The sequence below is a fragment of the Equus asinus genome, chromosome 16 (genome assembly GCF_041296235.1).
Source record: "Equus asinus isolate D_3611 breed Donkey chromosome 16, EquAss-T2T_v2, whole genome shotgun sequence".
Classification (NCBI taxonomy): Eukaryota; Metazoa; Chordata; class Mammalia; order Perissodactyla; family Equidae; genus Equus; species Equus asinus.
In genome coordinates this window covers 41,696,908-41,931,934 of record NC_091805.1, presented here as the reverse complement: position 1 = coordinate 41,931,934, position 235,027 = coordinate 41,696,908, and the positions used below count along the sequence as shown (strand labels likewise).

The 235,027-nt window shown below is 47.3% G+C and overlaps 9 protein-coding genes and 1 long non-coding RNA gene across 44 annotated transcripts; 5 read left to right on the top strand and 5 right to left on the bottom strand.

The window, feature by feature from the left end:
* Positions 1 to 15,427: 15,427 nt before the first annotated feature.
* On the bottom strand, positions 15,428 to 21,742 carry LOC106827424 (sterile alpha motif domain-containing protein 1-like). 8 transcript variants are annotated; one of them, XR_006514981.2, is made up of 4 exons: positions 21,318 to 21,742; positions 18,478 to 18,621; positions 17,056 to 17,154; positions 15,428 to 16,145 (listed from the first exon to the last, which is right to left on the bottom strand). XR_006514981.2 is itself a non-coding variant. In XM_044749603.2 (3 exons), the coding sequence occupies exons 1-2, from the start codon at positions 21,740 to 21,742 to the stop codon at positions 17,091 to 17,093; spliced, it is 489 nt and encodes a 162-aa protein (XP_044605538.1). In that variant the 3' UTR covers positions 15,428 to 16,148; positions 17,042 to 17,090. The 8 variants fall into 8 exon arrangements, 4 of the variants coding, with proteins under 4 accessions (XP_044605538.1, XP_044605535.1, XP_044605536.1 ...); XR_006514978.2 differs by lacking the exon at positions 18,478 to 18,621 and having other exon boundaries at positions 17,042 to 17,241; XR_006514975.2 differs by lacking the exon at positions 18,478 to 18,621 and having other exon boundaries at positions 15,428 to 16,148; positions 17,056 to 17,241.
* Positions 21,447 to 27,073, top strand: AMIGO1 (adhesion molecule with Ig like domain 1). Of its 2 annotated transcripts, none has more exons than XM_070486987.1 (2): positions 21,447 to 21,769; positions 22,237 to 27,073. In XM_070486987.1, exon 2 carries the CDS (start codon positions 22,302 to 22,304, stop codon positions 23,781 to 23,783), a length of 1,482 nt encoding a protein of 493 aa, XP_070343088.1. In that variant the 5' UTR covers positions 21,447 to 21,769; positions 22,237 to 22,301; the 3' UTR covers positions 23,784 to 27,073. The 2 variants fall into 2 exon arrangements, with proteins under 2 accessions (XP_070343088.1, XP_070343089.1); XM_070486988.1 differs by having other exon boundaries at positions 21,631 to 21,769; positions 22,209 to 27,073.
* Positions 27,074 to 33,939: 6,866 nt separating this feature from the next.
* ATXN7L2 (ataxin 7 like 2) lies at positions 33,940 to 46,531 on the bottom strand. 16 transcript variants are annotated; one of them, XR_011494887.1, is made up of 13 exons: positions 46,301 to 46,529; positions 44,335 to 44,400; positions 43,846 to 43,950; positions 43,232 to 43,442; positions 42,648 to 42,934; positions 41,932 to 42,014; positions 41,321 to 41,574; positions 40,296 to 40,494; positions 40,031 to 40,152; positions 38,769 to 39,561; positions 38,587 to 38,662; positions 38,074 to 38,211; positions 37,633 to 37,774 (listed from the first exon to the last, which is right to left on the bottom strand). XR_011494887.1 is itself a non-coding variant. In XM_070486979.1 (12 exons), exons 1-12 carry the CDS (start codon positions 46,425 to 46,427, stop codon positions 34,854 to 34,856), a joined length of 2,397 nt encoding a protein of 798 aa, XP_070343080.1. In that variant the 5' UTR covers positions 46,428 to 46,529; the 3' UTR covers positions 33,940 to 34,853. The 16 variants fall into 16 exon arrangements, 12 of the variants coding, with proteins under 12 accessions (XP_070343080.1, XP_070343079.1, XP_070343083.1 ...); XM_070486979.1 differs by lacking the exons at positions 37,633 to 37,774; positions 38,074 to 38,211; positions 38,587 to 38,662 and adding exons at positions 33,940 to 34,965; positions 35,532 to 35,569; XR_011494886.1 differs by lacking the exons at positions 37,633 to 37,774; positions 38,074 to 38,211; positions 38,587 to 38,662 and adding exons at positions 34,840 to 34,965; positions 35,424 to 35,569 and having other exon boundaries at positions 46,301 to 46,530.
* A 1,682-nt stretch (positions 46,532 to 48,213) lies between these two features.
* SYPL2 (synaptophysin like 2) lies at positions 48,214 to 62,224 on the bottom strand. Its single transcript, XM_014835253.3, has 6 exons — positions 61,868 to 62,224; positions 61,630 to 61,704; positions 54,846 to 54,970; positions 53,558 to 53,759; positions 52,394 to 52,585; positions 48,214 to 51,036 (listed from the first exon to the last, which is right to left on the bottom strand). The coding sequence occupies exons 1-6, from the start codon at positions 61,919 to 61,921 to the stop codon at positions 50,878 to 50,880; spliced, it is 807 nt and encodes a 268-aa protein (XP_014690739.1). The 5' UTR covers positions 61,922 to 62,224; the 3' UTR covers positions 48,214 to 50,877.
* A 24,161-nt stretch (positions 62,225 to 86,385) lies between these two features.
* On the bottom strand, positions 86,386 to 90,357 carry LOC123277640 (uncharacterized). Its single transcript, XR_006514730.1, has 2 exons — positions 90,220 to 90,357; positions 86,386 to 86,582 (listed from the first exon to the last, which is right to left on the bottom strand). It is a non-coding gene; the product is annotated as an uncharacterized lncRNA (long non-coding RNA).
* Positions 90,358 to 90,444: 87 nt separating this feature from the next.
* PSMA5 (proteasome 20S subunit alpha 5) lies at positions 90,445 to 114,031 on the top strand. 2 transcript variants are annotated; one of them, XM_014835220.3, is made up of 9 exons: positions 90,445 to 90,957; positions 95,019 to 95,085; positions 101,357 to 101,483; positions 103,978 to 104,045; positions 105,003 to 105,110; positions 105,235 to 105,293; positions 105,823 to 105,925; positions 107,266 to 107,352; positions 113,791 to 114,031. In XM_014835220.3, exons 1-9 carry the CDS (start codon positions 90,929 to 90,931, stop codon positions 113,866 to 113,868), a joined length of 726 nt encoding a protein of 241 aa, XP_014690706.1. In that variant the 5' UTR covers positions 90,445 to 90,928; the 3' UTR covers positions 113,869 to 114,031. The 2 variants fall into 2 exon arrangements, with proteins under 2 accessions (XP_014690706.1, XP_014690707.1); XM_014835221.3 differs by lacking the exon at positions 95,019 to 95,085 and having other exon boundaries at positions 90,715 to 90,957.
* A 3,553-nt stretch (positions 114,032 to 117,584) lies between these two features.
* On the top strand, positions 117,585 to 179,429 carry SORT1 (sortilin 1). 3 transcript variants are annotated; one of them, XM_044749397.2, is made up of 20 exons: positions 117,585 to 118,097; positions 137,809 to 137,868; positions 139,301 to 139,365; positions 148,152 to 148,254; positions 148,782 to 148,946; positions 151,915 to 151,988; positions 154,557 to 154,606; positions 155,793 to 155,920; positions 158,668 to 158,812; positions 159,670 to 159,825; positions 161,434 to 161,540; positions 164,208 to 164,310; positions 164,928 to 165,096; positions 165,655 to 165,845; positions 167,734 to 167,923; positions 171,397 to 171,513; positions 172,063 to 172,171; positions 174,059 to 174,165; positions 174,451 to 174,574; positions 174,791 to 179,429. In XM_044749397.2, exons 1-20 carry the CDS (start codon positions 117,660 to 117,662, stop codon positions 174,803 to 174,805), a joined length of 2,616 nt encoding a protein of 871 aa, XP_044605332.1. In that variant the 5' UTR covers positions 117,585 to 117,659; the 3' UTR covers positions 174,806 to 179,429. The 3 variants fall into 3 exon arrangements, with proteins under 3 accessions (XP_044605332.1, XP_044605331.1, XP_070343073.1); XM_044749396.2 differs by having other exon boundaries at positions 117,586 to 118,097; positions 155,790 to 155,920; XM_070486972.1 differs by lacking the exon at positions 117,585 to 118,097 and adding an exon at positions 118,259 to 118,348 and having other exon boundaries at positions 155,790 to 155,920.
* A 2,025-nt stretch (positions 179,430 to 181,454) lies between these two features.
* MYBPHL (myosin binding protein H like) lies at positions 181,455 to 195,218 on the top strand. Of its 4 annotated transcripts, none has more exons than XM_070486976.1 (10): positions 181,455 to 181,630; positions 181,927 to 182,112; positions 190,153 to 190,241; positions 190,801 to 190,996; positions 191,228 to 191,367; positions 191,475 to 191,670; positions 191,772 to 191,908; positions 192,923 to 193,109; positions 193,942 to 193,986; positions 195,131 to 195,218. In XM_070486976.1, exons 2-9 carry the CDS (start codon positions 181,968 to 181,970, stop codon positions 193,950 to 193,952), a joined length of 1,101 nt encoding a protein of 366 aa, XP_070343077.1. In that variant the 5' UTR covers positions 181,455 to 181,630; positions 181,927 to 181,967; the 3' UTR covers positions 193,953 to 193,986; positions 195,131 to 195,218. The 4 variants fall into 4 exon arrangements, with proteins under 4 accessions (XP_070343077.1, XP_070343075.1, XP_070343076.1 ...); XM_070486974.1 differs by having other exon boundaries at positions 181,463 to 181,630; positions 191,511 to 191,670; XM_070486975.1 differs by having other exon boundaries at positions 181,467 to 181,572; positions 191,511 to 191,670.
* A 3,475-nt stretch (positions 195,219 to 198,693) lies between these two features.
* PSRC1 (proline and serine rich coiled-coil 1) lies at positions 198,694 to 202,525 on the top strand. Of its 5 annotated transcripts, none has more exons than XM_014835199.3 (8): positions 198,694 to 198,959; positions 199,350 to 199,402; positions 199,497 to 199,554; positions 200,013 to 200,454; positions 200,810 to 200,924; positions 201,013 to 201,261; positions 201,609 to 201,702; positions 201,913 to 202,525. In XM_014835199.3, exons 2-8 carry the CDS (start codon positions 199,384 to 199,386, stop codon positions 201,914 to 201,916), a joined length of 981 nt encoding a protein of 326 aa, XP_014690685.1. In that variant the 5' UTR covers positions 198,694 to 198,959; positions 199,350 to 199,383; the 3' UTR covers positions 201,917 to 202,525. The 5 variants fall into 5 exon arrangements, with proteins under 5 accessions (XP_014690685.1, XP_044605336.1, XP_014690684.1 ...); XM_014835198.3 differs by having other exon boundaries at positions 198,822 to 198,959; positions 201,623 to 201,702; XM_044749401.2 differs by lacking the exon at positions 200,810 to 200,924 and having other exon boundaries at positions 198,710 to 198,959.
* A 2,260-nt stretch (positions 202,526 to 204,785) lies between these two features.
* Positions 204,786 to 231,227, bottom strand: CELSR2 (cadherin EGF LAG seven-pass G-type receptor 2). Of its 2 annotated transcripts, none has more exons than XM_014835193.3 (34): positions 227,776 to 231,227; positions 222,662 to 223,309; positions 218,940 to 219,162; positions 218,416 to 218,531; positions 218,151 to 218,239; positions 217,616 to 217,773; positions 217,037 to 217,200; positions 216,752 to 216,877; positions 216,211 to 216,377; positions 215,631 to 215,918; positions 215,370 to 215,544; positions 214,993 to 215,134; positions 214,696 to 214,816; positions 214,091 to 214,274; positions 213,824 to 213,925; positions 212,996 to 213,090; positions 212,540 to 212,749; positions 211,856 to 212,039; positions 211,614 to 211,742; positions 211,348 to 211,528; positions 211,005 to 211,172; positions 210,779 to 210,905; positions 210,484 to 210,684; positions 209,994 to 210,168; positions 209,551 to 209,663; positions 209,316 to 209,395; positions 209,100 to 209,226; positions 208,868 to 208,990; positions 208,133 to 208,260; positions 207,809 to 207,897; positions 207,507 to 207,698; positions 207,198 to 207,368; positions 206,823 to 207,057; positions 204,786 to 206,504 (listed from the first exon to the last, which is right to left on the bottom strand). In XM_014835193.3, the coding sequence occupies exons 1-34, from the start codon at positions 231,086 to 231,088 to the stop codon at positions 206,477 to 206,479; spliced, it is 8,772 nt and encodes a 2,923-aa protein (XP_014690679.2). In that variant the 5' UTR covers positions 231,089 to 231,227; the 3' UTR covers positions 204,786 to 206,476. The 2 variants fall into 2 exon arrangements, with proteins under 2 accessions (XP_014690679.2, XP_070343071.1); XM_070486970.1 differs by having other exon boundaries at positions 204,786 to 206,361.
* Between the last annotated feature and the right edge of the window lie 3,800 nt (positions 231,228 to 235,027).

Here is a 235,027-nt window from a genome sequence, read left to right as displayed (position 1 = left end):
AGTGCCCTGCCCCACCACCGTGCACCTGCAAAGCACCATTAACCATTTGCCCTTTGGCCTGAGGGGCAGTCTGTACCAACTGTCCTTTTCCAGACTCAGGAGGGGAGATCGAGCAGTGGGCACAGCACTGAGCACTTTCACATGAGTAGTTTCACAACCATCTTCTGAGTTAGTTTCAATAACTCCACTTACAGATGCAGAAACTGAGGCCCAGAGAGGTTAAATGACCTTCTCAGAGCCACACAGTTGAGCAGCTGGGATTCAAATTCCAGATCTTTATTTACTAAGTCAGGGGATGGGGCAAGGAAGAGGACAGAGAAGCACGGCAAAAGAAAGGGGGTCCCAAAAACCCTTCCCTGGGGCCTGCTAACTGGGCACTTTACTTGCTCTGAATTGGGGGTGTTGTCTCCCCCTGCCACCCACCTCCACATCCTCCAAGCCAGGCCACAGCTTACCCAAGTCACACGCCTCCTTCTTCATGGCTTTGGACTCTGTCACCTGCTCTGGTCCAGCACCTGGGTGGGCTTATTCCTGGTGCTCAGGCCTGAGGGGGCTCATGTACCAGTCCCCATTGACCATCACCCCTCTGCTTCAGAACCTCGACGTGAAGTCAGAATAGCAGAGCTGAACAGGTCATGGGAAGTCAGGTACTATTTTACAGATGAATAAGTTCAGAGAGGGGAAGTAACTTGCCCAAGACTACACAGCTAGAGGGAGAAGGAGACGTGACCAGAATCCATGCCTCCAGATTCCTACCCCTTTTTTTGCCTGCCACTAAGGATGCAGATAGTTGGGGTCCATCACGTCTGGCACTGGGGCCAACCTGTAATTTTCCCCGCACCTGGTGCCGTTCCTCAACCCACAGCATCTCCAAGGCTCTCCCGCTGACTGTTCTCTTCCGCAAAGTGCTCCTCCCCCCAGGAGAGGTCCTGAGGAGGCCCAGATTCCTCACTCCCCTCCCTGTAGAGGTCCTTGCCTCCCACTTCTGAAAACACTCCTTTAGTGTCCTGAAGCCTCGGAGCACCCCATTCCCATCTCCTTTGGCTCCCAGCGGCCCAAACTGCAGGCTCCACTTCACTCAATTCAAGACATGTTTACTGAGCACCCACTATATAGGCAAAGCTCTGTCTAGGGGGTGAGAGAGAGGGACACAAAGATGAAACAAATACAAAGCTTGCACTCTCGGTGCTTACAATCTAGGATAGAGATGAAGCAGGTTGTAAGCTTCAAAGGAGAGTCAAAGTTCTATGGAGATTCAAATAAAAAGTAGAACCCGCTCCCTTAGGAAATCTTGGAAGGCTTCATGAAGGAAGTGTCATGGGTCTTAAAGGAGGGGTAGGATTTTAACTGGGAGTAATTGAAGGAGGAGAGTATTCCAGGCAGAAGGAGCAGGCCTGGCAAAAACATGGAGACAGGCAAGCTCACGGAATATCAGGGCACTGCAAGGAGAGAGGTACGTTGGCTGGACGGTGGAAGGGCTGGTAAGCCAGACTGAAAAGGCAGCACAGTAAAATGTTTGAGCAGGGAAAGGTAGGGCCACAGACGTGTCCATTTCCTGTCTTTTCATGAGTCAGTCGATAAGTATTTACTGAACCCACAGGTGCCAGAGAGAGGGGTTGAACTCAAGGCTGGGAATGTCCCTTGTTGTTCAGGTCTAGAGGGAGGAGAAAAAACACATAGGTCATCCAGGAGATAGTACCTGTGAACATACGACAGAGTGAGCTCAGGAAAGGGGAGGTCAGAGATGAAGTGAGGAGAGATCACATGACACTCATGCTTCCCAGGTGGGCTCTCAGAGCATCGGCCCAGGTCCCCGTGAGTGACCTGCATGTCCATTCTGTGGGAAGGAGGCAAAGGATGGAGTGGTAATTTGAGTGCCTGGAAATTCTCCCCTATAGATCCACGGTGTCCTAAGAAGCCGCCCAGCCTGATCTGCAGGGACACAGCACCTGGACCTCATAGCTGCTCACTCCAGCACGGGCGCCCAGCTCGCTGCCGGGTCCCGGGGTCCTGGGCTCTGGCCTAAGCGCAAAGAGCTGGGCTGGATTTCCCAGCTGAGGGTCCACAGAGCTCTCCCAGCAGTGCCTGGTCTCTGACTCTTGGGGGCGCCCCTGCTCTACATCCTTGGGCAATCCTCCCTAAGCAACCAGTCCTCAGCCCCGCCAGCCCCACTGAGCACTGGGGCAGCCTGACACTTCCTTCTCCAGGCTGGGCACCACTGGACACCGCTGGGCACAGGGATACAGGCCCTGTGGCCTCTTTCCCAGACATTCTCCTTTCCTCCAAAGTCCTCTCCCTGCATTCCTGACCCATCTAAAAACAAGAGCTTCCCCCTCATTCAACTCTCATGCCCCTATGTCCAAGGAAGGGCCAGACTCCCTCCCCGCCCCCCCCACCGGCTCCTTAGGGATGGAGAGAGGGCTTGTGAGAGTCCCCTCAGAGCCCTCAGAGGGCGCGATGGTCAGCCCTCGCCCACATACCTGAGGAGCCTACTGGAGAATGCTGTGTGAAAACTCTGTCTCTCGGATGGGCTAGCTTGGAAGGGTAGCCACGGATGGTCTAAATCAGCCCTGCCCTGGGTCAGGGGTCCCTGGATGATGAGGAACCCCCTGGGTGGGAAAGAGGAAGACTGCTTCATTTCAGGGCCCCTAGGCGGCCCTGACAGCCAGCAGCCACAAGGGGACAGTGTGGGCCACAGAGCTGAGAAGAGTCTCCTGCAGTCTCCGGACGGTTCTTCCTTCCAAACCCCAGGGGCTTTGTCCCACCCCCTCCTCCCCCCTCCCCCACCCCCCCCCGGGGGGACTTGCTGTCCTTGGGCTACGACTTTTCCATCCTTTTGACCTCCTACAATCTTGGCTGGGAGGGCCAGGCAAGAGGGCCAAGGCTCCCAAGAGAAAATCCCTCCCACTCCTAGGAGGTGATTAGGAAGAGATGGGCCAGCTGGCATCCTGGAAACACAAAACGCGGAGTCCGGAGCTGCATCCGCATGACAGAGCAGTGCACTTGGTGCTCTCTCTCAGCTTCTCCAAGCCCCAGCTTCAAATGAGGGGTTGGGCTAGGCTTGTAGACGCTCTCGAAGGTCCTCTACAGCTCTCGATTTTGAGTCTGAGTCAGCAGCTGCTGTCCTTGAGTGGCTTCTCCTGCAGGCCCTGACAGCTTGAGAGATTCAGGGTGGTAGGCAGGGGGTGGGTGCAGGAAATAGCAGTGGGCTCTCTGCTGTCCACAAACCAGGTCATTCCTCTGGGAATCACAGTCAGGAAGAAATTCAGTCCTAGGATTGGGAAGGGGCCCAGGAAGTGATGACCAGGGTCAGCTGGGCCCCAGAAAGGCTCCTCTAAGGGGCTCCATCTGATTGGTTTGTGTGCGACTGCGTGAATGGTAGCAGGGCTGGAGGCTGGCTGAAGAATGTCCCCTCCCATGCCCAGGCTGCCCCAAAGGCCTCAGGGCCAGATCAGGCTGCCGTGAAGTGGAGGCTAAGAAAAACCTAGACCCCCTCCCCTCAACCTTTTCACTCCAGCCTCCCCAACAGTCGCCTTCTCTTCTTCTCCCCGCATTACTCTGACTCCTGCTTCCAGCTCCCACACTCTCCCCCCAGGAAGCAGAGCCCACAGCCTCGATTCTAGGGGACGGTCCCTGCCTGGCCTTTTTATCTCTGGACTTGCTGCCCACCCCCATGCCTCTAGACCAGCTCTGTTCCCTGTGCCTCTTTGACCCAGGGCATTCTCTCCTGGCTCCTGTAATTTCACACCAGGCATGTGGACACACTCTGGCCCGCACCTCAGCTTCCCTGATGGGGCATCTGATCCAGCACCTGGGGCCTGACCCCACCCAGCTTAGGGCGTGTCCTGCTTCTTGTATCCCATTTCCTTTCTTTGATGGCCCCATTTCTCATTTTTTTGTCTCTTATTTGGTTCCCGTCCTTTGATCTCTCTCATCTGCTCTCCTATCCTGTTCTCAGAACTCTCCAAGTCTCAAGCCTCTTTGCCATGGGCCTCTGCTCCCCTGCCTGGTTCTTTGCCTCAGTGTACACCTTTCTCTTTCCATCTCTCTCTCCACCCTCACTTCCTCCTCTGCAGTGAGCACATTGAGAATCTGATCCATCCCTCCCTGGACTGAGGGTATAAATAGCAGAGGGAGGCTGGGCTAGGAGCCAAACTTGCTACCAGCCTCTCCCTTGCAGCCCTGGGCTTGGGCATCTGGGAAAGTGGTGGGGAGGGTCCTGGGCAGGGTCTCAGGAGCAGGGAGCTGAAGGGTTGGGATTGAAGGTCACCGTACAGAGTGACAGACACAGGCAGAGCAAGCTGGGGGTGCGGAGCTTCCCATGCAGGCCACATTCTCCCCACTAGCCCATCCGCCCCCACCTAAGATGGTAATGGGCTCCCTACTTCTGCTGCTAGAGGAGCTCTGGGTCAGAAGACTCCCCAGGGCCACTCGATGGCCCTGCCCCCTCCTCGGGGCGCAGATGCATGGGCCCAGGTGGCTGCCAGCAGACAGCAGCTGGGGACTGGAGTGGAAGTGGTGCCCTCAGGAAACAGGCTGCACTCTTACCCCAGCCAGCTCCCCGGCCTAATTAGAGACCAGAACGGGCATTGATCGTCCCTGAGCTCATTATGTCACAGCTGGGGAACAGCTGGCCAGTTTTTTCCAGGCCATTAGCTGCGCCATGAGGTGGAGAGAGGGAGGGGGCGCGGGAGCAGGATCAATACCCCGTCTGTCTGTGGGGGAAGTGGCCTCGCATCTGCCTCCTTTGGCACCCTAGGCTGGGCTTCTCTCTGGGGGTGCACGCGGGCTGAGCTCCTTGGAGTTCACATACAGAAGCTCAGCTCTTTTCAGCCTGGAGCCTGGAGGGGTGGACTCTGACTCAGGACTTCTGGGCTGCCCCTGACCAGGCCCGCAGGGACCCTCTGAGTCTTCTCTCTCGGGATTAGAAGGCAGGAAAGAGGTTCAGGTTACCCGTGTTGGTCTCAGAGCAGACCTTGAAAGTTCAGCTCCTCCCCACGCCCACAGCAAGATGACACCTAAGGCAGCTGTTTCTGCTGGCCCCAGGCCCACCTCTCTGTGCCCCTGGGCTCAGCCAGGTCTGGTTTCCCTTGGAGTGGGGAGATGGTAGGGGATGCTCTGACCCCTGGGGAATGACGGGTGGTGGAAGGAGGGAGGGAAGAGACGATCTCACTCTCTTTCTCCCTCTCCCTGGTCCAGGAAGCAGGTCAGCTGGGCAGGAGGAAAACTGTCCACACAGCCTGACCCCAGGAGGCCCACTGTCAGAGGGGAGTTCAGCCTTATTTCATGAACTGACTTTCTACTATGGAGTTATAACAGATCAAGGCTGGAGGAGACCCTCAAAATATCCAGAGCCACGCTCTCATTTTACAGCAGGAGAAAGCAAGCTCTATATGCCTTAAGCTCTAACCTGCCCAGCTGACTGTTGTCAAGGGCTTCCTTTAGTTCTCTCTGTTCCTCTCCTGTTTGCTACTATAGCCCCGAGGTCTCCCGGGCACATGTCCTCAGGTCGCTGGTGAAAGCTTCACTCACCGGTAGAATTGTGGGGACTGCTGGGCACCCCTTCCTCCTGCCTCCACTCCCATCACCCCTCAGCACCACCATGGGAAACAGCACCAATTGCTGGAAGTGCTGTTGGGTCCAGCTGCGGGGTTCCTGGGCCATTTCCCTACCCTGCTGATAGAGGCCAGGCTCTGCACAGTGCCTTCTACTCCCCAAAAGCCCCACTGTAGCCTCCGTTTCCAGACTCAGCAGTGAATAGAGCACAGGAGTCAGAAGGCCTAAATTCCAGACCCGAGTTCCTCCCACGCCCAGCTCCAGGTCTGAAGAGCTGGAAGACTGATACAACTAGAGGGACACAGAGGGCAGAAGGGCCCTTACCATTGATGCCCCACGTTACAGGTGAGGAACCTGTCCCAGTGAGGAGAACTGATTTGCTCAAGGATACCTAGCTGGTTAGGGGCACACCGAGACCAGGTTTGCCAGGTGGTCAGTGTTGGTTTCATTCCCTTACAGGGCCGTGGCTCTAAGTTCCAAAGGCCACTGATTAAGCTCTAGTGGATCACCCTTGACCCATCAGAAAGTCCCAACAGGCCCGACAAACCGATCCCCAACAAACCCAGAGTGCACTTCTTTCTCAGGGCTCTCAAAACACAGAGGGGACCAGGGGCTGATCAGAATGCACACTGCTCACACCACTGCTGCCAGAAGTAGCCCTTTCTGCCAAGAGCCTCGTCAGGTCCGGAGCAGCTGCTACCCAAGGGATTGCGCAGAGACCGGCTGTGCTCTGTTATGTCTGACGCTGATTTGTCTGTCTGGGTCCAAGAGGTTCTTAGGGCGGGGGGAGCCTAATGATAACCTGGCATTGCTGGGACTTCCTCCGGCGTGATTCACAGCAATGGAGTGAATTAGAAGAAATCAAGTATTGCTCCTTCTGCTGGTGTTGTGAGGAAAGAAATGTCTACGTGGACTCGAAGATGACACAGCAACTGGCCTAGGAATCAGAGAGAGCATGTAAATGAGTTGCTGGGGCCAGCTTCCTGAGGCCACTGGCAGGATAGCTTCATATTCATTTTCTTCTCTCTTGGCTCCAGAACAGGGAGGGACAGCCTTAAGTGGCAGGGGCTAAGATGCTGAACCCCTGTGGTTCTAGCCAGAACGTGTGAGGGAAGGGGGTGGCCAGACATCCTGGAGAGGGGACCCTAGCATGGGGTGCTTCCTGGTGGGGATCACTGTGGCAGAAGAGCTCTAAGAAGCCAAGAGCACAGGAAATAGTGCCCCCGAGGCAGGAAAAGGAGTGAAGGAGGTGCCAACAACAGAACATCTGTGGAGAGGAGGGCCATAGTTAAAGTCCTGCTGGATGTCCCAGCAGTGCCATTTATTAGCTCTGTGGACTGCGGCACATCCTGGCCTCTCAGACTGTTAGACTTTCCTGATCTGTGAAAAGATGCAGAGAGCAAGATTTGCCTCACAGGTTGCTGTCACTCTAAAGGTCACAGGAGGGAATGTCAGCGAGAGGCTTTGGAAAGTGTACAAACAAGGACGATGATTTTTATTACCCCACAATGCTGTCTATCAGTTCATCTGTAGCGTGTGGCATTAGGACCCTGATTTCTAAGTTGTCAGAGAATGATTTTGTATCATAACATTGTAGATACAAGTATTTTTGTCAGGAGTGACAGAAGCAAAGGGGCTTTCCTTCTAGAAGGGAGTACCCAGGCCCCACTAGCAGATGTTTATGAATCTATAACAGCATTCGGCAGTCCCCACAGGGTCTCTCTGCTCACAGAGAAGGTGCCTAAAATCAAGGCTTCCAGGATGTAAGTGCATGCACACACAGGGACACAGACACACACACCTGGCACTCGCCAATGGCTTTGCTGTCAATTGTCCCCCTTCCTAGGTGCTGGGCCTCTTCACTTCTCAGTCCATCAAGGGAGTAATCTCTCTGAGAATAACAATGTTGCGATGGTAACTGGATGAAGAACTGAAAGAGATGTCAAGACTGAAGGAGCTGCATTCATTAGTTGTAGTTTTCTGGGAGAAAGAAGATACTACTAATGATTTATATTTGGTATCATGTTTTATGACCTACAAAGGACTGTCACATATATTATTATTTAAGCCACACGGCACTCTTAGGAGACACAAACTATTATCTGAGGCTCAGAGAGGTGAAGTGTCTTTTTCCAGATCATCCAACTGATAGGTGACAAGATCAGGACCCAGTCAAGGTCATTTATTCCGAATCCTGTCTGCTTTCTATGACACTTTACTGCTTCTCACCTCTTGTTAACTTCCAGCTCTCACCAAGCCGCGCTCCTACCTGAGTCCAAAAGCACAGATGTGCTGTATGCTATACAGTCTATGATCTTTTTTAACTTTTTATTTTGAAATAATTTCAAATTTACAGAGAAGTTGCAACTAGGGTATGAAGAACTTTGTACGCCTTTCACCAAGTTCCTCAATTTGTTTTATGTTTCAATTTTACCACATTGCACAAATTTCCTCCCATACCCCCCACCCGCATCCTGTATGTTCATATGTATGTAATTTCTGATCCATTTGAAGATGATGCCCCATTAACTCTGAACACCTGAGGATGTACTTCCTAAAAGCAAAGACATTCTCCTACATAACCACAGTATAACATCACAATCAGGAAACTAACATTGATACAAACTACCATCTAATCCAAAAACCCCATTCAAATTTCACTGATTGTCCTAACGACATTGTTTATAGGCCCAGGATCCAGTCCAGGATTGTGTGCTGCATTTAGTTGTTTTGTCTTTTTAGTCTCCTTCAATCTGCAACAGTCCCTCAGTCTTTCCTTATCTTTCATAGTTTTGAAGAACACAGTCCAGTTACTTTGTAGGATATCCCTTGTGATAGATTTGGCTGATGTTCCTTACAAGTGGATTCAGGTTATGCATCTTTGTCAGGAATGCTAGAGAAGTGGGACCGTGTTCTCAGTTCATCCCCACGAGAGGCACATGGGGTCGATTGCCCTCTTTCAGGGATGTTAACTTTTATCACTCAGTTAAGAAGATGCAGCCAAGTTTCTGCACTGTAAAATCAGTTAGTAAGTATTGTATACTCATCAATGAGTAAGTATTTGTGGGGAGACCCTTTGTTTCTCATCAAACTTTCACCCACAAGTTTTAGCACCTGTCGATGATTCTTGCCTAAATCATTTATTACTATGATAGGCGCCAAATGGAAATTTTCTAATTTCATCATTTTTTCTGTATTTATCAATTGGCATTCTAATGTAAGGTAGTGCCTTCCCTTCTCCCCATTTATTTATTATATCTGTAGTAACTGATCCATTCCTATTTTATTCAATGAGTTACAATCTAAAACTAAAATTATTTATTTTTATGCCTAAATTGTCCCAGACTTGGCCTGTGGGTGACCCTTCCAGCTATATGATGTATCCTTTTGACACTTTCCCATCATTCTTTGAGCACTCCCTTACTTTATAGCACAAGATGCTCTAGGCTCATCTAGTAATTCCTAGGCTGAGGAGTCCTGGTTCTTTTTAGTGGAAATTGGTAGTATTTAGAAGCCAAGATCTGGATGTTTGGTGTGCTGACTGCTATTGGGGCATCATTTTTTCTAGGACCTGTCAGTAGAAAGAGCTAGAAATATATGTACACACATACACACAGACAGACACATCTACATCTATTTATCTATATTAAAAACATGAATTCAAACTAGTTACCCTAATTCTGATCTAATACCACAGGGTTTATTCCCTTTCCATAAATTTAACTCCTTTCATTAACCATGAGAAATATGGCTCCCATTTTCCTCAATACATTATCTATTTTCTCAGTTCTTCTGCTTGCAATCACTCTTCTAACCATACAGGCCACCTTCTCTGCTCCACACTGACCAAACACACTGGTGGGCTGGCCAAATTCTAGCCTAAACTCCTGTGCTGTGCTGGCTGAATCCTCCATCAAGATCAAAAGGAAAGGGGAGAGGGAGGTCACATTCTATAGTTTTTTAAAGGATTGAATTTATTGAAGTTTGCCTTCATCGCACATTGAAATCAATTCCACAGTCATTCAGATACTTGTCACATAACCCAAAGATGTGTGTTTCAATAACAGAGCACTTTTAATGTTTCTAATAAAGTAATAGAGCCAGTATTTATGAAATTATTTCTACATTAATCTGAAAAACAGATTGTAATATGTGTGCATATATTCATTCATTCTGTTTTTGTTTTTTTGGTTTTTTATGAGGAAGATTAGCCCTGAGCTAAGATTCGCTGCCAATCCTCTTTTTGCTGAGGAAGACTGGCCGTGAGCCAACATCCATGCCCACCTTCCTCAACTTTCTATGTGGGACACCTACCACAGCATGGCTTGCCAAGCAATGCCATGTTCGCACCCGGGATCTGAACCGGCGAACCCCGGGCCACCGAAGTGGAACGTGCACACTTAACCACTGCGCCACCGGGCCAGCCCCTCATTCTGCATTTTTAAAGCTTTCTCATAAACTCTTTTCCTACTTTATATTCATGCTAACTTTGGGGAGATGACAAAGTAGAAATCCTTTGCCCTACTGATAAATTCAGAAACAGAATTTCAAAGAAGGTATGTCAGAGACCTGTTGTTTACCAAACCATTTTCCCTTTACCTCCAGGGTGCACAGCTTGACTACATTTCCCAGCCTCCCCTGCAGTCAGGTGTGGTCATATGACTGAGTTCTGGCCACTGGAATGTGGGCAGAATTGATGAACACCTATTACAGACCTGGCCCATAAAACCTGCCACACAATTCTGCATGCTCCCTGTCTCTTCCTCTATCTGCTGACTGAATACAGAGGACCCAGTAAAGGATTTCAAAGCCTGTAGCAGTTACAGAGCCCCAAGATGGACAGTGCTGGGTCCTGAATCACCCCGTGGAAGGCCATCAACCAAACATCTGCATTAAACTATTATGTGAGTGAGATGTCAGCTACTATTGTGATGAGCCACTGAGACTTGGGGGTTATCAGTCACATCAGTTAGCGCATCCTAACTAATACAGAAAGTAAATGAATTGCCCAAGTTTACCCTTTAGAAGTCATGGAGCATAATGTTAAATGTGACCTTCTGATCCCTTCCTGAGGGCTCTTCCCATCAGATCAGACCAAGCAGCATGCTTTTAGTACCTCGGGACACTGTACCCCTATCTTTCAGAATCTTTCACCATGCTAAAAGTGACATTTTCCTCCTTTGCCCAAGTATAACACTAGCCCTCCCCCCTCACTTTTCTCCCTTCCCTTTTCCAAAGGGGACCATGACCCAGGTTTTCTCTTTCATGGGTTCATCTTCATCAGGTGAAAACACCTGACCTCTGGCAGAGGGAGACTTACCCACCCTGTAGAGGTGAAAGGAGACAGCCCTTAAATTTCCCACAAGTGGACTCTGTGATTTCTGTGGAGGTGGTGACAGGACCTGTAGTCTGGGGATGTGCCAAAATGCCTGGGGGGCAAGTTGATTTCTTCCACTGAACACACTTGGCCAGCAGCAGTGACTGGCACCTCCACGTCCTGCCTTTTTGTAGGCTGATAACTACTGGTTCAGCAAGTTAGCACAGTCCAAGCTGCTAGAAATTTGAGTCTTCCCAAAGAGGATGTTCCTCACCTTGCTCCCTCCAAGCAAGACAAGTTTTCAAGACTAGGAGAGTCAGAGAAGTCAGGTAAGGTGGGAGGGGAACAATGCAAGTATCTGAGGAAAAGGAAAACTCAGCCTGGAGATGTGGACACGAGGGGCATCGGGAATTTTCCTAACATCACAGTCTAAATTTCAGAGTTAAGGTCGCAAAGTCCGATTTCCAGAGTTAGGCAAAGCCCCAACGTTTGCCTAACCTTCATTTCATAGGGAAATGTCTAACCCTCATTTCACAGAGAGGGAATCGAGGACCACAGTGATTAAGAAGCATGTCCAAGGCCACAGACGTAGCCAGGGGTAGGACCAGAACCCAGACCTCTCAAGTCCCAGACCAGTGCTCTCTGCGCTTTTCTACTCTGCTTGCAGGTCTGATGGGAACCACTCAGCTCAGTTGGAGTAGCAGATGTAATTAGGATACTAAGTACTGGAGAGTGTGTTCCCTGAGGACCCAACTCTCCATGACCTTGGCCAACCCCCAAGCCTCCCTGAAAGCCTTTCCCTGCTTCTGCAAGGAGCCAGCTCCCATCACCCACTAAGATCTGACACAAACGGCCTGTCCGGGATGAGTCTGTCAATTCCAAGGTGAAGCAGGCGTGGGAACATCTCCACTTAGAACTCCAGGGCATCTGGGAAGGGAAAGTGTCTCCAGACTGGAAAGGCATGGAAATTTCCTTGAACCCAGAAGCATGCTTGGAATAGTATCAACTGCCGCATCGCCACTCCAGCCCGGCCTTGTTAGGGAGGCAAGCCGCAATCAGGAGATAATTAGCTTGCTGTTATTTATTCCCCGTGCTAATCAGCAGCCCACTGCTTGCACAGTCGAGAGGGCTCCCGCCCCCAGAGCTGTGGGGGTTCTCGGGGACCTTTAGTTACCAGCCAGGAAACAAGTAGCAGAAGACAAAGGGCTGGGGAGAGGAAGAGAGGCAGGAGACCCGACTACAGGACCAGGTGCTGCAGGCTTCTGCCCAACGCACCAATCCCTGGGGAGAGGTGGCTTGGGTATCGCCAGGAGCCCCGGGCAGCGCTGCATTCCTCTTCGTTTTGTTCTTGGGGTTGAGCTCTGGTCGATAAAGGGCGGCTGGCATTCAGCTCCCTGTTCTGCCTCACTGCAGTCAAATTGCCTTTTTCCAAGCCGACTTTCAAAAAAAAGATGACATTTATCAAAGCCTGCTGAGTGGTGACCTTGGTGGGAGGGAGAGAGGGCGGGTGTACTGTCTGTGGAAGCAGGCAAAGAAAATGAGGGAAACCTGGAGGGATGGAAATGCTTTTAAACCTCAAAGTTGTTGCAATAATCATGGAGAGATGGCTCTGGGTTTCAGGACATGCTCAGCTGCACACTTTCCTGCCCACTTCCTCATCCTCACCACCAGTCTCACTGGTAGTCCCTGCCTTCCAGCCCAAAGAGCAGACTGAAGATACTCCATTCAAGTAACGGTCTCCGGGAAAGGTTCAGACCTGTGGCTTGATAACTTTGTGAAATGTAGATCCTTAGGATAAGTAGCAGTTCCAGAATTTCTATATAGGACAGGCTAAAAGGCTGCCATTTGGTTGGAAGATGGAGAGTGAGGGGAGCCAGAAGACTTGTCCTGAAGCTGTGTTTGCAGAGCAAGTACTTGGGTTTTTTTTTTTTTAACATATATTGGACGTCTGTTTGGAGTGGTGTGGATAAAGCCCTCCTGAGCCATTTCTTGGCCCCACCACTGCACAGGATACCAGAGTTGGAAGAGAACTTATGAGTCATGTGGTCAACCTCTGGCCCTACACAGGATTCCTCCACACATTTGCTCCCTTCTCTTCTCTGGCCTCCTAAGCCCTTTACACATGGACTCTTATATCACCTGTCACCATGCCTCAGTTTCCTCCACCAAACCATGGCACTTGAGAACAAGGACAGTTTCTTACGTGTCTACCTTTGTATTTCACTTTTCTACTCCTACACACTCACAGAATTTCTTGCTATATGTGAATGGAGATGTGTATGATAGAATGAATAAACAAACAAATGAAGAGACATCTGTGCAAAGTAGTCATCCAGTCCCCCTGCTTGAATGCTTCCTGTAATCAGGAGTTCATTACCTCAAGATGGAAAGGTCCATTATTGGACAGTTGAAATGTCAGAAGATGTTTCTGTAGGTGGAATGGAAATCTGCTTCTCTGACAATTCTATCCAGTAGAACAGGTCTTCCCTTTAGAGGCTCAGAAGAACAGAAGTCCTCAATCCAGGATTCCATGGATAAGCCTTAAGAGATCCCTGCCCCCAAGAAGTGTGTGTAAAATTGTATGTGTGTCTGCCCATGTGCCTAGGAAGACGGAATCCATTGGTTTCACAAAGCAGTCTGTATTACCAAGTTTTAGAGCCACACTTCATTTGTTTACTCCCTCTTCCTCCTGAAAATGCATACTAGACAAACCAAGATGCCTCAAAATGTTTACTTTTTTAGATCTTTCTCTCCTTATTTTTCCAAAGAAAGCAGATCCCCAAGTTGTTATGTATCTTGAACAAAACTAACTCTGCTACTCTAACCATAGATGATTGGATGGGATTAATTCACATGCTGAAGTTAGCTACATATAGGTGGGGCACACAGGAGGCCAGAGGATAGGGTTTGATAGGAGTTCTGCTCAAAAGGGTGCTCCATATTGCATGGTAGCAATTTGACTCATTCAAAGCCTCTTATTGGGGAAGTAAACATCCGACTGTACCCACAGTGGATAACTTTTAGTGGTGGGTAACTTTCAGGTTGAAGCCTCTTTCTGCCATTTCAAACCACTGTTTCAATTCTCCAAGTCTTGGAAGCACTGGGACCACAGTGACTACAGCTAATAAGGCAACTTCCCAGCTACATTAAACCTCTGTGGGATCCTGCAATAAACCTCTCTTCCTCAAACCTATTAGGTATGACTCTTCTTTGCAGTTCCAAAGATTCTGACTAATACACAACGCTTCAGCTTTCAGAAGTTGTTATTATGACTTCCTCCCAAAGTAAAAGGTCCTCATTGCGAAGTCATCCCTCATACATGAGCTACCAAAGTACTCACATACCTTTTCAGTCTTCACAAAAATCCTACAGTGGTGCTTCTCAAATTTGGCGGAACAAAGAATCACTTGGCTTCACCTTAAATACAGACTCCCAAGCCCCCATCTCCAGAGGTTCTAAGCAAGTCTGGGGCGGGCCTTGAAATCCTCTTTCCAAACAAGTTCCTTGGAGATTCTGATGTAGGCATTCTGAGGCCCACACAAGGAGAACTCCAGCCTAAAGGATAGAGTTTCACGACTGCCCTGATTAACAAAATGCTTCCCAGGCTCCTCCCATGAAGATTCTGATTCAGTGGAGCAGGGACTTTGGAATGTGCACTTTAATAGGGCAGGTATCCTAACCTCCATTTTATATGGGAGAAAATTGAGGCCCAGAGTAACTCACCCACTGTCATACAGCTAGTTGATGACAGGGGTGAGACTAGGATCCAGCTCTCTTGACTCTCAGTCCAAGGCTCTTTCTACTGGGCCACAAAGGCCATACCACCTACATAGAGTCCTGCACATAACAGGCAATTGGTAGATGTTTGTTAAATTGAATAGAATCCCATGCTTACTTTCTAGGTCCTAAAGGGAAGAAACTATTTCTAAAGCATATTTACATCCCACTCCACCCAGCCTCACCCCAAGGCATATAACATGGTGGTCTGCCCCAGGGGTTCAACAGATGTTTGTGAGAGAATGCACTGTGATATGATTAGTGGACTGTGTACAACTCCATCAACTACCTCTGGCTGTGCTCCAGACTGTAAAGGAGCTATCCAGAACTGAACTTGATACTCCAGCTATGGTCTGACCCAAACCGAGTACAGCAGGAGCTCCTTTGCCCATGGTTTTAAAGGAACTGCCTGTTCTGAGGAGCTGGACCTTGCCCTTCCTATTGGTCTGGTGTGTGCCCTCATGGAACAAATAGGAACTGACTGACCCTGGGCCCTCCTTGCTCTTTCAGCCTCTACTGTGGCTTCCTCATCCAAGCCTCCCATTCGTCAACACTTAGAACTCTTCTACGCCCACAACCTGGGCCTGGAACCCCTGGAGAGCGTAGGCCAAAGATCACAGCTCCCGCAGTTCTGTGGGCCTCACTGTTCCTGGAAATGTTATGGTGCATTGAAAAGAACCCTGAAGAGCCCACTCCTAACTCCCCGCACTGATAGAGTGCCTATTGCATGTTAGAGACTCAGTTAGGTACATAAACTCAATAAATCAGCACAATACTCACATGAGGTGGGTATCTTTATTATGCCCATTTTACTAGTTAAGTAACTGGCTACAGTCACACAGTGAGTGGCAGAGCCGAGATTTGATCCCAAAAAGCCTGACTCCAAAACCTACAGTATTAAGTACAAAACTACACTCCCTCTCCAAGTTACCTCAGCTCTCCCATGAACCAGCTTGTGAACTTGACTGCTAAAGTATCTTCCAGCACTGGTGGCCTAAACTCCTCTCATTATAGGTAAGGGCCACACCAGCCAACATTACGATTAGCCTGGGAATCGGCTCAGAACAGTGTAAGTGGTTGAAAGGTAGAAACTTCAAACATAAATGAATAGGTAAAGACTCAAAAAGTATGATTAGGGGAAAAAGATCTATTAACACAAAGAGTTAGTCAAATGGCCTTAGATCCTTAACTATAAGCTTGACATTCAGTTTAACTATAATCCCCCCCCCAAATCATAGAAGCTCTGACTTCCTAAACTGGAATATTAACTTTCCAAATACAATACAAACAAGCCAAGGATTCACATGATGTGAAAATTAGTTGAAGGGCTGGCCTGGTGGCGTAGCGGTTAAGTGTGCACATTCTGCTGTGGCCTGGGGTTCATCGGTTTGGATTCCAGACACGGACCTACGCACCGCTTCTCAGGCCATGCTGTGGCAGGCGTCCCACATATAAAGTAGAGGAAGATGGTCACAGATGTCAGCTCAGGGCTAATCTTCTTAGAAAAAAAAAAGAAGAAGAAAATTAGCTGAGAAGTCTTACATTAGCTAGAATTTAATTTTAGACATAAAGCTTTTAGAAATCAAGAAAGAGGGTTGCGTGTACAGGAAAGAAAATATTTTCAGACTTACAACAAAACTTTTATTCCTCAGTTTACTTTATTTATTTATTTATTTATTTATTTATTTATTTATTTATTTATTTTCTGAGGAAGATCAGCCCTGAGCCAACATCTGCTGCCAATCCTCCTCTCTTTGCTGAGGAAGACTGGCCCCGAGCTAACATCTGTGCCCATCTTCCTCTACTTTACATGTGGGATGCCTACCACAGCATGGCTTGCCAAGCGGTGCCACGTCCACACCTGGGATCAGAGCCAGCAAACCCGGGCCACCAAAGCGGAACGTACACACTTAACCGCTGCGCTACTGGGGCAGCCCCGACAAAACTTCTTAATGAAAAAAATACCAAACTTCTTTTGGAGGGCCTCTTGGTCATCCAGGCTCACAGGGCAGGAGCTCCAGGATAGTCTTATTTGTAACAATGCCTGGGAACCAAAGTCTTCCATCTCTGGGATGTCTACTCAGCAGCAGGCTGACTGAGGTGGTGAACCCCACTGCTAAAGACCGAAATAATATTTTGAACTGTGAATTGATTTGTCAGCCATATTTAAAAGACACATCTATCTGATGATTCACTGCAGGACTGTTTTGAGATGTCCATTTGTGGGTGTCAAAAGCCAAGAAAGTATTCATGATTTAGTCACCAGGAATAACCACCTCCAGGGAAGCAGAACAACCCTGACCAAGAGCGTGAGCTGTAGACTGAACAAGGTATCTTCAGATTTACTTGACAAACCCAAGAGCCCAGGACACTGAAAGGTGGCTAGCGTACCCCTCCATCCTCACCAGTGATTCCTCTTCTGCCCTAGTTAGTTTCTCCATCATTGTGGTTTCTGCAGATCAAGTGGAGCTACCAGGACGTGTGCAGGGTTGAGGTGCAAAATGCTAAGGAGTAGCAAAATGGACGTCAGAGGTCAGCTGTCCAATAAGAAGAAATACTTTTCTCTTGCACAGTAATAATGGGTGAGCACGCTAAGAGGCAAGTTAAAAAGTTAAAAGGGTCAGTGAAATGAGTGACAGCTTATGGAGGTGGGGGCAGGGGGTTGGCAACAGGAATCCTCCAGACTGAGCAACCTTCAGGGACAAACCAAAAATGGAAACATAGGTGAACTGCTGGACATATAAAGGACTCAACTCAATGGTAAGGGCTGAAATTGAAGCCCTTTAAGCAATACTTAACAAAGGACTCATCTTTTTTGCTACCCCTCCCAGAAATAGCCTTATTTTAGAGCCCCCTCTTTTTTGGAGCTACACCAAGAACTACAAAAACTGTGCTCATATTAGTCACACCACTGGGGTTCTCCACAAAATGCAAGAATATTTAAAATTTTTAAAAATCTTTTTAAATTTAAATTTTTATTTAAAATTTGTAAATATTTTTAAATTGTAAAAGATAGTTAGGCCAGAGAGGGAGCGCTTGGAAGTAGGAGTGAATATTCCAAATAGGCAGTACCCTAGAACATGCAAACAAGGCAGATAGTTATGTAATCTGTGCATATGTTGACATCAAGATCTGGGGGGGTCTCCTAACTCTCATGAAGAAAACTAGGATTTTTAATTTATTTTATTTTTGAGGAAGATTAGCCCTGAGCTAACATCTGTGCCCATCTTCCTCTACTTTATATGTGGGACACCTGCCACAGCTGGCTTGATAAGCAGTGCAGACATCTGCACCTGGGATCCAAACTGGTAAACCCTGGGCCACCGAAGCAGAACATGTGACCTTAACCACTGCACCACTGGGCCGGCCCCAAAAACTACAATTTTTTTTTAAGATAATACTTACAAATGATAAGCACTTTCACAACTGTTAGCTCATTAGATCCCCAAAGTAATCCAATGAAGTAAGCCCACGTGGTATCATCATTTCCATTTTACAGATAATGGAGTACGATTTAGTAGAACAAAGTGAAATAACAAAAGTCACGCAGCTGTGACTGTCCAAGACCAAACCCTATGTTCCATCCTTACTCCTACACCAGGCATTGAGATGAACATATAATAAATGTTAATGTAATGCAATTATTAATGAGTGAATTAATTCAACAAACATATTTCTACGCCTATTAGGAACCAAAACCAGGGCAAATCCCTGTTCTCAAGCTTACAGTCTGATAAGGAAGTAGATACGTAAACAGACAAAATAGTAGATGAAAAGTTATATAAGGACGTATATATCAGGTGAAATGGAATCACAAAAAGGAGCACCTAAAGTGTGCGTAGACTAGACCACATTGTCCCGAAGAAGGGTGGCCGGTCACACAGGCTTTAAAAAGGAGGCAAAAGGTAAGCTTCTTAATAGGATGTCTTCCATCAGTCTTCTCCAGCTCTGATTCCTATGGACAGTACTAGCTATTAAGAAAGAAAACAATACTTCTAGTATTGAGAAAAGCAATTTATCCAGTCTCATAACCTCGTAGACAGATCCAACCTCTTTTGCTCAAATGCTGAGCTGACCAAACAACCTTCCGAATTGTATTCAGGAACACTAGTTGATCCATGCCAGCAAAAATAACCTGTTGCTATTTATCCCGCCAAGGTCCTCTTTTTGTTGTGAATTAATAGTTCTGGTCTGGAAAGCAGCTGTGGGAGAGACATCATAAGTCAATTCTCTACACCAGTGCCATCCAATGGAACTTTCTGTAATTATGTTCAATAGGGTTCACAATAGGCTATTTGAAATGTGGCTAGGGAAACTAAGGAAGTGATTTATAATGCTATTTAATTTTAATTAATTTAAATAGCCATATGTAGCTATTGGGTACCAATTTGGACAGCAAAGCTTTAGACCCTTGCTACTCAAAGTATGGCCCATGGATCAGTAGTGTCTGCATCACCTTACTGCCTTGTGAGAAATGCACAATCTCAGGCCCCACCCTAGACCTACTGATTCAGAATCTGCAGGTTAACAAGATCCCTGGGTGATCTGTATGCACATTAAAATTTGAAAATGGCATGGTTACTTCTGGATGACCTGGAAAAAAAGGGATTAACTGAAGACCATATCTGTGGTGACTGCTCCAAACTGCAGACCCCCATACTTGAGACTGGAGTCCAGCATAAGGGATCTTCTTCTTTCTTTGTATCTGTCTCTCCTCCATTCCTTAAATGTGGCAGAAAGGGGAAAGGGAGAGAAAGCAAAGTCTGGAACACCAGGTCTAAGGAAGGTTAGTAAGGGATATGGGGATTGGGGTGGGGGGGCGGTTGGAAGAGTATGTGTTTATCAGGGATACTTGTACAAAATAAAATGATGGAATTTCCTTATAATTATTGACTATAGATGATGGGTATATGGGAGTTCATTGTACTATCTTCTCTACTTTTGTGTATGTTTGAAATTTTTCAAAATTAAAAAACAGATGTGATTTCAGAGACAATGTGTGTGATAGCCAGCCTCCAAGATGGCCCCCAATGATCCTTTCCTCCTGGTATTCATGCCTTTGTGTAGTCTCCTTCCATACTGAATCAGGCCTGTCCGTGTGACCAAAGTGGAGGTGATGGGTGTGACCTTGGAGAGCTAGGTCATTGTGACTCTGCCTTGCTTTCTCTTGGATCTCTTGCTCTGAGGGAAGTCAGCTACCATGCTATGAGGACACTCAGGCAGTCTTGTGGAGAGGCATTTATGGAGAGAAGCCAAGGCCTCCCGCCAACAGCCAGCCACAGGAGTGAGCTACGTAAGTGAGCCTCTGTGGAAATTGATTCTCTGGCCCCAGTCAAGCCTTCCAATGACTGTAGCTCCATCTGACATATGATTGCAACTGCATGAAAGACCTCCAAGCCAGAACTGCCTGCCAAGCCACTCTCAAATCTCTGACCGACAGAAACTGTAAAAGCCAATAAATGTACATTGTTGAACGAAGCCACTCAGTTTGGGGGTTATCTGTTATGCAGCAATAGAGAACTGAGGCAATGTCATTTAAGGATTTCCCACTCCCTGAATACTCTCCCCACCTTATCACTGATGCCTGAAATGAACAGGAAAGAAAGACCTTTTCACACTACACATAAGGTTAACATGCTAATATCCCTTGAAGAGATAATACACTTAAATTCATGGTAAAACATATGTGACAGATATAAATTCTTTCTTTTTAAAACTCTTAGCAAGCTAATGTATTGAGACATTAATTTCAGTCTTGCTCTTGCTGTTGTAAGAGACTAGAAGGAATAAAAAGGTAATTTCTCCCTCTGGGTCTGCCATCCCAAGAATAGCTGAAGTCTTGAATTATAAGGTCTAGGCTCTTCTTTCATCCCCCTCTCCCCATGCCCAACCCCCAACACCTCATACTGTTAACAGCTTCTTGGTGTTTCAAGGGTCACCCTAAAGAAGACACCCTCCCTTCATCTTGAGGATTAGGTAATAGAGAAACTATGCTGGAACTGCTCCAGAAGGGGAGGGGAAAAAGTACTGGTGCAGGAAGAGGGCAAGTGGCCAGGCCTAAGGCATGAATGAAACCTTCCACCGGGTTAGGGAGGGTTTTGGCTTTTCCAGGAATGGAAACCTGTCCCTGGCTGGTACGCAGTCCCTGCGTTCGTGTCAGGGGCGGAGTGGGGACCGGGGCATGGGATGCCCGAGGAAGAGGGCTCCCGCGGCCTGGGCATGCACTAACCCCCCTCCTACCCCCACTCCTGCCCCTCTGGCTTGCAGGCTGTGGAACTGTACTCTTCAGTGGTACCCCAAGGGTCATGGAATAGTAGCATCAAGACTGAAAAAAAGGCTCTTCCCCAAATCGTTCCCCAAATTTTTGGGACTTCACAACCATAGACAGAGGGGAGGGGGAACCCCAGAACGTGACCAATGAACTTCTCGCCAACACTGACGGGCGGGAGCGGAGCCAGATTTCTTTAATTTGTAAAATTACAAGACGTGCGACTCTTCTTGCCCGAGTGAGTTGCAACGAATTCACTTTAGGTAGACCTATCTTTCCTGAGAGCGGTTGTGGGTGGGGACGGAACTATTAAGCAGATGGAAGAGGTGGAGGCAGTAACAGAGGAACTGAGGGGCCAGAGCAACCCCCCCGCCCTCGCCCCCAGGCAGCTTTCCTCACCAGGTCCGGGTCCCCAACACGTTGAGAGAATGACCCCGCGCGCGGCCGCCCGTCCGGCTCCGACACAAACACACGCACGTGCGCCCCGCCCCCGCCGCGCACGCGCCCTGAGGCTCCGGCGGCGGGGACGGGCGCGCGCGCGGTGCTCGCTGCCCCCACGCCGCTCCCTCCGCTCGGATCGCGGCGCCTGCTGCTCCCCGCATCGCTCCACGCCGGACCCGCGGACCCGGAGGCAGCGGCCGAGGTCGGTGGGCTCCGGCGGGCGCAGCGGTCGAGGCGGCAGCGCGGGGAAGGCGAGCGGAGCCCGGCAAGTCCCCGGGAGGCGATGTCGCCGAGCGCGGGCCCCTGCGTAAGGCGGGCGCCGCGACAGGCCGGCCAGTGAGGCGCCGCCGGGGAGGCCGCGACGGAGCTCCCGGACCCGCCATGGGCTGAGACACGTCCTCGCCAAGCAGGTGCAGTGACTAGAGGTCCCGGGGGGAGCACGCCCAGACAGGCCCCGGGGACCCTCATCCCGTCAGGACGCGCCCTACCTAGCCAGTGCCCTGTTGACCTTCCCTCTGCTCCTCCTCAAAGGCCCTGCTGACCCCGCCTCCAAACCCCGCCCATGCAACCCCTGTGATCCCAACAGTCCCTGACATCTGGGCATACCCCATCCCACACTCCTGTGACCCCAGCCCACTAGGCCCTTGTGTCCATCTCCTCTTTGTGCCCCAGTATTTTGAGCCCACCGCCTGCATAGTGCCTGGGAACTACCCAGCATCTCTACCTTTCTTTTCTAGCGCAATGGGGGCTGGGGGTGGGATGGGGGGTGAGAGGAAAGAGGGAGAGTGTGTCCTTCCCCTCAGAGGCCCTGGTAACCACAAACCCATCCTCTCTCCCTTATGCCTGTAGTGAAAGTGACCCTTCTTTACCCCACCAGAACATGCCTGGGTGACTCCCTCCCAGATCTTCCTTGTGGCCTTCCTCGCTCTCCCCAGTGACACTATGCAACCCCCCGGTGACCTGCGAGGCCTCTGGCTCCTGCTGCTGTCCTTTTTCCTGCTCCTCTTTGAGGTGGCCAGAGCTGGCCGTCCCTTGGTTAGCTGTCCTGCTGCCTGCCTGTGCGCCAGCAACATCCTCAGCTGCTCCAAGCAGCAGCTGCCCAACGTGCCCCACTCCTTGCCCAGCTATACCGCACTACTGGACCTCAGCCACAACAACCTGAGCCGCCTGCGGGCCGAGTGGACCCCCACGCGCCTGACCCACCTGCACTCCCTGCTGCTGAGCCACAACCACCTGAACTTCATCTCCTCTGAGGCCTTTTCCCCGGTACCCAACCTGCGCTACCTGGACCTCTCCTCCAACCAGCTGCGGACACTGGACGAGTTCCTGTTCAGTGAACTGCAAGCACTGGAGGTGCTGCTGCTCTACAATAACCACATTATGGCAGTGGACCGCTCCGCCTTCGATGACATGGCCCAGCTGCAGAAACTCTACTTGAGCCAGAACCAGATCTCCCGCTTCCCTCTGGAACTGGTCAAGGAAGGAGCCAAGCTACCCAAACTCACGCTCCTGGACCTCTCCTCCAACAAGCTAAAGAACTTACCACTGCCCGACCTGCAGAAGCTGCCCGCGTGGATCAAGAATGGGCTGTACCTACATAACAACCCCCTGCACTGCGACTGTGAGCTTTACCAGCTCTTTTCACACTGGCAGTACCGGCAGCTGAGCTCTGTGATGGACTTTCAGGAGGATCTGTACTGCATGAGCTCCAAGAAACTGCACAATGTCTTCAACCTGAGTTTCCTCAACTGCAGTGAGTACAAGGAACGTGCCTGGGAGGCCCACCTGGGTGACCCCTTGACCATCAAGTGTGACACCAAGCAGCAGGGGATGACCAAGGTATGGGTGACACCGAACAATGAACGGGTGCTAGGTGAGGTGGCCAACAGCACAGTGACAGTGTCCAAGGATGGCAGTCTTCATTTCGAGCATGTGCAGGTTGAGGACGGGGGGGTGTATACCTGCTACGCTATGGGGGAGGCTTTCAACGAGACACTGTCTGTGGAGTTGAAAGTGTACAATTTCACCTCGCATGGACACCATGACACCCTCAACACAGCCTATACCACCCTAGTGGGCTGTATCCTTAGTGTGGTCCTGGTCCTCATATACCTGTACCTCACTCCTTGCCGCTGCTGGTGTCGGGGTGTTGAGAAGCCTTCTAGCCATCAAGGAGACAGCCTGAGCTCTTCCATGCTTAGTACCACACCCAACCACGATCCTATGGCTGGAGGGGACAAGGATGATGGTTTTGATCGGCGGGTAGCCTTCCTGGAACCTGCTGGACCCGGGCAGGGTCAAAACGGCAAGCTCAAGCCAGGCAACACCCTGCCGGTGCCTGAGGCAACAGGCAAGGGCCAGCGGAGGATGTCAGATCCGGAATCGGTCAGCTCGGTCTTCTCTGATACGCCCATTGTGGTGTGAGCAGGATGGGTTGGTGGGGAGATTCTGCCCCAGGAGAGGTAATGCACCCCTGAAGGATATGAGGGGATGGAAGAGAGGGCTGGCTGCCCAAGGGAGTAGATTCCCCCTGACCTCAAAGGGAATTGGTCATGGGTACAATAGCAGGCAAGATCCCAACCAGGGTGTGGCTGCCACGATTTTCAAATATGGATGTATTAATCCTCAGGCAAATGCTACACCCCTACCCAAAGCCCTGGCAGTTCTCAATGTGGTGGAGGAAGAGGAGTATGTCAGCTGGTTGGGAATGAGGAAGGGGCGGTGAAAGAGCAGATTCCCTAAACTTTTTCAAGGTCATCCCTAGCTCCTTAAGAGAAAATCATCTGGGAAAAAAAAAATCATTTTTTTCTCTCTCTGCTCACCCACACCTGGGGTGTTGTGTGTGTTGGGGGGGGGAGCTTCCACGGGAGCCACATTGGGGAAAAGCTGTAGTAACTTCTTTGGCCAGGAAATCACACTTCATAGCTGGGAAAATTGGAAATCTTTGGAAAAAGGAGTCAGGAAAAGGCTGAGATCTCAATCAGTAAAACTGCCCAAAGCTGTTGTGAGACTTCCCACGAATGCCTTCCTCCTTCCCAATGAGCCCTGGGTGGATGGATCTTCGCAGGAGCCTGGCCTGTTGCCTGTCACATAGGCAACAACGTGAGATATGGTATCTGGGCCTTGTCCTGGGACCAGTGGCACAGAGGGGTGCAGCATGAACTGAGGGGTCCGTGTCACAGCATAGGTGCCAGCACAAAACTTGTGGATGGGGGATAAAGTCCAGATTGGCTAATTCCCTGGTTGGTGAAACCCTTGGTCAGCATTTGATTCCCAGCACCTGTGTGTCAGACCAGGGTGGTGGCTGCTGAAGCAGAGTTTTTATGGATGCCTGCCACAGATATGGGGTGTGGGGCCACTTCAGACTATAGGAGGAGGAGGATGAATCAGCCTCTATTATGTAGCGTCCAGCTGGACCTACCTGATCCTTCGTGTATTCCATCTCTTTATTCAGACTCCTTATCAAGCTCAGGTGGGATTCTGAGTTTTCCCTAATAGGCTGCTCTGCAAAGGGAGGAGTCCTGGAAAGTCTGGCCCCAGCGGGGTTAGACTGGGGTTGGGGATGGAGGAGACCGGGTGTGTATCCCCTCTATGTCGACAAAGCTGCCTTGCTCCTCTCTTAGAGATCTCACCCCTGCTGCAAAGCCAAGGCATGAGATTTCATCATCTGCAGGGTGGAATTGGGTGGTCTTTGCCCCAGAATCGCAGTTTGGAGTGCGGCTTAGAGTTCTGCCCTCTCCACAGGGTTCCAGGCAGTCTTGTAACAGAGACAATCAGTGGCACTAAACTTTCAGAAGGAAAGTTCTGCCACCCTTAGCCCCCTCAGCCAGAGACCTGTGCAGTCGTGGTTGTCAGGCCAGAGGAACTTAAGAAGAATGGCCCAACATTCCAGTCCATCCAAGGTTGCAGAATACTTTGGGTATGGAGATGACTGCTCCCTTTAACTTCTCCCTTTGACTCTGCTGCAGGCTCTGGGAGGTGGTTGCTCTGAGCTTTGGCAAGGGGACGAGTATGGCAAAATGTTCTCTGATGTGGGTCTTTTTCAGTCTCCCCCCTCTCTCCCACCAAGTTCCTGTCCTTTGGAAGTTCTCCAGATCTTCTAGTTTTCTGACCTGCTCTCTAGGTTCCAAGAGGTGTTATTTACCTGTGGATAAGGGCTGCTTGCTAGGATGGCCTGATTCCCACTGCCTATTAAGATTGGGGAAGGGAACTGGAACTCAACATCTTCCCCTTGTCTGTTCCTGGGATCTCAAGACTGCTGTCCATCCTTTATTAGTATCCTTGTTGTGTCAAGAGAGGTGCAGCATTTCCCTTAAGTACTTGCATGCTCATAGGTATGCATGCTCATAGGTATGCATGCTTATAGGTATGCATGCACACCAGCACCTTGACTTCCATCAGGACAGTGATTCTTAAGTCCCCACTAATGTCCACTTTCAGAATGGTCACCACCTATGTGCACAACTTCATGCGCACAATTTTCTTGCCCTGTAGGAGAGACTGTGACCATGCCAGGCTCCCCAGATACAAACTCTTGTTAATTTCTGAACTTCCTTGAAGCTTCACCCACATCTCCATGGCACTGAAGAACTCCTCTGCAAAGGCTGGAGTTAGGAGAACCACAGGTTGAGGACATTTGGAGGGGTGATGAGGAGCTAGCTGGTCCTTCAGACTCCTCAGAAACCTTCCCTGGATTAAAGACAATAGATATGAGAAATAAATGTAGAACTAGGCCAGTGATGGACCCAGAAGGAAACTGACAAAGGACCAAGCAGCTGTTAGTTGCTCTTCCTATGTTAACTGCCCTGCTAAGACAGGGGTAGGATGGAAAAGTTGTCTGTTAAATTCCAGAGACTTGTGACAGTTTTGTTACTGGGGCTATAGGAACCAGGACTCCCTCCTCAGACTTATCAGGGAACCTGGGAAAAATCTCATCTCCATGCTGCAGTTTCTCCTCTAGGCACCTTTAGGGCTCTGAAAATCTTTAAAGTGAATGGCAAATGCCCCAGCAGGCCTTCTGGGGCATTCTAGCTGAGTTCCTGAGGACTAGAAGGGCCGATTTCTTCATAAGTCCTACCCAATTTAGGGAATAAGAAAAGGCCCTGAGGCTCTAAGTCTCCTTCTTATATCCACTAATTTGCCCCTAGTTTGAGAGACTGGTGGATGTGCCTGGCTGCCCCACCAAGAGATTGAACTGATTAGCCTCTTCCAGTGGTTTCAGTCGGTGGTACCCAAAGGCAGCTTCTACTTGAGGGATTAAGTACTAGCATATGTAAGCTCACCAGAAGCCTCTGTAGGAAACTGCCAGGTCTGGTTATAAGAAAAGGCTGAGCAATCACCCCTTCCCTTCCCATACCCATAAACCAGACATGTCTCCCAGGAAGCAGGTGTCCCTGGAGACAGAGTATGATAGGGCTCTGCAATCTGTCTGTGTGATTATTTGTGACCTTTTCTCTTTGCCTGTATTTATGGGGCTCCTAGGAAGGGGCCAGGAGAGGGTACACCCAGGTGGGGAGAGCAAAGCCAATCCATGCCAGTTTTCTGTGTGTTCTCACCCCTGTCCTTCCCTGTAGCCCTGCTGGCGAAGCAAGCAGGCTTCCCGCGTCCAGGACCCTATTCCTCCCACGTTGTATACCCAGGCTGGCAAACCTTGGAGCCCCCGGGCTCTGAAAACTAGACAATGATCATTAAACCTGGCTTGAGTCTCTGTTCCAGCATAGTCTGTGACTGGTTTATTTATCTTTTCAGCCTGTGGGTGGGGTTCACTGTACCTCAGAAGGGTGTGGCTTATCTAGGAAGAGAATATTTCAATACTGTTCTAAGGGCTCAGGTAGAACCCACATCCAAGTGTTAAGATAGACCAGGGGTCAGCAGACTTTCTCTGTGAAGAGCCAGATAGTAAATATGTTAGGCTTTGCAGGCTGTACAATCTGTTACAACTACTCAGCTGTGTCGTTGTAGCAGGATGACAGCCACGGATGTACGTAAATGAATGATTGTGGCTCTGTTTCAATCAAACATTATGGACATTGAAATTTGAATTTCATATAATTTTAATGTCTTTTGAGTTTTTTCAACCCTTTAAAAATGTAGAAACTCTTATTAGCTCACAGACCACACAAAACCAGGCAGTGGGCTGGTTTTGGCCAGTGGACCATAGTTTGCCAACCCAATAGACAGATTCTCAAAAGAAATGTCACTGATGGTTGAACAGGAGAGAGCTGAAAAATTCCACGACTTGGCGCTAGCGCCTCCCGATAATGAAGGCTTTCTGGGTCTCTGGGGAGGAGGGTTGCCTCTCGGCAGAGTTCTCGTAAACATCTGGATCAAGCCAATAATGTACTATGGAAAAATGCTTGGACTGAATTAAAAGAAACAATGGAGAGCTGCTCATTTTCACAACATTTTTATTACCAGTATATTTTCATGTTGTAAATGGTAACCACCTTGGTCGGGCTAAAAATACATTCATGTAATGGGCAGGTTAATATTCATTGACAGTGTAATGTGTCCTAGGCATTGCATAGGACACAGAAATGCAATCCCCACTTTCTTGGTACAGACACAGCCAACCAGAAACTGGACTGGATTCTATGAAGCTCTGAACATGCAATTTCTTTGGCTGCTCTCTTGGTACTTTTGGAAGGCGACTATCATGGTAGATTCCAAAAGGGGAGAGGAAATGGTATAAGGAAAATTAACTAAAAATTAAAATTAAATTAAAAGAATCAGAATTTGAATAATTACCTGGTTTCTTACACTGATAAAATCTTGACCAAAGGGCAGCCCTCCTCTGCCTGGAAAGTTGTCTTTTTCTCTTCATGAGGAACAGCCAAAGTGGTGAGGGATGGAGACACCTCACAGCTAGCCACATCAGACAAATCAACCTTGGCAGTCAATGAAATGACAGATGTTGATGTCAGAGCACCCTCATAGTCTACACTTATATAGCATTTTTTCATCTTTTCAAAGCAGTTTTTGCTATGGCTGAATTTGGCCAAGAGGATGAAGCTGGTAACAAGGACAGGTCTCCCCTCTATTTTGGCCTGTGCCAAGCCCTGTCTTTGAGCCTGAACAGTTTTGATACTTCTCTCTCCATCATCCCGGGGAAGTCCATGGCTGCATCTCTTCAACCTGTCCCCTTTCCCCCCCAACCACAAGAAGTTCCCTAGATTCTGGACAAGATGTGCAATTTTGTCTGCCATGTCTCACAGCACTTTCCCTAGCTCCTCTTAGGTGGCACTTCAGGGGATGGAGGAGGCTAATCTGACAGTTGCCTTTTAGAACAGAAGATGATCCGTGGATCGGCCAGCCTAGTCTCTCTTCCACCTGATCTCTCCACTCCTTCCCTTTCTGCAGTTGTAATTCTTGTCCCACTTATCTTGTCTCCCAGGAAACCACTGGTGAAGCTTCACTTTCCCCACCCACACTGCAGAAAAGGCTCAGGCCTGTGCAGTAGGATGGCTGGCTTTTCTGGTCAGGCTACAGTGAGCCTGTGCCGGATGCTTCCTCTTCTGGGGCTTGAGAGAGGAAGGCTACAGCAGCTGCCATGTCAAGCCCCTTCCTCAGGCTTATACACTGTCAAGTGGAAAATATCAAGTGGTAAAGATACTTAGACCTGCCCCGAGGCCTTCCAGTCTATGTGAGCCTGGTTGCTGTCCCAGAATCACAGGGGACATGGAACCATGACCTGAGAGAACCAGCCTTCAGTGAGCCAGGACATGGCGCCCTGCAGTGGACTTGCAGGTGCCCTACAGTACCAGCATACATGCACTGAGAGTCATTAACCCCAACCTTAGGGAGGGGCGGATGCACATGTGTGCGTGTGTGCACAAACATGCATGCAGATTGGGGAGCACTGCGGCTGGATAGGACTTTGTGCTGCCTCTCCCGCACCTCCCACTGCTCCCTCACTTGGCTTAGTTTGCTTTTGGTGTGGGTCTAAGCAGAAAGGCCTAGCCCAGTCCTGGGCACCCTTAGAAAGCACCGTTAGATAACTGGGAATCTACTTTAAAGAGAGGGGTGCTGGGGACCCCTCAGGTATACTCAGTGAGACTAAGAGTTGAATCCTTTGGTACCACAGAACAGCCTGAAGTGGCTACTTAATCTGCTTTCAGTAGAGATCTAAAAAGTCATCTGGGGAGTTCTGACAATAGCAGTTAGATTAAAAACTGGGACTCTTATCCCCTGCACGTTGGTGACTAGCCAAGCCCTCTCGGCAGTGGGAAGGGGGAAGGCTGTCTTACTGGAGGTGATTTGTGTCTGCTGTAAGTTTAGCCCAGTGCTGGAGACTATCTACTTCAGACCCCCCTCCAGGGCAGTTTTGGGACACTGTCCTCCTGCCTTTCAGCTGTCTTCTCTGTGCCTGTGCTGGTGAGAATTGCTAAGGCTGTGCCCACAGTGCCTGACTGGTGTTTCATTCCTGGATCCCAGGACAGAAAAAAACCAATTAGATAAAAAAATGAACACGGAAGGCTCTGCGCTGCTGTTCCTGCTTTTCTGTCCACTCCAGGCAACTGCTGGCTGTTCTCAGACAAATGGAATGGAAAGTATCCTTCCCCTAATTTAAAAATTGAAACAGAACTGCTTTCATGCTGTGTGTGTGTATGTGTATGTGTGAGTGTGTTTTAATTCCAATAAAGTGCTTTGAGGAGGAGGAGACTGTGATCCTACTTGAAGAGCCTGAAAGAAGGAAAGAGAAACAAACCTGTGAACAAGACAGGGCCATGTCTCACAGCTCTGCACCTCCATGCCTGGCATGAGAGCCTGAAGCAGGCCTTGCTCAGCCTGTGGCTACAGGGGAAACCAGAGGGTCGGAGTGGCAGTGTTGTGTCCATTACCGTTGCTCCGTCCTTTCCTGGCTTGTCTGCTCTACTTTTCCCTCAGAAGAGCAGAATTGGGTAGGAGAGATTTAGAAAGACTTGTGACCAGCAGCTCCAGACCAAGACCAGCTCCAGGAACTTCAGGCTGGACCTAGGGGATGACTGCACTGACTCCCAGATTTGCAGGCAGCCCCAGGACTTGAAAACACCAGGTAGGCAGCACTTTAGGGCAAGCTTTGCTAGAGTCATAGCCTTGATGGCATTCCTGGCAGGAATGGATAAGAGGTGACCTTGCATTTAAAAGGAGGAAAGGTGTCTGTGTTCTCTTACGATGGCCAGCAGTACAACCTCTCTGATGCTTGGGTCCCCTAAGCGTTATCATCCATAACTGTTTATTGCCTCCCTAAAAGAAGCATAAAGCCCAGAGCCAGGCTGAATGAAAGAGAGATAAGGACAAGAACATAATACCACCTGTTTACATTTGTTTAATGTTTTGAACTTTGCAATACCTGTTAACATGCGTTCTCCCATCTAACCCTCACATCATCCCTGTGAGGGAGGTCCAGCAGTAAGGGGTTTGCTTTTGGCCACACCAGTGTTAGGGCCAAATAAACCCAGCCTGCAGGTTTCCTAGTTTCAGGTCCATGCACTTTTCACTTCATGTTACACAGGCTCTTTATGCCAGCCAGACACAGGGGCAGTGGGAGCACTACACCAGAGGTCTCCCTGCTCCCTAAGCCTGCAGGGAGCCACCAGAAATGCTGAGGTCAGATGTCAGGACCAAGGGTGTCCTCTGGAGGCCACATAGGTAAACAGAAGGAAGGGCAGGAACACCAGAGGTTCAGGGTCAGCAGCCACCACGGCCACTACCAGTGTCAGCAGAGCACATACTGCGTTCCCTACATCTTGACCTTTGTCAGTTGAAAAGACCTTTTTGTTTACTCAGAGGACTCGCAGGGCCCACTCCCAGAGAAAAGAAGCCTGAAGGCTGGGAGGTAAGACTCCCGACCCCTCCTTCCCTCCCATAGGCCTCCCCATTCTCTTACACTGGCAGCCCAAGAAGAAGGGGAAGGTGAGGGCTGGCTGACTCAGCCTGCCAGTGCTTAGAGATCTGGAGCTGAAAGGCCCCAGCACTGTTCAGCTAATGATTATTATTTACTCTGAACAGGCCTTGGCACAGCAGCCAGCTGGCTCAGGGAGGGTGCTTGGATCTCCCACAGTGAGGCTTTAAAAACAAGACCCATAGCAGCCATGCACGAAGGTGGAAGGGTGGGACAATGAGAAAGAAGGGACAGGCCAGTGTCAGGGAGAGGGGAGGAGCAGTCTGCTCTGTGACAGGGTGAGGAGAGAGGAGGCAGAGGCTGGGAAGAGAGACAGCAGCCTACCTTTGATGCAGCTGAAAAGCCAAGAAGGTGAGGCTGGAAGACTCCCACAGAGTTCCTGCCATTCAACACCACCCCCAGCCATGGTGGGACTCAAGGGACAGGGTGGTCATGGGAAAGATAGGGATTGGGGGGTCATCTGAACCCAGAAGGGTACTCTTATTATAATTTGGATACAAAAACCATCCATATTTCTAATGTCCTCAAGGTTGAGTTTGAATATAATCACATTTGGAATCAGGATTTAGTAAATCTGCTATGCAAATTTATGCAAATGACATGCAATTTTTTTATTTGAGCACACTGGCTTTTTTTAAAAAAGGCAAAACAGGCTGACTACTATCAGCTTTCCCTAAGCAGGGGACAAGGGCAAAGGGCAGCCATTTGCTTCTCCCCCAAGGCCTGTGCCTCACTGACAAGGAGCCCAGCTAATATCCCAGATGGGGAGATACAGAGAGTGGGGGGAACAGAGCGCGGAGGGAGGCAGGAGGCTTACGCAGGTGGCAGCCACGGAGATCCCAGCTGGAGGAAGCGTGCCCTGGCACTGAGGCCTAATGGTTGTCCAGCTGCTGCCCCAGGATGTGAGGGCAGGTGGTGTGGAGGGAGAAATGCAAAGAGGGGAGGGAAGGGAAGCCCCCCCCCACCATCTGGCCAGCCGCGAAGAAGGGCTCCTCCTGGTGACGTACTCCCTAAACTACACACAGACTATCCAAGCAAGAGACCACCTGTGCCCTGCTCTCTGCCCCGTGCCCCTGCCCTCCAGGCCTACCGGTCAGAGGTGACAGCTGGGGCCCCTTCCTCCAGCAGAATATAAATGACTTCCCCCTTCCTCCCAGGGCTGGGAATAGACATCAGCTGGCACAGCCCACGCAAACTGCCGGCTGTCAGCCCGCCTGCCCGCCGCCCACCCGCCCCCGCACCAACTGGGAGGAGGCAACACCTCAGGCAGCCTGGGGCTTTATGGCGTTGTCTGCTTGGCTCTCGGAGCAAGCCGGTGAACCTTACCCAGCCCTCCCCCCATGCTGCAGACAGGGAGAGACTCCCAGCACTGGCTGTGATGGAGGAAGAGATGGAATGCCTGATCAAAGTGACCCTAGATGAGCATCTCCTCCATGCAGCCCCAGGAACCATCTCTTCCAGGTCCAGACCACAGTGGGTAGTTTGAGAGGGGACAGAGGGCAATGAACGAGACAGGAACAATCACCCTCTGCACAGTAGTGGCCCCCTTTAGATGCTCAGGGTCTGGAGAGCTACTGGGAGATGCCATCTGACCCAGGAGGAACCTGGTGAGATCCACTCAGAGGACACGTCTGCTCTTGCAAACTCCATCCTTGTATGCTGAATCATACCAACCTCCTTGCTTCTGAGCCACCCAGAGACAAGGTCTTGAACCTTCGAAAGACCTGGCATAACCCAAATACTGCCATCGAGGAACACCTCCCCCTGCTCCTGGGACAAGGAGCTCCAGCCTCTACATTCCAGGCCTCTCAGAGTTTCCACTGAGCTATCTCTACCCAACTCAACACCAGCTTTCCTGACTCAGCCGTCTTCAGTCCTTGCCATGGTCTACGGAGGTTCCACCTCCTCCACTGAGCCAGACCACAGTTAACCAGTCTGGCACCCAGCCTTCACGGCTGAGGGCAGTCTGGGGAACTACTTCCAGTTTGGAAAAAGGTGAGGTCTCTGCAGGGAAGTGGGCACAGCCCTCATTTGCCAGCTGGCATCAAACTCAGCCCCCTCCAGGGCCAAAGAGCTGGCAAGAGATGATAACTGAGGAAAGCTTAGTTGACAAGGGAAGAAGGAGAACCAGGGAGACTTGGTCTTCCCGAGATCAGAAGAGCCCTGCCCCACTTCCTTGGTTCTTATTTTGTTCAAAAAGCTTTGGAATAGCTCCATGAAGCTATGTGCTGAGGTGAGAACCTGAGCCCTAAGAAGGGAAAAATGTGAGATGCTCAGGACTACTTTGCCACTGAGAATGGATGTCAAGGGAAGGAGCATCACCATGTTCCACAGCCCTCAAGCCCAGATCCTGAGGTGGGCTGAAGGAAGTTCTTAGCTGGGCAAAGAAGCCCAGCCAAGAGCCATAGGCTTGGTTAAGCCAATGCCCTTCTCCAAAAGCTTTAAAGTGACTTCAGTGCCTTTACTATCTTGGAGTTCAGGAAACCCTCACCTGGGCCCCTTCTCTCCACAGGGCCTGACCCTTTGTGCCCTGGTCCAGGGGCCAAATTGGCACAGATTCCTGAAAGGCCACGAGGGTAGACCTGTCTCTCCAGAGGGGCAAGGGGATAATGAATGCAAGAATTACATCCTGAGTCTGCTGAGTGGTCCAGCCCATGGTCCAGGGCTGGAAGGGTGTGACATCAACCCAAGAGACACTGAATATTAGAGATTGTTTAGAAACACTCGTTACACAGATGAGAAAAGTGAGGTCCTGAGACATGTGACTTGCCTAAGGTTGCACAATACAGCCTATGAGGACCATAACCCATAAACAAGACCCGTGGGCTCTCTCCACTACAGCACCCTGCTTTCTCAAAAGTGACCCAAAGAGCCATGGCTTCCATCCATAAGTTACAGGAACCCAACTCTTTATCAGGCATGCAAGCAGGAAATGACCACCACCACCATCACCACCACCACCCAACACTTCTGTCTCCCATCAGGAGCGGAGGCTTCAGGACCAAGCTCCCCATCACCTTTCACTTGGACCCAGTGCACTTCCCCATTTCAGCCCACTGAGTCATCCATCAGCAATAGCAGTTTGGGTTTCTGCAGCCCCTGGCCCAGCTAAGAAGTACAAAAACCCTACCACTTCTGAAGTGGATCCCTTGAAGATCACCAAAGGAACCACTGAAGTCCAAGGCAAGTGTCCCATCAAGATTCAGAGTTCGGAGGAACTCACATTTCCATTTTCTTCCTTGGCAAGTAGGAGCTGGAGATCTGGTGCATGATCACCAGGGCTGGATAGAGGGGCAGCGCCAGGCACAGGTACCAGGCTGCACCTTTGATCTGGGCCTGGAACCACACTGAGTACAGGCCCAGGAGCACCGTTGCCGTAGCCATCAGGTAGACCACGAGTCCACATGTCAGATGGTAGAGCTTGAGGCGAGCCACCCTTGAGACCCTGGCTGCCTGGGGACAGAGGAGGCAGAGCCCACACAGGGCCTGGCCACCAGTGGCCAGCAGCGTCAGAGCCCCTACCCAGCTGTGCCAGGACACCAGGTGGGGCAGCTCACTGCGGGTCCTGCTGCAGATGATGAAGCCCAGGCCCAGGGATGCACAGAGGATGGCTAGGGTCTGCCCTGCCCAGTGGAGTCGGATCCGGGCCTTTCGGGAGCAGAAGAAGAACGGGGAGTGCTCCGATGAGAAGAGTAGGATGGCCTCAGCCATGCAAAGGCAGAACTGTGAACATAGGAGAGGGCCAGTGAGCCTCAGGCCCAGCTTGGAGGCCTAAGAAAAAGGAGGTGCTCTCATACATCCAAACAAGGAAGACAAAGGGTGGGGGCTAAAGAACTCCCACCAGTACCTCCTGTCTCACAGGTCAGCATTTCCGGGCACAATTGAGAATTAACACTTGAGTAGAAGTCTCATCATTCAGGCTGACATCCACACCCCGCCCTCCTCCACAGACCATGGCTCCCATTTCTTGATCAATGGGAACAGCAAACGTTAAACTTCTTCCTGAACTTTGAGGGGAGCAACTCGATAACACCCTTTCCACTTCCTCCTTTCAGGCCCTACTAGTGGAGAAAGAAATATCTTCCATGCCCTCCCACCTGCTTCAACTACCTGACACTACCTACAGCCCAGCCCTCCAGGTCTCCCAGTCTCATAGATTGCAGGGAAAGATGGGGCCCTACCTGTCCCCCACCTCTCTAAGCCTTAGAAAGGCCGAGCCTTCTGAAGGCTGGATGCTTCACTAGGGGCATATCCAAACAAATCAGCTGCAGAAAGAAGCCCAAACTCACCGCCAAGGCCATGAATACGGGGTGCCAGGAGAAAAGACCTAAGAATCAAAGAGAACAGACTGACGGTGGGCACCATTGTTTCTGCCCCTGTGCTGGCGGGAGCCCAAAGAATCTGGCTAGGGGGAAAGGTCACTGTACTATCCCCAACGCTAATTAGGAATCAGGAAGCTTTGGGTGAGCAACCTAGAGGGCAAACATACACCAGTTTGGCCTGGGTTCCCCAGTGGGCACCTCGCAGCTGTCAGCCCAGTTCTAGAATGCACCTTGGCCTCCCTCCCTTACTTGTAGCGTCCATCATGCTCATGATGAACTGGTGAGTTCAGTTCAGTCTTCTGCCTCGCCTCCCAAGCACCCAAAGAACCGCCCCTCTAGGATCCCCCCGGGGCCCCGCCCCACCACGCCCTTACTACCTCTCCACAGTCCGCCCCTCGACTGGCGGGGTCCACATCCACGTTTCCTAGCGCTCCCAAGCGCTGCCCCTCTGGCACCTCGGCTCCACCCCCTTCCCTGGCCCCGCCCCTCCTTGCCCACTCACTGGTTCCTGGCCGGGACAGCAGAATCAGAAAGATGGTGAAGGCCCAAGCTACCAGGTGCGCCAAGATCCCACTGCCTCTCCGCAGCCAGCGGGTCAGTCTCGGCTCCCTCGCTGGAGCGGGAGCCAGACCTACCACGAGGGGCTGCATAGCCGTGCCGGGCCGGAGCGCACACACTCTCAGCGGCCAGAGCGCGTCTTCCGGGTTTGCGATCGCGGAGGCGGCCGCCGCCGCGGGAGAGGCTCCTCCCCCGGGACGCCTCCGGCAGAGCGGCAGATTCGCCCACAGCGCCCTCTGGGGGCTGGGGGGAAACCGCGACAGCCTTGGAAAGCCCCGAGGGCAGAAGGGGACCGCACACCTCCAGTCCCAGCTTCATTTGTATCTTTATGTCTACAATGGCTTGTCTCAAGTAGCCTGTGGAAATTACACTTATGGCAACTGACTTCAGCCAAACCCGAAATCACAAATTTGGTACATTGAACCAAGAGTGTGAAACCAGTGTTTTGAGCAGTTTTCCAGAAATACTGAATTTCCCCGGCTACCCACTCTCTTCTGCCATCCCTTCTTCTGTCTTATTAAAGGAATAAGAATCCCCTCCACCTAAAAGCAAGGAGACTGAAAGGACAGGCCAAAAAATAGTGCCCTGCGCTTGGTGAATTCAGGTTTAAGGACCAAAGGAGGGAGATGCAAGTCTCATCCCATATCTGCACAGTAGTTGTCCCCAGTGAGATAAATGGAAGAAGTAGGGCACTCCCAGCCCTTGCTGCCTCCAAACCATCTGCTCAGCCCTGGGCAGCCAGGCGATCCTGACGGACCAGGGCCTCCCACATTCCTGCTGTCTCCCACACTAAGGGAAGTTCTGTAAGCAATCATACCTTTTCCCTTCCTGCCTCCAAAAAATGTGTGGTTCAGCTCAAGGAGGCCTGCGTGGGAGAGGCTGTACCCCTCCCTTAAGGGCAAAGAGGCTGTCCTACAGAATCAGGGACATCCTGAGAGCAGTTACCAACTCAATTCAAGCTCCTCCAGTGGTTGAGAAAATAAGGCAGGTAGTAAGAGGCGGGAAGGGCAAGAACAGCTGAAGAAACTGAGGCAGTAATTCGGATGGGATGGGGGCCTAGGATTGCTGGAAGACCAGAAAAGGGCCACAGGCTGACTCCCACAGACCCTCAGGGCAAAGATCCAAGGGTAGAGCCAGACATGTGGCTCCCCTCCCCTATCAAGTTTCCCTTCCCAGTGGTACTGGAGTCGTCTCCCAGGTCAAGATTCTGGGGAGCCTTGCTCACTCAGAACCACATGCCTCACCGTCCCATCTGGAAAGAAGACTGCCCCAATGATACAAACCCCAGCCATTTCCACACTGTTGAAAAGGACAAAAATTGATGAACATAAGAGACTTTTGCAGGCAAGCGATGGGAGCTGGAATCTGGCTACCTATCATCTCAGCCTCCCAGGGTGCGGTTGGGGACAGTAAGGATACTCATTTTGTTACATTTTTTTGCTTCCTTTTCTATGTTTCTGTTTTTGTACTTTCTTAGGAACAGCAACAGAAGAGGGAGACAGTCTTGAGGTATTTTAAAGAGTTTTTTTTCTTAAAAAAAATAATATAAAGTTATAAAAAGCGGCAGCAGCCTGGGGCCCGGATCTGGAGGGGAGGAGGTGCTGGCGGCTCCATCGCAGTGGGCAGGCACTTTCTCGTTAATGGGCTTTTGACTGCAGGAAGACAAGAGGCAAGAGACAGGGTCAGGCTCAGGGCCTAGCAGTCCTCCTACCCAGTGAACTGTGTGGACCATAAGGCTAAGGCTTGATTTCCTCCTGCTGGCCTGGTGAGTAAAGCTGGGCAAAGGGGAAGATGAAGGCCAGCCCAGCAGGGGCAGGCTGGAGACCACTCATGCACACATGTGCGCACAAACACACACTCTCATGCCCTGGGCAACTGTTCATATGGGTGCCAGAGGTGTTGGTATGTATCTGGCCCATGCCTAAACCAGGAAAGCAACCCTCCTTCCCACCTCCGATAAGTCCCTCCTGGCTGGGATCATGCGGACAGTTCATAGCACGCTACGCCAGGGCTCCCATCAGAAGAGGCAAATAAACCTGGCTGCTGGTTTTACCAGAAACCCTGAAGAACTCGCTTGGCACCTGAAAACCTGGAAGTGGGTACATGTGCAAGGTGGGCATACATGCATATGTGGACCCTGAGTTGTGCCCCTGCCTTTCCATATCCTGATACCCAGAGGCAAAACCAATGAACAAGACCAGCCCACCCACCCTGCTGCTCAGCACGTTAGGCCACAGCTCAGGGACCCAAGCTCAACCCCACTACCCAAACCTTTCTTAGCAGAGCTCAGGGAGTCCAACGTCCTTTCCTTCAGGGGATAGAGGTAGCTCCAGTTCCTGGAGTGAGGGCCACTTTGATTAAAGCAAAGCGAGAGTGGGGGAGGGGGAGGCAGAGTCGGCATCTCTGTAGCTCAGCGGAGAGGGCTGGGGATAGGGGAAGGCCATCAAGCAAAAGCTGGAGTCACCTTGCGAAGAGCTGATCCACCTCGCCCTAAAGAAGACGGCCCAGGAACTCTCTCAGCTTCCCCTTTCTTCCCTTCCCTGCACAAACATTTACTTAGCACCTTCTCTGTGTCCCACTGTATACTCCACCCTCGTCCATCCTGACCCTTCCCTGCCCATGCTCTTCAGGGAGCTGGGCTGGTACCTTCAGTGTAGAACACTTCTCCTCAAAGGCCAGGGCCGGACCCGGCTTCTTGCGGCGCACAGAGCAGGCCGCATCAGCAGGGGTGCCAGCCTGGCAGTGCTTGGCCTTCACTGGCCGGCAGTAAGTGGCCAGATTTTTCCGCTTCTTGGCTACCTCCTCCTCAGAGAGGCAGTTGGTTGGCAGGGCCTTGGCTGGGTGTCCAGCCGCTCCCCGGTTGTCCAGCTGAGAAGCCTTGACTGGTGTGGGGGGCGGATGAGGGGAACCCCGACAGTCCAGGGGCCCTGCCCGCTTCACTCTTGGCCCCACCGTCCCATTAAGCCCCATGCCCAGGGCTGTTTTAGTCTTGGTTGAGAGGCCCCGGCAGCCAGGTTTGCCTTTTCCAGTGGGCTCCATGATGCAGGTCCGTTTGAAAGTGGTGGGGCCAGGGGATAACTTTCGCTTTCGAGAAGGGGCCTCCACCTCAGCCCCGTCCTTGCCTTTGGATGACTTGCTGGCCTTCGAAGGAGGGAGCTTGCTGAAGGATGGGGATGGTGTGTTGGCAGGCAGTGGTGAGGTGATGGCCTGGCTCCCGCCCATGCATTCTGCCTGGCTGCAGGCGGCTGCCACACTGGGGGAGCCTGCAGGGTAGCTGGGGACAAGGCTGTCCTTGGTGGGGGGTGTGGAGGCTGGGCAGGCAGGTCTGGGGGTTGGGCCTGGAAGGCGGGGGCAGCTGCCCGTAGAGGATGGGCTCAGGGGAGCAGACAGAGATGAGCTGACAAGGTGAGATGGAGGCTCAGCCGCTGGTGGAATCTTTCTGCAGCAAAAAGAGAGCCTCACTGTGATGCGCAGCAAACAAGAGGGCCTCCCCACCAACATACACCAGTCTCTCTGCCCCACCTAGAAATGGTCCACAGAGCCCCTGCATTGCTGCCATCTGCTGGGAGACGCTGGAACTTAGGATCAGGAAGAAGGCACAGGAATAGGCAGGAATGAACTAGTATATAGACCCATTAAGAACCTCATTCTAAATCTCAGTTTGCATATCCCCTATCCCTAGTTAGCCAAAAGGTACTGGAAGTGATGGATAAGAGTCGAGATTCATTCAAGCCCTGCCTTAGCCCAGCTCCAGGCTGCCAGGTTTCCCCACCTCCTCTTCATTCTAGCTGGAGTCTTCCTGGCAAACAGTCAAGCCAAATCTATAGGTGTATGTGGAGAATTAGAGCTTCTGAAGCCCATGTATGCCTGGGGGACAGGGAGGGACGTTCTGGGCCCAAGAGACTCACTTCCACATGTGTGAGCTGAGGTGCCGTTCCAGCATGGAGCTCAGTGCGGAGCAGAACCGGTCCAGCCGGCGGCTAAACACGTAGCATCCTGGACTCACCAGCCGGCTCCCAAAGGTGCAGAACTGAAGGCAGAAGGAAGGTACAAGGTTAGCGGGCCCTGAAAAGCAGGGAGGGCACCTGCACACAGGATCTGACCTCCTCCCCACATTGTGGGCCAGGAGAGCTGGGCCACCCCCCACCCCAGGTCCCTGCCCCAGGTCCTTACCGCCTGTGGCCGCGGGGGCCGGGTTGCATAATGGCAGTCAGGGGGGAGGTGGAGGTCGTCAGATGTCCCCTCCTCCTCACTCTCCTCGCTGGAGGCTTGGGCCCCACCCCGGGGCAGGGGGAAGGGGAACAGGCCTGGGTCCCCATCACCACCACAGGGGCCATCATCATCCAACTCACTCTCAGAGGAGGCCCGGGACCTGGAAGGGCCAAAGGGGATGTGAGGGTGATGTGATGGGAGTGGGTCAGGGTGGGGTGTCCCTGAACCCGCCAAGCTCAAAAAGCCAGGGCAAACACCCTGCTGGGCAATCAGACAAAGAGGAAGGAGGACAGGAAGGGAGGGAACAACAGAGCTCAGAGTAAGAGCCAGAAAGATCAGGGGCCACAGATCCCAAGGGGTTCTCTCCCCAGCCCCTTCACTTCCCAGGCCCTGCCTCCTCAGAAGGAAAATCTGCTCCAGATTCGCCTCCTCCAGAAAATCTTCTGAGTTTAACTGCACCCAGCTCTGGTCAGCCCAGTCAATTCTCTCAACCCCCTTCTTGCATCACATATTCCTGTGAGCCTGTCTGTGAGCTGAGCCTGTGTTTCGTGTCTGCCCCTCGTGTTACAGGCAGAGATGCGTGTGTGTCTCCTTCAGCAAGGCAGGCTCTCCCCGGGGTCCAGCGCAGCCTCTGCACACGAAGGGGCCAGTGAATGAATACACAGTAGGACTGCCTCACCCAGGACCCTGACCCTTTCGGCTCCCCAGTTAAGAGTTTTAGCCTGTTGGAAGCAGCCTGGGAAAACGTTTTTATCCTGGGTGTTGGAACTGGTGCACTACAGACAGCCGGGGAACTGTGGTATGCTTGGTCAGGAACAGGGAATCACCTACTTCCCCACCACTGTTAGGGGCCCCAGGTATCCCCCCACACTCAGGGCGGAGTAAGCAGCACCTTTCAGGACACTTTCTGGGCCTGTCTCCAGGGGACCCTGACGGCCAAGGGCCCAGTGTCCCCAGGTGAGACAGGGGCTGGATCCTGGACGTACCTGGGCAGTGCACAGTATGGGTAGGTCTGCTTGGCACGAGCAGAGAAGGTGCTGCTGGGCACAGCCGCTGCTGCCACAACCGGGACTGAGGAGGGGGGCTCCTGGGAGGGGCGCTCCAGAGCTGGCTCCTTACGCCCTGGGCTTTTCTCCTTGGGAGACTCCCCTTTGCGGGAGTTGGCCTTCAGCTCTGCCACTAGCACATCAAAGTCCTTGGCCCGGCCCTGGACCTCCCGGCGCTGGTGCACCGAGTGGATCTAGAATACAGCAGGGTGGAGGGGTGGGGAGGGGGGGTGTGAGCTGAGCAGGGGTGAGGGGCAGCAGTGTGCTCTGGCCTGGGCAAGCGGAGAGAGAGGGGGTGTGAGTGTGTTTGTGTGTCTTTGTTTCACTCCCCCACAGGACCAAAAACCCTCCTCTGGGGTGGGGGCATCTGGAAGCCACCCCCTGCCTGCTGCCCCCACCTTGGGCCCACAGTGGGCAGCCTCCTCTCCCCTTGGTCTGGGCTTAACCCCCATCCCTGGACCCAGATCTTGGATAGCAACTCAATTCCTCTCCTTGCCCAGGGCCCGTGTCTGTGCTGTCCTCCCTCACTGTGCAGTGGGAGTGGGGGTTACCTTGCACGTCAGCAGGCGGGTACAGATCTTTTTGGTCTCTGGATTTATTACCCCACACTGCCTGTTGAGGTCACACTCCTTTCCTGTGGGGAAAGTGGTTCCCATGAACCTCTAGGCCATGTCTAGGAGGTCCACAGGAGGGTCTGGCTTCTTCCTGCCTAAAGCCTGAGAAGAGAGGGGCCTAAGACGGAAGAGCCTCTGGCCCTCAAGTCTGGGGCTGCAGGCTTCCAGAGAAAGTCCTCTGGGCATCAGCACTTCTCTGCTGGGCGCAAGAACCATCCCCATCCTCATTCCCAGCCCAGGAACTCATCATGGGGATTCCACGCCCAAATCAGGCAACACATATCAAGAAACAAAAGCAGCCACAGATATCTGGGATGCCAAAAAAAGCAGCTGTGGGAGGTGTGTGGTGCCCTGGATCTAGGTGAGAAAAGAGATAAAAGTCAGCAGCCCACAATGAAGAAGAATAACTTCACCTGCTTGGGCATAGGCTCCCTCAGCCTTGATCAGGAGACCTGGGCTGGAGAGATGCTTTCCAGGGAGCAAGCAGGTCAAGTGTGTGTCCATGTCAAGGGGTGACCAGGGGCTCCTGTGCCCTGGCAACCTGTGATAGCCAGGCCCACTCCCTCCTGACCCCTCTCCATCAGGCCCAAGGACAAAGCAATCTGAAGGAGCCCCCACTCTACCTCCTGACCCCCGAGACCACGACTACTCACGAGCCATCTTCCGGTGAGTTTTGGGGGGCAGCCTGACCCCACTAGCTTCCTTTTCAGTGGGGCTGCCTTCAGTCCGGTGACTGGGGCCCTCACTGGGGTTCATCTCAATGCTCTCTCTGCCAGGAGGTTCTTTAGAAGGGGGTGCCATGGGGTTTTTTCCTGGGGAATCCTTGGTGAGGCCACCTGGCTGGCTGAGGAAAGCAGAGGGCGGGGCCACCCTGATTCCGTGTCCATCGGGCTTCGGGAGACTGGACATCTTCTCCAGATTCACCACAGGCACGAAAAGGCTATACATGGAGAGAGGGTGTGGGCTGGGTGGTAAGGAGGCTGGCCTTGGGCCCTGGACTCTAGCCCAGAGCCATCTCCTTCCCAGCCCTGGAATTTGGGTGGGCTCCAGCAGGGGTGCAGAACATGGGAAAAGGGGACCCCATATTCCCTGGAGCACATGAAAGGGAGTGGCAGATAGAGCTGGCTGCCTCGTGTTGTGAGAAGGGCCCATCGCCCCACAGCTGCCTCCATTTGTGTCAACCCCGTCTTGGGCTAGGGTCAGGGCCGGTCTTAGGGAGTCTCCAGCCTCTCCTTACCAGAGGTTGTCCTTCTGGGTCTTCTCAGGAGGCTGGTGGCCACGGCTCCGGGACCCCTGGCCCTTCTCCCTGGAGGAGGTTTTGGTGGAACCTGGGGCCCTACAAGCTGGGCCCTGCCCATTCACTACATGGCATTTCTGAGAGCTGGCAGGGGCTGGAGGTGGGGGTGGGGCCCGGGCGTAAAGCTTGCTGAGGGGCCCATGTCTTCTTTCTGTCACCAGGAGGTGGAGAGAGTAATCGAGGTGAGTGGTATCAACTGCCTCCTTCCTCAACCTCCTAACTCTGCTCACAGACTCACAATAGAGAATCTGGAGTTCCCATAGCTTAGATTTTAAATTTGCCTCCTTCCCATCTAAATTTGACCCTTCAATACTCAAAATTCTACGACCCAGCTTCCTGAACCTCTTGGCTCTTCCTTTAACTCCATCAGATGCTAGAAGTTTGCTCAAACAATAACCCTTACCCGTCACAATCCTCTGAAGCTGCCCCCCAGGACCTTCTATCCCCAAGGCCTCCCTCCATTACCTACACGACCTCCCAACTGACCCTGTCCTCAGAGTTCCATGTTCCACCTTCCCTTGCCCCCTCTATCTCCTCCCTAGGGCTCCCCTCACCGCAGTGCTTCTGGAAAGCTTGAGGCTTCACCACTTGGCTGCAGTGGTTACACACAACCAAATAGAAGTCGTCATGGGCAGGGCAGTGCCCGAAGATGGACATGTCTGCAATGACAGAAGCCCTTATCACCGGGGCTGGGGACCCCAGGTTTCCTTGTTAAGATCAGAGAGCACTCCCACCCCACCACTAAGAAGACACTTCCCCTCCCAGCTGACATGACAGGCCTTATGCTGGATGCCCCCAGCCTCCAGAGTTCAATCCAACCAGTCCCTAAGAATGTAGGCTTTCAGGTAAGTGGGCGCCAATCATCCAGGATTAGACTCTCCCACAACAGGTCAGAGGAGCCAGGGGAATGGGCAGACTTGGACCCATCAAAGTGAGATCCCCAGACCTGCCGCTTTAAGTGGCCACCTCCTGGGATGTAGTGGAAGAGGGGAAGGTGTTCCTGTCTGCCCTGGGCCCCAGCCCTAATAGGTGCTGACTCCCACCTTCTTTAATGAGGGTCATGGCATCCAACTTCTTGGTGCTTTTGTTACTCTCTTCCAACTCAGCCCCTGGAGGAGAAATACAGCTCAGAAGGACCACTCCCTTCCCAGAAGCCCCACCTCCTCCCTGACCAGGGCCCGCAGCCAGGCAATAGGAAGCCCACACTCATGACAAGCTTCTGGTGCTCAGGACCACTTGGAGAACCCTTCAGTGGGTCATTCTCAAGTGCCCATTCTTCCTTCACCTGCTACCTCTGGAATGAGCTGGCCCCATCAGGAGGGATCCAGCCACATTTCTTACAGACCCTTCACTCTAAGGTACAGTTCAGGGTTCCACTGCCAACTAGTTGTGGGTAAATATCATCTCTTTTCTGGGCCTGCTTCCCCATTTAAATAGGAAATAGTCCCTAACATATTTTACTACAGATCCCTGCATCCCTTCTTGAAATTTCTTCAATGGGTCCTTTCTGCTACTCTCTGGCATCCCAAACAGATACTCTCCCAGGTCCCCATCCCCATGAACTCAATTTTCTTCTACCTGGGTTACTATGGCATCATCAAAGTTACACCCAGCTTCTCAGGTCCTGCATTGATAGGATGGCCACAGAGCAGAGAAACTGCTGTCTTGGGGCCCTTTGGCATCTTTAAAGTCCCCATGGGCAGCTATGCAAGCCCCTCCCCTCTTTAGGGGAGCTTTGGGCAAGGACTGCCCCTGTACCTCAGTTTCTGGGTTGATGACAAAAACACGTTAGCTGTGCAAAGCAGCTCTTTCCCCATCCCCCTATCTTACTCCTCTCCCCTCCCTCCTCTACGCCCCCTCCCTGTCCCTTGGAAAAAAAAATCAATTCTGAGTCACCAAACCCGTCTGATTCCATTTCCGGTTCTCAATGCACCCAGACCCTGACAATGGCCCCATCCTTGCCCACCCAGCATGGGGTAGTCCCAGGGTGGCCTGGGCTCCCACTCAGGTCTGCTTCTGACACCTACTAACAGATTTGCCCCTTTCTAGGATGAGAAGATTGTTGACAATCTTATATAATTTCCAGATAAGAGGGGTGGTGGGTTAGGCATGCAAGAGACAAGGGGCAGCTCCTACTCTTAAGTCTATTAAAATGCAGTGATGGACAGAACTGAGCTGGGAGTCGGATGTCTCAGAGGAGAACAAGTGTCATCAGAGACCGCTCCATGCGGTCTCCTCCTCCACCTCTTCTCACTTGCAAACTTCTTCAGGGGCTGATGCCTGCTGTCACCCCGAAGGCCACGAGGCCAGGTGCCCCCTGGGGCCCAGACAAAGATCAGGAGAAGGGGCTGTCAGCCTGCTCACCAAAGGCACTACTCCGGGGCCCAGAGAAGGTGGGGGTCAGGGGAGAGAGCCAAGAGGCAGGGCAAGAGGCCCGGGAAAGGACGGAGGGTTGGAGGCATGGATGGATGGACGGAAGGAGGGAGGAAGGGAGGATGGATAACTGTGGACCGACGAACTAACGCGGAGGGGGTGGGGGTCCAGTAGCACTGCAGCTGGTGGGCAAATGCCAAAAAGGAGCAGGAGGTGTGGGGCAGAAGGCCAAGGAACAAGGGGGGTTAGGAGGGGGGCACAGAAGTGGGGTGCGTGGGAAACACGTGGAGACGACTGTTGCGGATGGGGAAAGCTCGAGGCAGGTGCAGGAGGAGCGGAAGCTGGAGGACAGCAGGCAAGGAGAAAGATAAAGGCAAGCAGATGTGGGGGCAGGTATTGGGCATCGGCAGAGGCAGAGGTGGGCAGGGTGGGCTGCGGGATGTGAGCCGGCGCTAGGACCCGGAGGCTTGAAGGTAGCGGAGCAGGCGGGCACTAGGACCCGGCGGGTCCTTTGTTTGGGGGGCCGGGGAGCCGGACGGCGGCTCCCGTCGGCTGCTCCCCTCTGCTGGCGGGGGCCCGGAGTGGGGGAGGGGAGACAGTGATGGGGTCCCCGGACTCTAGGGAACCTTCACTCACCGTCGGTCACGAGCAGGTCGGCCCGCTCCACCCACGAGCTCCAGCTCTGTCCCGCGAAGTCATCGAGACTCGGCACCCGCCGCTCCAGAGCGGCCATTGCTGCCGCCGCGCGTTCACGCACCGCCATCACCGCCGCGGACGCGCGCCCGCCCGGGCGCCGCCGCCGCGCGGCCCCCTCCCCCCAGCCCCGCCGCGGGCACGCCTCCCCTCTCCCTCCCACCTTTCCAGCTCACTCTTTGCGCAAGCGCAGCACAGGTCTCCTGCCCCTCACCCTCCCTCTCGCATAGCCTTCTGGGAAATGTAGGCTTCGAGGGGGTGCTGTTGCCTACCTAGCTTGCCGAGAGAGCTCCTCCGAAATGCACAATTGCGGGGGAAAAAGAGACCAAAACCCCAGGACCTCCTCTCCTAACCCTTGTGCACAAATTCTTTGTGCTACCAGCCCACTCTCCCAAGCTCACTGCACACACACCCCAGCCCCAAACCTCTCTCTACCCAAGACGCCCCTCTAAGCCGTGCCTCCGCCAGCTGGCTGGCGCCCCTTCCTGGGCTGGCGGCCACGAAGCGACGTCGCTCCTCAGTAGATCGAATAGGGTAGGTGCAGGGAGGTGGGCGCTGTGAATCAGAAGGGCAAGGGGAGGGAGTCTGTAGGATGTGCTGAAGGACACAAGGGTTGGAGTGGGGGAGGGTCCTCGGCTCCAGTGTCGTGCCTCCTCTGTGGGAAACCCATGCTGCCCTGATGCAGGGTTGAAGTGGCGTTGTCTGGGTTTGGGAGGACCTAGCTGAGCTGACCAAGATCACCTGTCAGGATGACAGAAGGCTATCTCCGAGCCAGAGCCAGCCTCGGAACTGGGGTGGCCCCGAGGCTGCTGGTGTTTGCAGCATCTCTGCTAATCGTCTCTCTCCTCCTGAGAACTGCGATCGATACCCTGTACCGCTCCTTTCCAAACCCTGGCTGGACCCTGGCTCCATCCATCACTTTCGCTTCTTTTTCTAATGAATATTTTCTCTGAGGGAAGGGCTGCTACCAGAGCCTCAGCACAGGGAGATTTCTCATCAGATCTATCGTTTTCCTTGCTAAGGCCTGGAAAATACCTTAATCATCCACCTCTTTCTTCTTCTCAGCTGATAACATTTCTTCCCACCCTCACACAATCATGAAACAAAGGCCTGCCGCACCCCCCACCCTGTCCCCCGACCCATCACATCAGAAAAAAGATACTAATTCTCTTTTCCTTCCTCAACCCGTCATACCTCGTCCCATATTCATTCCTTCAGCTAAGGAGAAACAAAACTGGAGACAAATAAGTCAAGGTCTGTGATTTCAAGATTTCAGACTTTCTTCTAATTTTCATCCAGGGAAGGTTTAAGTACCTAAAGGATAATCTCCAAGGGCAGATATTCTTAACCTGAGAACCACAGATGATCTCTAGGGTATCAAGGAACCTGGTGAAATGGAATGTAATATTGTGCGCAAGTGTATTTTTCTAGGGAATGTAAATGTAGCGTGTGACTGTCTATCAGAATGGGGATAGAGATGCGAGTTTGTTCAGCAAGAACCTTTATAGTTAAGAGGGCAAAGCATATGGCCCTCAACTCCTGACAGGAAGCTTGTCTGGGTCACAGATGGTAGGAAAGCAAATGGAAACAGCATTGTGGAAGCCACTGTCTCACCTTTTGAGTTTGCTCTAAATTTGTTAATGACTCTCAGTTACTTTAGATTAATTGGTGCCACCAAAAGAGGAGATGTCACGAGACTGGGGGCTGCCAGGAACAGCTCCTCGGCCTGCAGACTTTATTGCTTGGGGTGCAGAATGGAGAGGAGTGGAATGACGTTTTGGTGGAAATGCTGACATTTGTCCAAGAACTTAATGGGGAGAAAGAGGGAAAAAGAAATCCCCAGAAGGGCTCCAGTCTTGGCTCCTTCATGGCAAATGCTTGAAGCACTGTTTATTCAAATGTGTAATAACAAGCACCAGAAAACAACATGCAACATTCTCCCCCCACCCCTGATCTGCAATCCTGGAAGTAGGAGACCTCTGACCATGATGGTGGAGGGAACTCATGTTCAGGAAAGGTCCTAGATGGGCACCCTGGCTGGGTCAGAGTTTACTAGAGCAAAGGGCAGATGCCCTGCCTGTTGGCCTCCTGCAGCAGCTGGAGAAACCAGACACCTTCTCCTACCTCAGGCTGCACTAGGCAAAGCAGTGATACCAGCCCCAGCTGGAGGGGACATGAGTCCTATGAGGACAGCCCTGCCCTCGGCACTTAGCCCAGCCCAGCCCTCTAGAGGTAACGAGGTGAAGTAGCTTTTCCTCTTAGGGTGGCCATGGAGAGAGAGGCCATAGCCTAAATCAAGGCTCTTCTGGCGGAGAACAAGCCAGCCTCCTGAGGAAGAGAAAGAGCCTTCTCTGTTCTAGGGAGAGTTCTGGGCTAGGAGTCCTTGGCAGGAGTGCAGACCCACCCCCCTTTCCCTAGCCGAAGGGCCAGTTGCTAACTTCAGCCCCCAAGTGAGAACACTTTATCCATCACATTTCAGATAAATTATAAATACATACACAGAATCCAAACAAAGTTCCAGTAGAAGCTGCTCACAGACCCTCACAGGGGCCAGCGTGAAGAAAAATGAAGGTCACCCCTTTGTTCTCTGTGTTTCTGGAGCTGTAGGCAAAACTGTCCCCCCCTTATCCTTGAGTAACCACGGGGACAGCTCAGGACAGAGAGAGGTTCAGACTTAGAAACACTCTCATCCCCATATCCTCTCTTCCCTCCTCAAATCCCTTCCCCAACATCTAAAAAACAAAACAAAACAAAAAAACTAATTATTTCACTGAAAGACTCTGGAGCACTTGAGGATGTAAATCTCACACTCCCCATGTCAAGTAGGGAAACTCTGACCCAAAGAAGAAATGATTGGCCAGAAGTCAAAGGTCTTGACTCCCAGGTACTCCAGTAATGCACATGTTACTGTGGCTGGTGTTTAGGGAGGTGAGGAGGTTGGAGGGGCTGATTCAGTCCTGAGGAGAGATTGGTACAGGGCACATTCACCTTTGGGATGGTAAGTGGGCTAATTGGCACTGGATTGGAAAATGGCTGGATTCTTCCTTCTTCATCCTTCCTGGGCAGCCCTATGGTCAGGGCAGACTGAAGTGTTTCTAGCTGGGCGGCAGACAGATGGCCCTTACCCAGTCAGCACTGACCCTTAGGCCCTGGGGTCCAGAAAGGGACTGAAGGAGGTATCAGGAAGAGGAGACACACCAAAGACAAATATGGTACTGGGTCCCGAAGTGAAGAAGCACCAATAGCATCGGCCTGCCCTGGACTTGGGTGGGGGTGGGTGGGGAGGATAGAGCCTGGGAGAAATGAGGAAGCAGGGGAGGAATGGAGGACAAAGGGAGAGGGCATGTCCTTTCATAAAGGTGAGAAGAAGAAGTATGAAAGAGGGGCCAGAGAAGGAACAGGGAGGGGGAAAAAACTGAGCAGAGAGTGAGGAGGAAATGGGCCCATCCATCCATGTCCTGGGGCTCTGGGGCAACTTAGCCTCATGATGGTCCTTTGGGCCCTTCCAAAGCCCGTATCTGGCCCCACAGGAATGAAAGGAAAGCCTTGACAAACTTCGAAAAGGATCTTGAATGCCTCAGACCCTAGAGGCTGGGGAAGGGAGAGGGACGGAGAGGTTGGAGGTAGGGAGGGCTGAAATGGATATGTTCCTAGACCCCTCATCTTGTGTCCCGAGTGTGACGCCAAGCCCAAGAAGGAGGACAGGGAGGAAGGTAAGGAATTCCCAGGGCAAGTGTGAGTTTAGCGTGTTGGTGGAAAGTGCCCCAGCCTGAAGGGGTGGGAGGACTGAGGAAATAGAAAAAACTGACTCCCCAAAAAGTTTCCTGGCTTTAGTTTCTTGAAGTTGCAACTCAGTTGCTATTTGTCGGCTCCCCACTGAGTCTAGGCCTCATCAGGACCCTCTGAAGGGCTGTTTTCCAGGCTAGTGGGCCTCCCAGGTTCACACATTTTAGATTCTGTGGCCAAGCAGAGGCCAGAGGAGAGAGCAGGAAGCAAACTGAGCTTGGGCTGACTGGAGATCATTGCAGACATGGGGCCTAGATCACAGCCATTGAAGAGGGGTCACTAAACCACTGGTGGGCCCTCCATGCAAGGGACCAGGGAGAAGGCTGCCAGCCAATTTCCCCCCAACCCTTGCATTTTTATTGAAGCTGGACAGGGTGATAGAAGTGGCTGCTAGGAACCAGTCTCAGGACTCTGGTCTCCTGCCTCCAACCCTTGCCTGCAGCAGAGGCTGTGAGGACATGAGTAAGACCCCAAGTAAGATGCCTGTCCAGGCAGTGGACAAGAAGCACTAAGCTCCTTCCATCTGGGGCTTCAGTAGGAGGAGGGATAGGAAGCCACTGGGAGGGCTGCCCAGGTTTCCAACAGCTGATGCCTGCCCATCCGTCGACGTCTCAAAGCTCAAAGCCCAGAATGATGGGGGAGGGGAGCTGGAGAAGGAAGAAGAGGGAGGTCCTGGAAGCCGGAGGTGGTTGAAGAGGTGCTGTCCTGTTCGGGAGTAGCCAGGTGGGGGCTGCTTACTGCTTCTCCACGGCTCCCTGCTCAGCTGCGCTCTCCTGGCTGGGACCCTGGCCCTGGTCCTGGTCCTGTTCCTGGCCCTGCCCATGCCATGGGGTCTCCTTGAACACAAACCAACAGTTCCCGGCCCACAGGAAGAAGTTGATAAAGCCGAAGAGCTGTAAAGACATCAGGGGGGTTTGTGAGAATAGTAAGTGGGGCATCATGGGAACAGGGAGGGGGAGTACCTATGGGGAGTGGGTACAGAATGCTAGAAAGACTAAAAGAGAACTGGACATAGAGGTAGGGTTCAAGGCCATCACCGCCTAAGGGGTTCTCTGGTGAAAGTGTCTAATTCTGTCCACAGCATGCACCAAAGTTGTGACTTGGTCGCTAGGAGAATCTGGCCCCTGGAGTGGAGCATCGTGCAAAGCATGACAAGGAGCAAGGGTCCTAGCCGGGCTTCCCACGGGGAGCACGCCTGCTCAGAGAGCCTTCTGCTGGGTGGGTGTGTCCAGAGCTGTCCAAGGTGCTCCTTCCCTAGGCCCCGGGACCAGCCGGGGCTATATTCAAATATTCATTCAAAATATTGAAAAACCTATCAGCAGGAAGTATTTATGGGGAAGTGTACTGATGTCTGCAATTAACTTTGAAATGCATTAAAAATAAGATGGATTGATAGATGAAGAGAGGTGGAAAGATATGTGATAAAGCAAGTCGAGTAAAATGTTAATGGTACAGTCCAGGTGATGAGTACGTGGGTGTCCACTGTAAAATTCTTTCAACTTTGCTGTATGTGTAAAAATTTTTACAATAAAATGTTGAAGGGTAAAACCTATCAGCAGGGTTCCGGCAAGGTCTAGAAAGCTCCCTGGTATGGCAGCCATTAAACCTTTCAGTTGCTGGGCCCTGGGGAGGTTCAGGCCATTTTCAGGGCTGAGGTGGCTGGGATGACAGCGGCATTTGAAAAACTCAAGGCCTCAGCTATTTACTAACTGGTATGGAAATATTTCAGTGTTCTAACAACTGGGATGGCCAAACAGGTGCTTACCAGCTGGACCCACCACTGCCCAAAGCCCTCTTCCAGTCTGGAGGCCTGAGAGACAATGAGCCCCTTCTCTCTCACTCTGGGTCTGCTCCCAGTTTTGAGCCCAGCCACAGCCCTATGCTCCCCCTTCATGTGCTTGTATGTGTTCACACACACATATTGTAAAGAGGCAGGAAGAGTGGGAGGCAGTCACAGAGAGCATGGCTGGAGGTGGGAAGAAGGGAGGGGAAATGGAAGGCAGAGTACAGAAGGTGGAAGGAACAGAAGGCTCAGTGGCTCTCAGGTTCCCCTCATCCCAAAATGTCTTCTCAAGGTCAGCCAGGGGCCAGCAGCCAGCATTAGGTGCAGGGAGCCACTGGCTCTCGATGCAGGGGATACCAGCTGTGGGGACACTTCTCTGTTCCTCTCAGAACCTACTGCTGGGACAAGCCTGGGCAGCTGGGATAGTGCTGCCCCCCTCAGACCCCTTCAGTGGCCACAGGTCTCACCACGGAGATATTGGCCAGTCCCATGGAGGGTGTGGCCCCGGCACTGCACACTGCTTCCTCTCCATGGCACACAGACATGGCTGCGGTCAGGCTGGATGGCCGTGTGGCCCCCTTGATGTCGGTCAGGCCCTTGCCCCAGGCAGCTGCAGCTACCAGCCAGAAGAAGGTGAAGGAGACAGTCACACAGAAGTCCTGAGAGGAGCAGAGGGAGAGGAAATACACTCAGAGATGCCCCCGTGATTCCTCACTTCTTTTCCTCTTGCCATAATGCAGTGGAATCCTGGAGTCCCGGGACAGCTGCCTCTTCCCATCCTACCCAACACCTAGAGCCTCAGCGAGCCCAGATCATCCTGAGGAATCTCTTCACTGACACCAAAGGAATCCTGCCACCCAGGGCTACAGCTGTCCATGCTCTAGAACTGAGGTCAGGTAACAAGGTACCAAGGCATCCGCTAGTTGGTGTCACCCCAAAACCCAAGTGGCCTGAATTCCCCACTCTCCCCTCCCAGCCTTTCCTTTGGTCACCATTGCTCAGCTACACCTGGTAGCAGAGTAAGGGCAAACTGCAGGAGACAAATGGGGTCCCCTAAGACACCCCTTCTACCTTGCATGCCTGGGACATGGAGAAAGTAAAGGGGGAATAATATTGATAATAGCTAACACTTACTGAGGATAACTATAAGCCAGATAGTTTACATGCATTTTCACTTTATGCCCCCAAAAGACTATGAGATAGGTATTATTTTATTCCCATTTTAAAGTTGAGGAAACTGAGGTTTAGCGAGAGTAACATGTCCAAGAGCACACAGCTAGTAAAGGACAGTGCTGGGATTTGAACCCAGGCCAATAGACTCCAGTGCCTGCTTCTTGATGCTGTTGTGCCTCTTGTGAGCAGAGCAAGTGATGGGAGGTTGGTAGAGGCAGAGTCCTGAGACTTGAGCCTTCCACTGACCCGAGGAACTGTGGGAGCCACAGCACCCAACGGGACCACCAGCAAAGAACCAGCAGGCAGATTTAGGAGGGTCCACATATAGGTGTCAGGGACCCAGGAAAGCCACCAGGTTTGTCCTCCCCCCCTCCCCCGCCCCCAGCAATGACCTTACCCCCAGAAGGTACATCTCCTCAGTTTCTCCACCCCATCCCTTCTGGCCAGTGCCCACTCACCACCAATGGGAAGCGCCTGTTCTCCGTGTAGAGTTTGTGGAAGCGCAGGTAGATGACTAGTGCAGCCATGGTGTAGAAGAAGGAAAAGATGCCTAGGGTCACAAAGAACTCAGCAGGGGCAGAGAAGTCCCCCATGAGGTGCATGGTCTTGGAGGTGGACTCCTCATCACAGAGGGGCATCTCATACTGGACCCGGTTCAACCTGCAGGCGGCAGGGGAGGCCATCCTGAGCTCAGGGCAGTCCTCCCCTGCGGAGGCAGAGAGCTCTCCCTGCCCTGGGAGAAGTCCTGTGCTAATTCTCACCCTAGGACTGTTACAGAGCCAAGAAAAGGGGCAGGGAGGAAGGAATGTTTCTGGCTGGAACCTTGCAGTCAAGACAGGAACTTCCCTAGAATTCCGCTCAAGCCCCACCTCTCATTCAGCCACCACCCCACACTCATCTACCCTGTCCAGATATGGCAACTATGTATTTCCAAGTATCCCCAGGGCCCTTTAGGTCACAGCCACAATATACGTAGTCCATCTATTTCTGAGAGCCAAACTACCAAGGAGATCAGCTTCATTCTGCCCCGGGAAAGCACAGGCCCACAGTGGCCAAGTTAAGGTTGGAAGCACCCATTTTCAGGCCTTATTTAGGCTGCCCAATGAGACTCTATTGGACAAAAGAAAGAGAGAAAAACAAACACTCTATTATATACAAGAGACAATTAATCTAACCTGGCTGCTACTACTAGAAATTTCTGAAAAGGTGAGCCCTGGTCCCATTCTCCTCTAAACATTTGGGGCCCCCCTAAGCTCCCAAATACCCAGCAAAGAGTACTAGTCTCTTCTACCTCCTGGTCAAGGTGCACCTCCTTGTATTCTGGTGGTACCAGGTGAGCGCCCCACATCAGCTCTGTGGGATCTAAGTACTAACAAGCTTCCTTACCTGCAAGGCAGGGAGGAGGCTGCTGAGGGTCAGAGAGACCTGCCCAACTTGCCCAGACTCTTATAAGCCTCCATCCCAAACTGCATGGGTTCTTTCTGTAGGAGGTGTTGTTACCTGCTTTGGGTTATCTGTGGACTGCAACATTATTATAACAGTGATCTATCGGAGTTTCCCTTATATTTTTCTCTTGTCAGTGTGTCTGAAATGCCTAAAGGGCAGGAAGGACCTAAGTCTTGTAATTCTATTTGAATCTGGAGTGGCACACAACAGTCTTTAGGTTTCTGGAGGAGGAAGAGACCAAGCAGGTCCTGCCAACCCAGTGAGAGGGGCTATGTGGGGTCGGAATCAATTCCTGCTCACCTGAAGGGATAGCCGAACGCAACAATGATGGAGCTCACATCCTTGGCTTCGTTGTTGCAGCGAACCGTTGCTCCTGTCTCCCCACTGTAGGAGCCGCAGGACCCGAAGGCGAAAATAGCAAAGAGCTGAGGGAGAGTGAAGCCCCTTTGAGAGTCAGAAGGCCTCAACTGGCCAAGGTCTATCCCTTCAGAATCACCCTCTGACACTCAGCAAGTGCAGATATGGTGGGGGTTGGGGGGACGGGTTCTCTTTAATCAAGTCCCTCCTGGGCAGTCACCCATGGCTTCCACTGGTTTTCCAGCCTCAGGGTGCTGTGCTCACTGCACAGAGTGCTGGACCAAATAGCCAAATGAATACAGTTGACTTTAAGTGGTGTCTGGGAGGGAGATGAAGAGAGCGGAAATGGGCAGTTTCCAGGTCTCCCCACTGGATGTGACACTGGGGACCATAGGTAGCCTCCTTCAGATGATGACTGACACAGAGTAATTTAGGCTTTTAGAAACTTCTAGCTCAAAGCTGGACTTGAATTTCCTCCCCAAGAAAGAGGCACCCTAGAAATACATTCCCCTGTGCCAACCTAGATCAGGCATGCATGGAATGCTTTCCCTTTCCCTCCTGAAGCTGTCATTGAATCTTGTCATTACCATGTTGCTAACTTCCAGTGGCTTCCTGCCTCAATGGAAGCATAGCTGGAGGAGACAACTTCTGCCAAGTCTTCAGAGGGGCCAAGGGGGCAGGGGGCCATGCTGCTGTCCCATGGCACTGCCAGCCTAACTCCTCTTGCCCCAAAGGCACCTTTCCTTTCAGCAACAGTGCTGGCTGGGTTGATGCTGACAGTCCTGGCTCAGGCCCAGAGAAAAGTACTCTCCACTTGCCTTATCAGCCTCAGCTCTTTCCCCAGTGGAGTTTCCCTCTGTAATCTGTTGATGCTGCCATTTCTCGGTGTTAAGAACCAGAGGCGTTTCAGATCACTTGAATTGTTTTCCTCTCCACCTTTCATCACATTTTACTAAAACTCCTGTCTTGAGTGAAATGAAATTCCCTCATCCTATGATTTTCACATTTCTTTCTGGAGAAACACACTTTGGTTAGAAAAGGAGATGAGAAATTGGAATCTCTTATCCTTCCACATCATCTGTTCAGGCCCCATTTCCTGTGCACTTACCATTGGCTTGTACATGATGTAATCATTCTTATTAAGCAGTGGGCTTATTCTGTTAATTGTTGATTTTCTGTATGTTTCTCAGTGACTCAGTGTCTTGGACGTTAAGCACCCGGAAGACAGCTAATCTACGTCTCAGTCCTGCATCCAGAGTTTAGAATAGAGTTGTGTGCACATTATTTTGCTAATGCTTGATAGTGTTATGGAATAAAAAGAGACCTGGATTAGGAGTCTGGAAATCCAGGTTCTAGTCCTGGCCTGTCACTAATCGGCTGGGTGACCTCTAATAAGTCACTCCACTCTGTGAGTCTCAGTGTCCTCATCTGTAAAATGAGAGGTTTGCAGTAGGTAACCTGGAGGCCTTTTCCAGCTCTGTAATCCTCTCACTCTCCGAGGGTAACACTATCAGTGTGCCCTTGGCTGGGCTTGCCGGCAGCTGTGCTCTGCCCCTGGGTGGTGTCCGGTGCCACTGCCCCGCCTTGCATTGCCTGGCCTGGCAGACCATCTTCCTCCTGGAGCCATTGACCCCTCTCTAAAGGTCATAATGGGTACCTCTCTGTTTCCAGGAGGTTTAGTCCATACAAATGAGAATTGTTTCCATTTTAAAAAACATCCAGGAAAGGAGATGGTATAACCTCTCTCCAAAGCCTGAATAACTTCCTCCTCTGACAAATCACGGAGGCTGCAGTAGAGCCCTGCCTGTCTCTCTTGACAGAGCTGGTGAGAAGTCACCCAAAACCTCTGCATCACTACCCTTTACAAGCTCCAGGTTGCCTCACTAACATAACAGTGGAACTTCTCTAGCTTCTCCTCACAGGAATTCTCTAATCTTTTGTCAACTCTGTGGTTCTCTGACCCCTCTTAGAAGTTTCTTTATTTCTCTTAGCTTCTGGTGTCCAGAACGGGACACAATTAGGGTGTCACATTCTAGGAAGGGCAGCACAGTTGGATATATTTTTACCTGTTGGCAGTCAGTCAGTGAATGGCTCTGTATAGGTTCCCTAAGAAAGGCGGTATTCCTAACTTGGGCAATGACCCTGCTCTATGGAGCCTTCTCTTCATCAGCACTCTCTTCACAGGTACTCCTGAGCATCTACAGAAAGATGACATTTATTGAGCATCTAGTGTGTACTAGTTTTACTACTAGTACACTGTTCTAGGCACTATTACTTAGCAGTGAGCAAAAGAGAAAAAAATCTCTGTGCTCATGAAGCTCATACTCTAGAGCTACACTATCCACAACACTAGCCAAGTGTGGCTATTTAAATTTACATTAATTAAAATGAAATAAAATTTAACATTCAGTTGCTCAGTCACACTAGCCACATTTCAAGTGCTTAAGAGCCACATGTGACTAGCAGGTACCACACTGGACAACACAGATTAGAGAACTTTTCCATCATTGCCGAATGTTTTCCTATGTCAAGATGACAACCTTGAGGTTCTGAAAATCCTGAATCCTGCTTTATGATTCCTTTATGGGCAAAATATACCCATAACAACTTTAGTATTAACTGTATTGTCTTCTAGTTTGATTCTTTGAAAGTCAGGGATCTCTGAACACCTTATCGAACCCTTTATTAACCAGACTATATTATTACATCCAAACATCACACAGTCAGATGGTGCCAGATAACAGGCAATCTGCTATATTAGTGGATGAAAGAAGAAATCTAAGGAGACTCTCACAGGTTCACAGAGCAGCTGAGCAAAAAGGATCTCGGAGATTATCAAGCGCAACAGTCTCATTTCATAAAGGTGGAAACTGAAGTCCCAAAAGATTAAGTGACTTTTCCAAGGTCACAATTAACCAATGTGAGAGCCAGGCTTAGAATTTACATCTGCTGATTTCCTGTCCAGTGCTCTTTCTATTTCATTCATTCGTTAATCAACAAACAGTTATTAAGCATCTACTTTGTGTCAGGTGCTAGAGACAAGAAAATGAGGAAGACCTGGTTCCTGTTCACAAGAGTTTACATCCAGAAGGGAGAGTGTCATGCTAAAAAAAACACACAGAAAATGAAAGACAAACCCTGCATCCCACAGTTATTCAGGCTATAAAAAAGAGATCTCTTCTATGTGCAGAGAAGATGGTAAGGAGGGAGGGAGTAACTCTGCACTGGGATGCAGGAGCAGAGAAAGACACTCTCCCAGCTCCTTCCACCTTTCTGCACCAGATTTGCTTTCTTCCCTAACTGTGTCAGGTGACTGAGCCACAGGCAAGAGTGGGATAGAATTGAAACCACCTCTGTCACCAAGCACAAAGCTCTGAGTTGAGCAAACTGGTCATAAAGGACAGGAGCCAAGGAGAGATGGAATCCCTGAGACAAGGGGGATCTCTGGAGTTCTGGTGCCAACCAGCTTCCTCCTCTTGGACCTGCATTGCTGGGGACAGCGATAGTCATACACTGCCCTCCACCTCCTTCTGCCTCTGCATCTCTTTTGGAGTTTAAGGATGAAGCTCCACTTTGGTGCTGACCTGCTTGTTGGTGATAATCCTGTGTCAGTCCTGAGAACACTAACATCCTCAGTTAGTGCAGGGCACAAGAAAGACAAGTTCTTCCCCCAAATCCCACTTCCACAATCATCTCATCGTTTTTATGAACTCCGATGGTGTACTTTCACATTCCCCACACTTATTGAAACAGCTTATTTTCATTACAGAGACCCCAGAGCCAAAATAAATGATTTTGGCACCTTAAAGGTGAATTATGGATCAGGGACACACCCAGTTAATGATAATATGACTTATTACAGGAACAGTGACTGAGTGATTCAGGAAATTCTTTTGTACATTATCCTCAAAGTGAAGATTTGGCGATGATATTTGAATAATCTCACCAAAGGTCAAGTCTGGCTGACAGTCTGCAGAAGGAGGAAAGTTAGGGGAAAGGGAAGTTTCAGGAATAGGAGAGAAAGGAACCAGCTTTACTGAATACTTCCTGGCCTGCCAGGCTCAGCATGGCCATCCTGAACGCTGGGATGCTTTACAGATATTACCCCTGTAATCCTCCCAGTGAGCCCAGGAGACAGATCTTACCCTCATTTACAGATAAGAAACTGAGGCCTATGAAGATTTCATCACTTACCCTACGTTCCACGGCTAAAAGGCAGAGGAGACTGCATTTAAACCAAAGCCCATCCAACCTCAAAGTCTACCTTTTTCTTTTTTAAAAAAACTAGTTCTCCAATTATTGGTCTATGCCCATGTTATTTCTCTAGCTTAGTGTAGACTGAGCAAGACTCTAGACTTGGAATCAAGGTGAGATTAGTTAATTTTTAAATTTTAAAAAGACACTCTAAACCAAGTTCCTGACTAATAAAAGAATAGCATTACTTTCTTCTCACCAGGATTCCAGTAAAACCTTTGCTTTTTAGTAACAATGACAACAAAAGTTTTCAATTATCATCACAAGAACTGCAAGATTTTTGTTTTCTTTTTTTCCCTTTTCCAGTCAAGAGCATTTGCTCCCTCCAAGCAGAAAATGAGTGAAAATCCAAAATGACATTTTCACGGTCATTTCTGGTTCTGGTTCCTGTGTAGTTTCATGTTAGCTCATCTGCAGAGATTCAGGGCAAGCGAAAGACACTCTGAGTTCAGACCACCAGGATGGCAGTAAAAACAAAATGTATCTCCTTATGATGCTACCCTTTGAATGAAGGCTGAGTTCGGAGTCTAGCCCTGGGCCCCTGGATTTAGCATTATGAGAGAAAGGCAGAACCCCCTCTCTAAGAAGTAGAGGATCATAAAAGTCAAACGGGACTTAACTCTTAGGGATGAGTGCTGCCCCTGGGAGGTGCCTGGCTTATTTCCTCGGGCATTGCTTTGTGCAGCCTTTGTAGAAATGGCGTTGCGGGGGGGGGGGGGGGGGGGGGGGGGGGGGCAGTAAGAAAAGGATAGAAGGGTTGAGGAAGGATGCTTTTCGGAATCCCCCCATGCAGGATGATTCCATGGTCTAATAACCTTATTGTTTCCCTCATCCCTTGACAGTCTTCCTCAAATTTCGCTTAGATCCATTTGTCTAGTTTAATGATAAAACTGTACTCTTACATTTCAGGTTCTGCTCCTCTGGATAGCTCCTAATGGTCCCTAGTTCTGGATGGCAGTCACATGGAGCCTTAATATCATTCTTATATGGCCCCTCCAGTACTCAAGTGGTGGGTCAGAACAGGGAAGTGGGGGGAGGTGACAGAGCTCAGTCAACAGTCAGTCCAATGGCTCTTGAAACAGTAGAGAGAATGGAAAGTCCCCGCAAGGTCCCAGAGTTTGTACTTGGGAGCTCCCCAGGCTGGCCTGTAGCCCTAGTCAGGATCTCAGATATCCAGAGATAACTCCAAATGCACTATTGCCCCTGAATTTCAGATCTGATGATTCTCATCCAAATGATGATTTAGGAATTGGCAACACAGTACTAACTCCTGTCTCCAGTGAGCTACAAGCCCTTTAGAACTCAATCCTCAGTATTAATGGTAACTTATTCCCTAGCTGAATTCTGTGCTGAAAGTACACTGATTGTTATTCACACACCATTTGGTGTGTGGATTGTCTAACTTAAATCTCTTCGGTGATAGTGCACTAAATGCTCCCAACCAGTCTTTCTGATTTGAAAGAGTGACTGAGCCTGTCCAGGTTCCTAATTTATGCCCAGGAGGCCTTGGGCACTGGGAAGGAGAGAGAGCATACCAATGTCTCAAAGTCCCAGTGAGGCAAGGAGATGGTGTTTCCCTAGACCATTACAGGGGAAACTGAGGCCCTGGGCAAGTGATTTCTTCAAGGTCACAAGGTAAGTATAATGAAGGGCAATATTCTAGCATGCTAACCCATTTAGAGCAGAAGGGGACCCTACGGATGATCTGATCAACATTTGACTAATGTTGGAAACTGAGGTCCAAAGAAATGACTTGCCCAAGGTCACACAGTTGAAAAAGGCAGGTTCAGCTCTGGAACCCAGGGCCCCAGTTTCCCAGCTCAATGTTCTGTCTTACTCTACAAACCACATTTTGGCAAACTGTGATTTTTATTGTCTTAATTTTTTCCTTTTACTTAATCTTAGAGCCATGAACTCCATTCATTCATTCAGCTACTCTCTCACTCAGTTACAGGAACCCAGATTACTCTAGTGACCTCAACAGGGCAACCGCCAACCAGGACCCTGTCCCCTGAGCGCACCTCCAGGATCAGCCAGGTCCTGGTGGGTTTGGAAGCAGAATAGTTTCCATCGCCTGCCTCCTTCCCTTCTCTGCCCTCCGCGGCTTTCCTTGTCCCCCTTGTCCTCCTCCCCCTCCCGCCGCCCAGGAGTGGTATGTGCAGGATCAGAGTTCTGGAAAGGTTATACCCGGGTCCTGTCGCCCGGGTGAAATGTGAGCGCCCTGGGCAAAGGCTCCTTGCACATAGAAGGACCGAATCCGGGACTCCGCATGCCTCGCTCCTCACCCTCCTGCCACCAAGCGCTGGAGAAGGAGCCCCAGCCCGTCCCTCCCCCGCCCACCTGTCGCCGCCCCCCACCATTCCGCCGCGGACCGGCCGCAGCACCTCCCTGCCCCCCACTCCGGCCACATTGCTTCGGGTCAGCGTCACAGCCCAGGTTCCCGAAATAGCCCGCGGCTGGGGCAGCAACTCACCCACTGGAGAACTTTGATGAAGCCCAGAGGCTCCTCTAGCCGCCGCCAGCGCAGCCCGACGAGCAGGCGGTCCACCTGCGGAGACAGGGCCAGCAGGGGGTCAGGGCAGTGGGGGACCTTGGGCAAGGCTGGTCCCCTCCTCTCACTCACACCCGAGAGTGGGGGCGGACGAAGGGTCGAGCCCGACGGCAGGTGGAGAAGGGGCGGTGAGAGAGCCCCAGGGGCGCGCAGGGAGTACCTGCTGGCGCGGCGACTTGTCCGCCGTGCGACTCGAGCTCTCTGTCGAGGACATGCTGGCGCAGCGGGGCCGGGACGCGGCGCGGGGGCTGGACTCCCTCGCCCGGAGGCTGTGGGGACCGCGGTGGGGCGGGGGGCTGCTGACCCGCGGCGGGGGAAGCGAGCGGTGCGGGAGCGCGAGCGGCCGGCGGCGGCCCGGGATCCAGGCTGGCGGGGTGGGTCGCGGGGGCGCCGCTGCTCGCGTTCGCCGAGGCCGCCGCTCTGCCGCGCCGGCTGCAGAAAGCCCCCGAGTCCAATTCAAACTTCTGTCAAACTCGCGAGCGAACTTGGCAGCCGAGTCACGTGGCGTGCGCTCCCGAACCCTCCTCCCGCCCCCTTCGCTCCCGGGTCTCTGCCCTCAGGACGCCTTAAAGGGACCTGTGGCCTCTGCGGGCAGTTCGGCCTCGAGGGGGCTCAGGTTCTTTGCCAGAAGCCTCCAGGGCCAGTCCCAAGCGAGACGCCACAGCCGCTCCAACCCACCGCCACAGTCGGGAACTAGCCTGGCGCGCTGGGACGCCCCGGTTCCCAGCTTATCCTTCCCTGTTCACCGGGGTTTGGAGCCGCTCTGCGCAGTTTTTCTTTTCTTCTACACCGTAATACCCCTAACCTAAAGCATTTTCATAAGGCATCATGAGTGCTGAAAGAAGGTTCTAAACCTTGATGGTTAACAAACTGCTTGCTTCGCAAATGTTGGAGAGCCAGTACAGACGGACAGGGCCGGCCAGTGGCGTAGCGGTTAAGTTCGCGCTCTTCGCTTGTCGGGCCTGGGGTTCGCGGGGTGGGGCGCCAACATATACACCGCTCGTCAAGCCATGCTGTGGCGGCATCCCACAAACAAAATAGAGGAAGATTGGCACAGACGTTAGCTCAGGGACGATCTTCCTCACTCACGCACAAAAAAAAGGGGGGTGGAGCAATAGAATATAAATTGCTCATGTTTTATTCTGTCTAGTTAAGTGTTGCTTTAATCTTTTAAGAACAGAAGGCGTTCGTACGTTGACTTAAAATTACTAATGTTTTAAAAGTGCAAACTCAACCTCCTTTAAAGTAGCCATCACCTTTAAAGGAGAGAGAAATCAAAACCTTTGAGGAATACGAGGCTCAGAGGATGTAATGTGTACGGAAGGGTTGACATTTTTGCCTTGTGGTTGACCTTAAATTGGTCCCTAATTTTCAAAAACTATTCGCAGGAGGCTTGAGAGAGCAGTCATGAATATTACACATCCAGTTTACCGGGTTGTAAATGTAAGTAGTAAAAGGTTAAGTGATTTGTGCAAGGTCACTGAGTGAGCCAGTGGGCGGCAGCCAGGAATAGAGAACTGGCCTGTGCTTCCTAAGAATTGGCTTGTAAATACTATCCACAAAAATATGTATCATCACAAAATCGTTCTTGGAGGTCCCTTCTGGTACTTCGGATTGACTGCTTTTTGAATACACATTTAGCTTTTATTAATGCAATTCATTCCCCCAGTGAGCAAGAGTCTTCCCAAGGTTGGGGTAGGAGGGAGCCCCTGGGATCAGGTCGCCTGGACTCAAAGGGAACTTCTCCAGTGGATTTCCATGCAAATCTAGGCTAAATAAGGAACAACTTAAGTCCCCAGTCCAGTTCTTAATAAATTGTTCTGCATTCTTAAGTTCCTTTTCTATGGAATAGGGATAATGATTTATGTCCTACTTACAGCATAATGTCTTCATGAGGATTAAGAGGTGCAATGTGTGTAAATGCCCACACTACACAAACATGAAATAATACTTATTACCAATGTCTACAATATGCATATAGAATATAACACAGAAAAGGATCAGAATACAGCAAAAATCCACACACCCACCAAGTAACCTTGTTAAATTTTAAACCTTTCCTTGTTTGTTTCAAATCCGTTCTTTAAAAACAAAATAGAAATTCCATATAAAATTGAAGCTGTGTGTGTACCCTCACATCATTCCCTCCCTCTCTCCTTCCTCCCCAGAAGTAACCATGATACTATCCTGAATTTGTTTTATATCAGCCTCATGCATATTTTAATACTTTTACTGTGTATAACTGTATCTAGAAACAATACATAGAAATTCGCCATAGTACAGTCTTTCAAATTGTTTTAAACTTTAAATATTATGCTTTAGGTAACCTTCTTTAAGTTGCTTTTTCACTTAATGTTGTGTTTATAAGAGTTATCTAGCCTGATGTAGGTACCTTTAGTTTGTTCCTTTTGGCTGTATAGAATCCAACAACATATATACCACACTGTATTTACTTATTCTTACATCGATGGACATTTAGGTTATATTCAAAATTTACTTGTACCCTGCTGCTTTGAATGTGTGCATACCTCCTGGTGCACATGTGCATAGCTTGCTACACTGCACAAAATTTCCAACTTCCTTTGTTTTTTTAAACACAAACCCTGGTAAGAAATAAATTTTTATGTCATGACCCATTATATAAGCTGAAACAAAAGACTCTCATATTTTCTATTCCATTTCATTAAAAAAAAATTCTGATCATCCAGAGGCAGATGCAAGTTTTGTGGGCCTAAAGTTTATACAATTTGGGGGCTCCTTTTAGAAAAAGAATACAAAATTATGAATACAAATTTGGTAACCAGGCCTAAGAAGCTATGCAAGTGATGGAGCCTGAAGCTTAATCTTCATTAGTTTCAGGGTCAATACCCCTCTGAGAAGATGCATTAGATTGGTTTAATGATTCGTTAATAATGGGTATCTACCAGCAGTTTGATCAACATCGCTCTTTACCTTAAAGCGAGTCAGCTAGGTCATAAGATGTGAACATTTCAAATTTGAGTTTTGATAAATGTATACGCCCGTGTAACCATCACCCAATCAAAGATCTCAAACATTTCCATCACTCCAAAGAGCTCCCTCCTGCCCTTTTGCAGTCATTTCCTAGGCAATCACTGATCTGATTTCTGTCATTATAAATTAGTCTTGCTTTTTCTAGAATTTCAAATAAATGGAATTATATAGTATGAACTGTACTTTTGTGTCTGGCTTCTTTCACTCAGCATAACGTTTTTGAGATTCATCCAATTGTTGCACTTATCAGTAGTTTGCCCCTTTTTGTTGCATAATATTCCATCATATTATGAAATAAGATCCATCACAGTTGGTTTATTCACTTGCCAATGTACATTTGGCTTGTTTCCATTTGTACAGGTATTTGAGTGAACGTAAGTTTTTATTTCTAGGGAAAATACCCAGAAGTGGGATTTCTAGGTTATATCTAATTGTGTGTTTAAATTTGTGTGACACTACCAAACTCTTTTCCAGAGTGGCTATAGCATTTTGCTTTCCCACCAACAATGTATTCTAGTTGCTTTCATCTTCTCCAGAAGTTGGTATTGTTGTGTAATGTATATTACATAATATACATTCTAAAAGGTGTGTAGTGGTATCTCACTGTGGTTTTAATTTGCATTTCCCCAGTGGCTAATGATGTTGAATATCTTTTTTTTTTTTTGAGGAAGATTAGCCCTGAGCTAACATCCGTGCCCATCTTCCTCTACTTTATATGTGGGACGCCTACCACAGCATGGCTTGCCAAGCGGTGCCCTGTCTGCACCCAGGATCCGGACAGCAAACCCCGGGCCGCCAAAGCAGAAAGTGAGCACTTAACTGCTGCACCACCGGGCCGGCCCCAATGTAGAACATATTTTAATGTGCTTATTTGCCATCCATGTATCTTCTTTGGTGCAGTGTCTGTTCAAGTTTTTTGCCCATTTTTTAACTGGGTCGTTTGTTTCTTACAATTGAGTTTTGAGAAATCTTTGTATATTCTAAACACAACTCCGTTGTTGGATATGTGATTTGCAAATATTTTCTCCCAGTCTGTAGTTTGCCTTTTCATTCTCTTAACAGCGTCTTTTGCAGAGCAAGTTTTACATTTTGGTGAAGTCTAATTTATCTTTTTTTTTTTTAATGTATTATGCTTTTAGCATTGTGTCTAAAAACTCTTTGCCCAACCCTAGGTCACAAATGTTTTCTTAAAAATGTTTTGTAGTTTTATGCTTTACATTTAGATATTTTTGAGTTACTTTTTGTAGAAGGTGTGATATTTAGGTCAGGATTCTTTCTTTCTTTCTTTTTGTTGTGGCATGTAGATGTCCAATTGCTCTAACATCATTTGTGTGTATGTGTGTTTGTGTGTGTGTGTGAGGAAGATTGGCCCTGAGCTAACATCTGTGCCACTCTTCCTCTATTTTGTGTGTAGGACACTGCCACAGTGTGGCTTGACTAGTGGTGCTAGGTCTGTGCCCAGATTCGAACCTGTGAACCCTGGCTGCCAGGAGCGCATGAACTTAACCGCTATGCCACCAGGCTGGCCCCTTAACATCATTTTTTTAAAAAGACTATTCTTTCTCCATTTAATTGCTTTTGCACTCTTGTGAAAAAATCAATTGGCCATATTTGTGTGAGTCTATTTCTGGGCCTTCTATCTAATCCATGTGTCTGTGCCTTTGCCAGTACCACACCGTGTTGGATACTGTAGTTTAGTAGTAAATCTTAAAATAGGACAGTGTGATTTCTTCAACTTTGGTCTTCTTCAAAATTGATTTGGCGATTCTGGTTCCTTTGCCTTTCAAGATAAATTTTAGGATCTATATCTTCAAAAAAATTCTACTGGGATTTTTATTGGAATTGCATTAAATCTATAGATAAATTTAGGCAAAAGTTACGTCATTGCTGTGTTGCATTTTCTAATCCATGAACACGGTATGCATCTCCATTTATTCAGGTCTCCTTTGATTTCTTTCATCAGCATTTGCAGTTTTAAGCATACAAATCATGTTTATGTTTTGGTAGGTTTATACCTGAGTATTTAATTTTTTGGGAGCCATTATAAATGGCATTATTTTAAATTTAAGCTTCCATTTAATAATTGCTAGAACCTACAAATATGATGGATTTTTTTCTGTTGACCTTGTATCCTACGAACTTTCTAAACTCACAATTTAGTTCTATGAGTTTTTGTAAATTCCTTGGGATTTTCTACATAGACAATTATGTTGTCTGCAAATAAGGACAGTTTTATTTCTTCCTTTATAACCCATATGCTTTTTATTTATCTTCCTCGCCTCATTGCACTGGCTAGGACATCCAGTACAGTGTTGACTGTGGAGTGCTGAGAGTGGACATCAGTGCCTCGTTCCTGATCTTAGGGGAAGATGTTCAGTCTTTCACCATTTAGTATGATGTTAGCTCTAGGTTTTTTATAGGTTCCCTTTATCAGATTGAGGAAGTTCCTCTCTATTCCCAGTTTGCTGAGAGTTTTTATCATGGATGGATGTTAAATTTTGTCAAATACTTTTTCCGTATCAATTGATAATGATCATGGTTTTTTTCTTCTTTGGATTATTAGTGCAGCAGATTACATTGATTGATAACAGTTTTTAGAATTTTTAAAGGTAATATCTCTCTATATAAACCAGACTTTATGTTTAAAGCAGTTTTTGGTTCATAGCAAAATTGGGCTGAAAATGCAGAGAATTCCCACCTCCCTGCCCTCTCCCCACACACAGCCTCTCCCATCACCAACATCCTGAACCAGTGTGGTAAATTTGTTACAATCAACAAGCGCACATTGACACATCATTATCAACCAGTCTATAGTTTACATTATGGTTCACTCTTTGTAGTATATATTCTGTGGGTTTTGATAAATGTGTAATGACATGTATCCTCTCTTTTTTTTTTCTTAAAGATTGGCACCTGAGCTAACTGTTGCCAATCTTGTTTTTGTTTTTTTTTTATTCTTCTCCACAAAGCCCCCCAGTACATAGTTGTATATTCTAGTTGTGAGTGCTTCTAGTTGTGCTATGTGGGACGCTGCCTCAGCGTGGCTTGGTGAGCGGTGCCATGTCCATGCCCAGGATGTGAACCGGCAAAACCCCGGGCTGCCAAAGCAGAGCACACAAACTTAACCACTCGGCCATGGGGCCGGCCCTGATATGTATCCACTCTTATAGGATCATACAGAATAATTTCACTGCCCTAAAAACCTCCTGTGTTTTACCTATTCATCCCTCCTTCCCCCATACCCTCTGGTAACCACTGATCTTATTGCCTCCATAGTTTTGCCTTATCCAGAGTATCATATAGTTGGAACCATTCAGTATGCAGCCTTTCAGATGGCTTCTTTCACTTAAGAATATACATTTAAGATTCTTCCATGTCTTTTCATGACTGGATAGCTCATTTCTTTTTAGTGCTGAGTAATATTTCGTTGTTTGAATGTAACAATTTATGTATGCATTACATATTGATGAAGGGCATCTTGGTTGCTTCCAAGTTTGGCAATTATGAATAAAGCTGCTATAAACATCCATATACAAGTTTTTGCATGGATGTAAGTTTTCAACTCATTTGGGTAAATACCAAGGAGTGTGATTGCTGGATTTATGGTAAAGTGTGTTTAGTTTTTTTATTTTTATTGAGGTTATGATAGTTTACAACATTGTGAAATTTCAGTTGTACATTATTATTTGTCAGTCATCTTATAGGTGTGCCCCTTCACCCTTTGTGCCCACCTCCCATTCCTCTTCCCTCAGTAACCACTAATCTATTCTCTTTGTCCATGTTTGTTTATCTTCCACATATGAGTGGAATCATACAGAGTTTGTCTTTCTCTATCTGGCTTATTTCGCTTAGCATAATACCCTCGAGGTCCATCCATGTTGTTGTGAATGGGACTATTTTGTCATTTTTTATGGCTGAGTAGTATTCCATTGTATATATATATACCATATATTCTTTATCCCGTCATCAGTCAATGGGCGCTTAGGTTGCTTCCACGTCTTGGCTATTGTGAAAATGCTGCAATGAAGATAGGGGTGCATAAGTCTCTTTGAGTTGCTGATTTCAAGTTCTTTGGATAGAAAAACAGTAGTGAGATGGCTGGGTCATATGGTATTTCTATTTTTAATTTTTTGAGAAATCTCCATACTGTTTTCCATAGTGACGGCACCAGTTTGCATTCCCACTAGCAGTGTATGAGGGTTCCTATTTCTCCACAACCTCCCTAACATTTGCTATTTTTTGTCTCAGTTATTATAGCCATTCTAACGAGTGTAAGGTGATATCTTAGAGTAGTTGTGATTTGCATTTCCCTGATGATCAATGATGATGAGCCTCTTCTCATCATGTGCCTATTTGCCATCCATATATCTTCTTTGGAGAAATGAGTCTTCATATCCCCTGCCCATTTTTTGATCAGGCTGTTTGATTTTTTGTTGTTGAGTCATGTGAGTTCTTTATGTCTTATGGAGATTAACCCTTTGTCGGATATACGATTTGCAAATATTTTCTCCTGTTTGGTGGGTTGTCTTTTCATTTCAGTCCTATTTTCCCTTGCCTTGTAGAAGCTCTTCAGTCTGATGAAGTCCCACTTGTTTATTCTTTCTGTTGCCTCCCTTTTCCGAGGAGACATGGTGTCTGAAAAGATCCTTTTAAGACCAATGTCAAAGAGCATACTGCCTATATTTTCTTCTAGAAGTCTTATGGTTTCAGGTCTTACCTTCAAGTCTGATCCATTTTGAGTTTATTTTTGTGAATGGCTAAGAAAATGGTCTACTTTCATTCTTTGGCATGTGGCTGTCCAGTTTTTCCAACACCATTTGTTGAAGAGACTATCTGTTCTTCATTGTATGTTCTCTGCTCCTTTGTTGAAGATTAGCTGTCCGTAGATGTGTGGTTTTATTTCTAGGCTTTCAATTCTGTTCCATTGATCTGCGTGCCTGATTTTGTACCAGTACCATGCTGTTTTGATTACTATAGCTTTGTAGTACATTTTGAAGTCAGGGATTGTGATACCTCCAGCTGTGTTCTTTTTTCTCAGGATTGCCTTAGCAATTCAGGGTCTTTTGTTGCCCCATATGAATTTTAGGATTCTTTTTTCTATTTCCGTGAAGAATGTCATTGGGATTCTGATTGGAATTGCACTGAATCTGTAGATTGTTTTGGGTAGTATGGACATTTTAACTACGTTTATTCTTCCAATCCATATGCATGGAATATCTTTCCATCTCTTTATGTTGTCATCAATTTCTTTCAGGAAAGTCTTGTAGTTTTCATTGTATAGGTCTTTCACTTCTTAAGTTAAATTTATTCTAAGAGATTTTATTCTTTTTGTTGTGATTGTGAATGGGATTGTGTTCTCGAGTTTTCTTTCTGTTAGTTCCTTATTAAAGTATATAAATGCAATTGATTTATGTAAGTTGATTTTGTACCCTGCAACTTTGCTGTTATTGTTGATTATTTCTAGTAGCTTTCTGATGGAATTTTTAGGGTTTTCTATATATAAAATGATGTCATCTGCAAACAGCGACAGTTTCACTTCTTCCTTGCCTATTTGGATTCCTTTTATTTCTTTTTCCTGCCTAATTGCTCTGGCCAACACCTCTAGTACTATGTTGAATAGGAGTGGTGAGAGTAGGTACCCTTGTCTTGTTCCTGTTCTCAGAGGGATGGCTTTCAGTTTTTCTGCATGGAGTATGATATTGGCTGTGGGTTTGTCATATGTGGACTTTATTATGTTGAGGTACTTTCATTCTATACCCATTTTATTGAGCATTTTTATCATAAATGGATGTTGGATCTTGTTGAATGCTTTCTGTATATCTGTTGAGATGATCACGTGGTTTTTGTTCCTCATTTTGTTAATGTGGTGTATCACATTGATTGACTTGCGGATGTTGAACCATCCCTGTGTCCCTGGTATAAATCCCACTTGATCATGGTGTGTGATCTTTTTAATGTATTGCTATATTCAGTTTGCCAATATTTTGTTGAGGATTTTTGCACCTATGTTCATCAGCGATATTGGCCTGCAATTTTCCTTCTTTTTCTTATCCTTGTCTGGCTGTGGTATCAGGGTGATGTTGGCCTCATAGAATGTGTTAGGAACTGTTCCATCTTCCCCAATTTTCTGGAATAGTTTGAGAAGGATAGGTATTAAATCTTCTCTGAATGTTTGGTAGAATTCTCCAGAAAAGCCGTCTCATCCTGGACTTTTATTTTGGGTGAGGTTTTTGATTACTGTTTCAATCTCTTTACTTGCGATTGGTCTATTCAAATTCTCTATTTCTTCTTGATTCAGTTTTGGGAGGTTTTAAGAGTCTGAGAATTTATCCATTTCTACTAGGTTGTCCAATTTGTTGGCGTATAGTTTTTCATAGTATTCTCTTATAAGCTTTTGTATTTCTGTGGTATCCATTGTAATTTCTCCTCTTTCATTTCTAATTTTATTTATTTGTCTTCTCTCTTTTTTTCTTAGTGAGCCTGGCTAAAGATTTGTCAATTTTGTTTATTTTCTTGAAGAACTACCTCTTTGTTTCATTGATCCTTTCTACTGCCTTTTTTGTTTCAATTTTATTTATTTCTGCTCTACTTTTTATTATTTCCCTCCTTTTACTGACTTTGGGCTTTGTTTGTTCTTCTTTTTCTAATTCTGTTAGGTGTAGTTTGAGATTGCTTATTTGAGGTTTTTTTTTTGTTTGTTGAGGTGAACCTGTATTGCAATGAATTTCCCTCTTAGGACTGCTTTTGCTGCATCCCAAACAAGTTGGTATCGTGTGTTTTCATTTTCATTTGTCTCCAGATAGTATTTGATTTCTTCTTTGATTTCTCCAATGATCCATCGATTGTTCAGTAACATGTTGTTTAATTTCCACCTCTTTGCCCCTTTCCCAGCTTTTTTCTTATAATTGATTTCTAGTTTCATAGCATTATTGTCAGAAAAGATGCTTGATATTATTTCAATCCTCTTAAATTTACTGAGGTTTGCTTTGTTTCCCAACATATGGTCTATCCTTGAGAATGTTGCATGCACACCTGAGAAGAATACATGACCTGCTGTTTTTGGATGGAGTGTTCTGTATATATCTATTAAGACCATCTGGTCTAGATTTTCATTTAATTCTACAATTTCCTTGTTGACTTTCTGTCTGAATGATTTATCCATTGGTGTAAGTGGGGTGTTGAGGTCCCCTACTATTATTGTATTGTTGTTGATATCTCTTTTTAGTTTTATTAATCGTTACTTTATGTACTTTGGTGTCCCTGTGTTGGGTGCATATATATTTATAAGTGTTATGTCTTCTTGGTGGAGTGCCCCGTTTATCATTATATACTGCCCCTCTTTGTCTCTCTTTACCTGTTTTGTCTTGAAGTCTACTTTGTCTGATATAAGTATGGCGACACCTGCTTTCTTTTGTTCACTATTAGCTTGGAGTATCACCTTCCACCCTTCACTCTGAGTCTATGTTTGTCTTTGGGACTGAGGTGTGTCTCCTGGTGGCAGTATATCATTGGGTCTTGGTTTTTAATCCATCCTGCCACTCTGTGTCTTTTGACTGGAGAACTCCATCCATTTACATTTAGAGTGATTGTTGAAGTGTGAGGGTCTACTGCTGCCATTTTATCACTTGTTTTCCAGTTCTCCTGCATTTCTTTTGTTTCTTGTCCTGTGTATTTCAGACTACCCATTCAGTTAGGTAGTTTTCTATGCTGGTTTTCTTAGTTTTCTCCTTATTTGTAATTTGTGTTTCTGTTCTAATTGTTTAGTGGTTACCATGTGGTTTGTATAAAACATCTCATAGATGAGATGGTCCATTTTCTCATAGCCTCTTATTTCTTTAAACTAAGTCAGTTCCATCCCTTTCCTCTTTTCCTTCTAAGTTGTTATCATCACATCCTTTTTCTTCTTGTGTTGTTAGTTTGTGGTTAAAATGACAAGATTATATTTATTCTTGGTGTTTTCCTTCTCTTTATCTTTAATGTTATAATTAAACATTTGCTAACCTGTTCTGATAGAGAGCTACAATTTTCTGATTTTGTCTATCTACTTATCTCCCTGCTCAGGGTTTTGTAAACCCTTTCCTTTTTTTTCCTCCAGGTATGAGGGCCTTCCTGAGGATTTCTCATAGAGGGCATCTTGTGACAATGAACTCCCTCAACTTTTGTTTGAGAAAATTTTTATTTCTCCATCATATTTGAAGGATATTTTTGCTGGATAGAGTATTCTTGGCTGAAAGTTTTTGTCTTTCAGAATTTTGAATATATCATTCCACTCTCTCCTAGCTTATAAGCCATCTGCTAAGAAATCTGTTGACAACCTGATAGGAGTTCTTTTGTAGGTTATTTTCTTCTGCCTTGCTGCCCTTAATATATATATATTTTTTTTGTTATTGACTTTTGCCAGCTTTACTACTATATGCCTTGGAGTTGGTCTTTTTACATTGATACAGTTTGGAGATCTATTGGCTTCTGTCACATGGATTTCCAGCTCCCTCTTCAGATTTTGGAAATTCTCAGCTATTATTTCTTTGAACAAGCTTTCTATTCCATTATCCTTCTCTTCTCTCTCTGGGATACCTATAATCCTTTTGTTGCATTTCCTAATTGAGTCAAATATTTCTTGGAGAGTTTCTTCATTTCTTTTTAGTCTTAGTTCTCTTTCCTCCTCTCTCTGAAGCATTTCTGTACTCCTATCCTCCAGACTGCTAATTCTGTCCTTGGTATTATCAGCCCTACGGTTCAAGGAGTCCAGATTTTTCTTTATCTCCTCCATTGTGTTTTTCATCTCTAACATTTCTGATTGGTTCTTCTTCATAGTTTCAAGCTCTTTTGCGACATAGCTCCTCAGCTCATTGAGTTATCTATCTGTATTCTCTTTTAACTAGTTGGGTTTTTTAATGATAGCTATTTTGAATTTTTTGTCATTTAGGTTATAGATTTCCGTGTCTTCAGGATTGTTTTCTGGGTACTTGTCATTTTCTTCTGTTCTGGAGATTTAACATATTTTTTCATACTGCTTGATGCTGTGGATTTGTGCCTCCACATAGAGATAGAGTTTGGTTATTCCTTCCACTTTCTGCCATTGGGGGGAGGGGTCAGGAGCTGTATAATCTGCTCCCACTAGGATCCCCATCAGCTGTTCCTGGCCTAGCCTGGGCCACTCCTTGGGATTGCAGTGGCCCTGTGGGGTCTCCCATGCACTGTGGGAACAATCACATGGGGGCTCTGGGTTGCTGCCATCTGCTCCCACAGACGCACATAGACATGCTCCCCCCTTAGGGACTGCAGCAGTGTTATGGGCTTTCAAGGCAGCTGGGAGCTTGTTCACCCAAACTTGCAGCTCCACTGCTGTCCGGTCCTATGTTGTACCAGCTATTGTGCTTGTTGGTTGGGGCCTCCCCACTGAGTCTGAGCCTGTGTCACTCCCTGGGACTGTGGTGGGATTGTAGATTCTTCTCACTGGTCAAGAGCATGATCACACAGGGACTCAGAGTTGCTGTCGCCTGCTTCCACAGTCCTGTCAGTTGTACTGCCCCTTTGGGCCTGCTGGGCTACTGTGGTAGCTGGGAGCACTTTCACTCAGGCTGAAGATATGCTGCCATCTGTTCCTAGGTCACACCAGCCTTTGAGCCTGGTGGGCAGGGCCTCCCCACTGGGGTGGAGCCTGAGTCACTCCCTGGGGCTATGGTGGGACTATGGATTTTCCCACTGGACCTAGTCGTGATCACAGTAGGGCTCAGGGTTGTCCCCTCCTGCTCCTGTGGTCCTGCTGGACCTCACTTGCCCCTTTAGAGCCACAACAGAGGTATGGGAGTTTAAGGTAGCCAGCAGTTTGTTCACCCAGACTCGCAGCTGCACTGCGTCTGCTCCTAGGTCACATCAGCCTCTGTTTTTGGTGACCCAGGCCTCTCCACTAGGGCTGAGCAGAGTCTCTCCCTCGGGCCACTGTGGGACCATAGATTTTCCCACTGGACAAAGGAGCAATAATGATGGGGCTCTGGATTGTCACCTCTCACTCCCATGGTCCTGCTGGATCTCACTTGCCCCCTCGACGCTGCAGCAGAGCTACGGGCATTTAAGGCAGCCAGCAGTTTTCTCACGCAGCCATACTGTCTGTGTCTGTTCCTAGGTTGAACCAGCCTTTGTGCTTAGTAGGCAGGGCCTCCCCACCTGGTCTGAGCCCGAGTCACTCCCTGGGGCTGCAGTGAGACTGTGGATTTTCCCATTGGTCCAAAGGGCAATCACAGGGGGCTCAGGGTTGCAGTCACCTGTTTCCACAGTCACACCAAGGTGCACGCCCACCCTCAGGGCTGCAGTGGTGCTATGAGCACTTCAGCTGGGAAAGAGTTGCTCACAGGTACTGGGCTGTCTGGGGCCAGAAAGTTCTCACCTATCTCCGCCTCCTCCTGTGGGGTAGTCCATCCACCTTCCAATGTATAGGAGCACAAGTCTCTCAGGAAGTCTGAGGTGTTGTGTTAATATCCTCCACTGATCAATGAGTGTCCATTTAGTTGTAGTTCGAAGAGGGAGAGACAAAGAAAACTGCTCACGCTGCTGTGTTGCTGATGTCACTCCAAGAGCATGTTTAGTTTTATAAGAAACTGCCAAACTGTCTTCCAAAGTGGTTGTACCATTTTGCATTCCCACCAGCAATGAATGAGAACTCCTGTTGCTCCACATCCTAGCTAACATTTGGTATTGGCAGTGTTTTAGATTTTAGCTATTCTAGTAGGTAGGTAGTGGTATCTCATTGTTGTTTGAATTCGCAATTCCTTAATGACATACAATGTTGAACGTCTTTTCATATGCTTATTTGCCATATGTATATCTTCTTTGATGAGTGTCTGTTCAAATCGTTTCCCCATTTTTCAATTGGGTTGTTCATTTTCTTATTTTTAAATGTTCTTGGTGCATTTTGGATAATAGTTCCTTATCGGATTTATGTTTCACAAATATTTTCTCCTAGTCTTTGTTTTGTCCTATTCTCTTGACAGTGCTTTTTACATAGCAGAATTTTAAATTTTAGTGAAGTCCAACCTATCAATTTTTTCTTTCATAGGTTGTGCCTTTGGTGTGGTATCTAAAAAGTCATTGCCAAACCCAAGGTCATCAAGATTTTCTCTCATGTTATCTTCTGAGAGTGTTATAGTTTTGCATTTTACATTTTGGTCTATAATTTATTTTGAGTTAATTTTTATGAAGGGTGTAAGATATGTGTCTAAATTCGTTTTTTTGCCATGTGGATGTCCAGTTGTTCCAGAACCATTTGTTGAATAGCTCGTCTTTTCTCCATTGAGTTGTCTTTGCTCCTTTGTCAAAGATCAACTGACTATATTTTTGTGGGTCTATTGATTGATTTTTGAATATTGAACCAGCTTGAATTTTTGGTCATGATGTGTTATTCTTTATATATATTCTGTAATTTATATGTATATGTTTTTCTGAATTTAATTTTCTAATATCTGTTGAGGATTTTTGCATCTCTGTTCACAAGGGCTATTGGTCTGTAGTTTTCTTTTTTGGACTGTCTTTGTTTGGTTTTGTTATCAAGGAAATGATAGCCTCCTAAAATGATTTGGAAAATGTTCCCTTCTCTCACATTTTCTAGAGAGCTACTGCTTTTTAAAAAGCTGAAGCCATATTGTAGCCAAACCAACTGTACCTTCAAGATAACATCACCCTCTCAGCATTTTTTAATCCATGAAATTATTCCATAGCAGATATTTCATCTTTTGAAAATTCTGCCTGTTAGGAGTAGAGGCACCCTACAAAAGAAGATTGACCACTTGCCAAATTTCTGTACTAATAGTTTGTTTGTTTGTTTGCTTGTTTTACAAATCTTGGGAGACACTAAATACATCTTGGACTTTTGGTAAAATGATTTCTACTATCTGGAATCCTAATTCTGTTAGATTTGGATTTATAAACAATTTTTAAAGGCCTAATACATCAAAAAACCCCACTTAATCTTGATACATCCTTCAGAATAAAATATTTTAAGGGAAAATATATATATGAGAGTAAAAATCAATGGCTGTTATTGTAATGAAAAATAAAAATCATGACAATTATTGTGTGAAACAATGATATAATGTTTTTATTTTTATTTTTCTGGAACTAGGGATACAGAGCATTCTTACATAAGCAGAGGCATGGAAATGTGAACTACTCAGGGATATTGGTGATCAGTGAAAACTTCTATTTGCCTTGAAAATTGGATGTATGTAGGGGAGTTATAGAAAATAAAACTGGAATGGCAGTTGTGGGTAAAGCCCTGAGTGATAAGCCTTTAGACTTCATTGACTAGTCACTGTTAGATTTTTGAGCAGAAGAAGTATACAGAATAGTGGTTAATGACCCAAGTCTGAAATCAGACAGATCTGAGTTCCAAACCAAGTTCTGCTATTTAGTAGCTGTGTTCCCTTTTCAAGAGATTTAATTTCCCTAAGCTTCTATTTTCTTATCTGCAGAATGGGGTTAATGATAGTATTGACTACAAAGGGCTGTTGTGAAGGTTAAATAAGATAATGTATGTAGAGCCTGGCACCTGGCACATAGCAAATAGTCAATAAATATTAGTGACTACCTGATTAGAGCTGTGCTTCAGGAATATTAACCTGGCAGCAGTGTGTATAGTGATGTAAGCACATGGCCTTCCTTCTTAAAACAGAACCAGAGCCTTCCAAGGGTTGTGCCAAGAATATTTCACAAAGCAGAATCTGTAGGTGGAGTGGCATGTCTCTGAAATTGAATTAACAAGATTTAGAGGCTACTTTGACTGAAGGTCAGGGAAGAGGCAGTCATGATTGCATTCCTGTTTCCTATATGCCAGTGTTCTGGTATACTGTGCTATTTTTAAGCACAAAAATTCAGGTATTTTTGTTGGTGTAATATCATTATTTCAGACATTGGTCGGCAGCTTCATTTACTCTTCACATCTCTCTTCTCAAACCCTCCTTCCTTCTCCTCCCCAAACCCCTTCCTTATCACTATCACCATAAGCCCTCCCATTTTCTCTTTATCACCCAGTTCCAGCAACTCCCTACCTCTTCCAAACTCCTTCATCTTCCACTACATTCTCTCAGCAAAAATCTTGAGCAAGGACTAGGTAAGAGGAGCCTGTGAAGTAGGAAATCTCCTCATAGGGGATGGAGAAGAGTCAGACCCAGTTAGGGCCGTCTCTCTTGGGCTCATAGAAGAGACATCATTTTCAATCAGAGGCAGTAGTCCTGAAAACTCCATGGAGAGCTAAACCGGGCAGGAAAGTCTTGAAGCTCTTCCAGACCAGCTACCTCAGAGCTGATGCATGTGCTAGTGTGTATATGTAGGGTAGGGTGGAGGAGCAGTGAAGCTACAGAAAGCAGCCAAGCCAGTACTGGCCAGAATTTTGCCAGACATTTGTAATGTGTTTATAATTTTTGTTTGTTTTTAAATTTGTTAAATAATATTTAGTTACATTAATTTTTTTAAAACTTCATAGATTCTGAACATGTAAGAAAATAAAATCCAGTATTTTGCCTTTGGAGGAAATGAAAAGAGAACCATTGACAATATAATTTTGCTCTAGTATTGTAACTACTCACTAAGAGAGGAATCAAACATGGTTTTAAGTATGAAAAACCATTGAGACCAGTTATAAAAATAGGGAATGTCATCAGGACTGTGAAACATTGTCCTGTACTGTAAGACATTGTAATGTAAGATATGATGTCATGATTAGGGTCCCAAACGGTTTCTCATCTTTCTTTCTTTCTTCTTTAATTAGAAAGAGAGAGAGAGAGATTGATTTTGTAGTTTTCCTTTGGTGTCAGCACCAAGTACCAAAACACTGGATTTTATTTCATTAAGTGTTCAGAATTTATGACATTAAAAAAAAATCAGTGAGGGGCTGGCCCCGTGGCCGAGTGGTTAAGTTCGCGCGCTCCGCTGCAGGCGGCCCAGTGTTTCGTTGGTTCGAATCCTGGGCGCGGACATGGCACTGCTCATCAGACCATGCTGAGGCAGCGTCCCACATGCCACAACTAGAAGGACCCACAACGAAGAATATACAACTATGTACCGGGGGGCTTTGGGGAGAAAAAGGAAAAAATAAAAAAAATCTAAAAAAAAAAAAAAAGAAAAAAAAAATCAGTGAAACTGCTGCTAATTCACATGCCTCCAAGCAAAAATCCTCTTCTATTGTTGCTTCTAATTTGCTTGACCAGAAAAACAGATGAATTAATGAAGATTCTTTTAGTGCAGAAACCCAACTCAAACAGGCTTGAGAAAAAAAAGGTGATTTATTGCCTTCTGTAACTGAAAAATCCAAGAGTTTTAGTCATGACTGGTTCCAGGGGCCCAAATGATAACATCTGACCTGCTTCTCTCTCTACCCCTGTCTCTCCATCTCTCTGCTCTGCTTTTCTCTATATTGGTTTCATTTTCCAGCTGGATTCTCCCCCAGGATAGCCCACATCAGTTTGGCCTTACATCTAAACAACCTAGCAACCCTCTACAAGTTGCAGGCAAAGTTCTGGGTAGAGCTCTCAATGGCCCAGATTGGGCCACATTCCCATTTCAGAATCAATCACTGCAGCCAAGGGACTGGCCAAATCTTGGTCATGGACCCATTCTTGGACCTTGTGGGTAGTATCAGTCTTACTAAAACCACAAAACTGAAAGCTAGAGAGAACTACTTTCCCCAAAGGAAAATCAGGATGCTTTTACCTAAAGAAGAAAAAATATTTGTGAACAAGCAAAAACAGTAGAGGTTCACTACATCAGATAACCAATCCTGTTAGAAGTGCATCCAGAATCATGCAAATTGGCTCTAAGTGAGGATCTAAGAATGTTTCCCATAAAATCAGTCCAGCAACTTTGGTATATAAACTTTGTGACATCTGTTTTGGTATTTCCAAGTGGTTTTTAAGAGCTGAAGGCATAGAGACATCCTTTTGCAGAATCATCTTCCTCTGTCAGCTCTTTAAGTGTGGTCATTTCTTAAGGTTTTATTCTCTGAATAATTAAGTTGTCACGTAAACAATCTCTGGAGAAGATGAGTTGTACCATAACCAGACAAGCTGTATTACTGTCTTTTGGAATTGCACCAGCAAATCATTAGGCTGCAAAGAGAATCTCACAGGATACTTAAGCCACCTGGAGTACAGATAGAACCACTCTTAAGTGTAGAATTTAAGAACTAAAGGAATCTGGGACTGCTTTCCAGAATGCAGCTAATTTTCAAAATGAAGAGTCAATTCAATAAATATCAACTGAACACTGTTCCATTACTGATTGCTTCCACAGTATTCATTTTCCCATTTTTCTGACAACAGTACCCAGATTTTGCTTAAGGCAAGTCATGCACCACCAAATGGTTTGGGTAAGATAAATCCTACCTCTGGTTTGAGAGGTAGGCTCTGATTGACTTATGGCAATACTCCTGGTTATGGTAATTCATTCAAGGATGAGCATATGACCCAATTCAGGCCAATTATATTCAATTCTTGGACGTCTATTTGAGTGAATAAGAATATCTTTCTTTTCTCTCTCTCTCTCTCTCTCTCTTTCCCTCCTTCTCCCTCAATTGGATATATATCCACAAACACATAGCCTCAGGAACAACTGGCAGTACTGGCAGCTATCCTGCACCAGGAAGGGAGAGTTTGCTGAGAATGAAGTCAGTCTCAAGAAAAACTGAAAGAGAAAAACCAGGTCCTGGTGACATTATTTGAGATGTTGGATCAAGCTGTGCCTAAAGCCAGGTACTTGTGGACTCTTTGGTAACGTGCACCAATAAATTCTCCTTACTTTTTTGTGTGTGTATGAGGGAGATTGTCCCTGAGCTAACATCTGTGTCAATCTTCCTCCATTTCATGTGGGATGCCACCACAGTGTGGCTTGACGAGCAGTGCTAGGTCCACGCCTGGGTTCCAAACCCGTGAACCCTGGGCCTTGGAAGTCGAGTGTGGGAACTTAACCACTACGCAACCAGGCTGGCCCCTCCTTTTACTTTTGAAAGTCAGTTTGAGTAGGAGTCTCTGTTACCTGTTATTCTGACACCAATCCTAACTGCAACACAATTCTGATGCTAACAAGCTAGAGTTAGTGTCAGACTCCACAGGTTTAAGGGCACAGTCCTTAGCAAGACTGACCTTACTTAAGATGCCAGCCACACTTTGGGGGGGCCTCCACACTTCTGACCAACTGGTGAAACTTCAGGGGTTCCCACAACCCCCTCAGGTACAATAATGCACAAGAGTGACTCACAGAACTCAGGAAAGTGCTACACTTGCAATCACAGTTTTATTTAAAGGACACAAAAAAGGGCCAGACAAATGAAGGGTGAGGTTTGGGAAGGTCTTGAACACAGAGCTTCTGTGCCTTCTCCCTGTGGAGCAGGACATGCCCCTTCCCATCACACCTCTGCTCCCCAAACAGGAACTCCTCCAGAGATTTTGAGATTTCCTCATGCAGGCATGATTGATTGGATCACTGGCCATGTGAATGAACTCAGTCTCCAGCTATGGTAGACGTGTTTCCTCGACCTCCTCCTCTTTGTCCCCTCCGCCTCTGCAGTAGTTCAATCCCTCATCACCTCTCACTTGAACTCTTAGTTCCCACTTCTATTCCATGCCAGGTTACCACAGCTTTGGCCTCACTCTGCCAGCTTCTGTGCCCTGATTGTGCTGATGGATTGAATAAGGGTAGTCGAAAAAGAGAGGAGTCAACAATGATGCCAACATTTCTGGCCTGAGCAAAAGGGTGCTTCATAAAGCCATTTACTGAGATGGACAAGACTGAAGGGAATTAGGTTTTATAGCAGGGACTCAAGAGTTTGATTTTAGACATGTTTAGTTTGGAATATTGTTAGATATCCAAGGAGAGAAGCTAGTGGAGATACGAGTCTGGAGTTCAGGGAAGAGGTTGAGCTGTAGATTTACATTTTTGGAATCATTATCATACAGATGACATTTAAGACGAAAGAAATGAGGGGGCCAGGCCAGTGGTGCAGCGGTTAAGTTCGTATGTTCTGCTTCAGCGGCCTGGGGTTTGCCGGTTTGGATCCCAGGTGTGGACCTATCCACTGCTTGGCAAGCCATGCTGTGGCAGGCATCCCACGTATGAAGTAGAGGAAGATGGGCACGAATGATAGCTCAGGGCTGGTCTTCCTCAGCAAAAAGAGGAAGATTGGCAGCAGATGTTAGCTCAGGGTTAATTGTCCTCAAAAAAAAAAAAAAAAAGATGAGAGAATTGGTTAAGATTTTCTAAGATGAGTGCAAGCAAAAACTGAGTAGAAGTCCAAGGATGGAACACTAGAATATTCCAATACCTAAAGGTTGAAAAGAGAAAGAAGATACAACAAAACAACTGAGAAGGGGTGGCCAATGAAGTGAGGAGGAAATCAGCAGAGGGTAGAAGCCAAGTAAAAGTCTTTCAAGAAAGAGGAAATGATCAACTGGTCAAATGCTGCTGTTAGGTCAAGTAAGTTGAGAATTGGATTTGGCAACCTGAAGGTCATTGGTGACCCGGATAAAAGAAGTCTCAGAACAGTAATGGGGGTAAAAGCCTTATAACAGGTCTTATGTGTTATAAAGTTAAGATGCAGTACAAAGAAAGAAAGAGAGAAGTTTCGTTATATAAAGGTGAATAGAGAAGCAGTGTAATAGCTGGAGAGACATACGCCATTAAGGGAGGGTTTTTTTCAAGAAGGCAGGGAAGATTGATGATGCAGGAAAGAGAGGGGAATAGGTGTGGAGGCAAAGTCCTTGAGTCAGTGAGCACTCTAGACATGTGACTATTTAGGCCTGGAGCTGAAGAGAAAGATGGAGGCTGGAGACACAGATTTTGAAGTGATTAACTTATATATGAAAGGGACAAATGTGGGAGTGGGTGAAATTGTTTGGGGAGAGTGAAAAACAGAAGCCAAGGACAGAACCCTGAGGTATCAAAAAATTTAAGAGAATAAGGGGAGAAGACGCAGTAAGGAAGACTAACAAGGAATGTCCTCTATTTTCCAGTTATTCTTATGCCCATAGTACATGGCACACTGTTTCATCTCTCATGACTGGAAATCCTTCCCTTCCCTAGATTCATACCCCTCTCTCATAGAACTTTATACAAATCTTTATTAGCACTTATTTCACTACATTTACACTATATGTCTGCTTCTCCCACCAACCTGAAAGGTCCCTCTGCCAAAAACTTTATTCATCTTTTTATCTACAACTCTTAACATAATGCATAAGAAGTGCTAAATGAATGATGCATGGAGGAGGGGGAAGTTAATCCACAAATAGAGTATGTAATATACAAGCATTAGAAAGTGTAAACATGCCTTTTGTGCCTTTCTAAAAGAAATATACATGTTGGAAAGAACTTACCAGTGAAGCCATCTGGAGCTTTCTTTGTGGAAAGGTTTTAAATTATGAATTCAACTCCTGTAAAATATAAAATATAGATTTTTCTATTTATTATTGTTTCAGTATTGGTAAGTTTTGTTTTTTAATAAAATTTTTCATTTCATCTGAGTTGTCAAATTTATTGGTATAAAATTATTTATACTATCCTCATATTTTTAATGTCTATAGGACTTGTAGTGATGTCCCCTTTTTTATTGCTGATATTGGTAATGTGTTTTCTTATACTCTTCCTTGATTACTCTTGCTAGGAGCTGATTAATTTTTTTAGACTTTTTGAAGATTAATAAGTTTTGGGTTTGTCAGTTTTCTTTCTTGTATATCTACTTTCTATTTCATTGATTTCTGGTTTTACCCTTATTCCTTTGTCTTACTTTCTTTGCATAAGCTTGCTGTGCCCTTCTCTAAATTTCCCTCTGAGCTCTGAATCCTATGGGCAGTTCTCTAGCCAAAGTGGCCCATTAGAGGAGTTCCACGTCTCAAAGGAATGAGCCTGCATTATTGCCCCACTATGCTCAGTCATTAGTGAGGAATAGGTTGTAAGAAGTGTCACCTCAGTTGTGAACACATTGGTGGATCCAGGTCAGTAGCTGGGGCCATCAATTAACTATGCTCTGCCTAGCAGGAGATCTAGTGGCCCATTTTCAGAACCACCACAGTCTACTCCTTTGCCCCACAGATCTACTTCTTCATGCAAGGTTGGGGAGAAGCTCTTCCCTGGTTCCCATGGGCCTCTCTTCCTGCAGGGAAACTTAGAAAAGGAAGGTTAGTAGGATGAACTACAGCAGTTGGCCTGGAAGCTACAATTGATACTCATTCTCTCCCTTTTCCACTCTTCACTCTAAATTCCCCTCACCCTTGGTTATCACCTTAGCAGGTCTTGGTGGCTTATGTGGTGGTGTGAGCCAAACCTTTATTCCTGAAGGGTCTGAGTTCCTGGTAACCATACCTTTTCAGGCCAGAGTTGATGCACGTATTCACAGTTAAAATGGTGCAAGGAAGTATCAAGAGATGCCCAAGTGGACCACATGGATTCTCTAAAAAGCAGTGCTACCTTCTCCTACCGATCAGGGTCAATTATCCTTGTCATGATGGTGACTCCTCTTTTTGTCTGCTGGTCTCTGAAAAATGAGTCCAAAGTGCCCCAGCAACAGTCATAGCTTGTAGTTCAATGGGACTCTTGCTGTGTCCCTTAACAGGAGTGCAACCCCTTTTGGAACCAGTACCTCCAGCCCTATAGATCCCAGATTTGTGTGTGTCAGCAGCACAAAATCCTCTAGTGGGTCATTGGTAGTGAAGGTAAGTGGGACTATTCCTGAATCCATTCCTTGGCTAGTGGACCCATGTATTTTTCCTATTGGGGTCATAAACTCCTCTGATTTAATGTGTATAACACATCCTGAATGATAGAACCAAATTTTTTCAGATTGTTGCCTTTCAGTGACACTTCACTTGTGCCTTTAGAAAGTTATTCTAGCTCTCTATGAGGCCAGCTTTTTCTGGATGGTGTGGTATGACCAGTACATCCCATGGTCATGGGTCCACTACACTCCCACAGTTCTTTTACCATGAAGCAGTTACCCCAGCCAAATGCTCTATTATGCAGGATTCTTTGCCTGTGGATCAGGCATTCCATAAGCCCCAACATGGTAATGCTGGCTAAAGATCTGTGGGTGGAAAGGAAAAACCCATATGCAGAATAGCTATCTATTACTCTGAGAAGGAACCACTGGCCCCTCCAAGATGGAAGGGACCCAATGTAGTCAACTTGTCACCAAGTACCAGTTGGTCTCTTTGAGTAATAGTGCCATTTGGGGGACTCAGCATTGGTCTCTGTCGCTGACAGTTTGGACATTTAGGCATCAGTAGCTAGACCAGCCTTGGAAAGTTGTAGTCCACGCTCTTTGGGCCCATACATAGCCTTCACCTCTGCCACTGTGGCCACTCCATTTACGTGCCTGTGTTAGTTTCTTAGGGATGTCATAACAAATTCAGCAATTTAAACAACAGAAATTTATTGTCTCACAGTTCTGCAGGCTAGAAGTCTGAGATCAAGATCAAGATTGGTTCCTTCGGAGGGCTGTAAGGAAAATCTATTCCATGCACCTCCCCTAGCTTCTGGTGGTTTACTGGTAATCTTTGGCATTCCTTGGCTTCTGCTGCATTACCATATTTTTATCTTCACATGGCATTCTCTCTATGTATCTCTGTATTCACATGGCTGTCTGCTTAAAAGGACACCAGTCATTTTGAATTAGGGCACCCTACTCCAGTATGATGTCATCTTAACTAATTATACCTGCAACAACCCTATTTCCAAATAAGGTTACATTTTGAAGTATTGGGGTTAAGACTTCAACATATGAAATTTGGGGGGATAAAAGACAACCCACAACGGTGCCCATCATGCTGGTTCCAAGGTGGCTAATTATTAGCTGGTAATGACAACTGAATGAGTCATTTTGTCTAGTTGATTGTTTAGTGCCTCTTCCCTGGTGGATGCAAGATGTGATACAAAAATCTTCACATCATGCCCACTCCTGTACATCCATCTACATGACTCTACCCCAGAACTCCTTGTCTTTGATCTTCCAGTCCTTTTCCTTCCAGGCTCCCTACCAAAGGGCCAGGCCATTGATATCTACCCAAGAATCTATACATATTCTTACTTCAGTCTGCTTCTCCTTATACACAAAGCAGATGACCAGGGACAATGATTGCAACTCTACTCATTGAGATTTTCCCTCTCTGCCATTTTTCAAAGTCTCTCAAGAATGTGACTATAATGCAGCCACCATCTAATTCTGGCTTGCACTCACATACTAAGCTAACTCATCCATAAACCAAGCTCAGGCTTTAGCCCTCCTCATTCAGTGGTCATGGTGTTGGTGCAGCTGTGGTGGGTGACATGGGGCTCTGGAATACCTGGTCCTGGCACTTACAAGTGCCACAGCTGTGCTTGAGCTCCATCCCAGATGTACCATTTTCATTTTATAATAGATGCTGCTGGGTCCATCTGAACCAACAGAACCTAGTCCATAACAGGTAGTTCTGGACATGTGAATACTTGATGTCCTATGGTTAAGTGTTCTGTCTCCTCCAAGGCCCAGGATCACACTAGTAGCCAGGTCTTAAAATGTGTATTTCTCTGCTGCAGATGGCATGGCTTTGCTCCAGGGTCCCAGGGACTGCACTGTGATTTTCCCACTGGGGCTTACCATAAACTCCATCTTAGTCAGCTCAGGCTGCCATAACAAAATGCCAGACTGGATGGCTTAAACAACAGAAATTTATTTCTCACAGTTCTGAAGGCTAGAGATCTAAGATTAAGGTGTCGCCAGGTTTGGGTTCTTCTGAGGCCTCTCTTCTCGGCTTGCAGATGGCCACCTTCTTGCTGTGTCCTCACATGGCCTTTCCTCTGTGTGGGCACGCCCCTGGTGTCTCTTTATGTGTCCACATTTCCTCTTCCTATGGGGACACCAGTCAGATTGGATTGGGGTTCACCCTTCATTTTAAATAAGTTAAAAAAGCTTCATTTTAACTTAATCGCCTCTTTAAAGGACCTATCTCCAAATACATCCTGAGGTATTGAGGGTTTAAGGCCTCAACATATGAATTTTGGGGAGGGTGCAATGCAGCCCATAATAAGAAGAGATTTATTAGGGGAAATGTCTGTGAAAGACAAAAGGGAAGGAAGTAGGACACTTTGGGAGAGTCTGCAAACTGATACAGGTCTGACATAAGGAGAGGGAAAAGAAAGGATTGTGTAGGTAGCATCTCAGACTGCAGCAGGTCTAAGAAAGTTTCAGCAAGTCTGATGGGAGTCCTCAAGCCAACGCTGTCCATTAGAGGAGCCCCAAATATAGCCACAAGGAAGCTGCATTCGTTCTTCTGCCATGCTCAGTCATTGCCAGAACTGGCAAATCATTATTCCTTGAGGGGTCTGCAGGAATCAAAGCTAGTTAAACCTCCCAGTATCCTTGCTAAAAATCATTACTTATTCTTACAAAATGATTAAAGTAAAAAAAATCACATACAAGGTGAAGCAGCCAAATCTAAAGTGTCTTTTTAAGTAAATAACAAATTATAGCTGCTAGAGATAAATGTGAACAGATGGATTTGGGTGACACAGTATTTAGGAAGAGCAAAGGGACCTAGATTAGATTGATTTGAAATCACGAAATTCTCCACATATTTTCTGCCATTCGCCCAGGAATGTCTGACACAAAGTGACCATATATGACATTTGCTAACAAATCTCAGTATTTTCAACATTGGGCTGTTAACTTTACCAAACTATTTCATTTAATTCCAGTGAAATGGCAAGGCTTCTAATCTATAGATGGAAAAGTATCATGCTTTATTGTAATATAGTTTAGACATCTGTGTTTCATCTCCAAAATAATTATGGCAGCTTTCAATTATGGGATCGCTTTCCTTTCTTTGCAAAAACGTGCAAAAAAAGTACCAAAATATCTATGAGCTCTCAGCCCTCGGGTGAATGCAAAGCTTTCACTAATGTGCAAATGATGCGCATTTCTCCAGGAAGAAACACTCCTTTTCATCTGTATTTCACCTAAAAAAGTTGTGACCAACAAACTTCTATTTTACCAAAAACACACACACACACACAAAAGCCCACAAAGGAAATAAAAGAAAAAGAAATATTAGTTTTAAATTAAATTTTAAGAGTGGCAATTTGAAATGCTGAATTTTCTACTTACTCTAATTCTCCAAGTGACACATATACTGGCCCTCAAAGAACTCACATTTCGATTACTTTCCTTTTCTCTCTTTTTCTTTTTTGTGAGGAAGATTAGCCCTGAGCTAACATCTGCCGCCAATCCTCCCCTTTTTGCTGAGGAAGACTGGCCCTGAGCTAACATCCATGCCCATCTTCCTCTACTTTCTGTGTGGGATGCCTGCCACAGCATGGCTTGCCAAGTGGTGCCATGTCTGCACCTGGGATCCCAACCAGCGAACTCCGGGCCACCGAAGCGGAACAAGCGCACTTAACCACTGCACCACCAGGCCGGCCCCATTGATTACTTTCCTTTTAAAAAAATTTATTTTTATTGTGGTAAAGTACATGTAACATAAAATTTACCATTTTAACCTTTTTAAGTGTACAGTTCAGTGGCATTAAATATATTCACACTATTGTGCAACTATCATTACAGTCCATCTCCAGAACTTTCTCATCATCCCATACTGAAATCCTGTACCCATTGAACAACAATTCCCCAACACCCTGTTTGCCTGTCCTAGGTAACCACTGTTCTACTTTCTGTCTCTATGAATTTGACTATTCTAGGCACTTCACATAAAGACAATCATATAATATGTGTCCTTTTGTATCTGGCTTATTTCCTTAGCATAATGTCTTCAAGCTTGTAGCATGTGTCAGAATTTCATTCCTTTCTAAGGCTGAATAATATCTATCGTATGTATATACCACATTCTGTTTAGCCTCAATTACTTTACTTTTAAATAGCTAATCTCTCATTTTATTCTTTCAAAGAGATACCACAAGGCTTTCAAGATTACTTTTCTCAGGGAGTGTCTATAGCATCACAGTAGCTGCCCAGATGCCAGTTCCCTGCTTTTGCTGCCACCATCCAAAGTTCGATGTGATCTCTTTTATGGTTATAGTCTTGGGAACAATTCCTAACCCTTTTCTTCTGTATCTCTCTTTAGACATTATCAGGAGAGTTATACACACTTTCAAGTATCTTTTTTTTAAGTAGTAATTTCTAGTTTACGTAGTCAGAAATATTTACAAGTTAGACTATTACGGGTATATAAAAAAATTCAGTTTTGGGATCAGTTCTCACTGGTTTCTTTGTTTGGGTAGTGTCTCCAGTCCACTCTGACTATTCTGCCACAAGTTACTTTGCTCCAGGACTCACGTGCCTAGCTCTTTAAGATGTTTATATACGCTTCTCAGTTTCTGAATCTAAGTCATTCTCTTACGTTTTACTACATTCTTTCCTTTCTGTCAGCTATGGCTCCTTTATTATTTTTCTCAGAGGGACATCTAGTTCAACTTCTATTGAAACTTATTTATTGAACTGAATTGATTATGGGCAAGAAACTATACTGGGTGCTGGATTTTTATGTCATAACGATCCACTTTCTTGGGAGAAAACAAGCTTTCCTTTCTCACCTACAATCAGCTACCTGTGGCTCCCCTTTATTTACGATACACAGGGTACAAACAAACACATTTACCCAGAGGAGATTCCACATACAAGTAATTTTGAGACATCCACTACCATATCTGCTATTAGTAGAGGCTGCAGAGCGCTCTGCATCCCCAGGTTTTTAGGAAACATTATTAAGCTCAAATACCTATATAGGTATATAGGCAACACCTACGTAGGTTTAAGGATCGTTACTATACATTAATTTCAAAAGAACTTTGAAAGAGCAAGCATAGTGAATTTAACTAACATTTCTTATAGAAAGGCCACATGAGGTGACCAGAAACCTAAAGGACATCCTTCTTTTCTCAGAAATCTAACAGATCCCTGAGAAGTGCTACTTGGAACTTTCCTCACTTTTATTGGTGTCAGACATCTGATTGGCTAAAGACCACAAAACGAAACTCCTATTGAATTCATGAAGGCAGGAAATAAATGATGGGAAAAACAGATATCGATGCCCCAAAAGCATATTTCTATCTTTCCGCCACCACTGAAATGTCTTGGTCATTTACAAATCTAATCTAGGGACAAATATGAATTCTACTGGAGCGATACAGGACTAGAAAGGTTAGGATTTGACTGTGGTTTAACTGGAAATGGAACCCTGGCATGTCCCTTTCACTGATATACTGCTCATTAAATGACTTCTTAGCTGGCTATCTTTCTTGAACAAATAACTCATTTATAGTCTATGAAGTCGTGAAGTTGCTCTCCTACCCTTAGGGAAGAGAAGCAAGAAGCATAAAAAAGGCGGCGCCGTTAGCTAACTCTCCAAGAGTAACAGAAAAAGCAGTGAACCATGTGAAACCCAGATCCAGAGCTCTGGGTCACCAGGTCTGAAACCTGTGTTGGAGGCGGGGGGTGGGGAGCAGGAAGGAAGGAAATGCCGGTAAAATTACCTTGACCAGGCGGATACTTGAGGACTTTCCTACAGACTAGAACCCACCAACTTCCCTCAACCAACAAGCCACGGGAGGGGTGCGCTGAAGCGAATGAACTCGCCCACGGCGCCCGCTCAGACCCAGGGCAGCGCGCCCCGTCTCCATCGGAGTCGAGTCCTGGAGGGCTCTGCGCGGCACCTCGAAGGAGACGTCACCGGAGCCGGAAGAGCGGGAAATCGCCAATAAGCTAGGCGGATGGAGAGCGTGGAGAAAAGAGCCAACGTGCTCTGGAGTGGATTACGGGACGCGGCGAGGGACCTGTCAAATCCGAGTTCAGACAGCTCACCTCTCGGTACAAGTTCTCTCAGTTGCCAGTCTTGCTGCGGGTTTACACCTTCCCCAAAAGGAGAACTCTGCCCACCCGGCTTCAGTTGGGAGCGCTCCTAGCAACCACCCACCGTTTAAAGCGGAAGGACGAGCCCTGTCCCGCCCTCCCTGGACCAACCGAGACCTGGCGGGGAAGCGCGTTAGCCCAATCATCTCGGCCGGAACGCGACCAACCAATAGGAGGCAGGCACAGGAGGGCGGGCTGAAGGGGTCACGGGCGCAGGCGCAGTTGGGAACAGGGCTCCGGTTCTGTGGCGGTGTGGGTGAGTTGGGTGCTGCTACGCTCGTGTTGGCCCTGAGAAGCCCCGCGGAGCCGCTGCCGCCTTCTCCTGCTCTCGCCATGTTCCTCACCCGGTCTGAGTACGACAGGTCCGTGCGGCGGGGGGACATGGGTTCGGGGTTGTGGGTGGGCAGGCCCGGGGCCGGGCCTCGGCCTGGGTTCTGCCGTGTCACGGGGCGCCCCGGGAACCTGAGTGTGGCCCGGCCTGGGGATGCCCTGCCTTCCCCAGCCGCCAGCTGTGATTCCCCAAGCTAGACTTGCGCCCAGCGGCCGCGCTTGTGCTACCGCTGAGTCACTGCTGGGTCCTCGCTCGGTGCGGAAGCGAAAACCTCCGCTTTGTGCTTGGGAACTAAGGCTGAGGAGCCGGGACTCTGACCTTTAACCCGGGGAAGGCGAGGGGTCACCCGCTTCCCCGTTCATCTTTTCGTGCTGAATAGGACTACCTTTTAAAAAAACGTAGACGTGTGCCTGGAAGAAAAAGCAACTAGAGATTATTTAATGGGTTTGGTAGTTTCAGCTCCCCTTTCCTTCTAGGCGAATAACCTCGTTTTTCATTTCTTAGTGGTGGGAATAGAGCAGGCTTTCCTTTGACTGAGCTGTGGTAGGGCGTGCTGGGATGAATGGTTTCTGCAGCAGCGCGAAGGCAGTCTCAGCCATGCCCAGATATAATGTCTGGAATCTGATGTTATAGGAACTGGAATTTAGAGTGGTTTTCAAGAGTTTTCTCAATACGCTGATTCCACTACACCTAGGCTTCTCTGACTTTTTGAAGAGTTTAAGTTAATTTGGGTGTCTTTTGAAGGCCAAATCTGTTTGCGAAATCAAGGTTGTGAGATCGTTTGAAAAAAAAATGGAAATGTTAAGTAATATTAAATTGCACCTATTCATGCTGTAGACAATTTTACTTTCAGTTTCCGTTTTGATCAATTAAGTTTTCACATAGCTTTTAGGTTTTTTAAAGCCAGGAAAGGCAGATATTTTCTTTGTACTAAGTGGTTTGAGAAGCTGCATTTCTTGTCAGGTATACGTTGATTCTGTCAAAAGTTTTGTCACCTGGAACTACCACTTTTTTTAGCCTTTTACTGACTCATAAAAGATGTACGTGAAGTTTTAAAACTGACATCTTTTCCTACTGTTCTATAAAATGACTTTGTTAATCAATATTTAGCTTCCAGAGCACTGAAGAAAATGATCTTTGGGTGATATAATTTTGAGTTAGGGTGTGTATGATGGAAATTGTATCCTTATCAGAAAGCCTTTATTAAGATTTTGTGACCATTTATTTCACATCTTTCTTGACTGCTTTCTGTTATTTTTCTGTCTTCCCAAGAACGCCTAAAATATAGGCCTTTTTTATTCACTTAACTGATGTACTTGAATGCTTGCTGTGTACAAGACACTGCTAGTTGCTGGTCATACAGCATTGAATAAAATCAAGATCCTTGCTTTCATATGAGAGACTGTCTTTTATTTTATTTTTTTTTTTCTTTTTAAAGATTGGCACCTGGGCTAACAACTGTTGTCAATCTTTTTTTTTTTTTTTCCTGCTTTATCTCCCCAACCCCCGCCCCATACACAGTTGTATATCTTAGTTGCAGGTCCTTCTAGTTGTGGGATGTGGGACGCCGCCTCAACGTAGCCTGACAAGCGGTGTCATGTCCGCGCCCAGGATCCCAACCCTGGGCCACCGCAGCGGAGCGCGCGAACTTAACCACTCGGCCACGGAGCTGGCCCCTGAGAGACTGTCTTTTAAAGAACTGTTTACAAAAGTAGCTATAGTATGAGTCAGAAATGTATTCGTGTCATTAAAGAAATTCAAATCAATACAATGGGAGTTTTGATGAGAGATTGCGTTCAATATTAAGGGATCATGGAAAACTTCACAAAGGAGCTGATGCTTAAACTGAGTCTTGAGAAAGGTTTTAATAAATATGGACAGTGAGTGTCAATAGTTTTGAGGCAGAAAATATAAGATGAACAAACGAGGGGCAGTGGGAAAGCACAGTGCATATTTGGGAAAATTCCAGTCTGGCACATATGATACATGTATGGGAATAACCGGAGATACGGGCTAAGACATGATAGCACTAGGTATTAGATGGTTTTTAATATGAGATTAAGGAGTTTGGGTCTTATTCTGTAGGCAACTGTGCGCCATTAATTTTTGTTTTAAGAAGTTACATAATCCTAATTGTGTTTTATAGAGATTAAGTGACTGGATTAGAGGAAAGAGCAAGTCAATGCCTGTTAGAAGGCTATTACAATAGTTAGGTGAAAGGTAATGAGGGCATTGAGAATGGAAGGAAGAGAGTGTTGAGTTACTGTGGAGGAGGAATTGCTATGAATTGATATGACTTGGCATATGGTTAATATGGGAGAAGATGGGGAGGAATGAATTGGATCATTCAGAGCTTTCTAGCTTAGGGAACTGGAAGATTAGAGATGTCTTAATATAAAAAATGACTTTGGAATGGCAGGAGATGGAGCTGATTTTTCAAGGGTGGCTGGATTTAAAGAGGTATTTCAGATTGGAAAATGTTGAGTGATCGGTGCTAATGGGATATCCAAGAGGGAATGCTCAGGAGGCTTTTATTAATCAGGGACTTGGTCTAATTGGTAATAGAAATTTGGAAGTAGCTGGTGCTTGGCATAAATGAAATAACCCAAGGAAACAGTAGAGTTTGAGAAGAGGGCCAAGAGCAGAGCACATATTAGGGAGGATGTAGTGATACCTCACTAGGGTGAAGTTCCTTAATTAGGGTGAAAATAATATATTTACAAAGGTCTTTCATACTCTATGCAATTCAGTATTAATTGTCTTGTCATAGAGGCAGAATAGGATTTGTTTGTTTGTTTGTTTGTTTTATTTGAGGGAATTAAAGCTAGTAAGTGGCAGAACTAGGACTTTATCCCAGGTCTTCTATGCTCAGACTTTTCTGTCAGTGATTTTTAAAAACTTCTTTCGAATCCTAAACTTCCTTTTATATGACCTCAGGGATTTTACCTCAGATGGGAGCCTGGGATGGCGGGATTCTCCTTTGACCCTTGACTTAACCAGAACAATTCCCAGAGGCAGTATAGTGGAATAGTGGAAAGCTTAGTCTTGGTAGTCAGATTGCCTAAATTCTTATTCCAGTTCTGCCTCTAACATGCTGAGTGACTTTGGGCAAATTTCTTAACCTCTTTGTGCTTCAACTTCCTCATCTGTAAAATACTATCTACCTTAGAATACTACTTCATAGAATTGTTTTGAGGATTAAGTGAGTTAACTCATTTAAAGGTTTATAACAGTGCCAGACATATAGTAGATATGCAGTAAATGTCAACTTGTTTTACTATCTGTTTTATATTTGAGAGATACATAGAAAATTTCTTTTGAAAAAATTTTTTGATAAATTTGAAAACTGTACTGTATATCATGTTACGTGTTGTAAAATTCAGACTCTGTAAACCAAGGATTGTAACTATTTTCATTCATTTGTTCAAGTATATTTAAAGTGTCCATTGTGTGCTGAAAGCTTTGATAGCTAAGTCCATGATTGATGCCTCTTCTCCATAGGAATTTCCATCAGATTGGAGCAAGGAGAGGTAGGGAAGTGTTTTAGAGAGAAAAGTAGTCTGGCATGTAATTGGTTTAATTATATATTGAGTGAATGAAGCAGGTTAGGCTTTAGGGATTGCACAGATCTCAGTCTATTAAGATAACAATACTAATTCATACAAATAGAGAAATGTACTTGTGATTGACTTTTAGTAAAAAGTAAGATATTAACATCAAATGTGCATAATGAGAAGAGGATAAAGATAAATGTACATTTTCTTGGGAATTGCCTGATAGTTTGGGGGCATGAATTTACCAAAAGAATTCCACATTGATTTGGGATTGAGGCAGAAAGTCACCTGTGCTCATTTGGTCAGTTTGAAGACTTTCTGAGAGTAAGGCAGAAGTGTTCTATACATAGGTTCCATTCCCTTGAAAAGCTGTTAATGTATAAAAAAAATAGCAACAGATTGTTGTGGGTAAAGGAGAATAATGACAACACGCAAATCTTGTAGCCATCTGAGCTAGATGTCAAGGAACTTGAGTTTAGTGTCTCTACATTTATTTTTTCTGATAAATATACCACCTTTTTTTTTTTCTAAATTATAGGGGTGTGAATACTTTTTCTCCTGAAGGAAGATTATTTCAAGTGGAATATGCCATTGAGGCTATCAAGGTATAGTATCAAGAGGCATAGTTTTTCAAATTTCATAGCAACTTAATGCTTTGCTTGCAGAACATTTGGAGTAAATGTGTTTTAGCTATTCCTTTAGAAAATGTTCTTTATCTACCTTCAACCAATCACTGTTAACCATGTTAATAACAACTTCAATCCCATTCCTAACATCTATTTTAAAACTTTTTGAACAGATAGCTGAGTCATAATTATGCAAGTAGCTTCTTTTCAGTGGGGTTGAGGGGACATGTTTGTGTTTATAATCTTCTTGGCTATGAAGAGAGGGGTATAGAAGTTCAGAGTTAGCACCTGGGAAATATTTTGAACAAATCATTTAACTAATCACCTGTATTCTTGTTGGTAAAGTTGTGAATTTGTACTAGACACTTTCAGGATTGAATAAGAGACGTGTCCTGTAGTCTAGTAACAAAATCGAATAGTTCAAACCAGTACTGAAAAGTTAGTAGTTAGAAAGTAAGTTATCTAAACTTAGAGTTAGTTATCATGTGGGATCTATGTTTGTTGGATTATGGATAATGTAAATTCTGGTTTAGGTTGTCTAGGATAAGGTCCAGGCATCAGGATTTTTAAGGACTCTCCCAGTGAGTCTAATGTCTAGCAGGGGTTGAGAATCACGTGTCTAGTCTGGCCCGTCACTCTGTGCTTCAGTCACTTCTATGTCCTCAAACAGCCTCTATTTGTATAGTTCTAGTGACAGAATTTTCTCATCAGATACCTCATTCTGTTTGAAAACAGTTCGTAATGGTTTAGAAATTTATCCTTATATTGAATCAAAAGTCTGGTTTCCTAAAGTTTCCTTCAGTTGGCCCTGGTTTTGCCCTTGAGCCACACAGGATATTTAAACCTCTTCCATAAGACAATTCCTCACATAATTGAAGAAAGCTTTTGTGTTTCCCTGTAAGTTACCTCTTCTAGAAAGAGTGTATTGGGGAAAGTAGTTGTATGAGAATCTGGAAAAGGGCAAAAGAGATTCTGAATAGTTGAAGACATAGAAGTAAAGGTGGAAGCTTTGTGATAGATAGGGGGAGAGAAGATGATGGGTCAGCTACAAGTGCCTATTTCTATTTCTGATCAGCTTTGCCCTATATTGAAACCATATCTTATTAAGAAGCACAGGACTACCACAATTCCAAGCTGTGGCACTTATTTTGAGCCTTAGCTTAGACAACAGTTCTCAGATGTGCAAACCAAGAGTAATCCTCAGTTTTTTGGGTTCTCCTTTAAAGCCCCTTACCAGTAGTAATTTCCAGATTGCTTGGAAATAATGAGATGGTATCTGACCTCTGTAGCCGTAGGTTGGGCTGGGATATAGTGATGTGGTTCTTAATGGGTGTGACTTAATCTCTCTGAAAATTCAGGCTCTTTGGCATTTAAACAACCTGGTTGTTGTGTTGGTAACTTATGAGTAGCCAGTGAGAAAGCAATTTGATAACTATAAGGATTTAGCAGTATGAAATGAGCTGGAGAAATGACTTAAAATGGCTGACAAGTAGAAATTATCACTTGGAGGTACTGTGCAGATTGCATGGGTGAGTTATAGACAGCAGAGGTGGGGGGAAAATGCCTTTAGAGTAGGTTTCTTGGGAGAAGGAGTGAAAATCTGTGACAGTGTCAAAATTATTGTATTATACTGAGCATCCGGACATTGGCTGCTCTGCTAGTGATCTATATTGAAGAGATACTACATGGAGTCACTTCAGATGTTCCCTCTCTTTCCTTCTCCCTCTCCCTAGTCCCACCAAGGAGCAGGGGAGTGGAGTTTAGGCAGAATTGTTATATTGAAATATCTGGGGGTAAATGCAAGTGTACAAAAGAAAATTATCCTGATTTTGATAAATTTTTCAAAAGCCGGTCTCAAAAATATTGACCCTTTTTTGGAGTGGAAGCTTAGGAAGTTTTTTAAGTTGGAGGCCAAATTGAATGGGCTGAGAATTTATTTTCATGTTATGAGAGAATTTCCTCCACAAAGTAATTATAGTATCTAGGAACTATTGACATTTTGGACCGGATAACTCTTTGTTGTGGGGGACTGTCCTGTGCATTGTAAAATGTTTAGCAGCCTCTCTAGCCTCTCCCCATTTCATGCCAGTAGCACTCACTCTTCCAGTTGTGACAACCAAAAATGTCTCCAGACTTTGCCAAATGTCCCCTATGGGGTAAAATGGCTCCCAGGTGAGAACAGTACTGCTAGATAAATTTTGAAAAGTAGGTATGTATTCCTGTTCTGTTCAGTTGGAGATTCAGGATCAGCACGCTATACATAACACAATTAGAGAACAACTAAGTGCCAAATTAAATTCTCTAGCTATAGTTTCTGTGTTTTATTTTATTTTTAAGGCATACTTGCATGTGTTTTTAGAGTCATAAGGTAAAATAGTTTTATAGACCTTGTAACGAAAACAGCAATCCCTGAGGCCTGCCCCCTTTGTCTTTAGCAACACAAACATAATGTTTTTGTTTAGGTCTTATCCACAGATTTCTCATTTTGGAGGATGAAGATTTCTGCCCCCAATGACAGACACACACAACACACACGCAATATTGCCTACTGGGGTGGGGGTAGGGCCACTCTCTCAATTTATCTCATATATTTCATAATTTTGTTAGATCGTTAGTCAACATTTATGTTAGTATAACTGTGTAAATGCCATTCACAACTGAGCCATATTCTGTTATTATTTTCCTGGGAGTTAATAACCCTCTTTTTAAAAAAAATTTTCGAGGCTGACCCCATGGCCGAGTGGTTAAGTTCACACACTCCACTTCGGCAGCCCAGGGTTTCACTGGTTCGGATCCTGGGCACAGACATGGCACCACTCATCAGGCCATGCTGAGGCGGCGTCCCACATGCTACAACTAGAAGGACCCACGAGTGAAAAATATGCAACTATGTACTGGGGGGATTTGGGGAGAAAAAACAGGAAAAAAAAAAAGAAGATTGGCAACGGTTGTTAGCTCAGGTGCCAATCTTTAAAAAAAAAAAAAAACTGCTTAATTTAGTATGTACATGTCAATAATGCATCCCCAGAGTCTCTCCAGGTTATGTATATCATCTCAAAACATCCAGGCACATTAAATATCCTATTAAAGATTCTTTAAGAAGTTTTTGAGCCCTCTGTCCTGCTCCAGTCTGGACTAGTTGTCCTCTGGGGCCTACTGCACAGTTGTACACTTAAGATCTTCTGTCAATATTATCCTAGGGATTCCCTTTAACTCCCTCTTGTGTTAGATCCCATGTCATTTTCTTTTTTGATGTATTCCTTCAGTTTGGTAGAACTCATTCTCCAGTAGTTTCATAAGAAAGTATTTTTTATTTCCAAGCTATTCTGTTTTTTTCCTTTCTCGTACCGGTATCCTGTTCTTGTTGTATGGATGAAATATCTTCTTTTTCTTCAAGGATTTAAAAAATTTTTTTCTTTAGATTTTTTCTTTCTGAAACTAGATTCTTTAGAACTATGTTTTTCAAACTGCAATTCTTGTCCTATTAGTGGGCATTGAAATCAATTTTAGTGGATTATGGGAACATTTCTTTCTTTTTTGCAGGGGGAGAGGGGGAGATTCACCCTGAGCTAACAACTGTTGCCAGTCTTCCTTTTTCTCACACGCGCGTCTGCTCGCTCTTGCGCGTGCTCTCTCTCTCTCTCTCTCTTTCTCTCTTTCTCTCTTTCTCTCTTTCCCTCTTTCCCTCCCTAAAGCCCCAGTTGTATATTCTAGTTGTAGGTCCTCCTAGTTCTTCTGTGTGAGCCACTGCCACAGCATGACTACTGACAGATGAGTGGTGTGGTTCCACACCCAGGAACTGAACCCAGGCTGCTGAAGCAGAGTGTGCCAAACTTTAACTACTAAGCCATCAGGGCTGGCTTGGGAGCATTTCTTTTTTAAGTGGAGTAGAACAGTAGATAATCAGAATGCCTTGCCCATAGTATTGATGCAGGTTTGCTTTTTTTTCAATGAAACTTTATTTCTGTTATTTTTATTTATTTGTATGTTTTGATTATGATATAAAATCTATTCCTTTATTTTTCTTTGTGTTTTGTTTTTTTTTTTTTTTTTTTTTGGTGAGGAAGATTGGCCCCCTAGCTAACATCTATTTCCAATCTTCCTCTTTTTGCTTAAGGAAGATTGTTGTTGAGCTAACATCTGTGCCAATCTTCCTCTATTTTGTATGTGGGATACTGCCACACCCTGGCTTGATGAGCAGTGTGTAGGTCTACACCCAGGATCTGAACCTGTGGACCCCAGGCTGCCGAAGTGAAGCACACAAACTTAATGAGTATACCACCGGGTCAGCCCAAAATATGTATCTTAATGTAGATTTTGTTTAAAAAGTTTGACACCACTGCTCTAGAGACAGCTGCCTCTTCTCATTTCATGCCTGGAGGGTGTTTCTGGCTGCTGGCTTCTGAGAACTGAGTGAGGAAAGAAGGCTGGGATTCTTAACATAAAGTTTGTCAATTTTTAGTTAATCTTCCTGTTTTCACTTTAGTACTCCTGCCTTTGACTGTGCTTGGTGTCCACAATCCAAAGATTCTGTTTTACCTTCACCGAGTCTTCTGCAGGAGTGTGGGTGGGGGCTGTTAGTGAGCTTTACAGCCTAGGGGAGGGGATCTGGAAATCTGTTTCTAAAGGAGACATTGAACTAATCTTGCAGTTTTTAGCCTCTTCTGTTGCTATTTCCTGAGGTCTTTGTTGCGACCATTTCCTTTTTGGCATCCTATGATATAAATCAGGTTGTTTCTTGACTTTCTTTACTACTGGTTTAAGATTTGGATTTCTCAGGTCTGCCAAGTAAATTATCATAAACCCGTCTTCTTTCTTCGAAATGTTATTGGTGTGTCTTTGCCCATTCTTTTTGTCCTAGTGTATGTATGTCCCCTTGCCCCTTAAACCCCTTAATCTCACATTACTAGGCTTGGGAAAGAAGTCGGGCTAATGTATACGTTTAGTCTACGCCTTTACTTAGAAGTATGAGTACTCATTTTTTACATAAAATTCTTTGACAGTTCATCTCCTGTAGTTATTCATGTATCCATTGATTAAGAAAATATACAATGAAAAACTAGTATATACATTTAGTAACACTTAATAAAGTCAAAAATTGAAAAATAATACATATGTGTCTGAGACATGATCATTCAGCCTGCAGACGTATTAAGCGTGTTACACATGACGATTCATGGAATTCTTTGGAATCTTTTGTAATAAGGGGCTCCAAGAGTCTGATGCTCCCGCTGGCAGTCATTGTTTTGTAGAACTAGCTAGCTAACTATAATGGTAGTTCAGAGGAGGGAACACATATAGTAATGAAAGGCTTTATGAATAATGGGTGGGATTTGGATAAGCAGCGAGAAGAATGTATTCCAGGGGAGACAGCATGAGCAGAGGTGCAAGGGTAGGGAATAAGATGGCCTGAGAAAATGGGTTAGGCTATACCTGAGGGATTTTGATCAGTCAGGCCATAACGTGAAAGACACATTGGAAGAGAGAGATTAAAGATGGGGAGACTAAGTAGGAGGCTATTGAAGTAATCTAGCTATATAATAAGAATAACATTTAGTGCTCATTTACTATGTGCTAGGTATCATTTTAAGCATTTTATGTATTAGTGCATTTATGCTTCTTGATGTAGGTTTTGTTATTATTATTATCATCCCCAATTTGCAGATAAGGAAACTGAGACATAGAGGGGTGGATGACTGGGATGGTGGCATGGAGATGGAGAGATGAAATTGAGCTATACTGTGGACTGCTAGTGACCTTGAAAAATGAAGTCAATATTTTTTGTTGGTGGTGGTGTTTATTTTTCTTTCTTTCCTTTTTTTTTTTTTTAAGTAAATTACTTTTCTAGAGGTCATGTAGACTTCAGGAATATTCCCTTTGGGGACAGATCAAGATAGCAGAGGTACCAGGTCCAGAAAAAACATTAGAGTTTCACTACTTTCTAGCCTACTGTATTTAGAACTTTAGAATCTGCCCCTCTCCAAAATGTTGGCATTAGAGTTGATCATTTTCCAGATGTTTTCAAGACCTTATTGAACATCCCTTTTATAAGCACAAAATTCTAGAAATCAGTGCTCTTGCCATTGACAGGAACAGTAGATCACTTATCAGGGTGTTCCTTATTCTCTCTGCATACTAGATATGGCTGATTGAAGCTTCTATCTTGTGAAGATATAGAGAGAGATTCCTGGTGAGTGTGTGAGACTGTTCTTTGACCTGTACATGGTAACCATTACATGTTTCTCTTCAGCTTGGTTCTACAGCCATTGGGATCCAGACATCAGAGGGTGTGTGCCTAGCTGTGGAGAAGAGAATTACCTCCCCACTCATGGAGCCCAGCAGCATTGAGAAAATTGTAGAGATTGATGCTCACATAGGTAAGGAGTAGGGAAAAGCTGTTCTGTTGGATCTGGCCTGGGTTAATTAGTCTTCTTTGATGTTCCAAGGGAGGTTCATTAGATGAATGTCGTCTTATCCCCGTTAGCTGTCGTTTTCCAGGCAGTAGGCCAGTGTGCATAACGTAGGAGTAGGAAGTAGTTGTAGGACTCACCTACTCCCAGAAGTCCCTTTCTCCCTTAAATTTAGACTTGGCAAATGTGATGGTTGGTGGCATATGTAAAGGTTGAATCATAGGCCAGCTCCCTGTGATGGCTGGGTCTTCCTTGATGCATAACATTCGCCCTGGTAGGAGGCCACCAGAAGCAGAGGTTCCTGGTGACGCAGAGGATTGTGTGGGAAGCTAGAGGTGTCCACTAAGAAAAGAGGAACTCTTAAAGATCTTTAGAGTGAATTACAGTTAAGAGAGTATAAGAATAATAAGGGCCTGCCTGGTAGTGTAGCGGCTGGGTTCTCTGCTTCGGTGGCCTGGGGTTCATGGGTTCAGATTCTGGGTGCAGACCTACACACCACTCATCAAGCCATGCTGTGGTGGCATCCACATACAAAATGGAGTAGATTGGCACAGAAGTTAGCTCAGGGACAATCTTCACCCCCCACAAAAAAAAGAAAGAAAGAAAAAGAATAGACTTTGACCAGATCAGTCCTCTTCCTCTGTTTTCAGATTTATCTTTTTACTGCCTATCTCCCCCCAACACCAGCATTTTATTGGTCATTGTTATAATTCCCCTGCCTTAGCTTCTGGAATCATTGTAGCATTACAGGGTTAGTAGTTCTACTTATTTGTAGCATGGCATTTTAGTTGGCTGTCCCAATTTTTTTAACCTATCTAGTCATCAATTAATGAAACATTGGTAATAAAATTAATTGCTTGAAGGCATCAGAACCAAATGCCATGATGACTCTGGTTGCTTGACATTATCTCTTCTATAGATACAGAAGCTGAGATTTAGTATTTCTTAAAATACTAAATAGAACACTGTGTGTATTTTATCCTAAGTCACCTGTCTCTTGGAGATAGGTCAGTGTCACTCCATTCAACAAATTGAGAACCTACTATGTGCAGACATTGTGCTAGTCACCTGGGATACAGAGAGGAATGAGACATAGTCCTTGTCTTCCAGGAGCATACAGTCTAATCATGGAAGTGGACATGTAAATAAGTAAATACAATTAAGTGATGTAGGTATTGAGAAGGCTGTAGAATATGCTCAGTAGGAGTACAAAGGAGGAAATAATTAGTTTTGCCTGGGGCCAGTGGTAGTGGGACTTTCAGAAAAGAATTCCATAAAGATGATGCTTGAGCCAAGTTGAATTCTAAAAGATAAGGAAGTGTTTACCAAGTGAACAAGTGTCTGGATGCAGCAGAGGAGAGAATTCTAGTCAGAGAAAATAGAAACGAGCAAAGCCTTGGTGGTATCAAATATAAAATATAAAATGCATGAGCAGTTTGGTATGACTGGGAGGTGGACTGTGGCAAGAAACGAGTGTGGGATCAGACAGTGGAAGTCCTTTTTACCATGCTAAAGAACTTGACCTTAGTCTTTTGCATTGATGGGGAAGGTTTTAAGCATTGAGGTAATATGATCAGATTGGGATTTTAGAAAGACCTTTCTGATGACAGTGTTAAAGGTAGAGTGAAGGGGGCTGAGACTGGAGGTGGGGAGACCAGGTAAGAAAGTTTTTTTTAATCCAAGTAAAGAGATGATGAGAGCTTTAACCAAGGCAGTGGCCAGAGAATGGAGAGGTAAGGACTAATGCCAGACAGAGTAATCAGATAAAGTTTGATAGAATTTGGAATCCGATTGGTTGTGAGGATCAAGGAGGAAGAGGGAGTCTGGAAGGGAAGTAACTTGATTGGAGTCTGTGTTATATCCAAGTAGATATATTAAGGGAGACATTTTGCTTCGTAGGAGCAAGACCTAGGCTTGAGATTCAGGTTTGAGTCATGGCATATAAAGTAATAGCCATAACCTTGGCATCTTGGACCATCAAGCAAACTTTCTCTAATATAACTAATTGGTTTGTGTTTGATCAGAGAGGTAAAAAGGCTTTTGATTTTATTCTGGGTTCTTCCACCATAGCTCATGGTGAAATGGTTATTTTTTCCTCATTTCTCCTGTTGGGGTGTTAGTGTTTGCTTAGTGTGAAAGTGCATCATGGTCTACAAAAAGGGCTAAAGGGATGCCTAAGGATGTCCTATGTGGAAATTCATGTTTGATTGGCGGTTCTTCTCTGTCTTCTATCTTAATAGCTGGAGTTCTGTGTCATTGTGGATGGCTTTTTATTTGTTTGTAATGTAATTATACTTGTGTTCAGTTCAGATAAAATTTCCCATCTAATCTCTTGGGTATATTGCTATGGGATTGCTGAATGGCTGCCATGGTTCCACTCCAATATTTCGGTATTTCCTGAGTAGATGAAAGAGTTATACAAGGATTTGGCCACTGGGTCACTGTTGCTTTTACATTGCAGGTTGTGCCATGAGTGGGCTAATTGCTGATGCTAAGACTTTAATTGATAAAGCCAGAGTGGAGACACAGGTAAAATTAGCATCATCTCTTCTTTTTACCATGATGCTTGGGTTCCTTGTTTAGTGATGATACAGCTGCCTGGGCTGTATAGCAGGCCTCTGTGTTAATATCAGATGTAGCTCTTGGGAGTGATTTCGGTTAGAATCCCTAGTTAAAACTTTCTGAGGCTTAGATTCTACCCATCCAACTGTTGCAGCTTTAAGGAAGCCCTGGTAAATAGTGCTAACAGTCTCTTGCTTATTTTTGATTTGCCTTATATAAAGTGAGCATCGTACTGCATTCTTTTCCCTAATTGACTTTCTGTGAGAGCACCGTAGCAGGAGGTAGACATAGCTAAAGGACACCTGCCCCTCCCCACCTCCCCTCCACCCCCTCGCCGCCCTCCCACTTCCCCTCAACTGCCTTTGCTGCTAGGCTTGCAAATAACAGCTCTCCTGTGGTGAGTAATGGTATGTACCCGGTGACAAATACTGGTTGAGAATATTGATTTTTTTTTAACCAAGCACCTGCTGCCTGGAGAGTAGACTAATAAGAAAAAATATCTGATTGGTAAAAATTTTTTTACACTTATTTGCAAGTTTGCTATCAGTACTTATGTAAGAATAAGTCATGTTAAACACCAGCAGAATGATAATATGGGGTCTTTGAGGGAAGGTGATATTCAGCTATTAGCATTCACTTTGTGAAAAGACTAAACTTGGTGCTTTGAGAGGTTAACTCTGTTTTTCAAGGGAGTAATCCTCTTGTCCATCATTGCTGAGAGTCCTTTTGATAAGTTTATTTCCAGAGCTGTTTCTCTTCCTCTCATGTAGTCCCAAGCGTTCGAGTTTAGTGTTAAGGAGTACACACTGGAGCTTGACCCTTCAGTTTCTAACCGCAGTTCAAAGGGCTGTGTGTAGGGAGATGGTGGGCTGCTTTAATGCCCTTCTTATTTGAAAGGTAGACCTTGCTTTGCTCTTCTTCTAGAACCATTGGTTCACCTATAATGAGACAATGACAGTGGAGAGTGTAACCCAGGCTGTGTCCAATCTGGCTCTGCAGTTTGGAGAAGAAGATGCAGATCCAGGTGCCATGGTGAGTGTGGTCTTGCTGTTCTGTGAGACTTAGAACATTTGTCCTCTGAACATGCCTTTCCCAGCCCCTCTCGCCCCCTACTTCATAGCCATTTATCTTCATACCTCTTGTTTTCTGGTTCCAGTCTCGTCCTTTTGGAGTAGCACTGTTATTTGGAGGCGTTGATGAGAAAGGACCCCAGCTGTAAGAACCATTTTTCCTGCTTCCTTGGGAAAGTTCTTTTAATTTGGGATGAGGACTCATAGTTTAAATCGACTGAGAAAATTATTGTAGAGTTGTAGAAAAACGAAGGGCTTCTAACTCTAAAGTTCTTGATTCTCTGCTGTTTATACGAAGACAAATTTGGGGACTCTATGAAGTAGTCCCTTATTGGAACTAGTGCTAATTCTGGAAAGAATTAGAAGTAACTTTGTTACTATAGTCGGTATGTGTTTTAGAGCTTTGCTTTGGAATGTTGGTTTGATCCCTATCCTCAAATATTATTTAGATAGGCATACACAAGTGCCCTATTTATATATACTATACTATACTTAGTTTTCTTAAACGCTTTAGAAGATCTGGTTTCTCCAGTATAGAACATCTTTTGGATTTGTGCCTCAGTATTTCAGTGGAGTTTCCTGGCTGGGCTAAGCATTTATATTTTTTAGTGAGACATTTGTTACATAAAATGCCACCACTTAAGCATTTTAATCCTCTTTTGGGGGGGTTGCAGGTTTCATATGGACCCATCTGGAACCTTTGTACAGTGTGATGCTCGAGCAATTGGCTCTGCTTCAGAGGGTGCCCAGAGCTCCTTGCAAGAAGTTTACCACAAGGTAATTAAGCATTCTCACAACTTTTATTTTATTATTTTTAAAATCAAGATATAACTTACATACAATAAAATGTACAGACCTTAAAAGTTCAGTTCTATGAGTTTTGACAATTGTATACACCGTTGTAACTACACATCTAAAAAAAGATACAGAACATTTCCATCACCCCCCTAGAAATGCTTGTCTTCTCTCCAATCTCTCTTCCTCCCTCACAACCATGTTCACCACTATGGATTAGTTTTGTCTGTTCTTGTGCTTTTTTTTTTTTTTTTCTGAGGAAGATTCTCCTTGAGCTAACATCCATTGCCAGTTTTCCTCTTTTTTTGCTTGAGGAATATTAGCCCTGAGCTAACATCTGCACCAATCCTCCTCTATTTTTTTGTATGTGGGTCACTGCCACAGCATGCCACCACTCACAGCTGGTGAGTAGAGCAGATCTGTGCTCAGGATCCAAACCTGCGAACCCCTAGGCTGCCAAAGCAGAGCATGCAGAAATTTAACCACTTGGCCATGGGGCCAGGCCTTGTTCTTATACTTTTTATAAATGGAATCATAAGTTTGTATTTTTTCACCTGCCTTTTTTTGTTCAACATTATGCTTTTGAGAGCCATTCCTGTTTTTGTACATATCAACAGTTCCTTTTTATTGCTGAGTGGTATACCATGGTATAGATGTACCACAATTTGTTTATCCTTTATCCTCACAGATTGACTTAACAGAATATGCTTCCTAGTCTGGCTCTTGAAGCAGGAGGGCATTTGGCCTTTTTTATATTTGTGGGATAGGAAGACTTGGTGTTGGGTAACTCATTGTTGTGGTTGAAGGCTGCCATACTTACCATTCAAGTGGTTCATTCAGGGAGGCCTGCTCACATCAGCCCCTAATAGTATTTATTTTATGTGTGGGGGAAATTAGGTACACAATGGGAAAAAAAGAATAAATTTTCTAAACCATTGGGCTACCTTCTTAAATCATTTGGGAATTATTCATGGGATATCACCATTCATAGGATAATATCACAATATTATTTTGCTTCTAAATTAAAAGAAGATAAGTAGAGAAGTGGAGCCCTTTTCTCTTCTTCAAAGATCACTTACCATGTGAAAGTTGGTGACTTTGTTCTGGTTCAAAATAAGACTTTTTTTTCCTGAAGAAATATATTCTACTTATTTACCATTTACTTGAATTCTGGAGATACTTGTAATATGCTGTACTTATTAAGATGTTTGATTTTTTAATATTTGCTAAATCATTTCCTCAGGGAGCTAAAGGGGAAACTTTGAAGGAAGGAGGGATTATGTACAATTAATGGCTACTCTTCTTACCCCCTTTGTTTCAAGTCTATGACACTGAAAGAAGCCATCAAGTCTTCACTCATCATCCTCAAACAAGTAATGGAGGAGAAGCTGAATGCAACTAACATAGAGGTATTTTCTGTTTTATTGCTTTTTATTCAGATATCCTAGCTCCCATTGCTGAAGATTGAATAGATTGAGATAACCACATTTTTGTATGACCAGTTCTTAAGTTATGATATCCTTTGAATAAACAACTTTAGTTAAGTGGTAATGGCAGAAGCTAGAATTCGATGAGTTAAAGAGTGAAAGGGAGGTGATGAAGTGGACAAAACAAGAGTGTGCTGCTTTCTCAAGAACTGATTAGTGTCAGCAGAAGGCAGCATTTAAAGAAAAGGATTTTTGTCTTTTTAAGGATGGTGAAAGACTTGAAAATATTGTTATAGACTCAGAAGAAACTAGTGGATAAAGAAACATTAAAAGAAATAGAAGCAGAGGTTAGATAGTGATAGAAAAGTTCTAGAAGAGGGAAGACATAGTACAAATGAAGGAGTTGGTTTCAAAAAGTAGAATTTATTCAGCATTATATTGAATACCTATTATATGCCAGACGCCAGGGATATAGACACAGAAAATCCTATTCCCATTCAAGTAGTGTAGAAGACATGCAGATAGTAACAGCTTGGGGTGATACTTCTATAATACCAATAAGAATGGATTATCATAAAAACATGTAACTTATACTGGGGCATTAGGAAACTTACTGGAAGAGATGACGTCTGGAGAAAGGAAGAGAAGAGTATTCCAGGAAGAGAGAACAGCCATGTGCAAAGGCTTAAAGATGTAAAATAATATAATGCATAAAAGGGAACTTTGAGGGTTTTGTTTGAATGCCAGGGTGTGAGATGTAGGTAAGATAGGGAGATGGCAAGAGATGACACTGGAGTGGCATGGACCAGATCCTCTGTGCCCTTATATAGGATGCTAAGAGTAGATAGGAGAAAAGGAGTTAATGATGAGTAAACGTAAGGTAGGTTTGGAGGTGCATTGGGAGAAAGGTCCTTTATTTCCCCAGTGATTGTTAGATCATGTGCTGAGGGTAGGTGAATGCAACAGTGAAATTCAGGAGAATGGGAAATATTTGGAGAAGTCATTATGGATAGGGAAATGACACGAGTGAGTGACAGGATTGCTGGGCCACATTAAAATACTAGCAGAGGCCAGAATCACAAAACAAATTGTAAAAAGTCGGGATAGTTTTACCCTTGGAGGCATAGTATGTATGTATATTATATTTCAATTAAATTTTTTTTAAAAGGCAACTGAGGCTATAATCACAAATCAATAGTTAAACCAATCAGCACTTACAAGGATATTTGTCAGCTGTACTCAGCATAGTTAGGAAAATGTATGTTTGGGTTAATCTCTGGTGAAGGATTGACTCGTAAAGGGCACAAGAATGGAGAGTGTTATTGGTAAATGTCTCACCAATAGAGCCAGGTCCCATAGGCTGCTGTGAAAGGGGCAAAATTGGACGACAGATCAAGAAGCTGGCCTAAAGGGGGGAAGGTCTGAGAAGAGTTGGTGGGGCCTGCCTGGTGGCGCAGTGGTTAAGTTCGCACGTTCTGCTTCTCAGCGGCCTGGGTTTCACCAGTTCGGATCCCGGGTGTGCACATGACACCGCTTGGCAAAAGCCATGCTGTAGTAGGCATCCCACGTATAAAGTAGAGGAAGATGGGCATGGATGTTAGCTCAGGGCCGGTCTTCCTCAGCAGAAAGAGGATTGGCAGTAGTTAGCTCAGGGCTAATCTTCCTCAAAAAAAAAGTTGGAGAGAGGATGGGGCCGGGGCGGGCTAGGGGATGGGGGGGGGTGGGTTAGCTTGCTTTTTGAGCAATAATGGGGAGAAAGGGGATTTGGAATGCAAATGGAAAAACTTACTTCATAAATATGTTGTTTTTTCACCTTCTTAGCAAAGGTTCGAAAATACTTCCCCTTCTTGCCAGTCTCTGAGATGAGGTACAACAAATGCAGTGGTACTCCCATCTTGACCGTTGGGAGGGCTTTTTCCAGTTCCTTTCTGGTACTTTGTTTTCTTTGGTACTGAATGAGATAGGATCTTGGCATTTCTGCTAAGACTCTCTTCCTGCCACCCTGGAGTAATTCACATGTAGTTCTGTTGATTTCACAGTAAAGGTTCTAAGGCCTGCTTGGTTCAACTGAAACTGCAAAAGTAGTTTTTAGGTCAATGTCAATGCAACTACAATGTTGCTTTGAAAAGAGCATAAGGTATGTCTCATCCATGCTCTATCATTCACTGTATTAATCCCTGACTTTTTTCTTCACATTAAAAAGGGGCACTTCCACTTGTCCAAGACTGTTTACTCCACCAGTGCTCTGACTCATGGTTTCCTGGCTGTCCATCAGTCTTTGGAAATGAGGCCCAGAAATCTGTGATTTTGAAATCTCCTTGGGTGATTCTGATGGTCACTAAGGTCAGGCATTTGGGAGCCACTGCTCTAGCCACTGCATCTTTAGGTCCCTGCTCCATCGGTTGTCCCTTGGATCACCAGCCTCTCCTTCTCTACAGCTGCTTCCCCTCAAAAAGTAAAAATTTCCAAATTGCATCTTTAAAACCCACTTTTGTTAACCCTTCCTTCTACCTACTATGCTGCTTTTTTAAAAAAATCAACTTTGTCGAGGTATAATGTAAATGCTGTAAAATGCACCTATTTTAAGTATACAGTTCACAGAATTTTGACAAACATATAACCCCTTTATCTGCCACCACAATCAAGATTTAGAACATCCCCATCATCCCTAACAGTTCCCTCAGACCTCTTTTTAGTCACTTCTTCCCACTGATCTGCTTTTTGTCACTATAGATTCATTTTGCGTGTTCTAGAATTTCATATCAGTGGATCATACAATGTGTACTCTTTTGTGTCTAACTTCTTTCACTCAGCATAATGATTTTGAGATTCATCCATGTTTTGTGTGTCAGTAGTCTGTTAACATTTTATTGCTGCATGCTGTTCCATCCCAGGCCTATTTTTTAACCGTTATTGCTAGGTCTCTTCCAAACGGATTCTATGTATGCGTTGTCTTCACTGCCTCACTTCTCACTTATTCCTCTGTCACTACCATTTGTTTCTGTTCTTATTATTTCCCTGAGACTGCTCCTTGCTAAGATAATTCCTGTTTGTCAGATTTTAGACACTAAAAAGGTCACTTTTTAGACCTTTTATTTGACCTTTCTGAAGCAGACACCTCAATTTCTGACAATTCTAAAACTAAACTCATTATCTTTCCTGAAAACCATTTCCTCTTCCCATATTTCTAATGCCTCTGGATGATACCACCAGTGTGCCTGTCATTCACAGCAGAAATCTAGAAGACTTTGACTTCCCTTTCCCTTCACTGAACTGTGTCTTTGCCCCCGTATAAATAAGTCTCATATCAGTGCCCCCTCTCCATCCCTACTTCCAGTGCCGCCTTTCTCATTTTTCTCCTGCCTTGTATGTCTTCAGAGGTTTCCTAACTAGTCTTCCTGCTTCTAGCCTTGCCCTCCTCCATTTCATTCCATTTTCTCCCCATTGTGCTACTCAGGTGGATTTTCTGAATTGCATATCTAATTTTGATTGTTCTCCACTTAAAAAAATCTGACTCCTACTGTCCACTAGATAAATTCCAAACTTCTTTTCATGGCACAATAATTCACTACTTCTCAAATCATGTATTTAATCTGTTAGGCACCTTGCTAAGCATTTTACATGCATTTATTTATCTTAATCCTCACAACAACCCTATGAGATAGGTATTTCCCTTTTTTTTTTTTTTTTTGGTGAGGAAGATTGGCCCTGAGCTAACAACTGTGCTAGTCTTCCTCCATTTTGTATGTGGGATACCACCTCAGCATGGCTTGATGAGTGGTGCAGATCCGTGCGTGGGATCTGAACCAGTGAACCCCAGGCTGCTGAAGCAGAGTGCGGGAACTTAACCACTGTGCCACCAGGCTGGCCCCGAAACTGAGGCTTTGAGAGGATAGGATCTTGCCCAAAATAACAGAATTGGTAAATGGTGAAGTCAAGATTTGAACTCGGATCTAAGTTTGTGTCCTGTACTTTTAACCACTTCAATATACTTTCTCTCTGTGAGCTCTGACCTCCTACTTTCTCTCCATTTTATCTCATCCCATATGCAACCTCTGCCCTAGCCATTCAGAATTACATTCAGTTTTGCAGATACATCATCTTGTTTCATGCCTTTATGCATTTGCACATTCAGTCTGCCCTTTTGTTCCTCAACTGACCCTTTATGCTTTAAGACAACTCAAAGTTTGCTTGAAGCCTTCCTGAACTTTCCCTAGATCGCTGCTTTGTGCTTCTACCCTACATATGCTTAGCTTTCTTATAGCACTTACTTGACATTGAAATCATTTGGCATTTAGCACCCTGTAAATAAGAGACTTCTTTATCTTTGGATCCTTAGTGCCTAGTGCAATTGTAACTAGTACACAGATGCTTAGTAATTATTGATCGAATGAATGAAAAACAATACCTGTTTCACCTGCCTCACAGGTTTTTGAAAGTAAAGTGAGAGAAATAGAAAAATATCTTTCATATTCATGTAAATAAATTTATCATCATGTAAATGGAAGGGGTTCTTTTTACTCATCTAATGATAAGTACCTCCCTGAAGGCAGTACTTGGTTCAAGTCCTATGAGTAATGATTTGCAGCCTGGTTTCATACGACTGTTCTATTCAGAGTTTGCCTAGTTTCTGTTTTTTAATCCCCTGTAATGGTTTGGAGCACCAGCCTGTGAGCTGTGAGTGACTTGACAAAAAATTCTGTAGGCCCTCACTCTTACTGACTTTATGTTTTTTTGTCCTCATGTCCTTAAGAGAAGCAGTAATAACATTTATACATTTTAATTTCCTTGGAATAGAACTCATGGGCTATATGGACATGAGTAGACTGTTTAACATATTTTGCAAATGTATTTGGGACTCTTCTGACATCTCATGTAATTAGATGGATGAATCCAGTGGAGACCGCAGGCTTTGAGAGAACCTTTTTTAGTCTGTTGCCAAAACATATTCAGGTGTTTTAAGATGTGCAGTAGTCTTTTTATAAATTTTACCTGTAGATGAAGCAGAGAATAATAACCATCATATAACTGGATTATGCCAATTCTGGCAGTTTTCAAATTATATTAAATACCAGTGATGAACATTAGTCAAAAAATGCCCTAGTATGTTTAAAAGTTTTAAAAAAAGAAAATATCATTACAGTATCATTACATTTAAAACAGATTAAACACAAAAGCTTTTTAGGCAAATGTGAAGTGGCACCTATTCCTCAATATTGCTCAAAAATGTTGGACTGTGTTGTCAGCAGATGATGGAAAATGTGGCAGTTTTAGTTAAATTTGATCTGGGCTGCTAGTTATTACTAATATCTTCAGTCAAAACTGATTTTCAAGGTAGCAGCGGCGTGACCTTCCTCGGCTGCTGGGCTGGAGCAGAGGGGCGGCGCCGAGCCCACCCGGGGTGCCAGGCACTTCAGGGTGTGGACCTCACCGACTGGGGAGAAGGTTACGCACACTGGCCAGGTTTATGATGATGGAGACGACAAGAGGATTCGGTTTGTAGGGCATCAGAAAGAGGTGAATGAAAACTTCGCCACTGATTTGATAGCAGAGCAACCCATGAGTGGAGAGCCAAGTGATAGCGTGTGACAGCAGCGGGGGGATCCAAGCCACCCCTACATCAGCCTGAACAGAGACAAAAACCGGGACGTGTGGTTATTGTGGACTCCAATTCAGGCAGCACCATCACTAGAACGATCATGCACGGTCCTAGGAGGTGGTGCACGTGAGCATTTCCCTGGTAAATAAAACAAGTGAAGACCCTGGTGCTGCTCAGGGCATTACTAGTGCCAAATAAAGGGCAGCCGTTTTTATCAGGGGGAGAAAAAGAGCTGATTTCCTATTGTCGATGTTAATGGAATCTTTTCATGGCCTGTCCTTTTAAAAAACAAAACAAACCTTTTTGTTGTTAAGTTGTGATAGGGACAATTTTAGAGAAAATAATACCTAATACTAATAGTTAACAGTTATTTGATGCTTTTTATAATGATCTAGGCACCAATGGAAATTGAGGCACAGAGTGGCCAAGTAACCCAAGGTCACCACAAGCTCAACTTGCAAGTGTGTAAATATGTTTTTCCAAAAGGAATCTTTAACAGAAAAAAGTACTGACCCCATGTGGTTTGCTGCTGCTTTTGTGATTCTTGTTGAAGTAACTTTAAGAAGTGACAGTGATACCAGGCATTGGTTAACTATTATGTGGTGGGTTAACCTTAAAATAGAAAATTTGGTCAATAAGAATTTTTATTTTGGAGTCAGAGAGCTATTTTAGGACCCTGCTGCTGGGACGGATATCCCTGGGACAGCAGATCCCTTAGTTCCTAGTGAACAGCTGCATCACCAACACAGCCTGTGACCAGGCTGGGACTTTCAGCAGGGTGACCAGCCCAGCTCATTAACCCTTCCCTGTTTTCTTTCCAGCTAGCCACAGTGCAGCCTGGCCAGAATTTCCACATGTTCACAAAGGAAGAACTTGAAGAGGTTATCAAGGACATTTAAGAAAGCGTGATCCTCAGAACTTCTCTGGGACAATTTCAGTTCTCCTGATTGCCCTTAACGTTTCTTTCCAGCTCCTGTTCGTTGGAAAATCTCCAGTGTATGTGCATTTTTTTATGATGTCTGTACATAAAGGCAGTTCTGAAATAAAGAAAATTTTAAAATATTTGTTAATGGACTATTCTAATGCAGTCTTTTGTTTGAAATGCTTATGTTAGGGGGCAAAAAGGATATTGGTATGAATATCCCTGTCCTGTCAGAGTTTCTATTCTAAATTGTTGTAGTAGCTCTCTGCAACAGAATCAGCTGTTCATGAATCCCTTCGTGTTGGCAAATGAACTCAAGCTAGCCCAGCTCCTCCCAGTGGTTCATAAGATATTAATGCCACTATAAACCCATTTCAGTCCTATAGTTTCTCTTGAGTAAATAGGTATTTTTGCTGCTTTCCTTATACAAAGGAGAGGCTACTGACTGACAATTAAAAGAACATGTTTTGAGGTCCTCCCCAAAACACTGATGGGTTAGAATAAGCCAGCTACAATGTTGTATCAGTTCTTGTGTTGTAAGTAGACAATTTGGAAAGAGATTTTCTTTTTTTATGAAGTTAAGGACTATAAAAGAATTCATGATCTTAGCCTCGCTGGCGATCAATTACAAATCAGTAAGAGAATGGTATATTCAGAAATAGTTTACGTTAGACCTTGGAATGTACTATATTAGAGCTACCATCATATAACTGATTGAGATTATCAATCTTTTGGAGCCTCAAAAATGGCCATATGAAGTAGATACTGTTATACTTAACAGATGAAGAATCTAAGGCTGTGTGACCATGGACACAGAAAATTAAGCTGTTGGGACTTGAACTCAGATTTTCTGGTTTTAGATCATCAACTCATAATTTTGCAATGCCAGGTCCCTTCAAGCCTAGAGACTTACTGAGTAATAGGGAAATCTCATTGAGAATGTACTTGCATTATCCACAACATGGCTAATCCATATGTGGATAATGCAGAATTGATTGTGTCTTATCCCCATTAACGCTTGGAGGGAGTTGTACTCTTCGATGTCAAAATAAATTCTGATTATTTGAGTAGGCCGAATTCATATTAAATTCATACTGTGTTCCCAGCAAAAAACAAATTGTGCTTATATATATTTGGAAACTGCAATGACAGGAAACATTTGGAAGAAAAGAATTTTGCCCTAGACGTACACGTCAGGAAAGTAGGGAACTAGAGTCTATTGTCACCAGTGTTTTGGAGACTGTTCTAGTGATTTTAACCCTCTTATTAAATATAGCATGGTGATCATGGGATTAGTTTCATGTTCATCTTTTATCAAATCCTATCTCAACTATTTATTCAAATTTAAATTTATTGAGTACCTACCTACTATATGCCAAGTAATGTATTAGGCATTGGGGATAGAGCTGTAAAAGTACTAGATAGGGTCTGCTCCCATGAAGCTTCTAGTGGGGGGAATTAGACCATAAACAATATTCCCTTTAACTCAGTGTTGGTTAATGCAGAAATGGAAAAACATGCTGCTTTGGGGAGAGGTGGAGTAGTGTCTTATGTGCATTATGTAGGGGGAAAAATACTGAGGAATAGCTCTTAGCTTCAGCTTACACTGTTTTCCCTCCCACTGCCTGGGCAGTGTATTTGTACCTTAGACTACAACTGGTGAAACAGTAAATTTCATACCCTCTATAATTCTAATTTTAGAATTCTTGAAAGAATAGAATTAGAGCATTCTTGAAAGAGAACTTTGGTTCTCTGTAGAATCTTAAAACTCTGCAAGGTTTCTTCTTGTGTCTAACTTAAATAGAATCAAATGATCTTACTAGGAAAAGCAATGGCTTTGTGAATGTAACTGCTTTCTATTCATCTTTCTGGTATAAAATTTATCTTGGAGAAAAGTATGGTTTTTAGTAATAAGATAAATTTACATACTTTAGTCTTGCAAGTAAGGTAAGATCTTATGTGTCAGTATGCACACTGACAGTGCAACTTTTGTATTTAGTGCCTGTGTCAGAGAAAAACTAAAAACATTTTATTCAAACATTTTCTCAGTGCCTTATGCCAAGTACCATGGTACCAAGGTACTCAGCAGCTGATACAGTTTGAGGAAGGAAATATATATTCTGTAAGCGTATAATGAGAACTAAAAGCAATATATTAAAAAACGAAAGTACAGATAATTGCAACAATTTAATAGTTAAAACGTGTATTTAGGAATTTCTCCAGGAGATGGCACTGTTGAGTTGACTTTTTTCCTTTCAGACAGTAAGACAATAGACCATTCATCTTTGTGTCACCCGAACAAAGAAATATTCCTGTATAGCCCCTTTTCTCCCCCCAGCTAATCACATGCTACTGGAACTGACTGTCTTGTGATCTACTCCTTGGTTGGCATAGATTAAAAAATAATCTGACACATGGTAGTTAATGGAAAGGAGCAAACTGTTCACCAGTTTTCATCGAGCTTTATCTTGTCATTTCAGTAGCTGATAACTTGGAAGGCTATTCTAGTGATTTTACCATCCTGCTCAGATGCCGTTCAAAAGTATTTTTCACTTCTCACGTCTTACTATGGTTGTTCTGGAAAAACATAAATTTGTAAATCTTTGTTTTCAGAGTAACCCAATTAGAAGGATTTTAATGTAAACATTGGGTTGGGTGCACTGCACCATTTTGCTCTACAATGAATATATTCTTATTTGGGTTTACCTCTAGTTTATAGTTAAAAGTAATTTCTAGTTGCTTGCTTTATTTGGATGTAACGTTTTGTATTCTTTGTATCTTCTGTTTGCTACCTTTTCTACTGGACAACTTGTAGCCTTCTGAAGGGAGGGAGTCAATAGGGTTAAGATCCAGAACTGGTTTTACCTGCGCTGCATGTTCTAGAAGTTCTGTGCGCGCACTTTCTGCGATAAAGGGAACAGCACAGCGTAGGGGTTTAGTTTTATTTACTGGAGGCGGGGTGCTAATCTAGGGGACATCATATACCAAAACCCAAAATGTGCAGTGCACTCACTGCAGGGTTTAGGCACTTTGGTAAAGATAAATACTCATCTATGAAACGATGACGTCTAAAGGAGGCACTGGGCAATTCTCTCGCCCCCTTTTACCTGACCCTCATATCTAAGCTACTTTCTAACTCCAGGAAACCCAATAAGCAATTCCAACTTTGGCCTAACTCCCTGTAGAAGAAGGTGAGCGAGGCCGTCCGTGATGGAGAGACTTTTCTTCAAGCTTGCCTGAGTCACGGACAGCCTGATGTCTATCTGGCTCCATAGGATGTAGCCCACACAATTCGCATTCACCTTTTTGGCAGCAAGGCGGCGGCTTCAGCAGACACTGGGCGCTCCAGTGCGCGGGGGTTAAAAACCTGAAGCGCCGGTTCATGACGAAGCCCCCTTTTCCAGCTGAGCAGGCTCAGGGATTCCCTGAGATTTCCAGGCGCTGCCGCAACCCCAATAATTTTAGAAGTGTCTCTCGGGGAGAGGAGGGGGACTAACCCAACCCCAACTTGAGGATGCCGGAGGGAGCAGCAAGAGGTCGGGGCGCCGCGGAGCAGGGGGCTTCACTAGAAGAAGCGGAAAGCTCCAATGCTAACTCTGGAAGCCCGGCCCTGGCGACGCCAGGCGAGGAGGGGATGACCTCAGCCGTCTCTGCCACGTTCCAGCCAATCAGTCCCGCATCTTGGCATCCGAATCCAGGACCCCCGAAGCCGGAGGCGACGCGAGCCAATGAGGAGTGGCCCGGGGAAGAAGGACAGGCGGCCAGCCTATGGGAGCGGAGAGGCCCGGCTGCGCGTATCCAAGGAGCGCCGGGCTCGGGCTCGGGGGTGTGGCGCGGCGCCGGCGGGGGTGGGCGGGCGCGCCGGGCGGCAGGTGTCGGCGGCGTCGGCATTCGGCGGCGATGGAGTGGCCCCGGAAAGCTGCGGACGGCCTCTTGCGCTGGCCCCACGGCCTCGGCCTCTTCCTCCTCCTCCAGCTGCTGCCGCGGGCAACGCTCGGCCAGGACCGGCTGGACGCGCCGCCACCGCCCGCTGCGCCGCTGTCGCGCTGGTCCGGCCCCGTCGGGGTGAGCTGGGGGCTGCGCGCGGCCGCGCCCGGGGGCCAGTTTCCCCGCGGCGGCCGTTGGCGGCGCAGCGCGCTCGACGAGGACGACGACTGCGGCCGGGTCCGGGACTTCGTCGCCAGGCTGGCCAACAACACGCACCAGGTGAGCGGGCGCCGGGCCCGGGCGCCGCCCGGACCGCGAGGTGCCGCCGCCGGCCCCTCCTCCTCTGGCCGCGCGCCTCGCGGCTCCGCCGACGAGCCCCCGGCCCTGCAGCGCCCGCGCCCCCCGGGCCGCGGCCCCGAAACTGCGGCGGGCGGAGTCCGGCCCGGGGAGCGGCCCCCGGGCGCCGCGGCCCGAGCGGCTGTGTTTCGTCATAGGGGAGGCAGTCTTCGACTTTCATGGCATTCGTTTTTGTAAGTTGTCAAAATCTCTCGAGCGTCGTTGTTTTCTGTGTGTATAAAGAGTCAGGATCCAATAACGCTGGAAGCCACCAGGAAGCTGGAGGAATAATTACCTCTTAAGTGCTTGCAGAAGTTGGGCTGCGCAGAAGCAAAGGTGTGTCCTCTCTGGGTCTGTGCTTTCAGGACGGGTAGGCGGGTGTTCAGAATCCCAAAGCAGTGGTTAGGTTACTGCGTGTATTTTAATAGTTAACGGAACAAGCTTGGAAAAGGGATGGCAGTGTGTGTGATCTCTTTTACGCCTTCAATTTGACCTTCTATGGTGGCATCGGACTCTGACCAGGATGTTTACATTCTGTTGTGACAAGGTTTCTAACCGTTAAGTAACACATTGCAGATACTCTGCTCTGAGCTGGGTCCTAGTCAAAGACTTTAAAAATCGTGGCACTTCTCTCCCTGGGAACAAGCGGTTCAACCTTTGCACACTGCTGGATTGACCAAGCCTATTGTTAGGCGTGTCCTGGCTCCTTGCTTCAGTGCAACGTGGGCATCTTCATTCCTCGTGTTTTTCTAAAACGATTTAATTGTTGCTACCCACGTTTGCATGATGTATTTTCAATTTAGTGTATTTTCTCCGTTATATCCTTTCCTTTTTCATAGAGAGTTGCACATGGGGACAGAGATAAGTGACCAACTGCATTTGTCCTTGTGCATTCCATATCAGCCCAACCTCAGTCTCCCCTTAAACTATCTTTCTCCCTCTACCTGGACTGTCCTTGTTATCTGTGCGGAATTCTCAGAGCTGGGGACCCAGGGCAATTGGAGTCAAGGCACAAGCAATCAGGGATAACCTCACTTAATGGGTTCCAAGCAGCAGCTGCATAAAGGTGGCCAAGCTAGTGCTGACGGGTGGGACAGGCTGGGCGCCGATAGGGTGGAATGAGTACTGGGAAGTTTTCCTGTTTGACGAGAAAAACAATAATCGTGTAGACTTCCATCTCACAGTGGGGAGTTGAGAAAGGCTTTACAACACTGATGCTTAATTTATAACAGGACCACTTCCTTCCTTGAGCCAGCTGGACACAGCATTTGTACTCCGTATTTTAGGTTTTTCTCTTGCTGGTTGACCTACCTTTAGGACCTGTGGCTACTTGTGCATTTATTCCTTTCCTCAAGAGTCTTCCCCAGTTTAATTGATATCTCATTTGTAGTATATTGATTTCTAAAGCAAGACGTTGAAAAAACTGGCTCAGGGGGCCCTTAGGCCAAATGTACTTGAGAGCAGACCTGAACCCACTCATTCTTTGACATCCATATATAGAGAAACTTCCCTCTACTTTTTTCATTTTATTTAGCTACTGTTTCCAATGATTTTTTTTTCAACCTTCCTCCAGTGATCTAATTTTGAGTAGCTATTTTTGCATTTGTTAATCATCCTTGGTCTCTTCTTCAGAGATCCCATCATTTTAAATTAAAAAAAGTAACGTGTACATGTGGTAAAAGTGGAGGCACTGTTAATAATCTTCTTCACCTTGGAAATGGTTGAATAAAGCAGTTGAGGTCTACCTCCTTAACCAAGAATTGTTATGTAATGGTCTGTTCAGCTTTTCAGTTCTATATTTTTAGAAGTCATGACAAAGCATCCTAAATCGTGTTGAAGAGATCTAGTATTTTTGGACCCTTTATAAGCAGTGTGAGATAAACGTATCACCATGACAGAAGAACTTTTTATCAGAGATATCGTACACTTTTGTACAGCTGGGAAGGTGCCATTTAGAGTAGTTTTTCATAAAATGACAGGATTCAATTCCCAAGAAGAATCAACAGTTCTTGGTTCTCTTCTTATTTGTTATAGAACTTGCTGTTCTTGTCAGGTGACATTAATTCATGTAGTCAGTGTATGTGATTGCCTTCCAAATGTCCAAATACGTGCTAGATGCTGGGGGTACCAAGATACAGAGGAAAGAGGATGAAAAGCCTCAGAAGGTTTTAGCAAATCTCCTAGACCTATTTCTGTGGTTATTTGGCTTGCGAGACTATGTTGGCATTTAACTAATCTTCTTAAGAAGGAAGTAGAACTAAAACATGATAGTAGTTTTATATTCTTCTGGTTTCAGGAGACCTGTGCCCTAATGACCTATAACGCTTCAGGCTTCTTCACTCATGAAATCCAACAAGTGTGTGTGTGTATTTATAAATGTTCTTTCCTTAGACTCAATAAATAACCTTCCTTTTGCCTTTAACCCAAAACTGTTTTCATGCCACACTTCTAACTGATTCTTTCCTTGAAGTGCTTGGAGTGTTCATGACATGTGTAACCTGTGTACAGGAGAGAAATTGAGCAAGCCTAGGAGATTTTATTAATGTTGGTTGCTAAGTTGGATTGCTTCAAAACATTCCTCCTATAAGTACCCCTTTGAGGTTAGGCATGAAACTCTGTCTTGAAGAAACAGATGAAATGCCTTGGCCAGAGTTACGGTGGTGGCTGACATAATTTCCTTACTTCTCATTCCTGTGTTCAGACCATTTGACAACTTCCTTAAAACTTTTTAATCTTATGATTAATAAAGCCGGGAACTGTTGCTCATTCTCTGTCCTCCCTCTGCTCTGTCATTAACTACTTCTTTACACATAACTTCCCAACTTGTATCCCGACATCAAAGCATCTGGTTTCTTAAATAAACAGGCCTTGTGGAGAAGGCGTGTTGTGTGCGGTGTCAGCTCTGAGAAGAATGTGTGTGTTTGTTTCCTGGTGCTGGCAGGGCTGAGTCCAGGCTGACAGGACTGAATGTGCCTGTTGGAGGCTTCAGGGAGCTGCCGCTCTCAGCCTCTTGTTGTGGATCTTTGTAACACCCGGAAATCTGAAGATCAGTGCTCTTAACTGCTGGGAACTTTCTAACTGCCTCCTTTATTCCACTACTCAGCCTCTCTTCATACTGCCTTCCCCAGCACTCCCACCCTCACCTCTAGTTAATCTTCTCCTGGGTTTCATCCATTCATTTTGTGGTCAAGGAACAGGAGTTCTGTAGTATCTCCTTTTTGGTCTTGGTTGAGCAGAATGAGCGAAATCCTCCTGAGGATTCCACTCCCATGCAGTATACTAATCAGACTTTTAACCCTAGGGGATGTTAAAATGACTAATGCATTGGGGATTTTAGTTAGAAGTATCAGGAGATTTGCTGAAGTATATTTATCTGAGGAAACGTTAGTCTTCGTCTTAGGTTTGTTGTTTGTTGTTGAGGTGAGAGTAGAGAGCTAGCCAGGTAAGAATGGCTCAAAGAGAACGCAGTGTAATAATTAGGGAAGTTCTATGCTGACTCAAAGTTGGCTCTGTGCATAGTGATTTTTAATTAGAAATCTGAATCTCCTGTCTGTGGAAATAATTGGAAGAAGGCTTATGCAGGTCATAATGAAGAAATTGAAGAAGGTCAATTTCTAATGACTATTTTCTTTTTGTAATGAGAACAATAATAATAGGCTCTCCATCCTCCTGTTTTGATTGGATCTTTCATGTCAGGTTCATAGAGGCTTTCTCTGCACTCTGCTGATTTTCAGTCAGCTCTTGCCAACAAGCGTTGGCTTCTCCGTGGTTGACTATAGGGACTGTGCTCCCTAACTTTATCCTAGTTGGCCTATTACCCTTGTGTGATCCTTGCACGAAGGGCAATGCTTAATGCCAAGTTGTAGTGGTCAGAGCAGGAGAGTGACATTTCCTCTTCTCCCTCCCTTCCTATCCACTCCTACCCCTCAAGCTCTGTCTTCACAGAAAATGAACTTTTTTTTGAGGAAGATTAGCCCTGAGCTAAGGTCCACCACCAATCCCCCTCTTTTTCCTGAGGGAGATTTGCCCTGAGCTATCATCCGTGCCCATCTTCCTCTATTTTATATGTGGGACCCCCGGCACAGCATGGCTTGATAACTGATGCATAGGTTCGCACCTGCCATCTGAACCAGCAAACCCCAGGCCACCCAGGTGGAGGGCACGAACTTAACCACTGTGTCACTGGGCCAGCCCCTGAACTGTGTTTTGAGACTGGAGAAATGATGCTCAGATGTTTTATATGATTAGAAGCTAATATTAAAGGAGACAAAACCATGTAATTAAAAATACAGCTTTTCTAGCAAAGGGCTGTGTGGCAAGGGCTCCAAAAATATTACAAAATAGATACTGCATTTGTAAATTTCTAAAAAATTTTCAATTTCCTTTCTATCCCTTTGTAACCAGTTGTTTCTATCACATCTTCTACTCTTTTTAAAAACTTGGTGAAAACTTGTTCTTCCCACCGTCTGTGTGGCTTCGCTTATCTGTACGTAGGTGGGTTTGAGGAGTAATGGGGTTTGAGGAACAAGCTGGACACTTTCAGTCAGTCCTAGGCAGGTTTTTGTTGTTGTAATGGTGACTGGGATCAAAGTTGAGTTGATTATATGTGGCTTTTATCTAGCTGGATTGAATGAATCTTCATACGACACTTCATACTTTTAGAAGTTGTTAGGTGAATGCTGGACATGTAGGATTTTTTTTTAAAAAAAGATTGAGGCTATTTTTCCTTCTCTACTCTCAAGCCCAGTCTCAGGAAACCACAGTAAAAACAAAATCTTCCATTCAGAGCCTGTGGTGTTTTGCTGAGAAAGTTTTCTGTGAATGTCATTTATTTTGTGTTTGGCATTTCGGTATCTGGCCCTCAGTTTCTCATCTACAACATGAGAAGTTTTGGACTAGATTTAAAACGTCTAAAAAAAATTCTGTGATTCATGTGGAAGAGAGGAGGCCAGAGGTTGTAATCACAGATATTTATTGGTTGATTCCGAATTTAGAAGCAAATTGCGGCAGTTCTGCTTCCCAGTTGAACTTGAACTTAGCCTGGATTTCACATCTGGGGGTGATTTGTTACCACCTCCAGAGCTTGCTTCAGTGAAATACGAGTGTTCTTAAAGATAGCGGGAGTATTTTTTTTATATAATTATGAAAGACATTTGACTGTTTTATTTTTTGAGTAATACTTTATCATTCCTTATCAGCTGAAAAATCTAATGCTAATCAGAGCTGCTAGCCTGGATAGTCCACAAGCAAACCCAGTAGCTATATAGCAGTAAATTTGTTTTTTTCCTTCCCTACAGTACTCTGCCAAAACTGGGGCTTTTTTTTTTTTTTGTCCTGGCTGCCTGTGTGTTTGAAAATAGAAGGTCAGCTTACCATGGGTATACTCAGCCCTGTGCTAGTTAGAAACTTATGTGTGATTAATTGGCTAGATTTATTTTCATCGGAAGAAAATGTATGTTTTTTCCTTCTGGGACTTATGAGTACTCTTTCTCTTATATTTGCTTTTGTTAAGAGTTTTGTTCTTTTCTTTCTATATGTTCTAAAAAACTAAGTTCTACTATTGTACTTGAGCCAGTTTGCAAGTCTGCTTCATCAGTAGGATCACCCTGAAGGACCAAGGGAAATTGAACTGGGAAGGAACATGTTAATTAACTTTAGTACTTCCCAGACAACATAGTTCAGACCAAATGTGTGTCTGGTACCTGCTAGTTGTCAAAGGGATTTAAGTCATAGATATGTTGTATGCACAATTCAAAAGAGATATCTGCCCAGATTTGAGTCCTGGCTCTGCTGCTCCATAGCTGTGTGATCATGGACAAGCACTTAACTTCTCTGACCTTTATGGTGGTTTTTTTAAACTAGAGAAGCAGCTTTAGGATTATTTGGCAAGTCAAATGAGAAGTTTTATCAAAATGTTTTGTTAAATGTAAGCATCGTATAGATGTCATTCATTTAAACACTTACTGAGCTACATATAGTGGAGTCCAGGCCTGTGGATAAGCAAAATTAAACCTTAAAGATATCTGTATTGGTGCCACCTTAAGGATTTGGTTGTTCAGAGATGGCTTGCTGAGAATTTGGAAGAATTTTTGAAGACGATATGACCACTTGGGAAGGCCTCATGGATGAAGAGAGAATCAAGGTGCAGAGGTAATTCCTAGGGAGATCTGTAAATGCACGGAGGCAAGGAGATCCAAGACATGCTCAGGGAAAGGTCAATGGGAAATTTCTGTCGGGAAGTAATTGATGAGGGATATGACTAAGGTTACTAGGAAAACATATGGAGAAGTCGAAAGAGAGAACTCTTTGAGAGGGATGGAAAGAGAGGGCTACTATGGGTGGGGAGTTTGGTGTTAGGACTTAGTGGAGAAACTGTTTTAACAGATAGTGCTAGACATGAGGCTAGAGCTGAAGAAACCAGAAGTGGAGATGGGGAGCCAAGAAGAGTTCTGCTTTTAGAGGTTGACCATTACTGTGGTCTTGGAAGAGTATGTCCAACAGGAGAGCAGAATAGAGGACAAGGCAGACCGTCTTTTATACTTGAAGGAGCACTCAGGGACTCCTGGACCTCACTGAAGGAAAATGTGAGCCAAGGCCTGAGAAACCCCGGAGCTGTGAGGCGATGAAGCCCATGAACAGATTTCTCTTTTCTGAACAGTTGTGAACAAGGATAAGGTTGAACTCCTGCTGATAAGATGCTTAACGGTTTGAATCATAGATTGTTAGGCTGATTAGCTGGTCAGATCTCTTGCTTTTACTGATGAGGCTAAATGACTTGCCTACGGGCCAAGGGCCGGGAGTAGAACACAGATGTCCCGGTGTGGTGCTACATTTGGAGGTGTTTCACAGAGATGTTTTGAACCACTGCATGTGCTCTAGGGATAAGGCGAGATTATAGACCCTGGGTGGAAGTCATAGTTGTGAATTCTTCTCTGCTCCTCACGGTCATAGCACCCTCAACAGAGCTCAACTAGCCATTCTGAGCCTCTGTTCTCCATCATATAAAATGCGACATTACCGTGAGGCTTTGAAGAGAAAATGTTTTAAAGACCTTATAAAGTACCATATATGTATGATTTATGTCATTTCTTAATAAGCCTGTTGATCTGTTATTGCATCTGTGGGGCTCAATTGTCAGCCAAATGATCCTGATAAATACCAACTCCTGAGGAACATGTGCATAAAAAGAGACAGATGAGGCATAAATGTATTTGGTTTTATCACTTGGCAGGGCTGGGTGACAGGCTTGGGCGGGGGTGGCAGGAATGAGAGTGAGTCAAGATTGGCAGAAATGAGAGAAGCGTATGTGTTCTTTTTTTAACCTTCACAATTACATCATAATTTTAACTTGTTAATATGATTGATAGTTCTTTGAGGCAGTGGTTAGGAGGGAACACGATCTCAGGTCAGACTAGGACTCAGACTTCAGTGGTGATCATGGACAGATTAATCTCCGTGAGCCTTAGGTTTTTCATCTATAAAATGGGTGTACTATTACCAGCTTCTTAGGGTCATTGTGAAGATTAAATGAGACAGTGTGGGATTTAGTGTATATTTGTCCTTTATTGAGAGTCTCCGATAATGATTCTCTCCACGAAGCTTCTGATGCATTACCAGTTAGATGCCCAAATATTTGTGTATGTGCTTAAATTTTTTTTTCTATGGCTGTAATATTCCTAGAGAATTATTATGGATACTCACAGGAACCAAATCCGGATTAAGAAATATGTACCACTTATGTCCTTGGGGTTAAGAAAAGGGGGTTAAGATGAGGGAGAGATCCTCTGTCCAAAGCGTCTTTCTGGAAGCTGTAGGAGGTGGAGGAGAAATTAATGATCCCACTGCCATCAGATGCTTGGTCAGCTGGTTGTAGTAGTTTCGAGTATGTATAGTTATTTACTTAATAGTTAAAGAACTTACAGTTACAAAAAGTAAGACTGCTTACACTTTCATCTCTCTTCTCCTGCATTAAGCTTTAGTTTATTAGAGTTAGTGAGTGTGGTTTTAAGTTGACAGCTCTGAAATTGCTCCTGGCCTATTCCACCCTCATTCATTCACTGAGCAGCCGCTGTTAGCTTTGCACTCTACTGACCTTTCTGAAGTTTTAAGAAATATTAATAAGACGTGATAGGTACTTCTCAAGAGCTTTGCTTGGAAGCATAGAGGGCTAGAATGTTAGCAGAATTATTTTTTATTGTGTATATATCTCTTTAAGCTAATAGTTCACCACTTCCTGCCCTCTGTTCACCCTTTGTTCCACTTAAGGCAACCTTCTCACCAGTCCCCTTAGCTCGCCATGTGCTCTCTTCTCTGTTTTTGTTCTCATGGCATTCCTCCTCTCTGAATGCCCTTCTAGCTAGCTCTGGTTGTTTTTTTCTGTTCTCTCCTACAACATTTAACTATGCCATGTAATCCAGCCCTTAACTATAGTATTCTGTCTTATATTTACTTTCATTTATTAGATTTTTATGCCACAGGTTGTAAACTCCTTGAAGGTAGGGGCCACACTTGTACTATGAGTCCTTCACCACCTTTGTCTCTCACAGTGCTGGAGAAAGAGTAGTCGTTAATTATGTCATCTGGAGTCAGACAGACATGAATTTGAATTTTTGCCCTGCCACTTATAAGCTATGTGACTTCGGGCAAATTACTTAACCCCTCTGAGCCTGCTTCTTCATCTGTAGAGTAGCAGTGGTGCCTTATATATCATAAGTGCTCAGCAAAGATTCAGTACTATTATTGTCGTTCTTTAATTCAACAAGTACTTGTTGAGCACCTACCACATGTTCAGCATTGTACTGGGTCCTGGGAACTGATGTGGAACACAACAGACAAGAACTCTGCCTTTATGACCAGCAGAGAAAAATGGACATTAAACAAATACATAATTATAAATCTGATAAGTGCCAAGAAGAAAAAATAGCCATAGGAGAATAATTGGCAGAGGTCCTTTTAGTCAGAGACATTGGAAGGACTTGCTGAAATTATTTAAACTGATACTTGAAGATGAGTAGAATTTCTCCAGTAGGAGTATGCTGGGCAGAGAGAACAGCATGTTCAAAGGCCTGGGGCTAGAAAGCGCTTAGTGTGCCGAAGATCTGGAAGAGGGCCAGTGTGGTTGCAGCAGAGGGAGTGAGGGGTCAGTCCCCACGCCCAGTGGTGAGCAGCCAGCCGTATGGCTCAGGCAGCTGGCAACTGGGGCATGTCCCTTCATCACTTGCTTTTCTTTGAAATGAGACTAAGATGTAAAAATTAAATGCTAACAGTTTTGAAATTTAGCTCATTTATTAGGCATGATTGGAAATGAATTATCCCATGAAGGTGAAATTTTTCAAAAACTAAGCTTGTAAGTGCCAGAAGTTTTTGTTTCATTTTAATGGGACTCTTTCTAAAAATATTTCTCTGCCTTAGTCAACAGTATGAGCCTGGATCATTAAGAAGAGGTTAAATTATGCTATGCTAGGATTGATGTTATTTTAATGTGGTATGACATTAATGCCCTCAGGACCTCTAGAGATATGTGGGGCTGTCTTCTCCCACTTCGGTTGGCCCAGATTTGTAAGCTTAGTGCCATTGTCTGCTATTGAAGTTTACTTTTTTTCCTGCAGAAACGGCAGTCTCGTTGCAATGTCCTCTTCCTTCTTGCTGCTGTCCCTGTCTCTAGGTACACTACACCCAGATTTTATTAGCTTCTTCTGTAAACCAAGAAAGCAGATTACTAATTTTAGGCAATTCTAACAAGTTTAGCAAATTGATTTAGAGTGATGGTCTGTGAGTTTCTCTTAGGTCAAATGCATAGATTTTTACTTCCTGGATAGTGGCATCAGGGGTCTCCCTTGCTTCCTTTCTGCGAGTGTCCAGGTTGTTGAGGCTTTTACTTGTGAAGGTTGCTGTTGCCCTCTCCTTTTAATACTCGACTTTAGAGCAGGGAGCTGATTTTTTTCTTTTTAATGAAGACAGAGCAGTGGAAAAGCAAACTGAGTGGTTAAATTATAGATGAGTCATAGAATTTTATAGCTTATAGGGACTAGAAATGTTGTCATTCCAGCCCCCTCGCCTTGGTGGTGAAGTTTGGTTGTGCTGCTCAAAACATGGCCTTTGGCAGAGCTGGAAGTAAAATTCAGTTTGACTGAGTCTTAGCCCAGTGCTCTCGTCTATATCATCCTGCCTCGCATAAAATCCTGAATAATTGAATAGGTTTGAAAACCTGTATGATGTTTTATGTTTAGCTTTTTCATTTCTAAGAATAGTCTCCCCGAGAACTAGAACATTTGTGATCTTATTTTTGGCTCATGTTTTGTGATCCTACAGTGCCTTATTTAGCAGAACTGTGTTCTGTTAAGATTTCCTCCTGCCTGAGAGAGCATCACCCAGGCTGTGTTTCAGACCTCTCCTGCACGTCACTGTGCCCTGTCTGTCCCTGTGTTCCCTAGTAGGGTTTGGAAGCCTAAATCTGAAATCCCAGCTTTTATGGGATCACCAGTGCCTTGCCTTTGTATGTTATTTCATTTGATTCTTGTTATTCCAGTGAGTGAAGGAGCATAATTCAGTTTTACTCTTGAGGAAATGGATTCCCAGGAGAGAAAATGATTTGTGCCTACTTTCCCAACCTATTAGTTACTGGACTAGGCTTTAACCCCCTTTTGTAGTTTTATTTTTGCTGTGACAGGCTGTCTTCTGTAGATTAAACGTCTAGCATGTTTAGCCTTAGTTTTCAGGCTTCTGGAAGAAGCGTGTTCATAGAGGATACCCCACAAGCACAGAACGTGTGTTATCACCGCTCTTTCCCCAGTGCCCTGAATAGGGGCCGGCACATGGTGGGCACGTGGATGTACTTGGCGAAAGAAGGAATGTGCGTGAAGGATGCCATCATTGAATTCATTCCCTTGTTTACTTGCCAGAGAGGTTGTTCCAGATGGCAAATGGTTGGGTCATCTGCAAGTGGCTTTTAAACTGGGGCCCGCCGGGTGAAACTGACCCATGCTCCCATGTGCCAGTGTTAGTTCTGTCAGTGTTTTACTTTTGATCAGGTGTGTAACTAAAGATAGGCAGAAGTTTCTCATTACTGAGTTTTTTTCCAATCTACAGTGAGTCTCGGGACCAACTTAAGTTCTCCAAGCTGTGGTAACAGTAATTTAATTAGGTTTCTGGTTTAATTACAAGTGAAGACAAAGTTATTTCCATGAAAAGTGTTGTGTTTTGTGGCCTTTCTCTTTTTCCAGATGGAACCAAGGATTAGCCCCATAACCACAGAAGTGGACATTTGTGTTAATTCCTGGTCTCTAAATTTGGTGGACCTCTGGCTTTAAAATGGTAGGCAATAAATGTGTGGGTGAGTCTTGTATCATGAGCTGTCAAGGTAAATGTATTTCAGGGAAGGTAGTACAAGCTGTCCCCTGCTTTCTAACATAATGAGTCCCTGAAAACCAATTTGGTTATAAATGCCAACCAGTGACTCCCTACTCCCTAGAGCTCCCCTCCTGGGGACAGCAAGTGGCTGTCAGTGCCATTGGGGACAACAGAAATCACTGTTCAACAGGTGATGGACAAAAGACTGAATGTGGCTCTGAAAAGTTTAGTGACCCAGTGAATAATGATGGTAGGATGTTGCGTTAGAAAGTCTCCCCTAAACCGAGACCTCCTGTGTTGGTGTGGCTCAGGGTGGCAGGGGCTCTCTGACCTATCCTGTGACCTTCTCTTACATCCGTTAGCCGGTGTAGTAGAATAAACTGACATGGTCTGTGTGTACTTTTTATACCACCCTTTCATGTATCCTTTTTTTAAAAAAATAATAATATTATGTAGTTTTATTTTAAGAAATGATTCCTGCTGATTGGAGGTGGGATGGGGAGTAATTCAGTCAACCCAGAAAAACTATGAAGAAGAAATCATCCCCATAAATTCTACCACTTAGAGACAGTTGTGGTTAATATTTTGAAGAAATCCTTCCAGATATCTTTTTAACCATAAATACACGATTTTACATGCTATTCTGTAACCTTTTTCCTCAACATACTATGAATATCTATCAATGTCAGTAAGTACCTGAAACATTTTCAGTATCACCTGGTGTATTGTTTTATTGTGTAAAAGAACTTATTTGACAAAGCTTCAGGTCTTCATTTAGAGCATACAGATAGAGTACTACCTGCTGGGGCTGTTATGTGGATGAAATGATCATGTGTTAAAATGCTTAGCGCAGTAGCCGGCCTGTAGGAAGTGCTCAATAGTTGTTAGCTGCAACAAACATCCAGATGTATAACATCTTTTGTAAAGATGTGTTGCGGTGAGGGGAGGGCAAAAGGGGTAAAGGGACACACATGTATGGTGACGGACGGCAGCTAGACTTTTGGTGGTGAACATAGTGTAGCCTATACAGAAGTTGAAATGTAATGTCGTGCACCTGAAATTTATATAATGTTGTAAACCAGTGTGACCTCAATAAAAAAAATTTTAAAAGCTGTGTAATTATCCCCTTACGATAAATTCCTCAGAGTGAGCTTACTGGGTCACATGGTATGGACATTTCCAGTTCTGACTTACCTCACCAAATAGCTCTTCAGAAAAGTTGTAGCAGTTTACACTCTCCCCCCAGCGGTGCACACAGGTGCTCTGGTCTCCACCCCTCACTGGATACATTTGTCAGGCTTTTCCAAAGGTGGAAAATGTCATCACATCACTTTTCTTTGATTTTCCTTTGAGTGCTGGTGAGATTGGATAGCTTTTCATGTTATTCGCCATTTCTATGTCCTTTTGTGAATTGCTTGTGTCCTTGCCTATTTTCTTTTGAGATCTTTGCCTTTTTCTTATTGATTTGAAAACTATATTAACCCTTTGTCATGTTGCAAATAATTTTTTCCAGTTTCTTTTCAACTTTCTCTTTGATATTTTGCCATTAGAATTTTTTTGTGTAGTCAAAGTAATCCCTATATTATGGGTTCTGGTTTTTGTATCATTTTTTTGTAATGGTGTTCTCATTCTAAGATTATAAAAATGTTCACTCATACTTCTAGTAGTATTATGATATAACTTTTTATATTTAAAAAAATGTAGAATTTATTTGGGTGTGGGAGTAAGAAGGGAATTAGGAATTCAGCTGTTAATTTTTTCCAGATAGCTAGTTTTTCCAACACTCTTTTACCACTAACTTGAAATGCTGACTTTATTGTACAATAAAAGAAACTTCGTCCAGTCTTGGACTTTGTTTTGTTCCCTTCGTGTGTCCTGTCCATTCTTGTGCCAGTAACTCTGTTAGGGGATTAATAAGTCTCTCTCTAGAAATGACACGTTTCAAGCTCATCTGCTCTTGAGAGAATCAAGCTGACATTTTGCATAGCTAGTCTTAAACTTTTTGGTTTCTGAGCTGCCTACCCTAGGGTATGATTAAGTAATCTGAATTACTGTGTTTACTCTGTAGCCCCTCTGCATGCTGGCTTTTGGATTGCTAATCACACAAACGGCATATTTGCATGGTTTCTCTTAATTCTGACCTGCTTCTAGATCATACGTTTGGCTGACTGCTTAGAAGTAAGTGGTGGCCGGATCATGTTCCCTTTGTGCTGAATGGTCTACCTCGTAGGCAGACTGTGTTGGAGCGACACAGCTATTGTTTACCAGAAATAAAACATGCTTCAGCTCTCCCCAGCTGTCTCCATTTCAATTGTCACATATACAGCTAACACAGAACATCTTCTTTGTCACGGCGCTGGAGGTAGACATTCACTCTGCCTTCTGTTGGCTGGACTCCTTGGCTCCTAAGTGTTTTTATATGGTCAGTATTTTAATATTGTAGGATATTCATTCGTAATATTGTGTTGGAGGTTTGGGGTTTTCTCTTCTAAAAGGGATTATTCTGCCTTTCAGTTCCTTCTAGCCACAAAGCTTTGTCCTCTGCTCGTATTTCTTTTGTTCATCTTACTTTACCTTGATTAGAACAATTGAACCATAACTTATTGGTTGATTATGTTCAGCTGTATATACCATTGGGAACCATGCCTGTTTGAGTAAGTGACCCAGTCGTTTCATCTCAGCTTTCTTCGGATATTTCAAGCAGAAGTACTTTTCTTCTCACACATATTTCCTCTTCTCTATTTTTATTTTCCTTCTATTCCCACCTTAACTTTGTTTATCCTGATCTTGCAATTCTTATTTAACAAGTACTTAATAGCGTCACCTGTATACTCAGCACTTTACTAGTTGTTGTTATTAATATATTTTATTTGTGTTGTCCTTTGAAATTTTTCAAAATACTTCATATATCTTCATGTTTGTTCTACCTGCACAACTATTTTCTACCACTGTCTGGCTGTTGCTTCTGCCTGCTCCTACGTCTGTAAGCCCTGTTTAAATCTCAGTATGCAGATCTTTGTTACTTCATACTCAAATGTTTGACTGTCTCTTCTGTATAGTCTACCCCTGGGCAGTGCCTCTAAACACTTTGATGTGTTCAGGGCATCTTTACCAATTTTTGACTATATAGAGTTGATGATAACTGCAGTGGGAAGGGGAGGAGTAAGGTCACTATTATATGTATGAACAGCCAAGAATACATGCTAGTGTTTAAACAATGTTTTCCCTGGCAGTAAGGGCATAGGAAGAGACCCTATTCAGCCATTATTTATCGAAATGGTGGCACCCATGGTAGAAGGAAGATCACACACAGATCAATAATGTTGGTAGCAGGGGTTTGTGAATAGACTTTTATAGAGATGTTTGTGGAGCACTTAATATATGTCAGACCTTGTGCTAGGCCTGATGCGTAATACCAGATCATAGTGTCTGCCATCTAAGAATTCCTAGTATAATTTGAGACGGAGCCAAATATAAATAGTTATAAGCAATGTCCGCCGGTGCTGTGAGAATATTATCTAGGAAGAGATCATGTAAGCTGTGATGATAGGATTGTTGGTTTTCCACGGAAAGATGGGCTTTCAGCTGTCTTTCAGATTTTTTGTGTGTGTGAGGAAGATTAACCCTGAGCTAACATCTGTTGCCAATTCTACTCTTTTTGCTTGAGGAAGATTGTTGCTGAGCTCACATCTGGGCCAGTCTTCCTCTGTTTCTTGAGTGGGACACCACCACAGCATGGCTTGATGAGCAGTGTGCAGGTCCGCACCCGGGATCTGAACTCACAAACCCCGGGCCACTGAAGCAGAGCACGCAAACTTAACTGCTACACCACTGGGCCAGCCCCTGTCTTTCAGATCCTTTGTGCTGGTGTAGTCCCTCTCCTGTGGCTGTCGAAAAGAAACCCCCGCTATACAGTGCTGAGGAGCATTGGACACGTTCAGAAGAACAGAACCTTTCTGTGTTAAAACCTGCATTTTAAAAGGATATTTTCACTGGGTGTAGAATTCTGTCTTTACAGTTTTTTCCCAGTTCTTTAACAGTGTTGATCCACTGGCTTGCATTGTTTCTGAGAAGTCTACTATGATTCTTTGTTCCTCTGTATGTAATATTTTTTCTTCTGGATGCTTTTAAGATTTTTATCTATGACTGGTTTTAAACAATTTGAATATGCTGTGTCTTGGTGTAGTTTTCATTATGTTTCTTGAGCTTAGGGTTTGTGAGCTTCTTGGATTTCTGGGTGTATACTTTTCATTAAATTTGGGAAATTTTGGGCTATTATTTTTTTCCAATCCCCATCCCCCACCCTCACATTTTCCAGAGGCTCCTATTACATTATGTATTAGGTTACTTGAAGTTCTATAGCTCAATGATGCTTTGTTCATTTTTTCTGTCTTTTTCCCCATATTTCGCTTTGGATAGTTTCCATTGATATGTCTTCAAATTTATTAATCTTCTCTGCTGGAATGTCTAATCTCCTGTTAATCCTGCTCAATGTAATTTTCATCCCAGACATTGTAATTACCATCTCTAGGAGTCTGAGTCTGTTTTATCTTCTATGTCTTTATTTAACATACTCAGTCTGTTCTCTAACTTATTGAACATATGGAGTATCATCATAACTTTTAATGTTCTTGTCCATTAATTTTATTATCTGTGTTATTTCTGGGTCAGTTTGGTTTTTCTTTTCCTTGTGGGTCCTGTGTTCTTGCTTCTTTGCGTGCCTGGTTATTTTTGATTGTCGAACATTGTGAATTTTATCTGCTTGAGTGCTAAATATTTTTACATTCCTATAGATATTCTTGAACTTTGTTCTGGGACATTGTTAGGTTACTTGGCAATAGTTTGATCCTTTTTGGTTTTGCTTTGAAGTTTTTTAGGCAAGACCGAGACAGCATTTAGTCTAGGGTTAATTTTTCTTCATTACCGAGGTAAAAATTTCTGAGCACCCTGTCCAATTCCTTGTGAAAAGGAGGTTTTCTGCTATGGTTGTTGGGAGCAGGAATTATGTCTGGTCCTATTTGAGGCCCAGATGTTTCCTTCAGTTCTCTCAGGTGGATCCTTGCCTGCCCTCAGGTAGTCTCCTTACAGGCATGAGCTGTTTATTTCTCAGCTGACACTTGGCAGGGTGGCTGGGGCGCCTCCATCAGTAGACCTCCAGAGTTCTCTTGCTGTGCAGCTCTCTCCCCTCTAGTACTCTACCCTGTGAACTCCAGCCTCTTGGGCCTCCCCAGCTACCAGCTCGTCTTTTCAACTGAGGGGAGACCTCTGGTCTCTGCCTGGGTTCCCCTTCCCTGCGCTGTGGCCTGGATATTCTCTCCAGACAGTAAGTGTGGGCAAATGTAGGTCCTTGTTTGTTTCTTGTGTCTTGGGGATTATTATCCTTCATTGTCTGAAGTCCACTGTCTTGAAAGCTATAGTTTTATATATTCTGTTTTTCTGGTTGTTTCAGGTGGTAAAGTAAATCTGATCCCTGTTACTCCATCTTGTACCAGAAGCAAAAGTCCTTTTAGAGCAGGATTTTTACATTTCATCCTCATTTCTGTCATGAAGAAATTAAGTGGCCTTCTCTTTTCACTTCGTCATCTTCCTTTTCAGAGCTTCACGAATAGTTCTTAAGTCAGTGCCTTCCATGTGCTATGCTATATATTTAGTAGCTAAAATAAGTAGACTTAGTCCCTCTACCAGATGGGCTTCAGGTTAGTGAGGGAGGCAGACAAGGTTCTTGATGCCATACTTAAAAGTAATACATATTTTGAAATATCTAAGATGCCACCACAATGTAGAGTGACATGTACATTGTTAAATATAATAAATGATTAAGCATTAGGATTAATGGCCTTCCACTGACACAAGTGAATTCTGTCTTCTAACCATGAGCAGGTGGCCACCCTTTCCTGAACATCTGTAACCCTTCTCCCGTTGAAGGGTCAGATAGTATCTGTGCTCTTGATCCCCCAGCTGTCCTGAATTTGTCTCCTTTCCATGTGACCTTTTCTTTCCATGTGAGCTATTGTCTGTTGTTAGATCTGATTTCATTTTTTTCTCTTATTTTCACCAGTATAAGAATGTTAAAGACTGAAATATAAGAAATTAGTTGCATTCACTGTATGTGGATGTTTTTTCAATGAGTTCATATATTTTTAAAAGTAAAATTTGATTGGTTACTGGGAAGGGAAGAGAGGGAGAGTTAAGGGTAGCAGAAGACCACAGTTATAGTTAATAAATCTGGCCCACATTTCCAAAGGAACTCTTTGGATGATGAATGAGGTCAACTATCCTTTGAGTTGTTTAGGTGGAGCTGAGTGTCGCTAGTGACATCTAATACTCGTCTTCCTCCTGTGGTTGGGCAATAGGAAGATATGAGTAATGCCAGTGTGCACCAACAGGATCAGGTGTGTAGAGTGTTGCCTGAAAAATGAAAGTTGCTGGTCCTGATTGGCTCAAGACTAACTATATTATGGCCTGATCAAAACAGCCAGAACTCCAATGGTGGGATTTTTCTTTTATCCTAGGGATAAAAGTTGTTGTGACCAGAGCCTTCCTTGGAATGATAGCCTATGTTTAGATGACTGCAAGCCCATGCAGTCTATCTGGTGCTTGTGGCAGCTCTGGATACTCCTGCTGCTGTTCAAGGAGCTCATTGATGTAATCTGAGACACTATATCCTCACCCTAGAGAACATGCTGTCTTGCTCTGTATGCAATGTCTTAAAAGACACACTGCTGTGTCCATTTTTAAGCTTCTGGTTCCGGATGTCTCTAGCAGCCCTACTTTTTCTCAGATGCTTGGCCAGCTTACATAAATGAATAGCCTTTCTGTCCTGTAGACGCTGTGGGAAGCTCTGCCTGGGCGTTTGAGAGTTAACCAGCATTTACTGAGCAAGCCCTCTGTGAGGCACTGATTGTACTATTTACACAGATTGTACAAGAGATTCTGTGACCTCAAAGGTGCTCACAGTCCAGAGGGGAAATAGCATAGGTGAGTTTGGAGGCCCATTCAGGAGGACCACCAAAGAAAATCAGAAGATAAGCAAAACAGTTCTGTTTCTTCAGACTGCTTCTGCGATTGGTGGCTTGAGTGACCAAGCGGCTGGCTTCCCACCATTTATAGACATGTTCTATTTTGAGATTGAGTTTGTGGTTTGGGAAAGATGTATAATCATTTTCAAAATGCTTATTGAGTGTGCAAGTATTGTGGTAGGCACAGGGAATACGAAGAAGTATAACCTCTGCTTTTAAGGAGCTGCTCACATCCGGGAAGGCCAGGCATGTTTAAGATTAAAAAACCTGAATGAGATATAAGTCTTCAGAAGAGAAAAGCGTAATCATCAACATTTAGTAGGAATATATACCAAGCTCTTTAACTCCTCTGGGGAGTGGGGCTTGGGGTCGTGGGGTGTGTGGCAGGGAAAGAGGAAGGATCTTCACTTTCTACTTTATACATTTCTGTATGGTTGGAAATTTTTACCAAGTGCCAGTATTGCCTTTTTGGAATTATCTGAGACTAGAAGATTATATATGTGTTAACCTTGACTATCTCTGTGTTAGGATTCTGAATGATTTATGTTTTCTTTATTATAGCTCCCTATTATTGCCTGCATTTTCTATAATGGGTATATATTATTTTATAAGTAAAGAAAGAAGGTATTTGAAAACCAAAACCCAAAAGCCAAAAGCACCAACAATGATTATTATAACTACGTTTCAACACATTTACCATGTTTTGGATCAGCTTTCACTTTTTTGTGTCCTCACTTTCACCACAACTCTATTAAGGTTGTTCTATTATTATTATTATTAAATAAAAAAGTGAAACAAGGGCATTTGCTCTTCTTTCTATCCCTTGTCATTTTGAGTGAGTTAGTCTAAAAGCAAAAGGAATCCAGCTATTAACTCATTCAGCTATACTGTAAAGGCTGCCTAGAAAAATTTAAATTATGCAGATTGGGTTACAGTTCTGTCTGTCAATGTGGGCTGTGATCTCTTGTTTTAAAGCACCCTCAGAATACTTTCTATATCTTTATATTTAGTTCTGTAGGAGAAAGCAAGTAGATTATCCTAGCTCCCCATCTGGTCCACTGAAGAAAACTCATCTGCTTGGCTCACTTTGTATGAGAGAGAATTAAAGTTTCCAAGTAATTCAGGTTAAGTAGTTAAATCCTGTCTCTCCCAAATTTTGTTTTGGGAATCCCTATCCCCTTATAATTATGAACGTAATTACTTTGAAAGTATAGTGTTCTGAATTATTTAAGGAAGTCAAAGATGCAGAGATGTCATTTCTAAATGCATTTTTTTTTCCCTTGTAGCATGTGTTCGATGATCTCAGTGGCTCAGTATCTTTGTCTTGGGTTGGAGATAGCACTGGGGTAAGTAGTATTTTGAGTCTTTAATTCAGCCTAGCAAGAAGATGAGGTTAGATTTGGGGGGTTTAAGCACAGAATGTTATTACTTTCTGAAATTGTCTCCAACCTCAATCCCAGAAGATGCACGCTTGCAGGACAGACTCTGAGGAAGCTGTGGTCTGTTTAGTTTTGCTTTAGAGCTGGGAACATCTTGTGACCACCTTCTTCCATAATAGCAAGATAGACATCCTTTTAGTCCTTGGTTGCTGCTTGGCATCAAGATGAGCAAGAAGAAAGAGGAAAGAGAGTGCTATGTGATGAGAAGGGAGCCTCACAATACTTGAGAAAACCCCTGTGTAGAAGCGGAAAACTGCACATTACACATCTTGGCATTTTTCCTCCAAACTGTATTGTTCCTGTGTCCTTTCTCACAGTTGATGTCAAAGGACTGTGGCGCCCCTGGGCTCATGGTTGTTCAACTCCATCTGTTGTCCCTTCCCCTACCACAAAGGAGGTACTACCAGGATTGGGGGAATGAAAGGCGAGTCAGTCAGTTCCTTATCCCTCTTCGTACGTAGCCAATCCCCCTGGAGGAGGGCACTGAGGATGCATTGGCCTCAGGTCTTGAATCGGGGCCTGGTGTTTCCTGGCTCTGTTGTCCTGCCTGAAACAGGGGAGGAGCCACAGCTCATGCCCTCTGGTGTTCCAGTAATGTATGTATCATAGCCTTGTGGCACATGATGGCTATATCAGGAGCCGAAAGAAATATAATTTTGATGCTAAAGAGAAAGTTGTAAATTTCTTATTTTAATAAATTTTTAAACTTCTGGTAAAATTTCTTTAGGCGTGTTTCAGTTTCTTCTCAAATTTTAGTTGTGTCCTAATTTCCATGATTCATCCATTTATCTGAGATAGTTGGTATCTCCAAGATTTCCTGTTATATAGCTACTTGAGACTCCCTAGCCTCTTGTACTAATCTATCAGAATCTTTTCCTCCTGCATATTTTGCTCTAGAAAAGTAATTATTTAAAAGATTAATTTTATGAAGAACTAACAGCAGAGAGAAGAAGAAAAGGACAAAGTGACTTCTATTAGAACATCCACACTATTCTGGCCTCTGTAGGCAGAAGGAGAGATGATTCTTGCCTGAGAATATCTTACAATAATAAGGATACAAAATAGTTCAATCCGTCCTTTACTGTAATGTGCTGTTGAGTAGCTCCGCCTCATTGCTGCAAGTGTAGGCAATGGGACCATCTCAACAAAATGAGCTGAGATTTTGAATCACTGTAAGCCCTAGCAACTTGGTCCTTCTGAGTTTTCAGATATATTACAATATAGGCTACTACAAAACAGGGCTCTTGGCAATCTTTCAGATATTGATTTAATCCCAGTGTGTGCAAGCATGTAATTGGACCATCTCTCTTATTGACTGCATGCTTTTGTCTCTCTCCAGATCATTCTAGTGTTGACTACCTTCCATATACCACTGGCTTTTGGACAGTCCAAGCTATATCGAAGGTGAGATGCATAACACATGGCTGGGATATTTGACTGAGTAACATGTTGTGAATGTAAGTTCCCCCCTTTTCTAGACTTGATGGAGTCTAACAGTTGATTTAAAAGATCTTCTAGCCATCTTAAATTTTCACCAGACTGTCTCACTTAGCATACTTTTTACTATGTACTTAGCAACCTGAAGAGGTATGAAAATAAATCTACTTCCAAGAAGATTAGGATGACCCGACTGAGGGGCAAAATGACAAGGGAGGATGAAGGAAGAGTCTGTAGTGGTGTGTTTGTTATTTTAAATGGATATTTATTTGTAGGAAGGTAGTATGGAGTTTAACCATCTTTCTATTTGTGATGAGCACAAAATGGTTTTATATTCCTGAAGTAACAATCCTCACTATACCTTCCAAATAAATATTATTTATGTAGCATTTTGAGCCCCAAACAGATGGTCCATTGATCAGGAGGAGGTTCTCAGGTCGGACCTACCAAAGTGCCTTGTAGTGTTCGCATTGGTAATGACAGTGACGGCGTATGTTCTGAACCATAACCTATACTGTGACATTCACAAAGTTTTAGAGTTGTCTTCTCAAAGGTACAGTTTGGTTAAATAGTAGGTTCTTTTCCTTAACCGTAAGATTCAAGACCAACTAATTTCTAGAAATTGCTGATTGTCTCCTCAACGGGAGTGAACCCACATTGAAGCTCTGAGATAGATCGGCCCAGGGTCGCTTCCCCAGCAGGTGGGATCCTTGACTGCTGCTGCTCTTGAGCCGGCAGCCAGCGCTCTCTGCCCTTCAACACAGTGATGCAGGCTCAAAAATAGGCCAAGAGGAAATTGCCATCTTGAAATTGCTGTAAGCTCCATGAAGCAAGGTTCTTGACTAACTTGGGGTTCTCTCACAACTTGCCTAACAACTGAGTCACAGCAGGCAGGCAGTGCATATTAACTGAGTGAATCAATGCCTTGACCTCTCTATAATTTTTAGACTGGTAATATCTTCCTATTTATTTGATAAAGGTTGACAATGTCCTATAGAATCCTAGTGCTAGAAAGGGCTATAATTTATAAGTGATTTTGTTTATTCAATTAGAACAGTAGTTGAACCAGTTCAGACAGATGAAAAGTATCTTGTTTTGGAGGGAAAAAAATGCATAAAAGATATGTAACTTCAGTAACTCTTTCCAGTGTTTAAGAAATCTTGCTGTCATACAAACTTTCCTTATGATACAGTTTTTCTTACCGGTTTATCTTTCATTATAAAAGCAATACAACCATATCATAAAACATTTGGAAATTTTGAAGGCAAGAAAAAATTCACTCTAACGTCAAGTGTAATCTTAATTTATTTACAATTTATTATCTTGATTTTCCCCTGTAAATTACATCCTACAGCCACATAGTCTTAGGAAGCAACATGGTGCAGCATAAAGTTGCTAGGTTTTGTCGGCGCATAGGCGTGGGGTTCAATCTCAGCACTGTCATTTGCAAGCAGAATGAACTTAGCCAAGTCATTTAACCTCCCTGAGTCTTTTTTGTCGTCTGTAGAAGAAAGATGACAAGAATGGCCACCCTAGAGCTGTTAGCAATTATGCTTTGTGGTGCCTGGCGTGGAGTAAGCACTTGGTGCTGTTAACTGCTGCCATGCCAACAGCCAGGGCTGGCATGTAGCCAGCATGTGCTGGCACTGCTGTACGCGTTGTTCAAAAGAAGTGAGAGCCTTCTGTGCCAGTTGGTAATAAGTGATTGCCTGCCCCCAGATGCCTGCATGGCTTCTACAAATGCACACACACCCCCACCCCTGGCAGCATGCAGGCATTACTAACACCCGGCGTTATGACCTATACCCTTTCTGATTGGTCAGTACTCATACCACAATATTTTTCATATCCCCTCTGCTAGTAACCTTCATCATTTTTGTTAGATTGACAGAATTTGCTTAATCAGTACTCTCTTAGACACTTAGATTGTAGCTGATTTTTTCACTTTGACTAATGCTGCTGTGATAAATATCACGCATATATCTGTCATGGAGGATGCTAATTTTCGGCTCATTTTTTACTAGCAAATGAAAACCTCCTCTCTGATTGATCACTACGTATTTTGAAGGCTCTTTACTAAACTCCTCCTTCTCCAGGTTGAATTATCTTCTATACCTATTGCCTCGATTACTTTTTTGCTTGCCTTCTGAACTCACTCTTTATTCTCTACATTGTTCTTTAGTCAAATGACTGGAAATGGACCTGACAGGTCCCCGAGTCATACTTAAGGGCAGTGAAATATGTTTTCACGGCTTTTTCCCCCATCTTTTGCTTTTCGGTATTATGCTTACTTTAAGACAACCAAAAGCAAACCAGAAACAGTATCACTATGTTACCATTTAAATACCTACCACAGTCTGATTCAGACCTTTTTCATCCTGTGTTTGTTTGGTCTTGTGAGAAGCCCCTAACATACACTTAACTAGAGAGCAGTCCTATTTGTTTCTGGTATAGTATCATGTTACTACAGTTCTTTCTCTTCATGTTGCATGGCAGGGGTTTTTTTCTTTTTACCAAGGTCATTTTGAATATTAATTATTTCCACCGTGCTGTGAAGTGAAAACTCTTCCAGAGTTTAGGTGGAAACTGTAAATATGCCTTGTTACCTCTCCATCTGGGCTGGCCTAGTCTGAATGACTCATGTTGTTGAACCCCCAGCCAAGAGGCACATGTTGCTTTAGAAATGGGAAAGGGAGGGAGCAGTTTGATCAAAATGAGTCCTGAATATGCTGAGGTCACCCAACTGAGAAATAAAATAAAAGCCTCTTGAATCCACTCTGAAGACTCTGCTGTTTTTCACAGCTTTAATGATTATTATTTATTGGATTAACTTTCTCTGCTAAATCTTATGAGGTCAAAGGTTTACTTGGGATTCAATAAAAGGCAGCTGATCACGTGCCCCTCTCTGAGAGTGCGGCATGGAGCTCCACCGGAATAGAAGGAAGCTGTCGCTGTTCCCTGTGGTGAGTTATGGGGAGTATACTTTAGGTTGTGAAAAAGAATCGTTGAAAGATTTGGGAGATAATAAAGTCCTTAGGCATTAATGATTAGGTAAAATTGAATAATATATTATTATCTCCCATTTAAAGACATCATGTTGGAATAGTATAAATTTTTATTCTCTGTTAAGGAGAATTCACATAATAGATTGTAAAGTGTATTTACCTCTCACTTGCAAATATGAAGTTAAAAAGGAAATAAACTAGCTATAGTTTAGATGGTGATTTGATTTTTGGCAACTAAACGACGTTTTGCACCTTTTTGTTTTATGGCCTCTTGAGTCTAACTTTCCATTGTAAGATCAACATAGTGAAGCACACGTGAGCGTTATTCTGCACCAGAATTCTGTACCCGATTACCACAAAACTGCTGGGCTGTTTTATTTGTGATTTTTATTTCTTATTGAGAGTTGTTCAAATTTGGGAAATTAATAAGGGAATCTCTAAGAAATTTCATGTTAAAATTTATTCCATAGTCAGTGTAAGTTTTTCAGGATGTTACTTGAGGTTAAATAAAGAGTAACTTAAAGGTGTACAAGAGATGTGAAAGCAAATACAGTAGACCAGCTTCTCCAAGGCGTCTTGTGTGACAGCCTTTTTAATGACATGCTTGGTTCAGTTTGCACTGCAGTAGGTTACTAACAGTGATTGCATATTTTAGTTACAAGGTTAGCATAAGTTCCATTTATAAAATGTATTTCTCTGCTTTTTTTTTTCTTAAAGAAAAAGTCTATTAAAATGTATGATGGTGGCATTTTACTACAACTTCACTTGTACAAACTTGGGGCATATAAAAATCATGTAACTAGGTGGTTTTAATCACTTAGGAAATATTCCCATGAAAATACCTATTCTTAGAGTTATCTTGTCAATCAAAGCAAAATAAGGACCCCAGATACGAACTCATCTTCCTTCTGATAAAAAATTCTGTGATTTTATTTGCGTCGTCTTACCGTCTTTATTTTCCCACTTGTATTTTAAAAATTTCCACAGAAAGCATGCATCCTTTCCCAATAAGGATTGAACACAATAAAATATTAAAATAAAAACACAGAGAGCCAGCCTTGATGGCCTAGTGGTTAAAGGTCAGTGCTCTCCACTTCAGCCACCCGGGTTTGGTTCCCGGGCTCAGAACCACACCACTTGTGTGTGGGTAGCCATCCTGTGGCAGTGGCTCACACAGGAGAACTAGAAAGACTTACAGTTAGAATATACAACTATGTATTGGAGCTTTGGGGAGGGGGAAAAAAATGAAAAAGAGAGGAAGATTGGCAACAGATGTTAGCTCAGGGCAACTCTTTCCCCTCAAAAAAAAAAAACAAAACACGTAAGGTAGCATTAGACAGTTGGGGTGAAAAAAGAGACTGAATTATTGGGAGTTTAGTTTAATGTAAATTCAAATTCTGCCAATTTTACCTGGTGATGATTTCATGTCTGTGGTTCTTTTGGCACATTTTAATAAGCTACATTCTCCCTATGGATCTTTTAACTAGAAATCTCAACCCAGTCAATCCTCATTATTCACAATAGTTATGTTCTACAAAGTCTCCATGGGTACAGAGTGAATACAGAACCCTTGCTCCTCGGGGAAATACGGAGTTAGGTTTCTGCAAACCTCTGGTCACAACATTCATTTTCATCAATTGTGCAATACGTAACCTTGTTTTATGTGTGTTTCTGTTTAGAGATACCTTATTTAATATGTATATTGTTGATTCATTAACATTGAGCTCACAACCAACTCATGCCCGAAAGAAGCTTATCTAACTCAAGTATTCTCTCCATAAAGCACATCCAAGCCTTCTTGTGCCCAGGAACTCTAAACAGCACCTCAGCACTATCCTTGGGGGCTATTTGAAGTAGCGAAAGCACCAACAAAAAGCACAAAAATGTAAAATGCATGGTACTAAATAGACCATGAAGAAGATTCTTATTTACAGTATAAGAGCTGAAGTGAGAAGGCAGAGCGTCCTCTTGTTGGACCTCAGCTGGGGAACGTGTGCACTGGGTGACTCAGATTTTTCACCACCCTGTGCATGTCTGCAAATGACTCCAAAGGTGCCCGAATATTGATTTGGGGTTACAAATAAATTTTACTGAGAAGGCAAATTACTCATGAATAATGAGGATCGACTGTATAAGCTTTCTCAATTAGAGAAAACTACAAAATTATAATTATTTTTTTAAGAATTTGTTGTCATCCTTGTTGCTTTTATGTTGCTATTTATAGTGACTTAATCATGGCAAAAATGAACTAAAGGAATAGAGAAATGATTAGGCCCAAAAGCAACTCAAACAAGGATATCTGAGCTTGTTTAATTGTTGAGAGAAGTAAAGTGTAAGATTCTCTGAGATAGTGTAGGACGCTTTACTCTTACTTCTCATGAATGTCTGCAGCTCAAATGCCTGATGTCACAAGTCCGTATATGTTGTTAATGAAAAGTGCTCAAAAACAAGGCTGTAATTCTTGGTTATTGACATTTGGGTTGAGTGTCAACGTCTGAGTCTTCTGGAAGAAACACTTTGAGTGCGTCATCTTAGCTAGGAGTTTTGGTGCTCTCTCTTGCCAGAAGTCCATGTGATGATTACTTCTTTTTTTTTTTTTTTGTAAGATTGGCCCTGAGCTAACATCTGTTGCCAGTGTTTTTTTCTCCTTCTTTTCCCAAAAGTCCCCCAGTACGTAGTTGTATATTCTAGTTGTGAGTGCCTCTGGTTGTGCTGTGTGGGATACCGCCTCAGCATGGCTTGAGGAGCAGTGCCATGTCCACGCCCAGGATCTGAACTGGCGAAAGCCTGGGCCGCCAAAGCAGAGCGTGTGAACTCAACCACTTGGCCACAGGGCCAGCCCCTACTTCTTTTTTTTTTTCGTTTATTTTAATAATGTCTAGATTTTTCTAGTTCTTTGGGGGTATTAGGCTTTGTTCCAAAACTGTTTGTATTCTAGTACTATTTTCTTGAGTTATAAACACGTGCGCATTCTTATACATGTTTACACCACACGTACATGCAAAAGTGATCATTTACTTTTGGGAGCCAGAAAGAGCAGATATTAGGATTCATGTGTAGAATTGTTATTAAAAAAGACTTGTATCTAAAGCAGATGGTTTCACAGGGTTTTGTTAACTGGCGTGACTGCTATTCTCATAACTGTTAATTATCATATGGAATTTGAAAAGTAGACATTTTTCAAGGTGTTTCATTGATTTCCTCTCCATGGGATATGTTGTATGCTGATATATATGCTGATAGAAAATAAAGTTACTTTTAAATGAAGTGTTATGTTAAAGTATATCCTGGATCCAACATGGCCTTGACAGACCCCTACTTAAGTCCCAGCAGGTTGATACTAGTCCTTTGTGTTCCAGTTGTATAACTGGCTAAAGTACCAGAGTGTTGTAGCAGATGATTTTTTGTTTTGCTGTTTCTTTCTTTTTCTGAAGAGCAGGGACGTGTTTGTTGTGCCTAGTTCTTAAAAAGCAAGAAGGCTTGCCAACAGGGCTGTGGAGGTTCCAGGGGGATATCATGAAGGAGGGGAGGTTTGTAAGCTGGTGGTAATCAAGCTGCTGCAAACCCCTGTGGAAGGTTGTCTGAGCGGTTGGTGATGTGTTGCAGTGTGGAGCTAGGAGTTGTTTACGCACCTCTCTTGGTCTGCAGTCGGGAAGATAAGAGCTCTTCTTGTACTCCACAGCCAAAAGAGGGTAGTATAGGAATCTGTTGGGTAGTGCCTAATCCCTGTTTTATTTATCTAGGAATTTTCTCTGTGTGTGTGCTAAGAGATGGTAAGGTGATTGAGAAAAGCTAAAGCCACGTGTAGTTTGCTTTAGCATACTGTCGGGGACCTGTGCAGACACCCCAAGATGCTTCCCTCCAGTCTCTCTCAGCTTCCTCTTAGCTCATCTCTGCTGCCAGGCCACAAGCCCTGGCAAGAGGGAGGAAGACTGCAGGTTGTAAGAGAAAAACTCCTCAGAAATAATTAAAAATTGTCTCTAATTTGGGGCTGAGAGTTAAGAGAACTGGATTATAGTTTGAATTTTGCCCTTAATTAACTGGTTGACTTTTGATAAATTGCCTCCCTTGTACCTTCTCATCTGTGAAATGAGAGAATTGGACAAGATGTTCTCTGCAGTCCCTTGCGTCTCTCATGTTCTATGGATCCGTGATTCTTTATCTGTTGAGGCTGCTGCCAAAATTTGTACCATCTTTTAAGTCATATATTCTACCAGCGAAGACCACTGCTCATTGCATTGATCACTGGGCAACTAATTTGCAATACACAGTGGTCTTCACTGATGAACATTCAAATTTAATGAATGTTAAGATTTAGCATTCTGTATCATGTTTTAAGAGAACTGTACATGGTATTAAACCTGTCAGAGTTAGACAGCTACTGATTTTTTTGCTTTTATTTTTCTAAATCTAAACGTGGATTCAAATACGTCTCAAAGATAGTGTTGGAATGAACTTTCGGGAAAAGCTTTGAGAACCCAAGACCTGAGATTAAGTTTGTTTTTCCTGGTTTGTTTTGTGTGCTGCGTGCGTTGGAGACTTGTGCCTACGGGTGACAACCTCTGGGGAGGCAGGGGCGGTGGGGGAGGGAACTTCAGGACTCTTGCTACTGAACTTACAGTTTTATCACTGGTACGGTGCATTAATAGATTAGTTAGGAGGCCTTTGGCTACATTTAGCAGAGATCCCAAGTCAAGCTAGCTTAAATAATAAGGGAATTAATGGCTCATAACTAAATACAGAGGAAGGACGGGCTTCAGTGTTGGTTCAGTCCAGTGTCGTGGGCTCTGCCTCTCTGAAATTCCAGAATTACCTCAGCAGTGCTCTCCACTTATATTGGCTTCATCTTCAAGTTGTACTCTCATTGCGTCAAAATGCCTATAGCGATTTTTTTTTCGAGGAAGATTAACGCTGAGCTAACATCTGCCAATCCTCCTCTTTTTTGCTGAGGAAGACTGGCCCTGAGCTAACATCCGTGCCCATCTTCCTCTACTTTATATATGGGACACCTGCCACAGCATGGCGTGCCACGTGGTGCCGTGTCCGCACCCGGGATACGAACTGGCGAACCCCACGCCACCAAAGCAGAACATGCACACTTAACTACTGCGCCACCCGGCCTGCCCCCCATAGCAATTTTTTGCTTTGCATTCACATACTACAACATTGGGGTTCTCAACCTTGGCATTATTGTCGTTTGGGGCCAGATAATTCTTGGTTGTTGTGAACTGTCCTGTGCATTGTAGGATGTTTAGCAGCATCCATGGCCTCTACCCACTAGATGCCAGTAGCACCTCAGCTCTGAATTGTGATGATCAAAAATGTCTCCAGACATTACCAAGTGTTTGCGGCAAGGAGGTGGGATGGTGCGGAGTGGGGGACAAACATGCCCTGGTTGAGACCACTGGTCTAAAGGAAGACAGACTATTTCGTCAGGTGGCTGTCTTAAGTGTGAGGAAACGTATTTCCTAAAAGACCCTGGATTTCCCCCTTTTGCCTTATTGGCTCAACCTGCATCACTCCCTGATTCCTGACCCCATCGCCGGGTGAGGGGGTAGAACTTCCTTGAGACTAATCAGGCCCACCGCTGGAGCGAGGGATGGAAGCAGCTCCCCACAGGCAGGTGACTGTTCGGGCAGAGTGAGTGCCTCCACAGAGTCCCTGGAAAGGGGGACGGGAAGCGGTCAGGACCCCAGCAATGTCCATGACCAGTGCATTCTAAATTTGTCTTGTTTTTCTTCCTCTCAGTGAGGACTATGGAAAGAACTTTAAGGATATTACAAATCTCATCAATAACACCTTCATTCGGACTGAATTTGGCATGGCCATTGGTCCTGAGAACTCTGGAAAGGTGAGACTTATTCATGCATTTAGAGAGCTAAGCTTGATACCACATGCAGAGCTGTCAGATATTAATATTAGAATGGTCCAGTGATACACAGCAATATCTTTAGTTTACTGTTACTTTGTTTTAAAATTAAACATAATTTAGTACTGATCGCAAAAGAATGGAATTCAGCACTCAGGTTCTTTTTTGATCCCTGTCCAAGATGCACCAAAACACTTCATAATTACATGGCAGCTGTTTAGCATTACAATGTATACTCCTTAAGACAACATTTTAGTCTTTTGGGAAACTGGCTAATCTCAAACTGACCAGGCTCAAATTCATAGGTATGATGCACTAGCCCAATTCAGGATAGTATTTTTCAATAAGACTAATGCTTGAGATTGGAGTACACCAACTAATCTATTGTCATAATTCCTTTTATTTTTGGAACGAAAATTTTCTTAACTAATGTCTGGTGAAAATGTACAAGAACTTCCTGTGCTTTTATAGTATTTACCCTGAATCTGAGCTTTCCTCTTCCTAATCAGGTGATTTTAACAGCAGAGGTGTCTGGAGGAAGCCATGGAGGAAGAATCTTCAGATCCTCAGATTTTGCAAAGAACTTTGTTCAGACCAATCTCCCTTTCCACCCCCTCACTCAGATGATGTACAGCCCTCAGAACTCGGATCATCTTCTCGCCCTCAGCACTGACGTAAGTCTAGTGGAGGAGCTTGTCTTGCCTTTTGCATTGTTATAGTCTCAAAATATACTGTCTGAAAAGGACCCTATAGGCTTTAGTATTGGACTGCTGTCTAGTGGCTTCTTACAACATAAAGTATGTATTTTTTGCACTTTTTTCCTATTTGGTAAAGTGCACAATTTTCATGGACTATCTATTCCAGAAGAGTATAATGTCTAGTTGTTAATACAGTTTTTTTAATAATAGATTAGAAAACAGTTTACTGTAGTCATCCTTGTGCTGCAAGGGACAGCACAGATTGTCAGGCTCCTCATGTTGTGATTGTTCCTTTCCTATGGCCAAACCACGTCTTTCTAATTGTTTCTTTTTTCTTAGTTCCTCAGTATATAAAGCATCTTGATTTCTGTCTTTGACACTCATGTATTGAATAGCCAGAGTCTTCAATCCTGGCGCCCCCTACCACATTCCTATATTTTCCCCGGAAACCAGTGTCCCTCCCAAGCCTTGCAACTGACATCTGAAAGTTCCCTGAGGAGCATGTTTGGCCTTCCTTTCCTGCAGAACCAGTCTCCTTTATCATGGATGTTAAGGGCCGAAATGGCTGAGTTGCTAGACTGTGATAATTATAATTATACTTTGTGTTTATATGGCTCTCTCTCATCTTATTTGTTAGAGTGTGGTCTACTGACCAGCAACATCAGATAGAAACCCCTGGGAGGCTGATTTAAGATGCAATTCCCGATTCAGATATAATAAGGGAATGATTTTTGGTTGTGAGGTGGCTGGTATTTTTAACAAGCTCCCCAGCTAAGCCCGCTGCACAGTATAATTTGAGAGCTGTTCTGGTGACAGAAACAGGATCATCAAATGTGAACAAGTCAGGCTGGGCAAAGAGAGGATGAAGGGCACTGGAAGAGAAGTCTGGGTCCTGGGCCTTCTGTGGGCAGATCTTTGAGCAGAGATAAGGCAGGAGGGATCAAGGAGGTCAGAGTTCAGCTTAGCCAAAAGAGGCTACAGGAAGGAGACTAGCCTGCTGGGTAAGCTTCAGATCTTAGAACAATAATTCCTGGAAGTTGACCTCCAGCAGCTTGAGCTGAAGGCCCTTCAAGGGAGCAAAGAGACCCCACAGGAATGGAGAAAACCATGGATTCTTTGACCACCTCATCTTCATTACTAAGTATCTTAAACAGACTATCCTCAGGAAGAGCTAGGCACAAAGTGCTTCTATGCTTGAAATTTCTTCCAATTAAGGGTAAGTTTGAAGTCCAAATACTCCAAGTGGAGAAGATGGACCAATTTGCACTAGTGTCAAAGTGGTGACATTAGACTCTTTCCTGTCTTTCTAAGTGGAATTAGGCGAGTTAGAAATGCTGGGAAGTGAACATTACCAGAGGAGGAAAAGTTAAAGAAAGGAGATGGTGGATGAGAGTGGGAGCACTGAAGGTGAATTCTGCCTAGATCAGCCCCATTTAATTTCCCCTGTACCAGGACATCTCTGTCACGCTGCCACTGAATCTGAGCCCAGAAGGCTCGTGTTGCCAATGTAACTGACATTGTCAGTCTTTATCTTATTAAGTCTCTTCTGTTTTTGAAAGTATTGACCAATCTCTTCTTTTAAAAACTCTGCTTGCTTGGCTTCTGTCACATTCCCTGTGATTCTTTCCTACCTTCTAACCATTCCTTCTTGGTCTCTTTCTTAAACTCCTTCCAACCTACCCTTAAATCCCTGCAGCTTACTTCCCTCTGAGCAATCTCTTCCACTCCACTCTTACCATTTTAACTACCGCTTATGATGTGTGAGATTCTCAGATCCTTCCCTCTGGCCCTGGCTTCCTCCTAGGACTTCATATTCCTCTTTTGCTGCCCCCTGGATGTCTCTAGCTAGATGTCCCACAAACTCGTTCTGAGACTGACTTCTTCCTTTCTCTTCCTCAGACATGCTCTTCTTTTCTTAATCCTTATACTAGCTGAAGATTCCACAGTGCATCTTATCCCTTAACCAGAATCCTGGAATGATCGACTTCGACACACACACACACACTCCATCCGGCCTTACAGGATGAGTCATCCAGTCCTGCTGAGTCCAGCGTCTGAATTCCTCCTGAGCCTCTTCCCCGCAGCCGTGGTTTAGGGCCTCAGTCAGTCTTAATGAACTAATGTGTTGATTAGTCACTCCTCTTCCTGCTTCTAGTTTGGGCCCTCTGAAATTCATCTTTCCATTGTCATCCAAGTATTCCACCTGAAAAAGTAGAACTGACCAATCATTTCCCTGCTTAGAGCACCTTCCTTCTTGGAGTACCTCATATAAGATAAAGACCAGATTCCTCAGCATGGCGTAGAAGGAGGGCTCTCATGAGCTGGTCCTCACCTTTCTCCTTACCATTTGCTACCCCTCTCTTCACCTTTGAATGCTCCATCGACCTCTAAAGGCTTTTAGCTCCCTGCACCCACTGCAGTGATCTGTCACCTCTCTGCCTTAGTCTATCTTTGTGCAATAACATCTCAGCCCCCCCATTTGCCTTCTTTTGCTTACACTGCTCATTATTTAAGACTCAGTTCAGCTGTCTTCCTCACAAGCCATCTCTGATGCAGTGTCCCTCCCCTCCCTACTCTTACCCTAGAGACCCTGTTTCCATAACACTTGCCACATGGTATCAAACTTTCTTCTTTTCTGTACCACTTGTTACACACTGTGAGCTTAAGCAGAGAGTGTCTTATTTGTCCTCTTATCCCTAGTGCAACGTTTGGTACAGTGCCTGGCACATAGTAGGCACTTTATAAGCATTTGTTATTCTGAACTTCCAAAACCCCAAAGGGGCCCCCATAACTGTGTGTGTGTCTGTAGAGCTCAGGCAGCTTGAATGGAACTTGAGTGTGTGTTTTTACTGTTCTGAATGGTTAGATATGAATTATTAAAGGTCATACAAGCAGCTGCACAGGATAAAGCTGGAATTCTGATAAGTCATTTATAATCTTTCAGAATGGCCTGTGGGTGTCCAAGAATTTTGGGGGAAAATGGGAAGAAATCCACAAAGCAGTGTGTTTGGCCAAATGGTGAGTAACAGAAGACTCCATCTGTGCAGAGCCCTCCACCTTTCCTGACAGTGCTGCCAGAAGTCACATGAATAAATATTGAGCACTTGCTCTGGGCCAAGTACTCTTCAGGGTACCGTAAAGGATACGAGAGAGGGGTATGACACAGACCTTGACCTGGGAAAGAAGACTTAGTCTCACTGAATGTTAGAATGTAAAGTATAAAACAAGGCACATGACTGAGTAGCTGCTGTCTGCAAAAGGTCTATTCTCCATAAATGGTCAGAACAATTGGAACAGCATGAAATACAGCTTTGATCTGGGGACTTACGTACTTCCCTTTGCCCAGATTTACACTCCTTCATATAGACGTCCATTTAAGTGTTGTGGAATGTAGTGAGGAATCAGGAAGAAAGCCCAAAGAGCTCACACTGTCCGTGCGCCAAACTCATTCAGTGCTCTCGGTGGGACCCCTGCCAGGTACCTGCTTACAGATGACGTAGTGGAGGCGGCTCTTACTTAGGAGTCAAGTCATCTTGGTTCTGACCTGGCTTTGCTGCTCGTCAGTGGCTTAACCTCTCTCTGCTTCAGTTTTTTCCTTCTGTGAAAGGAGATTTGTCTGGGGAATTTGTGGGATGGTTAAGCAAGAATTGAATTAAGAGCCTTTATACCTCCAGAATTCTGATTCGGTTCAGACCCTTGTTTAGAGCCTCTTTCTTCTTTCTCGTTGACTAATTTCAGCCAGTTTGTTAATCTAGTTTCCCAGTTTGTAGTAGATTGCTGCCAGAGGTGGGATATGTGAGTGCTAACGACAAGCAGATGCCAGCATGAGAGCCCGCTGCCCGAGGGCTGCGTGCAGGCAGGAGAACTACAAGAACAGGCGAAAAGTGAGAGAACTTGGGAGGATGAAGTGGTCTGGCGCTAGATAGAGGGAGCACACATGCCTCAGCAGCTTCTGATGGGCGTGCCGGGTTATGGGTCCGCACAGTTCATGTTCACGATGATGACCTCTAATCCCAAGGAAGAGATTAATATTCAAAGTCCTCTGCTTAGGGAGTCAGGGAAACGTGTAATGTAGACAGTGCCGAACATGTCAACCAAGATTAGCTAAAATATAAAGAAATGTTGCTTAAATAAAGTGGGCCTTTTCCAGACAATGCTGGTTAAATGAGGTTTTCACAGCACCACTGTGTACACATGCCACATCTGCTGTCATTTTATGTATTTTAGTGAATTGTGTTTGTACCTTATATGGTCCCTTCAGGAAGGAAGGAATTTTTAAAGTAAGTTAACAAGTTATTTCACTCCTGATGGACCTAAACTATGTAAGCTGTGTTCAAATAAGACTGCAGTAATTTTGATTATTAAAATTCATCTTTACACACGTGTATCAGGTCACCACGATGTACATTTCAAATACCATACAATTTTGTCAATTTTCCTTCACTAGAGTAAAAAGAAACAAACAAAAAACCCATCTTTAAAGCTAAAAAATTATTTTAAAATAGTATTTTATCTTGTGTCCTATACAAGTTTTTTTACCTTTTGTAACTCATTTCTTTGTTTAGTGTCTAAATATAAGATAAATGTGTGACTGATAACTGTTTACTCACCTTTTAGATCTTTGATTTCTAGGAATTTACAGCGTAAAGTTCTGAAAGAACCTGTTCAGACGCAGCACCTTTGCTGGTGCTAGTGTCTAAGTGCTCTCAGGTCTGAATCTAGTTCCCTGCCAACTCCCTTTCCAAGTTACAAGTTAAATAATTCAACCTCTGACCTAGTTGTCTATTCAAATGAAAGAACTAAATTATTTAGCTTCTGCACAGCCCTGAACTAGGTTCTGAGGGGAAATGTGAAACTTAGTACCTGCCCTGAAGGAGCCAGTCGTGTAGTAGGAGGGATAAGGCATACATTGTGCAGTCAGAATAACTAAACAGGAGATGGGGGAGTGCCAGCTGGCTGAGGCCGGGTGGCGCACTGCTCCAGAACAGGCTTTCTCAACCTCGTCAGCACCAAGGACATTTGGATCAGATAATTCTTTGTTGTGGAGCTGCCCTGTGCATTGTAGTGTGTTTAGCAGCATCCCTGGCCTCCATCCACTAGATGCTAGTAACACATGTCCCTTGGGGAGCAGAATCACCCCTAGTTGAGAACCACTGCTCTACAAGTTTGCAGCAGAGAAGCTTTCCAGTTGGGGTGACAGGGAAGCTTCAGGGAAGAGCCAGATTTTAAGCTGGAGCCTGAAGATTGGGAGGGTAAGATTTGCTTACATAAGGGAAAAGCATTTTAAGAAGGAAACAGTATGAGCAAAAGCAAGAGGCAGATTTGGAGAGTGTAAGGAGATCAGTTTGACCGGCCAGAAGCATTCGCATAAAGCAGTGGTGGACTGTGGAAAATGCCTGGGGCCAGGCGGGGGGCTGCCTTGCCTGGCGAGGCTGTGAGAGAGGCAGAGGCATAGCATCCGAGAAGGCTGTTTCAGCCAGTGCCTGTGGAGGCTTGTCAGACTTGCTGGGGGCTTTGTCACTACACTTGGCACAATCCATTAGCAGTCTTGAACCACATCTTCTCCCTGTCTTTGCCTCATTGTAGGGGATCAGAGAACACCATCTTCTTTACCACCCATGTGAACGGCTCCTGCAGTAAGTATGTCTTAGTCCCAGAAAAGAGTGTCCTGCTGTCCACTCATAGTAGAATATTCTGGCTTCTAAGAGGTAGAAACATCAAAGATCCTTCCATTCTCCAGTAATTTCAGTAGCTAAAGATAGTGGTTAATGATTTTTCATATCTTGAAAGTACAACCAAATTATTATATTGTGCCTAGAACAAATAAAAATGCTGGCTGTACATGGAGACAGTATATTTAATTTTAGCAATGTATTTACATAAAATAAATATTAGGCTACAAGCAGTAACAAATTGAAATGAATAGTGATTTCTGCAAAAGTGCGTGGACTGTGTTTGTGTTGGTGGAAGCCGTTGACTTCCCAGTCAGTGACACTCTCGAAGCAGAGAGCAAAATCTTTCGTTTATTCATTCAGCAAATGCATTTCATTTATTCGTTCATTCACTTGAGCACCGGCTATAGTATGCAAAACCCTGTTCTGAGGGTGGAGAGAACAAGACACCCAAGTGTCTTCCGTTCAAGTGGGGATGTTGGGTGATCAACAAGAAAACCAAAACTCAAACAAGACAGCTTAAAATAGAATAAGATAATTTCAACGATGTCCTAAAGAAAGTAAAGCAGGATGCTTGTGGCTTTGATATTTTTATGCAACACTGTATTGGAATTAAGTAAATTCTTTCTTTCTTTTTTTTTTTGAAATATGAAGTTGTTTTATTAAAAATGGACTTGTGAGTTAAGTCATTCAGTAATAATTCTTGAGATTGTTAGTACATTTTATTCTAGTATACCTTACATTTTACTTTTTTTTATTGAGTTCATAATAGTTAAAATCAATGTGAGATTTCAGTTGTACATTATTTCTTGACTGTCACCAATAAGTGCTCCCCTTCACTCCCTGTGCCCCGCCACCCCACTCCCCTGGTAAACACTGAACTGTTTTCTTTGTCCAGGTACTTGTTTATGTTTCACATATGTAAACTCTTTCTGTCCAGTGTAAAACCTCACATGGATAAAATAAAACCTAGATGTGAATTTCCTATGTCTAATGCCATATCACATTTATACTGTCACTTGATTGATGTGCATAGGATTAAAAATCCTAATTTAGCTATAAAATTAAGAACAATTCTAAAACAGTTGTTCTGAACTAGAGGCTCTCTGGTCAGGGAAATTTTAATTAATATTTTGTCTTGTTTAAGAAGCTGACCTTGGGGCCCTGGAATTATGGAGAACTTCAGACTTTGGGAAAAGCTTCAAAACCATTGGTGTGAAAATCTACTCGTTTGGTCTTGGGGGACGTTTCCTTTTTGCCTCTGTGATGGCTGATAAGGTGAGTGTTTACCTCTTTTCTTTGGGTTGTGATATTTCTGTAAATATGCCTCACATAGATCCCTTTTACTACTTGTACTGGCAGAGTTTCCTGCCTTTTTGCAAGATTTAGTGTCACTGTAAGATTTGAGGATGCCTCTTTTATAGAGGTTGGTTGACTCCTCTGCCCTTTGGCCTGTTGTCACCACATGAATTCTGGTATCTGTTTTGGGATATGTAGACCCAGTGTTTGGGCTTTACTCAGATGTGGATAACTGAAAAAAGCAATCCACTTGCTCATTATCCAATAATAGTAATAATAGTGATAGATAACGTTAATTGAGTACCTAGTTATACTAGGTACAACTATTCTTGGTCCCAGGAATATAGCAGTGAACAAAACAGATGAATGTCCTGCTCTCAGAGCCTATATTGAAGTAGTGAGATAGATCCTAAACTAAGACATATGATGTAACATTAGGTAGCGATTAAAGCTATGAAGAAATATAAAGCAGAGTAAGGAAATGGAAAGTGACGGGAATTGGAGCAGAGCTGTTTTAGATGTGGTGGTTTGGCTAGGCTCTCTGGGACCTGACTTAAGGGAGAGCATAGCTGTCTGGACATCTCGGCTGAGGAAGTGGTAAGTGCAGAGACCCTCAGACTGGAGCGTGCTTGAAATATTGAAAAAAAGTGAGAAGGGCAGCATGGCTGGAGCACAGAGAAGCACTGAAGACAGGGAGCAAGTGGCCAGGTCACACAGCACCTTTGTAGCTCATGATTAAGTCTTTGGCTTTTGTTCTTGGTGTGTTGGGAAGCTGTGAAAGGGTTGTGACAGGGGAATGACATAATTTGGCTTCTCTTTTGACAGAATAGTTGTGTGCAGAATAGCCTGACGGGGTAGGAGTGGAAGCAGCAAGAGCAGCTGGGAGGCTGTTGGAGTGGTGAGAGAGATGGTGGGTTGGACGAGGCTGTTAGCAGTGGATGAGGGGAGAAGTGGTAAGATTGTGGGTAGATTTTTGAACATATTGCCAACAGGAATGGCTGATGGATTAGATGTGGGTTGTGAGAGAATGAGAGGAACCAAGGATAGCTTTAGAGTCTTTGGCCTGAGCAACTGGGCGAATGGAGGTGCCGTTTACTAAGATGGCAAAGGCACCAGGAGAAGCAGGTTCGTGGAAGGAAAATCAAGAATTCAGTTTTGGGTATGAGGTGCCTATTAGACAGATATCTAAGTGGAAATGTCAAGTAAGCATTTGGGTGTATGAATCTCCCAAAATTACTTGGTCTTTAAAGCCATGTGACTAGATGATATCTTCTGGAAGAATGAGTAGGTAGAGAAGAGGTGGGAGGACTGAGGACGCTCTGAAGCACCCCAATGCCTAAAGGTTCGGAAGAGGTGGAGAACCCAGCAAAGAAGACTGAGAAGGGGAGACCAGTGAGGTAGGGGGAGTAGGACAGTGTGATGTCACGAAAGCCAAGTGAAAAAAGTGTTGCAAGAAGGAGGAAGTAATCAGCTATTTTAAACTCAGTTGATCTCAGTTGAGTTGGCTGAGTTCTGAGAATTATCCAAGGAGTTAGTGACCTTGACAAAAGCAGTTTCTTTGGAGTACTGCGGTTAAAGATTGATTAGAGTGAGTTCAGAGAGAATTGGAGATGGGGAAGTAGACACAGTAACTATAGATAACTCCCTCAGCAATTTTGTAATAATCCTCCCAACAACCCTATGAGCTAATACTGTTATCTCAGTTTTTATTTGAGGAAATTGAGTAACATGCCAAGGGTCATGCAGGGGTGGAACCCTGGCGGGAGTCAGGCTGTCTGATCCAGAGGTAGCCTCTGTTTTGTCGCCTCCTACACTGTGCTGCTACCATCTACAAAATTTAAATTCTAGTGTGTACTTTTGAACTCCAGTTTCTGCCTATAACAGAGTAAGATTGGAAGGAAACATCTAGATATGAATTAGAAAAATAAGTTAAATGTACTTGTCACTGAACTTTAAAGAGTATTTAATGTAAGGAGGCTCTGAGACTAATTCTTATGCCCTGGCTAAATGTGTCTAGTAGCTGTTTTAAACTATTTATCAGAGAGTAGGTGTTAATTGCCTGCTTAACAGACTCCTTTTAACAGCTAAATACTCCCTGATCACCTTCCTTATATTAATTTCTGACTCTCCTTGGCCTCTTCCCAGCCTCTGCAGGTTCCCTTCCTTATGGCTGTTCTGAGAGACTTCCTTAAAGAGGAGGCGGGTCCCATCCTGACTTCCCCTGTAATCTCTCAAGCCAGATATCATCTCCATTTTCTAGACCCTTAATTATCTGATTCTTTGGATTATCCCAGGACTATCTCAAAGGGACCAAACTTTTATGCAGCAGTCATCATTTTAAGAATTATCTGAGCAAGCATATGCAAATGGTTATAAAGCCAAACTAATGATGGTCCCATCAAACCCTTAGCTCTCTTGAAGGAAATTGAAATGTCAGAGGTTGGGAGGATGATATCTTATAGGGCCATACCAGAATGAAGAAACCAAAGAGGAAGTCAAGATAGCCTTCCTTAAAATAGAAGGGATTGTTCCATTGCCTGGAACTTTGCTAGAGGTTAGAAATTGCTTTGGTAATTGGTACTGGGACTTTTCATTTACCACAGTTGTACCCAGTGAGGAAAGGGATAATGATACTTATAATTATTAATAATAATGTTCCTATTCGTGTCCCTGCACATGGCATCTTGACAGAAAATTAAAAAGGTAAATATTGGCATTTGTTCCAGGATACAACAAGAAGGATTCATGTGTCAACAGATCAAGGGGACACATGGAGCATGGCCCAGCTCCCCTCTGTGGGGCAGGAACAATTCTATTCTATTCTAGCAGCCAATGATGACATGGTGTTCATGCATGTAGATGAGCCTGGAGGTAAGAGCTTTTTAGTGGCCCACCCTTGAGATTTAAGCATAGAGATTTAAGCATGGAGATGCAAGCTTCAAGCCCTACTTTGAGTAGCTTTCCTTCTTAAATGTCAATTTTTCCTCTTATCCTAGGAATTTATTAGTGTCCCACTGCGTACTCTGTCTTAGCAATAATATGTAGCCTCTGTTTAAAAGGCACTTGTTTTGACATTCTAATATGGTTTATGTGTATGTTCAAGTGTTCTAGAGCAATGCTGCTCAAAAAATGGTCTGAAGACTGGTACTGATTTGCAAGCTATTTGTTACCAAATGAATACAGAAAGCAAGAGCAGATGTTTAGAAACTCTTACAGACATTTGGCAAAGTAATTTTATCTGTATTAAATCTAATTGAAAAGTTGAAGATTATATTTTGTCTTTTGTATTTTATTTTTCTAGTGATTAATTTTTATTATATTTTACAAAAGCATTGGTTTGTGACATAATGGAAATATAAACATTGATTTTTCACCACAGATAGTTTGAGAAGCATTGTTCTGGTGTATAAAGGTTTAGAGATGCGTATGATATGAATCTAAATACAGTGTCTCTGCCACCAAAATGTGTCAGGGAAGAGCTTTTCTGTAGCTTCAGATTAATTCATTTAACAAACTCAGCATCTGCCATATTCCAAACACTAAGCTGGGTATTAGAATTAAAGATGGACACGAAGAGCTTGAGTATCAAACCTCAGGTCTGTGTCTACATCACGAAGAGAGACAGTTGGCTAATGTGTGCCATCAGTCAGTCATGTGCATGGTTAGACTGTTGTTTTCTCTCTGTTCCCCCCCAAAACTTAGTGTTTTTGTTTGTTTGCCTATTTCAGATACCGGATTTGGCACAATCTTTACCTCAGACGATCGAGGCATTGTATATTCCAAGTCCTTGGACCGACATCTCTACACCACCACGGGTGGTGAGACGGACTTTACCAATGTGACCTCCCTCCGCGGGGTCTATATAACAAGTGTGCTCTCTGAAGGTGAGTCTTGGCACAGCTGTTCTTCAGCTGAACATACTGGGAGTTGAGGCCTTTGGGGAGACTGATGGTCCTGCCCACTCAGTAATGCTGCTTTCCTGGCCAACAGGCCAACCCATGTGAATTCTGGCTATTTTAAATAAGTTACGGCAAATAAAACTAAGAAAGAACAAAGCAACAGCAGGTAGAAAGAAAGATTTTTTGGGTGCTGCGTTGTTTAGTTTATAGAAGAAGTCTTCTCTATTGGGAGGTTCAGGCCTACAGGAAGGAGCTGGGTTTGAGCCCCTTCCTCTTTCCTCCTTGTGGAGAGGGTTCCTCTTGTGTTCCTCTCAGTGGTTCTGCAGAGCTCACCTTTGCTAAGGCCCAGTTACACAGATAAACGCGTCACTCTGAAGTACAAAGACTCTTAAGGTTTTGTTTATGTATTTATTTTTTGGTAGGAGCTGGGGAACGTGTGTTTTTATTTTGTAGAGACCTTGCAGTCTACGAGGTCCTAAGTGCTCTTGGCCCCCTCTTTCCTCCCTAACCTCACCTCCAACGCTTCTCTCCTCCGCTCTCGTCACTCAGCCCTCTGCCAGCCCATAAACGCGCCAGGTGCACACACTCATGGTTTGGAGATTTGCACTGACTGTTCTCTCTGTTTCCCCAGATATCTGCCAGGCTGACACCTTCCTCCTTTCCATCTTTGCTCATATGTTGCTTTCTGAATGAGTCCTGCCCTGACTGCCATATTTTAAATTTCAGTCTGCCCTCCCCAGCTCACACACACACACTCAGTTTCCCTGTAACCATGCAAGTTTTTTCCACAGCACTTATTTTCTAACCTACTGTGTAATTTACCTATTTACAATGTCTGGCGTTTGTCTGTCTCACCCTGGTAGAATGTGTACTTCACAAAGTTTTTTTCTGTTTTGTTCACTCATATATTTCCAGAAGCTTACAACAGTTTTCACATAGTGGGCATGCAGTAAATATTTATTAAATAAACGAATTTTCCATCATTTGCTTTCTAGATTTTCCTTGGAAAATTCAAAGTGTGTTATTTCTGAATTTAAACCTGCAACAGTTTGTATCGTTGAAAACAGAGAATGGGGAAGAGACATGAGAAAAAAAAGAAAATATATAAGAGGGATAGGATCTGGAGTAGTGGAAGGACAAAAATTAGGAGTTATTAATTGACTAATGCAGAGACATTCAAATCTTGAGATTCCCTGAAACAAGCCCGGTACCATGGCCTTGTCTCAGTGAGGATTAGGAGGCCTTCCCAGGGTAGACTTTGCTTCCAAGGCCAGGAAGCAGGGGAAGAGAATGGACGTCAGCCTGTCTGTGTTGGCAAGGAGATAAAAGGTGTGTTTTTCCAAAAGTGTCAGATGATTTCTGGAATCAGTTGGGTCCTGTTCAGGTGGGAGGCCTTCCTCCAATATCATATTTGGAGTGCTGCTCAGTTACTCACCCCACGAAGCCGTTTTGTTGGATGTTAGAAGCTTGTGGGACTCCAGGGTTCTAATGGTGTTAAGTAAGCTCAGTTAGGAGAGGGTTGTGCAATGATAAACTGAATTTAATAGGGTGCTTCCAATGTATCAGGCTGAATATCACTCTTGTCCCATTCAGATAATTCTGTCCAGACTATGATCACTTTTGACCAAGGAGGAAGGTGGAAGCACCTGAGGAAGCCTGAAAACAGTGAATGCGATGCTACAGCCAAAAACAAGAAGGAGGTTGGTTTTACGCCAGTTGTCATATGTATTTGGAGCGAAGCAGCCATTCTGTTCTCTTGTCAGTGCCAGGCCTTTGAATAAAGAACTTTTGTACTTGATTAGGGTCCACAGCTAAAGGTGGAAAGTTTGGAAACGAGAGTAATGAAATTAACTTAGAATGTAGGAAATAGAAACTGCTAAAAAAGACCAAAATACTGTGAATTATTTGTCTTTTAAAGAAAAACAAAACTGAAGGCTAACAATGTGTGTTTTATCAAACTGCTGAATGAAAGCAGAATGGATAGAGGGGCCGGTGGTGAGTTGGGAGTCAGCCTGGCAGCTTTGAGACTTTAGGAATTCTGCAAAAAGCCATCGTCCAGCTGTTCTTGAGCCATGCAGAGCCGTGCTGGCCAGAATCAAGAGGAGGGGAACTCGGCCTTCTCTTCCCCCCTGCCTGTGCTCCGCACGGCAGGTGGGTGTGGGTGGTGACCCGGCGGTGCCCATGCAAGCGTGAGCCAACCCCTCTGAAGAGAGACTGAGAGCTGGAAACACAGGTGCTGCTCCAGGAGACCCCAGCTTCCAGGAGTGACAGGTGTTGACAGGCAAGAAAAAAAGAAAAGCAAAACAAGCTTTGTGTCTGACACTTATAGAATTTGAGAGGGGCTTAGGGGAACACTGGGAGTTTTCTTCAAAAACTGATAGTGCTGGTAGTTCCCTTGCTCTCCTCAGGATCTGCACTCTGCTGTTCTAGGCTGGGCTTTTTGTTCTAAGAACCTCAGACAGTGTGAGATCAAGTGCACCTACGCCACCCCCAATGTGCTGTCTCCCTCCTCTCGGCTCATAAGTGCTGTTGAGTCTCTCTCCCTCCTGCCCCCTCCCCCAGCCCTCTGCCCTGGCCTTGCCCTGCCCCTGCCCTCCTCACCTCAAGCCTGGGCAGGTACGGTGGCCTCCTTACTGACTTTGTGCTCACTTTCGCACTCCCCTGTCTGTCCCTCCTCAACACTCTTCCTGCTCCCCCTTTGCCTGTGACTGGCCTGTGCCTCTGACCTGGTGAACGAAGGGCCTCTCCTCCCCTTTCGGGCTCTCTTCTGCCTTTACATTGTTGTTCCCCATTCTATCACGGACACACTGCTTGTCGTAACCCTTGCTGCTCCCTGAGTGCTCTGCCCCTGTGGCCTGCACGTGGTCTTCCTGGGGTGTTCCTGAGGAAGTGGAGCCTGTCTCCCCACGCCTCATTCATTAGGATCAGTGGAAATCCTAGCCATCCTCAGTGCCATCTTCAGTTAGAGCTAATCTTTCGTCTTTGTTTCACTAATAGTTTGCTTGAACCTCTTTCTTTATTGTGGTAAAATATACATGACATAAAATTAACATTTCACCCTCTTTTAAAGAACTAACTTTCAGTCTGATTTATACCTTAACTAGTTTCTGGGAAATATTTCTTAAAGACAAGACTGAATCTTATTTTGAATCACCACCACCTCTTTTATAGTATCTGAAATATGTCAGGCATTCATCAAGTTTATTTGTGTGGGATCATTCTTTAAATATTGATCAGAGGCTTTGATGTAGTACAGGAATAAAATAAACTGACAGATTACATATGAGAAAGTAATTGCATAATTTGCTTCCAAATATACTAATGCATTTTAGAATCAAGACTATCCCACTGAGCCTATAACTCAACAACAAAAAAACAAATAACCCAAATTAAAAATGGGCAAAGGACTTGAAGACATCTCTCTAAAGAAAATATACAGATGGCCGATAAGCATATAAAAAGATGCTTGACATCACTAATTAGAGAAATGCAGATCAAAACCACAGCAAGAGATCACCTGACACCCGTTAGGAGGGCTACTATAAAAAAAGAAAACCCGAAATAAGAAGTGTTGGTGAGGCTGTGGAGAAATTGGAACCCTTTTGCACTGTTGGTGGGAATGAAAAATGGTGTAGCCTTTGTGGAAAACAGATGGTGGTTCCTCAAAAAAAATTAAACATAGAACTACCGTGTGATCCAGCAATTCCACTTCTGTGTATATAGGCAAAAGAATTGAAAGCGAGGTCTCAAAGAGATAGTTGCACACCACGTTCATAGCAGGAGCATTCACAGTAGCCAAAAGGTGGAAGCAAGCTAAGTGTCCATCGACAGATGAATGCATAGGCAAAGCATGGTATATACATACAATGGAATAATATTCAGCCTTAAAAAGGGAGGAAATTCTGATGCATGCTACAATGTGGATGAACCTTAAGGACATCATGTGAAGTGAAGTAAGCAAGACACAAAAGGACAAATACTGTGTGGTTCCACTTATATGAGTTACCCAGAGTAGTCTAACTCAGAGACAGAAAGTAGAGTGGTGGTTGCCAGAGTCTAGGGGGAGGGTGGAATGGGGAGCTATTGTTTAATGGGTATAGAGTTTCCGTTTTGCATGATGAAAAAGTTCTGGAGATGGACGGTGGTGATGGTTACACAACAGTGTGAATGTAATTAACATTACAGAACTGTACACTTAAAAATGATTAAGTTGGTAAATTTTGTGGTGTGTTTATTTTCCATAATTTAAAAAAAAGGGTTATCCCACTAAGGTCTGGGTTAAGTTCAAAGCTTTATTAGAAGGCTCTGTGACATGAGTGAAATATTACACCTTTGGTTTTAATCTAAGCTTTGGTTTCTTTTCACAGTGCAGCCTTCATATTCACGCTTCCTACAGCATCTCCCAGAAACTAAATGTTCCAATGGCCCCCCTCTCAGAGCCTAATGCCATCGGCATAGTCATCGCCCACGGTAAGCACCCTCCACTCCCCTCCACAGGAAGAAGTAGCTTAGCACACGAAAACTCACTTATATCCTTGAACCTATAAGAAAACCACCGTATGTGGCTTTTACCATCCTTTGTAGAATTTCTTGCATGATAATGGTACTGTGAGTTTTTCATAGACTCCCATCAGAGAGAGCAACATGCCTTCTCCCTTTCCCAAATTTTCAGTGGCGTTTTTTTTCCTTTTGCAAGAAGCATGATGGGGGTCTGTGCCCGCGGCCGAGTGGTTAAGTTCATGTGCTCTGCTTCGGCGGCCCAGGGTTTTGCCAGTTCAGATCCTGGGCACGGACATGGCTGCTCATCAGGCCATGCTGACGCGGCATCCCACATAGCACAACCAGAAGAACCCACAACTAAAAATACACAGCTGTGTACCGGGGGGCTTTGGGGAAGAAGAAGAAGGAAAAAAGAAGAAGAAGAAGATTGGCAACAGATGTTAGCTCAGGTGCCAATCTTTTAAAAAAATAAAAGCATGATGGGAAATAATCAGAACAAGTTCATTCAAAACTATTCTCCTGGCAGTAAATCCTCTCCGTTTCATTTGTGCTGATTTGTACTGACGAGGTGGTGGATTGTGTTGCAGGGAGCGTGGGGGATGCCATCTCAGTGATGATCCCAGATGTGTACATCTCAGATGATGGGGGTTACTCCTGGGCGAGGATGCTGGAAGGACCCCACTATTACACCATCCTGGATTCCGGAGGCATCATCGTGGCCATTGAGCACAGCAGCCATCCTATCAATGTGATTAAGTATGCATGAGCTCAGCTCCACCCAGTGTCTGCAGAGAGGGCAGCTGGGGGTTGTTCTTCGGTTTGTTGGGGGAAGTTACTGAACCTGATTCATGTTTGTGCATTCTGCAGAACTTTGGGGAAGGTTCTTGAAGGGATTGCAGTTAGAGAAATTCAGATAAATGGCTTTGCTTTTTCCTCTGACTCCCTCTACCTAACACTTTTTGTCACTTTTTAAAAATATTCTTTCTCTCCACAAGAATGTTATGGAAGCATGTAAGCACCCTGGATGGGAAATGACATACAAGTTCTTATAAAATAATTTCTGTTCTTTTATTTAGATGGTAGGTCACTACCCTACCTTTCCTTTGAAAGAATTTTTATAAAGGGATTTTCTTCCTTACTCTCTGAATGAATCCCCTTTCCCTACCCTGTTAACATTAAAAATTAATGTTAGTAAGCCATCACCTAAATATATGAGGGTCTTTCTCTGGTTTGGGATCAAACAGCCAGAGTGGTTTCCTGATATTCCCGTAAATGTTGATCCTCTGTCATGATCTTTGTCTAATTTGGTTTCAGGTTTTCCACAGATGAAGGTCAGTGCTGGCAAACCTACATGTTCACCAGGGAGCCCATCTACTTTACTGGCCTAGCTTCAGAGCCTGGCGCCAGGTCCATGAACATCAGCATTTGGGGTTTCACGGAATCTTTCCTGACTCGCCAGTGGGTCTCCTACACCATTGATTTTAAAGATATCCTTGAAAGGAGCTGTGAGTGTCTCCTTTGACCTTTTCTACCAGAAACTTGTAAGCCTATTTTCCTAAATAACCAATTCAGTTTAATTTCGTTTCACTGGAGTAAGAAAATACATTTGAAGGATTGAAGGATGTTCCATGTGGGTAATCAGGCAATGGGATGCTTTCAGAAAAACAGCTTCCCTCTTTGGACTATCTCTGTCCAAGAGAAAGAAAATGAGGGCCACATATGTAATTTAAATTATTCTATCAGCTACATTATGAAAGAGGTGAACTTAATTTTAATAATTATCTCCATATATACAAAAATTATCATTACACCATGTAAGCAATATTAAAAAATCATTAATGAAATATTTTATTTTTTTTTTCTTCTAAGTCTTCAGAATCCAGCGTCTATTTTACGCTTACCCGTATGGTAAATCTCAGTTCAGACCGTCACAGGTGGCGAAGGCTGTCACGTAGGACAGTATAGCTTTGCACTGTTAGAGCTAAGTTACATCCTATGAGACTTTTTCTGATTGTGAGGATAATGCATGCCTGTGGTAGTCTAAAATTATTTCATAACATTTCAGGGTTTTTCACCCTTGATTACAGCAGAACTGTAAAGAGGAAAGTGTGTTGCAAAGAGCATCTGATTGTGTCACTTACAAAATGTTGAAGTGAGGAAGTTTTCATGACAAGAGTTTTGGCTTGAATGTCAGTCACAGGTGAGGCTCTGGAAGAGCTGCTGGGCAGGCGTGAAGCCCACACTGGCCATTTCAGCCTTCTGTGGCTTCAGACTAGAAGCCGTGTTAAAGACCCAGAAAATGGCTTCAGAAAAGGAGTTAAAATGTTGGTTGCAAGGTGTTCCTAAAGAATCACAAGCAAACCCAGGCCCGAGTACCGAAGATGTTGACATTGTACTGAAAATATTGAGAAGAAAAGAAAAAACTGGAGAAAAAGTGACCACCCTGTGACCTGTAGTTACTTGTTGGCGTAATATGACAAAAAAACCTAAGGTTTTAGATGCTTTGGCTGAGCTTCAATCGTGACTTCTGTTACACTCTATGATGGATCATTTCCTTAGAATGTTAATTCAGTGACTCCTGGAAGAAGCCAAAGCACTCGGTTTGGACCTTACTTTTTTACAAGATGTTTAAATATGACTTGATACTGGAGAGTCATTATTATCTCAATTCATTGAATAGGCTGTAAAGGATCCAGCTTACGAGTTTTCCCCTCGGCAGGCAGCTCTGCAGTTATCCCTAACGTCTAACGTCATTAAAAGGTTTAAGCACCTGCTGTTTAACAAGCTCTGTGCTGCTCTCCATATCCTGAAGGATGAAACCCTAATCCACAGTCTTTAGGCCATGAGTCATTTTTCCAGGAGCGGGTGATAGAATATACTAAGCCAGGTTGACTGTCATCACCAGTCTTCATTTGAGAGCCAGTCGACTAGAGTGAAAAGTCTAGAAAGAGAATGTTTTCCCTTCTATTTGAAGCAAACTAACTCATAGTGAAATTGAACCCACGTGTTTGACTGATTGGTATCTTGTCCTAAAGGAAAACATCTGGTTTCTTACCTCGGCCAGCTCCTGCTGAGGACACGGGTGTACAAGACACGCAGATGGAAGGAACCCTAGAGGTCCTCCATCCAGTTTCCCACTTTGAAACAAATAAGGATTTTCCTAGTACTCAGATGAGTGGTGAGATGCAAAGAATCCTCCTTTGGCATGAGGGAATGCCAGTTACCGGTGGGCTCCAACTAGGGTAACTTGTGTTCGCAATTCTAAAATGAGGCAAAAGGTTGAGTCAGACATCCCCGCTTTCCCTCTCCTTGTTCTTCCTATAGCCTGGCAGCTGCCGCATGTGCGTGGGTTCTGTGCTGTGCAGTTTCCTGAACAGCCTGTCTTTCCTTTAGGTGAAGAGAAGGACTATACCATATGGCTGGCTCACTCCACAGACCCTGGAGATTATGGAAATGGCTGCATTCTAGGCTATAAAGAACAGTATCTCCGGCTGCGCAAGTCATCCGTCTGTCAGAATGGTCGGGACTACGTAGTGACCAAGCAGCCCTCCGTCTGTGCCTGCTCCCTGGAGGACTTCCTCTGGTATCAGCATCCCTCACATCCCCGTCAGCCCCTCCCCTGCTGGACGAGGGGAAAGACAGTTGTCTTATAGGACTAAAAATATTTAAATCCTTTTCTTCTCCAAGAGTGGAGAACTGCTGCTTCTTATTAACAAAATTGAAGCACAGAGAAAGGGAAGCCAAGTTGTTAATAATTGAACAGGTAATATTATCGTATCAGACAGTCAGTTTTTGGGCAGAACCAGCAACAGCCCCCAGAAATCCTGACTTGGCGATTGTGGGAAGGAGAGGGGCATATAAGGAGGAAGACGATTAAAAAATAGAGAAAGATGATAGGACAAAAACATCAAGAAAAGGGGTGCAGGAGCTAAGAGGAAATTGGACTTTAGTGAAGAGCCTGACGGCCTGAGTTCAGCAGGTGGTGCACTAGGTTTTGAGTCGTCTGCAAAACTGAAGGCAGAGAGGGTACGGTTCTGTCCTGAGATACGGAGTGACGTTAGTGTGTTTATGGTCCATCTGTCCCATCAAGGTTTAGAGGCCATCAACGTGGACTCCCTAGAATCCAGGCTTAAGGGTTAGTTGCTGGCTGGCGTGGGATTAGTTGATTATACAAGTACACAGAGTCCCTTGGTAGCCTAAGCGAGGTAACTGAGGGCAAATAAGAGGAACTGATTCACACCACAGGTAGGATCTTCTGGAACTCGTCACCTACAAAAGGTACTGACAGGAGGAAAAAATGGATCCTAAAGAATTTGGAAAAGAAGGCAGGCAGTCATGTCCTCCCTCGCCATATTCTCTCAAACTGCAGGTGGCAGAGAAGACTGCAATGAGTGAACCCCAAGTCTGGCCCAGTGTGGTTCCTCCTGTGTGGCTCATGTCTGTGTGTGGAATGGCCAGGGTTCTCCCTGCTGATTCCACAGGGAAAATTTCCCTCAGATCATTTGGGTGCTACCGGAGGGCTCGGGCTGGTTGATACTGTGGAACTCCACAGGGCTCTCTCCCATCCTTCGCTGCACACAGGCGAGGCTCTTCATTCCCTGAGCTGCTCCTGTTTTCCAGACATGCTGTGCTGCTTCAGAGCTCCATGCCATTGCACATGCTGCTTCCTCTGCCTAGAACGGCTTTCCACATTCCCTCTTTGACCCCACACCTGGTGACTTCCTACTTGGCCTTTAATACTGAGCTCAGATGTCACCTCTTTAAAGCCTTCCCCGGTTTTCCGTCATCTAGGCTCCCACAGTACCCCTATTATAGCATTTCCAGTGTTTTAATTGTTGCGTGTGGGTTTGGTTCCCCCGTTAAACTCTAGACTCCTTGAGGTCATATTCTATTTCGTAATCGTGTAGTAGTAATGACAGCACCTGATGTTTACTCAGCACTTACTCTGTACTAGGCACTGTCCTAAGCAATTTACACTTAACCACAGCAGCCCTGTGAGATAGGTACTGTTGCCATTTCCATTCACAAAGGGAGAAATGAAAGTACAGAGAGGTTGTGACTAATGTGCTCGTGGTCACTCAGCCAGGAAGAGGTAGAGCTGGATGTGGACCTCGTGGTTCAGCTCCAGAGCCCGCACACGGTACCACATGTGCTTGAGAAATGTGTACTTTGTGAGCGGGGAGGGTGCTTCCCCTGAGATTTTGGACTGAATACCTAAAATTTTACCAGAAGTTTCCCCCTGCTATTGGAGGGGTAGTGTCTTCATCTTTTGCTCTTCCTACCCTCTCCCCTAAATATTTGTCAGAAACATATTAAAGTACAAGCAGGATCTATATATTCCCCAAATATTCCTTGAAGACTTGCTGTGCACAGGGCAGTGCAAAGTGGTAGTGGAAGTCTTTATAGATTCTCCTGGTAAGATGCACACAGTTATGTTGTGAAACGAGGTGGTAAGTGGCTGAGGGTTTAGAGAAAGGAGAGACTGTTCCATTGAGCGCTGCAAGGAGGTGGGTCCAGGAAGGCTTTGTTGAGGAGGTGGCACTCAAGCTGAGCCCTGAGAGCTGTAGGACTTGACTGTGCACATCTGGGAAGAAGCAGGTCATTAAAGCCAGCGGACGGGTGTGAGCATAGACACCCAACGGCGTGATGGGGAAGGGCGGGGCTGGAAGATAGGCCATGAGGGGAAGTCACAGTAGTCACAATAAAGAAGTAAGTGGGGTCCAGGTGGGGGTGCTCAGGCTAAATTTTCAACCTAGATGATGGGAAGGAAATTCACGTCACAGACAAACATAAGGAAATGATAGGAGAGGCTGGCACGAAGGAGAACTGATGGGTTTTGAATGTTATATTTATCTGAGGTTCTGTCAGCAAATTTACGTGGTGATGTTCAGCGGATATTTGGAAATGTAGGATTAAAGTTCAAGAGAGGTGAAACCTGGAAGTTTTAGTTGCAACCACACATAGCTAAGCTTACAAAAGGAGAGCAGATACAAAGTGAGACTGAATTGTAGGACCTTGGAAAACATCTGCATTTATGGGTTAGGAAGAAAGAAGAGCAAGCAGTGACCAGAGAAACAGACGAGTGCAGCCTTGCAGGGCCAAGGTGGGTAGGAGCACGATGGTGTGTCAAAGGTCAAGGTGAATGAGAACAGGGAGGACTCCCCTGGGCTGGGTAACTAGTGAGCCCTCGGGAGCCTCAGACATTCATTTTCAGGGTTGCATAGGGAGGTGAAGCCAAAATGCACAAAATAAAAAGTAAATGTGTAAAATAGAACAAGTAAAAAACACACTTTTAAGAAATTTGGCCAGTAAGGGAGAGGAGGATGGAGGAGACGGTTAGGTGCAGGCTAAGGAGAAGCCACCAGGTAACTGGGACTGATGGTCCCTCCCATGCTGTCAATGGAGCAAGGTCGCAGGGCGGTAGTCAGAATGGGGCCAAGGATGCTCATGTCGGGGGTCAGCCTTGGAGAGGTGGCAGCATGTTATTTCTTTGGGGAAAACAGAGAAAGGAGAGCAGATGGCTGGCACTGTGGAGAGATGGGATAGAATGGAGGCAGGGACCATCTAAGAAGCTGAGAGGGTCAGAAATGGGGGAGGCAGGAAAGGTTTTACATACACCCCGTGGTACACCTCCATGGGGTACAACATAAGAATGAGTTATTTGGAGGTTAATGGAAGAATTGCTGGGTGTCCCTGAGTTTAGATCTGTTGCCGCTGCCACTATTTCTCTGTGTCTTAGTTGCAAGAGTCCTCACTCCATGGCAGGCTGCAGCCATTCCTGTCCCTGAGCCTGAGCTGTCTGTGCAGGGCTCCCAGCCTTGGGGCCCCTAGCTACTAAGGCCACCAGGCTTAATCCATAAGCTGTTTTCCCCTAGTTAATCCCTTTCCATGTCTGTTTTCCTAAATGGACCTTCTTTCTAGATAGCACAGGCCTTCCTGAGCTGCTCTCTGGCAACCCAAGACTGGACTAGTAACCACCCACTGCCCCACATGCTTGCTAGTTGCTTACTGTCTTTCAACAACTTTGAAAGGTACTTTATTGGCTGACTCTTGCAGTGATTTTGGCTACTTCCGTCCAGAAAATGACTCCAACTGTGTGGAACAGCCAGAACTGAAGGGCCACGACCTGGAGTTTTGTCTGTATGGAAGAAAAGAGCACCTGACAACCAACGGGTGAGATGGTTTTTCTCCCTTACCCTGACAAAGGAGTTGCCACTGTTCAGAGTGAAAAGCTGCTTGTCTCCACACAGAGATCTGAGCAATATTTCAGAATGCTCTAAAAAAACACTGTCCAATAGAACTTTCTGTGATGATGGAAATGTTCTGTGATCTGTGTCTGATACAGTAGCTGCTAGCCTTGCAGGGCTATTGACACTAGTGCAACTGAGGAACTGAATTAATTTTAATTATTTTAAGTTGAAATAGCCACTATCCCATTTTTGTACCACATTTAACGTTTTTCCCAGGTCACAGTTCTTGCTCGCAGTCTCTTAAGGTGGAAAGCGGGCATGTCTTGCAGCAAGGCCAGAGATGCTTTGTCTGTTCAAGGCCAAAACTACATAAAATATCGCCAAAACATCCCTGTGGATCTTCCCAAGGCCTGAAAGATAATATAAGGACAAGAAGCTTTTCTGCAGCTTTTCAAATCTTATTTTCAGGAAATAGACAGGAATCCGAGAGTACATCCTTGTGTTCTGTTAACAAATTTTCTCTGCCTTTCAGGTACCGGAAAATTCCAGGAGATAAATGCCAAGGTGGAGTGAATCCAGTTCGAGAAGTAAAAGACTTGAAAAAGAAATGCACAAGCAACTTTTTGAGTCCAGAAAAGCAGGTATGGGGGCTGGCCCCATGGCCGAGTGGTTAAGTTCGAGCCTTCTGCTGCAGGCAGCCCGGTGTTTCGTCGGTTCGAATCCTGGGCGCAGACATGGCACTGCTCATCGAGCCATGCTGAGGCGGCATCCCACATGCCACAACTAGAAGGATCCACAACTAAGAATATACAACTATGTACCGGGGGGCTTTGGGGAGAAAAAGGAAAAAATAAAATCTTTAAAAAAAAAAAAAGAAAGAAAAGCAGGTATGTTAAAGTAGATCTGGTTTAGTTACAAGTGGGGTTTCATGTTCTGCCAGGAATAGTCAAAGTTACAACATCAGGAGTTTTATTGCTGAATACAAAGTGGCCACACTACTTCTGTCGACTTCCCTTTGCACAGGAAACTGTTAGGATGGTCACGTAACCCAGTGATAAGCTCATCTGCTGAAAACTTTTTTCTTGGGGAAAAAACGGTATTCCATAAAGTCCTTCCAAGTCTTAGAAGCATAGAGTTGAGGAAATTTCTGAGGCTTGGAGTCATTTAAGAAAAAGACTCAAGAAGTTTGGCTGTAAAGGGCTGGAGTTTTGCACGTGTGGAAGAGAGGAGCACTGGGCCATAGGTAGGGTGCGTCTCTGTGCCGTCATGCCAAGTGTATTCAGAATGAAAGACTGAGCTGTGGGGATAATGGGCTGGTTTTTATTTGGAAGTGAGTTATGGGGCTGATTACAGGTGTGGAACTGAACTCTGGCTGGGATTTGGTGAGGAGGAAACCTCTCGACAAAGAAGCCCTGGACTGGCAGTGGGACTGGGGGCAGTAAACAGTGGGCCCCCGCTTCCTAATCTGTAGACTGAGAGGTGGACAGTCTGCAGTTCTCTCCTCTCTAACCTTCTAAGGGGTGAGGGCCTGACAGGGGATGGGATTAAGAAGGCAGTGAGAGGGGCCAGCCTTATGGCCGAGTGGTTAAGTTCACGTGCTCTGCTTCAGCAGCCCAGGGTTTCGCTGGTTCGGATCCTGGGCGCGGACATGGCACCGCTGATCAGTCCACGTTGAGGCGGTGTCCCACAGAGCACAACCAGAAGGACCCACAACTAAATATACAACTATGTACCATGGGGGCTTTGGGGAGAAAAAGGGAAAAATAAAAATCTTAAAAAAAAAAAAGGCAGTGGGAGAAGAATGTGTGGGTGTGTGTACTTGTCGAGGGACAGGTTCCTCCTTCTTTGCACCCCACCCTGTGCTCCTGGTGGCTGTCCTCGGAGTGTTTGTGTGTGTAACTGCACAGGACTCCCACTCACGGGGACACAACTTGTCCCAGAACCCAGCTCCGCCATCCCTTGGATACACTGAAAACACACACTCCCCATCTCCCACCCTGAGGTAGGTAGGTCACACTCAGAGGGTGATATGAAAAAGCTTATTTATAAAAACATGCCAAAAATTAAGTTAAAAGAATAAATCTTGGTGTCATATGATGGCCTGCCTGATACAGCATTGGCACAGCTTCTTCCCAGGCAATGGCCCTGTTCTTGATTCGTTCAGCCCACTATTAGCATAGTCTCCCTTTCCTGCTCCAGAGCTTATAACAGTGGTAGTGGGGACAGTCACAATGACCATTTGATCTGCGGAGTTGCCAAGACTTCCAGTGTACCTTTGACATCGAAGCCCCTGAGATTGCAGCATTCTGATGGCTTCAGGGCAGTTAAAGTTCTGGTTAGCCTCTGCCAGCTGTGGTATTCTCCTGGTCACATCGAGATGGTTTGTCTTGAGGGGTTAGAAAAGTATCATCAAGTCCCTGGCTACTGCACAGCATTCACAGAGAAATGAGGGGAATGAGCAACCTCTTTGAATTCAGTCTTGGAATATGCATGCCCACAATTTTTTGTTTTTGTTTTAATTTATCAAGAATTCCAAGTCAAATTCTGTTCCAATTATCCTGGCCACTGTGGGATTGATGCTGGTCACAGTCGTAGCAGGAGTGCTCATTGTGAAGAAATACGTCTGTGGGGGAAGGTAAGGACATGGAGGCCAGTCAAAGGTACTGAATTTAACCCAGAAAGTCAGCTAAGGGCATGTGGTTGAGTCTGCCCTTGGCAAAAACTAGCTCGTTGAAGCGATGTTCCTGAAACATCAGGCCCAGATCTTCTCAGGTCTTATGTTTTCCATATGCCAGCTGTGGGCTGTGCTTCCTATATGCGTGACTCACTCTGTGAGCATATAAAACTCGGAAAATCCTCAGTCCTGTAAGAAATGCACCCCTGCTCACACTCGAGGGCTAACAGAGGTGTCCATCCCCAGGTTCCTGGTGCATCGATACTCAGTGCTACAGCAGCACGCAGAGGCCAACGGTGTGGATGGAGTGGATGCTTTGGATACAGCCCCCCACACTAATAAAAGTGGTTATCATGATGACTCAGATGAGGTGAGACTGTCTCTTCTTGAGGGGTGGCCCAGAAGTACAAAAAAAGAGTGATTCTTTTCCTATTCACGATCAAGATACGATTCAGGCAAAGGAGGGTATAAACGGGAAGCAGCAATTTAATGACTGTAAGATGTGGCCAGCCCAGAAACTAGGTAACTGCTTTCGAAATAGGAACTTTTTAGTCTCTAAATAACACGGGCTCTGTCTTCTTTTCAGGACCTCCTGGAGTAGCTCCTCTGCGGAGCTGGGACTGAGCATGGATGACGGAACCGCAGTACCTCCTACACTCCCTGTGGCTCCAACTTGGGGAAATAAATTTCCCATTGCGAGGGACCCATCTCTGTTTCTGCTGCTTCCATCAAAGCCAAAAGGACCTATACTAAAGAAGCACAGGGGGCAGGGAGCCCTAAACACTCTAACAGTTGGCTCTGAGAAGAGGGGAAAAATTTAAATTCTTTAACTTTTTATTTCGAGTGCAGTTCTTTTGCAAAGTATGGGCTCTTTTGGTTTTGTTTTTTAAGGGAAATGAAATGGAAATTGAAGGGAACATTTCACTAACCCCACTCTTGCATGTTTTGCATGGCGCCTGCCCCAGGGCACCTGCCGACTCCAGCATCAACTCTCACAACATACTTGGTGCTGTCCCTGGCCTCTGCTGGTGACACGGAGCAGCTGCAGAGATGAATACAGAGGCTGCGATGACTGGCACAGCCTGGGCAGCCTTCCTTCTGGGGACAGCCCTGCTCCAAGGACATTGCACACCAGCTCCTCACAGATCCTCACTTTTTGTTTTTTTTCCTAGGGACTATAGACCACAGTGATTTTTCTTGTCCCCTGTTTAATTAGGCAATACCCTTGTTAATTGCCCTTTGGCAACTAACTTCATCATGTGCTTCCAAGACACTAAATCAGGAAAACTTAAAGAGCAATATTTTTAACTTGGGGCAGGAAGAAGGGAGCAGCAGAGAATTGACTAGATTTACCACCTATTAAAGGAGAAATTCTTGCCTCTTGCAAGATCTTTCAAGCCATGCTTTGTGTGTGTGCCAGTGGACTTGCTTGAGGACCGGGTTCAGGCCTGCCCTGGATGTCTGCCCAGGTCGAGTGACCTCTTCTCTCTAGCTGGTGGTGGTGGGCACGATGCAGCCCCTGAGGACTGAACATCCCAGGCTTCCATGTCTCCTCCTACTTGTTGGGTTGGCTTGTTGGTGAATCATTAGAAGCGCTGCTCGTTTGCATCCTCTTAGGTTACTGTTGTATGTGGAGCCAGGACTAGACATGTTTTCAAATTTATAGGCTTTTCTAAAAAAAAAAAAAAAATCAGGATTTTATTACCAGGCTCTCCCTTTTACCACTTTTTCCCAGTTTTACTAAGTAATTTGTTGGCATGAAACTTTTGGCCGAACTGTCTGAAGACACACTTCCAGTATAGATGATTTGTTTACATTTGGTACATTAAGCTCATAGTTTAAATTTAAGGAAGTTTTCCATTTGACATTTTTTCGAATTAAATAAAGTATAGAATGTAGTGAGGTGGATTTTTGGGTGGCCATATAGTAATGGAAAGCTGCAGTGAGTAGTTTTAACACAGCTTGAATATGCACTAGACGGGAATACTGTAGAGTACGTTTGAGTCTTAGCCCGCCTGCTGTGCTGGTCACAGTTCTCCCAACGATTGTGATTGGGACGTCCTTTGGTGACTGCCATTTTGCTGCTAGTTCATTTTATGGCTAGAAAGTCAGTGAAAAGTAAATGTGCCAAATTAACTTTTGTCAGAATGTGTGAGCAGATGGCTGCGTTCCCTCCTCCCCCAAGAGGATGAGCAGCAGAGGGGACGGCGGGGAGGAACGGGAGAATTTTAGAGACTTTGAAACTGCCGTAAAATTAGATGAGTCAGGAGCTTCCGTTAGAAAATAACGTTAGGGTGGTTTTTGTGAAGAGAATTAATGTTTGTTAGAGCCAGAGAACACTAGTCTTTTAGGAAAAGCTCATTCATGATTTTTAAATTAAAAAACATTCTAAAGGTAAACCACCTCAGAAATGATAAAGTGTCAGCCTTTGTCCCAGACTCCCTCCCCTCCTGCCCATTGTTAGTTTGATGCCCAGAAAAGACCTGCTTACGCCCCACACCTGATTGTCCCAGCGTGTCCCCGCCGGAGTAGACGTGCCAATAGACGGTGATTCTCTGAATAGTTTTAAGATGTAAGAAAGCTAATATTTTTCTGTAACCATATAAGATTGGGGCTCTTTGCTTATAATGATACTGGGATTTCTGTAGGACTTGGCAGTTTCCATGGCGCTTTCACCTGCATTATGTCATTTGAACCTCCCAACACTCTTATAAGATTAAAAAAGAAAAGAGGCAGAGATTTTAATCCCCTTTTTTTAGGAGATGGAACTGAGGTACAAAACTTGCGTAAAATGTCCCAGGTCCCTGTGTGTGACGAGCAGTGCTGGTTGGCTGCCTTCAGAATGCAAACGTCCCATGCGTGCGAGTGCTGAAAAGCTGGAACGGGGTTGTTTCTTGTAGATGATGTGCTGTCCTTTACAACAGGAATCAGTGGCATTTCTTTCAGAGCAGAATTTAGCACCGTTGTGCCACCTGGGTGAACAGAAAATTTTGTTCTCCTGTTTTTCATGGCTGAAAACAAAAGTAATGGTAATTTTGAATATGTGTTTAGAACCTGCCCCTCACCTGGTTGAGGGTCATTGTTCGAGAGTGCAGGGGTGGAGTCCCCGTGGACGAGTCACCCTTCCCCATTCCCCTTGTTGTCCCATCGCTGGCTGGCCGGCCAGCTCAGTTGTTTGGAGCACTGCTAACAAGCCTGGCTCATTCCCTTTGTTGGCTCGGTAGCTTTCTGTGTCAGCCTGCTCACTCGCAATTCTGTGCCCTCACCCAGAGAGTAAAACAGCCTAAATCCACGATAGCTTCTAAGGAAAAAGGGTTTCTAATTTGTCCTACCAATAATAGGTTAGGAGCATTATCTTTGAAAGTAACGCATAGCATATCATTGTGTAAACTCCCAACCTTGATAGGAATAGAAGAGATTAGTTCTGGAGGTTTCAGCAGTAGACCTCAGTGTTGTAACATAGGTTGGACACATCAGACCATCTACAGTGGTCTGAGCTCATACGTCCAGGTGGGGAACTCACCATCCTTCCTGCTCTGTGGACAGGTGTCTTAGACCTAAGAGGGTGTTTGGTTTTCAGTGAGACCAGAGAACAGAGATGCATACACCTCGGCTGGTGATTGAATGGGAATGCCGCTTAGAAGAACACAAGTGTTTGGAGGGTTGTGGCCATTCTAGTCTGGGATCGGGAGACTCCATTTATTAGCTATAACTGAAACTTAGAGTTTGCCATCTCCCTCCGAACAGGCTTCCTAGTGTATATCTCTCTCACTCGTAGATTTGCCTCTGGGCCTCAACATGCCCAACCTGGCTTTCGTCCCTGACAGATTGGTAGTGCCTGGCCACCTCTGGCACCTGTGCTGGCTCTATAAACTATAGCTGGTTCTCCCTCCGGTGGCCTTCGTCACGATACCAGGATACAGAGAGGAGTGCAGGGCTGTCTGTCCACACTCACCCCAGGTGGCAGGGCTGTCCTGGCTTCAGTCATTTCTCTATTTTCCAGGCAAACCATCCAGGTGGAGAGACTCTCTCTCCCGTTTTAGGAGAGCTCTAAAGACTCGTGTCCCTGTATGCAGAGCTCATCCTGCTCGTTATCAGTACAGCCCCCTCGCCCCACGTGAAGCCTGGACACTGAGAACTGCTAAAATGGGAAGAGATTCTGCTTTTCACCTTTTCCACTACCTTCTCTTGAGCAGGAAAATAAATATGGACGTGAGTGTCCTTTGAATAAAACCAAAGTTTGAGATTTGCCGCAAGATGGAGTGATAGGGAGGACAGACTTTCAGCCCTGGCACTCAGCAGGTGCCAGACTTTCTCTTCCATCTGCCATTGGTTTGCCCAGCTCGGGCAGCTTTCAGAGCACCGTCCTGCTTAGCAGAGTCCAGGTCTTGCCCTAGGGAGGATCACTGAAATAGCAGGAACGTGTTGATTTCTTGGTTACATTGCGTTATAACAACAAGAATCAGAACATTAATTTGAAATTGTCTTCAACAACTTCCTACTGTATGCATTTTTCACACCAGTACATTCTTAAGCATCCTTGTTTATATAGAGTAACATAAACTAATCTGTACCTTTATATATATATGTGTGTACATATATACATGTATAAACTGTATAGTGTACATGTTAATGATTTATTGATCTGTCCCAAATGTTTAATGCAGTTCTCTTCCTCCGCATGCCCTCAGTTGGTAATCGGGTGACTAGAATGTTCCCTAATGATTCTGCCCACCTCTTGTGTTTGGACGTCTAGGGAGGAGGGTTTGGTTGTACCCTCCTTATCCTCGTGCACAGAAATGCTCAGGGTCCCCATGTGCCTCTTGTTCAAACCTCTCTTGTCTCTTGTTCCCTTTCTGAGCATGTGGTCCCTCCCTGTTCTATACCTTCTCTGCCTCCCCTCCCCAAGCTGTGGGACAGCTGCCTTCCTACTAAAGTGTAAAGCAGTATTAAGATCATTACTGCATGTGCGCTAAGAAAACAAGTTTTATGTTCCTTTGGGACAGAAAATTGCATGTGAGGTGGGATAATCAAGATTCAGTGACCCATGTCAATTACACAACAAAGCCAGACCCCGAAATAGAATTCCACAAAATGGAAATAAAACTCAAATTTCTTTAGCATTGTGTAAATAAATCTGGATGTGTTTAACTTTGTACTGGTAATTTTCTGTATATTTGCAATATTTGAGTTAGAAATAAAACAGACTGGACTTTGTTACCTGACCTGCTGAAATGACTAAGGTACAGTTTGTTAATATGATAGCTTTCCCAGTTTTCTAGCTTCAAAAATAAAACTCTAGAAACCGGAGAATAAGCCAATTAAAGACCCAGGGCTGTGCCTTCATAGCATGAAAGGTATTAGATAATTTATGGGGAAAACAACTCACTTTTTTCTAGTTTCTTTGCCATAAAGATCTACCTCCCATGGGTATTTGTAAGGCCAGCTTTCTTGTTCTTACCCCTAGAAAGTCCAGCTGACCCACCCCACACACCCTCCCAGGTTTCAGTTGCTACACTCGTCCTTCTAGACACACAGCATACCATCACTTCTGAATTATATGTTCCATGTAGCACGTTTGACACACGACAACACTGAGTTTAACTTTGGTGTCTTTCCATCTGCCCCTCTTATATTTCTCTTGCTGCTCTTACAGTCTTTCTGATCCATTTCATTTAAGGGCCTTCAAAGAGTTACAGCCGTCCTCTCTTCCAAACTATTTCTTTTAGGAAAGGTTCCTACCTGCCTCCCTTGAGCCTTTACCCGAGACTTGAAGGCTGGCTTCTCGGCCTGCCATCCTGGGGTGATATTTCCGTTGAATACTTGGCTCTGGCATCATGATCTGAAGATGAGAAGGCAAAGACTTGCTCTCGAGGAGCCCACTGTTGACCCATTAAATTAGACTTTCTAGTGGACAGACCTTAGGAGTCTGCATTTTTAATGTGATTCTTTCACACCGCAGTTGCACGCAAGGGCTAACACTGAAAGCTTGGCCAATCCTCTCCCCAAGGCATGGGTAAAGACGGGTGTAAAAAGGGATGTTTGGAGTCCCCTGGTTTGGGGACTGTCCATACTTAACAAGGGCCTTGACTGGGTCAGGCAAGAGAAATAGGTCAGAAAGGCCTTCGCCCTAGTCCTATGTGGCCAAGTGCAGCCTTTTACCAACCAGCCCCAGAGGTCAAGCTCCACGCTCACCCTCTTCAGTCGTCCCAGTTCCTGATAAACAAGTTCCTGGGCCTGAAGTGTGTCTACAGGTTTTCCTGGCCCTCAGCCCCTATACAAGTTACAAAGAGGAGTTCCAGACTTCTGTCCCACACCCTGAGATCCTAACATGGGCTCTCAGGATCTTTTTGACTCTGCTCCCAAATTGAGGGCTAAAGGGGAAACATGAGTGAAGAACCTGTTCATTCAATCACATTCATTTTTTTTTTAGTAAAAAAATAAAGGTTTGGGGGAGGAGGACATATGGGAATTCTGTGCTTTCCACTCAGGTTTGCTGTGAACATAAAACTGCTCTGAAAAATAAAGTCTATATAAAAATATATACAGAAAGAATGCTGGCTTCTGGAGATAAGAAAGTGGGAGTGTGGTAGGAAACCAGATCATTTGGATGGAGTGTGCAGCACATGTAGAATGGCCTGGAAATCATACAGGAGCTTTAGTAGGTAACTAGCACCTGCAATGGGCTGGCCACTTTCCTGTGTGTGTATCATTTTATCCTCAGCACAATCATGGCGTTATCATCCCTTGTTTCCTAGACCAGGGGCCTGAGGTTCAGAGTAGGTGGTCTGCCCAGGGTCACCTAGCTAATAAGTTAGCAGTATAGCCAAAAGGCACACTCAAGTCCTGTGACGGTATGCCCCTGGCTCTCCTTCCTCCACCACTGCTCCTCTCACTTTATTTGTCCTTTATCTCAGAGGCAAGGGAGCTTTCAAAGGGGCAAATGCTGGCCTGACCTAAAAATAGCTTCCGTTTATCAAGCACTTAGTCAGCTACACTCTGCTAAGCACTTTACACAGATTACCTCTTTTAAGCCCCACAACAACCCTCTGGTTATTATCATCTCCATTTTACAGTTGAGGAAACAGACCTAAGAGCGATTGTGATGTGTGGCAAGTCACACAGCTAGTCGGTGATGAAAGGTGAGCCCGGCTAGCTGGCTCCAGCGTACAGACTCCACCTTCCACGGCAACTAGTGGGGAGGCGGAGGGGGTGGGGACAGACCCTATAAAGGTCCAGTGGACAAGACTTTACGACGCACTGAATGTCGGAGCAGAAAGAGAAAGGGCAGTTAAAGGGGTGCCTGTGAATCAGCTAATCCTGGGGCCCCTTTCTTTGAACCTGAACCCCCTGTTGGATGAGCTGGAGGTCATAAGCCAAGATGTCACCCAATCCTCCGATAGAAGCCAGAAGTCCCGTTTGGATGGTCTGTGCATGGGGGTGGGGGCCTGCTGTTTGAGGCTTCAGCTCTCCCCTCCCTCCCTAGTGCTGTGTGAGGGGTGTCATCTCTCTCTCCCAAGATAACAAGGCCACCTCTGCCTTCCTCCTGGGGTTATTCTGGGCTGCTGTCTGATCCCTCTCTCTTCCCCTAGCCCCTGCTTCACCCTTCTGCTGGGAGTAGCTGGGTGGGGAAAGGCCAGCCCAGTTACATAACCCTGTGGCTGGGACCCTGGGAAGCCAGGCCAGAGAGCAGGTGCTCAGCACCTCCCTCACCACCAACAGTGGAAATCTTCCGCTGGAGCCCAGCCTCAGGGTGGCCCAGCATGGAGACAGCCACATCTCCGGAGGTGGCCTCGGGATCCTCACTGAAGGTGAAAGAAGCCAGGCCAGCTGATGCTGAACGACCCCAGGCTTCACCTCAACAGGGGGCCGGCAGCCCCGTTCCCCAGCTCCCGTCCACTATAGAAGGTGACTCCAGGGGGTTGGGGAGGGTGGAGAGGCCGGGTGGCGGGAGTTGGGGAGGATGTTCCTACCACCCTGACCACCTCCCTAGGTTTTTGCAGAGCTAAACGGCCTCATGGTACTTAGGGACTGGTACTTAGGACAGAGAAGCATTCACTGGAGCCCCCACCTCCTTCCTTGATGGATTCTTACCTGCTGCTCAAGTGTCTCTGCTGGGTTTTTGTGGCACTTTCCAGTGAGTGGTGTTTGTGGCACTTTACCTTTAAAAAATATTGTGACAGGGACTAGGAAGACTTGCTATATTAATGCCAGTCAGGAAGGGAATGAGGGGTGAGATGGTGGCCGTCTGGGTAGAAGAGGGAAACGAAAAGCTTATAGCAACTGGGAGGCTAAGGGGTGAACAGCCCATGACACTGCCTCTCTGGCGGCAGTGCCACGGGACCAGGACCTACCCCAACACCCCCAGGGTGCCCACAGAAGCAGAGCCCTCTGGGAGAAGCATTTGGCTTCTCCTCTGTGAGCCTCTCAGGAAAGAGGCATTTTTGAGCCAGGAGGTGCTGGGTGCCCCTTCCAGGCCCAGGTTTCCTGGCCAGCAGCGCTGCTGCCCACCCCCAGCTGACCCTGGCTGAGGCCTCTGCACTCACAGCTCTGGGGGGTCTCCCGCTGCGGCCAGCTCGACCGACCAGAGGAGGAAGGCAGGAGCGGCCGTTCCCTGCTCCTACGTAGTCACGGCAGAAGCAACCATGGGGGCTGCATTAACTGTTTAAGACAGTTACTGCACAAAGTCTCCGCTTTCAGCCCCTTGAGGTCTGAAGAGCAGAGGGCGCGAAGACCACAAATGGGAAACCCATGGGATCCCAGGGCGGGGAGAGGGAGAAGGAGAAGACACCACCTAGATTCGGTTCCCAGTGCTGCCTCCAGCAGCTCTGTGACCTCGGACAAGCCAGTCAACTGCTCAGTTCCAATGTTCTCTCTGTAAAATGGTGATTAATAGTATCTACCTAGCAGGGTAGTTGAAAGGATTGTTGAGATAATCCAAAGTGCCTTGGAAGAGGCCCAACCAAGATGTGAACAGATAATCAAATGTTTGCAGGTCCTGGGTGAAGACTAAGGGTTCTGCCTGCAGATAGGGCCGTGCAGGGCAAGTTCCCTGCCTCTTACCATCCTGAGGGAGACGCTGGGTTTTCAGAAGCTGTTTGAATGTCAAAGGCAGAGAACCGGGGGAGTTCGTCCCATTGAAAAAGAGGTAAGGGGAGCAGAAGTTGTGAACATATTAAGTTGGGCCAGCTTCTCCCCGAAAAGGCCCAGGGAGCAAGTCACAGGCAGAGGGAGAAGGAGAGCTGACCCCCCGACTCTCCTGGTCTCCATAAAATGCTGGGTTGGGTGCTCATCTCACCCACACTCTGCCCCCTGGCTGCAGAGGGGATGCTGTGGGTAGCCAGGTCCCACAGGTGCAGCCTGAAGAGCCCTGTCCTCGTGAGCAGCAGCTCTGGACCTCAGGGCCACCAGCACCCAGTGGCTCAATCCAGTGGCATCCCAGAGATCACTGGCAGTAAGGATTCCTTGTGACACTTTGCAAAGTGTGTTTGCGTCTGTTATCTGCTTGGAAAAAGAAGACATTAATTCAAATCCTAGCTCTGTCCCGTGACCCTGGGCAAGTCAATCCACCTCTCTGGGCTTCCGTTTTCTCATCTGTAAACTAAGAGGTTGAACTAAATCAAGATTCTTAATCTTTTGATGAATATGGACCCCTAGGAAAATCTGACGAAAGCTGTGGACTCTTGCCCCAGCAAATTTCTCAAAAAAGTTCGGGGAGTTCCCAGAACCCCTGAAGTCCATCCAGAGTCCGTCAGAGTGGCATGGACCTGGACTAGACGGCCCCTACATTCCCTGTGAGCTCCAAGGACTTCTTCTTCCTCTTAACTCCTCCTCTTTCTTATGTGGAGCAAGGGGCCCTGTGGCAAGCATGCGAGAACATGCGAAATAGAGCAGGCCTCAGAAGCAGAATTAATTGGTGACATCGAAATAAACTGAAACAGGTCAACATTGAGCTTTTAGTCAAAAAAGCCAGCTACTGGGCTAAATGAGCAGAAGGAGGTGGCCGCCACTGGGAAACAATTCTCTGTCTCCCTCAGCACTACATGGAGGCACTGTGTCCTGGAGGCCACACTGGGCAGGGGTGGGAGGAGAGCTTCCACAGCGGCGAGGGGCTGGGGACAGGCTGCATCGCTGACCTGGAATGACCCTGAGACCCAGAGGGAGGGCCCGTCTGCTGATTCCAGCATAATAACTCCAACTTCCTGTGCATCCTCTTTCAATCCAAACTGTTCCGTGTCTTCCAGGCTCGCAAAGTTGAATTCCATGCCTGGAAGTGACCTTTCTTCCTTCCTCCCACTCTTCTTCTCTCCTTTCATCCCTTCCTCCCTTCCTCTCTTCTCTCTTCCTTCTATAAATGTTTATTTTGTGCCTATTATGTGCCAGGCACTGTTACAGAAATGAACAAAATAGGCAAAAATAATTTCCCTTGTGGAGATTGCTCTCTAGTATAAGGAGAGACAGTAAATGAATATACAGATAAAATAGATAATAGATAGTGATAATGCTATGCCAAAAAAAAGTGGAGGAAGATAGAAAGTGCTGGAGGTGGGAAGCGTGCTTGCTGTTTTAAAAAGACTATTCAGTGAAGGTCTCATTAATAAGGTGATATTTGAGCAGCAACTTAAAGGAGATGAGAGAACAATGCATGCAGATATTTGGGGGGAATGTTTTTCACGCAGAGAGAACAGTAGGTGCAAAGGCTCTGAGGCAGGAGTGTGCCTTATGAACTGAGGCCGCTGTAGCCGTAGCAGAGTGAGGGAGAGAATGGTGGGCTTGCGGTCAGAGCAGTAGCAGGAGCATTGTGAAGACCGGTTCAACTCAAACAGATAGTCAGCCAGTGCAGGGTTGTGAGTGAGAACTGACATGATCAGGTGTAGGTTTTAAGGTTTTTTTCTGGCTGCTGAGTTAAGAACAGGCTCTTGGCAGGCCTTAGACACTAGCAAGATCATCAGCTGAGAATGAGGACGAGGGAGAAGACATGGAAGTTTGAGAGGAGGAAGGGGTGCAATAGTCACCCAGGAGAACAGGAGATTGAGTGAACTAGGGAAGTCTGGTGGAATTGCCAGGGTCCCTTTGGAGTTAGTGGTCACTGATAGTGACCATTGACTTAAAGTCAGCATAGTTTTCTATTTTGCCCCAGTCATGTTTGGCTGTGCAGATGCAGACACTGAGTGGATGGAAAATATTTAACTGGGGTTGGGTATTGCTAGAAGGATGTCATGAAGTGAAAGCGGATTAAGGGATTTGAGTGGGTATGCAAGGGCGTGAGTATAACGATGAAGTGATAACATGAGAGGGTGATGGAGAGTGAAAGGTGGTAGGACAATGGAGCAGAGGTCTCAGAGGTGCTGAAGGATTGCTGGTATTGGAGCATTAGAGGGAGTGAGCTGAGGGGTAGAGACTATTCATTATGGTATGCTAGTTGATGAGACAAATAGGCCTCAGAATTTAAGTCTCAAAAACAGTAGATGTTTATTTCCTACTAGCGAAACAACGAAAAATAAGTGTTCCTCCTCGGCAGATAGTTCTCCAAGCAATGGTTCAGGGACCCAGGCCTCTTCCATCTTGTGGCTCTGCCATGCCTTAGGGCCCCGTGATCATCTTCGTTTGGCTAGCAGAAGGGGAAATCAAGAACTCACTTGTTAAAAACCTTGGCTCAGAAGTGATTCTCATTGTGTCCACTCACATTTCACTGGCAAGAACTGGTCTCATAGCCACACAGCAAGGCGGTGAGCCCCTTCTCAGAGGGAACTACACTATGGAAGCGATCATGTCAGTTTTGGTGGGCTATTAGCCATCTCTGTCATACATGTGGTGATGAGAGAGTGGGATGATAGAAATTCAGATTATAGAGGAGTTGTAGTTATCGGCCTACAGAATGACCAAAGGCACCAGGGGCTGCCGGGAGGACAGAGCCACCAGAGGAGGGGTGGGCACACAGGAATCAGAAGGAGAGGTGTTGAAATCAGCAGGAATCGTGCATGGAGCAGTGTTGAGAGAGCGACAGTGAGCTCGGGGCTAAAGCCAGCAGCACGAGGGGAAGACTATCACGGGTTGGGGCAGGGGGTGTGACAATCTCCTCAGAGAAGCGTGGCCTATTTCCATGTCCTTTTATTCTTTCTGACCTCAGTTTCATGGTCTTTAGGGAGGTGACACTCTTTTCCTTCACAAAGTGCTTCTGCAGTTACCACACTCCTTTCCCACCACACTCCTCCAGACAGATTTCTGGTAAGGCCAAGGCCACATCCTAGGCATCTGCTAACGTTTCTCTAAGAAATGCTGGTACTTTTTGGATCCCTGGAAATCTCTGGCTGTGTCTCAAAGCCATAGCTGGCCTTGTGCATTCGCCCTCTTTTGGTAACCATTCACTCATGCAGGCATGTGCACACACACCCCTCACACACAGGCACACATATTCTCACACACACATACATTACACACTCACACATACACTCACACACACACACCCCTCCACTCTTCAATGCATCTGTCTTGTTCCTTCACTCTCCGAGCCATAATTAATAACCTCACTCCACACTACACAGGCCTCAGGGAGCTACTGGAGGAGAGTCTTTAACCACCTGAAAGGAAACAAGGAGAGGATATGAACAGTTACTTCCTGCGAGCACAGAATAAGAAAATGGGCATGAGCTTCAGCAGAAGAAAATTAAGGTAGAATTAGAAGGCATTTTTTAATCAAGAGGAGTCGAGATCTTTGGACTTTAAGTAATCTCCCTCTCTACTAACTTTTAGAAAGAATTTGACAGCATTCTGTCTGAGAGAAATACAGGGCTGAGAGCAACGCAGCTCAGAAGCCAACGGCTCTCAAAGGACTTTTCAAAATGCCTTTTCCCCAAGACTCTACAAAGGGAGGAAACCGAACTGTGGCTGTCGCCAACCTGGGCTTAGAAACCCTGGGCTCTGCTTCAGGGCTCCAGTCTTTGGTTCACAACCCTCCTGAGGAGGAGAACGACCTTGGGCATCAGGGAAAGCCATGTTTCCCCAAGGTCAGTACAATTAACACCTTACTTGACTGTGGAAGTGTGAAAAGAGATGCCCCAAATGAGCCCACCTATTAACATTCTTCCCAAAGGGTCAGATCGCTCGTATTTGCCGGGGCTGAAAAGAAGGCCTGGGTTGAGCTGGGAAAGAGCTTGCTGCTGCCCAGACACCTGGAGCTGTCAAACACTCTTCTGTCATCTTCTGTCACCTCCCACACTGTCAGCTGCTTTAGCCTCAGACCCATCCTCTGCCCTCCCTCTGGGGCCTCAGAGCCTGCTGAGAGCAGAATCCTCGCCTACTAACCCTCAGAGTCAGAACATTCTAGTAACTTAAGTCTGTCCCCTATCGATTCACTGTCTTGTCAGGAAATCTCACTTATAAGTGAAGAACGGGCACAGAAGCCCTCCAGGGAGGGAGAGACCACCATCCTAGCTTTGGCCTTTCTTCTCTGTCTCTCTGCCCACACTGGGGTCCCGGCTGGATCCCATTCTCCTTCTAATTCACCCATCTTAGCTTATGTTCCACATAAACCTATTTCTTTAATTTTTATCTTCAGTTCAGGTGAAACCATGCTAACAGTTTTCCAAGGTGTTTCTCTGAGAAACAAAAGAAACACTAAGTGGGAACAAATATAAGCATCACAGGCACCTATCTACAGAAGCCCATTTCCTACCCGAGGTCTAAGCAGAGCAGGGCTCACTTGGCACAGCTTCCAGGTACGACGGCCTGGGCTCCTTTGCTCACTTCAACCTTTTCAACCCTTGAATGTGTCCTTCTGCCTCCCCTTCTTTGCCTCCTCCCTCCAGAGGGGAGATCGCTGTCAGAGCCCCGACTATGGTGCCCAGTCCCAGGTAAGTGGACCGATACGCCACACTCAGAGAATGGTCCTTCAGACATATGTTCCTAGACAGGGAGGCCGGAGTCCTGGCGCCAGCACAACTTCACAACCAGCCCTGAATCTTCGGCAAACCTGTTTTCTCTGTCTGAGCCCTTTCCTTCTTGTCTTCTCCCTGTTCTGGGTGCTCATCAAGGTCCTTCATAAGTCATACATTCTATAGGCAGAGCAAGGAAGAGCAGAGTCGGCTTCTCTCCAGCCCTCTCCCCAGCAAGTGTGAAGGGTTATTCCCCCACCCAACAGTGGGGAACCAAGCCCAACAAGATGAGGTTTTAACCCTCCTTTTCAATCACCGCCTTTTTTCTCAGAAAACCCTTAAGTCATATCCGCCTGTTCTCAACTCCTTGGTCGCTTGCCAAGATGGCCACAGGAGAGGAACACATCACACAAACACTTCTTCTGTTCTTCACGCCCCGCCCCCTCCCAAACTGCCAAAGTCGAACAGAGGGCAACTGGAGCAGGGTCATTTAGCTGCCTGGGGCCTGTCGCTGTCGTGTTCTTGCTGAGGTGGACTGGCCCTGAGCAGGATGGGCGCTCAGAGCACCCGAGGCCTCGGATCACTCAGTTCCTGCTTTGTCAGGGGCAAGGTGTGGTCTAAGACAGCACAACCCAGGTGACAACATAAGCCACACAGCGGAAAAGGAAACCAGATCAAGTGGATAGCGCACGTTGCATACTTGTGGTATAATCATTTACAAAGGCCAAGTGACCTCAAGATCGTAGTGGGGGCCGACTATGGGAGCGAAGTTCCTGGTCTCTAAACAGCGGTCTACAGATTCAGGTGTAGGCAGAACATAGTAGAACCTCCATTTATTTTATTTTAAATTTCACCATTCAAAATCTCACATTGTGTAATGTACACGTTTAAACAGTTCAATTTATAAGTAACATACATACGTTGGGGTGAAGGCTCAGGAATGTATTTACGGGGAAATGTATGTTATCAAAATGTTTGGAATCCACTATTGAGCAGTTGTGCTGTTTGCTCAGTTGTGTACTGGGGTGGAGTTTTTCCAACTGCTAGGAATGAATTGTAGTGGGGAGACCAGGCAGCTGGTGGGAACTGAGGTGCTGTCACACTCCACTTAAGTCAACAGCAGCAGGGGACTGTCTCTGTCTGAGAAAGGAGGAGACAGGAGCCCCAAGAAGGCCAGAAAACTGTGTTGGTCTCAGCCAGGCCCCAAGAGAACCCAGGTGGAATGTTTGCACTTTCTCAGCCAAGGCAGCCAGAGGCATCCCAGAGAGGAGAGAATTACACATGGTCATTCTCCAAACCTTACACTCAGCACTTTCCTGCGCATCCCTGTCTTCATCCTGGAACCCAATAAACATAATCTAATCTCTCTTCTCACTGGAACAAGCCCGGGAGATCAAGGGGAAGTGAGCAGTGGACCTAATCTTTCCCACATTCTGTTTGTGCAAAGTGATCCTCCACAAGCTGGAAGAACGCTATGCAGGCGCCCAAGCAGGGCTGCCATGCGGAGGAAGGAACCCAGAGGCCAGCTCCCTCTGCAATGACGTCAGTGCTGGCCTAATGGGTCCAGGGTGTTGACTCTGCCTGCAGAATGGAAAGCTTTCTCCTCGAGCCTGGCACCAAACTGGAGAGCAGGGCTGACACTTGGAGGTCAGGACTAGCATTGAAAGTGGCCTTGATAAAAGGAGTGTTGTTAAGGACAAATATAGAAAAGGGATGGAAAGACAAATCACACAGATTGGACTGGTCTGTGTACCAACAGAAAAAAAGAAACCTCAATGATGAAAGTCAGTAGTTGAGGTATAAATTAAAAGAAGTAAGCATGAGGCTCGCACTCCAGGGCTCTTTCTGCCAAGAGTTTAACACGCCCTAGAGCATCCTTCAGCCAATTGCTCAACCCTAAGTCCCAGCAAGATGATGCGGGCAATCTTCCCATTCCCTAGGAGAGGACTTGATTTACTGAGAGATGCCTGGATCACCTGCCCACGGAGCACAGCTGGACGCAGGACTCCCCTGAGCTCTACTCTTCCTACCACAGGAGACTCACCACTCCCTGTTCTCTCCCTCCATCACTCAGAGCACCCCAAGATCTGGCTACCTCGGGCCCTGAGGCAGACCTACATCCGCAAGGTTGGAGACACCGTGAACCTACTAATCCCGTTTCAGGTGATCATGCCAGCCCCACGCTGGGTCCACTACTGCGACCAGGCCAGGGTTTTGATTTGGAAACAGATACCAAGAGTCCTGGTAGCAGTGGGGCAGTCGTCCTGGCCTTGAATGGAGGGGGCTGTGTCACTAGGAGTCTGGGGCCAAATGACCCTTCCATCTGCACTCCTGAGGGTGGGTTTGGGTCTGCTCGGGTCAGGCATGCCCATGTGATGCGGTGAGGCTAAGCCACGCCCTTCAGTCAGGAGAGATCTGTGAGCTCTCACTTTGGAGGGCCCTTGGGAGTTTGGGCAGCTATTATTAGTCCCAGTTGCCCTGGGTGTCCATGACCTAGACTTTCAGAGGGCAAGAGACTCAAAGCCATCCCCCTTTCCCATGATCCTAAGGCTGTTGCTGAAAGACGGAAGTCCCCTGGGAGAGTTCACCAACCTCTAACTCAAGGAATTTGCAGCTGCGAGTCAAGTCACCATGTGGACCTGTGGTGGATCTGACCTCTACCGCAGTAGGGAGGGTTAAGAGGTCTCTTGAGGATACTCACAGCCTTATCCCCATTTCTCAGGGCAAACCCAAACCTCGAGCCACGTGGACATGTGATGGCTGTGCCTTGGACGCCAGTCGTGTGAGTGTGCGGAATGGGGAGCGGGACTCCATCCTCTTCATCCGAGAAGCCCAACGTGCAGACTCCGGTCGCTACCAGCTCAGTGTGCAGCTGGGCGAGCTGGAGGCCACCGCCACCATTGACATCCTGGTGATTGGTATGGTGAGGGGAGTGGGAGATGGGGTGGTCCTCAGAGTCTCCCTCTCCAGGCTGAAGAGGAGCCATCGCAGAGAGCTGGGGAAGCTGAGGTGACTCCTTCACACTGAGTGTGGGACACAGTCTGGGGTGAAGGCAGGGGTAACTAAGCAGAGCAGGGGAAGGGGCACTTCTGAAGTGATTTCCATGCATGTGAGTTGTACATGCCCACTGCCATGCTTGGCCCTTTCAGAGAGGCCAGGCCCTCCTCAGAGTGTCAAGTTGGTGGATGTTTGGGGCTCCAACGCTATCCTGGAGTGGACACCTCCCCAAGACACAGGCAATGTGGCACTCCTGGGATACACGGTGCAGAAGGCTGACACAAAATCTGGGGTGAGGCCTGGCTGGGAGGGAGGGAGGGAGGGAGGAATAGCACATTCTGGAAGAGGGCTCTGGTAGCTCCATGTGGTGGACTGAGGAGGAGTGAGTTCACAAAACAGGTGTCTCTTTCATGGCATCTTCTTGGGACCCGCAAGCTATGGTTCACAGTACTGGAACGTTATCATCGCACCAGCTGCACTGTCTCCAACCTCATTGTCGGCAGCTCCTACACATTTCGAGTCTTTGCTGAGAACCAGTGTGGACTCAGTGAGACAGCCCCCATCACTGCCGACCTTGCCCACATCCAGAAAGCAGGTAAGGTACGGAGACCCTGAGCTGGGAAGAGTTAAGGATAAAGAGTTGCAGAGGGATGGGGATCCCAGGCTCTACAGCATTGCCCTTCTTGGTCCCCTCAGCTACTGTTTATAAGACAGAGGGGTTTGCCCAGCGAGATTTCTCTGAAGCCCCAAAGTTCACCCAGCCTCTGGCAGACTGCACTACAGTCACTGGCTATGACACCCAGCTCTTCTGCTGTGTCCGCGCCTCTCCCAAGGTGAGTGGGGAGTTCTATGGGGTGGCTGTGCTGTGCTGCTTCCTGCTCCCACGCCAACCTTAGCTACACTGAAGAGCATTCTAACCAAAACATTTGTTCACGTCACCATCATCTGCCTCCTCCACAGTAGGTTATGGAGGAGCCGTCAGGGCACTTCGAGTCCAAGACAGGCTGATGTGGATAATGTTCCCAGCTTTCCTTTCAGTGTTTGTTCATCTGAAGATGTCACTTTCTGACCTGCTGGCAACTGGGGATGAGCTTCAAAGTTGTCTCTCTGGCAGGGGTGGTAGAGTCCTGTTGGATTCTCCTGACTCACCCTCACGCCTCCTCTGATCGGGGCCATGCACATGTGAGCTGCCTAGAGTTGAGCTTTTGGCCACAAACCTGAGCAAGGATTTCTGTCTATTCACAGTCTAGTCACTGTATGCCACACATGGCATAAAATACCACCAACAACCTTTACCAAGTGCCTTCTGTGTATCAGCCCTGGGCCAGACCATCCGGGGATAACATCTCAGAAAGAAAATAACAATAAGCCCACTCTAGAAACTACTTTCTAACCAGAGGGGACAGGAGCGACTCCTAAGGCAACAGTGGGAATAGAACATAAATGATTCAACAGTGTATATACAAAAAAGAGGAGATCCTGACACTAGGTGCTTATGATCCACGGAGGGAGCAGCACAGAACAGAAGTCATCACCTTTCTTCTCGTCAGGAACTCTTGATGAACAAGGCGAGGTTTGAGGTGCTCTTTCCAACCAAAAGAAGGAGGGTGGGAGGCTCTTGAGGGTCCTGGAAGGGGAATGTCTTCCCAAATGTAAGGGATGAGGAGCTATCCAGAAGGCTGTTATCTTTTCTACATCCCTGTACCACCCGTTCATTAAGCACCCTATTCCCCCGCTCTTCCGGATGGTGTGTCCCTCAGCCTTGTAGGCAAAGAGTCCCAGAGACGGAGCCCCAAAAGAACAATTGCTCTTACACCTCCTGCTGCCCCCTCATCTTTATCTTCCAGCCAAAGATCATCTGGCTGAAGAACAAGATTGACATCCAGGGCAACCCCAAGTACAGAGCCCTCACTCACCTGGGAATCTGCTCCCTAGAAATTCGCAAGCCTGGTCCCTTTGACGGGGGCATCTACACCTGCAAGGCGGTTAACCCCCTGGGGGAGGCGTCTGTGGACTGTCGGGTGGACGTGAAAGGTAAGGGCAGCGCTCGTGCCTTAGGGTGCAAGCATCTCCTCTCTCCCCAGCTGGAAAAGTCGTTGCAGAGACCCAGCCTCCACAGGGAAGGGCCTGGTTTGCTTCCCCCTTCAGGTCCCCTCATCACTGTCATCATCGGGATGTACTTGAGGAGCTGCTTTGATGATCCACTATTTCATTTCTCTCCATCAATTCTGTAATACGGGAAGAATCGCTATTTCCATTTTGCAAAGGAGAAACCTGAGGCACAGGGAGGTGACTGGTTTACCCAAGATTTCCAGTGTTGGTTGAGGAGCTGGCATTATGGTGGAAAGAGCCCATGTCTCCTGGGCCTCACCCAGATTGTTTTTCTTTAAAATATGCAATCTTCTGAATCGATTCCCTCTGGGGGACTTTCCCCTCTGGTTTGTTAAAAGGGAATATTGTACCTCCTCTCTATCTCTTATAAAGTACTCATTCATTTATCCATTCCTGTCACCTTGTTCAGAGCTCCATTGTTGCATTTAGCATATTGTTTTATAATTGTCTATTTCCTGATCGGTTTCCTCATTAGATTATGGGCACTGTGAGGGCAGGGACAGTCTCATTTGCCTTTGTCTCCCCAGGGTTGAGCCCCGTTTCTGACACACAGTGGGCACTGTCTAAGTGTGTGTAGCATGAATCAGGAGTGAATGGGCCTTTCCATGTCCTGCTCTTCCCTGTGCATGGACTCCTAATTAGCACCATGGACTCTCGAAAAACCTGAGGAGTATATCCCTTCCCAATGCTCCGAAAGAAGGTTTCCCAGAGATTTCCAAGATGTTAACATTGAGAAATGTCTGAATTCTTGCAGCTCCTCATTGAAGCTCCCTAAGAGGACATGGCAACTCTGAGGAAGGTAAGGAGAGAGGGACAGGGGTCTGAGTGAGATATTTCATGTTTGTGGCTAGTGTCGTTGAGTCTGAGATAGCTATGCATCCCTGAGTCTTTCAACCATGCACTCGCTGGTGACCACTTTTCTTAGTAAGCTAGTACGACCTTCCCTGTGGAGGGAATTTACCACAGATGATGTCTACTTTTGTCGCATCTTCTATCTGTACTCCTCAAGCTGATGATAGGAATTAAACCTAATGGTCCTCTGAAGAAGAGTGACAGCATCTAGCTAATTGCAAGGGGATTCTGTGGGAGGGAGGTGGGCAGGTGCTAGAAGAAAAGGTGTCAAGGGAACAATCAGGAGTGGAGGATGGATGAGGTTACCTTTACCTCATGGCGGCAGCATGGAAGAGGAGAGAGGAAGCTGCTCCTGTCAATTAAGTGTTTCTACCTCAGCATCATAAGCATGGTGAGAAACAAATTAGTTTGCTTGATTTTTACTTTGAAGTTTATGGATTCTTTCCCTTCCAAGAGAAGAAAACCACCATCATCATTGCATGTCAATAATAATTGAACATGTTGCTATGTGGTCCCAAGCAGCACATCATTGGCAAAGGGCAACTCAGTTCATCATTTAGAATTTGACAGTTCCTTCATATTCTAAATCATTCACAGCAGAAATGTTGTGTACAAACTGGTGAGTGAGGTGAAAAAGAAGCTCAGGAGAGAATTAAGGAGAACTGGTTCCCAATGTCTCCTCTGCCCTGGAGCTCCCAGCTGATGAAAATTGAGAATGAATTCCATTCCAGAAGCCATTATTTAAGCCTATCATTGATATACAGCAAATGAAAACCCTACGGGATGCATTAAAAGCATAGACTTCTCAGGAGAGCTCTGTCTGCCAGCTGGCCCTCAAAGCCAGCTCTCTCGCCATCCTTCCGTTCCCTCTGTGTTAATGTTAATGTCGTGTTGTGTTGGTGTTGGCCTTGTTAGTGTTAGTTGCCCTCCTACCTCTCTCCCAGCCAGTGCCCAGCAATGAAGCAGAGTAAGTAGAGAATTCATAGCACAGGATCCAGGGACCATAAAGAGGGATTGCCTCAGCGTCCTGGATGTGCTCTGGCTGTTTGCTGTTATGGCCACAACAGACCTTCTCTTTTCTGTGCTTCCAGGAAGCCTGATTGTGCTGAGATTGTGTTCTTGAGGAGCTCCAGTCCAGTGTCTGGTTTGGACTAATCTAAATAAATGTGTGCATCCTCAGTGCATAAGTGTCCATCTGTTTGAGCCCTTCTACATGGGAAAACCATTTAGAAAGTCGGAACCTTTAGCCAGACTGTATGAAGTCTGTGGACCCTCAGACTCCTCTTTCTCTTCCCATATCCACATTCTCTTCCACAGAGGTTTCTAACACTGTCCTTTTCTCTAGACAGTCTCCGACAGAGCCGACTTCAACTCTGTACAGGACTAGGTGCTAAAAGATGTTGAAGATCACTTGCTCTCTTCCTCTGTGCTCTTTCCAGTATAAGCTGGAAAACAGGATGCACATCTATCATAGAGATGCAGACAGCAGGACACATAAATATGAACATAGCTAATTAAAGACAGAGTACTAAGACTTGAGGGCTGGGAGATACTGAAGAAATTGGAGCAGAGTCTCATTAAGCCCTGGGGACACAACAAAGGTGAGGTGCCCTTGCTTATATGTTTTCATTCTTATAACAAATACGATATTGGAGATAGTCTGTAACGGAATCTGCACAAGATAGAAACAATTCCTCCCATCCTAGTATGGGCATGGTGTTCTTCCCATCAAGATTGAGACTCTGTTTCTCCTCTCCTTGAATCTGGGCTGACCATGGGACCTGCTTTAACCAAAAGAATGTAGTGGAGGTGATGCTGTGCCAGTTCTGGGCCTAGACTTTAAGAGTTTTAAGTAGTTTCTACTTTTGCTTTTGGAAGTCAGCTCCCATGTAAAGAATTCAGTAGAATTATGAGAGGCCACATGGAGCACAACCAAGCATCCCAGCTGACAGCCAGCACCATGACCCTAGATGTGTGTGGCCATCTTGGACCCTCCAGCCCTAGTCAAACCCAAGTGGAGACAGGTTGTCCTTGCATAGCCCTGCATGAGCACATGAGTGGTTGCTGCTGTTTCAAGCCACTAAATATTGGGGTGGTTTGTTACACTGTAATAGATATCTGAAACAGCCTTCTATGCATCAGGCACAGACCCTCAGACTTTATCTCTTTCAATCTTCATTTTACAAATGAGGAAGTTGAAGCTTATAAATTGCTCCAGGTCATGCAGCTGGTAAGTAGCAGAGCTAGGATTTGAACTAGTCTGTTTGACTTCAAGCCTCCTCTATTTCCTCTCATCTCTTTTACCCAGTGACCCTTACTGCAGTGGGTCTGAGCTGGAATCAGGAGTCTCAGAAAGAAAAGATTTGTAGGAGGCAGTAAGTATTAGGCAAGGTTTGGAGGAGGAAGGGGATGTGTTTTGGCTGAGAAGAGTGTTCAGACCAAAGGTCTATTTTCAGTTGAGGCAAAGCATCTATTCCAGCCTTTCTCAACTGGTGTTCTAAGGGAATTAAACCCCAGTGTCCCAAGGCATCCATTGTATGTCATAAATGCACTTCTTCCCATGCATCTAGAATGTTACTAGTTATGTACCATCCTTGGGAAAACTGAGAAAATAGTCACACAAATCATTTGTAGGGTCTAACGCACTTGTGGAACGCCTGATGAGAATGTTGGAGGTGGGCAGAGTCCAGAGCCAGCTGGTCATGTACACACTGGCCAGGAGGCCTCCCTCCAGCTGAAGCAAGACCTAGGTCAGGAAGGAATGAAATACTCCCTTAGGACTATGATGCCCTAAGGATCAGTTAGACCTCGGGCCTCAGCCCACAGCCCCATGCCTCTGCTGTTTATTGAAATATTCAAGGGCCATCCCTTAAAGTTCATATATTCTCAACCTTCATGGTGAAGGAGTAAAATCATCTTCAGACTGAACAAGACCTCAAGTCACAGTTAATCTTTCTGCATTCAAGGAGAAGTGCACTGGAATCCTTAATTTTTTCATTTATGCATTCATCACTATGGAGTACCTTCTGAACTAAGGCCTACCATGTGCCTGGGAGGGGGAGTAATTTCTTCATTAATTCACTTAGTCATTATTTATCCAAAATCTTAACCACCTGTTCACATGTACCATTTTGGGGTTGAGCTGAGGGGGAAAAATATTTCCCCAATTCGTGGCTTTATGCTGAGTGAAGAATTCTTATGCCTGAAGTCTACATTTTATGGCCTTGTTGTCATTTTGATGGAGGAGAAAGCAGTTTCATTGCCTTTTTTCTGCTACTGCAACAGCTTTCAAAATCATAATTTGGTATTGGAAAATGGGAGATGAGTTTCCTTAGGGGAAACTAGCTTTCAATTGGCTAAAACTGCCTCCCCTACTCCCTTGAAGGAGGGTGAAGAAGTAAATGCATAGTTTCCCTCCTCCTGCTGCTCCTGGGGAAGAAGGAATGCAGTTAACGAGCAGCTTCTTTCCCTCTGATCTCCCTTTGCCCGCTAGCTGCCTGGAGACAGGGAAGCTACCAGGGTGGTTTCCCCGCTGCATGGAACCTGAATCCTATAAGCAACTAAAATTCCACTTTAACCAGCAAGCCCACGGAAAAAGAGGAAATTCTCTTCTCTCTGCTCTTCCTCACATAAACTCACAAGTTCTGGGTCTCCCATCCTTTCCCTATCACCCCACCAAATTCCAAGACTCCTTTGCTTCCTGTGGCATTACAATAACATCTCACTCCTGCAAACCTCACCACCTCCACTTCACAGCAAAACACTGGGAAGTAAATGAAAAAGCCTCTTAGAGGCCAAAATAATGGTCATAAACTCTAGAGACTAAAGCTCAGGCTCTTCGTTTACAAGAAGCTCTTCCGCCATGCTTTTAGGGCCTTTTAACATTTTTAGAACATTTCTGTTAACTGATGGCCCAGCCTATTCACTGGCAACACTTGGAAACAACAAAGAGAGAAATCCCTAATAAGTAGGCTTACGCGTTCTACAAGCATAGCTTTTGGTTTAGAGGTAGCAAGTTACAAACACCCCCTGAAAAGCCCCTAACACACATGGTGCAAAACCTCTTGTTCATACGTAGCCTCCTAACCTTGTAACTGTGCCGGGCACGATCCTCGCTTCATAGATGAGCGAGGGGTCAACTACAGGCGCCGAGAGGTCAACGATCCTCCAGTCCGCCTAGCCTGCAAACGGAGGAGTCGCGGTTTGAATTTGAACCCAGATCTCCCTGTGTGAAGAGTCCGTTGTTTTCTTTACACCTTGGTGCCTCACGTTCCAAATGTTCTTCCTTAAAGAGCTGACGGAAGACGTACTTCTTAGAGAATCTCGATATGCTGAAAACATAAATGTTTTGGTGCTTCCGTAAGTTGGTAAAATCACAACTGGGCAACTGTGGCAAATGCGGCGCTTGCATATGCAGGGAGCCCAAGGAAACAAACTTCTTCAGGCAGAGGGTTAGTTTTGGAGCCGACGGCCGCAAGGAGGGTTAGGTACCCCCAAGCCAGTCCCCAGGGCGGCTGGAGGCCCGCAAACCCGGGAGAAGCAGGAGGGGGCGGAAAGACGGGATGGCAGGGCGCGAAACCCACGCTCATTGGCCGGTTCCCTGGCCCACCGCCTGGAGGCCCCGCCCCTCCCAGGCCCGGCTTCGCTCGGCTCCAGTCCCGGACGAAGGCAGGTCTCCCGGGCGCGCGCGCTCGCGGCCCCGGGGCTGCGGCTCTCCGGATAGTCTTTCTTGGAACCGCTCTCCACGCGGCCCCCACCTGCAGACTTCCGGCCGGCTGCCCGCCGCCGCCCCGCCCCCTCCGCCAATCGCTGAGCGTCTGTGGTAGGAGTGGGTGGGGCCTGAGAGATTCGAAAGGAGCCCCGCCCCCAGGAGCTGATTCCCGGGACTAGGCTGTGGAAGGAAAGCACCTTTCGCGGGAGGTGAGGCCGCGCCAAAAGTGAAAACTGAGGGTGGGCCGGAGGGGGTGGTCTGTGAGTGTGGTGCCTTGGGGAGTGGAAAGGTGGATTGCGTGGAGGAAGAACCCGGAGGATGGTGGCGGGAGGAAGGTGGGGGGCGCAGAACGCCCCCAGTGAGGAGAGGCCGGGTCGCAGAGAGCCGGGAGGGCAGTCTGCGGAGGACGATGGGGGTGCAGGAGGGGCTCCCCCCACCTCCCCCGGAGCTAACGGGTAGTTATAGGGGCACGGGCTACTCCTGGGACGCTTGCTTTACCTCCAGCATGACCCTAAACCCCTGGCTTGCACCCTGAGTCTAGCTGGGAGCCTTGGGCAGGATGGAGACCTGAGGGGAGGTGTGTTTTCTCTCCCGCTCAGGTCTAAGCTACCTCTTGCTCCTGCTGGCTGGAACATGGGAGATTTGGAGGAAGGTAAGGAAACCCTGGAGGGCGGAATGATGAGGCCCTGAGGTTTAGAGCCGTGTTAGAGAGCCGAGGCTGGCATTCATTCTTTCCTCCTCTACAGATGTGAAGTTTATAGTGGATGAGACCTTGGACTTGGGAGGGCTGTCACCATCTGACAGGTACCAGCCTCTTTATCCCACCTACTGTCCTCCAGCAAGGCCGCTTTGTCTCTAACCCCTTACTGCTGAATTACTGGCCTCTGGGGCCTGGGTTGGTAATTTAGCAAGGTTGGGTGCACAGGGGCTGCTGGGGTTGACTGGGGTTGACTTGGGTCTCTGTGACACTACTGGGGGAGCGAGAAGGGATAAGCTGAAGTGAGATTCCAGGGTGTTAGGGAGAAGGGTAAGTGGATTTGCCTCTTCCTCCTGGCATAATTTCCAATGTCAGTAAATGCTGCAGGCCTGTTCGGTCTCATAGAACCAGGCATCTCATCAGCTAGAGGCCGGCTCTCACAGCCAGCATGGGCATCAGGGTTTGGGGTTGTGTCCCTGGCTCTGATGTGGGGGTTTTCCCACTCTCCCTTGCACAGCCTCCTGCTCTCTAATGTGTGGGTATGGGGCCTGGTTTGCTTTCTCAGTCGTGAAGAGGAAGACATAGCAGTGTTGATGACTCCGGAGAAACCCCTCCGACGAGGCCTCTCCCACCGAAGTGACCCAAATGCAGTGGCCCCCGCCCCCCAGGGTCTGAGGCTCAGCTTAGGCCCCCTCAGCCCAGAGAAGCTGGAGGAGATCCTGGATGAAGCCAACCGGCTGGCAGCTCAGCTGGAGCAGTGTGCCTTGCAGGAGCGGGAGATCACGGGCGAGGGCCCTGGGCCTCGCAGGGTGAAGCCCAGCCCTCGGCGGGAGACCTTTGTGCTGAAGGACAGTCCTGTCCGAGACCTCCTGCCCACTGTGAGCTCTTTGGCTCGGAGCACCCCTTCCCCAAGCAGCCTGACACCTCGACTCCGGAGCAGTGACAGGAAGGGGTCAGTCAGGGCTCTTCGGGCAGCATCTGGAAAGAGGCCCTCCAGCGTGAAGAAGGTGAGTTTAGAGGGTCTGGGTTGGATGTGTGACCCCTGACACAGTGCATGACTTGGTACAGACATAGAGTGTTTTCCTCGTGGGTAAAATGGAGATGGTAAATTCTACCTCATAGAATTGCTGGAATTAAATGAGACACCACAAGCAAACCACTTAACTGCGGCGTCTGTGCACAGCTCTAGAATGCCTAAAATAAGCTGTCAATAAATGGTACTGGTGGTGGCGATGATGTTGGCAGCTAACTTCTGCCCTTCCTTGCTGGGATTTAGGCAGCTCTCCACCTTGATCCCTTAATCAGCCAGCAGAACAGATTCTTTTTCCCTTCTAGTCCGTTTTTCCTCTCTTTGTGTTTCAGGAGTCGCCTACTTGCAATCTGTTCCCCACAGCCAAAAGCCCAGCATCTTCTCCTCTTGCCCGATCAACTCCTCCAGTCCGGGGAAAAGCTGGGCCCAGTGGGAGAGCGATAGCAAGTGAGAAGCTGGGCAGCAAGGCTGTGGGTGAATGGGAGTAGGGAGGATGTGGAGCTTACCCTAAAATTCCTGTACTCCTCTCCACCAGGCCCACCTACCCCTGTCAGACCAGCCTTGGCCCCACAGCCTTCTACCAGCAACTCTCAGCGCCTGTCTCGGCCACAGGGAGCAGCTGTTAAACCTTCCAGTCGGCTGCCTGTTCCCTCTGCCATCCCCAGGCCTGCCAGCCGAATGCCACTCGCCAGCCGGAGTGTACCACCCAGCAGAGGTGCCCTACCTCCAGATTCTCAGTCAACTCGGAAAGGACTTCCAAGACCAAGTGCTGCAGGGCAGAGAGGTGAGGATGCAGGGCAGAGAGGTGACGGAGAATGGACATAAGTAAGAAATCAGGAGGAAGAAGACCTCCTGTCGCCCAGCTTGTCCGCACCCTCCCAGAGCTGGTAACAGTGACAACTTTCTCCATCTCCATTACAGCCCTGTGGGAGATGGGGGGACTGAGTGTAGGAGAGGATGTGGGCTTGGGCAAAGAGTTTGAGCCTTGCATTTCAAATACTTTCTGTTTTTTACTTTGGGTGGGAGGAAAGGCACTAATAACAAACTCACTGTGCCTTCTTCCAGTGTTTCTTTTTGAGAAGGTCATTTGTACTTTCTGCTAACTCATTTCCTTTGTTAACCCTCATCAAGTTCCTATTTCCCAGCGACCAAATCTTCCCGTCACTGGTGCCCCTCGCAGCAATCTGCAGCCTCCCAGGAAAGCTGCAGTCCCAGGACCCACCAGGTAAGACTGGTTGAGATGCTGTCTCTCCCCTGCCATCTGGGCTTCTGAGCCGTTATGCACATCCGCCCTGAACTCTGTGTGGCAAGATGCGGGTGAGGAGGGGAGTCTGGAGGGGTGGGGAGGCCTGTTTCTTTCTACCCTGAGGAACTCGAACTCAGCTGGGTAAGGGAGAAGCGCAATTTCAGGCAGTTCCTTCTTCCGTCTCTTTAGGTAAAGAGAGCAGGACAAGCAGCAAGAATTCAGTAGCAAAACACTACAGTCACTGCCTGGACTCGCCTCTTCTCGGCCTCCCAGCCGTCCGGTTGGAGGCAGGCCCTGACTCCAGCAGATTCTGGCCCAGAGGCAGGAGGAAGAGATGCCATCAGGGCTGGTGCCCAGGAGTAGAGACCGTGGGAGATGGGGTAGATTAGGGTTGAGCTGGAGGAGAATCGAACTCTCTGAGTTGAAAGAAGAGCAGGGAAAAGAGGTCGCCTCCCAGTAGTGAAATGAACAAACCAAAAATGAGAAATGCAGGAGAGTGGTTGGTCCTCATCCACCCCCACTCCTGTGTTCAGCCCCAGGGAGTTTGATCTTCTTCCCAGGCACTGCTTCACTGGACATTTACATGTGAATGGCCTCTGTAGCTAACCTCCCTGCTCTCTGAGGAGGGCTCATCCTGTGTCACGTCCCCTACTGGACTCGGGCCTGTTTGGAGAGACCGAGAGGCAGGCACCTGGTCTCCAGAACTTGTTTCCTGTGAATTCTCTGACTCCTAACAGGCCAGTTTATGGTAAGCTTACTCCAACAGTCTGCATTTTTCTAAAATAAAATGAATGTATTTTTATATTTTCTGTATGTGTGAAAGTATATCCTGCTCTAATTTCTAACAAATTTGGAGTAAACTCCCGTGTAATTCCAATGAGGGAGCCAGGATGGGATGGGCTGCCCAGGCAGGGGCCTGAATGGCCCCTGGGGCCTTGAGATCCCAGCTCATCAGGTTGTGATTACCCCCCTTGTCGGCATTACTGGGCACAGGCTGCCCTTGTCCAGGAGTCATGCGTTATTAGAAGGTCCAGATCAAGTTAAGTATAGCTTAATTTACGGTATGTGAGGCTGTCAAGCCAGGATTATTATTATTATAAATTATTACTTATATCCTAAACTTGGGTGTCCTTTCCTGGCAAGAAAATGGAACCTCCTGGGAACTCCTCAACTTCTTGTCTGCTGCACTTTTGGGATGAGGGGGCCCTTTGGTGGGTGGCCTGGTACTCGGCTTCACTGATCGCCTCAGGGAGAAGATGCCAGAATGCCCCATCACCTTCTACCTTACAGCCTTAGAGAACACATTGGTGTTCTCTTATCTCCTCTCCTAGATTTGAGAGCTGGCACGAGGGTTTATAAACCTCTCAGTGCCTAGTGTTGTGACTTGTATGTGGCAGAGAATTTCATTCATTTATTGAAAAAAATATTTGAGTGCAAGGTGGTGGGTATTGAATGAATGACAAAGACTCATTTAACTCTTGCAACCAGAACCAACTCAATTCCTTATGAGTTTTGAGAGAAATTCCCTCCTTGGAGGTCAGGCCATGACTTAAGGAAGTCAGCAGACAACTAGGCAAAGGGAGTGGAGTGGCCGCTGGTATCCCCGCCCCCACACCTATAATGGCCATAAGAACCCTCCTTAGGCACTGAAATGCCCTTCCCCAGTTCCCGGGGCCAGGGGCCCTCCACTGCTTTCTTCTTTTTATGGCTGATCTTAAGGTTCATTTAACACCTTCATCTATATCACGGTGACAGTTGCCTAGACATTCACCTTTTCCTGAGCCTCCTGCAGAAACTCCTGCAGCCTCTGGGATTCCAAGAATTGAGTGGGGAGGGGGTGTGGAGACAGACACTGCATATTTGGCCCTGGAGAAACTTGGCAGAGGCAATACAGCCTCAGGTGTGTTTCCCAGCTGTGTCCTGCACTGGTATCTAGGGAGCAGGGCCTGCTGGTGACCATCCGCTCTGATGGAAGCCCTGGAAGGTCTGCACGCTTAGGTACACACTTCCCTGTGGCCTGGGTGGGTCATTAGAGGCAAAACGAGCAGCAGACTCATGTGCTATTGCCACCTGGTGGCTGGAAAGGACAAGGCATGTTCCTTTCGCCCTCTAGGTCAGTCTAGAGTTTAGTTACCCACTATCCCACTCCAAATCGGCTTAAGCAACATTCAGTGGGCAGCGCCAGCCAGGGAGGAGGCCTACCTGCCACAACTGCCCTTCGTGTTCAGCTACCTGCTGACTTCCCTCCCTTTTGGTCTGGCTTTCTATCCTTTCTTTTTCTGCATTCCATCTCCACCCCTACCCTGTAGCAGCAGAGGGAGGCCAACGTGCATTGGCCCCTTAGCACACACTGTGAACTGTTCTAAGCACTTTACATATGTGAACTCATTTAATTCTCATCAAAGCTCAATTAGGCAGATGCTATGATCATTCTCATTTTGCAGGTAGAGAAACTAAGGCTCGGAGAGGTTAAGTCACTCAGTCTGGTTCCAGAGTTCGTGTTCTTAGTCACTGCCCTCTATTGCCCCATGTTAACTCCCTATCTAGTTTGTTAAACAGACCTTCAAAAAACACAGAACTTGCGAATAGAAGTAATATTGCAGAGCACGTAGGCAGCTAGAGTATAAGTAGTTGCTTCAGTTCTAATGGGGGGAAAAACACAAAATGGCCCAGAGAAGTAGTTAGGAGGTACCTAGTCACGGAGCACCTTTAAATTCCCATCAGCCTCTCAACTCAGCCCTCCCTGCCTCCTGAATTCCACCCCCAGGGTATGGGCTGGAAACCTGCCTGTTCTGTTCAGCCTCTAGCCACAGAAGTCCCTCCTGTCGTGGTGAAAAGGACACTTTGCTGCCACATCTTCCTTGGCAATGCCAGGACATGGGCTCTGTGCTATGAGGCTATCAGGGAGTGTTGGTAGGGGGGCTTGCTCATCAGCCACTTGGTGTCTGAGTCCCCTTGTCTCCTGGCCCTTCCAGGACCCTGCCTGCTCTGTTTTCCAGAGACCAGGCCTCCCTGCCTCTAGAAGGACAGGGCACCACACAGAAGACATGATGACAGTGCTCGACCCGCACAGAACTAGTTTATTCAGTAGTATGGGGAAATGAAAAAAAACCCACAAAGCCCTACCATATTTACAGTAACACTCAAACTGTACAATCTGATGGTTAGTATCAAGTTAGCATCCAGCATCTTTGCATTTTTTTAAGTCAAGTCATCAGTAGTAAAAACCAGTTAAATTTTTAACCCTTTGCAGGAATTGCTGAGGGAAGAGGTCAGGGGGAGAATCCATGGCAGAAAAGCCAGAGACCAGCCTTACAAATGAGAAACGGGAACAATTTTTCTGTCCATGGCCTCTTTTTCTAGCCACATGCTCCAGAGGATAGTCAGTGACAAGACTGGAATACAAGCTTAGCGATGGTGACTCGAATAGCAGTTGGTAAAACTGAGAAGAGGGGAGGAGAGGCTGGGAGATGACAGCCTGGAGCGAGGGAAAGGGCCTCAGGCCCCCACACCAGGACTGCGGGGTACATACCCAACCTGTGACGGCCACATCAGACCCCCTGGGACCGGACACAAACCCATCCCAACACAAAAAGCAAATAAATAAAAAATATATATTAACTCTCTCTTCGCAGGGATCTGGGAGTGGGGGACGGGGAGAAAGAGGAACAGGACCTGGTCCTTTGAAGAAGAGAGCCAATTCCAAGAAGGGGTTAAAAATAGAACACGTCTCAGAGGCCACAGCAGGTCAGACAAAGTGGGGTTTGCCTGACCCTGGGGGTTGGGTGAGTGGACACCAGAACTCAGACTTGAGACCTGTGCTTGAACCGCTTGGGGCAATGAGCCAGCACTGTATTTACTCTTCCTCCCGTCCCACCCACACAACAGCAAAGAAGCGCAACTTAACACATGACTGGCCTTCCCCGGTGCGGGTCCGGCAGGGAAATGAAGCACTTTTGGGTCAGCAAACTGAGCAAATGCCCGGGCTGCAGCACGGGGCCAGAGTCCAGGGGAAGGAGAGGGGCTGGGGTGGCCCGGCCACCGCCCAGGGGCACGGGTTCCCCTCAAAATGTGTTCATGCAGCATTTGGGGGTCTGGGGGCGCTGAGTCCTTCTGCCCCCTCACCGGACAGGGCTTTTTCAGTTCCTGGGAGGGGCGGCAGAGGCAGGGTGAGGAGTGCCCTCTGCCCTGACGCCCTCGCCATACTGAGGCCTGCCCGGGTGCAGCCTGCAGGGCTGTGACGCCCTGGGTGCGTGTGGCTTTGTCCTTTCCTTTTGGTGATGGCAAATGAGGGGCAGGCCCCCCAAAAGTCCCTCTCCTCCCAGAGGCACAGCAGATGGGAAACTGAGGAGAGGCTGGGAAGCATCCTGGGAGGTCCTATCCTCTTTGGGAAGGGAAAGGGAGTCAGTTTCCAGCATATAAAAAAAATTAATCCCTGAAGTCATGAAGAGTGGCGATCCTTTTTTAAATTCTTTTTTCCTCTTTTCTGAAAAACTTTGTCTTGGAGATGTTGGCCCCAGGGGTCCAAAGTGCAGTGAGGGGGATGGTAGGGGAGGGAGTTGGCACTAGATGGCCTTGGGTGGGGTGGCTGCCCCTCCCGGCAAGGCCCAGGCTCCTCAGATGGATGTTTCGTCGCTGCTGCAGGCAGGCGGTGGGGAGCAGGGGCGGGATAAAGCACAAGACAGGAGTAGGGGCATGAGTGCAGCTGGGGAAGGTAAGGGAGCCTCAGGGTGTAGGAACCACCGGCCCAGGGTTAATGCAGGAAGTTAAAGAAGAGAAATCTGGAGAGGCAGGAAAGGAAAGTGACAGAAAAGGCAGACAGAGAGTTAGTCGGAGCAGAGGAGACAGTGAGAAGCTTTCACCAGAAGAAGGAAACAGAAAAGCACCCCCAGCTCCCCACCCTCCCTCACTCTACCCAATGCTTGGGCTGGGCTGACCCCACAGGGCACCATGGTTTGTGGGCACATCACAGTAAGGGAGCCGGGTCACACTCTGCCCATTCGTCCTCTGAGAGCCAACCAGAGTAGCCTGGGGGCAGCTCAGAGCCCAGCCGGGCCTCTGCTGGGCTGCACCCTGTCCCGCCCACTCAGCACACTCACTCGGAGCCCGATGAGTCCTCATCCACTGTGCCTGCCTTGATGCTCATGGCGATGGGCATGACCCCGTTCAGTTGCTCCTGGAGACTCTGCCGGGGCGGTGGGCGGGGAGGGGGCCCGCCCCGGCTGCCCTCACTGGCTGAGGAGCCCCGAGAAGACCCTGTGCCCTGCTCCATGGGTAGCCGTAGGAGGCTGCTCTTCTCACTGATGGTGGGCAGACACTTCTTCTTGAGAATGCCTGTGAGCCAGGAGGAAAGGTGCATGAGGAGCAGGAGGTGGGGGAAGGGGCTGCCCTACAGAGCCCCACCAGCCACGGGGCAAATGTGAGGTGTGAGGTTGCCAACTTGGGGGGCATGGCAGCTGGTGTGCCCCACTAACCTTTGTGAGGTTGGGCAGAAGGGCCTGGAAGGGGGCCCAGGGACCCCTCCCGAGGCAGAGCATCTCCATTCTCCCTCGGCCGCTCCTCGGAGGCCCCCTTGCCACCACTCTCCTTTGCTGTGGTTCCAAAGTCTCCTGGCCAGGGGGCTTTCCCGGGCCCCATGCCCCCATCTGGTGCAGAAAGGAAGTAGATGAGGCTGAGAGAAGGCAGACAGCTAGTAAAGTCACTACCCAGTCTTGCTTCCCAAGAATCCCAGGTCCTCTGCCCTCCCATTATCCCCAAAGGCCACAGGCCAGGCGCTGGCCCACCCTTGGGGGTACTGTGCAGGGGCAGTCTCTCGGCCCCAGGGCCCAGCAAGCTGTCCCAGCCCGGCTCTCCAGGGAAGGCGGCCTCCTCCTCCTCCTCTTCCTCCTCCTCACTGTCTGATGAGTGGGTAGAGGCATAGGAGCCACTCTGGTCATCTTCCAGGGACAGGTCACTGTCGGAGTCTGTGTCAGGATCTGGGAGGTGGGGGAGAGATCACAGCTGGCCCACCCACCTCCACCCACCCTCGGCAAGGCCAGGCAGCTGCCCCGCACCCCCACCGGCTGTCAGGGGCTTCCGCCCTCACCATGCTGCTGATCTTGACCGTCCAGGAATAGGCCGCCTGGGTCGCCAAGGCCAGGGGGCCCTTGGCCAGGGTTCAGTGTGGACTCCTCCCTAAGAAGACAAGACCATGCTGGAGGGGTCAGGCTGGCCCCTTGCCCAGCGTCCCATTCTCTTCTCTCTCCTGGGTTTTCCAGTTCCTGCTCCGTGTCCCCTACTGCTTCTAATTCAAGCTGCCACCTGTGTCAGTCACAGTGTGTGCTACTCAACTCCCAGCGGCTGGCTGGCCTGGGTCTGGCACCCACGGTGCTCTTCTCTCCTCCCCACCCCTGCCATGGCCAGGGCTCACCTCAGCAAGAAGGGGATGTAGCTGGGTTGACTCTTGCCCGAGCGGCTGGCACTGTGCAGAGAACCTGCCGAGTCTCCGTAGGGCTGGTACAGCCGCCCGTCTGCGTAGGGGCTGGGGCAGTTGTAGGACTAGGGAGGGAACAGAGGAGTCAGTAAGTGGAGAAGCAGGATGGGGTAGCCCCAAGCTGAGAAGTGGAAGAGCCAAGGGAGCTTGTCCTAAGTTCTGCCTCCCACGTGCCCAGGTCTGGGAGAGAGAGGCCCCACGTCTCTGCTGCCCCCATGATCAGGGCCTAGTTGTGGCTGTAGCTCTGCCATAGCTGTGCCAATCCTATGCACCCCAAGTACCCCAGAACCGGCTGAATAAGAGCTTGTTGGTAAAAGATGGACCAGGGTCTGTCTCCTGAGAGCATCCTGGGAGACAAAAGATTCACCAAGATTCACGAGGGATTCTCAGGTGTTGAGCATCCACGACCTGATTACCTATCTTGGCCACTTCCTCACTTTATTCTTCCAAGCACCGCTCCCATCTCTCCCTAGTCAAAATCTTCCTCCCCACCCTCCATACTCCCTTCTTCCCAGGCCACACACACCATTTCACCATTCCTCCTTCCCACCAGGAAAGGATGTAAGGATGGAGAAAAAGGGGGCAAAAAGCACAGAGAACAGGCTCCTGGGGCCTCCTGCCGCCCCCTACCCCAAGACCCCTCCTCTGCCCCCTGACCCCTGGCTCCCTCACCGAGGTCAGGGTGGACTTGGTGGTCAGAGCAGGGTCAGGGCTGGGCTTGCGGCTGCAGGCAAACTTGAGTGCTTTCCGGACCTCCTTGCTAAGCACCACGTAGGAGAGGAAGATGAAGGGGCCCTGGCAGGCAAGAGGCAGCAACTATCTAAGTGCTTATTCGGGTACCCCACAGCCAAGCACCCGCCCCATCTCCATGGGGCTCCCACAAGGCATGGGCTGGGCCAGGTACCTGGATGCAATTGCAGGCAGCAAAGAGGTAGTGGAAGAGGAGGGTGTCACTGTTGACGGAGAGCAGTGCCAGCAGCCACGCAGCGCTCAGCAGCAGGAGGACAGCGAAGGAGGGCCGCAGGCCCGAGCTGGGGAGAGGGGCGGGCCAGGAGTCTGACTATGAGGCCTCCCACACCGAGGCCCGTCCACTGCCCAAGCACCCGCTCCCCATACTCACACAGGGCCTTTCTTCTCAAAACCCTGCCGCTGGGCAGCACAGGAGGCCCGGGCCGCCAGGATATACAGGAAGACACTCATCTAGCAGGGGAGGGGGAGGCGTGAGGGGGATCATCAGAGGACAGACAGCCTCCACCCTACAGGGCCCCGGCAGCCTCAGCCATTCCTAAAGGGGATCCTGAAGACACACTCAGCCTGCTCACCCCCAGCCCACTTTCCAGCTTTCTAGCACTTACTGAGACAGCGAAGGCCACAGGGCCAGCGAAACTCCAGATGAGCGTGTCGTAGATGGAGAGCCAGCAGAAGTCAGGGTTCCCATAGCCCTCGGGGTCCAGACCCACAGCTAGACCTGGGAGTATGATGACAGCAGCAGAGACAGGGGTGGTCAGAGGCTTGGGAATCAGTCAGACAGTCAAGTGGGCTCACAGAGCCAGACACAGAGGATGACGGGTTCTACCCACCATCTGTCCATGTCACCCTCTCCAGGAGGGGGGACCCGGACCCTGGGTGGGGGTCTCAGGGGCTGGGTTAAATCAGAGTGATGCCTATGGAGAACTTGGCCTGGGGCATAGGGATGTAGGCCTCTGGCCTGGGATGTGGGCAGGGAAACCGTGGCATGAAGGTGGACCCAGGGCAGAGGGACGTAGAACCTCAAGGCCTGGAACAGGGGTAGGGGTACCTGTGATGAAGGCGGGCACGCCCCAGCCCAGCATGTAGTAGAAGCGCATGGGGCCAGCATTGACGTCGCGCACCTCAGTGAGCGCCCGGTACAGGTGCAAGGCCTCCAGCAGAGCCCAGGAAAAGGCGCAGAGGTACAGGAAGTGCAGCAGGATGGCGATGACTGTGCAAGCAAACTGAGGGCCCAGGCCACAGCAGGTCAGTGACCAGACATACCCAGAGCAGGGGTTCTGCTCTCGTCAGGCAGAGGGGGAAGGCCTGGGGGTTGGGAGGTGCTTCAGGGCAAGTCTGGGCCAGAGGAAGGTACTGTAGGATGCTGGGGAAGTAAGGGGAGATAGAGAAGAGGAAACTGTGGGCCATGCACTGGCCGGGGCTCTTCATCAGTTACTGCTGCAGGAGCGGATTAAGAGTGGGTGCTGGGGAGGACTCATAAAGGAGCTTGAGAGGGCTGGAAGTTGGGGAAGATCTCTGGGTGAGGAGAGACATCTTACAGGCAGGTCAGCCTGGTTGATTCCCAGGAGGAAGACCAGCTGGGCCAGGCCCAGGGCCGCAGTCAGGTTCCGTCGGATGCCGTGCTGGTTGGAGCGCAGGGCACGCAGGAGAGTGAGGAAGAGGAAGGTGAGCAGCAGGGCAGCCAAGGTGACCCCTAGGGCTACGTATGTCAGTGTCTTCAGTGGCAGGATCTCCCCATTCTGCAGGGAGGGCGGCAGGGGGCCAGGGGAATTAGGAAGGGCAGTGCCCTGGGCTCCCACCCCCAGCTTGGCGGCTGCCCCTTGTGGGTCCAACCTCCCGCCGGGACACATCCATGAGCACAGCGAAGCTCGTCATGTGGTTGCACTGGCAGCTGACGTGGCTCTCGTTGCGGAAGACGACTTCACAGCCTCGGGCCGACCAGCCACCCGTGCCACTGACCCTGCGTGAGGGTGGCAGGGTCAGGAGACAAGGAGGGTGGAGCACCCAGGGACCTGGGCTCTTGACCTAAAGCTTCAGGGGTAGGGCAGTGCGGGCTCACAGAATCGAATGGTTCCAGAAGACACAGATGGGCTTGGTCCTCTCCTCCGTCTCCAGCAGCCGGAACTGCACCGTGACTGGCTTGTCCAGGGCGCGAGGGAGAAGCTCCTCATCATCATGGACGCTGATGCTCACCACAGGCGTGTTGATGACAGGGCGTTTGGGAACTCTGATGTGGGGCAGGCAGGCGCATGGTCACCGTGGTAGTTGTGTGACTGGGGGATACCTCTTAGTGTTCCAAGATGCCCCCAGCCCTTGGCTCCTCTCCTCTTCATGTCTCAGCAGTACTTACCCACCCGACCCATGCCCCTGCCCCTCCCCCGCTTGTCTCCCCAGCTGCTCACCTCAGGCTGCGCTTGTCTGGGTCATAGTTATGGGGCAACAGCCCAGCCAGGGTGCGGTAGATGATGACGCTGGCCACAGCCTCACCCTGGCTCAGCTCCGGGTGCCGCCGCTGACGCCGTGCCAGCTCCTCTGGCTCCTGGGCCTCTCCGGGGCCTGCGGGCCTGACCACAGGGGTCGTCTCTAGGAGCAGAACACTGTCCACTCAGCTGGGCCCTGCACAGATCCCTCACCTGGCCCTTGACCCACCCTTTGGGCCCCCACTGACCTCTGAAGACAGACTCGGGCAGAATGACTGTTGTCTCAAGATCCGGGGGCCGCTCCCCCCGCAGCGCCTCGTAGCGGGGCAGCTTGGCCCCAGCGAAATTACCCTTGTCCAAGCGCACTACAGAGATGACTAGGGAGGGGGGTCACAGGTCAGACCTTGGCTGAGGCGGGCAAGGCCCCAGCACAGCCACCCTTGCCAGGAACGTTCCACCAACCGCCCCCCAATCCAGGCACCAGTCTCACCAATGTTGGGTGTGACAATAGTGAAGGGGCTTAGGTAGGTGTGTCGCATGTTCTGGGCCAGGGCACTGGCGTAGGCCTCATAGTGCTGGAGCAGCCAGGCGGTGCCACCCTCTGTCTGCTGGATCAGCTCCCAGTGCCGCTTGTTGGCTGCATCCAGGAGGGCACTGCCCACTCGCAGGAGATTCTGGGGGTGGGCACAGTCACAGTGGGCTGTGCCCGCACCTCCACACCTTCTCATCCCCACCGCCAGGCGTCAGCCTATGTCTGGACCAGCCCTGGCTCCCCCCATCATGATCCTCCCTCTAATCCTTCCTCCTCACTGTCTAACTAAGAGCTGCCCAGGCCCTGTGCCAGGACCCACACATATGATCTGTACGGGATTCTGATTCCTCCCCACCCAGGCACAGTGGTCTGGGCCTCTGCTACGAGAAGCCTGGTCAGACAGGCCCTGATGCAAATATTATTTTCTACGGGCACCTTGCTATGAAAAGAGGTGCTCTAAATTACCCAAGTGCTGGGCCATGACTCAGGAGATCTCATGGAGGTCTCATGCCAGCTGGGAGCTCCCCAAAGCAGGGGTGGGGGAGTGTTCCCCACTCTGCCCCCAGGTTGCCAGGAGCAGACTCACTCACTGTGACCCCCCCCCCCACCTAACCAGCCAGTCCTGCCCCCTCCAAGCCCCACCTCAGTGAAGTGTACATCCTGCGTGGCAGACAGCCCGAAGCCCCGCTGGGCGCTCTCGTGGGCCAACAGCCGTGTGGCCAGCTGGTAGGCCACCTTGACATCACTGCCAAAGTAGCCAGCTGTGTGCTGTGTCGCATTGCGCAGAAGCAGGGCCAGCCACTGGGAGCGCCCCGAGTCCAGGCCTGACTCATTCCGCTGCAGGCGCTCAGCCTAGGACAGAGCCAGATGAGACAGGGTGGGCAGGGGTCAGCACACGAGGGTGGCAGTGAGGCACCCAGAGAGCAGAATGGGAACTCTGGGGTAAAAGGGCCTCAGAGGGGAGAAATGGCCTCTCCAGGTGGGGGTCCCAGGAGGCAGGGGCTAGAATTCCAGAATCCCTTTCCAAAACTGAGTCAGCCAAGTGAGACTGGGCAGGGGGAAGGGGAGGGTGGAATGGAGATGAAGAGGTTCACTTACAAAGCCCTTCAGCTCTGAGAAGGTGACTGATGTGCAGTTGAAGAGGTTTGGGGGGAGCCAGCCCCTGTGCTCGTCACAGTGGCGCACAGCGGTCCCTGGGGGAAGGAAGCCAAGAGGACTGGCCTCAGGGAGAGACACAGGAGGCTGCCAAGACCTGGCTGAGAAGTTCTGCTGGGGGCCAGCACACTCGTGGGCCGGAGACAGGAGACAAGCAAGCAAAGGCCCTGCCCTTCTATGGCCCAGGTGACACAGGGAGACAGGTGTGTAGGACATTACAGCCAAAGCCTCTGCAAGATGGGCCCATACAAGGGCTACAGGAGCATGGGGCACATGGCCGCCTTGAGCCCCCAGACATCGCTGCCCCTCTCAAGCCACCACATGTGCTCTCTGCCACTCTCTGCTTATGAACTCTGCTCAGCGTCAACCCAAGGAGCAGCGCCAGCCGCCATCCTGGGGCTGGGTCCCCTGGGACAGCACCCAACATCCCCTACTCTCCAGACTGTCTTTCCAGTGGCACAACTCCAGCACCAGGGGGTGAGCCAAGGATGGGAACCCTGTGTGATGCATCTCTGAATCTCGAGCACTAGCCTTGTGCTAGGCACACTGCAGGTTTTTCTGCACTCTTGCTAACAGTCCAGTGGATGCCCTTCATCTGGGCAACCTTGGGAGCAGAGAAACAGTGAGCCAAGGAAGAATGGGACATGGAGTCTCCAGGACCTGAAGGCCAGAAAGTGGGGTCCCAGGATCTGCCGCCAGGGGCTTCCCGCCCTCACTCCGCTGATGAGAGGCCAAGTCCTCAGTATCCCATTCTAGGTCTCCAGCACCTACCAAAGGAGCCTTTGGGGCAGGGGGCAGCAGCAGGCAGCCCGAAGCGGGTACGGGGCCACCAGATCCCAGCCTCGATGGCGCGTGGGCAGCTGTCGTAATTCACTGCAGGGAAGCACACACAGTCATCCGGGAGGAGCTGCCCCTGCAGCTGTACCCAGGCTCCCCAGCATCCTCAGGCCTGCAACCAGGCCCTGTTCCCGGCCTCCCTGGGACACGGGGACCTGGCACACAGTGGGGAGTGCCACCCACCCATTGCGGGATCCCCACCTTCACAGCCATTGGTGGTGACCTCAGCAAAGGGGTTGTCACAGCGGTCACACTGGCGCCCAATGACGCCCGGCTTGCACGGACACTGGCCGTCTTCAGGGTCACAGACACGGGACAAAGAGCCTGTGGGGTAGCAATCGCACAGGAGGCAGGTGGGGCTGCCAGGTGGCCGATAGTGGTTCTCCTGGGAGGAAGGAGGGAGAATAGGGGTCAATGGCTCTGGCTCTCTTCCCGAGATGCTCACAAATTCTTTCAGCTGTGGCCTCTCTGGAGAGAGGCTCCCTGACCTCAGGTCCCCCCAAGAGTGGTATTCAAAATATTTAACAACTGGTAATTGATTTGGAGTTTAACCCATCAGTTCAACACCAACCAATCAAAACAGGCTGCAAACAACCAGTACAGGTGGCCCAAGAGCTCACTGGTTAAATATCAGTCCTGGGTCCCCCCACACTCCAGACAATGAGCATAAACAGTCCCTTGCCCGCCTGTTAGAGAAAAGGCAGCTCTGTCTGGGAAGGCTTTCTCCACTACCTCCCTCAGGAGACTAGGAGGTGCACAACAGAGGCCGAGGTGGCCGCTGTGGAGGTCTAGGTCGGGGCTGTCACCTTGCAGTGGCACTCGCCGCTTGTCTTATTGCAGTCTGGGTCAAAGCCTTTGCTGACGTCACAGTTGCACGGGCCACACGTGGGGTGTCCCCACCAGCCTCGGGGACAAGGCTGGTCAACCCTGCAGAGAGAGGCCAAGGCAGGCATGGGCTCCCTCTGCCACCCCCACCTGGTGTAGCAGTGTGTGGCCCTTCTGACACTGGCTGTGGCTCAGCCAAGTTCTCGGTGCTCTGAGGAACACACCAGAGATAGGCAGTGGCCACTGGGATCTGCTGCTGCATGCCCTGGTCCACTTACCTGGTCTCACAGTATGGCCCAAGGTAATTTTGGGGACACTCGCAGGTGTAGCCGTGGGGGGCACTTGGCTTTCGTGTACATGTGGACTGGTGCTCACACGGATTCAGGTCACACACATTAGTACAGTTGTCACCATAGTAACCTGGACCCAGAAAGACAGGAGAGGCTCAATCCCCACCATCCTCTGGCGCTTTCTTCAAAACTGTCTTCATCCACCTTCTTCCACTCTCAGCATCATACAAGCTGGCTATGGCTTTGTGGTGCAGGAGAATGAGGCTCAGAGAGGTGATATGACTGGCCCTAGGTCACACAGCAGAGCCAGAGTGAGACCCTGGGCACCCGTTAACCTGCGCCATTGCCCTGGATCCCCAGCATACCTGGATCACAGCTGCAGGAATAGCTGTCCCAGTCATCGCTGCAATAGCTGTTGGCAGGACACGGGTTCGAGTCACAGGGGTCCGGCAGGCTACAGCCTGGCTCCACGTTGATGCTTTCCCCGCGGCTGGGATCCAGACTGCTAACACCCTCGGGTGTCTCGCTTACCCGCACACCCTGGGAGGGACATGGGCAGTGGTGGACCTCTGTGGAGCAGATCTCCAGGTGGTGGTGGGAATGGGAGGCTCAGGGAGGATACTCACCTGCAAACAGCCCCGGAAGCCACGGGCCACACCACTGGCTGGCCCAGGCACTCCTCCCACTGTAATGTTGCTCAGGTGCAGCCCATGCAGCCGGGGGCCCAGGTTGCCCTCTGCCCGCTGCTGCCCATAGTCGAAGGACAGGATGGCATGGCCGGGGCCCCCGCTAGCTCCCAGGGCCAGCTGCGCATGGTGCCAGTCGCCATCATTGGCGCGGCCTGGCTCCAGCTGGAGAGACGAGGCCTGGAGCCCTGTGCCCTCCACACTCAGCACCACGTGGCCCTCCCGCAGCTGGCACCAGGAGGAAAGAAAGGAGGGTCAGCAGACGGCCACAGTCGGCTTTTTCCAGCCCACTGTACCCCTTCCTGAACCACCAAACCCATCCCACTGCCTTGCTGAAGCCAGAGAGGAAAAGTATTATTTCCCTCAGGCCCAGTAGATGGCAGCAGTGACCCACGAACCAATCCAGCTGCCTCTTCATTTCCAGGAAATAAAAGACCCTGCCCAGCCACCTATGACCAGCCGCCTGGAGACAACTGCAGCCCGGGCCAGGGCCCGCCCGCCCCCACCCTCCCTGCATCACCTGCAGGGTGATGGTGCTGCGCCCCCTGGTGACGGCCTGCAGCAGGACGCCATCGGCCTGGCGTGTGCGGAACATGAGGCTGAGGTGCCAGGGCTGGGAGATGGGCAGGGAGAGGCCATGCCAGGCCACCAGACTGCTGCCCAGGAAGCGCTGTGGGTTGGCCATTTCTGGGGAGGCAGATAAAGGCAGACTCTGAGGGGCAGAGCAGCTGGGTACCCCCAGGCGTAGGATGCTCAGCAGTGGCAGCTCCACAGGAGGAGGGCGCTGCCTCTCCTAGTGTCCACTCCCCTCATTGGACCCGCCCTTCGGAGCACTTACCTGCCCTGGGCCCGCCCCACACTGTGCCCAGGCCTGCCTCTGACTGGGCCCTTTGTCTCCTGTGCTGCCCTCTCAGGGCTCTGCCCAGACACGCTTTTCCACCCACAGCCCAGCTCGGCCGGGCCCTGCCCAGTGCCTGCCCAGTGCCTGCCCAGGCCCTGCCAGTGTTCCCAGCACTGCTGACAGTGCCCAGGCCTCAGCCTCTGACTGCTGCCCCTCCTACCCTGGGCACAGCTCTTGCCCCCGAAACCCAGAGGGCACTCGCAGCTGAATGAGTCCCACTGGTTCACACAGGTGCCCCCGTTGTGGCAAGTGTTGCTGTCACACACGTTCTTCTTGGCAGGGCAGCCTAGAATGGAGAGAAGGGGGCTCAGGCGGGGCCTCCAAACAGAAAACCTGTGGCTGGAGGGAGCTTTGAGACCCCCATGTGCAGGAGTCCCCATCCCAGGGATAACCCCTCCTCTCTGCATCGGTCTCCTGGCCTGGCCCCTACCCCAGGCTCCCATACCAGGCACAGTGCCGTTGTTGGCAATGAAGTCAGCCATGTCCATGTGCCGGCTGTCCACCTGCAGGTTCCTCATGCAGCCCACAAAGTGCCGCGTCCGGACAGGGAAGCTCTCGGGCAGGTCAGGCACCCCGCCCAGCAGCAGGGGCCCTGTCAGATCCAGAGACCTGGGGGGCAAAAATGATGGCGACATGCGGCAGAGTGCGGAGCTTCTGACTCTTCCTTCTCCTCACACCCTGCCGCCAGGCCAGAGAGGCAGAGGGCCCAGGCAGGAGCCCAGGGCCCCTGCAGAGCAGCCAGGGGAAGGGGAGAACCCTGACCTGGAGCTGCTCTCATCTCCTCTCACCCCCTCCCCAGGCCATTCCACAGGCCCAGCTCTAACCCCCCCCACCCCTGACCTTGCCCGCTACCCCCACCAGCACACAGGGCAGAGGGCTGAGCAGGGAAACAAGGTGAGGGAAGGCCCCCATTTGGACTGGCTCCCATTTCAGGCCCCCCGGAAGGCCCACCCTCTCGACCTTCCCTCCCTGCCTGGACCCGCACCTCACCCCTCCCCCAGCCCCCAGCCCTCTCCCCGCTCACTTCTTGCTGCCACCCTGGGTGCCCTGGGCTGCACAGGAGTAGTTGCCCAGCACAGCTCCGAAGCGCAGGGCCACTCCTGTGTCACAGCCATCCACGGTCACCACAGCCACCTTTTGCTCGGATGGGCCCTGTGGGAGCCCCGTCTGGCCCAACAGTGGCTGTGGACAAGGAAGGGCAGAGAAAGGAAACAGTGGGCAAGGAGCTCACTAGGTTCATGGGCCAGGCACAAAGACCCCAGCACACATGGACACCCCCTTGTGTACACACACATATATACACATACATGCACACACACGTGCTCACTGATTTGTGTGCTTAACTACCTTCCTCAACGTCCATTCGAGTCTGTGCCTGCCCAAGGGGACAGGGAGCATCTTGCACTACCCCGTGGAAAAGGAATGCCCTGAGAGGTGGCAAGTCCCCACACCCCCTCCCTTTTAGCCAGAAGTGCCACGGCCAGCGCCCCTAGGGGCCTGGGTGAGCACCTGAGCCAAGGACAGGACCCTCCAACTCCTTGACCCCATCCCACACCCACCTTATTGTAGTACTTCAGCTGCACTGTGTGCCACTGGCCGTCACTGACCCCTCCGGGCACGAATGGGGACACGGTGGTGGTCGACTCTCCTGGGGAAAGGACCCAGGTGAGCTGGGACACCAGATGAGGGCTGGGAATGGGGAGGGTGTGCTCATGTTTGGGGCTGGGCCCAGGTTTGGCTGGGAGAGTGTGTGACTTGGGGTCAAAGGCTGAGAGACATGGAGCCTCTGGGAGATGGGCAAGGACACTGGGCCCGAGGGATCACCTGCAGAGAAGGTGAGCTGGACCTGCTCCTGGATCACCTCGAGAGCCACAAAGTCATGCTTCTCGTTGAAGCGCCCGTTGTACAACAGCAGCCCGTCACGCTCCTTGGTGGCAAACCTGAGCAGGCATTGGGGATGGGGGCAGGGAATGGGGCACCTGCCTGGATGCCAGCACCCCAGCCACCTGGCTAGCCCCTGATCCTCCCCAGGACCCTGCAGAGGGCTGACACCTTGGCCAAGGGAATGGGCCATGTGCATAGAGTGTGGAAGATGAACCTAAATCAGAACCAGAATCCTGGCATCCTGGCTCCCCACCCTCGAGGGTGGGGTGGGAGGAGTGAGGCGGACCCTGGTGCGTGAGGGAGGTCTCCTGGGAAAGTGCACAGGCAACTCCAAGTGCAGACCTGGCTCTGCCAACGACCTGCTCCGAGTGCTTTCACTGCCTGACCTCTCACCTTGTCTACAGAACAGGAGGCGCCCCAGGCTCCCACGGTGCCCCCTCACCCCCCAGTGCCCAGCCACTCACGAGAGGGCCAGGGTGAAGTGGAAGCGCTGGCGCAGGCCACGAAAGGTGATGAAGGAGCGGGCGGGGAAGCTGCGTGTGGTCACCTGGCAGTAGGGCTTCTCGAAGTCTCCAGATGGGCAGTCGCACTTGAAGCCACCCACCAGCAGGTTGACACAGGTGCCCCCATTCTTGCAGACACCCGGGGTGCAACGGCCTGAGCGGGCACTCACCTCACAGTGCTCACCTGTGTGCGAGGAAAGGGAGGCGAGTACTAAGTGCCTCAGGAGGAGGAGGGGAACTAGGACTCCTTCCCACTCAGTGACACCTCCCATGGTCCCTGGTGACCCCCAGAAAACTCTCAAACCCTCCCAGGTATCCCCACTTCTTCCCATGTGCCCATCTTCTCTGAGATACATGAAACCCAGCCCTCCCCAGGGCTGTTTGGCCCCCTGGGCCATTCTTGCCACAACCCCACATACTGCTCCCCTGCAAATCCCTTGAAGCTTCTGCACCTCTGTCTGGGCCTCAAGAGCACAGGCCTGCAAGGTCCCTGGTCATAAGGGTCAGGTCCTAGTAGATGTCAGTGTCATGGCTACCAAGCAAGCCTGGGGGTGTTTAGGTCCCTGCAGGGGTGAATGTGCATGGAGGGAAGGGCCTGTAGGACAGCACGAGGGCTGGTGCCAAACCCCCTTCCCCCCCCCTCCCACTGGTGCTTTTGTCCCTGTCAGGCGCCAAGATCTGTTTCCCTCCCTGGGGATGAGACCAGGCTTCCACTGGGATTTGTCAGATGTGGGGGAAGTTGGGGACTCCCCAGGAATGGGCAGAGAAATCCCACCCTGAGCCCTGGGATCCACACTGAGGACCTCTGTGCACTTGGGAGATGCTAAGAGAGTGGGGAACGGAGCCCTGGGAGCAGACCAGGATTCAAGGGAGGAGTGCAAATTCCAACATCAGATGGGAAAAATCCACCCCTTTCTCTCTCTCCCCATTCCCAGATTCTAGAGATAGGTTCTCAGCTCTTGTGCCTAGTGACTGGCTCCTGTTTCCATGGAAACTGTTGTTCGCCTACTCCAAGCTCCCCCCCTCCATCCTCCTGGACAAAGACTCCCCTCCCCCCCGCGCCCCCCCCCCCCCACCCCCGGCAGCAGCTGAGAAGAGTCAAGTCTGGCAAGTTCTGGACAGGAAGATGCAGCAGGGAAGGCGGTGGGGCCTGCCTGCCACTGCTGGCAGAGTCAGTGGGCATGGCTCTGAAGGAGAGGGCGCAAGGCCTAAGGCATGGGGAGGGAGGGGCCCACGGGGGAGAGGAAAAGGAGGTGTCCTGAGGGACAGGGAGGGGTCAGGAGCACAAAGCAGAGACAGCGAGCATCCTAGGAGAGACAGGGGACAGAAGGTGTAAAGACCCTGGGTCATAGGCCAACAGGGAGGCCTACTGGTGAGGACCCTCTTTTAGGCAGCTGGGCAGAGGTGGAGCTCTTTTGCTCAGGGTCCCATGGGGGCAATGACGTTCTGAAACACCCCCATCCCTGCACCCAAACCCCTCAGTTTCCCCGGCTCTTCTGGACCTTCCCCTCAATGCAGCTCAGAAAGGCAACTCATTCCGTAGTGGAGGGAGACCAGGTTCTAGGCCCAGCCTCACCTCTAACCAAGCTGAGAGATGAGCTCTGGAGCAAGTCACCAACCACCGCGTTCCCTTAAATCACAGCCAACACTTTCCATGGGCCAGCTCTTTACATGCATTAAATTAATCCTCACAACCACCCTATGATGGAAGTAGATTCACTATCTCATTTTAAAATACTGAGGCACAATAGCTAATCTTTGACAAAGGTGCCAAGAACATACAATGGAGAAAAAGACAGTCTCTTCCACAAATGGTGTTGGGAAAACTGGACAGCCACATGCAAAAGAGTGAAGGCAGACCATTATCTCACGCCATACACAAAAATAAACTCAAAATGGATCAAAGACTTGAAGACAAGTCCTGAAACCATAAAACTCCTGGAAGATAATATAGGTAGTATTCTCTTTGACATTGAACTAAAAAGGATCTTTTTGAATATCATGTCTTCTCAGACAGGGGAAACAAAAGAAAAAATAAACAAGTGGGAGTTCATCAGACTTAAAGAGCTTCTGCAAGGCAAAAGAAACTAGGATCAAAACCAAAAGACAACCCACCAATTGGGAGAAAATTTTTGCAAATCATATATCCAATAAGGGGTTGATCTGCATAACATATAAGGAACTCACACAACTGAACAACAGAAAAACAGTCTGATCAAAAAATAGGCAGAAGACATTTTTCCAAAGAAGACATACAGATGGCCAAGAAACACATGAAAAGATGTTCAACATCACTAATCATCAGGGAAATGCAAATCAAAACTATACTAAGATACCACCTTACACCTGCTAAAATGGCTATAATCTCTAAGACTAAAAGTAACAAATGTTGGAGAGAGTGTGGAGAAAAGGGAACACTCATACACTGCTGGTGGGAATACAAACTGGTGCAGTCACTATGGAAAACAATATGGAGATTCCTCAAAAAACTAAAAATAGAACTACCATATGACTCAGCTATCCCACTACTGGGTATCTACCCAAACAACTTGAAATCAACAACCCAAAGTAACATATGCACCTCTATGTTCATTGCAGCATTATTCACAACAGCCAAGATGTGGAAACAATCCAAGTGCCCATCGACTGATGATTGGACAAAGAAGATGTGGTATATAAATATACAATGGAATACTACTCAGCCAGAAAAAGAGACAAATTCATCCCATTTGCAACAACACGGAAAGACCTGGAGGGAATCATGCTTAGTGAAATAAGCCAGACTGAGAAAGACAAACACCAGATGATTTCACTCATACGTGGAATATAAACAAGCACATGGACAAAGAAAACAGTTCAGTGGTTACCAGGGGAAGCGGGTGAGGGGTGGGCACAGGGGGTGAAGGGGAGCACTTACGTGGTGACAGACAAGAAATAACGTACAACTGAAGTTTCCCAATGATGTAAACTCTTATGAACTCAAATTAAAAAAATTTAAAAAAAGAATTAAAAGCTTTCCAAAAGCTCTGCAAAAGACTGCTCAGGTCTCAGTGGCTAAGACTGGGATTCAGAGAAACGTTTAATAATTAGTAATAATAATAATAAGTGGTGCAAGAAAATAGCTTTGAGTAAGCAACTGACAGTGTCTACCATAGTACTCAACACTATCACTCATTTCGTTAAACATTTCTAACTTTGAGGTCATGTTTAGAAATGCCATACTACCTGGGATTTTAAAGGGAATTTTCTCCAGTGTTTCAAATCTATGTAATAGTATGTGATGATTTCAAATGGCTATATACTTTTATTATATTAAAGAAAGAGAACAAACAGGTAAAAACAAACAAACAAACACTGAAGCACGGAGAGGTTAACTAAGTTGCCCAAGGTCACACAGCTACTAGTGTCAAAGCTGGGATACAAACCCAAGCAGACTGGCTCTGGAGCTAGCGCTGACCTCAATTACACTGGAACGGGGCGGGGGGGGGGGGGGGGGGGGAGGGGGCGCAGAAGAAAGGCTCCCCTCTCTGCCTTCCTCAATAGGTTGTTGTGAAGGCAATGGGACTTGTGAATGGCAGTGTAATCTGTACGTTACTCTGGAAAGGAACAGGGCACCCCAGTCCTCAGCCTGATTTGCGCGCGCACTTCCAGCGCGCCCCCACGGTCCCCCTCCCGTGGCTCACCCGTGTAGCCGTCGCGGCAGAGGCAGGTGTAGCCGCCCTCGCGGCTGCGGCAGCGTCCGTGGGGGCCGCAGGGCCGCGAGTAGCAGAGGTCCACCTCGGTCTCGCAGTAGTCGCCCGTGAAGCCGCGGGGGCAGCGGCAGCGGAGCCCCCCGACTGGGTGGATGGGCCGGAAAAGCACGGAGGAGGAGGCGATGAAGGGCGCGGAGGAGTCGAAGCGCAGCACCGACACGCAGCGCATGTAGTTCTCGCAGGGCTCGCGCAGGCAGATGTTGTCGTCGAAGGGCAGCACGCGCTGCGCCGAGATGGCCGTCAGCAGGCTGCGGTTGAGGTACAGGCGCTCCTGCAGGTCCTCGGAGGGCAGGAAGGGGGGCCCGCCCCCGGGCCCCGGAGGCTGGCCCACCGACAGGCTCACATTGAGGATGTGGCCGCCAGGGGCATCGGTGTCCCGCTGCACGTTGAAGACCACCACGTGGTCTGGGGGTGTGGCCAGCGTGGCTGCCACCGCCTGGATGAAGAGGCCCAGCAGCGGCGACAGGAAGCGCTCGGGCGACATGTCCTCCAGTCGCAGCGTGATGCTGTGCGTGAGCATCTCGTCCGTGATGATGGTGACGCGCAGTGCGCACTGGGCTGTCACACTGTGCACGCCGTCTGCGGAGAGGTGACAAGGTCAAGACCCGGCCTGCGGGTGGGGAGGGCAGGGGTGCCACGCCAAGGACCTGGCCCTGGGCGGGAGCTCCCAGAGGAGGGAGTGAGTGGGGCTGCAATCCAGCCCGCACACTCCTGCGTTGCTCCGTTGCCAAAAAGGGGCCCCCTTTCCTAAATGGCATAAAGGTGTCCAAGGAGGTTTCTGTATGTCACCTGTGGGCAAGTCACTCCTTGAGGCATCAGCCACATAGGCGCTTAAGGGGATTAGATTCCCACAAGTTCCCTTTGCATACTTTCCCCAAACCCTCTGTTGTGCAGCCTGGAGCATCTTTTAATGCTTGTGCACCTTCCCTGCCCAAGCCATGGGTCCTGCTCCCTTGTACCAGACTCGGAGCTTTCCTGCACAAGAATCCCATTTTGCCTTTTTCTGACCTCTCCACAAGGCCCAGAGCACCATGAGGAACCCACAAATATAATCCTCCTGCCCCCTCAGCCTCTATATTTCAACACTACCATAATGCTGACCCTGCTTGTGCTCCTCCCTCCCCCATGGAGGCAGAGTTGGGGGGGTGAACTGGGTCAGTGGGCCACCCAGTCCCCCTCCCACTGAGCCCCATGGCTGCTTGGGCGCAGGCCCACTATCCCCATGGCAACGTCCCACACAAAGCATTCTTCCCGCCCAACTCTCTGGGCTGCTGAGGGTAGCCCGGGGGGCCCCACCCCAGGAAATCCAGCTGAGCCACCTTACCAGTGGTAGCACCACCCGCTGCCCCAGTGCTGTGGGGGACCACGGGGGGAGGGCAGAGATGGAAGGGCCTGGGCAGCTCTCCAACCTGAGACCCGGACAGAGCCCCACTGGGCTGATTTCTCCTCTGGCCCTAGGGCTTCTAGCTACTCATCGCCCACTTGGCTCAATGCATTACAGCGAATGTCTGCCACACCCCCAGCCGCACACTCCCTCATAAACAGCTAAGTGCTAACACACTCCGGTGTCTCACTCCACCTACACACCCTAAGCCCAGAAATACCACACACACCTGAATGCATATACACATGGGAATGGATTTTATTTAGCTCAAAAATGAAAGCTGGAGGCCAAGGGGAGGGGGAAATGGCTTATAAGGGGTTCTCATATTTTAATTTACTGCCATGTCCTATACACAGTAGGTGTTCAGTAAATACTAAGATGTTGATGAGAATCTATTCAGTCTCCATTGTAAAGAAATGGTCTTTAAAACCCACGGGAGGGGCCCTGAGTAGCTATAAAAAAAGGACACCCTAGCAGGAAAGGGGCAGGAGATGGGGTTTCTGGGGTGGGGTGGGAATAGGAGAGGACTCTGGGAATAGATTCTGCTTCTGTGTCACCTCCTTGAGGTGGCTGACTACACTGGGTGGCTCACTTGGGCCTGGGAAGGCTCTGAGCAGACACCCATCTCAGCCATGTCCTTGGCCCACTCGCCACCTGCCCTCCAGCCTCATTGCTTGAGACTGCCGAGGCCCGCCTGCTCTCACCAGCAAGCAAGCTTGTCATCACCCACTTCTGCTTCTCCCACTCTTGTCTCGCAGCTACTGAACAGGCTGTTCCTTCCTACCCGGTCTACCCAAACACCAACCCACAGCCCTCCTAGTTTTCTAACCTGCCCTAAACTCACCTACCCCAGGAAGCCTGCCCAGATTTATGACCTCAGGCTCTATTTTTCTCCCTCTTTCAGATCCCCCTGCACTCAGGTACAGAGCTGGCACAGGACTCTTGTGTGCCTGGTACCTCTGCCCAGTGATTCCATGATGGGATAGTTCCTCTAGGCAGAAAGCAGCTTAAGAGTCTACACAGAGTGCTCCAGACTGATTCAGGAGGGGAGGGGCAGTCAAGGCCAATGAGCAGAGAAACCTCACCACCACTCAGCCCTGGGAACAAGCACTCCTCCGTATGTCCCCCCTCTGCTGCCCCAGGCCCCGCCTGTGCCCCTCGCCCAGTGTGTCTCTGTTGCTTCCCATCTGGTCCACCATCTGTGGCCACCTGCCCCCTCTGCTATTGTCCCCCATCCCCAGCAGTCAACCTCCTGCTTGCTCTTCTGTCTTTGCTCCTCTCCTCTGCTTTGACCTGAGTCGCCCCTCAGGTGCAAAGGCATCAGTGGGAACAGGGGTGGGGGTGCACTGCCTGAGCCATCCTCCTGGACAGAACAGGGTTGGGGTGGGTTCTGACCCCAGGAAACACCGCTTGTGCCCAGAGCCCAGCCAATCACACCTGGAAAAGTGCCAGCTCCCAGACTGTGGCAGAATCGGACTCCAAGCCTCTCTTCCCCTGGCAGATGTGCCAGTGGTGGCTGTAGGCCTGGAGGGGTCTGCCACTCTGGGGGCTGACCAGGCCACAGACAGGAGCTCCTGCATGTTCTGGCAGAGTAAGAAAGAGGCAGGGAGAATTCAGGCTTCAGGAGAGTCATCCGGCCCAAGCTGGGGCAGCTGCAGCCACAGGGCACAAGAGAGGGGGAAGTTGGAGAGGCATGAACACGGAGACCAAATGGCAAGACAAAGGCCCAGGAAAAGAGCCAGCAATGGAGAAAGTGGGAAAGGAGGAGAGAGCCACACAGGAGATGGGGAGAGGGCAACAGAGAGGGGCAGTGCAGAGGGCCCCTATGGGCAGGGGCAGGGAAGAAAGAAGACACAAAGAACAAGAGAAGGAAAACAAAGGGGCAGTGGGAGTCAATTCCCCCCATCCCAGCCTCCCTGAACTTTGGAGTTGCCGTGGTGACTGCCTCCGAGGGTCAGGGCCGAGGAGAGGGTGGGGCTAGGGCTGGAGGGCCAGCAGAGGCCTGCCCATCTATGATAGGGGAGCCAAGGCCTGGGGCTCTGCCCTGGGAGGAGCCAGAAGCCTGGGTGGGGCCTCCTCTGCCCCCATCCCTCATGTCCTGCCACACTCACCTGGGCAGCCTGGGGGGAGGACAGGACCAAGAGGCCCCTCTTTTCCCCTTCTTCCCACTGCTTCTCCACCCAGTACAGAGAAGGACACGAGATAAGGAACTCCAGCCTCCCACTGCCTCCTCTCAGAGGAGAAACCGAAGCTTCAAGAGGCACAGATCGTTGTCCATGACCTCTAGAAGCTCACGCACCCTGGCTCCCAGGGCCACCTGAAGAATAGGCCCAGGGAGGCATCTGTCCAGGAGCGACCATGAGTGGGGAGAGGGCTGAGGTGTCACCATGCCTCTTACTCCCCTCCAGGCCCGGACTTGGGTTGGGGGGGAGTGGAGGCCTGCCAGGCTCCTCTCTTCCTGTCTTCCCTGATGTGTCACATGGGGGCACCCTGACCCATCCACTCCATGGTGCAGCTAACAGTGGGCCCTCAGGAGGGTCCTAGTTGTTCCCAGGCTTGGAGAAGGGGCTCAGCAACCGGGGGCTGGCTCCCTCCCTCCTTGCTGCTGCCGCGCTCTCCCCACAGCTGACAGAAGACAGAATGCCGCCCCCACCCCAACTCTCCCCCCCAGCCCTCCTGTCCAGGGAGTCTGCAGGCTGAGCGCTTGGCCAAGCAGCAGGAATGCCCAGCCTGGGTCCTGGCCAGACTCCCACGCCCTGGGACTCTATTCTTTCCCCACCGGATCAGGGGCTCTGCCCTCAAAGGCCACCACCAGTCCCATGGCTCATCCTGGTCCCCATACCGCATTCCTCTAGCCTAGGCTGGTCACAGCCAGCAGGGAAGGCCTGGCATCCTACAAACAGTCCATGGGGTGACAAGGGGGCCCAGGAGGCCTCAGCCTGCCCCTGGCTTCACTGCAGCCCCTCCCCCAAGCCGACCCCAAACCACGGCCTCTGACAGTGGGGTCTGTTTGGACAGAGACAATGAGCTCTGGCCTCACTTCCTGCGGGAGCTCTGAAGGGGGAGCCAGGCCAGGCTCTTTCTGCCTGGAGGGAAAAGAATGCACCAGACAAAGTCCCCCTCAGCCAGTCTGCGGCTCAGCCGGGAGCCAGAAGGGGCCAGAAGAGGCCCAACTGCAGGGTCTTGACCCCGCGGCGGCAACCCTGTGCCCCAAGAGCCCTCAGCTCTGTCAGAGGCTGTATGAGATCACAGGAATACCCCGCCTGGTGTGAAGGGGTGCCGAGGGGGCCTGCTTGCCCCTCCCCAGCCACAGTCCCCTCCACCCCTACCCACTCTCCCCCAGCTCTCCGGGCCCCCCAGTCTTCCACGCGCCTTTTTTCACAATTCTTGGCAGCCACGGTCAGGACAGCCTCTCAAAACTTCCCCTACCACGTCATAGGCCGGTAGGCAGGGGGCAGCCAACCAAAGCAGCCCAGCCCAGCCCCGGGTGGCAGGTGGGGCCTGCACCAGCCGCCAGGATTCCTGGGGCTCATTCCTAACCTACATCTTGCCCCTCAACCTCTGTGCCAGGCACTGCGCAGAGAGGTGGGTCAGTAGTTCCTACTTGGATGGCTGCTCCAAGGGCCACCCCCACCCCAGCGTCACCTGGGCCGTTCCTTACCTGACACCAGCACGCTCATGATGGCCTCCAGAGGCCGGTTGTTGTCCAGTGCCCGGCTCAGCCTCAGCTCGCCTGTGGAGGCATTGAGCAGGACCAGGCTGAGTTCATTTCCTCGCTCAAAGCTGTAAGTCAGGCTGTCTGAGATGTCAGGGTCATGGGCAGGCACGCGGCCAATGGCACCCCCTGGGAAGCTGCTTGAGCGGTTGGTGACATAGTTGTTGAAAAGGATCTCAAAGTTGCCCAGCACTGGTGGGTTGTCATTGCGGTCAAGCAGGCGGACGTGGACTGTAGCCCGGCTCACCAGGGGAGCCGACGTGGCCTGGATGACCAAGATGTATTCAGGTCGGTCCTCATAGTCCAAGTCCACCAGGGCAGTCAGCTCCCCAGAGAAGATGTCCAGCTGGAAGACCTCAGGGATGTTGCCCTCCACGATCTGGTACATGATCTGGGCATTGGTGCCTTCGTCAGGGTCAGTGGCTGTAACTCGGGCCACAGCCAGCCCAATGGGGCTGTTCTCTTCCACAAATACATCAAACTCATCCTGCTCAAAGACAGGTGGATTGTCATTCACATCCAACACAGTGACCGTCACTTCCATGGGCGTGCGGGCTGGAGGCATCCCCTTGTCCACTGCGTATGCCCGTAAGATGTACTGGGCCACATTCTCGCGATCCAGCCTCCGCAGTGTTCGCACAATGCCTGACGTGGATTCCACGATAAAGTCACCATCTCCATCATCGCCCCCTTGGAAGGTGTAGAAGACTCTGCCATTAAGGCCAGAGTCACGGTCAGTGGCTGAGATCTGCAGGACGCTGGTGAAGGGAGGCACATCCTCGTAGATGCTGCCCTGGTAGGAGTCCCGCAGAAACTGAGGGGCATTGTCATTCACATCATTTACCAGGATCTCCAGGTAGGTGGTGTCAGACTTCTGGGGAATGCCATTATCCCGAGCAGTGATGGCCAGGGTGTAAGATACCTGGTCCTCGTAGTCCAGCTCAGCCTGGGTGGTGACAGCCCCTGTGTCTGCATCGATGCGGAACTGGGGGATGCTGTCCTCCATAAAGTAGGTGATGCGGGCATTCTCACCTGTGTCCTCATCCGTGGCACTGATCAGCACCACTGTAGTGCCTGCTGGCCGGTCCTCATTAACATTCACTGTATAGTGGGAGCTTTGAAAGACGGGACGATGGGTATTGGCATCGGTGACATTCACTACCACCTGTGCCGTGTCCTGCCGCGTGCCGTCAGAGGCGGTGACAGCCAGCACATACTGTCGCTCCAGTTTGTAGTCCAGTGGCAGAGCGAGGGACACTAGCCCACCACCACTCTGGCTGGTGATGGAGAAGCGGTTGCGGGTGTTGCCGCTGGTGATCTGGTAGGTGATGACACTGTGGGCATCACGGTCCACAGCTGACACCGTCACCACGCTAGTGCCCACAGCTGCATCCTCATTGAGTCGCACTGTGTACTCTGGTTGAGTAAAGGCTGGGTTGTTGTCATTCACATCCAGGATGGTCACACTGACACTGGCCGAGGCAGTGAGTGCTGGGGTGCCATGGTCTCGGGCTTCTACCCCAAAGCTGTAGAAATCAACCTCCTCTCGGTCCAGCTCAGCAGCCACGGAGATCCAGCCTGTGCCATTGTTGATGGTAAAGGGGAAGTCATGCCCGACCCCAGCAAGGCGGTATTCGAGGCGGGCATTGTCCCCAGCATCCGCATCAATGGCCTGGACATGGAGAACCAGGTAGCCTAAGGGGACACTCTCCAGAACAGTAGCCTGGAAGGGGGTGCTGACAAAGATGGGAGCATTGTCGTTGATATCCAGGACCTGAACTGTCACCAGGCCAGAGACGTTAGAGAGTGGGGGTCGGCCACCATCCTGTGCTCGAATCCGTAAGGTATACTCCTTGGTTGTCTCATAGTCAAGAGGGCTTACTACATCCAGAGCCCCAGTCTGGGCATCCAGGTAAAACTGTCCCCGAGCATTGCCACTCATGATGCTGTAATGCACCAGGGCGTTGCTGCCCTTGTCTCGATCTGAGGCTGTGACCCGGAGTACAGGGGCCCCGGGTGTCACATCCTCCCGCACCTGGACCACGTAGCGCTTCTCACTAAACTGGGGGGCATTGTCATTGTCATCCTCCACAGACAGGAAAACAGCGGCTGTGGCGCTCCGTGGCCCGGGGTCCCGACCCTGGTCACTTGCCTCCACTGTCAACTGGTAAGATTCCACCTCTTCCCGATCCACTGGGCCACGGGTTCGAATCACCCCAGAGCGAGGGTCAATCTCAAAGACTTCAGAGGGGCTGCCCCCAGGCCCCTCCAGCAGGCGATACAGAATATTGGCATTGGGAGGGGCGTCACCATCTGTGGCTCTGACGGTGAGCACCTCATAGCCAACCTCCAGGTTCTCCCTGAGGCTCTCCTTGTACTCCTGCTGCTCAAAAACAGGGTCGTGATCATTAGTGTCAGTCACCAAGATGGTGAGTGTGGCCAGGGCACTGCGTCGGGGCATGCCATGATCCTGTGCCGTGACCCTGAACACATGGGTGCTCTTGGTCTCACGATCCAGCTCCTCAGCTGTGGTCACAGCACCAGTGATTGGGTCCAGGGAGAAGAAATGGTTGGAGCGGCTATCGAAAAGGGCATCCATGGTGTACTCAAGCCGACCTGCCTCGCCCTCGTCTGGGTCGATGGCCCGCAGGGATGCCACAGGGGTACCTGCCGGCTGGTTCTCGGGCACTGTGGCCTGGTAGCTGGGGGGCTGGAACTGGGGAGCTGTATTCACATTCCTTTTCCGACGCCCACCCATGGACTCTCCTGCTGACCCTTCCCCTGCCCTGAGCCCTGGGGTCTGCGCCAATTTGCAGGACTGGCATCTCAGCCGTGGGGCCTTTAAGCATGGGTGCTCCTGGGGAAGGGTGAGCTTGCCCTGTGGCGAAAGGTGGCCTCCAATGCCCAGGAGGCGACAGCTCCAGGGGCAGCCTTCTGGGGCTGGCGGCAGGGGGATATGGGCCCCGGATTCTGGACACCAGACCTTCAGACCATCGTGGTGGGGCACCAGATGGCCAGTCAGCTCGGTCCCCGAATCCCGGCAGCGACTGGTGTAGAGCCAGAGGTTCGAGGCTGAGGCTGGACAGAGCCAGCCCACGGGGGCACAGGCCCCTGAGAAGCCGCGTCCCCCGGGCCCCAGGGAACGACAAGGTCCCAGCTGGTCTCCCAGTAGTGGTGGCAGCGGCAGCAGCAGCAGCAGCAGGAGCAGCAGCGGCGGCAGCGGCGTTGGAAGAGGGGCGCGGGCCGCCAGGCTCCGCATCTCTCCCTGCTCCGGGCCGGCCGGGTCAAAGGCGGCGGCGGCTCCTCCTCCGGCTCCTGCCCACCCCGCCGCGCCTCATGCCCGGGACGGGGCGCTGGTGCCCGGGGGCCACTCCTTTGCCCCGCGGGGCCTGCGCCTTGATGCCTGGCGGGGCCCGGCACTGCGCCCTCCCACCCGCCTGGGCTCCCACCGCTCTCCGAGCCGGGCCTGCGCCCGGGTCACCCCCACCACCGCGGACTGGCGCCGCGCCTTCGCTTGCACGCCCGGCTCTCGCCACCTGCGCCCGCGGGCCGCGCGCGCCGCTGGCCCTGCTGGCCCCCCGAACCCAGGGGCGCCCCGTTCGCCCCCGCGAGATCGCCCACCTGCGTCCGCGGAGCTGCGCGCCCGGCCCCCGGCCCGGCCCCGGTCGCCCCCGACGGCCCAGCGCCGCCGGCTCGCGCCCCGCGTCCCCGCCGCGGCTGCTGCTGTCGCCGCGGCCCCGGGCCCAGCCCCGCGCTCCCTCGCCTCCCAGGCGGGCGGGCGAGCTCTGCAGAGCGGCGGCGGCGGCTCATTACCATAGACCTGCTCGCGCCGCCGCCGCCTTAAAGTGGCGACGCCAGCCGCACCGGAGGAGGTGGGCCCCACCTCCCGTCCTCTTCGCAGTGATGCTCTAGAATTCCGCTGTTCAGACCCCCCAATCCCAATCCCAACCAGGCGTGACCTGGGCTAGTGCCAGATCCCTACCACAGCCTAGAGAGGAATTAACAATCAGAAGACAGACAGCGAATGATAATAATGGTGACACTACCCTAAGTATGCCTAGAGGTTTTCAAAACATTTTGAAGGGCTCTCAAGACGCCAAGGGCCCACCTCACCCCACTCCTAATAGCAGACTGCTGGCTGCTGATAAGAGCCCTCATTGCTGTCCCCTCCCACAGGTCTCTGGCCACACTGAGCTAAAATGGCCCCGCCCGACAGCATAAAGCCTCCCTCCTATCCCTGAGAGATATGCCACTTCCGGGGAACCCCAGTGAGGTCCTGAGCCCCACCTCCACCCCTTAGCGAGGTGGTGGTTTAACCAGGCTTCCCCTTGGGGTCCAGTTGCTGGGCAGAATGGCCCCAACCTCATCTTGGACACCAAGATGAGCTTTTCAGGGGAAGTAAGCTGGGAGTGTCAGAGCAGAAGCCAGCTGGTATAAACATGCTAATATTACCAGGTTCTGAGGCCCAGAGAGGGAGAAACCGGTGCAGGGTCACAAGGCTGGCTAGGGGTGGAGCCAAGCTTTAACACAGGCTTCCTGGGTCCTAGACCAGTGGTTTTCCCTGCCCCATAGGGCCTCTTGTCTGGAGATATGACCTCTTGCCCCCTGCCTCCTTCCCCATCCATGTCCAGCTGCCACTCCCCTCCTTCCACTCACAGCTTTGTGACCAGCGAACAGCCCTGCCCAGTACACAGGGCTCTGAGTCTCCTCACAGTGCAGGCCCCCAGACTAGACCTTCTGCCTGAAAGGGATGTGGGGGATTACAGGAGTCTGGGGAGTGCAGGCGCGGAAGCTGGAGCATGAATAAGAGCCACTCAAGAGAGGTAGAAGGTGATTCAGAAGGGGCTTCTCTCCCTCATACCCCAACCAACGGCCACCATCCAGGGACTGCAGGGCCAGCTGGTGAGCAACAAGGGGCCTGGTCAGGTGGGGTGAGGGCTGGCCCAGGGAGGAGACCAGGGCTTTGGTTCCAGCCCAGGCACCCTCTAGCTGTGTGAACTTGGTCTAATTCCTGTGCCTCAATTTCCCTTTCGTAAAATAAGGGGATTGACTAAGGAGTTTTCAAAAGTTTCTTTAGCAGTAGAATTCTTTTTTCAAATGAAATCTAAATTAGAAGCTCGAAATATAAAACAGATCAAAGCAGCGCTGCCAGGTTGAAGTAGGGGTCAGGGCCTTGCCCCATCCCCACTGCTCCCCCAACCAAAGAATCCCTGGGTGCCCTGTGGAGCGTGAGGGTCTGGAGGAGCCCAGTTTGAAAAGCACTGGATCAGATGCTCCCTTTCAACACTGCACTCTAGTCACAGCAGTGTCACCCTCCTAGGGGTCACAGCAGAGGAGCTGTGAATCCCCTCTTGGGGGCTCCAAGCTCAAGGAACTTCTGTGTAACAACACGTTGATGCCCAAAGTGAGAAGTCAGCTTTTCTATTTCTCCCGGGGGGAAAGGAAAGGAGATGGGCCTTGGGGACAGCAAGAGGAGCTAGGGTTGGACTACATTCCTGGCATTGGTAGTGGACAGGATGAGGAGAAGGAAGTGGGTGGAGGATCCACGGCTCAGGAGAATGCCCTCCCCTTTGACCAAAGATGAGCTTTCTTCCTCTGGGCAAGGCCAAGGGCCACTCCAGAGACTGAGGGGTGGCTTAAGTGGGCTGCCCCGGGGCTCTGCCTCTCTGGACTGCCTTTGACTCTCTGGTTTGGGAGGATCTAGGGCTGCGTGGGCATTCTGCTCTTCACCTAATAGCCATGTGGTGCTGAGAATGCTTGGAAATTATACCATCTGTTAATTATCCTTTGAATCAGGGTTGGGTAATGAGACTCTCATTTCTGCTGAAGGCCCAAGCCAGCACATGGAGAAGCTGCAGCTCTTCATTCATCTCTCTCCCTTTGTACTAAAATAAGCTTTCTGGGTGGTAGAGAGAGCAGCCGCCTTGGCTCTGGATCATGGAACGAGGATCTGGAGCCTAGCATCACGGGGATTGCCATGGAAGTCATGGGCACAGGAAGCCCCCTCCAGGTAACTGGTATCTCTGCCCATGGGCAGACAGGCTGGGGGATGGCAGGAACCCCTCCCTTCATCTCCAAGCACGTTTGGTAAATAGTCCTTGATCTTCTCCTGCCCTGCCCCCAGGGGCACAGGACAGAACTTCCTCACTGCTGGAGGGTGTGCACGTAGGAGGTGAGCACTGCCGTTTCTTGGGCCTCCATCCATGCCTGGCACAGAGGGGCACTCAGAGCCGTGTGGCTTCTTCGTGTGATTGCTTCCCCTCCAAACCTGTCTCCACCCAGCAGCCTAAGTAATCTTTTTTTAAAAAATTAATAAACATTTTTAGATTAAAAAAGTCTCTCCCAATTTTTTTATTTTGGAAAACGTCAAGCATTCAGAAAAATTGCCAAAATGGTATAATGCATGCCCAGATGCCCTCCACCTAGACTGAGTAACTGCTGACACTCTGCTTTCTCTCACAATTCTTGCAGAATGAAGTGAAAGTGAGGTTCAGACATCATGGTGGGTCAACCCTCTGCCCCTCAGGGTACAGCTCCCACAGGACCTTGGCCACACCCAGGGACACGAACGATAAAGGTGATTCTTGGTGTCATCTAATTCCAGTCCAATTCAAATTCCTTCCCATCCCTCAAAGGTCTTTGATAGCTGTTACTTTCAAACCAGAAGTTTATGCATTACATTGTTTTAGTTTTCTTTCTTTTTTTTGGTGAGGAATATTAGCCCTGAGCTAACATCTGCTGCCCATCCTCCCCTTTTTGCTGAGGAAGATTGGCCCTGAGCTAACATCTGTGCCCATTTTCCTCTATTTTATATGTGGCTCGCCTACCACAGCATGGCTTGATGAACAGTGCAGTGCGTAAGTACACGCCCGGGATCCAAACCAGTGAACCCTGGGCAGCCAAAGTGGAGCATGCAAACTTTGCTGTGCCACCAGGCTGGCCCCTTTAGTTTTCTTTCCTTTCTTCCTTCTTTCTTTTTGATATTGACTGTTTGAAGAGTTCAGGACAGTTTTCCTGTTGAATGTGCCACATTCTGGATTTATCTGATTAAAGACCCCCTTGTGGTGTCCTTCACAGAGTAATACTGCAAAGTCTGAATCGGAGCACGACTCTCCCTTCCTGCAAACTTTGCATCAGGCTCGGACTATGCCTTGAATAAAGGGCCACTTCCTCATCTTGGTTCACAAAGCCCCTTATG

Coding starts and splice junctions, on each gene's coding strand:
- LOC106827424 (XM_044749603.2), bottom strand. CDS start 21,742: ATGGCGGGTCCGGGAGCTCCGTCGCGGCCTCCCCGGCGGCGCCTCACT. Junction 17,155..21,317: donor GTGTTGGGGACCCGGACCTG/GTGAGGAAAGCT, acceptor GCTACTCCTTAG/CATTTTGCACCTCAACCCTG.
- AMIGO1 (XM_070486987.1), top strand. CDS start 22,302: ATGCAACCCCCCGGTGACCTGCGAGGCCTCTGGCTCCTGCTGCTGTCC.
- ATXN7L2 (XM_070486978.1), bottom strand. CDS start 46,427: ATGGCGGTGCGTGAACGCGCGGCGGCAGCAATGGCCGCTCTGGAGCGG. Junction 43,951..44,334: donor CATGACCCTCATTAAAGAAG/GTGGGAGTCAGC, acceptor CTGTCATTGCAG/ACATGTCCATCTTCGGGCAC. Junction 42,935..43,231: donor ACCCAGAAGGACAACCTCTG/GTAAGGAGAGGC, acceptor CTCCATGTATAG/CCTTTTCGTGCCTGTGGTGA.
- SYPL2 (XM_014835253.3), bottom strand. CDS start 61,921: ATGTCCTCGACAGAGAGCTCGAGTCGCACGGCGGACAAGTCGCCGCGC. Junction 54,971..61,629: donor TCATCAAAGTTCTCCAGTGG/GTGAGTTGCTGC, acceptor ACTCTCCCTCAG/CTCTTTGCTATTTTCGCCTT. Junction 52,586..53,557: donor ACAGGCGCTTCCCATTGGTG/GTGAGTGGGCAC, acceptor TGCTCCTCTCAG/GACTTCTGTGTGACTGTCTC.
- PSMA5 (XM_014835220.3), top strand. CDS start 90,929: ATGTTCCTCACCCGGTCTGAGTACGACAG. Junction 105,294..105,822: donor GATGAGAAAGGACCCCAGCT/GTAAGAACCATT, acceptor GGGGGGTTGCAG/GTTTCATATGGACCCATCTG. Junction 107,353..113,790: donor TGAATGCAACTAACATAGAG/GTATTTTCTGTT, acceptor TTTTCTTTCCAG/CTAGCCACAGTGCAGCCTGG.
- SORT1 (XM_044749396.2), top strand. CDS start 117,660: ATGGGAGCGGAGAGGCCCGGCTGCGCGTATCCAAGGAGCGCCGGGCTC. Junction 151,989..154,556: donor GCAGTGTGTTTGGCCAAATG/GTGAGTAACAGA, acceptor GCCTCATTGTAG/GGGATCAGAGAACACCATCT. Junction 165,097..165,654: donor CATCCTATCAATGTGATTAA/GTATGCATGAGC, acceptor ATTTGGTTTCAG/GTTTTCCACAGATGAAGGTC.
- MYBPHL (XM_070486976.1), top strand. CDS start 181,968: ATGGAGACAGCCACATCTCCGGAGGTGGCCTCGGGATCCTCACTGAAG. Junction 190,997..191,227: donor CATTGACATCCTGGTGATTG/GTATGGTGAGGG, acceptor TGGCCCTTTCAG/AGAGGCCAGGCCCTCCTCAG. Junction 191,671..191,771: donor TGCCCACATCCAGAAAGCAG/GTAAGGTACGGA, acceptor TGGTCCCCTCAG/CTACTGTTTATAAGACAGAG.
- PSRC1 (XM_044749401.2), top strand. Junction 199,555..200,012: donor GGGCTGTCACCATCTGACAG/GTACCAGCCTCT, acceptor TTGCTTTCTCAG/TCGTGAAGAGGAAGACATAG. Junction 200,455..201,012: donor GGCCCTCCAGCGTGAAGAAG/GTGAGTTTAGAG, acceptor CCTCTCCACCAG/GCCCACCTACCCCTGTCAGA.
- CELSR2 (XM_014835193.3), bottom strand. CDS start 231,088: ATGCGGAGCCTGGCGGCCCGCGCCCCTCTTCCAACGCCGCTGCCGCCG. Junction 214,275..214,695: donor GCGGCGAGTGCCACTGCAAG/GTGACAGCCCCG, acceptor CCTTCCTCCCAG/GAGAACCACTATCGGCCACC. Junction 212,750..212,995: donor TCTCAGAGCTGAAGGGCTTT/GTAAGTGAACCT, acceptor GCTCTGTCCTAG/GCTGAGCGCCTGCAGCGGAA.